General features: G+C 38.9%; 4 protein-coding genes across 13 annotated transcripts; 1 reads left to right on the top strand and 3 right to left on the bottom strand.

Moving 5' to 3' along the window:
• Positions 1-1,155: 1,155 nt before the first annotated feature.
• dnajc6 (DnaJ (Hsp40) homolog, subfamily C, member 6) lies at positions 1,156-53,414 on the bottom strand. 8 transcript variants are annotated; one of them, XM_056258823.1, is made up of 20 exons: positions 53,171-53,414; positions 43,815-43,953; positions 34,652-34,802; positions 28,519-28,568; positions 27,458-27,606; positions 18,177-18,299; positions 17,149-17,282; positions 16,712-16,906; positions 15,995-16,103; positions 13,723-13,802; positions 12,786-12,979; positions 11,527-11,553; positions 10,232-10,624; positions 9,170-9,244; positions 7,773-7,868; positions 6,286-6,426; positions 5,864-6,196; positions 4,943-5,091; positions 4,152-4,328; positions 1,156-3,420 (listed from the first exon to the last, which is right to left on the bottom strand). In XM_056258823.1, exons 1-20 carry the CDS (start codon positions 53,243-53,245, stop codon positions 3,319-3,321), a joined length of 2,892 nt encoding a protein of 963 aa, XP_056114798.1. In that variant the 5' UTR covers positions 53,246-53,414; the 3' UTR covers positions 1,156-3,318. The 8 variants fall into 8 exon arrangements, with proteins under 8 accessions (XP_056114798.1, XP_056114797.1, XP_056114800.1 ...); XM_056258822.1 differs by having other exon boundaries at positions 6,286-6,429; positions 53,171-53,413; XM_056258825.1 differs by having other exon boundaries at positions 6,286-6,429; positions 34,652-34,787; positions 53,171-53,413.
• A 1,824-nt stretch (positions 53,415-55,238) lies between these two features.
• On the bottom strand, positions 55,239-61,790 carry ak4 (adenylate kinase 4). 3 transcript variants are annotated; one of them, XM_056258832.1, is made up of 6 exons: positions 61,605-61,790; positions 61,206-61,359; positions 60,025-60,144; positions 58,428-58,600; positions 56,749-56,867; positions 55,239-56,603 (listed from the first exon to the last, which is right to left on the bottom strand). In XM_056258832.1, exons 2-6 carry the CDS (start codon positions 61,345-61,347, stop codon positions 56,477-56,479), a joined length of 681 nt encoding a protein of 226 aa, XP_056114807.1. In that variant the 5' UTR covers positions 61,348-61,359; positions 61,605-61,790; the 3' UTR covers positions 55,239-56,476. The 3 variants fall into 3 exon arrangements, with proteins under 3 accessions (XP_056114807.1, XP_056114808.1, XP_056114806.1); XM_056258833.1 differs by having other exon boundaries at positions 61,609-61,790; XM_056258831.1 differs by lacking the exon at positions 61,605-61,790 and adding an exon at positions 61,470-61,598 and having other exon boundaries at positions 61,206-61,364.
• A 6,238-nt stretch (positions 61,791-68,028) lies between these two features.
• jak1 (Janus kinase 1) lies at positions 68,029-108,900 on the top strand. Its single transcript, XM_056258821.1, has 24 exons — positions 68,029-68,252; positions 76,649-76,851; positions 81,322-81,445; positions 82,893-83,043; positions 83,381-83,544; positions 83,878-84,226; positions 84,385-84,561; positions 85,024-85,181; positions 86,842-86,956; positions 88,602-88,800; positions 95,806-95,915; positions 96,786-96,935; positions 97,201-97,288; positions 98,120-98,247; positions 98,613-98,748; positions 99,862-100,013; positions 100,116-100,266; positions 101,265-101,353; positions 101,548-101,740; positions 101,845-101,969; positions 104,608-104,780; positions 104,959-105,076; positions 107,020-107,130; positions 108,747-108,900. Exons 2-24 carry the CDS (start codon positions 76,656-76,658, stop codon positions 108,846-108,848), a joined length of 3,459 nt encoding a protein of 1,152 aa, XP_056114796.1. The 5' UTR covers positions 68,029-68,252; positions 76,649-76,655; the 3' UTR covers positions 108,849-108,900.
• A 4,091-nt stretch (positions 108,901-112,991) lies between these two features.
• Positions 112,992-202,344, bottom strand: raver2 (ribonucleoprotein, PTB-binding 2). Its single transcript, XM_056258830.1, has 15 exons — positions 202,009-202,344; positions 191,925-191,991; positions 164,436-164,908; positions 150,583-150,774; positions 134,865-134,985; positions 134,084-134,166; positions 132,923-133,021; positions 132,295-132,400; positions 131,577-131,890; positions 125,915-126,026; positions 125,501-125,649; positions 119,545-119,646; positions 118,875-118,997; positions 117,308-117,505; positions 112,992-113,386 (listed from the first exon to the last, which is right to left on the bottom strand). The coding sequence occupies exons 1-15, from the start codon at positions 202,258-202,260 to the stop codon at positions 113,255-113,257; spliced, it is 2,523 nt and encodes an 840-aa protein (XP_056114805.1). The 5' UTR covers positions 202,261-202,344; the 3' UTR covers positions 112,992-113,254.
• Between the last annotated feature and the right edge of the window lie 3,389 nt (positions 202,345-205,733).

The following is a 205,733-nucleotide window of genomic DNA, read 5'->3' as shown; positions in this document are numbered from 1 at the left end:
CTAAAATAAACTCACCATGTGCCATGTGACCGAACATGTGCTAATGTTTCCATCACTTCTTTTTTGTCCAAAAATGTGAGGCACAAGGAAAATGTAAGTTTTATTAGTGAAAGGGGATGTCATATCACATAACTAAATTACATTTTATTGGCTGAACATTATTTTATTTTTTTTAAGTGCATTTTATTTAGTTTAATTTATAAATGAAGATGTAGCATAGAGAGTTAAAGATTCTGGGAAATAGAAGATGATCATAGTTTTGCTGCCATCTTGTGGGCACTATATCTAATCAAAGCTGAGGGGATTCCCAGGGGTCAAAGGTCAGGCTGCCATGGGTTAATAGGGCACAGAGCAATCTGCATTAAATAACAAAGTCAATGGTGTCAAGCAAATATTACATCTTGACTCCCTTTCTTTGTAAAAGCCAGTGTATTTTGCTTTAGAGCAGATCCCTCAGCAATCTTTAGCATCAAACTTTATCCTTTTCCTTTTTTTGTTTCATTCTTACCTTCATCCCAACAAATTGTGGTAATTAAAAACCCTCACATGCCAAAGATGTGGGCGGGACAACCCGAATGAATCAGCCAAAGAAAGGGGATCTGATGACTCAGCAGGATTAGTCAGTCCTTTCATTACATTCTTTACTGCTAATGTTTTGCACTATAAACTTTTAACCGTTTTGTAATATGATTCATTCCTCACTGGTTTTTAAGAGTGATGACATACCACTTTTTATTTGTTCATGACTTTTGAAAGTTAGTCATTGTATTTGCATGAAAAGCATAAATTGAAGTTAAACTTTTTCCGGATCCCATTAGAATGATGATGCTTATGCAATCTTAAAGGTATAGTTCACCCAAAAATGAAAATTCTCACTCTCATGTTCTTCCAAACCTGTATGCATTTCTTTCTTCACAACACAAAAGAAGATATTTTGAAGCTTGGTAACCAAACAACATTGGAGCATATTGATTTTCATAGTAAAAAAACTCTTTTTTTGACAAACAGTTTTTGAGTGACTGTTTGGGTGAGTAAATGATGACAGAATTTTCATATTTGGATGAACTATCACTTTAATTCCCCTGTACTTTCAACAACAAGCTTTTACCTTTCAAATGTCACTTTAAAAAAAAAAGAAATCACTCTAACCTCATTTTGTTTCCCATTTATTTGTGCAATGCACATTATCATATGTACAGCTCCATATGGAGAAAATAAAAACAGAAAAAAAAGACAGAAACCAAATTCATGTCACAATAATACTGATACAGCAAACAAACACAGAGCTGTATCCAAACCATATCACTTCCTTACAGAGAAACAGCATTATTGAACACACCACACATTCACTATTGTATACAGAGGTTAGCTTCCGAACATTATATCCTAAGATTGAAGATAAACGGCTCAGTCCACAAGAGGGTGGTGGGAAAGTTCCATCTTAATTCAATTCCTGCTAATATGTTGTCTTTGTCCATTGTGTGCATTCAGGTCTTTAGTGCCAGATTGTGTCAAGAGGAAGGTAACTGATGGCAAAATGTAAGAGAAGACTGCTTCAAATAACAGGTAAAGCTTCAGTATATCACTGCATGATAGCGAAAAGAGGAAGGCAAAGCATGAACGAGATGTACAGCAAGTACTGCAAGTTACGTAAGTGTGTTCTGGATTTACCTAATGCCATTCAAGTGCAAATATACTGAGAAGAGAAAGGGCAGATTAGTGGCTGTACACTCTAGAAACTTCTTCTGGACCACTTGCCACTTACAGTCAAACATGCAGTACATTATGAGGATACCGAGATATGCTAAAAGAGCTGGATTTTAAAGATGTATCCACTTATGTTGCTTAATGGCATTTATGATTTCATATGTCAAAATATTAATGGTCCACATGATATGTTCAGTTGGTTTAAAAGACACCTATGGTAATAAAACAATGGGATTTGAACACTTTCCATCAATCACATTTCTCAGTCAAAAGGCTTTGTTTCATTATCAAGCATGAATCCATTAGAAACTTTAAGCGGATTTTAGTACATTTAGTACTAAGACAAAAAGTACTAAGTATGACTTGTTCTTTAGGGCACTATTAACCAGTTAAAGATATCAGGTTAACTTAAATTGTGTTAAAGACAACCTTAACGTTCAATGTACAGATATAGCTCGAAACAAGCCATGTACTTGGAGGTACTTGCAAAACGACTAGTTTATTTTTTCTATGGAATAACTACATGAATAAAGAGTTTCCTTGGACATATGTATGTTGTAAACAGTATGTTATTATAGTGCAACATATACAGACAGATCAATATTCAGTAGAAAACAACATAAGAATAAACTGCTAGTTAAATCTACTGCATTTCACAGATCAAGTTTGAGAAAACCTCCCATTTCCTGTAAAGTCTCTCATATTTATTGTGCTTTTGCCTCCCAGCACAGCGTCTCTTAGCTTCTGAAAGAAGTTACATGTTATACCACACAAGATCTTTCAATTTTTGCAGGTTTTTGTCTGAGTGTTCTTTCATTTGAGCATATCTTTCTAAACATCTAGCCCCTGACTGTCCGGGAAACCACTGAGTCTTAGCTCACTTTACCGAGACTTTTATTTATTTTCACACATTTCATAGTTGTCTTGCAAAGCCAATAAATAAATAAACACCCCTCGCACATATATGCAGTCGAGCGCAGGTGTGTACAGTAGGACACAGTCAATGCAATGGAAGAAATAGAAAAGGTCCTGCATGCTGCTGTAGCATGCAAAACTTTCCTAAATAACTCTCTATGAAGGATTTGGACCAAACTTTGTGTTGTTTAACAAAGTTTTGCAAGCCGAGACAGTGTGTGGCTTGTCTTGCAGAATTCTGACATATTTTTTTCATTTGATTCCTCAGCACTAAACCTCTTTAATAAATCATAAACTCACCCGAAGACTCCTGAATACATTTTACCCAACATTCTATGATGACCTGGTTGACTGATTATGTTCATATTTCACAGCTGTGTAATGACAAAGTCTGAACTTTGTTATGTAGGCAAGTCCAGGGTAAGACACACAAATAAGAGTTGTTGTTTTTTTTTAACAATGCTGAATGCTACTTTTTCCAACAGCAGTCTTCTCATACAGCAGTTATGTTGGCCTAGTGCATGAACGATAGAGAGATACACACAACTACATACTGTAGATAAGCTCTGACGTCTCTATGAAGCAGGGTCCTGGAGGTGGGAGAGATAACAAAGGAGACTTTCAAGGACTTTTGGGTTGCAGGGCGTCTAATCTGGGCAGGAACTGCTGACTGGTTTTGAACATATACAGTAAGTCTTAGTACAGTGCTTTCTGTCCTTGGCTGTCAAATTCTGACCAGGCATCATTTAGTTCCATAAAAATCATCTTGGCATATTGTTCGTAGGGTTGTCCAGTAGCCTGCAGATGGGAAGAGAGAGGAAACAGAGACATTTTGTCTTTAAAATGCCGTAACTAGATATTTTAAGGGGGTCATATCATACTTTTTTTCCCCCTGAGATCCACTTATTAATGTAATTTTACCCGTCAAAGCAGATTTTTCATGACCACCTTCTCTCTGACCTTGGTATTTAAATAGAAAGGTACACTACCATTTAAAAGTTTGGGGTCAGTAAGATTTGAAAAGAAATAAATACATTTATTAATTAAGAATGCATTAAATTGATCAACAGTGAAGTAAAGACATTTACAATGTTTAAAAAGATTTCTATTTCAAATAAATGCTGTTCTTTTGTAGTCAAAGATCAAGGTTTACATAAAAATATTAAGCAGCACAACTGTTTTCAACCTTGATAGCAATAAGAATTGTTTCTTGAGCACCAAATCAGCATATTAGAATGATTTCTGAAGGATCATGTGAAGACTGGAGTAATGACGCTGACAATTCAGCTTTGCATTTTTAAATATATTCAAATAGAAATCAGTTCTTTTAAATTGTATAATACTGAACAAATTGGACTGTTTTACTGCATTTTTGATCAAATAAGTGCATAGACTTTCTAAAAAATTTTTTTTAAAAACCTTATAGACCCCAAACTTTTGAATGCTACTGTATTTTGCAGCTGTGCTTTTAAGATTTCATACTTTCTTTTTAAGTGCTTTAACGTAAACTGAATAAATACGTCTCTTACCTTGTCAGGGTGTACTACCAGTACAGCTTTACGGTAGACCTTCTTCACCTGCTCTGGTGTGACAAGGTCAGCCATGCCTACAGGTTTCCAGCGGTTCTCTCCCTCCCAAAGCACCGTATGCATGGTGGACAGTAACGCTCTGATGTTCCTCTCCTTCCCCTCAATCCACTCCAGAATCTGACACAAATACACAGGTTTCCTGTTTGCAAACATTACAGGGTGTGTGCGCATACCAGAGGCAGAAAGCCAGACTGGTGAGCTGGTCCGCTACTGCAACAACTTTAAGTATTGAAGCTTTCCTTATTGTTTGTATTGTTTGTATATAACTGCTGACTCAATAAAACGTGATTTTAGTTGGATCTGTTTGTCTGTCTTTAATTTTGCAAGTGTTACTGTGATATATGTATGAATTATCATGTTAGGCTAGTAATGTAATAGCCGACGTTAGCAGTGCAGCATCTACTGGACAGCCCGAATTTGCTTTTATATCAGTTACGTTACGCTTGTTTACGTTACAGACACCACCACTATGCTACTAGCCTACTACACGAAACACGTCTTTTTTCTGCATCCCGGTTGCGTGCGCAAGCAGTGATGACGTTGCCGAGAAATCCACGTATAGCAACATTACATTACAAAATAATAATCTGATTCTGATTTGAAAGTCTTTAAAAATAGGAATATGTAAGGGACAATGTACAGTCAGCTGATCATTATCACAAACTAAACGGCAAACATATTTGACAATGACTGATGAATCACTGTGTGTGTGTGTGTGTTTTATTTTTTACCTTGAGTCTCTCTGGGTCCATTTCTTTTGCCATCTCCTCTTTTCTCATTTCTGCTATTGTTTTTGGCCCTTTCTTATCCTTTGAGCCAGCAAAGCCCTGGCCTGAGAGTAGGTCATCAAAGTTAGCAGCAGAAACCTTTGGTCTGGTTCCTGGAAGAAACAGGAAATAATTATTAAGGAAAGACTTGCCATTTATATTAGTCTTTGTTGTTGTGGTAAAGTAAATATTTAGAGATGCACAATATCTGTACCATATCGGTCATTCTGCAATATTAGAGATTTTTTAATTCATCTGTATCATTAGATATTTATTTGTACAAGCTTTTCCTCTATTTTTTATATTTAATTACCTTTGCCACCATCTAAAACTCACATAAAGTTTTTAATTTAGTAAAAAAAAAAATTCACTGTTAAATTAAACATTTAGCCAATCGCAAAAACTACAGATTTTTCATATTGTACATTATGTATGTATGTTGTGATGCCTAAGTTCATTTGTAGTATTTAAAACAACTGGTTGTAGTTTTTAGTGTTTTATTTGACCTTTTTCAAAATAGTACAGAACTTTAATATCAGCCATTAATCGGTTATTGGCTATAACATAAATCAAATTATTGGCTTATAATTGTCTCTTTGGCTGAATGTGGCGTATATGACGCGAAGACGAAGATAAAAGTGAACAGACTTTATTAACCAAAAGAAACCTACACCAAACTGAACATAAGCCTTAAAGAGAACCGACAAATGAGAACTAAACCACAGGCATATATATATACACTAAGTGAATAATCGTGACAATAATAATGATGCATGCTTAAAATATTTGAATGTTACAAGGAACACATCCGCATGAAGCACAACTACTTAAAACTGGACCAGATTCTATGACGAATCACAAGGCAGATTGTGTCCAGTTACTCACCCATGTTAGGCTGTGCTTTTGGTCCAGTGGCTCCTGGCGATGCTCCACCCATGCTGGAGAAGCTGACGTTGTAGTTGGGTCTGTTCTGTGGTGAAGTGTGGGGCATAGAGGGTCCTGGTGCTTTAGGTGGGGTCTGGTGTTGTGCACCCTGGGCCGGCGGCTGCCATTGAGCTCCACCTCCAGGCTGCCATGAGGGGAAGCCTGTGCTGGGATGCCAGCCTCCAGAGGCAGTGTGCTGAGGAGAGGGAGCAGGACGCTGAGGGGAGCCCATGGGCGGAAATGCTCCTCCTGTACCAGTAGGTGTGGTGGGTTTGCTGGAGAATCCCGAACCACCTTGGAATGAACACACAGATTTTGAAATTGAATCCATGATGAATTTATTAACATATAGGGTTCATTAAAAATAACTTTATTCCATTTACCTCCTCCCATACTGGCTCCTAGGTTACCTAGATCTGCAAAAGGGTCCAGAGTGTTGGGTTTGGCCTGGTGGGTGGGAGTACCATGAACTGAGCTGGTTGGACTAGTGCTGGCGGACTTACTTCCCATCCCAAAACCTTTACCTGATATAACAAATCAGAATTTATAATTTAGTGTTCTTCACTAAATAGGGATTATTTAAATGATCTGGTTTCCTGTAGCATTTAGTTGTACATTTTGCTTCTGTCAACATTTTAAACTAGTTTAAGCAAGGTAAGTAAACTGGCTAACATAAATTCGTTTTTTTTTTTGTCAAATTTGCAAGAATGATCTGCGATGATGTGTTGATAGCATCAGAAAAAAATTCTCTGTATTTATGGATGTCCTAAAGTTTCCTGTATAACTATTATTCTGTGTAATAATAATAATAACTGTATAATTTCCAATTTTTTATATATAAACAAAACGCAACATTTGATTTTAAATCAAATGTATTTGTGTGAGAAAAGTATAATAACAACTATTTTTTAGCCTGACTTCATCATACTCATATTCTCATACTCTGATACTGCTCCATAGGGCTTTGATTATGAGGCGTGTCTTAACCGAACCAGGAAAAAACAACAACTCTGCACTCAATTGGATAGACCTACAACCAATCAGAGCAACGCAGTAAGTGACTTATGTTGAGTGATGCATAGTTGTCAACAGAATTCAACTGCACGCACGCTGGAAGTAGTAAAATAATGAGTGTAAACGATTTTTGCCGGTGTTGTAAAAAGAATTTAAGGATTCGCGGAGTACTTGCAAACACGAAAAGCATTTTTGAGAGAAATAGAAAAGGTGAATGTATATACGAACAAGTTCTCCGTTTAGGATTAGATCTCGACAATAAAGCAAACAAATCTGCTCGCATTTGTCGGCCCTGTCTCAACTTTATAACACGGTTGCAGCGCGACTTGACTGATTTTAACAAATGGAGATCATCTGTCCATCATCGTATAAAGCCCGCCCTGGCAATTTGATTGGCCCGACGATTTCTGAACAGATCATAATTACTCCTCAATGGATCGAGTCCAGACCGAACTTCCCGACCAAAAAATGTTGTGAGCGGCGTTCGGGCTGGCATCCAGGCAAACTGTTTTTTGTAATATTTTGAAAAAGGGTTAGGGTGCATGTAAAATTACAGAAGGTCAGATGTGTACTTGCACCGTCACTATTTTCACTGGTCCAAACAAATTAATATACAGTATACTTACAAATCTGAACTACTGGCCAGATTGGGCAAGCTGCATCCAGCTCTATTGATTTAAAAAGGTCAGTCATATTATGTTTCACAAGAGATTAACATTTATGAGCTATATGAGCTCATCAAACCAGTCCAGATGGCAGGTCAGTCAGTAGTGAGTCATTTTGTTTTTTTAGGTGTAATTTCAGAGGAGGCCACCAGGTGTCCCTACCGCACATCTTGTGTTCTAACAAAACTTACCTTCAGGTGCTGGTTTGCTCCATTCCCATGCTCCCGTAGAGTTCGGCTGTTGGATGTTGACAGAGGGGGTAGCGGGTGGCACAGGTGAACTGCGACCTGTGAAGGGATCATATTTAACTTGATGGCTCTCCATGTATCACTTACATATGCATTTACAATACAAAATACTAAAAAGTCATACGGAAAATACAAATGTGAATGGCAACCTGCTATTTTTGACTAATTACAGGAAAATGAGTTAGATTAAAAAGTTACAACAAATCTTAAACAAAAATATGTTAAATAATTAAGGTTAAAGAATACATAATACAAAATAATACCATTCAAATGTTTGAGATTGATGTTTTTGAAAAATGTCTGACTGTAACGATATGAAATGCAGCAAAAACATGTCACTGTTAAAATGACTAATTTAATACAATAAAAAAGACATTTCAATAGCTAACATTTTTATGGGTACTCTATTTGGTTCCTGATTAGAAATGGCAGAAAATCTTTGGTTTCTTTATTCTAAATTATGAAAATATGTTAATTAATTATGCTACTGTAGCTAAAAATAGTAAAATTAAACGTTTCCCGTCCTATGTGTTTTCAAGCAACCTAATAGCTTAGCCTGCTAGCTTAGCATTAAATTAACTGATTAGATTAGTTAAAACAAGTTATGGGATGGGATTCTGGGATATGATCTTCCATGGATGCTTGATTAAATAAACATTTTCTAAATATTATAATGTACCACATTTCTCTCATTTTCAGTAAATGCAAGGCTCTGAGTAACAGAATGTAGCAATCAACAGTATTTGGCATCATACAGAGCTACTTTTTCCAGTTCTCTATCAGTCAGTCTCGTTTGACGTAACTTCAGGGAACGGGGGTTACATAAGTAACATAGATGTTACCACCCACCCCACACAGTTCCAAATAAATATCAGCTTTTTTATTTTGCGGTAATGCGGTTTTGATTGGAAACAGTGTTAAATTTTGTGGCTGTATTCCGTATTGGTGTAAATCTGCTTTGCATATTCCGATAAACATAATACAGGGTTTCAGTTGTCCTTCATAGAGCACATGCTGCTATCGACCACACACATTGTACTTAAAACAAATATTCAAGCTCAAGGGCCAATAATAATTCCACTCTCTCCAAAACATCAAACATCAGCACTTTAAATAAGACATTTACTAGCGAGTTGTTTTATAGAGATACATTTGCAAGGCTATTCTGCTGATCATATTTTGGAGGACTTAACACAAAAGAGCTTGGCTGGTTGTTATGGTGACGTTGCCCACACACTGGCAGTACTCAGAGGCAAAGGCGCATGCCTTACCCATGCTCTGCATTGTAGGAGACGGAGATCGTGCAGCATGCAGAAAGGGGTCTGGCTGCCCCATATTACCTGGACCCAGGAACGCCCCCATGAAGTCCTGCGGCTTAGAGGCGGGTGCGGGCCCAGACCCGAACGGGTCAAAAGCTGAAGAATTAAAGAAAGGATTCAGTATTTTTCGATGAAATGGACATTTATACAGACAGAGAGTTCTAACTCTCACATCTGATTGGATAAAACAAGTTCAAAGCTGTTTAAAAATAGGCAAAATATGCACACCTTACATCAGTAAAATGGTATATTATTGAAAGAAATGGTCATGTTGCTTTGTAACCATAAACAATGTTTAGTTAGGAAATTATTGCAAATTTTAATAAATAAATAAAAATAACATACACGCTACGCTACCATTAAAAATGTTTGGGGTCAGTAAGATGTTGATTTATTTGCTCAAAAAAATACAATAAAAACATTAATATTGTGAAACATTATTACAATTTAAAATAACTGTTTCTGTTTCAATATATTAGTTGTAATTAATACAGTATATACTAAATAATATATATTAATGTAACTTATTCCTGTGAAGGCAAAGCTGAATTTTTAGCAGCCATTACTCCAGCTCTCTTTTTGAACCATTATAAATGTCTTTCCTGACACTTTTGATCAATTTAATGCATCGTTCCTTAATAAAAAACATTAATTTATTTTTTCTTAAAAAAAAAAAACCTTACTGACCCCAAACTTTTGAACGGTAGTATAAATATATTTGATGGGAAAACTACTATTAATTTAATAATTCATTATTATTAGTAGTAGTAGAATTGTGTAATAATATGAATAAATAATAATATGAATAAAATAGCTTTTAATTGAATTTGGGTGTTTTTATTACATTGCTGCCATTTTATAAAAGCAATGTACCATGTTACAGCAATTTTAAATAAATTTATGTTCTCTTAGACACTGCGTCTTATTATATTGTTACTGAATGAATGCCATTCAAATGAATAATTCAGTCCTTCAAATTTCACACTATCAACCAAGATGCTGCGTCACTTCACTGACTCCTGACAAACATCTCAGCTAAATCAGTTCAACGGTCTTTTTTAAAAAGCCATAAAACATACTTACTGCCTCCAGATCGAGGTGATGGACAGGGTGAGGAGGAGGGTGCGGATCTCCGCGGGGTGGACTGAGCAGAAGTGGGGCCGCTGGCTGGCTGTGGTGCGGGCGGAGCTCCAAACAGGTCCCCCAGCAGGTCTGTGGTGGTGCTGGTGGTCGGAGGTTGTGGGGAGGATGGAGGAAGCTTAGCTGCGTCACCGTCCAGCCCCAGCAGATCTACTTCCTCAGCTGCTGGAGAAGGGGCCGCTGCTGGCTGGGGCTCCGGCTTCTTAAGCGCTTTTGATTTCTCATTGCTCGTGTTGCTCTGCTGGCTAGAAAGGGAGAGCATCTCATCATCTGAGGGTTCACTCTCCTCATTTGGACCCACTCTGCCTCCGCAACTCCCATGGCCCTGGGCAGGATCTAAGGGACAGACCGGAGAAATGGTTAGATGCAAAGAACAAAATCAAGTTTGCCCATATGATTTGTGTGTTAAGCCCAGGACACACCAAGCCGACGATCAGCCGTCGGGCAACGTCGGGCCGTTTTTGAGCGTCGGCCGACTTAGTTTTTTTGGTGTGTTCCGCACAGTTGGCTTTAGTTGGACTCCGTCAGGTTTTTCGGCGCTGATTCGGCATGTAGAATCAGCGACGGGCCGTCGGTGAGAGAGAGAACTCTGATTGGCCATTCAGCTTAGTGAATGAGTCAGTGCACGAGAATAACAGAAAAACAGCGAGCAAAGAAGTCAAAACGGTACAGATAGAAGGCTGTTCTAATTTTATGTCATTTTACCTAATTGTTCCTGGGCTAATATTTTAATATTAACATGAGCGGAGTAGAATAAAAAGTGATTAGCAGTATTGATATTCAAAACGGTAAGTACGCGCTGCTTTGTTTACAGTTTGTGTATCTGCAGCCTGCATCATCGGTTTCCCTTTTTGAATGATGAATATAGACAAAATATATCTGCAGAAATAGACAGTTGACTCATTTACACGCAGGTGCAGAACGCGCATAGCCTACTAGCTGACAGTCGGCTGTAGTTCTCTCGGTGTGTTCAAGTGCAGCTTTTTTGCCCCGGTGCGAGGCGACAACACAGTCGGCTTTCATCAGCACTAGTTCTTCTATGGCGTCGGTTTGGTGTGTCTCTGCCCTTTTTCTAAGTTTTATGTGAGAAGCATAACATTTCATTGTACCTCTCAAAGCCACTAAAATCACCTAGTTTTCAACTACCCATCAAATTGTCTAAATTCAATAGTCAACTACAAATCTATCAATTAACTATTTACTGTTGACTCCCACAAGCCTCCTACACTACATCTTACCTTCCAAGTCCAAGCCCTCCATTTCATCTTTTCAGCAGAAAATAAAGTACATTAAACAGATGGTGTTTAGTTTAATGGTGCAGAGACACTCACATAATGGCAGCGAGTGACTGATGAGTTGACTTGTTTAAAAGGCTCACTGAGGGACAAACTAATTAACTTTTAATGGTGATTAAACTCCACAGGGACACCGTGCCTCTCTCTATCATATGAGAAAGTAGTATCTTTACTTATGGGCTGTGCGATATAGCTAATAAAATAAGTAAATGCAAATGCTGAACAAAATGCTGTTCTTTCTATTCATGAAAGAATCCTGAAAAACATGTGGCAGTGTTTCCATAAAAGCAGCACAACTGTTTTCAACAGTTAATAATAAGAAATGTTTCTTGAGCACCAAATAAGATTATTAAAATGATCTCTGAAGGATCATGTGACATTGAAGACTAGAGTAATGGCTGCTGAAAATTCAACTTTGCCATCACAAGAAGATATATAATAAAACAGAAAACAGTTATTTTAAACTGTAACAATTTTTCACATTATTACTATTTTCACTGCATTTTTGATCAAATAAATGCAGCCTTAGAGAGCATAAGAAACTTCAGTCTATATATGATTTTCAAAATATATCTACATTTTTAAGAACTTTTTATGTAAAAGGGTGATCTTTTTCAATCATCAGACTCTACACTTTTTAACGTCATAATTTTGAGTCAGGTACAGCAAGGTACATGGCCAAATAAATGATGTTTTATTAACAAAGTTCGGGAGGAGCACGTTCAGTTAATTAACACGAGTGGAGTGAACTCAGCAATCAATGATAAGAGGTGTATATATAGATTCAACAATCTCACCTCACTCCATTGATAGTTTAGGAGCATCCCTCCACCGCCCCTTCTCCACACTTCCAGTCCTAAACACTTACATAGGGGGGAGTACTCTGGGTTCGGGCCAAACTCCGAGCTCGGAGCCCTCCCCCCGGACAGCACGCCAATACGCATTATTAAATCTTATCCACTCTAATTATATGTAAGTGTGAACTCGTGAATGGCCAGAGGAATTTCATTAAAACCATTATGATATTCACAATGGTGCTTTAAATTTATATCGTCAGCAAATTCATTATGAATTTATTGTGAATAAAATATCACCCAGACCTACTTTTAATGCACTCATTAAAAAAATAAGAACCATTTGTTTAGCTTTTTTGTGTTGTGTAGTATTATACATTCTAGTAATATATAGGATTTGTGTGTTACCTGCAACAGCAAGTGCATCCTGGTGTTCCTGATGACAGGAGAAAAGCACGTTGGGGCTCAGGTCTTTGGTGGGGAACTGCTCCCACGGTGGGGTGAGATCTTTCTGTTTCTCTGTGCTTTCAACCTCAATGTCTATCAGCACATGAAACAGCTGTGGGTATTTCTCTGGAGAATCACAAGCATCCAGCTCTGTCCTGGACAAACACACACAGATACTTCACTGCAGAGCTGCAAATAGTTAAACAGCATGTTCTGTATTTTTTTTTTTTTTTTTTTTGATTTTAGGGTTACATTTCTATGATGTATAAGGGAAAACATATTTGCTGGGGTGCTGTCACTGGTCACCCCATATATTTAAAGTTAGTTTACATTTAAAGAAGTGACAGATCTTTTCTTCCATATTGTGACGTACATCTGTAGGTGTAACGTATTATTGAAAAATAAAATAATTGAGGGCGAGGACAAGATTTTATGTATCGGTTGTTGATTGGATTTCATGATTTTAATCATTTTTAATCACATTTTAGCTTTTGTTCCCCAGTGTACTTAAATTGTCCTTCGGTGTGACAAATCAGTTTTTAAAAGCACAAATATGCCATGTAGTCTATAAATTAATAATGTCATAGAATTGTATGTATAATACTAAAAAGAATTTAAAGAATGCTAAATTAAGTACTTTTACACCCTAATCAAGTGTCCTAACCAGGTGCTACACGACAAAGCAAAAAGAAATCTCCTCCATGTAAATCAGAGTTTTTGTCTAAACATGCTGTAATCGTGACAGGCAAAGAGTTGCTGGTCATTTTATCAGTCATTATGTGGAGCAGGAATTTGAATCAATTTAAAATCTAGATTCTGCTTAAATCTAGATTAACTGCTTCCGATTTTCCAGCATTACAGTGTGATGCTTATGAAAGAAGAGTAAAGAAACACTTACTTCATAAACTTTAAGACTGTTGTGCCGGGGGCGATGAAACCAGTATGGAACTGAATCTGGAATATCTGGGTGTTTGTTACCTGCAGTGCAAACACCCCAAAATTTAAACACTGACAAATGCTTATGATGTTGCAACCTTTCAGTCACTGATAACTAGCAAGAACAGAAAGTTTACATCAGGGTTCCTACACATTTTCCATTTCAAAATTCCATACATTTCCAGACACAAATTTCCAAACCTCTCTGTAGAATTTTCAGACCACATTTAACATAAAAGGTTCATACATCAAATATTTTATCTTATTTCTTTTTATTTTTTTTTGTGATAACATGTGCTTACATGATCAGAAGTAACCTAAAACGCTTTATAACCTACACATATTCACCTCTGACAGATCAGTTTGATACTGTAAATGTGGTTTGATGTTGCACGATCACCAAGCAGCAAAGTGCAGTCTGATTTAGATTATTGTTTTCATCCTTTATATTTTGCTGGTTTGAGTGGCACGTGCACATTCGTTTATTTAAGTTCAAAAGAGATTTGCTTATGGCAAAGACAGTGAAAATGTGTAATGAAAATGTGCGCCTTGAATTCATTTAGTCGTGTTCAACAATCACTGAACATTCACTAAACCTTTGCCATGAAGACACTCTGCTTATATGATACATTTTTACAAATTCTTAATTTTATATTTTAGAAAACTGAATAGGGGAAGAGTATGGAAACACTATTATTTTTCCATACCCGGTTTCCTTTTTCCCCATACTTATTCAGACTAGGAAATAGTTCAAATCAAATTCCATACTTTTTCAAACTGCGTAGGAACCCTGTTACATGTAGGCCTATATATACTGTACTAGGGATGGGCGGTATGACCAAAATTCTGTTTCACGGTATGGCTAATTTTATTTCACGGTAACAATATATTTCACGATATAGTTATTTATACATGTAGTTATTCTCGAAAAATCGACAAAAAGGGCTTTGTATAATAAATACACCCAAATACTTTAGAAATGAAAAGTACTTCACCTTGTTTGATTTTTCTTTTTCTTTTATTTGGTCAATTATTTCTTTGGTAAACTATTTTGATAGCTAAATATAGTAAACAAAACACACTCATCAACTTTTAGATGAACTTCCCTCAACTGATTGATATTAAATACAACTCATAGGTGCAATTAAACTTTAAATAAAGTGTTGCTGAATAATTTTTCAATCTCATGTTATTGCTTTACTTCATCAATCAGTTTATAATATCTGAATATTTTATATTGAACTATTCTATTCATAATAAATGAGTTACTTCCTTTTAATTTTGTAGGATATTAGTAATACTAGTTATGTTTAATGTGTTCCCCGGTACATTTTTGCCATGTCTTTTTAAGGGGCTTGTTTAGCTTTTTGTGATATCTGGCAACCTGTCACCTGGAGCTTTGATCAAGAGAAGTTTAAGTCCTCGCAGCTATAAGGAGCAGTATGAACCGAACAGCAGCTACTGTTAGTGTTGACTAAATTATACACACCTTGTAACAGGGTCATTTTTTTTTACCATAGTTTACAGTGCGTGCACGCGTGCGTCTTTTGCATCAGTAAAATGCGATCGGTTAATTTGAGTGTCAAGTTGTAATCACGTATCGAATCAAAGGAAGATTTTATCAGCTAGTTCAGTAGCCAATTGTTTGGAGTTAAAAGAAATATATAACTCGCGCTGCATATTTAGTAATTTTGTCTCAGATACAGGATTATACATTCGCTTTAACAAGCAGGTTGTTCATTACCACGGCAACCGCTTGCTTGTCATGCTGAATGCGATTTTCGTGTTTAAAAAGTAACTATACATAAGAGACGGAAAGATGCGGATAACTATACATTATTTAAGGTTATTTCTATTCGTTACGATATTGATATGTTGTCAAGTAAGCTTCATGCTTTCCCCGTTGCGAACCTGCACTCCTCTAAACTGTAGCTGTACTGCTCTAGGTCACCTAGACTAGGTGACTGCAGCGCATTTCCCCCCGAAAATATCACGTTAACAACAACCCTTTAGAAAACGTAATTCGCACGCACGCTGCACGTGTGTTGTTAACCACGCCCACTTATTTACATGTCGCGGTATACACGGAATAAAAAAAATCTGTTACGGTTGACATTTTCTACCGCGGTAACGATATATACCGTCATACCGCCCAGCCCTAACATTCTGTAGTTTTTTTTCTCTGCTGCAGCTTTAGATTTAAAATGGGTAACAGTTAGTTATTGGTCTCATACCTTGGCCTGAAGTGCATGGGAACGCATGTGAAAAACTGAAATCACCACGTCTCCTTGGCCACTCACTCCCACAGGAAAGACCACTTTGCCCTCTTGAATCCTGTGTTCCCTGAGAGCAGCATACATGAAGCTATACTTCAGCATTACACAAACAATATCATTATTTTTTAAGTGCTACATAAATGCTCTCGTACGCAATTCAGAAATGCCCTTTAAAATAAAATAAATAAAATTCCATTTTAGAATTTGAGGTTGCAAACAGGATACAAAAATAGTAATTCAAAATAGATTTTCAGTAAGTACAATTAAAATTGGATTACATACATTCATCTAACTGTTGTTAGTGTATTTTTTAATAATACATTTTATTTTTCATAAACATTGTTCATCATACAAGCAACATATGGGCATTTCTTTAAATTTCAATTCAGTAAATTATTTTTCCTGTCATTCTAATTCAATCTCCAATTCAACTTCCTTTGGGGTGTTCAATTCCATTTAAATTCACACTCTTGAATTTGTGTTTTTGAATTCTAAAATTGTGGATTTTGATCAACCCTGTTCTCTTGACATATTGCATACCATATCTGAAACGACTTTGTGATAAGTGACAATAAGACTCAAATATTTGATAGGACAATATATTACTACTCATTACAAGTAATTTCAGCTATGTTCAATGAGCCATTAACAGAGAATCTGTATGAACATGCTTACCTCATTCTCTCATACTCCTGAGCTGTAGAAAAGATCTTGGTCTCACCAATAAGTACATCACAAAATGGCCGACAGCCACTGCGCTGTTTGTTGAAGCAAGGAACAGGACTCATTGTGACGGCTTTAATGACTAACGGTTTGGAGTGGGGTACGGTGGGCTTCTCTGAGACTAAACTGCATACATAACCTATGTACCTGAATAAATACACACATACACACATATAAGTCTGTCATACCTTGTTTAATCTAGGACTAATGTTTTGGTGAAACATTTCATTCTCTCTGTATACAACTAACATGCAGAAAAATTGACATTTCAAGACAAAGGTAATGTATGCCATAAATATTATTAGTTCATCATCTACTGTAAAATTATTGTTGAGTATTTATACTATTCAGTAGTTTCTATCAGAGAGCTGCAATCTGATTGGTCGTACCTCCTATGGGAGGGCCACAGGCCTGATCCAGGCCTCTTGGCGCTGAGAAGATGCATGGCTGGCACCGGGTTGGCAAAAAGGTGGCAGAAACAGAACATGGCACAGACCAGCACGCCCGAAGAAGCTCTGCCATCCTAAAAAGAGCAAACATGCATTAGGCCAGCCTTGGATAATACAGATGTTTCTTGTTAAGTTCCTCCTTTTCTATTATACTTATAGCCCAGTGTTTTAGTCTTCACTGTACGATTTTGTGTATGCAAAGCTGTTTTTTATGACCTGTCTTGGATTTTCTTTTGCGTGAATAAAGCTGGAATTAGATTCTTAACTCTTTCCCTGGTTGAATGTTACAATTACATTATATATTAAAGGTGCAGTAAGGGAAACACTGTTGAAAGTGGATCGGACTGAGCACCACAACAAACTTGTAGCCAATCAGCAGTGGGGGGGTTGGGTATACACTCATGATGGGGGAGGAAAGAGAGTGAGCAAGAGGGAGATTTGAAGAAAGACTGTAGAAAGAGAGATGGGTGAGAGCCATTACAAAAGAGAAAAGACTGAGGAATATAGCTGGAAAAAGAAGGGTTATGATCAGACAAGAGATTTAGGACCCGTGTTATCATTCCAAAAGCTTTCCAGTGCTGGAGAGACCTAAGTGGGAAGACCTGAAATCTGACACAGAGGTTGCGTTGTTTCTGCTCCATAAGTGAGTAACATTAGTTTTGAGTGTGTGTGCTGCTGCTTGTATATACTCTTGTGTACTGTATGTTCATTTTTTGTTCTTCCTTCTCGTTTGTTCATCATCTTCACTTTATTTTTCGCTTAACTTTATTTATTGATTTATCAATCAATCAATCTAACTGTGAATCTTTAAAATCTTTCAGGCTTTCTATTTGTGGCATAATTTTTTATTCAAATCATGCATATTTTGTACCATACAGTTCCATTAAAAAAGGCCAATTTCACATACTGTCCTACTTTTCATTAAAGATAGCTGATAATGATGAATGATGTTCAAAAGACCTCCTTACCGAACAGGTAATCACACACACATTCTTGGGGTTTTGCTTGAGCCAGTTGTACATATTCTTACAAACGGCAAATAAGTTGTGAAGACTAGGGGCCTGCCTGGAAGACCAATTGCATTCAGAAACCTACAGATAAAAGAGAAGAACAATTATGAGAGGAAGAAGTTAGAGAGAAGAAGATGAAAAAGAGAGTACAATATCCAAATGAATAAAGATTTGGATAATCATGGATAAAATAAAATAACATATTTTAAAAAAGACATACAAGAAAACAATTCTTACAACAACAAGGAATTTGAGTAAGAAGGAAACGTCAGAATCATCATATATCACATATATTATTTATATTTAAGCCAAACCTTCAATATAAATAATACATCAATGTTGCAGCACTTTTGTCATTTCGAACATTTTTTTATCAAAAGAATGTAACAAGTGATCCCAAAATGATATATATACACTCACCGGCCACTTTATTAGGTACACCTGTCCAACTGCTCGTTAACACTTAATTTCTAAGCAGCCAATCACATGGCGGCAACTCAGTGCATTTAGGCATGTAGACATGGTCAAGACAATCTCCTGCAGTTCAAACCGAGCATCAGTATGGGGAAGAAAGTTGATTTGAGTGACTTTGAACGTGGCATGATTGTTGGTGCCAGAAGGGCTGGTCTGAGTATTTCAGAAACTGCTAATCTACTGGGATTTTCACACACAACCATCTCTAGGGTTTACAGAGAATGGTCCGAAAAAGAAAAAACATCCAGTGAGCGGCAGTTCTGTGGGCGGAAATGCCTTGTTGATGCCAGAGGTCAGAGGAGAATGGCCAGACTGGTTCGAGCTGATAGAAGGGCAACAGTGACTGAAATAACCACTCGTTACAACCGAGGTATGCAGCAAAGCATTTGTGAAGCCACAACACGCACAACCTTGAGGCGGATGGGCTACAACAGCAGAAGACTCCACCGGGTACCACTCATCTCCACTACAAATAGGAAAAAGAGGCTACAATTTGCAAGAGCTCACCAAAATTGAACAGTTGAAGACTGGAAAAATGTTGCCTGGTCTGATGAGTCTCGATTTCTGTTGAGACATTCAGATGTTAGAGTCAGAATTTGGCGTAAACAGAATGAGAACATGGAACCATCATGCCTTGTTACCACTGTGCAGGCTGGTGGTGGTGGTGTAATGGTGTGGGGGATGTTTTCCTGGCCCACTTTAGGCCCCTTAGTGCCAATTGGGCATCGTTTAAATGCCACGGCCTACCTGAGCATTGTTTCTGACCATGTCCATCCCTTTATGGCCACCATGTACCCATCCTCTGATGGCTACTTCCACCATGTCACAAAGCTCTGATCATTTCAAATTGGTTTCTTGAACATGACAATGAGTTCACTGTACTAAAATGGCCTCCACAGTCACCAGATCTCAACCCAATAGAGCATCTTTGGGATGTGGTGGAACGGGAGATTCGCATCATGGATGTGCAGCCGACAAATCTGCGGCAACTGTGTGATGCCATCATGTCAATATGGACCAAACTCCCTGAGGAATGCTTCCAGCACCTTGTTGAATCTATGCCACGAAGAATTGAGGCAGTTCTGAAGGCAAAAGGGGGTCCAACCCGTTACTAGCATGGGGTACCTAATAAAGTGGCCGGTGAGTGTATAATTATAACTCTAACAGCAAATAAGTCATGAGCTAGAAATAGTTGAGTCATGCAGTTTATCTTAGGAGTTATTAAATTACATAGGAAAAGCACTGTTTAATATTTAATGAAAGAAGGCCATACGAGTCACTCCAGCCACTAGTATCATTTCTAGACAGAAATGAGTCTCATAGAATAAGTAACTCGCACTACACCAGTGTTTCCCAAATCTTTTATGTTCCCCAGAGCCCCATCAATAAAGCTCAAGCACCCCTTTATTGACACAAAACCGGAATTGCATTCCTTAACTCGTAGCATTATATTATTAAAGTGGCCATTATGATGATGATTTACTTTTAACAACAATCAGTGCTATGGGTGATAAACAGAATCATCATGTAGCTTCCTCTCTGTTTAATGAGACATTTGGGACTCTGTATAAACATTTTACATGACTGATTTAATAGGGATGTTCATATGTCCATTTTTGACATTTCCCAGGACATTTAACAGAGAGCATGCTTTTTAATGACAAAAAAAAAAAAAATTGTTGGCCCACTTCCCACTATTGAATTCTGCTTTAAATCATGTTCTGAGCTTTAATACAAATAAAATCAATCTGTGATGGAATGGGATAAAAACAGTAAAAACAGTATTTTTTACAGTAAAAACTTTATAATCTATCCAAAACTAATCAACGAAATCTTGTCTAAACATTCATATTTTGTCTGTAACATCGTTTTTATGATATATTAGCATATAAATGTTAATTTGCAGTTTAATATGTTGCTTATACGGCACAGATGCAAGATGTTCTGTAGTAAACAACAGCACGCATATGTGCAGTTCATTCATTCACACAAAGACACGTGATTCATATTTAAACAGTCTTTTTGCGGTTTACAGACACTATTGCATATCACGATTAGGACAAAGCACTTAAGAATAAAGAACTTACTATTCCACCTCAGCTGGATCTATTGCTCCTCGAAGTGAAACTAAACCGGCACATTATTATTCCTCACAGCGTTGTAAAGTACATGAGTCTGATTAAACTTGATGTGTTTTATCGAGTTGATGTGGGCGTTGACACGTTTGCATCTTGTCTCAGATTATTTGCATTTGAATAGCGCGCTCTCTCAGCCTAAGAAATATGTAAATATTTATTAACACCACATATTCCCACCATGAAGAAAACCATGTTGTGGTGGGTCCGCAACCAGGACAAATTTCCCAGTTTGTCCAAGCTTTGCAAAAGCTGCTTTGCTATTCCAGCTACAATTTTTTCACTGGCTTGGCTCGTCCCCTTTCAAGGGAACTCCTGGTGAGTCATAGTATTGACGCTTTGGGAAACCTCTGCGTGATTGCGTCCTAAGCATGTGTGTGGAATCAGTCCAATGGTGAAACGGAACGTCACGGGCTGGTGATGTCACGACCTAGAAGCAAGCTGGACGAGCATTTTCTGTCCCCAAAATCGTTACCTCTACCCAGGGGCCTTCCTTTCTTTCCCAACCTCTATAAAGAAGCTTTGAGGTTGTGGAATAAACTGTATTTGTCCCATCTCTTCAGCCCTCAGGTCCACATAAATTGAAAGAGTACGGGTATTGGGCGATGCCCAAGGTGGAACAGACGCTCATAAGATTTCTGTCCCCTATCATGGCATCATCCCTGAAGGACTTTGGTGGGTAAAGCGTATATGGCAGAAGGTCAGGCCGGTGCATATCTGCACACTATGTCAATGGTGGGCGGGAGCAGCCCCAACCGTCAAGCTCCTCAAACAGGGCGTAGCAGTAAGAGCCGAAGCCGAAGCCGCCTAAGCAGAAGACAGATCGAAGGACCGTCCTTCTTGCAAATAAGGTTTCGGTGAAGAGGAAGTCCTGACGGCAGTGTCAGATCAGACTTCTGAGGGCAGCCCGCTTGCATCCTCCGAAGAGGATATTAGAGCAGTCAGGTTGGTCGTTCCCTGCTGATTCGCTTCAGAGCACCAATGTGGCTACTCAAATCCCACCAGAGGCCAGTGGTAGTAGTAGACGATTTGGTAGCATGGAAGCTTTGGCCAAACATGTTTCATTGGGTCCTGCAGACTGTAGAAAGAGGCCACAGAATCCAGTTTGGGTCTCGACCGCCTCCATTTAACAGAGTTCTATTCACATTGGTAGACCCAGAGCAGGCTCTGGTAATGGAACAGGAAGTTAAAATTCAAATTCACAATTCAAAATGTTGACTTTGAGGCAGTCTAAAGGATGCATACTTCCACACAGGGCTTGACATTAACACCTGCCGACTCGCCAAATGCATTTGGATTTCAGCAGTAGGGGTGCGCCAAAATATCGATATGGCGATATCTCACGATATTTACTCCCGCGATCGATTCTCGATGCGCTCTTGCCAACTATCGATCTTAAAAGCCGTTATAAAACGCTCTATTCATTATCCGAGTTGACTGGATTTGACTACCTTTCATGAGGCACACACGCAAAGTCTCTCGCTCTCTCCCTCTCTGCCGTGCTGTGTATGTTATGCGCGCAGTAGGCGCACGTGCGCACTCTGATGTAAACAATCCCCACATGTATAAGCACTGTGTGCATGCGGCGGCAGTGCGCACTCTAGTCTAATGTAAACAATCCTCACATGGAGTAGAAGCATGGCGGAAGGAGGATCGCTGCCGACGATTTATCCCCCGCAGGGCTGCCAACTCTCACGCATTCAGCTTTCAGACAGGACACGGAATATGCGGGGGGACGTTTTGTTGCTGCGCCGACCAAAGCACGCCGGGGTCAAAGTTCAAAATAGTTAAACTTTTTATTTGCAAAATAGCAAATCGCGTTGTATCTGAAGGGCAACGTTGAACCCAGCGGCCAGCGCCGCGCATTCCGCGACCTGTCTGAAAGGCGCTTTACGCAATTGACACTTTTCACACGCTCTGACACAGAGAAAAATCGCGGAGCAAAGAGGACACTGACACCGACAGACTAGAAAGCGCAGGTTACTTTTGATATGAAAAAAATAAATAAAAATCAGCTCTTAGGTTCTGTCCATTGTGACAGATCGCTGCGCCTCAGTTCAAGTAAACCGATCATCTGTTACTTTTTATTTAAAGATACAGTACAACTTACCGAAATGTATGTGCCTCATACATAATATCGATCAATCAGTGTTTACCAAACACGGAAAGAGGTCAATAAAACTGCAGGAGAACAGTTATGTCACAGAACGTTACATTTACCTCAGGAAAGCCATTTAATGACCAGCACATTAGTTGACTAGAAAAAAATAGCGAGGAGTATTTTGCTAAATATGTGCACTATATTACATATTTATTATATGTTTACTTGTCATTACATAATTGTTATTATAATGAAAACCCCATTATATTTAATTTCTCTCTGTATGTTTACAGCATTATGTGAGATATTTTTTTTTCTTGAGACTGTAGCCTACCTAATATTTATCCAAATGAGTCAATATTGAATTAAGATTGAAATCAAATCCAAGAATTGAATTGAATAATACAAAACAGCCTACCAGTCATTGTAACATGTTGTCACTAAACTTAATAAAATTCTGTTATATGTTTTGAAAATCACAATTACACATTGTGATGCAAGTTGTTGTTTTTTTAGATACCCACAATCCATCTGTTTCTCTTGAGCAATTAAAATACCGTGATAATACCGTATACCGTGATAAAAGCTCAATCAATTAACCGCAGCATGAAAATTTGATACCGGCACATGCCTACGGGAAACACGACCACATGCACAGACACCTCACGCGGCATCACCCGGAGCTCTGTGAGAAAGCCGTGGTTGGTGCTGGCTCGAAGCCGACACACCCCGGCGTAAACATTTTTATTACTACTGATTTCAGCAATGTTACACTAAAATAGTGTCTGTGACTGTTTTGTTGCAACTGATAAGACACAAGTTGTTTTTGTTATTGTGTTTCATCCAAAAAAATAAATGGAGATTAATTTTCCTAATTAAATTTATTTATTTATTTCTTAAAACATGATATATTGTGAGTTATTACTGATAATATATAGATTATCGCAGTATCGCCATATCGTGATTTTATCGGTATCGTGAACAATGTATCGCATATTGTATCGTATCGTGAAGTAGCCAGCGATTCCCAGCCCTATTCAGCAGTGGTGTGTAACGCAGTCACTCATACTAGCCACTTTGGTGGGTTGAGTTTACATTTTTCAATAGTAGTCTTTTAAAAAGTAGTGTTGTCAAAAATATACGTTTTTAGATGCATATCGATACTGAAATATCTGAAACGCTTTCCAATACTAATTTTCCGCATAATAGATACACAATACCGGCTGCGCTTTATCGCTCTCTCATCTCTCCCACAGCGAGTTGACACAAACCTGCCTCCCCTCACTCACTCGTTTCATTTGCTCCGCATGAATATTGTTGGTGTTACAGAGCTTGAATTTCGACATGGGATTGAGCGTATTGCGCATTATTTTACTCTTTCTTTCTGAGTTCTGGAGAGAGTCCGCCAGGACGGGATGAGTCTACTACTAGTAGAGCCATTCTGGCCAACCTGAGAATTCCGGTCAGGAGGGACCTTTTGTAACAGGCAGGGGGCATAATCCTTCACCCCCGCCCCGAGTTATGGAAGCTGTGGGTTTGGCCTCTGAGGGGGCCCAACTCCTAGTCTCAGGTCTCCTCAGGTCCAGAGCTCCCACCACAAGGAAACTGTATGCATTGAAGTGGAGGGTTTTCACTTCATGGTGCGGAATTCGACAGTGAAACCCAGTTAACTGCCCAGTTGGTACAGAGCAGGAGTTCCTGCAGGATCGTCTTTCAGCAGGGTTATCCCCTTCCACACTAAAGGTGTACGTGGCAGCCATACCTGCCTACCATGTCCCTTTGGTTGGTGTATCCCTGGGGAGAAACCCATTGGTGACACGTTTCCTCCTTGCAAGCCACACTAGAGTACCATCCTGGGACCTGGCCATTGTACTAGAAGGTCTGTCCACAGCTCCCTTCGAGCTTATTGAGACTGTTCCGGAAAAGTTTCTGACTCTGAAAACAGTGTTCCTTCAAGGCATCATGTCTCTTAAAACAGTATGAGACCTACAGGCCCTTTGCCTTGAGTTTTCACCGGGGATGGTTAAGGCATTCTTATACCCTAGACCGGGCTATGTCCCTGAGGTGCCTACCAATGTGCCGCGGCCTATAATCTTATAAGCCTTTTGCTCTCCTCCTTTAAGAGATCAGGACTATGAGAAGCTGAACATTGTGTTCCCAGTGAGAGCACTGGATGCTTATGTCCACAGAGCTTCCCTATGGATGAAAACTAATCTGATGTTTGTTTGCTTTAGATCACCTAAGAAAGGACTTAAATGGATAGTCCAGGCTATCTCTCTTGCTTATGGGGTCTCAGGACATCCTTCACCTTTGGCTGTCAGAGTTCATTCAACCAGAAGTATGGCGGCCTCTAAGGCCTTATTGACGGGGGTGTCCCTGTAAGATGTATGTGATGCGGCAGGCTGGTCCTCTCCCCTCACATTCGTAAGGTTTTACGATTTGGACTTGGACTGTGGTTTGCAGGTGCTCCTGGCTTAGTTGTGGTTGCAGTTTTCACACAGACAGGCACTTGTAAGCATAGCGGTTTGGGTATTATTGTTCCCAAAGTGTCAATACTATGACGCAGTGCGAGTTCCCTCGAAAGGGAATGTCTCCGGTCACGAGCATAACCCTTGTTCTTTGAGAGAGGAACTAGATGCTGCGTCGCTCTGCCATACTTCCTGCATCCCTGTGATCGACTTGGTTCGGCTACTTTGAAGCTAACGTTGGCTATTCCGGATGTGCTTTTATGCTTCCTGGTCATGACATCAACCACCCGTGACGCTCCGTTTGGATTGACTTCACACACGTGCTTAGGGCTGGGCGATATGGAGCAAAAAATATATCTCGATATATTTAGCTATATCTCGATATACGATATATATCTCGATATCTTTACAGGAAAAATAACCCAACAAAAACTACTGCAAAAAACAAATATGCCAAATACCACAGTCTTTTTTTTATTGGAGTGCAAAGAGGTAGGCAGTCCATGTAGTCCAAAGTGCTTCTGCGACATTTAAAAAAAAAAAGTCCCTGTATACAAAAATAATAATTCAACGACGCCAATGGCCAGGGTTGCCACCTGTCCCGTTTGACCGGGATTGTCATTCTTTTTAATAACCTGTCCCGGGAAATTTATCCACTCTCCCGGGACACAGAATGTCCCGGTTTTCGAAAGGCTGTGTGAATGTTCAAACCGTGTAGCGTGCGCACGGCAGAGAGGGAGACAGCACCGTGTAGCGTGCGCACGGCAGAGAGGGACAGAGAGCGAGAGACCTTGTGTGTGTTTGCTAGTGTGCGTGTGTGCCTCAAGAAGTGCATGTAAGACAGCATTTAAGACGATTTTTTTAGACGAGTTCTGTAGCCTCCGGGCTAGTTGCAGGCGCCGCCATGTTGAATGAGACAACACGCGAGGGGAGGGGGAACAAAAGCAAGGATGCGGGGGCGAGCACAGCGCAGAGAAGGCAAAGTGGCAAAATCAGAATTAAATATAAACAATATATCGATATATACGATATGTCAAAATCCATATCGTGTTTAAAAAATATCTCGATATATTTTAAATATCGAGATATCGCCCACCCCTACACGTGCTTCAGACGCAATCATGCAGAGGCGTTCCCAAAGCGCCAATCCTATGACGCAGAATCTCGATCCCCTCTCAGGGACCAAGGGTTACAGTCTTAACCCGAGACGTTATACTGACATATGCATCAATCATTTTTGGAAGTTAGTATTATTGTTGCATTGTTACCTTCAAGTTGCAACATGTTATGAGCTGTCTGTCAGCATCTGTGTATTTTTATTTTACATATAAATTGCAAATTGTGGCATACTGCAAAGCATTCCCATCTCTTGTGTTTTTATTAATGACAATATCAGTGATTAGTCAACTTCGACTCGATTTTAATCACATAACTATCGACTTCAAAAAATCTCAGGTCGTTCAACAGCTACTAACATCTTATTTAATTTTGCCTATGTTTAATATATCTAGTTTTATGGATGTTTTAAATTTTTTAATGGACATAGGAAAATAATATTTTTTTCAGTGTTCTCTTTTATTGGCACAGACATTTGCATTGAACATATTTTCCTAGTTTCTTGTACTATTAAATGTGGTGCAGTATCACATATTTTGAAGGAAATATGCATGTTAAAAAATTTATATACTTTTAGGGTGAAAGCCCCAGATGTTGTTTGTGATCACATTTTGACAGTTCAGCGTGCAATGATAGAGAAACTTTCTCAGACCTAAAAGCAAATTTATTTCTAAATGAAATCCAGATGGAATGTTTAACAAAGGTAAAGTGATTTTCAGTCTTTGTATGTTGCAATTTAATTTTGTCTGAAATTTCCCTCATCAGCACATAATTTCGTACAAATTTTAATAAGAAGTTATGACTTCTTCTGCAACAAAGACAAGATTGAAATCTTTCCAAGTACTTACTACTTACTACTTAGCCCACAGGCACTTTAATTTGTAAAGTGATCTGGAATGTAAAATGAAAGTATGTAATTCAGGAAATGCAGCTGATTGCACTCACTCTGTTGGAAAACTTGGCCCCTCGGTAGTTCCTCTGTGACAGGTTGAAAACAGTGTAGTGGTCGGCATGCCGTGAGTCCAGAAAGGAACGGATATCCTCTGTGTGGTTCCTGTAGCCCATCTCCACCGTCTCAGCAGGATATGACATCACTGACAGAGTAAAAGGACAATTAGGAAAGGATTATAACACTTCTTTCCAGTAAGTTTAGTGTGGCCAATACAAACATTGCATTTAGTGCATATAGCTGAAACACAAACATGATAATATTAGCATCTGATATACAGTACTACACTTTTATATGCTTTTAAACCGGATATGCTTTTAAAACTCTCTTACAATAGTGGCCAAAAATGATGTCCAGCCTAGGAAATTGACATCTTCACCCGTTATTCAAATAATAATAAACATTTGTTAAAGATTTTTTAATAGCACATTTCATAGTTGAACTTGGAGTCAATTGTTTAATTTGTGATAATGTAATGAAACATTCCAAATTGTGTGGACAGAATTTTTGGCCAGGCTATCATAAAAAGAAATTAACACATGCAAAAACACGAGAGAACCAACGAAATATTAATAACTGATGATTATGTTGTATGATTTATGCTTTTTTTTTTTTCTGTGTGAGCTATTTGTTTTTCTATGCATTCTTTTGCATAGTAAAATAAAACCTGTAGCTGTATTTTGCATTTTTTCTGCCATTGTATCATTTAAATACCTTAACCTTGTTTAGCGTTTTGTTATTGTTTCATTCTTAAAATATAAAAAAATATATAAATTAATTTCTTTAAATTTTATGGTTTAATAATCCAAGTTTTATGGTCATTAAAAACAAATATCCCCTCCGGACATCCCTTCTGTCCATATGCCAAAGTCATGTGAGTGAGAAATAAGCAAATACATTAAACTGACTGACTGCTTATATAATAACAGTCAAAACCAAGGACACGTACTGTATGTCCACAGTTAAAAAAGGAACAAAAATACCTTGGAGTAAATGCAAACACCATGGTACACGAACATGGTCAACATTCACTATCACATAATTGTTCATTACTCACCTATAATACGTGTGGTGATGTAAGCAATGTCCAACTCTCCTTTTGTATATCTAAATTGTACACAAGAGCACATATAAACTCAATATCGACAACATAACATATATTCATACCAATTTTGACATTTCTTTTTTTTTTTTTTTTTCATTAAATTATTCTAATGTCCTTAATAAAAAATGTATCAATACAATATGGTAAAGTTATAACCCATTTTATTTAAGTCGTTCAATTAAAAAGTAGAATTGTGTTAATGATAAATGCATCAGTACTTACAGTATATACTAAAAATTCAGCTTTGCATCACAGGAATAAATTTAAAAATATATGCGACCCTGGACCACAAAACCAGTCACAAGGGTCAATTTCTTAAATTGAGATTTATACATCTGAAAGAAATAAGCTTTCCATTGATGTATGGTTTGTTAGGATTGGACAACATTTGGCCGAGATACAACTATTTTAAAATCTGGAATCTGAGGGGTGCAAAAAAATCGAAACATTGAGAAAATCACCTTTAAAGTTGACCATTTATGTTCGTGATTTTGCTGCATCCACGCACAAAAATATTTTATTTATATATTAACGGTAGGAAATTTACAAAGCTTTATTTAGCTTAAATAATCAGAATATTTCACACTGTGTCTGGCAAGACGAATGGGGAATACCTCAGCGTGACTTGTGTCTGAAAGCACGTGTCTAAACGCGACAATTGTATTGGCCGGCAACCACCTATGACGTCACTACTACCAGTGCGACCGTTGGTAAGGGATAAAAGGACACCTGAGGAAAACGTCATTCTCTTCTTAATCCTAAGGAGCCATTTGTTTTGAAACCATGTTGGTAAGTGTTTGCATCACTTTGGAAATTGGCAGTTGCAAAGCATTCAGGAAAAATGTTGATCTGCGTCCTTGTTATCTGACACCAGATGATACACAAGACCTTTGTGTTTGTTTTGGCTAGAGCACTCACGCTCAGTCCTTAAGGGGGCTGTATGCGTGCACTGCGAGCGTTTCCTATGAAAAAGCTCCACTTTCATTTGACCCTCCTTTCAAGGGAACCAAGACACACACCTGTACCCCATCTCAGGTGGAGCTTGCTGAGGAGTTTGAAAGGAGTATGGCCCTTTCACGCTCCTCTGTGGCTGACGAGAGTAATCTGCCGGAGAAGGATGTATAATCTCTTACATCCTCTGATCCAGTGGGCAGTGCTCTGCTAGCTTCAAGCCGGATGAGCAGGAAATGGCTAATGAAGGCGAAGAGGTAGAAATAACGGAGCCTTCTCAGCCTGCCTACCCCTTATATGAGGAGTTGTTGGAGGTTATGGAACGCGAGAAGGAGGGAGTTCCTCAAGGCAGATTAGACAGAGCGATTTCTATCTGGACATAATGAGCCATTTCAAGGACCATATGGAGATCAAGAGAGCATGGAAGAAGCCGTATTCAGCCCACATCCATTAATTTCATCCATTCTAACTATGCGAATGCCAAGGGGATGCGTGAGCGCGGATACATATAGATGCCTCCTATTGAAGAGATGCTCATGAGCTATCTCTCAAACGGGGAAACATCAACACTGAAGGGTCTGACCCTGCCATCTTAGAATGACATCTCACTTAAATGGCAGGGCATACACGGCAGCAGGTCAGGCTGTGCACACTATGGCGGTGCTGCAAGCGTACTAAGCCAATCAGCTGAGGGACCTAAACCAGTGTCGGGGTCTTTCCCCTGATGAGGTGGGTGAGCTGCCCCGCACCACAAATCTTGCTCTCCAGTCCACTAAACAGAGTGCTCCCGTGATAGGCAGATTGATGGCGGCAATGGTGGCCACAGAGATACATCTGTGGGTGAACCTGGCTAGCATTAGGGAGAAAGAGAAGGTCTTTCACCTTGATGCACCGGTTTTGCCTTCTGAACTATTCGGCACATCCATTGAGGAGGCGAAGGCGCGGACGGTAGCCTTTAAAACAGTCATACCGCCCCGGCTCGGGTCCGCTCCCAAAATGCCAGGGGGACCTGGCTCGTCTTGGGCTCATGACCAAAGACTGGGCCAGAGGGCTAGTGTCGCCCCTCGCACCCCTCCTCCAATGAGGAGCAGAGGAGGCGTGAGGTATGAAGAAGAAACACGATCTGAGGGAAGTGATTTAATCGAGTGATTTAATCGAGATGCTCACAGCGCTCTAGAGTTGATGAGGGTAAATAATTCCTACCCTCCTTTGAGGGGAATAACATCTGCCCTCATCCTTTCGGCTCTGTGTCAAGCTGTTGGCTTTATGAGTCTCTTTGACTAATTTGTTTTTATTTTATTAAACTAGTCGAGTTGTATGGCTCTCATCGAGCCTTCTTGACAAACCTATATTTTTATTGTTATGGACTGTTACCGTAAATGTCAGGTGGACTGGCTCTAAGTGAACCTCCTTGACAAAGAGTGTTGCTAGGTCTCCTCTCGTTTTGTTGAGAGCTTCCAGCTGAGACCTCTGCTCTCTAGTGCTCCGCATGATTAGGCACTGAAATTAACTAGTCCTCTTCTCATTTTAGAGAATTGTCTTGGTGAGGCCCCCGCTCATTAGAGATCCTTTTTATAAGCCTCCATGACTGTGGATCGACCCTGCTGAGGTTGTCTCCTCTGAGCCCTCCAGGTTAGCGGTTTAGAGTAGCAAGGCTTTCTGTGAGCCTCCTTGATAAAAGTGTTTTTAGGATATTGAGAGATTAGACCTCCTCTCACTCTGGAGAGTCATTCTATGAGTTTTTTTTTTTCACTTTTCAGCGCTACTGCTAGATCATGTTACAAGTGGAACGGCTTTTAGTAAGCCCCCTGATAGGACGTCAGGAGAATTATCCAGTTGAGGCCTCCACTATCTAGAGCTCTTTCTTAAACTAGCATTGGCTGCTTTTAGACAGAGTGTTGTTAGGCTTTCACTCGTCTATTGAGAGTCATTCGGTTGAAGCCTCCACTCCCTTGAGCTAACCACTGGGATAGTGAATTCAAATGGCCTGGCTGTCTTTGCTGAAGGCCTGTTCTCCTAATATTGGCGATATCGACTGACATGGCTCCCTGTGAGCCTCTTCCCTGTGAGCCCTGTGAGCCTGTAAGCAGCCTTAGTGTGAGTTAGTATTACCTCCTCTCATTTAGAGAGCCTTCCTGCAGAGGTTTGTAATCCCTGAGCTCCGCCTGGATAACAATGTCCAGTGGCATAATTCTCTAAGAGCCCCCTTGGTAAGGCTGTCCCTAGTATAGTACGAAGTTAGGCCTCCTTGTTCTAGAGAGTCATCCTGTTGATGTCTCCGCCCATCAGAGCCCTCTTTTTCCAGCTGACCTCTCTTAGGTTGAGCTTGGTTGTAAGGCAAGCCTCCTTGATAAGTCAAGTCTAATGTGTTAGCTAGTACTCCGCCCACTTAGAGGGTCATTATGCAGAGTTCTTTGTTCCCTAGGACTCAGTACAATCAGCAGTATCAAGTTGCTAGGCTCTCTGTGAGCCTCCTTGAGATAAATCTGTAGGCTAAGTTTGGTACTCCCCTCGTTTAGAGGGTCAGTATGCAGAGTGCCTTGCTTTCAGTGGGCCTCCTTGATAAGCATACAGTCAGTGAGCCGGTCAGTACTCCTCTAATTCTAGAGGGTCATCATGTAGAGTACTCTGCTCCCCCAAAGCTACTTTAGTGCTCTACAAGTCCTGAAGAACCCCTTTTCGGGCTGAGCAGAGTTACTCCCCTCGCTTGGAGGGTCGATATGCTGAGTCTCTGTTTTCTAGGACTTTCATCTCTGGAATCTGGTGTGAAGTGGTTACTGCCTGTTGCAATACCCTCTCATTGGAGGCCTTTGTGAAAGTGCTGAATCTAGAGATTCTGCGTAGGCCGACAGGTTGTAGGTTGACCAGGCTAGAATGGCAGGGGTCAGCCTCCCTGGTGATCCCTGGAGCCCTACCGCTTGGCCCTGTGAGGACTTTCCTAGAACAGGGTATGTAGTTTGGGCAGTGGCCGAAGGGAATAATGTTACTTGCTACGTTTACATGCAACCAAATAATCCATTAGTAATTGGATTACCCTCAAACAGCTTGATCGATTCGACTGAGCTCGATCTGAATGAAATTTGGATCGGCCTGAAAGGGGTGGTTTATTCCTTTTCTAATCCAATTGAGAGAACATGTAAAGAACATGTAAACACTTGATAGGATTGAAAACTGAAACTGGAAAGGACTGCGAGTGTGCATGCGCACATCAACCCAAACAATTTATTTAGCATTCATGTAAGCACTACATTCGGATTCATCAATCAGAATGAATTCACTCTGATTGACACAAAAGGTGTGCATGTAAACATAGGCACTGACAGCTTGCTGGTGCGTACCTTTGGGGAATCTGGTTCTGACACTAAGGTCAGGAGAATCAGCTTTTTTAGTGCTTAATCACCGCCAAAAGGGCATGGATTACCCTCAGCGTGGTGGAGTGGGTATTTGTTCCCCATAGCATCTTGCCAGACACAGTGCGAGTTATATTCGAAAGAAAATGTCTCAGGTTACAAATGAAACCTAATTTTCCTGAGAAGGGGAACGACACACTGTGTCTCATTGCCATGCTTTCGGGGTGCCTGCCACGTCTCTTTCAGACGAAGTATGATGTGTTCCTCAGACACCCTTTTATACTCACGGTCGCACTGGTAGTGGCGTCATAGGCTGTCGCCAGCCAATAAAATTGTCTTGTTTAGACACATGCTTCAGACACCAGTCATTCTGAGGCGTTTCCCATAGTGTCTTACCAGACACAGCATGTTGTTCCCCTTCTTAGGGAACCTAGGTTACATTTGTAACCCGTGCATCTTTTATCAAATAAATGCAGCCTTGTTGAGCATGAGCGACTTCTTTCAAAAACATTAAAAAAATCTTACTGACCCCAAACTTTTGAACAGAAGTGTATATTCATGTTTTTGAGTCATCTAACTGTATTTTAGACATAGAGGACCACATTACACAACACCCAAATCACCTGTGTAATCTGCTGAAGCGTGAAATCCTTCTAATGGGATCATATGTAAACAAACTACTATTCTAAGCCTCTGTGCAAGAGGTGAATGAAATACACTAGTAGTTTACAGTGTGTCTGTGTGTGAGTGTTTGTGCAGTGGTCTGTATGTGTGTGTGGGTGTTATTCACCCTTTGCACAGTGGTGGAAATAGCAGCTTGTTTAATTATTATCAATATAAGTGTGTGTGTAAGAGAAAAGCACACAGAGTTGGAGAGAGACTTGTTTTTCTTTCATTAATTTTTACTTAATGAAAGTAGGTCTTCATTAAGCTTATTACGCAGTACATTTTCATGTCCCAATCATGATTTAATATATTAGACTAAATATTAATAGCAATATTATTGGTTACCTACATTTAATTTTCACTGAGTTTAATAATGCTCTCTGACTTAAGAGCACCCTAAGTTGGATCTGATCTGCTTCTGGGTCAGTCAGGGGTAAAATGCTAGATTACATAAGAACTTCGTGCTATGTCTACCCATTAGTGTTGAATGCTTTCCTTTCAGCTGAGTGATAAACGCACATGAATAGTTCAGAAGTTCTGGAAGCTCAGCTATCCCATGCATCACCAGAGTATCCTCTGGATAACTGCACACCAGCTGGGTCACAAAACACACAACCATGACAAAGAGTAAACAGGGGTTTCCTGCTGAACAAGCAGGTTTCTGTCTCAGGTCTGTTATGCAGTTGATGATAGTGATGATGGTTATGAAGGTATATAAGGAAAAACACTTAAATACTTATGTCAATTCTCAGAGAGACCAGATGCCGTGTTGTAAAAAACCAACACCATCACTGTGTGAGTGCCCATTTCTATTCTTATGCCAATACAAACACACACATACCTAAACAGAGTCATTAGATTGAGAAATCTTGATCTATTAATAGTAACATTACACAAAAGTAGGTCACTCTATTGAAAGACCTTGGCTCTGTTTTCTTTGAAGTCTTACACATAAACATTGATAAAGTGCAAACATGCACAAAACTCAAATTTGTTTGGACTTTTATTGAGCAACACTATTTGGTATATTTAACAAGCTGTTTTCTGAGGACAATGCAGGTGATTCCTTGTGGGTACACAAAACTTCACCTACACACAAATTAACCATGAGGACTTACGTGGCCACCTGGTTCATAACCTTGGTAGAGGTGTCTTTGATGGTGTCTTTGAGGTTGTCCTTGATGTTGCTGAAGAACTTTCCAGCACCTCCTTTCACCATATCCAGAAGTCCCCCTCCATAATTTCCGTCCATATCTGGAGACGGAGGGCCTTCAAATGAGCAGAATTTCATATCTTACAACATACATCATGCAGACAGGACACCACAAACACGCATTTTACATTTCATGACTAGTGATAGACTGGTATATTGATAATACAGTATATACACTATTCAAAAGTTGCCATTTATTATTATCAATGTTGAAAACAGTTGTGCTGCTTAATATTTTTGTGGAAACTGTGATTTTTTTGTGGAAACATTTTTTTCAGGATCCTTTAATGAATACAGTTCAAAAGTTTTATGCGGTTTCATACAGTTTAAATGAAATAAAAAATAAAAATCTGTTGTAATAACATGAAAGTCTTAATTGTCGCTTTTAAATGATTTAATGCATCCTTGCTGAATAAAAATATTATTTTAAGAAAAAATCTTAATGACCCCAAACTTTTGAATGGTAGTGTATAAACTCGGCTAAACATTAGTCATGACAACACATTATACAGTACAGTGCATGTTTATACAATGACTACCATGCAGACTACCATGAAAACACTATTCTCTATCAAACATGCAGCATCAATTAGGCAGATGTCTAATGCTGCAGTGGCACTGATCACCAAGGAAACTCAACATCAAAGCATGTGCTGATCGTGTTTATCTGAAGGTTTAGTTTCCCTTGTAAATATAGTTACTGTACACTCAAAACCAAAGCCAGTCCACCACCTTCTCTTCTAAACTAGGTACTTTCACAAACCCATTATATGAAATATAGGAGTCATCATAAATAGGCTAATCTATAATAAATGCTACTGTATATTATGGACAGATCCCCTTTGAGCCAAATGTGCTTTAGATGATGATGGTATCATCATGATGGTATTTATAACGGAACTGAATCAACACTGAACTGACTATAGCTGAACAACAGCAGAAATGCATCATTCTCCTGTTGTCACTGTAAAGCTGCTTTGAAAAAATCTTTATTGTATAAAGAGCTATATAAATAAAGGTGACTTGACGGTATGAAGCTGTGTGCAAGTGAGCTACAGATTTCTACCTCCCACTCAGCTACAGATTTCACCTCCTCATACACACACACACACACACACACACACACACACACACACACACATGTCTGGCAATTCACATCAGTATGTAGACAGGCTACAATATTGGGTGGTCAAACGATGTCCTGCATCCGCATTCTAATACATACAGATCCTACCACTGTCAGTGAGAGTCACACAACCCACAGTCCCCCAGCTAGTCAGTTTACGTACTATGGAAGTTTGTCATACAATTGATGGACAAAAGTATGTGGTCCTCCCTTTGGTGCTATACGGCATCCTCTACGAACTTTCTACTATATGTTGGAAGGTCTGCTGGTTTTTGCTCCCATTTAGACATGAGGATGACTGAGGTCAAATGTTCACTGGGGTTCAGGGTTTTATGAAACAAACTATGGCCTACAAGTATAATATGTGTCTATTTTTAATTTGTCAATGAAGATAGTTCCAAATAATGTAGAATAAAACTTTGAATGATTTGTTTGAATTAATGAATGAATGACTCACTTGCTTGTTTTGTTACTGAATGAATCATTGTTTTTGAACTAATTGCTTGAGCGAATGATTCCATGACACACTCATAAAGTTTCTTGTCACTGCCTACTGGCGTAACGATAAAACCTGTTCGTACATAGTAGAGCTGCCAATGCCAAGTGTAATTCCTTAAAAGAAAGCAATCTTTATTTCAAATCACTATTAATTCTTTAATAATCCCATCTGTATCTAGTTGAGTTCTCTATGTATAAGAACTTCCAAATTTGTTCAATCCTCTGTCAGTTCTCGTTGTGATTTAGTGTGGTGAATGTGATTATTCTTTGTGTATTCTCCTGGGTAAACTCTCTGTGTTTATTAAAGTATCTTTCTTAAAAATTCTGTGTCATGTATCTCGTGTCTACACGTGACAGATACCATCACACTAATGTGCTTTCAAAATTAAAATCTTTGCGCTGCTGCTGTTTGGATCTAAACACTGATATCTACTGTAATGATAGAAAGGAAATAAATAGAAAAATATAGTCAATGAATCATTCATTCAACCGATTCGTACAAAAAATAATTTCTTTAAATTGTATATGTGACAGTCATCACATATTTTTTCTAAACATTTAAAAGGTACAATATGTACGATTTTTGGATTAAAATATCCAAAAACACTAGAACAATGTTATATATTTTGACTTCAGCTGAACAATTACACTGTTTTCTACAGCCGAAATTAACTCTGTTTGCATCATGAAGCCTGTTACCCTCTGTTTCTGGTTTTATTTCTGTAGACGACAAACTATTGGCAGGAAATAGTGCAACTGAGTCCAAACAGGGTGATATTGTGACATTACGCTCCCTGAAACAGAGGGCAGTCCAGGGAGATGCAGATGGTGGTGTGATCCAGCAGGGGATGGCCTTGAGCAGGAACAGCTGGATGGCACTCCAGGCCACAGCCAATGTTGCTGGAGGGAGGAGCCAAGGTGGTGAGGGTCTCCACACCAACCTGGGGACGAGTGAAGGTAACAGAGCTGATGGAGGTGGAGCCCTAGGCACAGACAGAGAGCCGAAGGAGCAGAGTGATGCTGATAGTCCCTGAGTCTGCAACAGAGCTGCATCGACGACCCCCGAGATGGAAACAGGGTACCGAAGGGCTGAGGTGGAGCTGGAGCAACTGAGGGCTGAGGCGTAGCTTGAGCGAAGGAGGAGCTAAATAGAGCCGTAGTGGTGGAGGGCCTGAGAGCAGCAAACGGCCCACAAGTCTGTAGTGAAATGATGGCGATATCTGAGCCAGGTGGAGGCTCCGATGGTCCGAAGGAGTCCAGTGGAACCGAAAGTTCGAAGGTTACTGTTGGATTCAAGGGAGGAAGGTGAAGGAGTCAGACCATCTCATCCAAAATAGAGTAGACAGGCTCGGGAGGGATTAAAGGGAGTAGGGGATCCTCCTCTCCAAAATCAAAATAATAGTTCATGGTGCATGCCTGTCTGCGGTGGGCTCATGCTGCCGTTCCTCACTGTCTGGAGGTTCCTGGCTGGGCACTGGATTGGGAGTGGGGCTGGTGAAATTCCGGGAATTTGGATTGATGTGCAAGGTCAAGGAATTCTGCCACATGTGCCTTGAAGGAGCGATTTCCCTGGTCAAGGCAGATTAACAGGAATGAGGGAGAGTCCATGGCGATGGGGAAAAAATAACTACAAAAAACACTAATACAAAACAAAACCGTAATCTATATCACTTTACTGGTCCGGTCTTCTGTCACGGTTATGCTGCACATGAAGGCACAAAGACGACGATGAAGAAGGTTCACATAGTATTTAATTGTATCCACAGGGTAAAGGCTTTGGGTACCCGGCTAACGATAAGCCTAGCTAACGTTACAGGGATATCCCACCATTTGGGGAATTAAGCTCATTTTCCACCTCCCCTCGAGTAAAACAATTGTTTTTTACCGTTTTGGAAACCATTCAGCCGATCTCCGGGTCTGGCGGTACCACTTTTAGCATAGCTTAACGTAATTTATTGGTATGACGACAATACTAGGGGTGGAACGGTACACAGAAGTCACGGTTCGGTTCATACCTTGGTTCAGACATCACGGTTCGGTACGATGGAGTGAAAAGCAAAACCAAAAAATAGAAGGCATTTTTATAATTGTCTTAAGCCTTGAATTTTTATTAACTAGTGCAAAATGCCCGTGCAAAATAATTTTTTTGTGTGTGTTTTTAGCAATTGTTGGTTTGGTGTGTTTGAGTGCTCATTGTTACAATTACACAGCAAAAGTCCAGTGACATTTTTATTTGTGCATGGTAGAAAGCATACTGATACTGACATAATGATGCATTGGAGGATATATTTAGAGTGGATACAGATACATGCCCGTGAAAGATAGCGATAATGTTAAGCATGACACAGTAATATATTTACATGGCCGTGAAAGATAGCGATAATGTTAAGCGCACCAGAATTAAATAATATATTAAGAAGTAAAAACAGCTACGCTGTTTACTTCTTAATATCTATAGATATTAAGAAGTAAACAGCGTAGCTTTAAATAAACATATTAAACTTTTACGCAGTTAATCTGTTTTGCAGTTCCTGCCTCTGTTGTTTTCGGTTGCAAATTGCTGTTCACAGGCTTGCAGTGCTTTTGGCCGCATTTGTGCGCAAAAACCGTGCCAAAAGTATAAGCGCGGAAAAATGAAAGTTTGAAGAATACAGATCCTATTTATTTTGCATTAGCATGAAGCTGCAGCTTCAAAATGCATGAATTACACTTACGAATAACAGTTAAATGCTGCAAATATTTTTTTCTTACACTTGAAGGGCGATTTACACCTTTACAAATCTTCTCTTGCACATGCAAATTTAATTTACGCTTGCAATCTTATGTACGCTTTCACAAATCTTACCCTGTGCATGCGATTCTTTATGTCATCATTTTACCTTCATATTACTATACTCGTTAAGCTCGTTAAAGCCTGCTATATACTGTTGAATAGGCAGGGCAACTATTTACCATAGCATATTAAACATCACATAGTTAACATAGCACATTAAACATCACATAGTTAACATATACATGCTAACTTCAGCGCGCATGACACATAACGTTAATAGCATTTACTACAAATGATGGCCGTGAAAGAGACTGCGAACGCATTAAATATAATATTAAGAAGTAAACAGCGTAGCTGACTTACAGATGAAGTTAACAAATGAATAAGCGCGACGATTCAGGGAGCAAATCTGCTTTCATCGTCCCTCTGTCTCTGGTCCTGCGCTGTGCTCACTCAGTGTGCAGTGGGAGAGGGGGAGTGGCCAGCGGCTAGAGCGGCAAAAACCAATGTGTGCTTCTTTTAGCGATATATTTAGCGATATCTTTTGCATTTCTAATCCAAACAACGTCAAACTCGGCACTGCACTTACTCGTGCCCGTAGCAAGACACCTGTCAAGTTTGAGATCCATCGGACTAACGGTTCGAGAGATATGCGATTAACAGACAGACACACACACAGACAGACAGACGTTCCTGTAATTTATAGATAGATAAAGGCTTAGAACCAGTTTATTTGTAGTGCACTGACAATAGTTTTATACAATTAGTTTATTAATTAAATTAATAAAAAGACAAAAAGACCTTGAGATATGTTTGGTAATTGTACCTGAATGAATTTAAAATTAATTTGCTATATTTCAGATCAATATATTTGTTTTCCTTAATTTTAATTAACCCTAACTTTATTCTCATCTGAATTATAAATAATTGATTTCCGTATAAAATAATACTACCATCAAAAACATCTTTTTTAATCAATGTAGAATGTGCAACTTAAAAATAAACAGATTAGAGCTCTGTTTGAGGACAAGAAATAAAAACCAATGCGATCTGATGAATGTCCAAAAAATGGAACCCACAGACAGTTTTGAAATGGGGTTGGATAAATATGTTTTGCTTTTAAAACTGTGTGTGTGTTTTTGGTTGGGTGACAGTTGTAGGTTACAGTTTGACAAGAGTTTATAGTTTGACAAAAGCACAATGTTGTATTTTAATGCGAGTGTACACAAATAAGTAAACCTTTGCAGTTTGAATGATGTCCTGTATTAACAAAGTTACGGAGTATGTTTTTATGTTTCCACTGTTCGATCGCGCCCGCGCCTCTCACACTCACTCTCACACTCACTCTCTCACACACACACACACACACACACACACTCCAGCGTTGCAATCTTGACATCGCATCCTGTTCATTATGCTGCGTTCACACCAAATGTGAATAGAGCGAAATTTATCACTATCTAGAGTTTTATTTATTTTTATACCGTGTATTCTCTGTGCAAATTCGTCCACCGAACCGTGACGGCCGTACCGTTTCGGTTCAATACGAATAACTTACATGTACCCTTGCACCCCTAGACAATACAATATTATTGTAAATTATATCACATAAAAAGCGGTAGCTAACGTCAATTGAATCAAGCAAATAAATAGCTTTTGTTTTTGCTCCAAAAAGCTTGATTTACCTCGAATTTCACAAAAGATTCCTACACGTTATGAGTTTCCATCAGACTCGCGTGGTGTCTCATCCAATGGCGAGCTCAGTAGACGCTGTGTGCTTCAAGATTCTGACACAAGTGCTAAGATTCCGATTGGCCAAGAGAAAAAGTGCTAAGATTCCGATTGGCCCAGAGAAATGTCAATTATAAGAATTATCCAATAATGTTTCTCAATTCTAGCCTGCATGGCATGCAGATGAAGGGCAGCCTCTTGGACTTTTAATTTGTATGTTTTGGCTTTCCTGTGTTTAATTGCATTCTCCTGCTACTAGTTTCTAGTTGTATTCTTTATTTTGTTAAATAAAAGTTAAAGCTGCAATCCCTTCTCTCCTTGCCATTTCCTGCCTTGACACTCAAACAGTAATTTACTGACATTTCTATGTTCATTTAAGATCACTTCCCTGCAGCCGAACACACATGCACTCAGAATAAATGTATTTCATTCTAAAGAGCTGCAGCAGTTGTAAGTGAGTTGTGTTCAGTGTGTTCAAATGTGCTGAGATGAAACATTCTGTGGGGGAAATAGTTCTCACAAGGATCAGAAACATGATTAGAATATACACGTCTTCTGTATGTGCCCCTGTTTTTTACATTTTGTCTCATGCTTAGATGTGAAATTATAGGTAGCAGACTAGGAAAAAAGGCCTCCAAAAAAAAGCAGGCACAGGTAAAAAATCTACAGAACAATAATACTATAATATCAAACACACATGTCATTTTGAATAACTGTCAATGGAAAAATATGCTTTAAGAAATAAAATTCAATATAATGTAAAATTATTTTTTTGACGAGTAAACAGCGAAAATTGTCAGCACTTTTCTGCCTCCAACTTCTTGTTGTAGCTAGAAAAGCAGGGTGGCCTGGCACTGTTTTAGTAGTGGGCCCGGCCAGAGAGTGGGCTTCCTGTCAGACTTGCCATTAAGGTACAGAGGAGCTCTATTCTGAGTGAGCAAATACGCAGGAGTGTAGTTGACTTCAAAGTCCAAGGCTGCCCTTCTCACAGAGTCTCTGAACTCCTACTAATGTTCCTTTTAATCGCACAAAGAGCCCAAGAGCGCTTGTATGTATGTGTCATGAGAGAGGGGGCCATCCTGACCACAAAGATCAGATCAGTGGATTTGTAATATAAAAGAATGGGTTTTCTAACACATTTGCTCTTTTATTCTCTATCCCTATCACAATCCTCCTTTCTTTTGCTCCTTTAATTCAGCAGAATTGAGTCACAGAGAGTGGCTCTGTGATGTACAGCCCCCTGTGTGTGTTTGTGTGTATAATTGTGTGCTTGTGTGTCTTGTTACAAGACCCGGCTGGCTTTTCAATTATAGATCACCTACAGGCTCATACAAAAGCTACTGTCTTTTCAAGCAGCAATTTAAAACATTCAAAATTCCCTCATAAAATTCAAAGTGAATAATTATGGAACTAACTAAATGAACAGAGGTTTGATCAAGGTCAGCATTTTCTCTAAAATTAGCTTATATTAGAATCTCACTCTAAATGCACTGTGAATAGGCTTCATGCTGAAAACATTGCCACTGCAATGAAGCAGCCACAGAATCAACAACCCAGCAATGCCCCACAACACTCCAACAACACTAAAGTAAGCTGGTCCTGCTTTATGATGAAAAACTATGCTGTTATAGTTCATTGTATGTGACCTGCCAGAACTGTCTTTTCAATAAAAACATAAGAAACAATTGGTAATTGGCAAATGGTTAGTCATGCCATATAAGAAAAGAAAGCATTGCATTTTAAAAAGAGGTTTTACTATAAAAAATAAATACATTAAAAAGCAATGTGCATACTTTTAAGACATGTTGAAATAGTCTTCATAAGGAAAACAAGTGTTGCCTTATAATCAGTTGCTTTCCTTCACAATCCATCACATTTGTTTAGATATTATTTACAAAGTTGTGTTTCTTCGGTTATGTTATCAGTTATATTGTGAGAGTAGATCTTTGATGTAAATTATAATCGTTTAATTGTTATCTGAATTGTTAATTTGGTGCAATTTCTATACTATACAGTATTTTGATTGGAAAGGCTGCTTTTGATTAACTTGTTTAAATCATAATGCAATGTGTTGTTATTTTACAGAAATTAACAGATTTTAACATTAACATTATGTAATTTTATGACATATAAAGTTATGTAGGAACTGTAAAATATGTAATGACCTAAAGTGCCATCATGTAATGCTTGTAGCATCTTCACTGTGTTTTTATTTATTTTTTAAGTTCTGGCAAGCACTGCTCGCTCTCGCTCTCGCTCTCTCTCTCTCTCTCTTTTTTTTTACTGTAAATTTAACAAAAACAATTTGAGCGTAGGCTAAATCATTTTGTTTTCTCTCACACACGTGCAAAAACACCAGACCGAAGCAGACACCAGCTGGGACTACAAGAACCTGACACTAGCTCTTCCTCATGTCTCAGTCTGGAAGGCCACCTTTCATCCCAGATCACTGCAGTAAAACAGGAGTAATCCCAGTATTATAATACAGACATCCAAACTCTGTTTTAGATATTACTATCCTATAATCCATATAAAACTGCATGCAATAAGCCCAACTACATGCACGTCCAAAGAAAATTGCATAACTGCATAGCACACCAATATATGAGGCAACAACAAACGTCATTTATGCACATATATCTAGTTCACAAACTCGAATTTCAATAGCTATCTGTCAACTAACAATCAAAGTAGTTTCAATGTAGCTTCCTATACGCCAGCTCTGTGGCTTTGATCAATTGTCATGACACAGCACACGAACAGACGACACGAAGCACATGCTTCCGGCGGATATCGACAACTAATATTTAATCTACCACCGAGGATTCTTACAGGAAATCAGCATGACTAAAAACAAAACACAAAACAGGTTGTTTGGTGTCTATCAAACGAAGGAGCGGCTGGCCTGCAAGCGCCATCCGGTAGACGCGGTTTTCTTACCTGAGCTGTCCATGGTGCTGTAGTCGTCCTGCCGCGCGGGGCCTGTCTTAACGTTGCCGAGGGTCACTGCCGTCAAACCGCTGCCACCGCCGCCGCCGCTTCGTCCCCCGGTGCACAAGTCTCCGCCGCTATCGACCAGCTGCAAAGATTCGTAGCCATCATAACTGCTCTTTTTCTTGTAGCCACCTAGCAGGCTCATGAGAACAATTGGGAATCACATAGACGTACGACAACGACGATTTCAAGAGACTAGGGGAATGCACATGTTCTGTATGGCAGCTCGGAGGGAGGGAATAATGTGCTTTCCAGCAGGCTGTCCCGCTACATACGGCCGCTAGCTGCAGGAGAGAAGAGGGCGGTGTGTCATCAAGCGCCGCATTTACTACGCTGCACACACACAGAGCCAGCAGCCAATCAATGCAGCCAGTTAGCAGCCCACTCTGCACCCTCAATCCACATCCAGTGCCTGCTTTATAACTCATTATGTCAATGAGATACATTTATAATAAATCTACCTATAACTTGATTGATAATATTTTCAAACATTACGATGGTCCCTGCATGCTCAACAGACCATAAGTTCATTGAAATAGTTCAAATGACATGGAAACAAAAATATATTATCTTGTGCATTTCTACATTTTCTTAACAATTAAGCATTTACATTTATGCTGATTTTAATTTGGAAAAAACATTATTATTACACTATAACATTATTATAAAATGTGTTAAATATTACTGTATTGAAATTGAGGACAAAAAAAATGCATACATACATACATTTAAAAACATACACTGAAATAAATAAATAGAGGGGCTCAAAAACACAAACACATCTACTCCATCTGCCTATCCAAGTGACTCCCCATACTGTAGTATTTCTAACCAGGCCCAGGTCACGTGGAATCTGAAAGTTAGGAATGTCAATAAATCCCACCTCGCTTGTTTGTTTATTAACTATTGTTAAAGGCACACTATGTAATTTTTCCCCACTAGAGGTTGTTTATTCAAAACAAAGGCGAAGCCTTGATTTTGGATAATCATGGGAGTTGTTGTCTTCGCCTCTACCGCCTGTGGGGAATACGACGGGACTCAGGGAGAAATCATATTCATGGAGGACCAGTAATGTATTAAAGGGCACCTTTTATCCAAAATTCACTTTTACATGGTTTGAACATAAATGTGTGTTGGCAGAGTGTGTACACAACCACCCTATAATGATGAAAATCTACCCAGTGGCAAAGTGATGTAGATTTGCACAGGCCCCTCCCACGACTGTTGACGGACACTGCAGTATTAGCATATACCCGCCCTGAGTGAGCTAAACACAGTCCGCCATTGTTTCGACGCCGGAGCAGCTGTAGACAAGAATATCTCCTAAGCGATTGAGGTGTTTTGTTATAAGATGTAAGAATGAGCATAGCAGTCTTCATTTACTCTCGTTGTTACTCGAGGATGGATCTGTACCAACTGTTCGTGATCCAGCTTATAGTCTCCGGAGCGATAGGCCTAACGTTACTGATCACAGGGAGAGCGCGCACTATTACAGTTCGTCTCGTTTTACGGATATAAAGTTTACCAGTTTATTAAGCTCCCCCTGAAAAAGTGTGTATATATTTGTTTACTGTAGTAACAAGTGTTTTGTGTAATTCGCTGTGTATGTTGATGATAATGAAAGGGAGAGAGAGTTTATGGATAAGACTTTAATGCACACTTCTTATACTGTGTTTATTCAGCTCTTACAGTGATTTAAAACTGACGCTTCAATATTTTGTGTGATGTACAATAAACTTCATTAAACTCATCAGTATATTTTTGGCCATCATTCGGACGGGGTCCGCTAAAGCAGGCTTGTATTAATAGTGGATACAAGCAAATTTAGTTTTAAAATTTAGTGGACAAATAAGTTACAACCGTAATTAAACTAAACTATACCTGTTCTATCTCCATACAGCATATTCTCTGGCTCGTATGTGGGCATTATTATCCGACTCCAGGTCAAAATGAACACCGCTACAGAGGGACTGTTTAGATATTATCATTCCGTGAGATGAGATTGTCCTGCCACTGAGTGCGAGCTAGTGAAGCTCCGCCCTCTGTGCCGGCAGCAGCAGGTCATTTGCATTTAAAGGGATACACTCTAAAACGGTGCGTTTTTCTCAGCCCCAAAAAGTGACAATATTCACGCACCAGTGGGGCTCGACAGCCTTAGTCAACGGGTTGGCGCGTATGGTTGGGTTGCGGAGAGATTGTGAGATTGTGGTTAGGTCTCAGCAGCAGGAGGGACGTAGAGGTCAGTAAGCTGGGCTGAGTTGAGTGGGGGACGGAGGGGGGTGATTTTGGGACGCAAGAGTCACTGTCTTCATGTTTTGTCATTTACGCCTGTGTTATGGAAATCATCATTATGAACAGCAGCTACGCTAATTATTTTCCCTTTGCTTTTCTGCTGTTATCTCGGGACGCGAGTCCCGAGAAAATGGCGTTCGTCAGCTCCAGTTTCAGACTGATCTCATGAAATGGCGTATGTATGACACGCCAATTCGTATTTCCATTTTTGGCGTGCTATCAACACGCATAATCGCTTTTCAGCGTGTTTATCAACGCCTTTGACTTAACGTTATATTACTGTATTATGTACATATAAATATATGACCTACCCCAACCCCGTCCCTAAACCTACCCGTCACTGGGGTTAATACCATTTATGAGTCTTCTCCTACCATCCTAGGAAAAGAAATATCGCTCCACAGATGTAGAATATAGATTTTGCTTCGTTTCGCTCGGACATTTAACGGCGTACACATACACGCGGAATCACTCGGACGTTTAATGGCGTAGACATACACGCAAAAGATTTCGGCGTGGACATACACGCGGATAGCTCAAAATGCGTATAGATAACACGCCACTTGAATTGAAAGTGGCGTGTATGTTTACGCAAAGTCATGATGTCATGTTGCCAGTTTGTATCCAGCCTCTCACGGAGACTTCAGATGCTCCAATCACAAAGCCTATGAAGTGACGACTCAACACGGGCGATATGGACTCTCTATGGACGGCACTGATCCTCAACAACTCGTCTTAAGACCGGCGTGCATACTTGGACTTCCAAAAAATACTCTAAATGTTCCGATCCAATCTGACTTGTAATGCTGCCCGAATCATGCACTGTTCCTTCGTTGGCCAGAGGAGAACTGGCCCCCCGACTGAGTCTGGTTTCTCCCAAGGTTTTTTTCTCCATTCTGTCACCTGATGGAGTTTTGGTTCCTTGCCACTGTTGCCTTGGCTTTTGGCTTGCTTAGTTGGGGACATTTAACATTTAATATTCAATAATATTATTGATCTGCCTTACTTAAGGTGGACGTTGACGCAATTTCTTTTAGAAACAAACTTTGTTATATTGTTTTCATGTTATCACTGTGAAGCGCTTTGATACAATCTGTATTGTAAAAAGCGCTATATAAATAAAGGTGACTTGACTTGACTTGACAATTTAAACACGCTGTAAAAAATTCTTTGTTGGGTATTTTGAGCTAAAACTTCACATACACACTATTTTACATCTTGTGAAAAGGGGCATAATAGGTGCCCTTTAAAGATTTATTAACGTTACGAAAGCCGTTGGAGCGGAAAGAGGCCGCTGGAGCGATTGCTAATGAAAGAAGTGCGACACACAGCTCTAGAGCAGTGGAGCTTTTATTATGCCGCAGACCACTTCCGCTTCTTCCGGTCATGCGTATGCGGGGTAACGCAGAGCTGTCTTGTCATATTAGATAAATTTGAGTGTGTGGAAAGTTGTTATAATGCTACTATGTGCGTTCGCTCGGCAGTGTCAGGGTTCTGTCACTTCTGTCTAGTTTATTTCTTGGTTTTGTGACAGAGCACTGACACCCTTGTTTTGTCTTGTCTTTGTCTGAGTTCCCGGCACTTCGGTCTAGTTTGGCTTCAGTTCTGTGTCGGGATTCGGACATTCATGCTCCGCGTGTTTTGTTGTGTGAGCGTGCGGTTTCGAGTTCGCTCGGGCCGTACGCTCTTCTTTCCGTGAGTATTGTTGTGTTCTGTGTAGCACGCAGTTCGTGTTTACAATCTTTAAAGCTTGTGTTTTACACTGGCTGTGTGCTTTCATGTTGTCATGTTCTGTGTGAGTTCTCATTAGCTGCGTGTTCATGTCTGCGTGTTTTTGTTTGTATTTTGTTTTATTTTATTATCATTAAAAAGCCTATCAACTCTGCACCTGAGTCCTCGCTTCATCCCTTACCCAGAACCCTGATAGAACGATCTGGCCAAAAGAGGACTCAGCAGATGGATCAACGCAGCCAACTCCTTTCTCTTCGATAAGGGGGAGCCTGCGTGAAGGAGCTTGTTCACCAGTTCGTGTTTGTAGCGGTGGGGCTCAACATCAGTGACACAGGACATTTTCAACAACAGCCTTAATGAGCCTGTCCGTGCCTGGGAGATGGGAATGCTGGGCATTCCGTCATTCTGGCAGTTTGTGGGGTATGTATAAAATCGTTGAGAAGAGGCTGGCCTTCCGCCTCTTGGCGCACCTCCCGTTCCCCTCACAAACTGCCAAATCCCCAGTCCTCCAATGACCCCTTCGGGAAGAGGGAGGAGGAAGAACAGGTCTGCCTCATCTCCCTCCTATCCAGAGGCGGCCGAAGAGGCCTCAGCTCCCCCAGAGGCGGTAAGCTCCTTTCCACAGCCTCGCCCTCGCAAGCAGAGGAAGAGGAAGTGGAGGAAGGCTTCCTCTGTTTCACCTGGTCCGGCGGTCCCAGAGCCCCCATGTCCTGTGGTCCCAGAGCTCCCAGGTCCGGTGGTCCCGAGGTGACAGAGCCGCACGCTCTCCCCGTCAGTACTGCCATGGCCAAGAGGGCTGTCTTCGCCTTCTAGGCATTGGCCGTCCTGCATGCCTGGAGGAAGCACATGGGTTCTACTGACCACGGACCAGTCTGTCATCCCAGAGCAGCCCGCTGAGGCCGTCCCAGAGCCACCCAAGTGTCTTGACCTGCCGGCTCCGTCCTTGCTGCCTGCATCGCCCTGGCCCTCAGCCAGGAATCCAAAACTGCCGGAACCCGCCTGGTCCATCCCTCCGGCTCTGGCCCGGTCCTCAGTCGGAACTCCAGACACGCCGGAGTCTCCCGGGTCTGTCCCTCTAGTTCCGCCCTGGCCTCCTGCCAGGAATCCAGACCAGCCTGAGCCTCCCTGGCTCAACCCTCCTGTCCCTGCCTGGTCACTTCTAGGTAGTGTCAGGGTTCTGTTACTTCTGTCTAGTTTATTTCTTGGTTTTGTGACAGAGCCCCGACACCCCTGTTTTGTCTTGTCTTTGTCTGGGCACGCAGTTTCGAGCAGTGCGCTCTCTTGTCTGTTTCATGTGCAGGGCGTGATGTTTGGATCCTGGCACTTCGGTCTAGTTTGGCTTCAGTTCTGTGTCGGGATTCGGACATTCATGCTCCGCGTGTTTTGAGTTTGAGATTGAGTTCACTCGGCCAGTACGCTCTTCTGTTCGTGACTATTGTTGTGTTCTGTGTAGCACGCGGGTCGTGTTTACATGCTTTCATGTCGTGTCTTGTGCTGTGTAGCACGCAGCTTGTGTTTTACACTGGCTGTGTGTTTTTATGTTCTCTTTAGGTGCGTGTTCATGTCTCATTTTTGTGAGCACATGGCTTGTGAATGCTTTTGTTTGTATTTTTTTTTTTTTTATTATCATTAAAAAGCCCATCAACTCTCCACCTGAGTCCTCGCTTCATCCCTTACCCACAATCCTGACAGGCGGCTACTATATGATAAACTTGTTGAACACTGCAGTGAGCTAGATCGATATTAGGCATGGCAAATAATGGTATTTGCAGTAAATCAAGAAAACGAGATTTAAACAAAAAGACTAACTGTGTTGAGCTGTATAACAATTTCTGTCGATGAATATACCCAAATAGTTGCTCACCTGTCTAATAAAACACATAATATATTAAAGCGTCTTTGGACTTTCCATTCCATGGTTTCTACAAAATAAAATTGGAAATCGAGGGTAACGCGGGAATGATGTCATTGATAGGCGACATCCGTGTCCTGGTTAAAACTGCTTAATTCTCTGGATTTAAACATTCTTAGAAACATTTGAGATAATGGAAGCACATAATTTAAGTACACAAATCAACAAAATTTATAACATTGTTCTAGTGGTTTTTGGATATTTTGTTTAAAAGATCTTATATAGTGTGCCTTTAACTATTGTATAAATTGTTATTATTAGTTTGTTAACTGATTTGATCATGCTTTCATACTTCCAATCCACAACAATCTGCTGAATTCCCCTCAAAATCAGCACAGACAATTTTTGGGGAAAAATATTTTCACAATTTACCTGAAAACCTTTAACACACACAAGCTTGTTCTTAAATTAGCTTGTTCTTGCTTTGCATGTACAAATACACATTTCAGAACAATTCATTTCTAAACATGGAAGGCTGTGAGATGTTCCATGCATAATTAGTCTGTTAAAGGTTAAATCACTATTTTCCAGTAAAGACCAACTGTACAGTTTGTATGGCTGTTTAACCTAAAAAAAATTCAGCTGTATGCAGTGCCAAATGTTGCTGTTTTTGAGTGGGCTTTGCGTTTATTTCTGTGCACAAAAATATAGTCTATGAGTAACCCTGATATAGCGTTGAGTGCTTTGCCAGTGGAAGTCAGGCAATCCACGACTTCCTCTCAAGAAGGATGATTTATGTTTAATTGAGCTACCGGTACTTGATGCTTCCCTTCATTCAGCCCCCTTGCTTGGCAGCCACTGGGGCTACATGCTTTCTCATAAGAGAGCTGGAGCCTGGGCAACCCTTTAAGAAGAGTGAGACTGAGAGCACAGCATGTAGGAAGTGTCACTGAGAGAAAGGCTCTAGTTGCTGTCTGCCATTAATTACCAATTTAACGCCAACTCCAATTCATTTGTTTACCTTTACCATTATAAAGTTAAACAATCAATAAAAGCAATCTTGGTTCAGCTGGAGGACATCATTGGACAGTTGAAATGCAAACTTTTATAAAGACAGAAATATATGATGGTACTGCTCGAATCCCATAGTACAATTTGAAGGGCAAGAGCATGTCAATATCATTATTTCATAAAATGAAAATCGGCAACTGAGAAAATGGTAAGCAAGCGCATGCACATACAATTTTCTGGAAGAAAACACCATCAACAACAGCAATCATTGTTGTAACTGGCGATTTAAATACACTAGTAAAAAAGTTATTTTGTTCAACTCAAAAGCTAAAGGGCTTGTCTAGGAGTTAATGTTACAACCACACAGGTTGTTTTTTAACAAATCTTGTGACCATTTTCAAGACCTGTAACTTGTAAATGTCTGATTATCAGTCATCAACAATGTCACAAGAGTCTTGATCAAAAAATATCACTCTACTATACTCTATAACCAGATCTAGTAGTTCAAAACTTCTATAAAAAGCAAGACTGGGCTGGAGGCAATAAACAAAAACACCCTTTTTAAATTCTTGTCTCTTTTTATTTTAATATGTTTTAGAGACAAGTCTTCATATTCAAAAAACTGCAATGAATATGATAAAACTATTAACAAAGCTAACTTGCCTCACATTCAGTAGAATGAAGTGGACTTGGATTCACGACTGGGACTGGATTAATTTTTAACATAATAAAAGCCTTAATTGTAGTGGCTTGCTTAAAATAAGTTACTTAGGTTACTTTAACCCTTTTAGACACCTTATAGAGTTAAACTGATAAGTTTTGCAGTTGTTAATATATAATAGGTAATATATAATATAATATCATCAGACACGAGAAACATTCTTATGTAAAGGTAAAACTGTGAGGTCAACATTGAGGACTGTGTGTGCAACATTGCTTCTATGGCAACAGGGAGCGCACCCTTCAGCAGCTCCTTGCATGATGATGCAAGGGATTTCCCTTAACCTTTTACACCATCATAAACTGACCTCGTGCTTATCATAGACGACACATGAAAAACAATAAAACTAAAGTACAGAACTTTTTCTTTGCCATTGATCAAATTGAGATTTCTGTGATATTTTTTTCCAATCAAACACATACAGCTCTAGAGAGAAAAATTTATCAGATGAGGACAAATGATTTTGTGCCATTTACTTCCATTTTCCAGAGTGAATGAAGAGGGAATTTAACCATTGCTTATCAGTGGACCAAACTAACAAAATATTGAAACGAAACATTTTAAAATTAAATAGGAAACAACAGGTAAATTATCAGACTATCTTTTTTCAATTGTCATTTCCCATTATATACTGTACAATATTGTATTATTATTTACACATCATAACTAGTGATAGACTGACTGGTATATATATATATATATATATATATATATATTATATGTAAGTGTGTGTGTGTGTATGTGTGTGTATATATATATATATATATATATATATATATATATATATATATATATATATACTGTTTACAAACAGACAGACATGCACACACACACACATATACACACATAATAAATAAAATGTAACAACTTATAACCTTTATGTTCGATATGATTAATTGCGATTAATCGATTTGACAGCACTAATATATATATATATATATATATATGTAAATGAATATATATATATATATATATATATATATATATATATTAGCTGGCCTTCTTATAAAAGCAAAATAAAACAAACAAACAAACAAACAAACCAAATAAATCATAATAGAAAAAGAAAAAAAAACATAAACGATCACAACAGGTCAAGCTGTGTTTTGGACCATAGCTGTTCAAACAGCTAAATGACTGGCTCACCTGCTAATATGACAATCTTAGACTAGCTAAAAACCATCTACCAGCTAACGTCTTAGATTGGATTTTTCAGGATGGTCGTCGAGCATCTTTTGTCGAAATCTCGGTTTATCAGAATAAATAATAGTAGTAAGCAGCAATAAGGAATACTAAACCATGACCACCTCCTGCATCAGTCTAGAAACGCATCCGATCAGCTGATCTGCATTGCTTGTCGTGACTCATGTAGCTTATTCTTTCTAAAAAACAGGCCTTTCAGCATATAAATGCCAAAACGCGATATTATGCTGCAAAGATGTTAACACGATGAAAAGCATATCAAAACAAAACACATATGGCACTATATATAACGTAATACTTATTTAGCAATGCAGATAAGGATAAAATCCAACCTCTCGGTGCATTATGACATCACGACAGCCACAACGGTTTATGCTATTAATTACATTTCATTCACTACGTAAATCGAAGTGTCTTATTCAATGCGGTATGACTACCGCTACTACTAATAATTAGGCTACATTCAGTTATCTAAACAGCATTTCTTCCTACCTTTCGATGCACTAGCTGTCTCTCATTCTCCGATGCCCCAGCTGCTTTCAGAAACGCTGACCTTTCATTTGTCATTCGCTAGCTGTCAAAGGTCAGATTGGCGCATGTCCCAGCGAATCCTGCTGCGTTTCGAATAAGCGCACGAACACTTGAAGCAACGACGAGCTACTTCAGCATCATCGAATCACAACAACAACCCACAAGGCAAATTCACAAGGACCGTCAATTTGATATAGATTAGGAAATAGAAACTGATATTGTTTTTATTTTTAAAATGTTCAATAACTGTACAAAATATGCACTGACCGTTAATATTTTAGGAAATCATGAAATGGATTTTTGAAATGGAGTCAAAATCTATCACTGATTTTTTTTTTTTGTTGTTGTATTTTGTGATAAGCCGTCTGACTCATATATTTTTTATGCTAGGTAAAATGATGATAATTTTAGGTATCAAACCGAGATTCCGTTCAGCAATGACACCTTTTTTTTGTACGTTTCGGGACTTCCGTGATGGCGAGTCCAAACTGTAGCCGCAGATGGTGTGTGCTAGTGCTACTATGGCTAAGGCTTAGATCGTGAATATTAATTAGATTATGGTGACGTTGCTCGATAAACTTCCTCGAAACGGCTCTGGGAGAGTCCTGTCATCTTATCTAATTAATATTCATAAGCCTTGCCTTCGCCGTAGTAGGATTCGAACATAAACGTCAACGCGCAGCCCCCTGAATGCACACTCCACCCCAGAGGACAACCCTGCCCTGACGTCGCTTTTACGTAAGAAGTAGTTATATGCAGAAGATAATAATAATAATAATAATAATGTAGGCTACAGGTTTATTTGGTGTCCAAAGTCATTATTTTATCTGCTTTTTTCAAATGGTAAGAATTTGTTACTCATTGTCATGGATCACAAAACGTTACAGGCCATAACAATATAATATTTTCTGTAAAAAGTGTCTTATATAGCTGAAAATCATGATTTCTTGTTGTCCGAATTCCTTCATATCATTGTGTAATCAAAATATTTTATTTTACTTTTGGCAATATATTATCTATTTTATTTATAAAAGTCCTAAATAGTAATTTTCCTAATTCTACAACATTCAATTGTTTAACAATAACTTTTATCTTATAAAAATAATCTTACAATTTTTGCGTCAATTCTGTTACCGTACCATACTTTGCTTTTATATTGGTGGAATTATCTCCCACAACTATGTAAGATACAGGAAATGATGTCACTTTCCCTCACTGATAAGATCTGAAGCACTGAAAGGTATGTGTGCTCTCCCTGAGAAAATATTTTAATCTAAAAAGTTCTTACACCCAGAGTTATTTTGTAAAACGTCAAAATTGTTACCACAATATCAAAAAGAAAACAGAATTTATCACTGATCACACAGTGGGTTGTTTAAAAGTCTTTTAATCATTATTTCATTAGTGCCATGTGCTCTTAGCATTTCTCCTAGCAGGTGGAGTTTTTGGCTAAAAAGTTTAAAATGGTCAATTCTGTTACCATCAAACTCTGTTACCAAGGAAGGGTAACAATGTTGACAGTGTGTAACAAAATGTACAGTTGACAAACAATACTGTAAAGAAATCTATAAAGATTTTTCTCGTTAAAAGTAAAAAAAAAAAAAAAGAGGAAGTAATGCGTTTGGCAAGCACTGAATTATTAATTTTATATGTATTCAATAAGATACTGGAAAGAATTTCTGTTAGTGAACGTTTTTTTTCGCCTTAACCTTTTGAAATGCAAAATGTATCTCCAATTATAGAATCAATCATATAGTAGCCTTTTTCACACACAAAAGTCCTTGTCAAAAAGAACAGTAGATGAAATAAATTAATGTTCATGATCTTTCACGCCCTCTTTAATGAATCTGAAAAATTGTCATCAGGAAGGCTTATAGGGCTCGTAGAACAAATAAAAACATTTTTAGGAGATCCTTTGTTTCTCTGTCAGTTTGTTTATTGAATATTATGTTTTGTGAACAAGTTTTATGTGTATTGTGGGTGGCCAATAACAGATTTCCATGAGAAAGATAAATGAATGCACTTCAAATTTCTGTGAAAATACATTTATTTTTTTGGGGGGGAAAAAGGAAAGCTCAAACATGTTAATTCTTGTAAATGGTATTGCACATCAAGATGGTGTGGAATTATTTTAAGTGTTTTCTCCAACCCTTATTGGCTGGTGTATAGGACTGAAACAAAAAAATGAAAGAGAGAGAATGGGAAGCAATTAAGAATAAAAGTAAACTGAAACGGAAACAAATAGTATCACAAGGTCATGTGTGCCTAACACTCTGAGATCCTTCAGCTTATCTTTTGTTTTGGGGACTAATTTGAAACTAATTGTATAATTGCATCTTTGGTTTCTGGTAAATCTGCGCTTTAATCACTTTCACTGTTGTAATGGCTGAACACAGTCACAGTTATTAATTTACAAATAGTTACAATATATATATAAAATCATAAAACATCACTAGATTCTTTCTTATCGAAAGTTCTCTCAGATATATGGGTCTTAAAAATGCAATGCCGAACAGTATTTATTTACCAAAAAGGAGGCAGTGTTTAATGAACATTTGAAATGAAATAGGATTATTTCATTACATTACTTATATACAGCCATTTGCTATAGTGTTACCAATACATTGGTTTGATTTTTAACAGTTAAACATTATATCACTGTTTTTCAAAGAATAAGGCCTGGTGTCCTCAATAGCAATTTCAGCAGATTAAGAAATTGTACTTTACCAAGGTATTTGTGCCATTTTTGGATTATAAAGCTTGTAAAACAAACATAATTAAAGCATTCTTTATGATGTATAGCATGACAACACTACAATGAAATATGTGAGAAAGCTAAACACCACAGACAGAGAGGATATAAAGTAAAGCCATCTCAGAAATAATTGAAACTGGTTAGAATCTCACAGAAATGCTTGAACAGTTCAGTCTCATCCAATCAGACAAAGTCACATGCGTCTACCCTTCACTTATTATTCATATGTGATTTAATCTCATCTATATGAAATCTGTGCACTCTGAATTGAAATATAGGAACCAATAACACTATAAAAGCAGACAGCAAGTTCTAGAAATGTAGGAAATCTTTTCAGCAAGTGAAATAATCAAAGATAGCACTATGAAGAATAATACTATACCACGAACGAACACGCTGCCATCATAAAAATGATTAGCATGGAATCTTTGGAAATCGACGTGGTCAATCAGAAATTCCTCTGAGATGAGGCCACGTTGTTCTCTTGGATATAAGATTATGAGAGGATTTCCTCAGGGAGTTGAAGCACACCGTGCATTTGATTGGATGGTGGGGATCCTTGTGCTGAGAAGTGTGCAGATATTCGGCCAGATATGATCAGTCTCTGTGTCTGAATATGTGTACAGGATGCCTTTAGCCCTTCAAAGAATTACAATTCTGTTAGTAAACAAGTCATTCGTTCATTTGACTCAGAGTCATAGAAGTACAGTCACAAGCACACTGGGTGTGTTTTGGATTGCATTCCAAATGTGAGGAAATTCCTATGAATGTTTTATGAGCGTACTTATAGAAATCGATGACAGGTTTGGCAACATCTTTGTAGTGTCTCAGTCTGGCCACCAGGGCTTCTGGTCTGTCATCTTCCTGTTGAATCAATGGCTCTCCTGTGATGTCATCTATCCCCTGTAAACACAACAGAAATTAGCAAGGCTTGTCCCTACCAATAGACTGTAAAAAACTTGTCCATACCCTTACTGGTATCCCAACTCAATAGCAGCAATAGTGTTTTGCAATACGACAAGAACACATTAAGTATATTGTACTTGTACCGAACTATATTTTTTTTATGCAAGTACATTAAAGATACCCTATATAAAATGTGACCAAAGATTGTGTAACCGCTAGAAAAATAAAAAATCTCTTTAAATGAAATTAATTTTATTTTACTTTTTTGTGTACTCAAAATAAAAGATCTTTTTTTGTTTGATTTATTTAAACATTTTAAAAACACAAAATCATTAAAAAAGAAAAATGGTTTAAGAGAGTCAAAGAAAAAAAAAAACCTTAACTAAATAAAACAAAATAATATAAATAATAATAGTAATAACAATAGTGAAACATAAAATATATACATGCATACCTATATATAGTCTAGGTCAAGCTGGAGAGTTTTAAAAAGTGCAAGAAAGGGCTGCCAAATTTTAATAAAATATTGTAGGCCTCTGAAAAGAATATCTAATTTTCTCTAATTTCATAAAATATTGGGTATCTTTTATCCAACGAGTGTGGTGGGTGAGGGCTTTTCCAGTTCCGTAAAATTAAGAAGATAGCAAGCAATCTTAGAAAAGCAACAACATTTGTAAAGTTAGTTACAAGGGGTGTACAAAGTCCTACTAGAGGGCCAGAGTTTAGATCCAACCCTGTTCCAAAACACCTGGTTGTAATTTCAAAGACCTTTATTAGCTGGTTCAGGGGTCTTTAATGCTGGAACTAAACTGCAAGAAGATGGGTGAGGTTTATAAGGGGTAGTGTCATTTAAAATGGAAAACTTTACTTTCTACTTCACAGAAGCATTTGGTGTTTTCCATTTGAAGAAAATGAGGTTTCAGCCTCAGTGTGAACACACTAACGAAAATCTTGAGAATATTGCGAAATCTTGTCTCAATGCACTCCCTAGTTCAGTAGTAAGTACACAGCCACACTTGTAACATCTAAATTAACTGGTTTTATTCAATTCAAAAATATTAATATCAGTTAATCAGCCTAAACACATTAATTCATACCAGTAAAACTATTTGTATGGGCCAAATCCGGTAGAAATAGCTCTTTAACATAACAACTGAAAGCTACTACTTTTTACGGAGCATTTCTGATGCTGACAAAATCATTCCAGTACACAAATGTTTGCTCCCTAGAAATTCCCAGAATGCACCTGTATCTGTTTTGCTTAAAAATGCAGCACATATTTCATGGCACAATACTATATTTACCCTATTTAACTGGAGGATAACGTGCTATACATTGATGTTGTTGCTCAACCTGCTTTTGGAGCCAAGGAGACTTACTACGAGTTTAAAAGTTTCAATGCAGAAACAATGATAAAGGGAAATGGAGATTTGCTTTCATTTTCATTATTCCTTCATAACCTACTAACTCTTATCTAATTTAATGTGGCTACATATACTGCACTGTGATATCCTATCTCAATCTGAAATAAAGGAGGACAAAGACTAGTATTTTCACCTGGACACGGGGAGGATTGAAGCACATATTGTACACTCTCCCACTGGCTGGATGTATCCAGCGATGTCGCAGCCTTTCCTTCAGTGTTTCCAGAGGGATGTTGAGGTTGATGGCTATATCCAGATCACATGCACTGTTTAGGGCTTCAGCCTGAGCAAGTGTTCGGGGGAAACCTGGAAGGTAAGTTCACAAAAATGAATTCTAACACTTAATACAGGCCAAAATGTTCATGCGCACACCTGATTTATTCACATATGAGTGATTGCATTTTCTTCATTTCATTATAAATTTGCATAATGCCATTTGAAGGTTATAAATAAATACTACTTTGAAATGTCACACTTTTGTTGCAATGTGTAGTTTTGTAACTATGCATAAATGTCAAGCGTTGCAATACAACATCCTTATTTGGTCCCTTGCTGGCAATGCTATAATGATAAAAAACACATAATACCCAACATATTGTGTATTTTTATTCATTATAGCATTCAGTAGCACCTCAATGCAGTACATGAGATCCACGGGGAGGAGTCAGATCAAGATCCAAGGGGTGGAGATGGGTAGGATTAGGGGTGGGTTTAGGGATTAGGGGTGGGTTTAGGGATCAGGGGGCGGAGATGGGTAGGTTTAGGTATATGTAAGGTGGGAGGAGTTGGATCTGGATCCGACTCCTCCCCGTGGATTTCATGTACTGCATTGAGAACCATCTCATAGCATTGCCAGTGGGGAAATCTACTTTCATTACTTGTGACTAAGTGTAGATACTTTTTTGCTAGTCTATATTAATTTGAACCTTTTGTTGGGATTAGTTTTTGCAGTTTGCGCTTTAATCTGTACAGTCCTGCAATAAAGGAACACTAGTTTTAATCCATGTAGCAAGAATGTTTGTAGGTCACACTGCACACCGTTTCAGTACATGTCTGATATCCTATCATCCAATATTAGGAGCTAGTGACTTTGACTTTCTAAGCTAGCAGCTGTTACATCTTGACTTTTGATATCAGTAATCAATTCATAAAATGAAAATAGGCAACATATTTCCAAGGCTCCTAGCTTACTTCCTAAAATTACTAACAATAGATTGCGTAGAGTTTCTGTTGAATGAAGAAATGAAAGTTTTGCTTCCTCTAAAAAGATTTAGCTTAGTCATAAATAAATAAATAATAATAATATAGCAAAAGTATTAAACATTAAAGTCACATGAAACGAAAGTGGCAAGTCTTTTCTTCCCTATTGTGAAATATCCAAGTGAAACGGCTTCTCAAACAAGAAAAAATGTAGGGTGGGACTTAATTTGGTCCATCAGGAATAGATTGGATGGTTGGATCATTATGGTTTGCGATTGCTGTGATCTCATGTGAGTGACAGGTTGTCCTGCCCTCGCGCCAGTAAACACATCATCAGAGAAGAGATGTCATTGCAAAAGGGAGGGGAAGTTATTTTATTATTAGTACCGGTAGTAGTATTACAAGGGCACATGGATTAAAAAAAATAATGATCTGCACGGGTAAATAATTTATAATTAACAGTGCAAAAAATAATAAGAATTGTCCATTTTAATTTTATGGTGACATTAAAATGAGATTCACCACCATACCATCCAACAACCAGCTGTATTTGGTCATCTCCACCAATCTAGGCAAAAGAAGACGTGTCATGACATGATCTGGCACCAGCAATCCTTTTTTTATATACGTCTTGGCTAGAACACCAGCTTCTGCAAAAAGAAAAAGATAGTGAACTGAACACATATCTTTCAAAACAATCATCAAACCTATATGGCTATATTTCTTTAATAAGCTGTCTTTCTATAATATTTCACCAAGAATGGAAGCAGCTTAGAATTTTAAAAGACATGCTTGCAACAATTCTGCTTACGTTCATACTTTAAGTGTACATATAACCTTTAACTGAGACAAATCAATTAATTATAGGATTTTAACCAGAAACTAGATTGTTAATCATATAATAGACTGAGCAGTCACATCATGAGAGTCTTGGGACATTAATGCCCAATGATTTCATATAGAAGTTATCTACGTTGTGGATACAACGAACAAAATATGAAATATTATAAAAATCTTAATGTCACATAACACAAATTTCAAACTATGCCACAGCTAAAAGTTATAGTGTATTTTTCGAGCAGCTAAATCAACTCTCAGCCTTCAAAGATTTCAAAGACTAATGCACAAATATATATTTAGTAAACATTTGAAGAAAAATAAAATCCATTAAAGCAAAAAGTTACTTGCATTATAATGACCTAAAAAAAGTTACATTATGTTTAACCTAAGCTTTATGTTAAAAATAGATCTACCACCCAGACAACTTAACTGAGCATGAGTAAGAAGTCCATTCAAGCTAATTTATAATGAGGAAACTGAATGTGTTTAATATACAATGTGTTGATTATTACTACTTGCATGAATGCCAGCTGAAGTCTTAAGGAGGTTTGCATGGCAACAGCAAAATAAATCAAATGTGGAGTGGCATCTTGCCAGCATGGCAACTTCTAGAAGCAAATAAGCTACCTCACATGAACTCTAACTTACCACATGTATTCCAAACTGGCAGGACCAAATGTTGAAGAATCAGTCATTTGAAACTCCATTAATTTTGTATAAACCGCAGAAGTTGCTTACGCCCCTGTATATGATCAAGGCATCCCTTCTGTTTCACAGTGCATCTAGCATTTGTTAGCATCGACAGGTTTTTAGAGATAAACAGCTTCAAAGAAAACAATCGAAGGTTTGTACTTTTTTGCAAATCACGCACCAGTTTTCGCAGAGATGTTTTCTCGAACAAAGTCTCCACTGGACAAATGTTTAAGGCCGAAACTGTGCGCGATCCTCTCCGAGATGGTCCCTTTCCCCGAGCCTGGGGGACCCATGATAACAGCCCGGAATAACTTGGACATATCCTCACAGAGCTGCCCTGTGTGCAATAAAAAAAAGAGTCCAGCATTACTACTGAAACCATGCAAATCATTATGCACTTATTCCACGTCGTTTGCAACGTAGTGCGCTTTGCATTAATTACAATTCAGAGATTACAGTTCTGTTAAAAATCTTCAGTGCAGAATGAGGGATTGGGATCTGTAACATCGAATAAAACCACAAAATCACACAACAAGGAGCGACTTAAAAAGTTATAGGTCAAAAACAACAAACAAACTTACCCACCCAGAGTACTGTGCTAAAAAACTGTTATTTGCACGGTGAAAACAGAGCCCGTTGTCACACTGTTCATTAAACTCGGGTAACGTTAGCCCTTGCTTCGCTGACGCACCGCCTACTGCTCTTTATGTAGACGCGAGCGTCTCCTCTCTGCAAATGAATGGAGGAGAAACATAAACGCCCTATTATAAAACGCCTCTGGAACGGCGTCGCACTGAAAAATATAACGTAGTCTACACAAGCTGCACCGCATAGGAGTCTGGTCGTTGGAGTATTCAGTTGCATAACAAAATCTCTTTAAAACAAAGTGCGAATCATACACAGGGAATTATACGCAAAACGTTTTTTGTGATATAGGATGTGCAAATCTACAAGTGATAATGAACGAACGACAGCTATACTGTTGCTATGGTTACCTCAAGGCAAACGCGATTTCTGTTTGCGAGCGTCTGTTTACTTGCCACTAGTTCGTTGAAAAATAATCCGACTTTAATATGGTTATTTGGAGAGATTGAAGTCCGAGGCGCACATGATTGTTAGGTTGAAAGAGGATCTTTACAGAAGAACACACTATTCTATGCCATTGTTTTAGTGTGATAAGTGTGTCCACAAAATTTCAAAATGCAAAACTGCATTTCAAATGCCGGATGATGCACTTATTTACCCGGAAAGACGAAGCGTGGAACATTCGGGAACATTGGACACTTTATGCACCCAACTGTGTAACAGTTTTACTTGAAGGGATAGTTTAACCCCAAATAAAATGGTTGTACTCACCCTCATGTTCCAAACCTGTAGGCGAATTTCTTTCTTCTGTCGAACACAAAAGAGATATTTTAAAGACTGTTGTTATCAAACAGTTGTCGGTCGCCATTGACTTCCATAGAATTTTTTCCTACTATGGAAGTCAAAAGTCAACTTGGTTACCAACATTCTTCAAAATATATTTTATGTTCAACAGAAGAACGAAACTCATAAAGGGTTGGAACAACTTGAGTAAATGATGACATAATTTTCATTTTTGGGTGAACTATTAGGCTACTTTAAGTAGGGGAGGGGCTATAAAAATGGGCTTATAAAATCCATACACTAGAATATCTGCATACAGTAAATGCATATTGTAGCCTACGTCATTTGGGACTCAACTTATGTTATTCTCTCCACATGCAACTAACTCAACATATGGGTATAACCTGGTATAACTGGTGTGATATTGCCCCCTGTCTGATTTAGGACAGGACACACTTGACTGCTATGTTGGTGCAAAACATTCCTCAGATGCCACTGCATTGTTTACGTTAAAGTTTTCACAAAAAGTGCCATTGACACAGTGTACACGTCTACCACATTGATTTCACAGAGCAGTGAGAACCAAGGGGTCAGCTAGGGCCCATGGGGCCTCGGCAAATTTCTAAATGGGGCTGCAAGATGAAGATCATAATTATTAAATACATTTTATTAAAATAATATTTTTTTCCTTAAAAATCCATTTAAAAAAACCCACAAGGCTTTATGTACAAATATGTAAACTGACATATTTCATATTTTAATTTCTTATCTTAGTCAATTTTAAACAATTGTTTTATTGAATAACATAGTTCTAACTCAATCATATAAAATTAGGTAATTAGGCCTACTTGTATCTTGACACTATATTTCTGTCAATAAAAAAAGTTTTAAAAAAACAACAAAAAAAACAAGCAGCTTCGTCAAAAATTCCACAGGAAATTTCTTACATGGGTGGACTTGGCGTCAAAAATATTGAAAACCACTGAAATAGAGTCTGCTATAAACGCATTGCCAAACATTTCCGAGGTGCCTTACGGTGGCGTCAGAACATAAGAGATATTAGTTCACTTCGGGTATGCAATAGGCTATGTCAAAATCAGTCGACTTTTCAAACCTTCTATATGGCTTGGCAACAGTCATCTGCACTAAAGAAAGTGGTGAACTTTGAGCGTCAGCACCCGGAAGCGTGTTATTTTATTGTCACATGGCTTGAAGATTTCAATAACAACAAAAAATGGCGACAATCACGTTGTTCGCTGTAAGGCGCTTGCTGCGTCATTAAAAATATTCACGTAAACACGGGAGTTCAGCGTTGAAAATGCAAGTAAGTACTTTTGCAGTCGGTAGAATAATACATCTGTCTAACTGTGGTGGTGATATTACATTAATGTTTTTTTTTTACCTTAGAAGTACGTGGTGTTTGTTTTTGCTATGAGAGGGGTGTGTGCGCGCGCTGTTGGGCGTTAGCGCGCATCAGTAACGTTACTCTACAATAAGACGACTCGCAAGATATAAGACTATAAAACGAATCGACATAGCAAGTAGAAGAGCTATTTACACGCAGACTATGGAAGATACTTGTTGTGATATTATGACACGATCATGTAATACCTTTTCGTGTAATAACTTATGTATAATTTATTGCAGACTATACTGACTTTATGACGTTCTAACGGGCTTTTTGCTCAAACACATCTTGTATTCATGTATAGTTTATAAATTATATGCCTCGGATAAATTACTTTTATTTAAAACTGTAGTTTCATAAAGCAAACATTTTCCCATGAGAAGTCGCAACACACTATAACAGCGAGAATATTCCCGTTTTAACCCATTGAAATGTTTTTCTTTCCTTTTTCACCAAACAGCCGCTATAGGAATGTTAGGCAGATGTTTTGTCATTATTTGGCAGGCGTTTCCACTGTCCTGAGATGGCAAACACGACGCGCTGATGGAGTTGTTTACAAGAAGAGATTCGCACGGAGGGCGGGGATGATGTGGGCGGAGTTTGTGGGAGGAGCCCCCAAATACGAGAGCAAAGCATAGAAGGTGGAGTCAGAGTTACCATAACAAGTCTGGCGTCACAGGGGCGCTGTGTGTGTATGAATAATTAAAGCTCAAAACGAAGGTATTTAATCTCTTGCTGTCAGATAGGGAGTTGTCATTTAATGCATTGTATCCAATGAAAATATGGCATGATATTATAATTTCTGCTAGCTACACATAATAAGTTATGTTTAAAAATAAATTGCTTCATCTAGCCTACTCATTTCTATAATATATACAGTTGGAAATTTCAGGTTTAATTAGCCTATATTATTTGTTATATTTTGAATACAGTGAAAATCTAAATATCAGAGATAAATTGTGAATTTCCAAAGTCAAATTTGTTATCCCTGAATGAACGTGGATGAGAAGATGCATGAAGCACTACTGCCCTGGATCTGCTTGATGTGACAGGCTGCCCTGGTTCAGTTATCACAGTGCTGATGCTGTCCGTCTTAAAGGTACAGTACTGTGATAACTGAAGGATGGCTGCCATCTTGACATCTAGCCTCATAAAAAGTTTTTTTTTTTTTTTACAGGTGAGTAAGAGGTAAATGACAAGAGAATGAACAAAACAATACAATCTAATAAAGAGAATTGCAATCCTGCATTCATTTAAAAAAATGTCAAACTGATTGCCTTCTAATTTTATATATTACATTCTGCACATATTATGGTAGCATATGTCATCAGTCTATTGTTAAATTATATCCTCCTGGGATCTAGTAAAACGTTTTGACATCCACTTTAATATTATAGATGCTTTGAGAAATAAGACAAAAATCTTTAAAATATTTTATTCACATTTCCTTGTATTTCCTGTAGACATCAGAAACCATAAAGTAAATGAAGCTTTTTGCAAAAACACTTTGCTTGTCTATGTTTGCATTTAAAATAAAAAAAAATTTCTAGAGTTTCTTTAATGCATCCTCTGTAATGTGATATAATGAAATGTTGAAAAAGTTAAGGATTTATATTTTTTATGCACACTAGTATACATATGAATTATTTAATAGCCATTTAATGTAAATGTACTCTTACAGTAAACACTTGCAAATCAAACGTTGCACATATACTTTAGTTGTATATTAAGATATTACAAAATGTATATACGTTACAAAATTAGTTAAGTAGATACTTCCTTATGTCTTTTGCAAATTATTGTCAGAAATGGGAATTCCAATCCTTAAAACAAATGTAAATATATGTAATGTATAATAAGGCAAACTGTATACTACAAAAAGAGATGTTTACTTGCATGAAATAGTTTGAAAATCAATCAAACAGAAGTAAAAAAAAAAAAAATGCTGCTTTTTCTCTTTTCATAAAATTGTTAGCTTTTGTAACCTTATAAATGTATTTACTTGATCAATTTACTGCATTCTTGCTGAACAAAATTATTAATTTCTTTCTAATAAAAAAAACTGTTCATCAAATAATCTTTTAAAAATGTACAAAACGTTTTTCAACATTGATAATCAGAAATGTTTCTTAAGCAGCAAATCAGCATATTAGAATAATTTCTTAAGGATCATACGACACTGAATACTGGAATGATGATGCTGAAAATTCAGCTTTTACCATCACATGAATAAAATACATTTTAAAATATATTAAATAGAAAACAGTTATTTTAAATTGTAATAATGTCACAATATTACATTTTTTTTCTGTATTTCGTATCAAATATATGCAGCCTTGTTGAGCATAAGAGATTTATTTTAAAACATTAAAAAATCTTACAGATACCAAACTTTTGAATGGTATAGTGTGTGTGTGTGTGTGTGTATATATATATATATATATACATTTATTTACATATAACATTTCTAAGAATTATTTACTGAAAACTGTATTATGTTCATAGCATTTGGATGCAAACCATAAAGTTTTAAAATATATAGTATGATTACAGTGTATTCTACCCTTTTAATATACAGAAATTTCAACATGTTGTTAGTAATTTAGCCCCATGCACTATTCTCTGACACTTGCCCTATGTTATACACCCCTCTTAACACTCTTCTTAACTGATTCATCTGCTCATTTTGTAATGATACAAAGGTTGATAAGGTTAGTAATCGGTTACTGTAATAATGTGATACATGAAAATGCAATGATACAACTAAGAAAAAAAGATAAGAATTTATTTTTCAATTCGATGCTTACATATCTGATGTTTACATATGATCTATTATCTAAATATTTGTTTGTTCTGATCCCATAAAGTTTTTCTTCAGATCTATGAAAAATGCAATGCATTGATTTTAGTTGAGTGCTTATGGCAGTATTGCACGTAGACTCATCGTCACCAATTATGGCGTATGAGTCATCCAACGAAAGAAGTTTCCAACTGGACCTTCACTCCCCCTCAGTGTTTAAGTTCTATCATTATCAACACATCTTAACACACATTATCATCTTACACATCATTATCAACACATCTTAACACACAGCACAAGATGATTGTCTTATAATTGTATTTTCTGTCAACATATTATATGTAAATGTTGATACTGTATATAGACAATTAAAATATAGGCTATCTAATAGTCACTTTACTTTTAAAACATTTCAAGACCAAATATACACAGTCTGATATTGTCTGCCCGAACCTCTGTCGAACTTATAGATCAGCCACATTCTCCCAGTGTGCTCAGCAGCCCACAGTTTCTGGCAACTCATCTGATGGTGAGGACGGGAAGTCCCTCCCTTCCATGGCAGGCTTAAACCTCTTGGTCTTAAAGACCTTCTGAAATATTAGTGTAATCAGAGAGGGCTTTGTGTGTTGCCGATCTCTATTTTAAAAACACAGACATTGTTTAATGCGGAAACAGTGGCACATGCTTGATGAAATATTAGGACTTAATGTACAAAAAAATAAGTACAAACAAATACATACAAGAAGTTGAAGATTGTTATACTGGTTACAAATTTAACATTTAATTAACATTAAATGTAATTATTTTTATAATAATAGCCCATTTGTATTGCTGCAGTCTTATGAATATATTTATTATTTATGAATCTGTGAAACAACTTTCAGTGTTGTGCAGTCAATATGTTATATAGCTAGATAAAATATATAACGACAGCAATGTCTAACCATTACATTTAATTTAGCCCATTTTGAATCAATTATGGCCTTTTAAATGGTCAAGTAACATCCGGTTCAATGGACATCATTAAATCAAAATATATTTTAATCGTAGGCTACTGCACTATTTAGCCTACCTAAAGTTTTATGAGTTTGTTTTTTTAACTAATAATTTTCAAAAACATTTGAATCAGTTGGTTAAAAATTATAGGCTACATTTGATGTTTTGTGGTAAGGTATGGTGTAAATTATTTTTACATCACCTCAATACACACAGGATTAACACTAACTGTGAGTTTAATCGCCGTATCATAGTAAATGGTCTTATCTATATACGGAGGCTTTAGGGCTGTAGCCATAACAAAAAATCCACCAGCTTAATCTCCGCCCAGGGATTAATGTCATTGGTCAGGTTTTGATTGACAGCAGTATGAGCCAATAGGCAACGTGTGACAGAGCTCGTCGTTACCCTATTTTCGGGAATGTGGTCGACGCTTGACAGGAAAGGTTAGTTGATCATGAAGACTTAACCACGGTTTGTTCCACTGTAAAGTGAAGTTTGTTTTGAAAATTAATCTCGCGGGATAAATCTTATATTATCGGAGAACATTTTGGAGTTAAATAACGTGTGCGTTACATCAACAAAATACCAAGAGGAAGTGTTCAAACGTCTGTAATGATCGAAATTAAACGGAAGTAGCTTTGCCTGACGAGGTAAGGACGAGGGCCGTAACTCTTCACATCCTGACTGATCTCTGGGGGTTGTTTATATGTGTATTTTCTATTCATGTGCGATGTTAGTAAGTTGTGAGACGTTCTTTTATTAGTTTGTGTATGGTTACTGGTAAATATGTCGATCATAGTGTTCAAGGAGTAACACGTTAACGTTAGGCATTTGAGTCTATAGAACATAATCTGCAATCATTGGACTTAAATTGTAGATAATAATGCTGTCAACTTCAAACTATGGATAATAATCTATGTGTGGCCGATAATGAATGTTTTTAGAAACTGCTTGACGGTGAACGGCTGCAAAATAGTTTATTTAATAATAATAAAAAAGCTTAGCCAGACCTGCGCGATATTGAAGTTGTAAAAAAGAACCTTAGTTTTTTGTTCTATTGTTGCTAACTTGTTAAGCATTGACATTATTGTTGATGTTTTTTTTCATGCTCTGACTGTACAGTAGTTAAATGGTTAAACTTGTTGCTCTTGTGACTGCAGTTTTGTCGATATAAATCTGAACACTTGTACACAGTTATCACAAACTGTATGTTTGCTGAACAAAAGTGCGTGGGGTTGAAGTAGGCTATATTTGATGTGCTTTGTAGAGATCGGCCGAGGCTGACTATTTTTATGTATAAATGTCCGAGAATTGAAATGCAAAAGATTGTCTTAAAAACAATAATAAATAAATAACCCATATCGTAGTAGGCTATTATGAACACATAAGGCACGTTAATAATATTTAATTAAAGTTGTTTTCATATTTGTTTTGGGGGTTGTCTTGGAAAACCATGATAACATTTAAAAATGGATGACTAATTACGCTTTAACGTGTGAATATTGGTTTAAAAATAGCTATCTCTTCATGTAACGTACTCTTATCAAGTCTGATTGGCCGTCAGCACCAGTTCGATCAGATCACATTCTTTTTAATTCATTTAAACGATCATGGAACTTAGCAATGGCTACTCTTAAAAATCTAATTTTCAGAGGAAATCCGTCAGTTAACGCAAAGCTGTTGAATTGTGGTTGTCTTGACATATTTGATGATTTCTAAGAGAAACTTAAAATTTCCCCTTGTCTCTAAAAAATACATCAACTGAATATTTCCAAGTAACAGAGGGACCACAACAATATGCTATTCTTCTGCTACAGTTTGATTATGTCATCCGGACCATTTCATGCTGGTAATCTGATGCAGTATGGACAAAAGTGACTCTGTGGAAGATATTCAGTTCATACTGAGGTGTTAGTGGGGAATCCCTTTTAAATAAAAGTAAACCCTTCTCTCTCACAAAGAAAAACGGTTACAGTATGTTTCTTTCTTGTTTTCTTTTTAAATTAGTCAATTTTTATAATTTGCTAAAAATTGTCAAAATTAAGACCTTTAATTCCCATAGAGCCTATATTGGTGAGGAACTCAGTATTAAATTGCAGTACTAGCCACTTACAAATATGTATTGCAGCTAGGGCTGTGTGATATGGACAGAAAATACTACCACGATTTTTTAATCAATATTGTGATTTTCGATTTTAATCATGATTTTGAAACAATATTTCCTTAACTTGTCTTGTAGTATTTTTCGTCGAGACACCGGCTTTGACAATATTTGCGGGGACCATATCTTTGCATAAATGATACGTGACGGCGCCGTTATTTCTTTATGCCCCTTTGAACCTTTTCGTATGTTTTGCAGTTCACAATTGCCTGTATTATTTTTGTTCACCTGGTTGGGAATGTGCCATTACCTTTCTATGTGAATATGCTAGATGGACGTCTTTAACCGTTTGCAGCATGTCGTGTGAATGACACGGCATTCTGCGATGCTCAAGGTAAAATAAGTTTCAAAAAACACATCTCTAGACCTGCGTCTCATGTTTTGTGTGAATGGCCCCATACTATGTTTTGCCGTAATGATGTTTGACAGGTCAAATTACCTGGCTCTGTGATGCATCATCGCTGCATAAGGAATCAAATACTTCCCTACTATATAATAGCGAAAAACAATACACCAAAAGAGTAGTAGCCTATGTCCTAATACATAGTAATAAAAAAACAGTAGGCGAAAAGTCCCCGGATGACCTACTAGGCCTAGGCCTACTTCCTCTGAGCTTCTGAAGTGCGCATTCGGTGGACACTTTACTATCCCATGAGGCCACAGGATTTATGAATGGCAGTGAAGCGGCACAACTGACACGGTTAGGTCACGTGACAGTATATGGTGATGTATTCCATCTGAATTTCATTCACAGTACTAATATTCGTACTATATGGGGTGCCCAATCCTGCTCCTGCCGATCGACTGTCCTGCACAGTTCATCTCCAACCCCAATCAAAACACTTTAATTTTCAAGTGATCCTGAAGACCTTAATTGGTTGCTTCAGGTGTGTTTGATTAGGGTTGGAGATGAACTGTGCAGGACAGTCGATCGGCAGGAGCAGGATTGGGCAACCCTTGATATAGAGTGTACCTTTTTAATAGTTGCGAAGTAAATTCAAATGTAGTACCTGCTCAGACATTGCGCGATTTCTGACGCAGCGCATCTCTCCTGAGTCCAAAATATTCCCAACCATGGATGTTGAATTATTATTATTTTTCTTTTGGTCATGGCCTTATCCTGCCCTGAATTCACCTTGCCTGTTTCTGTGCTTTCTTCCATTTGGTAACGGTAAACCTGCTCTGTTCTGTTCTCATGTTAGATTTAGGCCACTGCATTCAGATTGCACACTGAGGGGGCTGGCGGAAAAAAATCTTGCTTTCTGCAGTTTAGAAATCGTGTGCATGCACACATTGTGATTTTTATTATGATTTACATTAATCACATAGCCCTAATTACAGTTTCATACAAATAAATTGATAAAACATTGTCAAAGGTAAGATTCATTTTAAGTCGAGTATTGACCACTCTGGTCTATCTGAAGCTCTCATCCTGATGTTGGTTAAATAAATATAGTCTTGAGAAGAGCCTTTTAGGGTATAACTGGCCTCTATACAGAACTGCCAAAAGAAAAGAAAAAAAAAAACAGATAGTGAGGTGGGTTTAGTCATAATCTGAGGGCAATGAGAAATGGCGACATCTTTGTGTGGCCGTCACTGAACATTGCAAGTGGAGTTTCCCTTTAGAATAGAACATGTTGTTCTGCATAGTGTTCTGCCAGTTAATGTTAATGTGGATTAACGAGGCCTTCATGACAAGAACAACTCCTAAATTTTTTTAAATATGTCACACATGTATTTAGTTTGCCCAGAGGCAGTTACTTTTCGGTAAAGAAAAAGTTTTCAGTCCAGTCATATGCCTCCATACGTGTCAAAACATAACAAGAAGAGATATTGCATGCTAAAATGCTAAATGAGTTTTTATTTGACAATATAATAGGCTACTGTAAAATTGAAAAGTTTGTGTGAAGACAAATGCATATCAAGGAATATAGGTCTTGATGTATTATCATCATAAGTTAATGATCAAATAATGTTCTTTTTGTTAGGTAACAATTACTTTGTAAGAATGATATCAGAAATGTAATTGTATACAGTTTGGGAAATTGTATATGTTTTCTTTAATCTTAACAATTCATTGGATGACATATTTTACATATTCTAACTCTGTTGTAGAGGAATGCTCATGTTTCTGCTCAAAAGGTTAATTATAGAGAAAAATAGCCTTAAAACAGTGTACATTTGATTTCATAATTGGTAGAATATTACAGATTATTACAGGATCAGGTAGAATAACAAAATTAAATGTTAAAATATATTTAATCCATATGATATAGATACAATAACCTTTGTGTTTACATACTATTGATATAGAAGAATATCCATGACGAAGGAAGCTGTCCATGAAAACTAAACTTACCTCTATTTGAGGTTCATTTGAAAAAGGTTTTCACTGTGGTCTGCAAACAGGATAAAACAGTTACAGGAGGTTTCTGCACCTACATGCGTTTGACGTACTCGAGCGGTCTACCAGCTGAACAGTCGCAGGGTCTAAAGCGTGGAGGAACAGTGTTGAGTTTATCAGCGAGCAGCACGTCAACACCTCAGGAAGTGAAGCCGTGTCAAGTAAACAGAAGAATAGCATTGTGAATCATACCGAAGTAGATGGAGAATCATTTTAACAGCTTGTCAAACTTAAACTTTATCCCTTCTAAAAGTTCCCAAGATAACTTAGGAGGACTGTGTCTTCTTGGATATGAGAAAGTAAAAGGACATGATTCACAGGAATCTGAAAAGGAGAACTTCTCATAAAATGCAAGTTAAAACATTATAAAGAAAAGGAACTAAATGGAAAACTTGTCACTAAACATCTGAATTGATTGCAATGGTTGGCCATTTTACAGACTGGTTGGGGGTGTCCGTAATGGTTCTGTTATGTAAGTCGAGATATCAGCAGAAAAACAAGCTTCTGCATATAAGGACTTAACTGCAGAGACAAGAGCATCAATCACCGATACTGACTGATGGATGTTTATTGAACTGCAAAACCCTGGGAAACAGCCGTTGGAATATTTCTGACGAATCGGGTACAAATAAATGCCTGAAGGAGATGCTTGACCCTTATTAAAAAAAGTCAGGTCAAACGAAATATTATATAAGCTCATTTATTTCCTATTCATCTTCAATTTAAGTTTGCGATTTTTACAACCCTATTACCAAAATTTGGGATATATTGAAATAGTTTTAAACTCTTTTATGATAGGTTTTATGATAGTCTAATAAACATTAAATGAACACAATTAAATAGACGTTTTACACTCACTCAGTAGGGGTTTCCTGATTTGGGATCAAATTGTTGTTAAATCTATATTTTCCATATATATATATATATATATATATATATATATATATATATATATATATATATATATATATATATATAATGTATGTATAAGTATTGTTACTTGTTAGATTTAAAAAAAAAAACATTTGCACATCACTTTAACATATTAAGCCAATAGTATGACATGTTGAATGATTTTAATTATCACACACATGCGTATCTAAAAGCTCTAACAAAAAAGAAATATTTTATTTATGCCTATTCTTAAGTAATGGGACACAACAAATCGTACCCTATCATTCAAAAGTACCTTCTGCCCAAGCTGTGAGGGGATGAATGTGGAGTGGATTTGTGATCTCATTATACTAATATTTCATAAAGCCAAAAAGTAGTCTCAGTTTGTTCAGCTTCTTGAATTCACTAAAGCCACTTTAAAGACAAATGTGGTCATTAACTGGTTGCAATTAGATTTCTTCAGCACAGTTTGCTTTTGCATTCATTCATCTCAGGAAAGTCCTTTCACATGCCTGCAGGGATCTTGACATCTAAACACGTCTTGACCTGCAGGGTCTAAAGGGAGATCCACTGAGTCGAAACCATCTGATTCAGATGCGAGAAACGTTCATCTTACCCTCCCTCATGTTCGCCGTAGGATGAGTGGTTGAATTAAATTGCTTCATGTGAAGGCGCCTGTCGTGAGGAGGACATCAAGTATGTTGTACTTCTATATGGTTAAAGTAATAGTCTCCAGCTAGACTCAGGGTTTGGCTTTGTCATGGACAGTATATTCAAAGAATATTCAAAATTGTTATAATGGCACATTTTATATTATAATTTAGAAAATGCAAATTGCGACATTACCGTATAATAGACTTTTTTTTCTGCTGGGATCAGAAAAAATACTTACCTGTTGATATAGCCTACTGCTGCTGTTACTCCGTCGTCATCCATTGTTGTTGTTTGCTGCCATTATCTTCATCTGCTGTCAGCTGTTAATCCACTTCACTGCCTTTTCGTAAAGTCCCAGGATTTGGGTTCAACACCCTCCAGTCCAACTTCGTCCATTACAATATGCTGCCTTTCGAAAATATCAGAAAGGCAGCTGCTTTCAAATATTCACATGCATATTCCTGCTCATACGGGTCAAATGGGCATCTTGGCTAAAATGCTTGTCTTAGTGAGCTGTTAATGTGTAAACAGTCAAAGGTATTGTAGGTAGGAATCTTATAAAAAAAACTTTTTTCCAAATTTGTTTAAACTTTCTGTATATATCAATGCATAATTAAAATGTAAGTACTCTAAAAAAGAAAGTATAAAAATCGAGTGTCTGTAGACCTCTCACGACTGTTTTAAAGACAGCTCATTATTTCCATTCACTCTACCCCCTCCCTTCTGGGCTCCTTCCAAAGCCACGCCCCAAAAACCCATGAACGCGCGACTCCGACCGCTGAGCTGAAGACCCCAAGGGGGTAATCCATCGACCGGAAGTTGAAGCCGGCCGGGTGCCGCCATGTTGTAGCAGAACTTCACTTGCGTTAGCATTTCCATTGACTCCCATTCATTTTGGCGTCACTTTGACAGCGAATAACTTTACATCTGAGGCGTTTAAAGACTCCATTTGTCCATTATTTATTTCTAAAGAAACACGACAATGTATAAAAGGCTCCATTACCTTCTATGTTACATTATGGCCCCGTAGAAAGAGATTTTGTAAAATTAGGCTAATGATTGCGTTATAACCACTCGACTCTCTGTCGCGCTGTACAGAAATTACCGTACAGACAGGAGGAGAAGCTCGCAGGCAATCGGGGGGGACGTCCCGTCAAGGGAGAAGCCCATAGATAATGAGTCCATAAAAGCAACGGAATACTTACTCCTTGTCACTCACGCCAAAGGACTCTTTGCTCAAGTTCCCCGTCTCTGCAAGATTAACGTTGGCAATTTTCACGCACAGCTACTAGAAGATTAACGTCTGTCAGACAGGTTGCTCACGTCATCAAGCTTAGTTTGAGTCTGCGCGTCAGGAACGGAAGTGCTCAAAAATCGCTAAAAATGGGCTTCAACTGTCTCAACTGAGTTCCAATGAGATGGCTTTGTCCACTTCTTATACTGTCTATGCTGAAGACGCATTATTTACCTGAGACGAGTGGAGAGGAAGGAGCGCAGTGGATATAGTGACATCATGTCAGAATCACATGTAATAAAAAAATCTAACTTTATCATTATGAACTTGAAGATAAACAAATAAGATGTATTTTAGTACTCACTATAAAGCTAGCATATTGATATTGGTAAAGTTTAAAATATATATTTATTGATTCGCTAACGAGCTATTATCTATAAGGCAAAGCTAAAAACAGGTTGCATGATACACGTTTTTCCTTTGCCATCATTTACACTGTGATGAAGATGAATTTCGTGTAACATTCATAACATATATGGTGTTCTGCATGTAAGAGTTTCCATGATGAAAGCATTGTTGACTCTGATGAGGACTACACTCCAGAGACAAGTACCGCATCGTCAGCTCGAGGACAGATCCGGGGTCGAGGGCGAAGCAGAGGAGGTCGTCACAAGGCGTCACTTTTCAGCCCCTTGAGGTCTCAGTTCTCGCCATCGCTGGAAAGCCACGCCGATATTGACACGCGTTTTATTTCGTTGTTTATCCAAAGACTTTTTGTTCATTACCTTTTCTAGTAACGTTACTGTCTTCCTTTTTTGCCTGGTTTGCCTTCGCGAATTGCATATGTGAATTTTGATTGGTCTTTCTCTGCCATTGTTTTGCTATTCCTAGGTTCCGTGCCTCTTGAATTCCTCAAATCAAACGGGTACGCGCAAGTGGGCAGGTCCTGTGTGGCAAAAGGGTGGTTGCCATGGTTGCGAGAAAGTGACAGTCGCCTAAGCCAATCCTTTGTTTCGTCCCGGATGGAAATAATGAGCTGTGTTTAGTGCAGATTAAACGGTCTAGATTCACTCGATTTTTATACTTTTTTTTTTTTTATCAGAGTACTTACATTTTAATTATGCATTGATATATACAGAAAGTTTAAACAAATGTGGAAAAAAGTTTTTTATAAAATTCCTACCTACAATACCTTTAAGTAAAGGTGTACATAACATTGTATTTGTGTCAATTTCAAAACTGTGCATTTGTCCTTGCCATGTAAATGCAATCTAATAGACCCTAATAGAATTGAAAATAGAAGCAGTTTCAATTGCGCTAAGTGTAATAAGTATTTCTTAAGCACCAAATCAGCATTTTAGAATGATTTCTGAAGGATCATGTGGCAGTAACATTGTAATAATGGCTGCTGAATATTTAGCTTTGCCATCAGAAGAATACATTACATTTTAAAATAAATAAAAATAGAAAATAGTTATTTTAAATTGTAACTATATTTCATAATATACTGTTAAGTTTTTTTTTTTTTAATCAAATAAATGCTACCTTAGTGAGCATAAGATGCTTCTTTCAAAATCAGTCAAATCTATTTATTATGGTTAATTTAGGCATGACGGTGTTAAAATGTTATTGATTTCCATCATAGCAGGGGCCAACAGTTCATCAATAAATCTGTCTGTTACCTCCTTTTATCTTGCAGTGTCTGGATGCTTAAACCAACAGTCATGGAGCTGGGCAAGCTATGTGGGAAGATGAAAAAACAGAGGAAGGCAGAGATGACCGTTCCGACTGTCAGGAAAGGACTTGAGATTTACTTCTACCTGCCTGAAACACACCAGCTCGAGTACTTCAAAGACTGCCACACTGCGGAGGACCTGTGCGTGGAGGCTGCCAAGAAATGCCGTAAGTGTTTGGACGGCCGCCTATTTAGAGCACCCTCTAATGCATCTCTCAGGACATAGAGTGTGCTCATGATGGACTGGTCTGTTTTCTTAGCAGTGATGTATCATTTCTAGTGGTGCACGATATATCGGCCGCCGATATGGTCAATTTTTTACACATCGGTATCATTCCGATGTCAACATAGGTCCGATGTGAACAGGCCAATAATCATTCCTGTGTATTTGACGTGTGTGTAGATGTGAGTGTGGGGGCGGGAATGTTTGTTTTTGCACGAGCGCATGTATGAGCGCAAGTCCTGTAAGTTCAAACATCAAGCGCAAGAAGACTGGAACTTGCGCGCTGTTTTCTGTCATAGCCCCGTTCACACCACCAGCGATTTTGTCGCTACATGTCGCTAGTCTCTGTACTGTGAAGTCGCTTGTGGGCGTTCGTAGTGCTGTCGCTCTAATGTTATTAGTAGACTGCACGTCTAGCCATATATCTATACAAAATACCATCAGAATTGACATATACAACTATATCATTTTAATTTGACTAGGAATTAGGCTCAAAAGAAACCGTATGCTGTTGGGAGAGTGTTTTTATATTACCACAGCAGTGTTCAGTGGATTAAATAATTTACTAGATTAACGATCGACCAATCAACAAATTAAACTCACTCATTCTGTCATAAATTACTAAAACGTCATTCGAATTTGACAAATAATCAATTTTCTTGTCCCTAATAGTCAACATAATGCAGGGAAACTGTAAAATGATCTGCAGCAGTGCTAAACTTGCATCATAAAATTACAACACTCGAACTATAAATGTATATGAATTAAACTCACTGAGACTGTCGACAGTTTATTTTCCATTCGTCATTTTATTATATCCATGTATGTGGTTACAGTCAAATCATATAAAACAGTGAAATCTCCCACAAACTCTTCTGTCTTGCCTGCACTCCACGTGAGCTCCACTGAAAGTCTTTCCTATTGGTTGTCGCTCGCGAAAATCGCTTCTCATTTGCATAAAGTTGAAATTTCTCAACTTTTGTCGCTTGTCTCTTGTCGCTTGACACGCCCACATTCTGTCGCCAACGGTCACTGTCGCTCGTGTCGCTGGATGTCGCCAGCACTCCATTGAAATGAATGGGATCATGTCGCTTTGTCGCTGCGTGTCGCAGGCGGTGTGAACGGGAAATAAAGGCGTATTTTTATCCCGCCAATTTGACCGGTGAGTGATGTAGATGAGTGATGTAGATGACTGACTGCTGCGCTTGTTTAACTGAGAGAACGAGCAGAGAGAGTGAAAGCCCCGGTCGCGCGCGCGCGCACTCACCGTCTTCAGCCCCGTTCACACTACAAGCGACTTTGTCGCTGCATGTCGCCAGTGGCTGGCGATAAGGTCGCTAGTGGGAGTTCCCACTACTGGTTGCCTTTATGAATGACATCCAATGATGTGGAGAAGGATCATATGCGCTCCGCTCCTATTGGTTGTCGCTCCCGAAAGTCGCTCCTCATTTGCATAAAGTTAAACAGATCTCAACTTTGTCGCGTCGCCAGACACGCCCCATCCGGTCGCCAACGGTCGCTGTCGCGCGTGTCGCCGGAAATCACCAGCTCAAAGTGTCTTGCTCTCTCTCCCTCCCATATTAATGAATTGAGTTGACTGAATATCTTTGAGAATACACGATGGTAAAAGGTCGGAAGACCGAAGTTTTTTTTTTTTTTTTTTAACTACCACTGGTTGTGAATTGTGCTAAAATAACGTTGCCTTATCTTCTCTGAAAAGCTTTCCACACATTCAGATGACATAAACCACACTTTCAATAAACAAAAAAAAATCTATCTAGTGATGAAATCTTGTGCGATGTCCTAAACTGCCTGGATAATCACACAACGTGTGCCGTGGTTCGTTAATGACACTTCCGATTCACGAACTAATGACTCCTTTGAACCGATTCACTTTAATGAATGGTTAAAACAACTGATCTGTCCACCACTGAACTCAAGAGACATAAATCGGAAAACACTTTACAATAAGGTTCCATTTATTAAAGTCTAGTTAACTACATAAGTTAACATTCTATTAATATTAGTTTCTATGCGGATTTACTCCATGACAAAACCACCCCAGTCATTCTATGAATGATTCATTGATTCATTCTTTCCAAATAGAGCTATTCAAGTCATCTGGTGAAATTGTTTTTTATATCGCAATATATATCGCAGAAAAATAAAATATCGCAATGTAATTTTTTACCAATATCGTGCAGCCCTAATCCTCGCTTTGTTTTCTATACAGAGATATCGACATCGGTAAATATCGGTATCGGCCATAACAGCAATATTAATATCGGTTATCGTATCGACCACAATTTTCACATCGGTGCATCACTAATCGTTTCATCATAACTTTTCGGACGGGAATAGTTTTCAAAGCAAAGTTACAATTATTAACACAGAGAAACAACGGACACCATGGTAAATATGCAATACTAACATGAATTGTAAATTAAACGAATGGAAACTGCTCCTGATGAATAGAATGAACATCATGCACAGTACCTGCATGCGAATCCTTCCTGGGCCGGCTAACACACAAAGTACAAGTTATGTAGTTTATTGGTACTTTTTGGTAATTTCATGACTAATTGACAGACTAACTATGATGTTGCATGCTCGTTGTTTCTTTTGCGCTTTGTTTATAATGAAGTGATACTGTACAGCACGCTCTGCCGCATTTGCATGTGCAATTGAACAGCATGCGCTACAAGCAAAGTATAATGGCTAAAAGGACAGCAAAGTTGGCTTTTTTTGTGGTGAAAGACTTTTTATTTCGTAACAAGTTACGAAAATAACGTTAGAATAAAGACACTGGCATATAGCCTAACACCATCTCATCTGACTGGAGACACTGAAACAGAAGGACAGAATCAGGACATCGTGTTTCTCTCTGGCACGGTGTCTAATAATTTCACGCACGTCTTTCAAAATAAAAGTCTCGCATCAGAAAAAGACAATTACGCTTGTTGTTGTTTCTTTGACTGCACACTCCGTGACCCACTCAAAACAGTCTTGCGACCCACCAGTTGAGAAACATTGCGCTATAGAAAGGGAAATGGATTACTGAAACACAGGTTTTTACAGATCAAAGTCAACAGGCGTATAAAAAGGGGCATTCTTCATGCATTCGGTTTCATGTTTTGATTGTGCGATTGAGGAATGGGGTTTTTGTACCATCAGCATTTCACAGAATACAAAAGAGGAACTTAAAGGGTTTTTACTGTTGGTATCATCATGTGACATGGGTGATGAGAAGCACTGCGACTGACTATCCCTGTCCATCCCTTTCCATCTCCTAATAGAACAGCATATCTCTCTATTTGGCTCTTGATCAGTATTAAGCCACACAATGGCTGCTGGGTTTAAACGTCACGTCCAGAATTTCCTCAAAGTTGCGGCCAAAGACAGAAGCTGGCTTGGACAGTGAGATAGGAAAGGGAAGTTTTTATTAGACAAGAAGGCAGCTGCTGGAGAGAAACTACGATGGTGTTTGTTTCATTTTATTTTCACACCCAGTAGTTAGCCACTGGTTTTACTTCAAAGGTTAGGAATTCTGTCCAACCCCCCTTTTTTTTTAAATAAAATTTTTACTAGTTCAGCTGATAGAGCATCGCACTAGCAATGCCAAGGTTGTGGGTTTGTCTCCCAAGGAATAAATGTATACGTTGAATTAACTAAGTCGCTTTGGATAAAAGTGTCTGCCAAATTAATAAATGTAAATGACAATGTAAAAATAAAAAAATAAATAAAAAGTTAAGGAACCTATTTCAAAGCAAAATTAGAGTAATAATTTTCTTGTTCGACTTAAACTTATTTTATTTTAGCTTGTTGTCAAGGCAACATTTCTCATTTTCATTTAGTTTAACTTGATGTACTAATTAACTAAAACTGAAATAATATTGAAATGAAGAAAAAAAAAAAAAACTGTAGACATAAGTGACCAAACACAACAAAATATGAAATTTTGAAATAAGAGACAAAATATTTCACTTTAATGAAAATGAATATATATATATATATATATTACACACACACATTAATTAAAACAAATTATATTAAAATTTGTTTTTTAAAATTCCTCAAACTTTGCGATCTGACTCTTGTTTTCGTCAGGTTTAAAACTAATATCAAATTTGTCTTTTTCCTTTTTTACAGGAGATGTTCAACCTTTGACACTTTCGTGTTATGTTCCAGTAATAGCTTGTTATATACCTTTTAAGACTTTTCTCATAATCATTTAGCTACCATTTCCTTTTATGTATTATATCCGTTTGTTAGATGTCACCAGCGAATAACCACCTGTGTATTTAGTTTTCTTTTTTTTTTTTCAGCCTCTTAACTGTGCTGATGCATTGTGCTATCTAGTGAGAAAAGGGAACCATTTGAATCAGGCTCTAATTTTGAAAATGTTTTCCCCCAGACATCTCACCTTTGTGCCACAACCTGTTTGCACTGTATGAAGAGAGCCAGGATCTCTGGTATGCTCCCAATCATGTGTTCAAGATCACAGAGGAGACCAGCATCAAACTCCACTACCGTATGAGGTGAGAGACCACAAATGAATGCTTTACACAAAAATTGAGGACTGCTGTTCAAAAACCCCATTAGAAATTCCAGAGAGAACCCATGGCTCAAATTCGAGTTTAAGGACTACAGACTGGACCGCTATTACATTTATATTGTAGGTTCAATAATAAGATAGTTTCTTTTTTATTGTGATTTTGAAGAGGGAAAAAATTCTGGACATGTTATTGGTTTGGTGAAATGTATCATTTGATGAGTTTTTATTTTATTTTTAATATGAGCTTTTATTTTCATTCAAATGCTAGAAATGCATATGGTCTCTTTACAGAGCCCTGTGGAACACCTGTGTCACATCTGTTACAATCCCTATTTAGGACAAAAGAAAAACTTGGTTTTCCAAGCTTGGGTTTCCACTTGAAAAAAATAAACAAAGTAACAAATCGTCTGACAGTGAAAGACATTTTTTTGTTCAATAAAATGTGAATCTTTGCAAAGCAGAACATAGGATCCCCTGAACTTCCCCTTTTCACCAGTGAAACTAAGATAAGAGCCAATTATTGTATTCAAAGCGAGCAGTGGGTACAGAATTGCTGTCTCCCTGTGTGAAGCTTACCTGTTGTGCGCACAAACAGGTTATGGTCAACCTTTGCGCACCCTCTCTTCCTCTGTGGCATAGAGCACTTTTTTCTCACTCATGCTGTTTCCTGTTTACAATGAGCTCTCGCTCGCGTGGCAATGGGGTCGTGTAGTTTTTCTTTTTTCTGTTGATTGTTGACACATGATTTGGTATTGCGTGTAGCATATGTTAGTATATTTACACAATGTAAGCCTTTGTCACAATGTTTGTTTGGCATGTTTTTATATGTTATCAGCTCCTGTCATCATGATTTTATAACTGCATTCATAATCACACGCACACACTTGAACATATTTGTATACTTTTTTACTTAATTTCTCTTTTGAAAAATATACAAGGGTTTTTCTTAAACTACTATATACTATATTGCCCAATAATACAAAATATATTTTAACTTTTTTTTGGCGTAAGTTGACAGAATTATTCAGTTCACTAATATTTACCTAAATTTGTCATTGTTTTATTTATGTAACGCATCTCATATTTAATTTTGCATATTGCATGATCTTCCCTGCTGCTGTTGCCTCCTTGGTAAACAAGTGCACTAATTTTACAAAAATACAACCAACATTTTAACAAAAGTTAAAGTATTTTCACACAATATATATTACAATGATTAATGTAAAATGTTATCATGAAAGGCATTTGAACAACAGCAATAAGTAAATGAATACATATTGAAAATGTTCCAATGTGACCTTCATATAACAGGAAGAAAAAGTTTAAATGCGTTTGTTAGTGTTAATACAAATCAACCCTTTGGACAGGAAAGTACCCTTAGTTCAAGAAACACTTGTCAATTCTTTGACAACTCATACTTGTTTACACAGGTTTTATTTCACAAACTGGCATGGCACCAATGAGACGGAGTCTCCTGTTTGGAGACACTCACTGAGTAAGAAAGGTGTTTTGAACTCTCAGAAGGGGCCTGAGGGGACACCTCTACTGGATGCTGCATCTCTTGACTACCTATTTGCACAGGTGAGTTCAGGAACCACCTGAGATATCATTTGCATGGTTGTCCATGTCACAATGTGAACTTTGAGGTAAACATAATACATATTGCCCGTTTTGTGCTACAGGGGCATTGTGGCTTGATGACTATTTAAATACTCTCTCATGTGGTATCGTTTGTTATCATTTTGGTCGTTATCTTTGAATTTTATATATATTTAAATGTCTTTTTTTGGAGCACTGCTACTTATTCAAATATCTCTGGGGCAATGTGAACACTAGTTTCTATTAGCTTGCGTTTGTGATCATATAAACATTTTGTGCTTGGCATACACTGTGTTCTTACTGTTTTGGTGTGTTTTAGGGCCAGTATGACTTCCTGAGGGGACTGGCTCCTGTGCGCTCTCCCCAGAGCGAGACGGAGCTTCATGAGATAGAGAACGAGTGTTTGGGAATGGCAGTTTTGGCTATTACCCATCATGCCAAGGGCAATGACCTGCCCTTATCAGGAGCTGGAGCTGAGACCAGGTGACCCACACAATCTATCTGCTTTATGTATCACATCTGCAAAATGATCTACAGCTATAATATAAGAATAGCACTCCCAAATATTAGTCTTTTATTACACAGCTCTCTGGAATACTTGATTCTGATTGGTCATACTTGATGTGCGGTCACATTAGAGAAATTTTGCGAATAAATTGCATGCAAAAACAGGTCCATTGTCAATAGCATAGCATGTATGAAGCCTATTGGAATGACTGGATTTTGTTAACAAAATTTCATTGAGCAATGATAAATGTGACCACATCTTTCAAGTAAGTGGTTTTATTCAGGTTTTATCCTTCTCTCTATCTGTAGCTACAAGCGCTTCATTCCGGACAGTCTTAACCGCACCATTAAGCAGCGGAACTTTCTCACACGCATACGCATCAACAATGTCTTCAAGAATTTTCTCAATGAGTTCAATAGCAAGACCATCCAGGACAGCAACATTACCCTCTATGACCTGAAGGTCAAGTATCTTTCCACTTTGGAAACGCTGACCCAGGGCTTGGGTCAAGAGACTGTTGAGCCCAAAAGCCTGAAGGTATCAGGCGAGAGTGAGGGCTCTCCGGCCCACACACTTCCCTTAGGGGATGACGGACGGGGCTATGAGGTGCAAGTATCCGGGACCACTGGGATCTCCTGGAGGAGAAAGTTTGTACCGGTGAGTTTATGGCTTCTGATTATGTGAGTTTACAGATTTGTAATAGCTTACAAGTTAATCAGCAATCTAGATACACTTGGAATTGGATTTTATTTTGTTTCAAGTGTTGTTACCAATGTATTTTTTTTTTTTTTTCCGTCTTGATTCCTTTTTAATAGAATCTTCTGATAGTGAAAGACAAACCCAAGTCTAAAAAGAACAAGGCTGACAACAAGCAGAAGACTGAAAAAAAGAAAGAAACCGGATGGACAATTTTCTCAGACTTTTATGAAATCACCCACATTGTCATTAAGGAGTCGTGTGTAACCATTTACAGACAAGACAATAAAACCATGGTAATTTTGTAATTTCAATGAGATTTTAATGAGACCAACATCTGCATCACTATGTCCTAACCAGGTGCAATTCAATTCCAGCACAAGCAGTTAATATATTCATGTTGAATATTATACTGTCAAAGCCAATCAGAACATATTTGATATAATGTAATTTTATGTGGATTCTGATTTTGGACCAGTTAGATTTAACAATGCGCAGTGCTTCCCAGCATTGCAATGTTTAGTAGAATTTTATCATCAAAATATCTTGTCACTTGTTGTGGTTGTGACAAGTTAGGACAAGAACTCTGCACCTGATTAGGAAATGGTAATACTTCCATACATCTCTTGAAAAGCTGATGATTCATACTCGTATGATTGATAAATCAACAGGATTGACTTCAGAATTCATGTGAAGAAAAGTAACGGATACATTATAGCTCTTATCCTAAAAATGTATTCCTCTTCTTTCCTCTGCAGGAGTTGGATCTGTTTTTTCGTGATGCAGCCCTGTCCTTTGCTGCAATGGTGGACGGTTACTTCAGATTGACTGTAGATGCCCATCATTACCTGTGCACTGAAGTCGCACCCTCATCAGTTGTCCAGAATTTAGAAAATGGCTGTCATGGGCCTATCTGGTATGTAAAAGACAAGTAAAAGCGTGCTAAAATAAGATCAAAGAAAAGATTACAAACATAGGAAAACAAACTACAATAGAACAAAGACACAAATAAAATAGACCTACCAGCACATGAAATACTACATAAATTGTATAAAGTAATCAAATGTGTTAATAAACACTGCATAGTCTTCACTGTGTAAATTATACATACATTTATTCTTATTAAAGTTACAAAAGTGATTCAGTCAATATCAGTGAGATTTTTCAGTTTTTTTGTTTGATTAATGACACAGACGACAGCAGGTATATTAGGCTACTGTCACTTTAAGAACGAATGCACTGTTCCAATATACTGATTCACATGCGTTTTCTTTCTCAACTGTTTACATTCAATCAAGACTTTAATGACTGTTTATGACAATACTTGCAAAGACAGGCATTTTGACATGTAAATATGTGTGTTTAACCATGCAAGCCCTAATTAGGCGGCAAAAAGAACTTGTGCGCTCTATGCGCTTCTATTAATTGAAGAATCCTGGAATAAAGTATTATGGTTTCCATAAAAAATTTTAAAGGAGAACTCCGGTCAATTTTAACATTGAGCTCATTTTTTTGTACATTTGGAGTCCTGTCAGTACAGACAAAAATCGGTGTTGCCTACACCGTGTTATCCTCTTTTTAAAATTCGCACCCTGTTGACTTCAATGGGGCAAGTTCTAAACCTGCTTTTAGCCTCTTAACAACCTTAATGTGTCATTACAAGTGCACAGCCATGTGAGTGGTGTTATTAAGAGTGACCACGGTCAATCTGACTGCAGTAGATGTGCAAGATATTAATAAAAATGATGTTAATTAAGCCAGCTCACATACCTGTATTTACTTCCTGTTTACGTTCGAAGTCCACAGTAGTCGATTGTCGAGTTCGCGCGCGCGATCATTGGTAACTAATATAACTAATGATCGCGCGCGCGAACTAGACAATCGACTACTGTGGACTTCGAACGTAAACAGGAAGTAAATACAGGTATGTGAGCTGGCTAAATTAACATCATTTTTATTAATATCTTGCACATCTACTGCAGTCAGATTGACCGTGGTCACTCTTAATAACACCACTCACATGGCTGTGCACTTGCAATGTCACATTAAGGTTGTTAAGAGGCTAAAAGCAGGTTTAGAACTTGCCCCATTGAAGTCAACAGGGTGCGAATTTTAAAAAGAGGATAACACGGTGTAGGCAACACTGATTTTTGTCGTTTTTGTCTGTACTGACAGCACTCCAAATGTACAAAAAAATGAGCTCAATGTTAAAATTGACCGGAGTTCTCCTTTAAGCATCGCAACTGTTTGTAACAACATTGATAATGATAAGAAAAGTTTCTTGAGCACCTTCTCAGCATATTAGAATGACTTCTGAAGGATCAAGTGACACTGTAAACAAGAGTAGTGGCTGCTGAAAATTCAGCTTCAAATAAATAAAATCAAATAAATTGCATTAAAAATAAATAACTGTTTATATATATATGTTGAGCATAAAAGACTTCTTTGAAAAACATTAAAATACCCGAACTTTTGAACTTTGTGATAAATGCTACTTTAATTAGTATTAGTTTGTATTACAGCTGTCTTCAAAGGAGACATTTTAAGACTTAGTTATGTCTGTTTTCTTTGTACAGCACAGAGTATGCAATTCATAAACTCCGTCAGGAGGGAAATGAAGAAGGAACCTACATCCTGCGCTGGAGCTGCACAGATTATAACTACATCATCATGACTGTTGTCTGCATTGAGGTACAAACACATGCATGCACACACCAAACACAAAAGTCTAGTTTGATTTGCACAGCTGATAACCATTTTGGTAAGCTAGGAACTTAAAACCTTTGTCCTGTCCGTTTAGCCTGTACAGGACAAGTCTAGAATTGGCCAGATTCTCTTTTGGTATTCTCTGCAGGGAATTAAGAAGATCTGGTTCTTGTTGTACACTTTCCCAGACCATGACAAATAGTTTGTGTTCATATGATTGATATATATTGCATTGATTCTCTCAAGTATTGCAGCACCCAGTTTTAGCAGAAAGTCAGTGTGAAAATGCTTTTATAAAGTTTGGCATCTTGCAGCTTTATTGTTTGTATCTTTGAGTAAAAAATTTGGACCAGATTAGACCAGGATAATGCATGCATTTTCAGATCATTTTCTTTGGCAGTTATTTTTCAATAAGAGAGAGAGCTGTATTACACTGTATAAGCAGCTGGAGTAGAACCCCAAACCACGTTGGGGCTGTTACTGTTACACATACTGGATCAGAGACTGATGCACTTGCATTGCTTTTCTGTGATGACTCCCTTGTTCAGCATGCTATACAAATAGAATTGATTTGAATGTACCTGAATTGATCAACAGAAGGTGTGTGAGCTTTTTAAATAAGGCTGAATGTCTTAACAAATAATTGAAGTGCACACATGGTGTCATGCTAGGTTTCCTGTAAATTTTAAAGTCCCCCTGTAGTCAATAATTTTATCCCTTAAATCTCATCTTTAATCAACAAAATTACATATTACTTCATGCCTTAAAATAGCTTAAATGTATGTGTAAATGTCAACATGTAAATTAGCCTCGCCTCCACTTAATAGCAAGGTCAGAATACCTGATCCACTTGCTCAACTTTTCTGTAGTAAACGCTGCACAATGGCAAGTGGAAATACCGGTTTAATTCAGCCTTATATGTTTGAACCAGAAACAAATTCAGAAGAAGTAGAAGAGGGAATTATACAGGGTCGTCTACAAGTCGACGTATCAGAATAGTTGTGCGTTTTATGTATTGCTCTTTACAATGTCGGGCACATAATGGTAATTAATAAATTTAGCCTTTTGCTTGACTACGTTATCAAATAGCTAATAATGTGTTGGTAATGTTACATAAACCATGTTCCCATCCGCCATCTCAGTCTGCCTTCTAAAAATCAATATCCTTAGAAACGGTTGTAACTAACGTCAGTGGAGAAATGCATGGTTGGTGATTGATTGGTTGGTTACAAGGCAGTTTGTGACGTCAGAAACATCATTTCAAATGTCTTTTTTTCACTGCAGTTTTAAGGAGAAAATTCTCAGCAATGGTGTTGACATGAATATGCACATGATTTGTCTTGAAGCATGTTAAAACACCACATAGACATATAAACAACAATAAAACCTTCAAATGTTATCAGCATTATGTACTATATAGCTAGTCACATTTAGAAACCCAACACCTCCCCACCAACCAAGAAAAAAATTTATCTTATCTTACAGGGGATCAGTTTATGGCCACCTAACATTTGTTTAACAAATCCTGTTCCCTTCACCATTCTTCTCATGTAGGATTTCTCTTGTCTTTATTTCCTTTGTGCTTAATCATGTTTCTGTCTGTCATGTATTTCTCCTCTCGCTCTTTTAGATGGACCTGTGTGAGTCCAGGCCGATTCCCCAGTATAAGAACTTCCAAATTGAAACAAGCCCTCAGGGCTACAGACTGTTTGGGACCGAGACGTTCCGGCCCGCTCTAAAGGAGCTTCTGGAGCACTTGCAGGGCCAAAACCTGCGCACAGAGAACCTGCGCTTCCAGCTGCGCCGCTGCTGCCCACCACAACCCAGAGGTACCAACACTCGCTCGGCTCAATCAGTCACATGATAGAAGACCTTCTATGCATTATCATTGAGCGACACCGCTAATCCATCCGTATATTCCTGTATCCTAATCATCCATCCATCCATGAATTCATCCATCCATTCTAATCAAACATTCAAATATATCTATCCCAATTAAACACTTTTCAAGCATTGATTTGACTGTCCGTCCATCCATCCATCCATCAATCCAGATTAAAGACTTCGTCCGTCCGTCCGTCCATACATCAGTCTGTCCATTTTATGTTTTTAGAGGCAAAATTATGTAAAGACTCCTAATTTCATATTTTCTGTTGCCATATGTTCTGTAGGTTAAGCTAAACTGGAAATGTGTCCTGTTTTACTTTGATTTAAAGGACATTTAATACACAGCCTATTTGGATAGGATGGTGTTTTCCTGTAGAAACCCCTGAAAATTTCTCTGTGAATGGTCCTGTCTTAAACGGAAACTGAAATCAGAACTCGTTGCTTTGTCCAGTTTACTGAAAGCTTCTAGCTGAATTGTCAGGATTTTCCAGTGTTCAATGTGCACTGCTGAATGCATGCAATGCAATTATTTATTGAATCCTAGAGTAGTTATTAGGATGCGAAAATTTGGGTTTGGAGTGTGAAGTACGCTGTTGACATGTTTACTAGCCTTTTTTTGTCACCCATAATTGTTACCTGTAGCATCTGTTGAAATACCAATAAAACCCACCAACCTCAATTTTGTATTAACATGTTAATTTTCAGGATGACTAATCTGACTAGTTTTCAATAAATATACAAGTGAAAATTTAGACAAATAAAATGTAAAGCTTAAGAGTATATAAGTGCTAATAATGTAAATGGACTAGAAAGAATGTAAAATCACATAAAATCAGTTGTATCACTGCTCTGATTCAGTCTTTAAAGCTTATAATCATCTAGTTGACTTAGTTTGAGCCTAGAACAGGAAATGACATGCCACAATGAAGAAATTGATTTGGCATTATTTTGATTTAACTGGTAATTCAAATTTTAAATTTAAATTTGTGCAAATACAAAAATTATTAAACTTAAAATGTAATCTGTTCTTCATACAAATCGCATGTATGGCTTCAGAAGATTAAATGTAGTGTGTCAGTATGATATACAAATCTATGGTCTAGATATAGTTAGAACATTCTTCAGAATATTTCTTTTGGTGTTTCACATACTCATGTTGTTTCAAAACATTCTTCATTCGGAGTAATGAGAGAAAGTACTATATCTTTAATTATAGAACCATCTCTTATTGTATCTGCTTTCATTATTATACTTGCTGTTTGCTAGAATGGTACATTATATAATAGGAAATAAATTAATGAAATTTTTTAGGTAGCGAGTAATGATGTGCTAACTTAGCATATACGATGTAGGGGTAAGTAAACACAAGTAAACGAATAAGTGGTGTTAATTTTCATAACATGAGTACATGATTATTTATGACTCTTCAGTTTCTATGAATTTAGACCTAAGTGAGAGATATTGAGATTTTCTAAGTTCACAGAACAAATGAACATTCCTGTGAGTTGATGTGCAACATTGTGACGGGGAGGGTTTTATACATGTCTGCTCAAGCGCAATAAAACTTCACTATTTGGAATGCATTTTCAGTTGCATTGCATTGCTGAAAATTCCATATGCGACACTTTCCAAACTCCATACTTCATGAAATGACTTTCTCGTCTTTTTTTTTTTTTTATCTTCTTATCGTCTAAATCTTATAAGCATGTACATCTGTACAAGAATCTTCAAGTGTTTTTGACTGGTTTTGGCTGAAAGAGGAATTGTTTTTTCTAGTGCTTTGTAAGTGTCACAATACTCTTTAGAGAAGTCAAAAATCAGAATGCGCAAACAAGCAGTCATATCTTTGCATGACCTCTGGTAACTGTGCAACTGGCAGCTAATAGTTGTGCAGTCTCGTATATTAAGCAACTCATCCAGGATCAAGGGCTGTGTTCACAAAACATTTTATCTTGCAACTAATAGTTCTCCTAAATAACAGTAAAAGTTATTAGATAAGAGTTTCCTCTTAAAACCTATTCACAAAGCTGCTGAGACCAACTTTTACTAAGGAATAAAGAGAAGTCTTAAACAAAAAGTGAGGTTGACATCCTTGCTATGGATGATGTCAACATGCTTAACTATGCACACAGTGATTGGCTGATGGGTAGGAGTCTCTGTCAATGATTTAATCATAGAAATATTGCAGAACGAGGTATCATGTTGCCTTTTTTAAAATGGAGGTGTCTAAGTCTAATCTAAGTGTCACTAAGTAATGTTCAGGGCCCGTATTCATAAAGAATCTTAATGCAAAGAGTAGCTCCTAGTGACGAAAATTCTTAGAAATGTGGGCGTTAACTCTTAATATTAAATAAAAAATCCTAGTTAAGAAAAAAGTAATTCAGAAAGCATATTAAAGGACAAGTTCGGTATTTTACACTTAAAGCCCTGTTTTAAGATCGTTTCTGATGAAATAGAATGGTTAAGATTAAAATTTGGACACATGCTGCTGGCCCAAGAATTTACGGTTTCTGTGGTTGCAAACAAAAATCGCTGCAAAAGATGCTTTCCAACAGGTTTTATCGTAGTTTTTGTCCAACTCCATTGACTTGACTTGGACAAAAACTACGATAAAACCTGTTGGAAAGCATCTTTTGCAGCGATTTTTGTGTGAGCAGATCAGTGAACACCCCTGACCACTGTGAGTTTCACGTCTTTGTAGACTAAAGTTTAATGCGTTTTAGGAAGGATTGTTCCTGTGCACCTATGCAACCATTGTAGAGGTGGGGGGGTGCAACCACAGAAACCGAACATTCTCGGGACAGCAGCATGTGTCCAAATTTGAATCTTAACCGTTCTATTTCATCAAAAACGATCTTAAAACAGGGCTTTAAGTGTAAAATACCGAACTTGTCCATTAACATTTAAAAGAGGTCTTAAGGTCAAAATTGTTAGGAGTATGGACGAGGACTTTTAAGAGGCTTAAGAGTTTCTTTAGCAGAGGAGAAAATGGCAGAAAGACAAAGAGGGAGAAGAAATGTTTTGCAGACAATGGATTACAGTGAGTTAATAAGATGCTATAGATTAGATCGTACAGGGATCATGTTTGTGACAGATCTTATTAGAGACACGCTAACATCTCAGACACAACGCAGAAAAGGCCATAGCGCCAGAAATTAATCACTACATTAAGATATTTGGCAACTGGGAAAATGCAACAATGCAGCAGTGATGATTTGGTTGTCAAAACCTTCTGTAAGCACTGCAGAGTTATCACACAAACATTACAGCACTTTCAGAACCTCTTACTGTGTCGCAGTTCATTTCGTTTCGACTGGACATTCCCACCTTGCAGGCTCAAAAAGCTGCATTTATGAATATAGCAGGCTTCCCTGGTGCGCACAAGCAGGGGGAATTATCCGTTAATATTGTGCGTTATAAGCTCCCACATCGGCTTCTTGCCCCGTGCTGTGACACCCTGCCCGAATTTTCCTTTAAGGATGGCCTTGTTTTCATCCACTAACTGGGCTAACAGTAACCACAGTTCCTCTGTCTAGTTGGGCATTCTCGTCCTTCTTGTTTTTGATTCCATGTTTGCTAAATTAAAACCAACATTAAAACCACCACTTAAATAGACAGCAATCAGTGTAATTGGAAAGAGTGGAACAATTTTTATCATTCTAAGCCAATCAAATACCTTATAGGAAATTAACAGCATGGTAAAAAAGAAAAAAGTATTCATATACATAAATATACATATATATACACTCACCGGCCACTTTATTAGGTACCCCATGCTAGTAACGGGTTGGACCCCCTTTTGCCTTCAGAACTGCCTCAATTCTTCGTGGCATAGATTCAACAAGGTGCTGGAAGCATTCCTCAGGGAGTTTGGTCCATATTGACATGATGGCATCACACAGTTGCCGCAGATTTGTCGGCTGCACATCCATGATGCGAATCTCCCGTTCCACCACATCCCAAAGATGCTCTATTGGGTTGAGATCTGGTGACTGTGGAGGCCATTTTAGTACAGTGAACTCATTGTCATGTTCAAGAAACCAATTTGAAATGATTAGAGCTTTGTGACATGGTGGAAGTAGCCATCAGAGGATGGGTACATGGTGGCCATAAAGGGATGGACATGGTCAGAAACAATGCTCAGGTAGGCCGTGGCATTTAAACGATGCCCAATTGGCACTAAGGGGCCTAAAGTGTGCCAGGAAAACATCCCCCACACCATTACACCACCACCACCAGCCTGCACAGTGGTAACAAGGCATGATGGTTCCATGTTCTCATTCTGTTTACGCCAAATTCTGACTCTAACATCTGAATGTCTCAACAGAAATCGAGACTCATCAGACCAGGCAACATTTTTCCAGTCTTCAACTGTTCAATTTTGGTGAGCTCTTGCAAATTGTAGCCTCTTTTTCCTATTTGTAGTGGAGATGAGTGGTACCCGGTGGAGTCTTCTGCTGTTGTAGCCCATCCGCCTCAAGGTTGTGCGTGTTGTGGCTTCACAAATGCTTTGCTGCATACCTCGGTTGTAACGAGTGGTTATTTCAGTCACTGTTGCCCTTCTATCAGCTCGAACCAGTCTGGCCATTCTCCTCTGACCTCTGGCATCAACAAGGCATTTCCGCCCACAGAACTGCCGCTCACTGGATGTTTTTTTCTTTTTCGGACCATTCTCTGTAAACCCTAGAGATGGTTGTGCGTGAAAATCCCAGTAGATTAGCAGTTTCTGAAATACTCAGACCAGCCCTTCTGGCACCAACAATCATGCCACGTTCAAAGTCACTCAAATCACCTTTCTTCCCCATACTGATGCTCGGTTTGAACTGCAGGAGATTGTCTTGACCATGTCTACATGCCTAAATGCACTGAGTTGCCACCATGTGATTGGCTGCTTAGAAATTAGTGTTAACGAGCAGTTGGACAGGTGTACCTAATAAAGTGGCCGGTGAGTGTATATATATATATATATATATATATATATATATATATATATATATATATAATGTGTGTGTGAGTAGACCATATACTTAAGATTGCTCTTTTTTTTTTTCCTTCTTGGACAACCAACCAATCACAATCTTCAAAAGATTGTGTCATACGTAGCAACGGGGTCAGCCCCGCCTCCTCACTATGATGAAGGTTTTTGTCTTTTCCTTGCTCAGAGTTGCTCTCAGATCGGTCCAGAATCGCTCTTAAGCTAAGACTCCTACGTAAAAGGTTTTAAGCTAAATTAAGAGTTTTCTGAGAGGATTTTAGAATCTTTATGAATACGGGCCTATTGTCAGCCTCTTACATGTCTGCATCTTGATAGATTGCAGAATTCAAATGACAAATTATGTTTTGTAAACAAAGTTCGGGAGAAGTATGTTCAAATTATCTATCCAATCAGCTTGAGGCATATATACTATATACACATCCGACTCACTCACCAAGTTACCTCGACAGTTTTCTGTATCCATCCACCACCCGGATCCTCACTTTGGGATGGTTCCTATTCTAATACTAATTTTATTTATTTAATTTTGCCGTTTTTGCCTTTTTATTGTGATAGGACAGTGAGTAGACAGGAAGTAAAGTGGGGGACGGGATCGAGAAAGGTCGACAAGCTGGAACTCAAACTCAGCCAACAAGGCTATCAACCAGACGACGGGTTTTATCCCATTGGTTTATCAACCAATGCAATGCAGGTGGCCTGTACACAAATTAACCTTTGCTTTGTCATCGCAGATAAAAATCTCCTATTGCTTCAATACAGTGTACAGTGACTTTGGGCGGATTGCCAGCAACAGACATTTTAGGATTGTTTGTGATTTGGTCTAAGTGACTTAAGAGTCCTCTTGACTACCCCTAACTTTTCACAGATTTAAGAGCTGGTTTTAATGCTAAAATGCTTTGTGAAATACTCTTAGAGCAAAAATTGAGACACGGCCATTATTTTTAAGACTTTCTCCTAAATCAGCAAGTTAGGTGCTTCTTTTAGCCTTAATATGTTTTGTGAATACAGCCCCTGATCCTTTATCCAGCTAACCATTTCTAACCTGACCGAGTTAAATGTTCCTGAGAGAGATTTACAGATATCTGCATACCGCAGAGAAACCAGGGTCCAAAATGTACTTTTCGCCACAACTGGCAATTGCAGATGAATTCATACATATTAGTGTTTTAATTGATTCAGTGAATTGTATCAGTGAATTTGTGTGCATCATTATGCAAAAATGTTTACAGAAAAATGTCATGTATTTAAAAAAAAAAAAGTTTATTAAGATTTATTATATTGGTGCATATAAATCCTGATGTACTTAATATCCTTCTTCCTTTAGTGCTCCATCAGTATTAGCAGTAATACAACAGCTCTATACTAATGCAAAACCAAATATTAGGAATGTTTTGGTTCGTAAAAAACGCCTAGTTATCGCACATTAGACAGTGTCAGGACTTGTTTACATCTGCTCCTCTAAGAGTACATGCTGAGGCATCAGTGACAGGCAGGAAATGTAGTAAATGTGGGTTTCCGTTGTTCACATCTCTTGATGTCTTTACCCTATTTGCACTCATAAAAACAGAGCTGTGTAGGTCTGTATCCAGATTATGTCAGTGAGTAGACAAAAGACCTGCTGATGCTGCAGAATGAACATCACAGCACACACACACACACACACACACTTACATAAATGTTATACCTGCACTTGGACCCACACATGCTCATTGTTTTCGTGTAGCAAGGGGTATTTTTTTTTTGTTGAACGGTGCACAATGTCACTGCACAACTTCCTCTTCCCTACTCTGTTTAGGTGAAGTCTGCACACCAACTCATACTGTATGTTTAGATATAATCTAAATAAACATCCTTGGACAATCAAACCAGTTGATATTTAGTGTTTAAAGCTGCGATCTCAACTATTTATATGTTGGTCACCAATCACAAATGATGCTCTTCTGTCCTTCAGAAATTTCCAACCTATTAGTGATGACCACAAACCGAGAGCCCGCTCCGCAGAGACAAAATCAAGTCAGCCAGCTGAGTTTCCACCGCATCCTTAAGGAAGAGATTGTACAGGTGAATTTATTATTATTTATTTTTTTCATGGATTTTGAACCAATGTCGACTCTTCTTTGGCATGGCGAGCATTTAAGAAATACAATGAAATACAAATATTGTCAAAAATCTACCATATACATTCATAAATGGGCGCTCCACAGTGAGTAAAAATGCTCTGTCCGTAAAAATTCCTTACTGACCATAAAACTATTTATATTTTTATGATACTTTTATTGAAGTATATATACTTATGAAACATAAATTATTATACAGTATAGTTAAAAAAAAAATTGGTGTGAGTAAGTTTTTTTTTTAGGAAAGAGTTAATACTTGATCAAAAACAGTAAAAACATTTAGAATGTTTCAAATGATTTTTGAAATTTCTATTCATCAAAGAATCCAGAAAAATATCACAGTTTCTGTAAAATATTAAGCAGCACAACAGTGATAATAATAAAAAATATTTCTTACGACCAAATCGGCATATTATTAGTTATATCTGGAAAATCATGTGACACTGAAGACTGGAGTAATGGATGCTTAAAATTCAGCTTTACCATCACAGGAAATAAATACCATTTTAAAATGTATTCAAATACAAATTTAAAATTATTTTAAAATGTAATATCACTGCAGCCTTGGTGAGCATAACAACTAAAAACATTTAAAAAAATCGTACCTACCCCAAACTTTATGACAATATTGTGTGACGGATGTTCTCTTTATAGTAGCCAGTTTGTTTACTATGTAAACTATAAGCAAGACATTCATTATAGCTTGCTATAGTGGGTCTGTCCCTGAAATTGGAAAAAAAAAAGGGATGCTTTGAATAAAAGTTTGTTAATTGACTACCTACTTACTGATATGTGACAATGTGGTTTCATTCAGGGGGAGCATTTGGGTCGGGGCACAAGGACAAACATCTATGCTGGTGTTCTGAAGCTGAAGAGTGAGGATGATGATGACATGGGAGGATACTCACAGGAGGTGAAAGTGGTGTTGAAAGTGCTGGGCTCAGGACACAGAGATATCTCTCTGGTAAGACACACATGGCCTACTCATGTCTAAATGAAGTTTAGCAAACAAGATTATTGGTTTTAGATGGTATAATGTTACCGTCTCCTCATTTGTAAGTTGCTTTGTATAAAAACACGTCTACTGAATAACTGTAAACTAATTGTGGTCATTTTCAACTGTAATGAACCATGAAGGGTTTTGAATAGAATTTTCTCCGTTAGTATTCTGCCATCAGTGTGGTTACTATTTGAATGTTCAAAGTATGTCTTTTTCTGTCTCTTCTCAGGCTTTCTTTGAGACAGCTAGCATGATGCGTCAGATCTCTCATAAACACATCGCACTGCTCTACGGAGTGTGTGTTCGCCACCAGGAGAGTAAGTACCCTACTTTCACTTGTCTCTAATGTGTAGCTAACTTGGTATTGATCCTGCCAAATTATTCTGGTTGTATCTGATGATTGCTTTGTATAGTGATATTCATAACAAATGGATGTTTTTTGATAAGCAATCCATTTCCAGACAGAAAATTTCCAGCACATCTATTAAAGACTTCTCCAAATGTTCAAGTTCTCTTATTTTGTGGTCTTTTATTCTGTTTTGGTGTAGTTTTACATGGCAAGTATGAGAAATATGTGGTGTTTCTCTTCTTCCACCTGTTGAGTTGGAACCAGCGAGTCACCATATTTACTGGTGCAAAAGTAATTTATTTATTTACTAAGCGAACATAGAGACATTGTCTTTCTCCGACTGAGCGTTTAGATCTGACACACTGGCAGTGTTCTATTTCTAAGAAATCACCGAGAAATCAAACAATGAATCATTGCTTGAGTAATAATGTAGTTTTAGTAGTAAGTTAAACTAGTCTAAGAGGAGAAAAGTTTTGCTTTATGATTCCATGGCATGTAAATGTTTCATAAATGCTTTTTGTGAGAAAGCTGATATCAGAGCGACATTCGATTGTTCAACAAAGCCTACTGGTTAGGTATCAGGTTATCTATTTAATTGCAAACTATACTTCCTGCTCCACTGAACAATAACCTTAATACTCTGAGGATCACCAGCCATGTGCACGCAATGGGTGTGTCTGTGTGTTTTCTTAGAAGATTTTGCATATTTGAGCTGGAACCGTGTTTGTGTGTCAGAGGAAGAGAGTTTGATAACGGTGTTCTTTTGCATAAAATACCCCCTCTCTCTCTCTCTATGTAGATATCATGGTCGAGGAGTTTGTTCAATATGGTCCTCTGGATCTGTTCATGCGCAGACAGACCACGACTCTCAGCACCGCATGGAAGTTCCAGGTTGCCAAACAGTTGGCTAGCTCCCTCAGCTATCTGGTAAAGAAACAAACTCAAAAAACAAATGATCAAAACCTTGACTTACCGGTCTTGAAATAAAGTCAATATTTAGGCATGTTTGTATTGAAATCCTGGTATATACCAATATGCTGATAAATATGTTTTTGTTTTGACTGATAACCAATAAATGGTTGATATTATAAATCTGTAGTGCTAATTGGTTTTGATAATCTACCTAAAAACTAAATTAAATTGGTTTCACACGGTACAAGTGAACTTGCATAACATGACATACACTTCTATTAAAAGGTTTGGTGTTAAGCAACATAACATATCAGTGAAAATTATTATGAAGTGTTGTCAGTGAATAATGTTACTGTTTGACTTCCGTGTGTATCCTGTAGGAGGATAAGAAGCTGGTTCATGGATATGTGTGCAGTAAGAACATTCTGGTAGCTCGAGATGGTCTGGATGGAGAGGGAGGACCCTTCATTAAACTGAGTGACCCCGGCATACCCATTACTGTCCTTAGCAGAGAAGGTGAGAGATTCATTATGACCACCTCATTAACACACTTTAAACATTCATACAGGCATTATGACCACTTTAACAGCATGTTAAAGTCAGCACTTAACGGAAGTTGCTGAGTCAAACCGGTTCTCAAACAAAAAAACTAAATGTATAGGTAGGGACTTGATTTTGTTCATCGGAAATTGATTGGATGGTTGTGGTTTGCTATTGCTGTGATCTCATGTGAGTGACAGGTTGTCCCGTCCTCACACTGAAAAACACATCACCAGAGATGTGATGTCGCTGCAAGAGCGAGGGGAGGTTATTTCGACTTAAATTAAAAATAAATAATGATTTGCCTATTTGGATTTCATAGCGACTTTAAGCGGAATACCATACGGAAAGATTTTTCTATAGTTGTTGTAATGTTTTAAAAAGTTTAATTGTATGTTGTAATATTTTATATTACAGTTATGATAGTATTTGATGAAATGAATAGATAATAATAAATATTATTATAATTAAAACATTACTTTTTTTTATAGAATTTTATGATAAAGAAATTTGAATAAATACATTTAAAATAAAATAAATATGAATACATATTAATTGAAATTTCTATCACTGCTCACACTAGGGTCAGAGATTTGAGCTGATGTATATGCATTATAATAACCTTGTAAATAGAAAGAGTCAAATGGGTAAAGTGTTATTGAGTGTGCATCCAGGGTAAATTGCTCTATTGCACTGTGAAAATGGACTGCTCGGAAAAGATGACTGACAGGAATTTTGTTGGCCGAGATCCAGCTCAGCTCCCTGAAGCACTTCAGAGACCAGAAAAACTCTTTTTGCTGTGTGCCAGGGACAGTTACAGGAAAGACTGGTTCTGTGTTTTTTTGGGGGTGGTGGTGTGTGCGCACAGGGGAATGAAAGGGGCACAGAGAGGGAGCATACAAGAAAGTGTTGCCAAGGGATCATGTGTTAGATGAAATGACCTTTGATGTTTGAATGAGGAAATGGTGGTGGAAACCCCCTAAAATGAGGATTATTCAACCAGTACAACCCAGCTTGGGTGTTTGAGTGTTAATTTGAAGCTACTTGATAATGCCATTGAATGACAACGTGCTTTGTGTTTGTCTACAGAGTGTGTGGACAGGATTCCTTGGATTGCTCCCGAGTGTGTACAGGACACGGCTAATCTGAGCGTAGCAGCGGATAAGTGGGGCTTTGGGACAACTCTGTGGGAGATCTGTTACAACGGAGAGATACCTCTCAAAGACAAGAAGCTCACGGAGGTAACAGCGTACACATACGCTGAGGCATGCAAATGACATAGCACTTTCCTTTCTGATAATGTGCTGATAAATGTGTATTTTTGCTGTCATCTCTCTGAGCAGAAGGAAAGGTTTTACGCAGCACAGTGTCAGTTGGCAACCCCTGACTGCGAGGAGCTGGCCAAACTCATGACCCACTGTATGACCTACGACCCTCACCAGAGACCGTTCTTCAGGGCCATTGTCAGGGACATTGTCACGGTGGAGGAACAGAGTAAGGAGTCAAGATATACAGATGACAAACCATACATTTAGTTATTGAACATATTTTGAAATTTAAGCCTAATAATTTCTCCTGTAGTGTTCTCAATACTGACCTCTTGTGGCTAGTACAAAGATCTACATTCATCTTTGCTTAAAGTACTAAGCACATGTGAATGTTTGCCAAGGTTTCTTTCACCTACACTATCATTCAAAAGACTGGGGTGAGAAATATTTTAAGAGATTAATACTTTTATTCAGCAAGGACACATTAAATGAACAGTAAAGGCATTTATATTGTTACTAAAGATTTCTATTTTAAATAAATGCTGTTCTTTTGAACTTCCTATTCATCAAAGAATCCTCAAATATATCACGGTTTCCACAAAAATATTAAGCAGAACAACTGTTTTCAACATTGATAATAATAAAAAATGTTTCCTGACCAATTCATCATATTAGAATGATTTCTGAAGGATTATGCGACTCTGAAGACTGTAATGAGTAATGATGCTGAAAATCCAGCTTTACCGTCATAGGAATAAAGGAAACTGTAAAATATATTAAAATAGAAAACAGTTATTTAAAATTTTTATTTTTCAAAAAGTATTACTGTTTTTTTTTTTTTTTTTTTTTTTTTTTTTTTGTGAGCAAAGAGAAAAAACTAAAAATCTTTAGATATAGTTTAGTCTTATATGACTGTTTAATTCTAAGAGAGTGGAAATAGGCTGTTTTTTCTACTATGCTTTTAAGATATCTATTAATAAGCTCTGCTAGGATTGGCTAGTCTCCATAGACTAGTAGTCCTCACTGTTTTCATTTAGGATAGGATAAGTCGCTGCGCTTAATAAGCGTTGAATTGTAAACATGGTTAGTCATATTTTAATGTGAAGGACAACTTACTTTTTTGTGGTGGGTTTGAGAGAAAACATTGCATTGTAAACGTTTGCGTATGTTTGAAAAAAAAAAAAAACAGGTTTCCATTTTTCCTCTTTATTTTTTTCTCTCTAGACCCATCCATTCAGCCTGTTCCCATGCTAGAGGTGGACCCCACAGTGTTTGAGAAGAGGTTCCTCAAGAAGATCCGAGACCTTGGAGAGGTATTTACTCTCTCTCTGTGTGTGTGTGTGTGTGTGTGTGTGTGTGTGTGTGTGTGTGTGTGTGTGTGTGTGTGTGTGTGTGTGTGTGTGTGTGTGTGTGTGTGTGTGTGTGTTCTGTCTTTAAACTCATAAACAAACTGCTTATTTAACTGACCATCTTCTGGTTAGACTGAAGTACATTGGTGTGCTTTCAGGGTCATTTTGGAAAGGTGGAGTTGTGCAGATATGACCCGCGGGGAGATCGGACCGGAGAGCTGGTGGCCGTGAAGTCTCTAAAGCCAGAGAACCGAGAAGAGCAGAGCAGTAACCTGTGGTGTGAGATTCACATCCTGAGAGAACTTTACCACGAGAACATTGTCAAATATAAGGGCATTTGCAATGAAGAGGGTAAACCACAATTCTGAACATCATAAATAATATAATGCTGTAATGGCTTTTGGTGCCAAATGCATGAGTTGCTTGAGCGAATCTTTCCACGTTTTTGTTTCTAGGTGGGAGATCCATTAAGCTCATAATGGAGTTTTTACCGGCAGGCAGTCTGAAGGAATACCTCCCCAGAAACAAAGCTCACATAGACCTTAAAACCCTTCTCAACTATTCTGTACAGATCTGCCAGGTAACACCGAATGTGAATGGATTACAATGTTTACTAATTGTCCTTGACTATTTATGGCAACTTTCCAACCTGAAAAAAACACCAGCACAATGAAACAAAAATCAAATAAAAATTTACTAATAAAAATGTATTTGAAGGAATCACAACCAAAGGGTTTATTCACATAAGAGCAAAATGAAAACGTGTTCTATTAATTCATGTACTTTAAAATAAGTGCAGTTTTTCATTAATCATTTCTTGTGTTAAAGCTGCTGTCCGTAGCTTTTTTTGGGTTAAAAATTATCCAAAATACATATTTGATAAAATACATAACCAGCCAGTGTTCAAAACTATCTGCTTGCCTTAGCTCGATGCAAAACGGTAAGCTTGTAATAATGTTTTTAATTCCAGTGGTACTGGTGGATTTCCGCGGGAGATTCGAGCATGTCTTTGCGTCATTACGTCACATCTGTACACATAAAGAAGGAGTCTCGGCTAGTATAAGCTATATTGCGTGTGAGGATGTTGGAGGTAGAGATTTATAGCCTTTTCTCACAGCACTTGATATAATTAAACTTATCAATTTGATGGCGGATCCAGAAAGGTTCAAACGACGATCATCATCAGTGACAACTAGAGACTCACCCGCTGTAACATGCAAAAGACTTCGTTCGGACTTCGGAGTGGCTACAGAAAAAAAGAGACTGCAACCGGACCCATGCGAAAACAAGGATAATATCGGAAGGACATTACATGATGTAGTCACGCAATGCTTGCTGACGTTGTTAACATTAACAATTAGAGAACATAGTATAGCTACTTTGCACGGTTTTGTGTGAAATGATAACTTATAAGCAATTGTTAGATTTAATCAGCGCGATTTACTGCAATGTCAGAACCAGAACAAAAGTGAATGTTTCTTACTAGTTCAGATGACATTTCCCGGTGAAAATTCTTATGTTGGTCATACTTCCAAAAAGAATAATCTGCATGTGATTCTGAATGACAATATCCACATCGGCGCGGTGACTGACAGCTGCACACTCTCCTCAAACACTGTGTTCATCCGCGCTGTGCCGTGTCGAGGGTGTTGAACTACAACTCACGTAAAGTTGATAATTCCGCGAATGACTGCAATTGCAGATTTCGAACAGAGATGGCGACAAAGAGGAAAAATGCCGGACTGCAGCTTTAAAGTAAAACAGCCTTGACCTCAGTAGACCGTAAAGCATTCACTTACTTTTATTTTAGCAGATTGCATGTATTTTGCATAAATTTCATTTGCATTAAAGGGATACTCCACTTTTTTTGGAAATAGGCTCATTTTACAACTCCCCCAGAGTTAAACTGTTGAGTTTTACCATTTTTGAATCCATTCAGCCGATCTCCGGTTCTGGCGGTACCACTTTTAGCATAGCTTAGCATACATCATTGAAGTGGACAAGACCATTAGCATTTCTCAAAAAAAAAATGACAAAAGAGTTTCGATATTTTTCCTATTTAAAACTTGACTCTTCTGTAGTTACATCGTGCACTAAGGCACGCAAAGTTGCGATTTTCTAGGGTGATATGGCAAGGAACTATACTCTCATTCCTGCGTAATAATCAAGAAACTTTACTGCCGTACCATGAGTGCAGCAGGCGTAATGATATGACGCACCGCCTGAAAATAGTCCCCAGCTCGGTAACTTTCAACGTGACCTATTTTCAGGCGCTGCGTCATATCATTACGCCTGCTGCACTCATGGTACGGCAGTAAAGTTTCTTGATTATTACGCAAGAAAATCGCAACTTTACATTTTCAGTCGGTCTTAGTGCACGATGTAACTACAGAAGAGTCAAGTTTTAAATAGGAAAAATATCTAAACTCTTTGGTCATTTTTTTTTGAGAAATGCTAATGGTCTTGTCCACTTCAATGATGTATGCTAAGCTATGCTAAAAGTGGTCCCGGCAGAACCGGAGATCGGCTGAATGGATTCAAAAACGGTAAAACTCAACAGTTTAACTCTGGGGGAGTTGTAAAATGAGCCTATTTCCAAAAAAAGTGGAGTATCCCTTTAATGCAGCGATATAGTGTGATATGGAAATGCATTGCAGTATAACAAAAGATTAGGGTTGTTTTTGAATATCTCTTATGCTCACCAATGTTGCATTTATTTAATCAAAAATGAGTAAAAACAAAGTATTGTAAATAATTATTATCATTATTATTATTTCAGCAGCCATTACTCCAGTCGTCAGTGTCACATGATCCTTCAAAAATCATTCTATTGTGATTTGGTGCTGACCAATAGAAAGTCTAAAAGAACAGCATTTATTTGAAATTGTCTTTACTGTCACTTTTGATCAATTTATGTGTCCTTACTGAATAAAATACATATAACATATTTTCTCATAATGCATATGGTGATACCCAGACTATATGTAGGTACCAGCAATATATTCATAAATATGTTATATATCCATTTGCTTTCCACACAACTTATTTTTGCTCTGGTTGTTTGTTGTCCTTGAGGCCTTGTACTCTAGACCAATAATAAAAACAACAGCTGCTTCCAGTGATCCTTTGTGTTCTCATGCTCTGGGTTTCTGTTAGTAATACAGATCTGCAGTGTAACATTATGCTCAACCCTGCTGTTTTCTGACCTCTATCCCCAGGGCATGGACTACCTGGGCTCTCGCAACTACATCCACAGAGACCTGGCAGCCCGGAATGTTCTGGTGGAGAATGAAAGCACGGTAAAGATCGGAGACTTCGGCCTGACCAAAAGCATTAAGGATAATGAGGGTTACTACACGGTGAAAGACGATCTGGACAGTCCAGTGTTCTGGTAAGCCTCACTCATAAGGGTGCTGTTATACAGCAATGACCAAGTATATTAAGCCTAAAATGAACCATGTGCATTGGTAATGATGGAATTATATGCAATTTCATTATGGAATTGTGTATAATTATGAAATGCCCCTGGACAATCCACTTTGTAATGATTCTTTCCCTCCTTTTCCCAGGTATGCTCCAGAGTGCCTGATCCACTGCAAGTTCTACAGGGCGTCTGACGTCTGGTCTTTTGGAGTGACCATGTATGAGCTCCTCACGTACTGTGATACCTCGTGCAGCCCTATGTCGGTGAGTGGCCAGTCGTCATTTTGGTCCCATTACAAAAACCCTAAGCCAGTGTTTCTCAACTGGTGAGTCGCAAGAACGTTTTGAGTGGGTCGTGGAGTGTGCAGTCAAAGAAACAACAACAACAACAACAACAAATGTAATTCTATGTTTTTCTGATGCAAGACTTTTATTTTGAAAGATGTGCGTGGGAGCTGTTGACTCTTCTGTCAGACGCAGTCGAAGTAAAGAGGGCCTGAGAAAAACGTGTTTCGATTCAGTATTTGCAGTCAGATGAGATGTTGTCAGGCTAAATGTCAGTCAATATTCTAACGTTATTTTCGTAACTTGTTACGTAACAAGTCACTCACCTCAGAAAAGCGATCTTTCCTGTCCTGTCGGCCGTTGTCCTGTGCTCGTAGCTCACGCTCTTTAAATGCAAATGCGGGCAGTGGGTGCTGTATATTACTTAATTATAAATAAAGAACAAAAGAAATGATGAGCATGCAACGTCGTAGTTATGTTGTCAATTAGGCTACGTTCACACTGCAGGCTGAAACGACCCAATTTCGAATTTTTTTTTGCCCCTATGCGACCTGCATCTGATCTTTTCATGACAGTCTGAACGACACAGATCCGATCTTTTCAAATGCGACCCAGGCCACTTGGGTATGTGGTCCAAATCCGATATGTATCCGATCTTTTGAAATGCGACTTCAATCTGAACGGCCAGGTCACATGTATCCGACCCGCACGTCATTGATATGCGACAAACGTCATAATTCTGCGTTTAAGTAGGCGGGAATTGACCGTTGAGTATTCTTCTGCGCAATGCGGGTCACTTCTGGGTCATTTCACATTCACACAGGAGATCACAAAAGGTCGCATTTAATTGGAAATGTGAACGACCTTGCAAAAAAATCAAATTTAAAAAACAAATTCGGAATTGAGCATTAAGCCCCTGCAGTGTGAACGCAGCCTTGGTAAGTCATGCAATTACCAAAAGGTACCAATAAATTATGTAACTTGTACTTCGTGTTAGCTGGGAAGGATTGGCACGCAGGCACGATGTTCATTCTATTCATCAGGAGTCGTTTCCAGATGTTTCATTAACAGTTCATGTTAGTATTGTGTATTTATCATGGTAACTGTTGTTTCCATAATCCCAAAATGCCACTGTTATTTTGTATATTTTTCATTGGTGGCTCATACCAACTCAGACCATATTTTTTTAAAGCACTTTGAGTAGTCAAAGAAATTAAAAAATAAATACAATATTTTTTATTGTAGAACAATAACACAAATAAAAAGGAAAATAAAGGAATATGAGAGAGACACAAAGGCACAAGAGGATTAAAATAATACCATAAATATCAGTAATATCATAGCTGCAGTTCCACACATTGGATAGACTTATGCAGCTATATTTATGCAAATGTATTATGTAAATATATCCCTATGTAAGTGTTTTACTTTTGATTGCATTTCTAATTCAGTGTTTGATTATACACAGCAGGAGGGTAACACAGATTTGTTGCGAAGCAGAACCGAGTACTTCTAGCACACTTAGAAAGCCCATGTTCATTTCTGTAGGCTGAAAGAAGCTCTTGTTTAGGAGGTGCTGGTGAGTCTGGTCGTTCTCTCTCTGTCTCTGAGAACATGGCAGATGGTGCCAGTCTGTGCCCACAGTGGCAGATGTCTTACCCAAAGGCTGCAGTAGACGTCTGCACACCAATCCTCACTTTTTCTTTTTTCTTGTGCCTCTTTTGGAGGAAATGTCTGTACTGAGGGATTTGTCTGATTTTCACATTGTACACAATGCAGACGCACAATGTATTGGTTCTTCACACACTGGACTCATTAAAGGGTTAAAGGTAGTTTGCTAGAGGAGAAGTGGATGAATGTTTAATACCTCAGAGCTTAATTGTAAATCAGGCCACTGACCCGACTTTGCTCCACCCCCACAGGTGTTCCTAAAGATGATTGGTCCAACACAGGGCCAGATGACTGTTACCCGATTGGTCAAAGTCCTGGAGGAGGGGAAGAGACTTCCAAAACCAGACGGCTGCTCAGAGAGGGTAATATACAGCATTTTGTTTTAGTAAAGCTATATATTTACACTATTATTCAAAAAGGGGCAGTAAGATGTATATGTATTTTGTGTAATTATTCCTTTATTGTCACTTTTGAGCAATTTAATGCATCCTTGCTGAATTAAAGGCATTTATATTGTTACCAAAGAATTCTATTGTAAATAAATGCTGCTCTTTGCACTTTCTATTCATCAAAAAATCCTGAAGGAATGTATCACTGTTTCCACAAAACTATTGAGCAGAACAACTGTTTTCAAAATGTATTATAATAAGAAATGTTTCTTGAGCAGCAAATCATCATATTACAGTCTTCAGTGTGACATGATCCTTCTGAAATCATTATAATGAGTAATGATGCTAAAAATTCAGCTTTACCATCACATGAATAAATTACCATTTAAAATATATTTAAAAAGAAAAGTTCAGTTAAATTGAAATAATATTTCACAATAATACGGTTTGCCTTGGAGACTTCTCTCAACAAAAAAAAAACAAAAAAAAAAACAAAAAAAAAATATTACCGATCCCAAACCTTTGAACGGTAGTGAATGTTACAGGTCATATTAGTATGTAATTTGATGTAACCTCTCAGATTTTAAGTAATGATACAGAATTCCATGGAAGTCAGTAACTGACAGTATGCCATAGGTGGGAATAAGCCTTCAGTCTTTGAGCAAATATAATGAACATCACCTTGCAAATTCAGCAAATAATTTAAACAACAATATAATATATATTATGATTTCAATTTCAGTTATGTTTTGATTGTTTGCATTTTTACATTTTATTAGTTTACCTTATGTTGAGGTGTTATTTACAAAAACAAGTATTCTATTTTATTTAAAACATTTATTTTAATATTTATAATTGTATTTATTTATGTATACATTAAGTATGCTTTTTTAATTTAACTAAATTTGTTATTGTTTACTAAAATATTTTATATTAAGGGGCTGTTGAAAAAATTCTATGGTGTGCAATTATTTTCAGGGAAACGCACAGCTAAAGTATTCTAGGCAGGTCTTGACCGCATTACAGTTCCATATCACACATCAACTAATTTCAGTTATTTCAGACTACAAAAGAACAGCAAAAGAACCAAAACCCACGACACTGACCAAGCAAATAAATATAGTAAACATTAGGACAAAAAATGACAAAATTTATTTCATGTTTTTTTGGCCACACAATGATGTTTAGGAAAGCACATACTCTTTGTCCCGCTCTCTCTCCCACTCAAAGGCGCACACATAGGCTACAGTACGGACATACACTCACACACAAATCTGTTGTCAGCGCTTGTCAAGGCCGCATTACCACCTCGGGTGCGAATTATTTTTCTAATAATTCAACAGCCCGTCGTCAATTATTCCTTACTTATTTGTTTTTACAGTTAAAGTTTATATTTATTTCACACTATTTGTTAGAACCATTTCCATTTAGAACATAAGCAATCCCCTTGCAGGCATCCTTTTGTTCTTGCTTTATGCCTTACAGAATCATGTTTCTTTCATGATGGTGAAGGTTAGATGATTTAACGGGCAGGTATGAGCTGCACTCCAGGCCGTGCGTCTCTGATTGTGATCTTTGTGTTTTGACAGTTGTACAATCTGATGAGGAAATGCTGGGAGGCGACACCTGAAAAAAGGATCGACTTCAAAAGCCTGATTGCCAACTTTCAGCAGATGCTTGACAATCAGTAACGGTGGAAATAAGATGGGATACAGACTCCACCTCTTATGCAAGAGACAAAATTCCCAGAAAAAAAAAAAAAAAGTATAACTGCAGTGTAGCACTCTTTCAAAAAATATACTCTCCTTCTTACTGTATCCCTCACATTACGAGCTCATAGATAAAACTGCAGGCCATTCAAAATAGCCACAAAGAAACTGCTAGAACCACCGAAGTGGGCAGACGAGCACTGCCCGGCCTCTCTTTGAATATGCAAACGTGTGACTGCCAGTTCGAATTGCTCATTTTTCTCTTCAAGTTCAAATGCAGACCTGATTCGAGTGCACCAGACGTGCACAAAAATGAGGCGAATCAGGAATCTGACACACCCAGCTCCTCTGCTTCATATTGTGCCTCAGTGTCACATCAGCCACCATGATGCATGTATGAAAAACCCATTATTTCCAAAGGTGCAGTACAGCATGTGCTGTATGGAATCTGCCCGTTGTGAGGCATACGCATTGACAGAGACTGACCCTTGTTGCGATAAGAGGACTGTTGTTCTTTGGAAGACTAGGAACGTGTCAGAATGTAGATTTACATGTGTGGTCCACGGTTTGGAGCTTTGATGAGTGAATGCCGAGTGGATTCATTGTGCCCGTTCTCGTGAGACGATTGACGTGCAAAGTATGTTAAGCGCTCAAAGACTGCTGGTTTGTCTGATTTGGAGCGGACAGCTGTCCTCTTAGAAAATTCCAAACGAACGTGCAGGATTCCCGGAGAACTCTGAAACAGCATGCGCCGGTCAAGATGCACACATTCTAAGGACTGTACTTCCACCCTGAGCTTCACATTTGCCACGGAAAAACTGAAGAGGATGATTCTGAGAACAGCACGTGGAAGGGTATTCGTCATGGGTTTAATGAAATCCCCGAAATAGGCACTAGGGGACAGTAGAGTTTATGAAATAACTCAAGAAAAATTCACATTTTGTTGTGCAAATTATATTCTGGGCTCAGCTAACTTTCAGAAACTGATTTAACTAAAAAAAAAACTAAAAAAAAACTATAGTATTTTATCTGTTGTTTTTTATTAAAATGGAATTAAAAAGTGATTAACAAAACCCCAACATGTTTCTACAGGGGATATTTTGTTTTTCTAAAGATGGATGCTGACTTGAATGAGGAGGATCAAGATGTGAAAAGTGAAATTAGTTTTTCGTCTTAAAACGCTTAAATGCCTTAGTCGTTATTCATATAGCTAAAGGAAGGCTAAATATTCAAAGACACACTAATTCCCATCTGATTATCAGATTATGGTTAATCCTCACACATGGTTCCTGAAAAGGGAAAATGATTCATCTCCCTGGTGGAAGTGTCACATGGTTTTGCACTGAAGGAATTGTGAAACGTACGTCGTTGCGTTCGTATCTATGCCTCCACAACGGTCAAAATGGTCAAAGAAGAAAAATGATGAAACAATAACAGACATTTTTCTGCCCTTTAATGTGGATTGCAAAACAATTCCATCTGCTCAAAATTAAACCCAAACCTATTTTCCTCAAAAAGAATGACAACAAAATAGTTTCGAACAGGGTACATAAATACACATAAATAAATACATTTTTTTTTTGTTGTAGTTAAATACTCAAAAGTATTGAGCTCTGAAACATCTACTGGAAAAAAGAGAAAAGTTTTTTCTTGTATTGCAGGAGTATACGCATGCTTCAATTCCACGGTTTCTAAAAATAGCTTATTCACAGTAAAGCAATATCAATAGAGTTTGGATTATAAAATATTGCAAAATCTCAATTCAAGGTGAAAAAAAAAAAAAAACTACAACCTTGTAAACTAAAAACAGGCTGCAATATGAGTACAAAGCACAATAGTGTTGATAACCCTGCATGTTTGAACAGGCGACTGTACCTTCTACATCATTAAGAGACACTTCAGTATTGCAAAGCTTTGAGATACAAGTGCACACATACATGTTCATAACATTCAAGGGGGTAAAAGTGACCTCGCAACGAGTGGACAGATGTGCGGAATCGGAAAAGTACGTTACAGCCTTGACTTGAAATACAAGGGGAACATCAATATGACCATCAGCAAAAATGGTAAGAAATACCAGGTTCGTAAATGCAAATAGGCACAATTTTCCATCTTCCAGCTTTCAATAGGAACACTTGAAAGATTCTTTAATTTCATTGTGTACGGTAGTTTTATATGAAAAGAACAGGAATAATCAGTCAAACCTCTCTTTCCTCGATTTGGAGCAGTGTTATGGCTGAAGAACAGGAGAGTGAAGACACATGGGAAGGTGACCAGAAACACACGTGCTTTATAATCCCTGTAGCGTGTCATTCGCAACAAATCTTATTTCTGATTATCTAGAAACAGTCAAACTGAACTTGAGCACAGAACAAGAGACATGTAAACTAAAAAAAAACGTATTCTTAACCATTTCTAGTATTCCCTCGGAAAAAAAACAAAGGCCTCTGTGATTATAAATGGTGGGTTTGTGCTGAAAGTGGGACGCAGAGCCTCAGGTACAGATGTAAATTTGGGATTGTCTTTATACTTGTCATAACACAGTAAAGCAACATAAATAGGACGCAATAACAGAAGCTCCTCCTCAGATGTATTTTCAGTCTGTTGTGGAGGGGAGAGAATGGCTTTCAGCGAGAGAACAACCAAGTGACAATCACTTCAAAAGAGTAGGAAAAAAGAAGGCACGCAGCCTTAATCACAAACGGATGAACACGCCAGGCAAACATCAGTACGACCAGTGATCAACATGGTATGCTGCAAAAAATCCAGTTCTTAATGGGTTTCTGTCATGTTTACCACTAATAATATCTAAACAAACTCAGTTCAAAGTAAACGGGATTGTTCAAAATTCTCACTATTCACCACCAGCCTCATGTCCTGATTCTGTATTTATGAAGAATGTTTCAACTGTTTTTGTCTATACAATGAAACTCAATGGGGTCCAAAACAAAATCCGACCTCACTTCCATTGTATGGATCAGTGTTTTTATCGTTAACTAAAACTATTAAACAATGTTTTTTAATTGAAATCTTAAACTTGAAGTACTAAAGTTGCAATAAAAAAACATGACAGGCACTAAAATGGAAAATATAAAAACAAATAAAAAATATGAATAAATACTATGATGGTATATAAATGATACTAAAATAACAAATAAAAAAACTTTCCACAGAATAAAGAAAGTCATCTATGTTTTGAACAACATGAGGATGGAATAGCAGTTTTGTTTGGTTTTGTGAACTATTCCTTATAGATTTCATTTGTTCCATTGGGAGACTTCTAAATTTAGACAATAAAAGTACCACGCAACATGATAAAATACACCTCTTCAATATGCATTATCTTAATATCTCACTTAATTTGCCTCATCTTTTTAAAACATATTTTAACTTAAAGACTGATACGGATTAAAAACAGGATTTTCGCAGCATGAAATCACCAGAATAATACAACAGATGACTAATATCCATATAAAGGCATTATGCTAGATTATTACCATGTGGGTGTTTGCATCAGGACGTTTTGCCAGGCGTCTACCCTATACGTAGCATCCTTCCGACACATTATTACTACTACTATCGTGATATATTATTGAAAACAAAGCACTGGCAGCATTGTAGCTGAAGGTTGTGGGAAGGTCACCTTAAAGCATGGTAGTAGTTTGTCCAGAGAAGGTAGAGGTTATTGCCTTAGCCATGTCTTCTCTGAGCGCCGTGTTTTAAGGCTCCTGCAGCGTTCAGTTCATGGCTGATCATTCCTACAGATACAGCAGTATGTACAAAGACACGTTAAAGATTAACTGTCAAAGATATGAACGTGCGATGTGCAGTTCCTTTACGCTTAGGAAAGCGGATTGATAGTCAAGATAAACAATGATAAACACATTAAGCGAGACGTTATATTACTAATATTTTCAATGTCTGTACACGCTGTAAAAAATACACTAATTTTGCAGAATATACAATGTACATTGGCCAAGCCCTACCCTGTCAGGAAAAAAAAAAAATCGTTGAAAATTGTTATTCTCTGAGTGTAGCTCTATCTTTATCAGCCCTTAACCGGTAGTACAGTAAAACACGGGACACGATAGCCCCCCCCCCCCCCCCCCCCCTGAAGTGGAATGGTACGCCCCACCTGCGAGAGAGGTAAAAAGGCAGAACAGAAAATTAACCAATTAACTAAACACAATCTTGAGAGGTCCGTCCTGCCTAGTGTCGGACAGAAATAAGAACAGTACCCAGATACACAGAAGGTTCAAGAAGGGGAATAAACCTCCTTCTGCACAATAAAATGTACAATCTTTTCATAAATATCAGTTATGGACTAAAAGTTAAGGCCTGGACATGACAGTGACAACATAACAGCTAGGTGTGAGAGCGAGTGCGAGTTAGATCCTCTTCTTCTTGAAGTAGTCTGCGTAATGGCCTCCAAGACCCTGTGAGTGTTGGCCTACATACTCTGATGTCACTTCCTGTGTAGGCAGTGTCGGGTATTCGCGCTTTTGCCCTCTAGCCTGACTCTAGGAGAGAAAGAAAGAGAGGTTCATTATAACAGAAGGAATTATAGTGATTAGGATGATTTCACCTGTTGATGATGTACGTGACTCACTATTCACTGCATGTTTGAGTTTGAGTGACATACAGTAAATGACTGATGGGTTTTTTGTGTTCCATACAGTAAACGAGTGACGGCGTCTCCCTCAGCCCACACACGCGTCTGAGGAATTTTCTCTGACTCTCGCACTACGATAAAGAGCCTATTGTTGAATCAGTGAAGTTAGAGGTGTTTATCTCTCGATGTGTCAGTCTTTTACTTCCAACTGAAGAATAACTGACGTTACTGCCAGACTCCTACTGGTTTTCATCTTCACCAACACGCAGAGCCACACACACACACACACCATATGTTCAGTTGACTGAGCTATCTATCGTTTTATTTATCAATTGTTCAATTGTATCAATTGAAAAACGTAAAATATCACATTTGTACCAATTATGACTGTAATGATGCTTGATATTTCGTTATGCGTATACTTCTATTGGCCTCGTGAAACACCTAAAAACCTGTTGGTGCACAACATAGCAAACTAAATAATGTGATGTTGCAATGGTTTGGAAGATGAATTCATGATGTACTCACTCATGTGAATTATATATATATATATATATATATATATATATATATATATATATAAAGTACATGATTGAATACATCATGTATATCTAATATATATATATATATATATATATGCATATGCATATGCACAGTCATGGTTTTACCTACCGGGACATAATAAAAATGATCTGGTTGTTTGTTTGTCACACATGGCTTTTCCATTTTGGCTTTATGTTTGTTAAACAAAGTACACCCTACGATTCAGTTGCTTGTAGAGCCACTTTTAGCTAGCCTGGGAAAACCCAGACAACTTCCGGCAAATTTAGATTTGCTCTGAAAGTTAGTCTGGCAAAGAGCTCATTCAAACCCATTTCCAATCCGCCGAAATCGAGGCACCAATCAGAAACGTTGGGGCGGGCTTTACACGATGACGACAGCGCTGGGATTTTGAAGCAGATTTTGTAGCCTACATCACAAAGATGGATGCCGCCGTCGAACATCACTCGTTCGAATCAGCTATCGCGTCTGTTTTAAACGATTTGAACGTTTCCTTTTTGTTAAAAACCGAGCAAAGAACAACACTCGGAGATGTTTATCCACCGCTCCTCTGCATACGTCATCTCCTTCATCGCTCTGATTGGTTTTAGGTCTATCCGCGACGTCCGTTGGTGACGCCCCTCTGGAAATGATTTGTCTATGACGCTTTGCCAGACCATAACTCAGTTACAACTGAGAATGGTCTGGTTTTAACCAGGCTAACTTTTAGCAGCAATAAGTTGAAGAAATCATTTTCTGTATGACTTTATCAGTCTCTCGCATCGTTGTGGAGGAATTTTGGCCCGCTCTTCTTTACAACGTTGCTTCAGTTCATTGAGGTTTGCGGGCAACGGGCAGCCTGATGTTTATGTCCCACCACAGAATTTCAATCTGGTTGTGGTCTGGACTTTAACTGGGCCAGTGCAAAGACCTTGACTCTTTTCTTTTTCATCCATTCTGTTGTAGATTTACTGATGTTCTTGGGATCATTGTCTTGTTGCATGACCCAGTTTCGGCCAAGCTTTAGCTGTTGGACAGATGGCCTCACATTTGACAGAAAACTTTGGTATACAGAGGAGTTCATGGTTGACCCAATGACTGTAATGTGCTCTGGTCCTGTCGCTGCAAAACAAGCCAAAAATCTTCACCCCTCCATCAGCGTGATGGACAGTTGATACAAGGTGTTTGTGCTGATATGCTGTGTTTAGTTCGCCTAACTTGGCACTGTGCATTATGTCTAAACATCTACACTTTGGTTTCATCTGTCAAAAGGACATTAACTACGTTTACATGCAGCCAATTTTCGGGTTATGGTCGGGTTAAGGTCACTATTCGGGTTTCTGAAACATTAGGGATAACCCGTTTACATGCGTGAGCAGAGAGAGTTTCTCCTGTATACATGGAATTGCAATATCCCGATGTAAACGGCGACGCACGGTTAGCGTCAAGACGTACGGAGAACCTTAAGACGCAATATGCGTCATTTCCGATTCTTCTTCCTGTATCCAAAGACAACAACAACAGCAGCACGCGGATAATGAATAGTTCGGGGCAGATAGCGATCGCCTTTGTTTGCGCTTTGGTGCTGGTACTGACCTCGCTCCAAAAGTATGCTGTGCTGCGTCTCGCCATGTTTCCTTCCGGTATACTGCACGCAGGTTTTTGTATGCGCTGAGAAGTTCCTCTACTCAAAAGACCAAGATTCCTTGCGAATAGAACATGCGCAGAACACAAATCACTATGGGGATATGCCGATGCGCGTTTACATGACCAAAAATTCGGGTTAGAAAATGGGTACCCCAGGTATCATATCCCGGTTTTTAAAATCAGGGAAATGAGCATATTCGGGTTTTTGCCGGTGTTTACGTGGCCGGCGTGCGCGACCCGGTTATTGTTAATATCCCGGTTTTGAACGGGTTATTGGCTGCATGTAAACGTAGTCATTGTTCCAGAAGTCTTGAGGTTTGTTCAGATGCAACTTTACAAATAAGCCGTGCTGCCATGTTCTTTTTAGAGAGATGGAGCTTTCCTCCTGGCAACCGTTCCAAACATGCCATACTTGTCTAATTGTACTGCCATGAACTTTAACATTTAACATGCTAACTGAGGCCTGTAGAGTCTGAGGTGCAGTTCTTGGGTGTTTTGCGATTTCTTCCTTGGGGTGAATTTGCTGGGTCGTTCACTGGGAAGATTGGCAACTGTCTTGAATGTTTTTCACTTGTGAATAATCTTCTGTAGAATGATGGACTTCAAATTGTTTCAATGGCTGCACATATTGTCTGAAAATGGCCCTTCCCAGATTAATGGGAGCAACAATTGCTTCTCTAAGATCATTGCTGATGTCTTCCCTCCTTGGCATTGTGTTAACACACACCAGAATGCTCCAGACCAGCAAACTGACAAAACTTCTGCTTTTATAGAGTTGGTCATGTTTGCTGATGATAAACTAATCAAAGGAATCTGGTTAGTAGCGCCTGACTGCTACTTACCCGCTTATTTCCTGTGAAAGCAGTAAGGGTGTACTTAGTTTGCCACACATGGCTTCTCCATTTTGGCCTAGTTTTGTTAAATAAATAATGACACGGTGTAATATGCCATGTGTTGTTGTTCATGTGAAGTTGTATTTACTTTAATTTTTAAGACCTAACAAGGACCAGATGTTTTTTTTTTTTATTGTCCTGATGCGTAAAACCATAGAATTAAATACGGTGTCCTTTCTTTTTCTTTTTCACATGATATACAGTATATATACAGTATATATATATATATATACACACACACACAAACACACACACACACACACATATATGGTTCTTGTGAAAGTAATGAAGTCAAACTAACCCATAAAGTCACAATTATGAGAAACAATTGTAATGGTGAAATTTAAAGTCTCACTATGAGATATAAATCACAATTACAAGAAACAGACACAATTGTGTGATTCAAAGTCAATTGGGAAATGTAAAGTCATAATTAACTTTTTAGTTTTTCTTGTTCTACTATGGAAACCTAGTTTGGAAGTGACCTCAGATGAGCAAGTTATGGGTCATGCATCGCTACACTATTGATAATGGACAACTGACCTTCTTTGCCCTCCAAAATTTCACTAATGTGACAGCTCCTTAACCTTTTCATATAAAATTATATTTTGTCCTGGAATCTAAACATATGCAATCTTTCAGGTGTCTGTTTTAGTCCTAACGTGTATTTCAGACAGGTCTCATGCTATGTGGTTTGTCTAAGTTCTCTTTACCTCACACACACTTTATGAAGACAGACACACACTCACATAATAGTAGTTGTTCCAGTCGTTGGCTGTGGGTACAGCGGGTGTGTGTGTGGCAGGGTTGGCCGCGTGCGTGTGTGTCGGTGTGATGAAGCCTGGCATGATGGGAAGGGCACTGTAGGTGGGCAGCAGGGTCTGAGCACTGCCATTCAGAGAGGTGTGCAGAGGTGCACTCAAGGGGGTCTTCACCACCTCCACCTCCTATTGAGAGACATCATCAAACATTTATACACTTAATACTGTATCTATCCAAATGCAACACACACTATTCAAATTACAGGTCTCTCTCTCACACACACACACACATCGACCCAGCTGCTGTGCTGAGGAGTGATTGAGTGTTTTCAGCAGGATCTCATGTCCTAAGAGTGTCATGAGACTAAGTGAGGAATGTGTGTCTGACCTGTAACACCACCTGCCACCACATTTACATAAGCTCATACACCCAACACAAATACCACCAACACACAGACATTAAGATAAACTACTACCACACCAAAACATGTATATACAGTATATTGTGGATTTTTTTTAAGACTCAATCAATTTCTAGGCCATCAATCAAAAAAATTATTTGTGACTGTAGAACAATAAAATGCATGCAGCTCAAGTGCTGCTGCCATTAAAGCAAAGGTATTCTGAAATGTTTCAGTTTACTGTAAATGAGAATTCAATGTGAAAAAGGTATTCAATTAGAATTATGACCACAGACTGCAGCGATTGACAAATCATAATAATGTCTATAGACTTACATACACTACCCCCATTCAAAAGGTTGAGGTATGATTTTTAAGTAATTAATACTTTTATTACTATATTTATACTTTTGTTCAGCATGTATGCATCACATTTTCCCACAAAAATACTAAGCAGCACAACTGTATTAATAAGAAATCTTTCTCGAGCACCAAATCGGCATATTAGAATGATTTCTGAAGGATCATGTGACACTGAAGACTGAATTAATGTCTGCTGAAAATGTTGCTTTTCCATCACAGAAATGAATTATATTACTACAATAGAATATTAAAATAGAAAACAGTTATTTTAAGCTTAATAATATTATATAAATTGTATAATAACAGTTCTTTGTTTTTATTTTTGGTTTCATATGCATGCTATTATGGTAGGAAAAACAATCCGTACAGATTTTTAGTGTTGCTGAATGCATACAGTTTATATACTGTATATGCCCACCGAGAAATGAAAGTCTAATTTCTGATCTATTTTGGTCTGTGACAGCATGAACGATCTGCAGTAAGTCAAAGAGTGATCCGTCATAAAGAGAGGCCATGTCAGCCACGAAACACTTAAGACGCAGTGGAAGTCCAGGCTTTTGACTTTCCTGAAATCTGTCAGAAGAACTACGGCTGGAGTAATTCTTCCACCAGAGAGTGTGATGTTTGGGCAGCATGTTAACTGTTTAGCATTACTGCTGCAGTGTATGTGTATTGCTGCACAGTCTAATCCCCTTTCAGTCTGTAGTTTTTGAGATGGACAGAGATGTACACTGTTAAGTGAGCATGATTAAGCATGATGTGTTTCAGTGCGTCTGTGTAGTGTACAGTACCTTGCTGACATCTCGGTGCTGGTAGACTTGAGCAGCTGACTGGCTCATCTGCGTCTGAGAATAGTACTGACTGACAGCATGCATGTAGGAACTGTAGTCACCATACGAGGAGGTGACCACCACCTGTGACACAAACAAACACACATTTGTTATCATGGTGGGGACTTTCCATTGACTTCTATTGTTTTCCTCCTGAGTTCATGATATTTTCTATCCCTAACTCAAACTTTTTTTGTTAGTAGAACCCCTTTGACCTAAAAAGTTAGCTTGAAGTACCACATGAGATGTTAATACTTCAATAATATACACCATGGCTTTTTGATGTCGGTTAATGGTCACATGACATGCAGGTAATCAAATCAAATATATAATATTTTTTAAGTAAATGTTTTAATTTTAAAATTATTTATATTTTATGATTTAATTCATTATTAGTTTCTCATCAACTCACAAACAGTTCCCTCACGAACCCCACTTGCGAACCCAAGTTTAGGAAATCCTGCTTTAACCTTTTTTACATTCTCATAAAGACATTATTTAGTATGTTTATTATGCCGGTTTCCTCAACGAGACAATGTAGATCATTTCAGGGTTGGGTTTTTTTGTGGAAAAATACAATGTAAAATGGGCACTTTACTATAGTATTGTCCCTTGGTATGCGTGTGTTTACCTGAGGTTGCTCTTTTGCGCATTCAGTTACTGCAGCCGTCTCTTGGCTTGTGTTTCCGTAGGTCTGTGCTTGGTAGTGTTGGTACCACTGCTGCATGGCCTCCTGTCACACAGAGACACAGATCAGAACCAACAGAACAGAATAAAATACAGTCAGACAGCTATAACAGCGATCTATATAGGAATCAAACACGTCTTGACTGTCTTAAGGCCCTTTCGCCCTGACATACTGTAAGGGAAATGGAAGAACAAACTGGTGTGATGTAATTTCCAACAAAATCAGGCCAAAACAAAGTTCATTTCAGGAGTTCGAAACCTTCCGGAGAAGAGAGTTATTGCAACTTTTTGGCCCTGACGCAGATGTCGAGAAGCGACACCACAGTCGGCTTTTGTTGCCGCTAGTTCTTTGATGTTGGTTTGGTGTGTCTGAGCCTTTACTGACTTTTCTCACTGACTTTAGTCGCAGCCTCAGATGACATATCCAGTCTATTCAGTGACTATTCAACAAAATGGCAATAGTTTTCTGACTTTATAGGTTTTTTCATGAGTCCATCAGGCATAAAATGTGTGCTTAAAAGGTACAGGGTGGCTCCAGTGATCAGTGTCCAGGGAATTGGGCCGCGGGTAAAATAAAATTCTGCAGGTTGATTTCCACCCTCTTAAGTAAGATTTCGACGCTCCAACACTCCCAAAACACCCCCGAGACATACAAATTCAGTTGAGAATTACACCGTCCGATGGTGAAAAGCACATTGGGCTATTTTTGGGCTGGAAATCTGGAACCATTCTGCACATTTCCACCACTGAAAAGACAGTTCCATTATTTCCATTCTAAAGCAATGCTGGTCTCGAACCAGGAACCACTAACGTCAGAGTGTTTCTGGGTAAGAAGATTTTGGGAATTCATGGTTCATGGTAGCCTGGATGCCAGCCCGAACCCCGCCCACAACATTTTTTGGTCGGGAAGTTCGGTCTGGACTCGCTCCATTGAGGAGTAATTATGATCAGTCAAAAAATGTTCGGGCCAATCAAATTGCCAGGGCGGGCTTTATACAATGATGGACAGATGATCTACAGGGACGTAATCATCACGTTATCAAAGAGCGCAACTGGTTTCCCTCAAGAGATGACTGCAGCTGGAGAACTGAGATAGATTCCGCTATCGTGTCTGTTGTAAAAGAAATCGATAGCGCATTCATTTTAATAGACGAACAGAAAACTGCAATATAGGCATTTGTTGATCGGAAGGTTATTTTGCCGTCCTTCCTACGGAATTCGCCAAACGTTTAATTTATCAGCTGGCTCCGATGGACGCTAAGAAGATGGGACGCAATGAAAACCCTGTGGTTGTTGTGGTTTCTCCTTTGGTCGCACTCATAGAGGACCAAGTAAAAGAAGCAACACTCGTTATTTTACTTCTTCCAGCGTGCGTGCATTTGAGTTCTGTAGTTGACAACTGTGCTATGCAAAGTAGTTGACTTACTGGGTTGCTCTCATTGGTTGTAGGTCTATCCAATTGAGTGCAGAGTTTTTTTTTCTTCCTGGTTCGGTTAAGACACGCCTCATAATCAAAGCCCTATGGAGCAGTATCAGACTCACATTCTGACTAGAATATGAGTATGACGAAGTCAGGCTAGGTTCATGGCATTGCATCTTTCAAAAACATTGAGTTATGTAGGAGAAACTAGAAACTAAACTAGATATCCTTGAGCACCAATGACAGGGGTAGACAGCCTTGCTCCTGGAGGGCTACTATCCTGCAGAGTTTAGCTCCAACTCCAATTAAACACACCTAAAACAGCTAATCAAGGTGTTCAGGATTAATTGAAAATAACAGGAAGGTGTGTCGGAGCAGGGTTGGAACTGAAGTCTGCAGGAACGTAGCCCTCCAGGAGCAGGGTTGGCTTCCCCAGCTTTCCATGTAGATCAGACAACTTATTCTGTCCAAGCTCCATCCCCTTAGAGAGGAATAAGCATCAAAGTGGACTGAATAATACACTGCAGATAGTTAAAAGTCTGGCTACATGACTCTATATGACACTGACTACATTTTATCTCTTTGCGTTGCATTGTATCTCCTGAGCTGCTTCCTCTTTTCGTCTTCATCTCATCTCTCAATCTGTCTAACCTTGTGGCCTAATCCTTTTCGCTAGCTTTCTCTTCTACCATTCCCTTAATGTATATTTTCCTTCTCATCTCATTCCCATCACTCCTTTCACCATTCCCTGCTCTCTTTCTCTCTGGACACCTACAGCGTGAAGCTCACTGTCTCATTTCACCAAAGCTGGTGGAGTGTGTGGGAGTGTGCGACCAGATGGGACAGACAACTCACAGCCAATCTTCCTCTTCCCTCTTGTCTTCCCCCTCTGCATCTCTCACTCCCCCTTCTCTCCCTCCAACTCTCACCCACTCCTTCTCGTATTGTCATAGGAACGCCGGCAGTAATGAGAGGGAGACCCACATTTAAGCCATTTAATCCCACTAAAATTTCTTCCCCTCCAAACTCTCCGCCAGAGAATGAGTAGGGATCACCCTAAAGACACTGGAATGAATCTGAGAGACTGTGGGAGGAACTGCAACTCTTTCTCCTTCCCTCTCATCCTCTCCTGGAGCACATTTTCCTCTCCTCAGTGTCTGCTGAAATCTTTACATTCTGATTTGTAATTCATTTCACAACTTTTTGACAGAATAGTGCATAGTGGCAGGATATTATTGGGGAGAAAGAAGGGCAATGGGAATCAGAACATGTCACAGGGTGGATTCGAACCTGCATCTCTGGGAAAGCACTGTGTCCTAACCAGGGGTTTGGGTTTGGCTGGTTAGCTTGGGCCAGTTAGCCCATAGATGCCATTAACTACACCATAAGTGTTATTATTGTTAACAAAAACTTAAACTATTAACTAAAACTTTCAAAAATTAATTGAAATAAAGCTGAAATATAAATATTAGAAATGGTAATTTCACATAATTCAAGGGGTTCTTGGTGAGCAGAGCCAGTTGCTGACAGTTAGCTTATAACAGACCTCCTTGGTCCAAACTAGGTATGATCTGACAAGTTTCGAGTGAGTAGCAATTTGTCAGTGCAGTAACAGATATCAGAAGATATTTGATGTTTAATGTGAAACGGGACTTAGGGCCAATGAGATTTTACTGTGAGGGGTTACAGTGCGCAACGAAGCAGAAATAGAAACCAAGCGATAAACAAAAAGCTCAGTTGGGACAAACAAAAAATCTGATTTAAATGGAAGTAATCATTTGCCTAGGACACGGTGGTGCACCACAGCTCCATTCTGATGGAACTCTTTTTGTTCTGTTTTGAACATTTTTCTTTATTCCGTATAGACCCATCTATCTCTATTGTACAGCTGAGCATATGGCAGAATTGTTTCCTTTCTCATTCCTCTCGCTCTCTCTGGCTTTCCCTTTCAAATCTGGGGCTCAGTGGAAACCTGTGTTAGAGAGAGGAGTTGTGGGGGATATAATGGGGGAGAAAAGACTTGAGAGAGTGGGCTAAGATCGAGACAGAACAGATTGATGGTTGCACTGAACACTGGGATTTCTTCTTTTCTCTGACTGTCAATGTCTGTATTCCACAATTGTCAAATACTTTGATCTGATACACAAGATCACAATCCTAACACCATCAAAAAAAAAGAGAGAAAAAAAAGAAAAGAAAAAAGAAACAGACCAGTGACTGCAATGTGCCAGTGATGTTGCTGTTTGTATGTAACTGTTATCTAGCTAACAAAAGTATATTCTAAGAACGTTCTGCTAATGGGTCAATGACATGATCAATGCATATTTTTGTCCAATTGCATTATTTCCTTTTAAAATAGTTTGATAAATTCATGACATATATCACTTTATTCTATAAAAATGTAATTTTCAGTACATTCAAATAATAAATATTATTTTATGTTTTGGTATTTTAAACCCCTAAAATGTTAGGTGGAGCAACGGTCCGCACAAATGAACAGACTAAGAAAACTATTACATTTTTTTTTTTATGTTTTAGTAATAAGAAATTCAAAATAAAATACTATGGCATAATTTTATGCTTAAAAACTTTCATTTAAACACATTTTATAAATATCAGTAGTTTTAAAGCTTTTGAGATAATTTGAAAAACATTTGTTCTGCAATTAATGCCAGGTGCAAACATGGCTCTTTTATTATGAATTGACAAGGTAATAACAGTAAGAATGATAATACATCACCCAGAGAACCCTAATTGATCCTTTGCTACTTTCAAATATGGGTGGGTTGGTACATTTTACATGTCAGTGGCACAGCCAATGTAAAACTAGGAAAATGCTATTTTATCATAACCTTATTTATTGTATTAAAAAAATTATATGTATGAAATTACAATTTAGCTAGCACAGGCAAAAGCTAATACAGGCATCCAAGTAGAAGCTTGTTCAATGTAAAATGATATGCAAAAGTCAGGTGGCGCAACCAGGAAGTCAGGTGTATTTAACTTACTATGTACTCGCATCAAAATAATTGTTAGGTATGATGTACTTGTTCATGTTGTTTTACAAAACACTTGTGCTGCTATTGAGGTGGGATACCAGTAAGGTTAGGGACACGTTTGGTGGTATGGTTAGGTTTAAGGGTGGGTTAAGGGGTAGGGGTAGGGCCAACAGTGTAATTATAGATGTCTTTACAGAAATTATTACAGATATAATATGCAGGCATTTTTTAAATATAAGTAGAATGTACTCAATAAGTCCATTGTATCAAATTATTTATTTCAACGTTAGTACATGCTAGTTAAAGACATTTAATATAAAGTGGGACTGAGAACTCAGCATGACACAGGGAGCGCATTTAAAAATTACCCGACTGTAAGAGAAGCATATCTAGCAAAAAGAAAAGAGAGGTGAGGAATCTTGTTTAGTAGTTTTTATATAGTTTAAATTTAGATTAATGCATTTTTGATACTTTAATTAAAAATTTTCAACTGACTTAAGCTGATGATTTTTGTTGTACCAATATAAAAACTGACTTTGTTGTTATTTAATCACAATCGATTACAGTGTATCTAACCAATCCACTGTAGCCTATTCCAGTGTGTTCCGAATGTGATGTCAGGAGATTTAATTCTGTTATTGATCAATTTACCACTTTTACTTCAACAGAGACTGCTGACTGAAACACTTGTATTTGCATTTTATTTTTTATATATAATTGAAATTATAAAAACCAGTATTCAGCAAATTCCCTGTCATTATTAAAGGGATACAATTCTGTCATTATTTACTCACCCTCAAGTTGTTCCAAACATGTGTGAATTTCTTTCTTCTGCTGAACACAAAATATATTTGGAAGAATGTTGGTAAGCAAACAGTTGATGTACCCCATTGACTTACATAGTATGGACATTTTTTACAATGGAAGTCAATGGCTACCATCAACTGTCGTGGTTACCAACATTCTTCAAAATATCTTCTTTTGTGTTCCAAGAACGAATTACAAATAACGTTTTTGTGCTAACATTTTGAGAACATTATTAATGACCAAAAAACTTTGAATGAACATTAATGTTACTGGAAGAACGTGTGCTCATAATTTTGAGAGAACCTTGCCAGAAGGTTAGCTAAAGTTCTGAGAATGTTCCCTGGGTGTGTATTGTATACTACTAAATGTTATTAGTATATTACTCCAGTCTTCAGTGTCACATGATCCTTCAGAAATCATTTTAATATGCTGATTTCTTGCTCAATAAATTTTTTTTGTTATTATCAATGTTGAAAACATTGAGTTGTGCTGCTAAAACTATCCAGGGTTCAACAAAAATATTTGTCAAGATTCTTTAATGAACAAAAAGTAAAAAAAAAGAGAAAAACAACAACATTTATTTGAAATAGAAATCTTCTGTGTAAATGTCTTTGCTGTCACTTTTGATCAATCTGTGTGCATTTTCACATGTGTATTGCAGGTGTTGTAGTTACCTGTGTGTATTGCTGAGTGTATTGTTGGGTGTATTCTGCAGGAGTGGTCTCTGTGCTGTATTGACTGGCTGGGTGGGTGTTAGGCGGCAGGACTGCGCTGTATGTCCCAGTGTGCGCCTGCACAGTCTGAGGTTTACTGTTGCAGGGTGCTAAAGGAGACACAAAAATACTGATGTAAATCATGGCCTGTTCAGGGACACCTATTTAGAACATCTCTCATACAGACAGTCTTTATCTTCTCTGCTGGAGTGGGCTGCAGCCCATCTGGCTGTGGCCTTGAGCAGGGAGAGACAAGACAGCCGTACACTGTAAATATTATAGTTGAAAATAGAGAGCTGACAGAGAAGAGATACATTCCAAGGTCTGGCAGAAGTGAGTCATCTTCAGTGTGTGCAGTTCTGATCGTGCACGTACCTTGTAGTACCACTCCAGGAAGCACACTAGCCAGGTTTAGATACGGGTTGGATGGCAACTTCACTTCTTTAGGAGGGTCTCCCAACAGAGATGTCTGACAACTAGACTGACTCTACAGAAAGAGATAAAAAAAGCGAGAGAGACACGTTGAGAAGAGCAGCAAAACAATATGCTACAGTTTTTTAGATGCTAATCTGGTACATCACAGAGTTGCTCACATATAGACCACACAGTGAGACTGAAATGTCCACTACTTCTCCAAACTTCTTAAAACATACAACTATAAAGATATCATGAAACATCTTTTGCAATATATTCGCTAGATGTAAGTGAAACTGACTATTCAGAAAGAAATCATGTAAAGTGGGCTATTATTGGTTATCAATTATAACATTGTGTAAGCAATAAGGTACAAGAGGCTGTGACTATATTCACAAATACAACACAGTGTCTCTTGCAGAGAGACTCCGTCCACACACTCTTCTGATTGGGAGTGATTTTTGATCGATTTTGACGCGTCTCGTAGTCGTGTCGCGTCTGGTGTGGACAGACAAATTTCTTGTTGCTGGAGTCTCATTCCATTGCATTTGGTTAGGGCACGGTGTTATAGTAATTAAACATGGCTAACGACCATTTCACATTTGTATTATCATTTTTTTTTTTATCTGCGTCCATTGCAAATCGTGTCGTTTTTACTTCCTTTCAGCCTAAGCTTTTCATGGACGCTAAGTTTTCACATTTACATTTCACATTTATTCATTTAGCTGACGCTTTTATCCAAAGCGACTTACAATTGCTTTATATGTCAGAGGTCACACGCCTCTGGAGCAACTAGGGGTTAAGTGTCTTGCTCAGGGACACATTGGTGTCTCACAGTGGATTCGAACCCGGGTCTCTCACACCAAAGGCATGTGTCTTACCCACTGCGCCATCACCACCCCGCCATCACCACGACCAATCAGCACCAAGGACCAGAACTATCTGTTTTATAATGTATTATCTATTACTGTACAGTGTATTACTATATAATATTATATATGTTATTGGTAAATAGATATATACAATAGGGATGTCACGTGAGGAAGATTTCACACCAGTATTACTGATAACAGCAGGGGTTGTAGGGGGGGTTGGGGGATTGCCTTTGACTTTCTCGCGATCACGCACCAAATCCTCTGTCATGCTACTTTCGCTTTTAAATTCACAATCACGAGTACTCTGTGTAAATAGGCCAATAATTAGCAGGGTATTGCTGTATGGGCCTATAATTTGCGGGGTATTGCGGTCAAAATCGCTTTTGAACCTGTGCTTGCTTTTTATTTTAGCTTATGAATTTGCGATCATGCACCAAGTCCTCTGCCATCGTCTTGTCAGTCATTTCTCCTTGCTCTCTTCACGTGATAAGTGAAATCTGACTACTGCTGTGACTCTGCAGCTCGTGCAGAGCAGAACCGTCCGTTGTCCAACTGAACTAAATGGTTTTTATTTCTATAAAAAAGCAAAACAAGGTGAGAGATCCGAGGCAGATCCAAGGGGAGATCCGAGGTGGACAAGTAATGTAATAAGTGTACAAGCCGAACACCGTGTAACAACAATTATGGCAGCAAGCCTAATACATATATATATATATATATATATATATATATATATATATATATATATACACTCACCGGCCACTTTATTAGGTACCCCATGCTAGTAACGGGTTGGACCCCCTTTTGCCTTCAGAACTGCCTCAATTCTTCGTGGCATAGATTCAACAAGGTGCTGGAAGCATTCCTCAGGGAGTTTCGTCCATATTGACATGATGGCATCACACAGTTGCCGCAGATTTGTCGGCTGCACATCCATGATGCGAATCTCCCGTTCCACCACATCCCAAAGATGCTCTATTGGGTTGAGATCTGGTGACTGTGGAGGCCATTTTAGTACAGTGAACTCATTGTCATGTTCAAGAAACCAATTTGAAATGATTAGAGCTTTGTGACATGGTGGAAGTAGCCATCAGAGGATGGGTACATGGTGGCCATAAAGGGATGGACATGGTCAGAAACAATGCTCAGGTAGGCCGTGGCATTTAAACGATGCCCAATTGGCACTAAGGGGCCTAAAGTGTGCCAGGAAAACATCCCCCACACCATTACACCACCACCACCAGCCTGCACAGTGGTAACAAGGCATGATGGTTCCATGTTCTCATTCTGTTTACGCCAAATTCTGACTCTAACATCTGAATGTCTCAACAGAAATCGAGACTCATCAGACCAGGCAACATTTTTCCAGTCTTCAACTGTTCAATTTTGGTGAGCTCTTGCAAATTGTAGCCTCTTTTTCCTATTTGTAGTGGAGATGAGTGGTACCCGGTGGAGTCTTCTGCTGTTGTAGCCCATCCGCCTCAAGGTTGTGCGTGTTGTGGCTTCACAAATGCTTTGCTGCATACCTCGGTTGTAACGAGTGGTTATTTCAGTCACTGTTGCCCTTCTATCAGCTCGAACCAGTCTGGCCATTCTCCTCTGACCTCTGGCATCAACAAGGCATTTCCGCCCACAGAACTGCCGCTCACTGGATGTTTTTTCTTTTTCGGACCATTCTCTGTAAACCCTAGAGATGGTTGTGCGTGAAAATCTCAGTAGATTAGCAGTTTCTGAAATACTCAGACCAGCCCTTCTGGCACCAACAATCATGCCACGTTCAAAGTCACTCAAATCAACTTTCTTCCCCATACTGATGCTCGGTTTGAACTGCAGGAGATTGTCTTGACCATGTCTACATGCCTAAATGCACTGAGTTGCCGCCATGTGATTGGCTGCTTAGAAATTAAGTGTTAACGAGCAGTTGGACAGGTGTACCTAATAAAGTGGCCGGTGAGTGTATATATATATATATATACACTACCGTTCAAAAGTTTGGGGTCAGTGAGAATTTTATTTTTATTTTTTGTAGGAAAGAAATCAATACTTTTATTTATCAAGGAATAATTAATTTGATCGAAAGTGACAGTAAAGACATTTATAATGTTACAAAAGTCTTTTGAACTTCCTATTCATCAAAGAATCCTAAAAAAAAAAAAAAAAAATTTACAACTGACAGACCTACAACTTTTTCAACATTGATAATAATAATAAATGTTTCTTGAGCATCAAATCCTCATATTATACTGATTTGTGAAGGATCATTTGACACTGAAGACACTGACACTGGTGATGCTGAAAATTCAGCTTTGATCACAGGAATAAATGACACTTTACTATATATTCACACAGAAAACAGCTGATTTACACTGGAATAATATTTAATACTATAACTGATTTTTGTTGTATTTTTAATCAAAAAAGCGCAGCCATGGTTAGCAGAAGAGAATTCTTTTAAAAGTATTTAAAATCGTTCCGACCCCAAACTTTTGAACGGTAGTGTATATATATATTGTTTTCCCCAACTAAATAATTGGTTGGAAGTTGTTTCACATTGTCAAGCTCCAAAAAGAAAAAAGCATTATAAAAGTAGTCCATACAACTCATTGCCTACATTCCAAGTCTTTATAATCCATTCGGTACCTTTGTCACTACCCACTTTTTATGGTACGGAAAAGAGCAGCTCAGATATTCTTCTAAACATCTCCCTTTTTTTCTCCACAGAAGAAAGACATGCCTTTAGAACACAGATTTCACAAATAAACAGCAATCCAAGAGAAGGAATGAAATGGAAAAGTACTGGCACAGAGTCTGGTATTCATCTCTAATCCAGTCACATAGAAGACAGAGCTCTCCATTAGCCTGTGTAGAGTAATGCACGAGTAATCAGAGCCTGCAGCACTAGTGGTCTGTCATTAGGGCTCAGAACTCTGTCAGAGTCTGTTCTGAGCTCTACTAGGTGGCTGAGTGCTTGCGTCTGAATAAAGACACCTCCAGACAGAACAATGGAAATGGAGTTCTAGGAGGTCGAAGCACTTCAGACAGATTCACAAGTACTGTATAAGCGAGTGTGTGCGTGTTTGTATTGAGTGTTCAAAGTGTAAAAGTGTACCCCCTTAGATGTTGTATATATATATTGCTCACCAAGGCTGCATTTAAAACAAACTGTAAAAACATTAATACTGTAAAATACATAGAATAATTATAAATATAGAATCTTTTCTAACAAATGCAGCCGTCTTTAGTTTCGATCAATTTCATGTATCCTTTTTGAATAAAATTATGAATTTCTTAAACATATTAATTTTGTATATAATTAACTATAAATTAAATGTAAATTATAAATATTTCGCCACTGTTAGGCGGAAACCTCGTATCTCCATATTATCTCCATATCTCCATATTATTGATCACTCTGGGTTTTGTAAGTATTTAACTGATGAAAAGTATTAAAAAGAGCATGTGACTAAACCTTGTATCTCCACTGGATATGGTTTTTGAACGACACAAAAACGTGAGTAAATTATGACAAAATTCCTCTAAGGTTCTAAGGTCTAAGGGCCAGATGTACGTACATTTGCGAACGCAGCGATAACAGCGCCATGGCCAAGACGCAGAAAGCGCTTGATGTGAAACCGCAGTGTGCGTGTTATGTACCAAACCTGCAGTTCATCAGGTAATCAGCACCTGTCCCCACCCACTACACCGTAAATTGCGCATGTCAAGTACTTGTACTATGATACGGCAGAGTGCAGACTGCGATATTCCCACTGCTGATGCTATGACTGTTTGAAATGATCCTGATGCCAATAGTTGTAATGTAGCGAGGAGTTTAACAACTGCTGGAATAGAATGTGAACGCTGAGTCGGAGATTCGATGTCATCTTTGATTTCTTCCAGTAACTGTAATATTGCGTAGCTACTAAATCTGTAACGCTTAATGATTTCGTTTTCACTCAACTGAAAAAGTGTGATTCTCGTGGCAAAAATCTTTTCAGCTCGTCTCCTTAGCCTATGTCTTCGTCTTGCTCGAATTACTGCTGCCATTTCACCAGGAGGCATATGCCAGGAAACCCGCTTCCTAAATTACACCTGCTTTTAAAGGTGGGGTATGTGATTTTCTTTTTTGACCATTTTTTCAAAATCACTTGAAATCCTATTCCTAACCCACTTACAGCCACTGAGTTAGAAGCACTGAAATGAAAATTAAGCAATTTAATCATCTGTGGAACGGGCAGGACTCGAAAAACTCCAGCCAATCATTTCCAAGACCACCAAGAATCATTGGACTGTAAGTGCGTCAATCAAACGGTCGTACCATACCCCCCCTCCCCCATCCCCCTCGTGCGCATACTCAAAGCTCGTGACCCAGTCACAGTAAGTGCAAGTCGCCCCGGTACACATACGCGGAATACATAATTAGGCGCAGTTTACGCTTCCCCTCCCATCTCTTTATGTGACACTCCCACTTTCCCCTTGACCATCCCATTTATGCATATGCATGACACGAAAAGCGCATTTTGCCATTTTCAGTTCCCGCGACAGGCAGTCTACGCTTTCATCTCGGTGCGTCCCGTTCGTACATACCTCGCCATGGTTTTATGCGCACTTTGCGAAACAAATACGCCTAAAGTGGGCGCAAAAGCGTTAGTACATCTGGCCCTGAGTGAATTATTCTCATTAAGTCTCAGATTTTGTCATTTTTTGTCTTGAGGTGAGAAATTGGAGAAGCAGAAAGCAACCAGGCTTACCGTGACGGCAGTACTAGTCTGCACACTTGAACTGTGGTGGTTGGCTGGAGCTTTGTGTGTTGTGCTCCCCAGCAAAGATCCCAGACTTGGTGTGTTAATCCCAGAGAGGAAGTTGTGGAGTTGTGTTTGGGAGCTTAAAGATCCCCCTGCGGTTCCTGGTGGTGCGGGCTGTTTCTCCGGAGCCAGGCATGTCGCAGTGACTCCGTTCTGTTCAGAGACGGAACTCGCATGTGAACGCCCAGGTATATGTGACACCATTCCAGCCCCAGAGTTTCCACCCTGGGATGTGACTGGAGAGGAGTCTTGGCCCAACTCTAAAAACCAGAGAACTTTGTTAAACTTTTGTAGTAAAAAAAAAAGATTTAGCACCCAATGTATATTATTCATACTCTAGAAAACCTTCATAGTTTAGCATTTCAATTTCTCCCTCACTGTAACACCTGCATGGCACTGATATTCAAATAGAAATGACCCTGCACAAAGACATACTCTTCAAAGGTGTTTAAAGCTTTGATGAATGCCTTTGCACACACAAACAGACACACGTCTGTATAAAAGCACAAAGAAAGAACTACTAATTGAAGTGGCTGCCTCGCACTGCTTATAATGGGGCTTTCAAACAGTTTGAGGATTTGCAATGCAAATGTCTTTCCCTGCAGTAGCGAATGAGACCTCTGGACCAGGCTTGAGGTCTGCAAGGTTGACCAGAAGCTCTCACCTGTGGGAGAATCTCCCAGCAACCCCTTCCCCAGAGGAACCTGTGTTCGAAGACCCAGAACTTTCTGCAGGAGCAGCCGGGATGGGTCACCTAAAAGACCTTGGACCTGGTAGGAAATGAGAGAGCGATGAAGGAGAAAAAAAAAGCAGTCAGGCCATTATAGGGTCATGTGACAAGCAAGTGAAAGATGAAGTACACACAAATGAGATTATTATGGCTACAAAAATGCACATTCCAAGACAAAACACACATGCATTAAAGGAGATTTATGCCAGCGTTATTATTGCATGTATTATTGTTCTATTTTTTTAAGTACATTTTCCAGCACAGACGGCATTATTATTCTTTTACCAGAACCTCAAATTTGCATTAAAAATGCCAGCTGGATGTATGGTTCTAATACTTCTCTATATAAATAAATATAAATAATGCCTTTCTGAACAAAAACTGCAGTTTTCTCATTATTTACAAAAGGATTTAATGCAGACCAATAATATCCTTGCAAAAAACACAATTTAGACGGTTGTTGTATAACATGCATTATTTTGCTGGTAAGTGTACTGTGGTGATATATTTCTTTTGTTATGGGTATGTTGAAACACGTGAACACACACACACAGACACTCACATTAGTGATTTGCTTGTCTTTGATCTGTAAAAGCTGTTGTTGGGCCATCTGCATGTGAAGAAGATTCTGCAGAACAAGACCGTTTCCAAGAATGGCAGACTGCATGAGAGAAAGAGAGAAAGATAGATTGCTATACATACTTTTCTATTTATCTGTGAAGTAGCTGCCTATTTATCATAACATATTTCCCTCTAAGGTGTTCTTCTTTGCTGTACTATAACCTTTTTATCCATGATCGGCAACTTTATTTCTTTAGGGTGTTTCTTTAACTATAAGCACCTTTGCTTTGTGGACTTTTCAAATAAACCTTTCAAACTCGCACTAGTTTAGACCATCTACTTACAATGTCCAACAGTAGATATGCATGCATCACAGCAGAATTCTGTCATTTTGACATTTTCCTCCCTCCCTCCCTGAACCGTCATGAACTAATGTCATTTCAGCCACACTACTATTCATTTGGTGGTGGAAATAATGGAAATGACATCTGAAATATTTTTGAAATAAAATGGTAAACTCCATTGTGTTGCTAAAAGTAATTTCATTGGTAGCATTTTTTTGTATTCTATATAAACACATTTTTAAATATTCTGTTCAGAAGTGACATTTACCATTTACCTCATTTCAAGCATGAACTATGGGTATGGGTAGTTTACCCATACTGTTGGTAAACTAATAGATTAACTTTTCAAAACAACTTTGACAACAACCACAATAAACAAAATAGTTCATTGTGGTGGAAATGATGCCCCAACTCAAGGACAGTCATATTAAAAAAACAATATATATATATATATATATATATATATTAATAATAATACATTTTCAAAAAATAAATACTGAAATAATTTATTTTTGTTACATTCTTTGTTTAGGTTATTATAGACCTAAAAAAGTAATAATTATTTTTTTTTATTATGGATTTTTACAGTTTAAGATTTCAAGTCTGGGTCATTGGTAAAACAACCAAATCTATATATAAAAGGCATTTGAAAAGTAGCACAAGTAAATGATGAATGCATCATAAAAGTTTCCAAAAAGAAAGAAGTTAAAATATTTAATAATCAAACCCTTAAATATACAATATAAGAGCCTAAAGTTAAAGAAACACCCATCAGCATTAAGTCAGTGTTGCGGGTGATTCAAAGAGAAAGCATGTACCTGCTGTGCTTTTCCTAACTGTAGCAACGCTGCAGTCAGCGGTGGACGCAGGAAGGGAAGATTGTGTGGTCGCCCAAACTTTCCTGGTGGGAAACCATTAGATAAACCAAATGAGTGGGACAAATAAGAGAGGAAATCATGTGAAAAGAGCTTGTAAGCTCTCAAAATAAGAGAGATGGACAGCAGAAAGTATGTGGCCTATACTGGCAGCCCATGATTTCGTCATTCCAAAATTCCAGCTTCAGAACTAATGGCAAGTTGCTCCGGAATAGGTAGAGAAGTTTAACATTTAATCATGTGCTATATTTAGTGTTGTAATTGTGTGTTCTCTTTAAGCTCCGGCCTCCACTTCTTCCTCAGCTCATTTATTCTCCCACCCAATGAAAAGTTCATTTTAATATATGATTAGGCTTTCATCAAGGGGAAAAATCTGCTCAGAATCTACAGCACTGTTACAGGGATCACTGTTACACACACACACACACATATGCAGAGACATGAGAGATATTTCATCTCAAAAACTACAATCCTCACAGGAAACATTTTTGGCTCTGTCTGAAAAAGTACTTAAGCGTATTACTCATGAATATTCAATAAATTATTTGGCTAATAATAAGTAAAGAGACACTTAAGAGAGGCACAGAGAGAGAGAGAGAGAGAGAGAGAGAGAGAGAGAGAGAGAGAGAGAGAGAGAGAGAGAGAGAGAGAGAGAGAGAGAGAGAGAGAGAGAGAGAGAGAGAGAGAGAGAGAGAGAGAGAGAGAGAGAGAGAGAGAGTGTTACCTCCTCGTTTGGCGTTGGGGTAGGGTCTCATAAGGATCTGGAGAGCAGCAGGATTGGTCATACTGTTGAGGAACTGGGCCAGATTGGGTTCAGGCAGTAAACCTTTCTTATTGCTCAACATCTACAGAAGCACACACATATGACAAAGATAAAACAACAATTCATTATTTTATTATAAATAAAAAAAGCATATCCAAGCACTTATTATTGTTAACAGATTTTCTCCAATTTTTTGTCAGTTTAAACATCCTTAAAGCTGCTGTCCGTAGCTTTTTTTGGGTTAAAAATTATCCAAAATACATATTTGATAAAATACATAACCAGCCAGTGTTCAAAACTATCTGCTTGCCTTAGCTCGATGCAAAACGGTAAGCTTGTAATAATGTTTTTAATTCCAGTGGTACTGGTGGATTTCCGCGGGAGATTCGAGCATGTCTTTGCGTCATTACGTCACATCTGTACACATAAAGAAGGAGTCTCGGCTAGTATAAGCTATATTGCGTGTGAGGATGTTGGAGGTAGAGATTTATAGCCTTTTCTCACAGCACTTGATATAATTAAACTTATCAATTTGATGGCGGATCCAGAAAGGTTCAAACGACGATCATCATCAGTGACAACTAGAGACTCACCCGCTGTAACATGCAAAAGACTTCGTTCGGACTTCGGAGTGGCTACAGAAAAAAAGAGACTGCAACCGGACCCATGCGAAAACAAGGATAATATCGGAAGGACATTACATGATGTAGTCACGCAATGCTTGCTGACGTTGTTAACATTAACAATTTGAGAACATAGTATAGCTACTTTGCACGGTTTTGCGTGAAATGATAACTTATAAGCAATTGTTAGATTTAATCAGCGCGATTTACTGCAATGTCAGAACCAGAACAAAAGTGAATGTTTCTTACTAGTTCAGATGACATTTCCCGGTGAAAATTCTTATGTTGGTCATACTTCCAAAAAAGAATAATCTGTGATTCTGAATGACAATATCCACATCGGCGCGGTGACTGACAGCTGCACACTCTCCTCAAACACTGTGTTCATCCGCGCTGTGCCGTGTCGAGGGTGTTGAACTACAACTCACTTAAAGTTGATAATTCCGCGAATGACTGCAATTGCAGATTTCGAACAGAGATGGCGACAAAGAGGAAAAATGCCGGACTGCAGCTTTAAATAAGAATAATTTACTGGGAATCAAAATTGTGTCAAATAATTTTAAGTAAGAAATGTATCTTCAGTTAAAGGGATATATTTTCTTCTGTGGGAAACAAAGGTGATTTTTTTTAAAAAAATATGCAGGCCAATTTTTTTACATAAAAAAGTGGACGCTCCAAAAACAAAACAAAAACAAATTAAATAAACACCTGCACCATAAAAAGTTATATACAACTTCTGTATTATATCTTCAGGATGTTTAGAATAGACAAAACTGAATAACCGTGTAAAGCCTGACATAAAAAAAATAGTCAAACAAATATATATGTTTTTAAATGGAACAGTTTTTTGAACCTTTAGACAAAATATTTTAAATGAAAAAGGAAGAAATAAATGCATACAGTATGTGTTTTGTTGAGTATCATATCTGACACATCAGGCTCTTATGACCCATGAACAGTAGTATGATATAGAATATGGAGCTAAAAAAACACCTGTTTTATTCAGAGGCTTAATTTGAGCAAAGATAGGCAATTTGGTGCAGTTGCTCATATTTATATGGCCAAAAAGTAAGATTAAATTCTGATAGATTGTAATGTAAATCAGTGAGATCTTCATAAGAGTATAGAAACTTCACATAAAATGCATTTAAATATCAGTTGTCACTATATATTCCCCAAAAATCTTAGTAAGATGATATTTAAATGCTTACTTTATGTCAAAGCTCTCTAGTATCAAAGCTTATATCAAAGCTCTCTAGTTTTTATTTTGGGGGGCAAAACATACAGTATAGTGCAATACAATGATGAACGGGGAGATAAACAATAAACGCTCATCAGAGGCCTCACATTTTAAAATGATTTTTTTCTAAGTTGCTTCAGTTGAGTAAGTGTTCATTTTGAAATATTACTGACAATATAAGTTATTTTTATACTTACTTTAGAAAAATCAGTACAGTTTTCACAGCAAAAAGATACATGTAGCATGACCTGAAGAACATTTAAGAATTACAGTATACTAAAAGGCCCTTTACTTGGTAAAAAAGTAGTAAAACTATCAATCAGACGGCAAAAGGCATGTAGCAGATTGTGTAAAACAGATTTTTCTGATCATCTCTATAATTTAGAGGCTTTAGAAATGTATCAAATAATATGCTTATCAAATATGGTTCAGTAGGCTTTATAGGGTTAAGATGTTTTTTTCTTTTTTTTCTTTTTTTTTTTTTCTTTTCCTTTTCATATTTGATGTCTTGTCAAATGTTTATCCGGAATGTTTATATCCCAGCGGTGAGTGAGCATGTGTGACCACGAGTATTTGTTGGCATGGGGGAGACGCTTGCAGACATGCGGAACCCCTGATTAGATCTCTGATGTCTGCTAGAGGTGTGGATCCATCCCAACACACTCCAACTCCATCTGCTGACTACTACTCCCCCACCCACACAAACTTGTGCACACACACACACACATTGTGGTGCTTTCATACAGGAATGCGTGAAGCCAAGGATGTAACAACATATACAAGTATGGGAGGACATCTAGGTAATAATTTAAGAATCAGGGGAACATGGTGGTGGTGGTAGTGGCCTTGGGAGAAGCAGCAGATGGGTGGAGTATTTGGGAAGAGGGAGTGAAGAGACAGTTGGCCTATCTCTTTATAAGGATGACAAAAGCAGGGCCATGTCCCATCATGCCCCCTGCCTAGAGCTTCAGAGATGGATTAGCAGAACGCTCTGCTTCCAAAGAGCCATAAATTACAGCTCAAATGCTCTATTTACCACACCATTAGAAAATGAATTGAATCCATAAACACTGAAACAAAAACGTACTCGGGTACTAACGTAACTTCGGTTCTCTCTAGAAGAGGGAACGAGTACTGCATAAAATCTTACGCTAGGGGAAAACCTCTTTTCCACAAGATATTGAAGCCAAAAATTATCCTTAATTTTGAATTAATGTAAAACGCGTTGCGGTAGCATGCAGACATAGGCAAGGCAGCTCGCGTGCCTATTGGCTGTCCTGCGGCAACTGCAGCAGCCTATCGAGAGAGGCCCTTGGTGACGTCAGATCCAATGGGGGCGCTTCGCGCCCACTACGTCACCTCCCGCCAAAGCGGGCGTGGCCTGGGCCTTTAAATATAGCTCGATGGGCTGATATAATCTGTTTTTCATCGTCGAAGCGAACCAGAGCGTATTGCAGGCACGGCAATGATACTCGTTCCCTCTTCTAGAGAGAACCGAGGTTACGTTAGTAACCGAGTATGTTCTCTTACGAGAGGTTCTCTCGTACTGCTTAATATCTTACACTAGGGGAACACAGTGTAAAACGGCGTGCGTGCTGGGATCCAACCCCAAAGTCCCAAGGGCAGGTGCCCGGGGCTCATATAGTGCATAATCACCAGGGACTCACAAAGAGTCTGAGAAGAGAGGCTAGAAGCGTCATTCCCAATAAGTTAGAGTCCTAAGGGAGCTAATCACATCAACAGTGTTCCACAGAGTCAGGGTGAAATTGTTCGGCCTGAACTGTGTAACGGTATGGGTCTTACTCTTGCCCATGGAGTAATCTTATCGATCAGCGAGCGGTTGTAGTATTCTGAGCCGAAGCAACGGGGCAGACAATACTGATTTTAGACCAAAAGTAGTTTAGCCTGTAAGGCGGGAACCTCTAGGTTATAAAACCATATAAATGTAGACGGGGAGGCCCAGCCTGCCGCCATACAGATATCCTGCAAGGTAATCCCGCTAGACCAAGCCCACGATGAGGCCATGCCTCTTGTGGAGTGCGCTATAACACCTAAAGGACACTTCAAGCCTTTAAACGTGTATGCCAGCGCTATGGCATCAACTATCCATCTGAATAGGCTCTGTTTCGAAGCGGCTAGTCCCTTAGCACGTCCGCTGAACGAAACGAAGAGCTGCTCCGTCTGTCTAAAAACAGACGAGCGAGACACATAAGCTCTTAATGCCCTGACTGGGCAAAGGAAGCTCGCGTCCTTTTCCTCGTTGTAAACCGGCAGGGCACACAGGAAAATAACCTGAGCCCTGAACGGTGTGTTGAGGGATTTAGGCACGTATCTGTGTCTTGGTTTGAGTATGACTTTCGAGTCATTTGGCCCAAATTCCATACATGTCGCGCTTACTGAGAGCGCTTGTAAATCCCCTATGCGCTTTACTGAAGCAAGAGCCATAAGAAACACTGTCTTGAATGTCAGATGTTTCATGTCCGACAAATGGATTGGCTCGAACGGGGCACCTTTCATGGCTTCCCAAACCGTGGAAAGGTCCCACATGGGGACAGAGGGGGGTCTGGGAGGATTCAGCCTCTTAGCTCCTTTGAGGAAGCGGATGACCAGATCGTTCTTCCCCAGTGGCTGGCCAGTCACGGGTTTTGTAAACGCTGCTATGGCCGCCACATAAACTTTGAGCATGGATGGGGTTCTGCCCTTATGCAGTAGCTCTTGAAGGAAGGAGAGAACTTCCGTAACCCCACAGTCTAGGGGTGAAAAGCCTTGGGCTTTGCACCAGCCAGAAAACACAGACCATTTTGGGGAATAGAGTCGTCTAGTAGACGGCGCTCTAGCCTGCGTGATTGTGTTTAACACTCCCTCCGGCAGGTTTGCGGGTACCCTTTGATGGCCCATGCGTGCAGGGACCACAGCTCCGGGCGAGGATGCCAAATCGAGCCCTTGGCCTGAGAGAGGAGGTCTTTCCTCGTCGGTATTGGCCATGGGGCAGTGCTTGTCAGCTGCATCAGAACTGGGAACCAAGCCTGGTTTTTCCAGAGCGGAGCCACAAGTAGCACTGAGCATCCGTTTTCCCTGATTCGTTCCAATACCTGAGGCAGGAGCGAGACGGGGGGAAAGGAATAGAGTGGGCAGCGGGGCCAGCGCATCCCTGCTCTTGGAGAAAAACTTCGGACAGTGAGTGTTTTCTTGGGACGCAAACAGGTCTACCTGCGCTCTGGCGAATGTCTCCCACAGCAGTAGGACCATCTGCGGGTGCAGAGACCATTCTCCTGCTGGAACATTGTTTCTGGACAGTCTGTCTGGCCCCAGGTGACCAGGCACATGTGCTGCTCTCAATGAGCGCAGATTGTGCTGAGCCCAGACCAGGAGGCGTTCCGTCAGCCTGTAAAGGTTTCGGGACCTGACGCCACCCTGACGATTTATGTAGGCCACCACTGACATGGACACCACTTGTCCGAGCGGACCAAGACGCGGTGACCTTTTATTCGGGGACAAAAGCGCCTCAGCGCGTTGTCGACTGCCATCATTTCTAGACAGTTTATGTGTAGGAGTTTCTCCCGTTCTGACCACTGGCCAAAGAACGGTCTGCCCTCGAGCAGCGCTCCCCATCCCGAGGTGGAGGCGTCCGTGGACACCACCTTCACACTCGAGGAAGTCCCCAGGTTTACACCTGACTGGTACCAGTCGATTGCTCTCCAAGGTTTCAGAGCTGTGACGCATTTCTGATCGACCTTGAGGCGAAACAGACTGGAGGCCCATGCCCGAGGTGGTACTCGCGCTTTTAGCCATAACTGCAGCGGGCGCATGCGAAGCAGACCCAACTGGAGTATTGATGATGCCCAGCATGAGGCCCAGCATTTTCTGAAACCTTTTGAGTGGGACTATAGTGCCGCAGCGGAAGGATTTCGTGATGCGCTGAATGTTCAGTCTGCGCTTTGTGACAGTCGCGCTGTCATAGACAGCGAGTCCAGTTCTGTGCCCAGAAAAGATATTCTCTGACTGGGAGACAGCGAACTTTTCGCCCAATTGACTTTGAGACCTAGATTCTCGAGATGTTCGAGTACTATGGTCCTGTGTTCTATGAGCTCTGAGTGTGATCGAGCTAGAATCAGCCAATCGTCCAAGTAGTTCAAAACTCGCATGCCCCGAAGTTTCAGGGGTGCGAGAGCCGCGTCCATGCACATTGTAAATGTACGGGGTGCTAGGGACAGGCTGAACGGTAGGACTGTGTATTGATATCCCGGGCCCTCGAAGGCGAATCTCAAGAATCGCCTGTGACGTGACGCTATTTGTATTTGGAAATTCTGAACTGGTGTTTCACAAGCACTTTGTTCAGCTGTCTTAGACAGTCTTTTTTCGGTACCATAAAATATCTGCTGTATAAGCCCCCTTCGCTCTGAGCTTGAGATAAAGGCTCTATTGCCCCTTTGCTCAATTGTTTTGCTATTTCGGCTCGAAGCAATGAAAACTTTTACTGCACTGAAAACACCGTCGGCCTGAGGTGACTGTATGTGTGTTGGTTTTGTTTTCACAGAAACCGGGGGACATGCAGTGTGTAGTGTTTGTGGGCACTGTGTTGTGGGCACATTCACTACATTTAATGCACAATCGACATGAGTCGATTTTATTTGTGTGAGCCCTGTACTGTGGGCGGGCTGTGTTTGTGTGTAGAAATGAACACTGGGCTGTGGGCATTTTTATTACACTCATAACAGCATCGGTCGTGGCCGGAACACCAGAAATTACACTCTTCATGTGATTCATCTGGGTCGCCGTAAAAACGGCGTTTGTGTGCAGGCAAGCGGGCCGTGGTACCGGCTTATTTACAGCAGAATACACTGGAACAGTCGCATTTTCTGGAACTGAACGAGCGAAAAGTTTTGGTGGAAGTCTGGCCGGGGTGAGACTTGAACACAGTCATTTCCTAGGAGGGCTAGGAAGACTTTGAGGCCTCAGGCTTTATCTCAATCTTCGCACTCTGCGAAGGAGGAGCGCACTCGGGGGACAGCGGCTGGCAGAGCGAGAGCATGGTCTCTGGTCACGGGCCTGGCGGCGCTGTGAAGCGGCGGCGGGCAGAGGCTGTGGCTGGGTGCTTCGAGCAGACGACTGTTTTGGGTGACCTGCTGCGGAGCTAGAGCGCTTCGGAAGGAAGTGCTTCATAGCCTGTGACGTCTTCTGAACCTCGGCGAATCTATCCGCGAAATCCTTGACGGATGATCCAAAGAGGCCAGCTGGGGAGATGGGCGCGTCGAGGAACACAGAGCGCTCCGAGTCCGGCATCTCCGATAGCGTCAGCCAAAGGTGTCTCTCAGCAACGGTGAGAGAAGCCATGGTCCACCCAATGGCCTGTGCAGCGGATTTCGTGGCGCGAAGAGCCAGGTCTGTAGAGCCGCTCCTTAAATCCGGCACGCTGATAGCTTCCGGTCCTTCCTCATCCATTTTTCGGTCGGCCTGGAGTATCTGCAATATGGCCATAGAGTGCAATGCCGACACAGCCTGCCCAGCGGCGGAATAAGCGCGGGTGTGCATGGCGGAAGTAGTGCGGCAAGCTTTGCCAGCAGAGGGCAGGCAAAGATGGGCCACTACAGCTTCTTCCACGGGAGGAAGAGAGTGGTATCCTCTGTCTTTCGCACCGTCCACCACGGAGAATGCTGCTGAGACAGAGGAGCGCACTCTGGCTGAGAAGGGGGCGTTCCAGGACTTCGCGACTTCTTCATGGAGCTCAGGAAGAAAAAGGCGTGGGCTTAGAAGGCGGTGGGGCGCGGTCCCTTTGCAGGAAACATCCATCCAGCCGGTTGCACGCAGGCTGCGCGGGCGCCTCCCACTCAAGGCCGAGGCTCGCCACGGCCTGTAAGAGCAGACGCATCAGTTCCGACTCGATGCTGGCCCGCTTCCCTGACAATTCTCGGGCAGAGGGGGGGGGGGAGGTCCACGGAGTTCGCCCAATCCTCACTGTCCGACGCCAGTATAGAGCAGCTGGCCTCCTCCACAGATACAGCTGCCTCGTCGTCATCAATGGCGGAAGGGGCGGCCGTTGTCCGTCGGTGAGTGACCCGAGTGAAGCTGGCGGGCGAACCGGCGAGCTGTCGCAGGCTAGAGAAGGCTTGGGGACCCGCTGAGTACGGCGCTTTTTACGGCGCGGCACTGTAGCGGGTGGAAATGCCAGGCGAGTCCTCAGAGTCGCCATGGGTAATAGCACGCATTGAGGGCAGCCACCGTCAGCGAGCGCGAGAGCTACATGATCCTCTCCCAGGCAGAAAACGCAAATCACATGGCGGTCCCCGTCGCTGAGTGGGGCTCGGCACGAGCCGCAGGAGAAAGGCATCTTTAAAAAGACGCTTGCTCTTTTAGAGAGGATAGAGAGAGAGTGTGAGTCGCGGCGGCGAACACACTATGCAGAGTAAAAGGATATAACGCCGGAAAGCATAGCATGTACGGCGACTGAAGGCGGCGAGATGAAGGCCAGCGGCTTCAGATGCAGAGGCTCGTCCCGCAGAAGGCTTTTCTCAGACGGCGCGGCTTCTTCACTCCGGATCCAGCAATGAGTGAGCTTCGCTGAAGAGATGAAAAATCAGATTATATCAGCCCATCGAGCTATATTTTTAGGCCCAGGCCACGCACGCTTTGGCAGATGGTGACGTAGTGGGCGCAAAGCACCCCCATTGGTTCTGACGTCACCAAGGGCCTCTCTCGATAGGCTGCTGCAGTTGCCGCAGGACAGCCAATAGACACGCGAGCCGCCTTGCCTATGTCTGCATGCTGCCACAACACGTTTTACATTAATTCAAAATTAAGGATCATTTTTGGCTTCAATCTCTTGTGGAAAAGAGGTTTTCCCCTAGCGTAAGATATTACGCCGTACGAGAGAACCTCTCGTAAGAGAACATCAGGTGGTTTATACTAATCTAAATTTTCTCAAATTTGAGTTCTTAAATAACTGACAGTACAGATATAAAAATGAAGCAAATATTATTAAATAAGAGATCAGATTGTGTATGAACTATGAAGCACTGATTCTTCACCAATTCAGCGCATTTTAGAGGTATAATACAAAGTAATATAAAAGAATTAGGGATGGATGTTTCGATACCAAAACTGGCATCACACATTTAGATTAAAACTAAATCGTGCACGTAAGCAGTTCCCTACATCATTACAGGAAAATAAGTGATAACTGTACCGCTGCACTGGAAAAGCTCTACATGTGCATTCTGCCATCAAATGAAAGATAAAATTGGACAGAATGATAATAATAACTAATATGGAAAATCACATTTTAACAATACATTTTAACAGACATAATTATGCATGAAAATGACTATGATGCCAAGTAATATATACAGTGGGGGAAATAATTATTTGATCCCCTGCTGATTTTGTAAGTTCGCCCACTTACAAAGAAATGAAGGGTCTATAATGTTTATGGTAGGTTTATTTTAACAGATAGAGACAGAATATCAACCAAAAAACAGAAAAACACATTATATAAAGGTTGTAAATTGATTAGCATTTGATCGAGTGAGTATTTTGATCCCCAACCAACCAGCAAGAATTCTGCCTCCCACAGATTGGTAATGTGCCTATGTGGAACACAGACTAGTCTTGTCACTTTAAGAAAGTACTCCTAATGTCAGCTTGTAATGTGTATAAAAGAAACCTGTCCACAGAATCTGTATTTTCCATTCCATCCTCTCCACCACCATGGGCAAGACCAAAGAGCTGTCAAAGGACATCAGGGACAAGATTGGAGACCTGCACAAGCCTGGAATGGGCTACAAGAAAATATGGCTATGGGCTACGGAAATGGAAGATCTTTCCCGGTCTGTAGCTCCACGCAAGATCTCGCCTCATGAGGTAAGGATGATCATGAGAAAGGTGAGGGATCAGCCCAGACTGGGACCACAGTCACCAAGCAAACAATTGGTAACACATTACATAGCAATAGATTGAAATCCTGCAGCGCCCGCAAGGTCCCCCTGCTCAAGAAGGCACATGTTCAAGCCCTGAAGTTTGCCAATGAACATCTAATGATTCAGAAAAGGCTTGGGAGGAAGTGCTGTAGTCAGATGAGACCAAAATTGAGCTCTTTGGTATCAACTCAACTCGCCGTGTTTGGAGGAAGAGAAATGCTGACTATGACCCAAAGAACACAATCCCTGCGGTCAAGCACGGAGGTGGAAACATTATGCTTTTGTGCTGTTTCTCTGGTAAGGGTACAGGACGACTTCACCGTATTGAAGGGCTGATGGACGGGGCCATGTACCATAAAATCTTGGACGAGAACCTCCTTCCCTCAGCCAGAACACTGAAGATGGGTCGTGGATGGGACTTCCAGCATGACAATGACCCAAAACATACCGCCCAGGCAACCTCGAGACCTTAATCCTATAGAAAATCTGTGGAGGGAGCCGAAACGTTGAATTGCAAAGCGACAGCCAAGAAACCTTAAGGATTTAGAGAGGATCTGGAAAGAGGAATGGACCAAAATCCCTCCTGAGTTGTGTGCAAACCTGGTGACCAACTACAAGAAAAGTCTTACTTCTGTGCTTGCCAACAAGGGTTTCTCCACCAAGTACTAAATTATGTTTTGCTAAGGGATCAAATACTTATTTCACTCGCTGAAATGCAAATCCATTTATAACCTATATATAATGTGCTTTTGGTTGATATTCTGTCTCTATCTGTTAAAATAAACCTACCATAAAAATTATAGACCCTTCATTTCTTTGTAAGTGGGCGAACTTACAAAATCAGCAGGGGATCAAATAATTATTTCCCCTACTATATATATATATATATATATATTAGGGCTGTCAAATGATTAATCACGATTAATCACATCCAAAATAAAAGTTTTTTTTACATAATATATTTGGGTGCACTGTGTATAATTATTTTGTATATATATATATATATACACTCACCTAAAGGATTATTAGGAACACCTGTTCAATTTCTCATTAATGCAATTATATAATCAACCAATCACATGGCAGTTGCTTCAATGCATTTAGGGGTGTGGTCCTAGTCAAGACAATCTCCTGAACTCCAAACTGAATGTCAGAATGGGAAAGAAAGGTGATTTAAGCAATTTTGAGCGTGGCATGGTTGTTGGTGCCAGACGGGCCGGTCTGAGTATTTCACAATCTGCTCAGTTACTGGGATTTTCACGCACAACCATAGGGTTTACAAAGAATGGTGTGAAAAGGGAAAAACATCCAGTATGCGGCAGTCCTGTAGGCGAAAATGCCTTGTTGATGCTAGAGGTCAGAGGAGAATGGGCAGACTGATTCAAGCTGATAGAAGATCAACTTTGACTAAAATAACCACTCGTTACAACCGAGGTATGCAGCAAAGCATTTGTGAAACCACAACACGCACAACCTTGAGGCGGATGGGCTACAACAGCAGAAGACCCCACCGGGTACCACTCATCTCCACTACAAATAGGAAAAAGAGGCTACAATTTGCAAGAGCTCACCAAAATTGGACAGTTGAAGACTGGAAAAATGTTGCCTGGTCTGATGAGTCTCGATTTCTGTTGAGACATTCAGATGGTACAGTAAGAATTTGGCGTAAACAGAATGAGAACATGGATCCATCATGCCTTGTTACCACTGTGCAGGCTGCTGGTGGTGGTGTAATGGTGTGGGGAATGTTTTCTTGGCACACTTTAGGCCCCCTAGTGCCAATTGGGCATCGTTTAAATGCCACGGCCTACCTGAGCATTGTTTCTGACCATGTCCATCCCTTTATGGCCACCATGTACCCATCCTCTGATGGCTACTTCCAGCAGGATAATGCACCAGGTCACAAAGCTCGAATCATTTCAAATTGGTTTCTTGAACATGACAATGAGTTCACTGTACTAAAATGGCCTCCACAGTCACCAGATCTTAACCCTATAGAGCATCTTTGGGATGTGGTGGAACGGGAGCTTCGTGCCCTGGATGTGCATCCCACAAATCTCCATCAACTGCAAGATGCTATCCTATCAATATGGGCCAAAATTTCTAAAGAATGCTTTCAGCACCTTGTTGAATCAATGCCACGTAGAATTAAGGCAGTTGTGAAGGCAAAAGGGGGTCAAACACAGTATTAGTATGGTGTTCCTAATAATCATTTAGGTGAGTGTAAATACACACACATGCATGTATATTTAAGAAAAAAATATTATTTATATATAAAATATTATATAAATCTATATACAGTATATACATGAAAATATTTCTTAAATATATACAAGCATGTGTGTGTATTTATATTAGGGCTGTCAAATGATTAATCGCGATTAATCACATCCAAAATAAAAGTTTGTGTTTACATAATATATGTGGGTGCACTGTGTTTAATTATTTTGTATATATATAAATACACACACATGCATGTATATTTAAGAAAAAAATATTATTTATATATAAAATATTTGTATTTATATATAATCAAAATTATATATAAATCTATATACAGTATATACATGAAAATATTTCTTAAATATATACAAGCATGTGTGTGTATTTATATTTATAAAATATTTATACACAGTGCACCCACATATATTATGTAAATACAAACTTTTATTTTGGATGCGATTAATCGCGATTAATCATTTGACAGCCCTAATTTATATATATAAAATAATTATACACAGTGCACCCACATATATTATGTAAAAAAAACTTTTATTTTGGATGTGATTAATCACGATTAATCATTTGACAGCCCTAATATATATATATATATATATATATATATATATATATATATATATATATATATATATATAAAATACTGGTATCAATATCAGCAAGTTCCAAAAATGAAAGTATCATACTTTTTCTGGAAAAAAGTGGGACATCCCTAAAATTGCATAATATAAAGTAATATAAAAGTATCGGTGATATAAAATGTACAAATGTAAAAAAAATAATTATATTTTATAAATTAATCATTAGAATTTATAATTGTATAAAATAATTAGAATTTTAAATTACAATGTAAAAATGTTTAAAAATGCATAAATCGGACTTTGATGCAACTTGTATTAAACAATACGTTAAAAAAGCAACAAACAAGAACATAGACTGCATATATTGAAAAAACAACATCTGCTAGATTTTCAACACTGTAAAATGTGTTTTCACCATTAATCACTTATATTAGTTTTTTTTAGTTTTTTATTTCAACTCACCAGCCCCCCCATTTCATTTCAAGTTTCCACTTGATTTTGTTTATTAAATAAATTCCAAGTGTTCAGTCACTAGCCTTGGAACCACTTTGATTTTACTAACACATTAGAAGGTGGCAATTAGAAGTTTCCAATTGAGGTTAAAATTTTTATTTTACATAAAGTTCTGTAACTATGATAAGCACCCTAACAAACTCTATTTCAATTCACGCTCAAATGACAATAACTGAGGCACGGAGTCATTGAACATGACTGATATATAACCAGTAGGCATGTATCTTTCGACGGTTTTGCGTATGAGCTCCCGGAGCACTAACCAGTCAGGAAGACAAGTGCAGACACCTGCTAGTCCCCAAGCAAGTGCTAAAATTATATGACTGCACTCACACACAAAAGCAATGGCCCGTCAGACTGAAGGGAAAGCTTGTGCCCTCACAGTCTGTGTATGAGTGGGTAGGCGGGTCTCAGAGACAGACAGAGTACAGAGATGCCTGTGGCTCGGATGGGTGGACTTCTTGAGAAATGTCAGCTTGCATTTGCTCTATTTGGCTTGATATTTTTCAGAGGAAAAAGGAGAAGTAAGGGAGAGAGAAAGAGTGGAGGAGAAAGAGAAAGGAGGGAGGAGGAGACAAAAAGCATTGCATTAAAGACCCCATGAAATCAAAATAGCAGTTTGTGGCTTTCGGTTCATATGTGTTAGCTTTGAAGTCATCTATATGCTTTTATGCTCCTGAAAGTTGATAAAATTGCCAAAAAATATGAATTCGTATATATTTAAATTCTTCACTGGAAAAATAGACCAAAAATATTGATGACTTGCACACAGGAGCGTATATAAAATGTTGTACAATAAAATTGTCTAGAATGAAAATGTCCCCTGTCATAATACCACTTGCCTATTGGCTCAAAAGGCTATTAACTATTTTTCAAAAAGGAAGGATAAGATCTTTGATATGTCCTACTACATTTTCCTGTTTCATTAGGACATTTCCAACATAATAACGTGGATACACAAATTGCTTTCATAAAATAATTTCAATGGGTCTTTAAACATATTCCATCATTAAAAAATAACCAAAAATCCTCTTCTTTCTCTTCTCTGCATTTCTCCTCTGCTCTTGCTTGTTTCCTAATCTAGCTTTCTAATATATGTGGCATTGTATACGGAGAATCTGTGACAAATTGCTTATGCTCCTCTACTGAAAGTCACTTTGGATAAAAGCTCCTGTATAATGTAAAACGTAAAAAGATAACAGTAGTCAGATATATTATTGTCCACTAGAAGCGAAAAGCTGAACAATGAAATCAATCAATGTTCGGATGTAGCAAACTGCTCTGCCAACAATATACTGAATTCTGCAGAATTAAGTCCCACATTCAAAATGAAATGTTACATTTGAAATGCCAGACAAAAAAATCTACGTTCTAACAAAACATCAATGAGAACCACTATCTGAGACATGAAGGAACATGACAGAGTGATTTTGTGTGTGTAGGCTTGGCTGGTTTCAGTTGTGCTAAAAGACAGTCAAATGTGGTCTGTGAATAAGCTTGTCACATAGACAGCAGAAAAAAAGATGCTAAATACAAATAATAAAATGCAACCAACCATAACATATATATATATATATATATATATTGCAAATTTATCTTGTGTTGCATATAAAGTTTAAGGTTTTTTAAAGAAATTAATAGTATTATTCAGCAGACACATTAGTGCCAGCAAAGACTTTTACATTATTACAAAAAAACATTTTTTTTAAATAAATGCTGTTGTTTTGAACTTTTTATTCATCAAGAATCCTGAAAAAAATCGAATCAAACACAAACTTTTGAATAGACTTCCCTGTATATATATTAAATGTTTTTTTTTTTTTTATCAAATACTGTATAACACATGATTATATATATATATATATATATATATATATATATATATATATATATATATATATATATAAAATAATAATCTTTTTAAGACTTTATTAAGAACAAGGGGGTAATTTAGAGCTCAAGTTGAATCTCTGTATCATGAACAGAAAGCTAAATACTGTATGCTTACTTTTATACTTGCTTTACTTTTATCTTACTCGAGGATTATACGAAAATGTGAACCAGACTGCATTAAATACATATTCACCAGCAGCAAAAAAATAAACATGGTTTGTGTCTACCACAATGTGTATTATGTAGTGAATTATTGGGTGCTGAGAGCAAGAAATCAACAAAATTAAAGAAATGTTTAGAAACCAAACACTCAAACTATAATCTGAGTCCCGAAGCAAAACCATTGTGTTGAAGAACATCAGTTAACGCTCAACACCACTGACAGTATCTTCAGGACAGTGTTGTTTTAGACAGACTGCCGGTTTATGTGGATCTGTCCAGCGTGATGAAAATAGCCCAGTGGTTTATTTCAGGCCTCGGAAATGCAGCGGAGGTCTGGAGATGTCTGAAACAGCAGGGTTTGTATGAATACTGTAATTAAACTGTCACCACTGCTGTTTCACACATGCATGTGTGTGCGTTAATGCTTCTGCATGAATGTGTGGGAAACGCTCTCGTCGCTTGCTGTGGCGGTAAAGACAATGGCACTTGTCCCCTGTGATTGTGCGCGTCACTCACCACACCCTGAGCAGCGATGAGGGCGGCGAGAGTGCTGCGTCCAGAGGTTCCAGGAGGACAGAGAGACAGGCGTATCTCCTGACCCTGGATCAGCTGTCTGTCCATCTCCAGCAGCATGGCTTCAGCCTGCTCCGCCGTCTCATACTCCACAACAGCGAAACCCCGCACTGGACTTCCCTCATCCTGAGCCAGCTACAACACACAAACACACACACACACACACACACTGTGTTTAGATATCAACAAATCTTGCCAAAGGCATGTGATTTTGGTACATCATTACAATCCAATTTTATAATCATCTCTCAGTTCTTGCGATGCATGATTATTTTATGAAACCATAAAATTAACAATTTCATTCATTTTCATTATAATTCTCAACTGGAAGCGAAATGTATCTGCAGACATGAGATCTCAGCTCTGCTGGGTTGTGCAGAGCCTTAAGGAACCCACTGATTTGTGACTTCTGGAGTTGATTTGTGAGCTGCCTGCAGCTAAAAGATGTGGTTAATGATTGTGACATCTGACATGAGAAATAAACCCCCACTGCATACTAAGCACTACTTTGATATTAGAATGGAAATTGCGTTTTAATTATTGAGTATTTTTCCTTGTGGCAAACATGAACTTGTCTGTTTATTGATACTGCGGGGTCCAAATATCTGGGATCACAAATTATATATATATATATAATTATATTATTAGCATGTTATTATTATAGTATTATCTGTACAAAGGATTTCAAATTTGCTTATTTGATTAGTGACCTAGAAATGCAGCAGAATATCTCATTCATTTTTTTTATTTAACTATAATTTAACTATAATTACTATCCTAAAACCACTGTAAAAAGTGTGTAAATCAAGCAGCATATCACTGGATGTTGTGACGTCTTAGCTGAGTCAGTGAGAAAAGTTGCATTGCAAGGTTAATCAAAAACAGAGATGACAACATTTCATACTTTCAATAATACAGCCGTGTCCAGATCTGAAACTAGACTCTGTCTGTGAGAGAACGTGCTGTGTTCAAGCAGGCAAGTCAACTCCTTGTTTATAGTTTTTTTTTCATGACACTGGATGGGGTGAAAATAAGTCTGGCGTTGGTCATATTTGCTGCTGCCTTTAAAAAAAATACTATGAATGATATGTTAAATATAAATAGAATAACCTTTATCACTTACAACATCTCTAACATGCAATGCCTCCAAAAAGTACATGGTCACTTCAGCCATGCTTTAAGATGCATGATTTCCGTCGCATTAGATAACAAAATATTTGGGACCACTGTACCCAGCAAGCAATTTTGCAACTAAAAGACGTCTAATAGCGGTCCAAACTGAAGTCTATGCTAAAACAAGGCAAAATTTGGGCAGTCAGTGACAATTTAATAGACGTCTAACTCTAAACCATAGCCCAAGAATAGACTACTCATTAATTAGATAACATGTCAAAGAAATGAAACCAAACATCTTGTAATCACTGTTGACTTTGCTTAAATGATGGAATATCATACGTCTCGCAAGTTGGCAAAAACGACATGTAACCAAATTCAAGGTTATTTTGGCTAGAAGTGGGTTACTCATAGCCGGACTATACGGGGTCTATAGTTAACCTAGACGGTGAAATGAAGGCTATTGCTTGCTGACGCACATTAAATCAAATTGCAAGCAAGAGTATTTAAAGATAAAGTGATTCACCATAAAAACTTGCACATGCACATAAGCTTACTTGCAAACATGCTAAAGACTCTAATTCCCAGCACAATTACCAGGCAGTGTTTTTGAATCTCAAAATCCTTATGAGGAACTGCACAGGGAATCAAGAACATTCACAAGGTGAGCTTGAGTAAACACACAAACACACACTCTCCAGATGTGTCGTGAGGTGTTGCCTTTCATCTATGTGCGTCATTTCGTCGAATTGGCCTCAAGGGAATACAGCGACACCTCATCAAAACATCTCCACCAACTGCCAAGGACTGATCAGTGGAATGAACAGCCTCCTCTACCTCTCCTTCATCACATTCAGCTTAAAGCTAAGTGGATACCATGGCTTATAAATACTCCAGATCATGTTCATGATATTATATATTTTGTGCCGATCAGTCTCTTTCTCAGTCAATTCGGTTCATTATTCAGAACAATGACTCCTGTTCTTTATTCTGATTCCTCAACTTTGACTGATTCATTACAAAGAATCTCACTAGTCAAGTGATTTGTTCACGTTTTACGTGGTTAATTTCTTTTATCTGTGCAGTTAGCGAGGACAAATCAATAAAACATTGTGTTAACTAGTTTAATACCAATATTTTATATATTTTGTGCCGCCAAGTCTCTTTCTCATCACAAGCAATTCACAAGTTCACCACTCCTGAATAGCTGTGCAGTAAACGCTGATTTACAATCTTCCTACAGAACAGAGATGGAGGGATGAGGAAAAAAAGGATGAAGGTTGAATCGAGGGGGGTGGAAGAAACTGATCAGCTATTGGCAGTTACTGGGATGGAAATGAGACCCCTGAGGGAACATAGATGGAGGAAATAGAGAATGAGAGAGAGAGAGAGAGAAGAAAGGGAGCTCTGGAGGGTGAGTGAATGAATGAACGGATAATGTGAGAGTGACAGAAGAGGAGGGAAAATATAGAGAAGAGGAGGGAAAATATAGAGCGCAGGAGAAAAGAACAGGATGTTGAGAGAACGTGAGATGAAGATGGGCTGATTAAAGGACAGACAGAAAAGAGTGGCATAAAGGATGATAGAAGCAAAAATGAAACACAGTCAGATTCAATGTGGGATCTTATACATGTACATGTGCACAGACACACACACACACACACACATACATAGTACATGGTGGTGAGAGGAAACCATGAATCTGTAATGCGTACTAGTGTGGCCTGGATATTTCTTTCACAGTGTCACACACACAGACACACACACACGGCATACGTCCTTGGCAGTAATAATAAGTGGTGCGGTATGTCTCGGAGGAACCCGGGCTTATCTGTGCCAGTTATAATGCAGTCAGGACAGTGTATGTAAAAGCCTAAATATAGAGAAGGAAAAGCATTCGTCATTTGGAAGAGTGTCAAACATTTGTGTGTGTGTCCGTTTGAACACTTTGGTGAATGCACACCATTCCCAGAATCTCTTCCCAGAGGAACATTTTACTGCTCTTCTATAGTTCAGCAGTTTTCTTGGCAGCAGTTACGTTTCATTTGAATATCAATAGATATTTTATCTCTAAAATTTCTTTAAAATAATATAGCCGAGAGCAGAAAACATTAAGGTTGAAGCTCGTGTGTGGACATAATCCAAATAGTCAAAAGAATAAATCCTGTGTTTGTTTTTGGGAACAAACTTCTAGAGTTTGTGTAAATGTAAATTAACTTACATTAAAGTGGCACCTAGAGTTGAAGGGGTGTGTAATTGCCTGAGTAGTGGGTGGCTCCATCCCACCAAATTCAGTATCTCTGTTATATGGTTTTTAATAGCCAAATAAATTTAGAAGAATACAATAAAGGAAGAAAATGACAATTGTTGCCATTCAGTAAGAACAGAGCTTTAAAATGAATGCGCACCGATGCAGATAAATTGTTCTTGGAAAAATTTGATGAGAAACCGATAAGTTAACAAAATATAATTATTTTCTTGTTATAGCTGATTTCCTCTATTATAAGAAAGCACTCTTTACAATATGCTTCAATAAATAGTACTATAAAGAGTCACATTTTTCCGTATTAAGCTCATGAAAAGGTATATATTATTGACCAATGCGATACATTAAAAAAAATCCCTTATATTGACCAATAACTGACTAATGACTAATAATATAATTTAATAATAATAAATGACTAATAAAATAATTGCAATAAAGCTGCTGAGATGCACACATATTGAACTGCTCTCTCTCTCTTGGCCCAAACTGATTCTGTCACAAGTCTGTATCCTGGAGGGCACTTGACACAAATCTAATACAATAATGATCCATGAATTTCCTCTGTTCGGCCTTGTATCTACAAACACATTCCTAGACAGGAAGGAGAGAGTGGTGAGGCTATCTGTATGTATGGGAGTAGTCACACCCACTGAGACGTTCAACCCACAGCCATTACTGACCTCAGGCCAGAGAAATCAATACAGCAACCACCTCCATTTAAACACATACAAACAATATACCCTAAAACCATAAAACACTCCATCAAAAGCAAATATTGTGCCTGAACGCCTACATGGCGTGTTCCCTCTGGCTCGGACATGGTCTATTTCCTGTTATAAATGGTTGACCTTTGAGAGCGATACAGATACCCCAGTGGGATTCGGGGAAAGAGGGAGCACTGGGTAGTATGAATGAAAGAATAATGTCAAGGCACCAGTAAAGTACAAAAAAAATCAGCCTTATGCAACATGACATAAGATCTTTTTGCAAAAATACCAAGAGGTTTTTTTTTTAAGAAGAAGAAGAAGAAGAAAATTGGAATGTCACTTGCCCATACAAAACTTGTGGTCTAGAAAGATAATGTCTAAATAATCTATGGGGCCCCCAGTGACCTCCCTAAACCGCCCAAAGTCACAAGAGTCCACCTCAATAACAACAGTGATACTAGGCCTGTTCGCGAATGTTGGGCTGTGTTATTTTAGAATCATAGAGGCACTATTATAGTTTTTATTCATATTTTGAATAAATTAAAATTTTCCATTTTCATTTGAATTTTAGTTAAAGATTTAGTTGTGTGTACATTTTGTTGTGTGTACATAACGTTACACTAAATGAAAATGTATGTCTCGTCAACTCACTCAATTAAAATACGTTATTTTATTATCACTCCCGTAAATTACTGAACTGTGTGTGTACAGAACAGGATTAAGCACTAAGGTGAATTGACAACCAAATTTAGCTGCAGTGTGTACGTGGCCATAGATAAATAAGTTGAAGTTGACATACTAAAATTACTACAACAATAACTGATATAAAAATAAATGAAAGCAGAAATATTTAAAATAACAAACAAATAAAACAAAAACTAGTGCTGTCAAAACGATTCAAATTTGTTTATATAATATGGGTGTATATATATTATTATATTTATATAAGTATATTATACTGTTTTGTGTGTGTGTTAGATGCAATTAATCGATTGCAAGAATAAAAAAAATGCAATTAATCGACAGCAAGAATAAAAAAAACTAAATTGAAAATGAAAACGGAAAATATCAAATAAAAGCTAATTCAACATATTGCTAAATATTATAATACTATAAATAATACTAAATAGGGCTGTAGCGATACACTAATCTCACGATACGATACGATACACGATATTCGGCTGACGATACGATATATATCACGATATTCAGCCAACGATACGATTCGATATAATTCGATACACTTACATCATTTTCTGAAAGATTTAAAGGGGACAGAGTGATTTTGGTGACATCTTGTGAGTCTTCCATTTACTTGGATTGAATTAATTGAACTGAAAACTGAAAACATCATTTACACAATATATGTCTCTGACTGGGCAGAGAGTACAGCTTGCAAATGCTGGACAAAATGAATCAAATATGTGTAGAGAAAATTAGTTCTATTTATTGAAAGACAACAGTGCAAACTGTAGCTTATAAGCCTTTGTTAATTGCAATACTGCACTTTATTTACTTTTCAATGGAGAGTTAAAAGGTGCAGCAAGTGGCCTGTTGTGAACAGTTTCTTTGCACTGCCTTTTCTTTGACAGCTTTTTTAGCTTGACACTGAACATGTGACGTGCTTCAGTTGTGCGCGAGGTCAAGCCGTCGCACGTCAGGGAAACTCTCTCCGCGCTGGCCAGGGAGGCTTTGACGTGTGCTCTTGCCTGAGTGTACAGCCTGGGAATGCAAACCTTGATGAGGTGTTCGCGGGTTGGAATAGGATAGCGGGGCTCCATCGCGTTCACCATGCGCCTAAAGCCGGCGTTTTCCACCACCGAATACGATTTTTTTTACATTTTTTTTTTTTTTACTAAGCCTATTTAAAATCGTATTTGATTGCAGAGCGCCGCAGCGCATTCACGCAGCACTACCTCGCTCTCGCTCTCTCTCTCTCTCTCTCTCTCTCTCTCTCTCTCTCTCTCTCACACACACACACACACTCATCCGTACCTCGCGCACTTTCTCACTCACGGAACACCGCTGCACAAATCTGTCCAACACAGCGCTGTCAATTTCGGAGACCCAGCTTTAAAAAAAGCTACTAGCCAGCATGCAAGGAGCCTAGCCAACAAGGAGAGCTAAGTTGTTGTTTGAATACAGCTGGATTTTCGTCAATATCGATGCACGCGCGCAGCTGGCCACTAGCGGCTGGCTGACCAAATCACTCTTCATGCAACGCGAACGGGTTTAACACGGGGGATTTGAATGGGACTTATGTATCGATACTCGCGGCCTAAAAATCGATACTTTCTTGGGAGAAAAAATATCGATTTATATCGCAGAATCGATAAAATCGCTCAGCCCTAATACTAAAATAACATTGGTCTAAACAGAAAAAATTATATTTTGAAATCGGACCATGTTTTCTGGTGCTGAACTGAACATTCATGCTGAATACTTCACCTTTTAAATACATAAGAGGAATATCATCACAACCTGGAAAGTACATTAACTTAGAAACTGGCACATACACTCATGCAAACTCTAATACATAGTGATAAAATGGAAAAATAAAAGCAGTGAAAAAATTCATGGACAGTGTAAGACTGAAAAAACTGGAAGAGAGGGCAACTCTCTGAGAAACCAAAAGAAATTAACATTTGAACTCTCTCTTGTGAAGTTAGCATCACCATTTGAGACGTAAGTCTCACCTCAGAATACATCTCTTTCCCTCTTCCCCTACTCCATTCTCTCTCATACTGAGATCACCATATTCACCCAAAAATCTATATAGCTTAATGTGAATTTTTTTAATAAAGTTAAGTATATGTAGCAGCGGCAGTAAATATAATTTGACTACGCCACCCCGAGGTCTAACCCGGGGAACTGTAAGTAACCACCAAGACTTCTATAGAATTAGGCAATCAGGTTCGCGCACTGAACAAACAGAGAAATGGTTCGTACAAAGGAATACAATTTTATTAATCAAATTCACAGCAAAAATAGTAAACACTCTGAAAAGCTGACGTCAGCGTATTCTTAAAACACTACACACTGGGTAAGAATCAATACCACATCACAGCACTCCAATGGGGATCAAATAATTAATCATCAATAAAACACAATAATAAATAACACACAAGGATGTGTGAATCAGTGTCCGGACATAGAGTATATTTCACACACGCACACTCACAATACCGGGCTTGAGGCTTACTGGTGGGCGTCCAGCGACTCGGGCATGAGTATCCAAATAATCCACCCCAAACGCACGTGCACAGCCACACAACCAGCACAGCAACGGTCACACTGTGAAGGGAACCACACTACACACTAAAGAGGGCCCACCACCTCGAGCACGCCGTCCCCACCGCCAGCTCTCAGCGCCGCCACATATAACAAAGACAGAATAAACAAAATTAACGATAAGTCATAATTTCACACCATAAATCAAACTAACAATGATGACAAAGACAAAAAAAAAAACAAGAACTTTTCCAGAACGGCAACAAAGAAAATGAGATAGAGGAAAAAAACAACAGTAATACTTTTAAGTCAAATAAACAAACAAAAACATGGAATAACCATGCACACCAACAACAATGCAGATAAATGAAATACACAAAAAGGCAAATTAAATGACTTTACCAAACAACTATAATACTGGCAAATGAAATAACCAAAGAAACTAATGAAATTACTTTACCAAAACGACTATAGTGCTGGTAAAGGAAATAAACAAAGAAGCAAAATGAAAGTACTTTACAAAACGATTATAATGATGGTAAATGAAATAAACAAAAAGGCAAATTAAATGACTTTACCAAACAACTATAATACTGGCAAATGAAATAACCAAAGAAACAAATGCAATTACTTTACAAAACGATCATAATGCGGGTAAATGAAATAAACAAAAAGGCAAATTAAATGACTTTACCAAACAACTATAATACTGGCAAATGAAATAACCAAAGAAACAAATGAAATCGCTTTTAGAAAATAAGAACGCACAACCCACTCAAATGATCACATAACAAACACACTCATCCGTTGATACACACATCTGAGGGCAGATACTCAGTCGGCCACACAAGTGGCCTACGATGCAGTTTCCTTGAGCAAAAATGAACTCAGTCCATTAACTTGGACTCGCCGTAAACAAGTTCGACACGTAGGGGGACGTGCAGTAACAGTATTTAAGCAAAGCAGCAGTTGCCCCAAGGCAGGCCGCAAACGCTTCCTTGCTATAGTAGCTATCCCTAAAACACACAATAATGGTTTTATTAAGCTACCGCCCAAATAAGGCAAATACATTACCCAAATGGGGAAAACTTACCTGAGCCACAGCGCGCGACACACACATCTCGCAGGCGAGTCAACAAACAGGCGAGTAACACGTTATTCCGTTCAACTCAATGGAAAATGGGTTAGCCGCAACACAAGGAATTCTATGAAAAATCGGAATCCCACATAAACCACAAGCAAACTAACACAGTACAACATTTGCAATAGACCTCTACATACCTGCAACACCACCAGGAACTGGGTGAACCCAAACAACACAAGCCTACAACGTCACGCACTGCCCTAGAGGGTACGTTTCAAGCTTTAACCTCCTCCTCCTAACATGATTGGCCACCACGGACTCACCACAAGCCAATCACGAACCGGATAGGAAGGACAACAGCCAATGTAACCAAATGGGGAGGAGGGACTGGATTCAACCACAGTCCATCCTGCCACATATACATAAAGTATTACATGTTTGGTATCATTTGAAATGTCTCAGTGCGACTGGTACAAATGTCTCATCACCAAAGAAGTCAACCAAAATGTAATAAAGTTAGTAAGAGTTTAGAGATTACTTGCACACAGGAGGAGGGTGTGTCTTCCAGGCAAATGGCATTCTGCTCCTAAAAGGTGTAAACTCTGAATGCAAATTCCCATTGTTAGCACATGTTTCCATGTGAAAGAAGTTTCTGTCTATATAAAGAAATGCAACAAGAGGATCAGGGCGATTCTGTAACTCAGATCAGCCCATAATGTTGAAGGATCTCAAAGACTTCAGCATTATGTATGTTTCAAAATGTTGGGTTTAACCTACTTCTTTTACTCTTTATCTCTGAGCATTTGATGTTATTGTATTTATTATCTTTGAACTGATTATGAAATTGGCATGATACATTTACCTGACATAATAAATTGTTACATTTGATTGACTCTGAAATTGTTTTCCCAAGTAGATTAAACGGATTCGTATGTTACCGCAAGTTTTGCGTCAGATTAGTGACGACTAATATTTGGCACTAATTCAAGTGTACGTGTTTTGCAAAGACAAGAAGTGAATTTCAGTTTAGGGCAGAAAAAGTGCTGCTTGACCGACCTAAATCTGGGTGTGTCTTACTTCTGTTTTAATTTAATGTTAATTTAGATAAGTGCATGTGGGAAACCACGGCACGGCCAATCCAAAGCTATTATAAGACAAGTAAAGTTGGTTGACTTATATCTGTAGTAGTGGCCATACCTCTACTGAAGTAAACGTTACATTAAATTCAAGTGTATGCAATTCCATGGGGGCTATACCAACGTATCTTTGATTGTGTAAGCGTGAATGTGACCGATCTCAGGTATATAGCAATTACCTCTGTTTAGTGACCGAAGCTGGCAAGATTGTGATCGTGAGACCCACGTAAAACAAGGCGTGAAGACCTCTGAGCGGCATAGCTTCCTAATATGAACGGGTAAAATATAAGTAAAGAGTTAAATAAAACAATCAAATGTATTGCTAAACTATAATTGGCAATCAATAACCAATAGGCAATCTAACCTAAATTCGAGGTCGTGATAAAATGGAGTCAGATATAAAATGGAGTCAGATAAAAGCTTAAATAGAATTAAATTACTTTGCAACGCGGAAAGACAGTAACACGCAGAGACCTTCACCCGTTCTATCGGATGACGCCTTTGGACCGATCTAGACGGGCTTACAAAGCAAAACAATAAGGGGTGCATTTAAAAGCATTCAAACACCCAAACGGATGTATACATTTTTCAAATGACCTACATGTGGTCATTAATAATGCAGTAGCATTAAAAAACAGATCACTTAATCTGTATGGGATCAATATGAATATTTTTAAACATAAAACATTCATGGTTACTTATTTTAAAAGCACATTACTCTATGTGTTTTCGTTTACCATCTTCAAGGAGGTTGTCTTAAAAAGTGACGCGCGTGTGTGTGTGTGTGTGTGTGTGTGTGTTATGACAGCCTTCAGGGTGTCAGGTCAGCAGATGAGTTGACCTTTAAACCATTCCAAAGGAAAACACGGAGATAAACAAACAGAGAACATACAAAGAGAGAGTGACGAATAGATGAGGAAAAACAGAAAAAAGCAATAGCAAATATGCTCTCGATATGCGAGTTAATCACGTCCACCTAAATATATCTGGATGCACTGTGTGTGTGTGTGTGTGTGTGTGTGTGTGTGTCCAGCTGTCAGTATGTGTCCCTCATTTGTGCCAGGGTCAGAATATGCCCATCATGAACGCGCTGAGTCATCTAATAACATAACTGCCTTCAAAAAGAAAGGCAAAAGGGAAAGAGTTGACAGAAGGGAGGGGGGCTGCAAGATGAATGAGAGACAAAGTGGGAGGTGAGATGCCAGAGAGAAAAAAAGATGCATTTTCAAACACATAATGGAGCTGACATTTCCTGCCAACTAAACTCAAGAGTGTTGTCATTTCATATCACATGAAAATGGTTTTGAGAAATAAACTTCTGCAGCATCTGTGGAGAGTCAAACATTACCTGGTCATCACTTCAAATAAGCCAGTAAAAGTCATCATTTACTCAACCTCATGTCAGCAGTATGCAGTATGACTTTCCTTCCTTCGTGCACAGTGTACATTAATAAAATTTGAGTACTTAAATTTCCCATGAAGTCAATTAGATTATTGTTTTTTTTTATAGAATATTGCAGTATTCATTATAAATTATTCATCTGTGCACATCATTGTTTTTTTAATCCACATTCCCTCATAATCTTTAATCAAAATGACATCCCCTCCCTCTTCCATCTCTTCTCGTCTCCGATTACATAATAGTAATACTAAATATATATATAAAATGCACAAGTCGTACTTTTATAATACTTCAAGCATAAAAACTTGTATTCTTAAATGCCAATAAGCACTATTACCGAGTAATTTGAATAATGACTTATTAATAAACTAACAATTCATTTGCGATTGTTTGCTGTTGTCTCACTTCAGTAAAGTAACTGAAAACTATACGTTAATGGATGCAAATTAAACTTCATGTTGATTAAACTTCATAACAGTGGCCAGCTGGCTCATTTAGCTTTATCTGGTTAATAAGCTATTTTATTTAAATGAAACTAGCCAAAAAGCAGTCTAGAAAATTAAATAAAAAATTGAAGTGATCCACCACCTGAAAAAGGTTTGATAACCACTGCGCTATTACACCAGAATAAACCCTGAAATAACTCTATTTTATATTTATATTGAAACAGCTGTGTTGAAGAACCTCAATTAGGAGAACATTACTAGAGTCACTCTTTCCAATCACCGTGCAGTTTTGAAAGAAGCTTTTAGATCATTAAAACCTCTTAAATATTGATGAGACATTTTCTGTTGACATAAGGCACGTTTTGCATCTTGTTTTCCGGCATCTCCTGCACACAGATGAGCTGAATCACTTGCGCAGTTCATTGAGTTATCTCATTTCTGTACAGTAGTGGGGGGGTGGCAATATTCAGAGAGCTCCATTATTGATTCTTGAAGCAAAGCTTGAGTATTAAAGAGGCCTGAGAGCACTGTGATGCAATTTGAGGTCAAAGTCCTGAAAGCTTGATGCATCTCCAACGCTCCAGCAGATGGTATGGGTTTAATGCTGCTGCAAAGCTTTATGGGATTGAGAGGGTGTAGCGTATTGATTTCTGTGTTGGCTGGTGTTCACCCTAACTGCAGATCTAAAGTCAGTGTTGCCCTTTAGCTTTAATGGTTTTGATTAGGATGGAGCTTGAGGAAACCGTATCCTGCATCAGCACTTAAAGGCAGTTTTCCTGGGAGATATTGATTTCTGGAGAAGGTTTGCATGGCGAAAAGCTCTCTCTTATTAACACACTGGCGAGAGAAAGCGAAGCAGGGTTTCCACATAAGTCCGCGTCACCAAACCTGGCAACAGAACTCAACCTATAAAGCCAGATCATTAGTACTTCTATAATGACTAGATCGGGAACAGAAAACTGGTTTGTATTAAGAACAGGGTCCATTTAAAAAAACAAAAAAAAAAACAGTACCAATAGATGGTAATGAAGAATGGTTCTCGAACGTTTATTCTCAACAGAATGAAAATAGTGTGGCCAGTGTAGTCTGATTTATGAAAAAATTAATCATAGGAGCCTTTTTTGGTGAATTATTATGAGTTGGTTCTTTTTAGTGTATAAAAACAAAGAGCAATCAGTTTAGTCTGATTACCAAGCAAACGACTCTTATGAGCCATTTCATAAGAGTCGTAAGTGTCTGGGTTTTTCAAGTGAATCAGAAAAACCCAGCACAGTGTAGTTGGATTCCCAAATGAATGACTCTTATCTGGTGGTTGGTTCCTTTAAGCAAATCAAAAGCATACAGCACAATCAGGGTGGTGTCATAATTCTGAATGAATTGCTCTTATGCGCCAGTTCTCAAAAACATGCAGTGCAAACAGTTCAGTCTAATTACCAAACAAATGACTCTTATGAGCCATTTCTTTAAGTAAATAAGAAAAACCTAGCGCAATCAGTGTAGCTGGACTCCCAAACAAATGACTCTTATGAGCCACGGTTTGGTTACACTTTATTTTGATGGTCCCCTTTAGACATTATGTTGACTACAAGTAACATTGCACCTACATGTCAACAAAGTCTCATTAGAGTATTAGTACACTGGTAGGGTTAGGGGTAGGGTTAGTAGAATAAGTAGAATGTATTATTATTATTATTATAAGTTACTTGCAAAGTTACTTATAGTCATTAGAATCTCTAAAGGGGACTATCAATATAAAGTGTTAGTCTCCATAAATCTCCTATGAGGCGTGTTTTAGTCAATCAAAAACATACAACACATTCAGTGTTATCTGATTACCAAACAAATGATTCTTATGGTTCTTTTTAATCAAAATGTTACAGCGCAATCAGTGTAGTCTCATCCTCAAACAAATTAACATTATAAACCAATTATTTTAAGTGAATCAAAAAACTACAGCACGATCAATGTAGTCAGATTCTCTCACTAATAACATGTATGAGCTGGTGCTTTTCAATTAATCAAAATCACTGAAAAGCTGATATTTTAATTCTATTCTGACAAACTTTTATGGGTGTTTTTATGTCATTTTCTGGAGACTGACAGTTTGCATCCTCCTCAATGTTGATTGTATTGAACATCAGAGACAATACCAACCTTCTCCTTTTGTGTTTAGCAGAAGAAAGAAAGTCCTAGATGTAAATTAAATGCTAAATTTTTGGGGTGAACTATCCCTTTAAAAGACTGCAAATGGCAACAACTTAATTTCTCTGTTTGATTAAAAAAAATAACCATCTCCCTTGCTTCTTCAAAGCCAAAATTATTTGTTTTATAAACTAATTATTTTCCAGTCATGTCGGTGGAAGTGAAATGCCTGAATAAAATCGCCCACTGCTACTTTTCCCACATCTCACCTGGCAGAAGACGGGTTTGTAGCTCTCTGAAAAAATGTGAGCCAGCTCCTCCGAGTCTTCAAAGTCTAGCGGAAGGCGATCCACGCATAGGCACTTGGAGTGGAGGTGTTCAGCAGAGGTCAGCTGGTTGACGTCAGCCCATTGCACCATGAGTGCGCGGTCACCCAGCGGTTTGCCCAAGAGTTCTGACCGTGCCCTGGAGGCCGAGTCCTTCTTCATGTACTCCACAAAGCCGTAGCCTTTGGAGTGGCCCGTAAGGTCACTGTACACCAGGAAACAGCGCTCGATGTTGCCATAGGAACGCACCAGCTCCTGAAACTGGCCGGCAGTGACTGTGTAGGGCAGGTTGGTGACGCACAGGAGGGAGTCCGTGGGCTGAAGCTGGACGGTGATGTCACGGCCTCGGATTGATGTCTGGTGCAGAGTTCGGATGGCATCCTGTGCCTGGTCACCATTTAGAAGAGTTACGAAGGCTAGTGAGACACACACACACACACACACATACACACACAGACACAAAAAACATTAATGAAACACTCAAAGGGCAATCAAATGGACATTGAGTGTAAAAAACAACAAGAGTACAAGAGTATTATGACCTATGTGTGACACTAGAAAAAATATAAAATTGTGGATCATGCTGAGTCTAACAAACACAAACGGAAAAACTCATCAAACTTAAAAATTAACATACACAGGCCAGAGAAAAACAGCATTATATAACATCAAACATAAAATAAAATTGCAGCTTTATGTTAGTAGATGCATTTAATTTTTTTTGTCACAGAGCAGACTGTGAACGAGGGCGCCGCGCGCACACACAGCAGAACCTAAAAAAAAGTCCAATTCTAGTCCAGACGTCATCACATTTATTATATCACATTTTTTTTATGGTAATACATGTAATTCACAATGCATGTTTATAGACCATGTTCCTTCTATACATGACACTTTAAGTCGGCATGAAATGAAAATTCACCTTATGCATTTTCTAAATGCATGTTATTGGTCTTATTGTGGATGATTCATCCGTGCATGTTTCATTTATTTATTCTCGTAATTTGAATGACGTATGCAGGACTTAAACCCCGTCCCTGCAAGCTCGAGTTCATCTGCCTCCATTTTTGAGTGCCACACCCACATCTCAAAATCCAATCAACCACTGACAGATAGAACCAAGTCCCCATCCTACATTTTTTTATTTTTCGATAATCCGTTACACTCGGGCTTGTCAAAATCTGGAAGAAAAGATCTGCTGCTACTTCCGTCTCATCCGGACTTGATATGAATAAAGCCTCTTATTCCAATAAAAAAAACATATAAAAACTAGTAAAAACAATTTTACAGATTTTTTGTTGGGTTGGCTCTTGGCAGACGCCTCTCAGTTTATTAACCTGATTAATTCCTGAAAACGTGACAGTACGGTGAGCCTGTCATAAAATAATTCTTTAATTACCATTAAATTCAATTAAATCATGTAATTAACTTTGCAAGAAGTCTGTCCATTTAATTATCAAAGATAAAATTATCTTACATTATTTTTAATAACAGGACAAATTGTTAAAAACTGTTTATCACTCTTGCACAGGAATTTAATATGTTGTTCCACATAAAATCTAGTTCTGAACATGCTATGCACATTACATGCAATTATACATGTGAGTCCTGAATTTGAGCACAAAATCCAGTTCATGACATTTACAGTATGCTGTTTATAAATGAGAACACTGCCATGATTTTCCAGTAAATTGTTTAGCAAGAACTAATTGGATGCTTTCCAGGAATTAAGCCTCAGAAATTAATCATCCCTTTAACTGCTGCTGAACTTGTAGTGCCATTTATAATCTACAGTGACAATCCTTTAAAACTACAGTAATCTTTTATTATAAATAGTAAATAACTACTGTAAATAGTGGCACACAAGCCCTTGATCCATTGAAGTTAATCTCATTTATACTTAATTTTTTATCCTTCTCCACCCCCTTATTCCTCCCTTCCTTTTAACTAGAGTAAATGAAGCATACATTAGCATTTTCTTATCCGACAAAGAAAAAATACAACGTGAACAAAGAACAGCAAACACAATAATCTTAGAAATCACAGCCACTTTACTGGTGACAGCGCTAAGCAACCATTTTTTAAAACACAGGAGGAACCTGATTATAGCCTTCGTCTCAATCGGTGACAGTTATTAGTTTCTTTTTTCTTGGCTAAGTCGAGTTAGGGGGTTTGTGTGATGGGGGGCTTTATTGTAGCAGCATAAAGCCTATAATTCTACTGCCATGAGACATCTAAAATTACTCATTAATGTACAGTGCAGTCATTAGTAAGCGCTACATAGGGACTGACATGAAAATGACTAGCATGACGTGTCAATAGAAGATGACATTACTGTCTATTGCAGATCTTTTGTGGCTTCTTTAGGTCTGTTGTGGTCAGTATGAGTCCAGATCGAAGAGTTTATCATTGGCTTCTGGAAACATCACGAAGGCACAACAATTACAGCAATTATAAAGTTAAAATCACAGCATTGAGCCGCCTCATCCCATGAGCATTGTCTGTGCTCCGTTTCCCCGTTCTTATTACACTCATTAGGCTTTTCGTTAGCTCTGAGATGATAATATGCTGGGGAGGAGTAACACTCACTCAGTTAGTGTAGTGTATGACATGAGCTCTACTCACACCGTGAGAGCTCATTGAGATTCATTAACTAAGCCAGGGTGTGAAAGATCACAGCATTTAAAACAAGCATGGGCTTGTATCTGTTAGCACACGGGTTTAGATGATTGATGCAGTAGCTTCTGTCCAGGCTAATGACCATCATAAAAAATCATTCCAACTAAATAGCTAAATCTCAATTTGCAGATTTTTGCTACTTTGGCGATGTGAAAGTAGACCTACTGTCATAAAATTACATATTAATTTCATACCACACAGACTGCTTTACTGCAATCATGTACATCATACATTTTAGCATCTAGCTAACACAAATCAGGGGTCTAAACCTTAGGCATGTGTGCCACTTTTGGCAGGCGGAAGAGTAAACATAGGCACACAATGGAGAGGGTGGTATTCTACATGATTATTATTTTGACTACATAAAACATGGTTATTTAGTTGATTTTTGAAAATTATGAAATCAGGGTCCACTGTAAAAGATTGGGTTTAGTGCAAATATTTTTTTTAAAGTCCCCCTGTGGTGAAAATCAAGCTTTTAATGTTATGTCTATGTAGTGTTTTTTTTTTTTTTTTGCCGGAATATTAAGTTTTGTGCATACACAAACACAAGACAAACAACCACAATGCCTATCAGAAAGCCATCCCTGTACAATGCAACAACCTACAGATATTCACCACTTTTCTTTAAAATAAAAGATATAAAATAAAATAAATGAGTTGTACAAATCAAGTGATACAAATTATTGTCCAGAAGTGAACTGCAGTGTCCACACATCTCAGTCATTGTCATCTGTTAAATCCAAATCTTTGGCATATTCAATAAAAGTATTCCAGATATTCTCAAATAGTTCTTGTTTGCCTTTTAGCACATATGTAATCCTCTCTAGTGGCAGAGCAGACAGCATCTGCCGTAACCAGAAAGTGCCTCTTGGTCTACATTTTTTTTTCCAAAATAAAGCTATACATCTTTTGGCATTAAGCAGACTAAGGTCTATAAATGTACGTTCATTTTTAGTATAGTTATGCTTCTCTGGATATAAGCCCAAAAGAAACAATTTTGGTTCTAATATTATTTGTTTGGAAATAATATTTTGAATAATGTCTCTTATTTCTTCCCAAAAGAGTGTAATTTTTGTACAATGCCTATGTAGTGTTTTTAATGTGATTTAAGACAAACCCTGTACAAATTCATCAGTCAACACCATTACTAAGTATTTTCTCCTTAAAACTGCAGTGAAACAAAGACAGGCTGTGTCCGAAATCACGCCCTATACCCTTAAATAGGGCACTATTTGAGGGGACAGTACGGTGTAAATTTTAGGACATCCTCAGACATATGAAAACAAGGCATCATGCCTCAGACTAAAAGGCTTCAGTCATTGGACAAAACGGCATCGCACCTCAGACTGAAAAGCTTCAGGTCTCAGGAAAAACAATGTCAGGTGTCAGGTCTCGTACAATTAGGTATCAGACGAAACAGCCTCAGACAAAAAGGCATCAGACTTAAAGGCATCGGACGAAACGGCATCAGACAAAACAGCCTCAGACAAAAAGGCATCGGACGAAACGGCCTCAGACAAAGAGGCATCAGACTAAAAGGCATCAGACAAAGAGGCATCAGACTAAAAGGCATCGGGCAAAACGGACTCAGGTGGAGTTTAGAGGTTCGCATTGCCCCGCCCCATGTGACGTCACGTCGTTATTTTTCGACATAATATCTGTTCTTTCGATATAATATCTCGTTATTTCGACATAATAACTTGCTATTTATAATGGTTTTCTATGGGAGGAAAATGCTAAACGTTTAATTAAATGCATTGGGTTCATATTCTGGGCTCATCTGATTTTTTTGTAGTATAGGCCTAGCCTTTATTATGATTTTAGTATCATAATGATTAATACATGCACGCACAATTATCTGTGAACTTGATAAATGTTGCAGATATGTTTTACTATGTACAAACAAATGCCCTTAAACTTATGTGTGCAAAATTCAGAATTAAATGAATGTGCATCAATAGAGAGTCTGTAGGTCTATAGCAATTATAGAAAAGTAATAGACCATTCAGTAATAGTTAAAGTTAAAATAGTTCAGTAATTCAGTAAAACTAATAGTTCTCTTACGAGAGTATCTCTCGTACTGCGTAATATCTTACGCTATGGGGAAAACCTCTTTTCCACGAGATATTGAAGCCAAAAATTATCCTTAATTTTGAATTAATGTAAAACGCTGTGCAGCAGCATGCAGACATAGGCAGGACGGCTCGCGCGCCCATTGGCTGCCCTGCTGCAACAGCAGCAGCCTATCGAGAGAGGCGCTGCGTGATACCATATCCAATGGGGGCATTTCGCGCCCATTTCGTCACGTCCCGCCAGAAAGGGCGTGGTCTCGCCCTATAAATATAGCTCGATAAGGCTGGTACACTGATTTTCATCTCTTCAGCGAAGCCTCTCGCATCGCTGGATCCGGAGTGAGAAGCCGCGCCGTCGACGCAAGCTTTCAGCGGGACGAGCTTCTGGAGTCGCTGGCCTCGCCGCCTTCAACTGCCGTACCTGCTGCGCTTTCCGGCGCACTATATATCCTTTACTCTGCTCTGTGTGTATGTGTGTGTGTGTGTGCTCGCCCCGCGACTCACACTTCTATCATCTAAAAGAGCCGCGTCTTTGTAAAGACGCCATCCTCCTGTGGCTCGTGCCGATCCACATTCAGCGACGGGGACCGCCATGTGATGTGTTTCCTGCCTGTGAGAGGATCATGCAGCTCTCGCGCTCGCCGACGGCGGCTGCCCTTACTGCGAGCGATTGCCTACGGTGACTCTGAGGACTCGCCTGGCATCCTTCAGCGAGACTGCACTTCCACCCGCTGCAGTGCCGCCGTACTCAGCGGGTCCCCGAGCCTTCTCCAGCGCGTGAAAGCTCGCCGGTTCGCCTGCCAGCTTCACCCGAGTCGCTCACTGACGGATAACGGCCGCCGCGCGCCGCCGCTTCCGCCATTAATGACGACGAGACAGCTGCATCTGTAGAGGAGACCTGCTGCTCTATCCTGGCGTCGGACAGTGAGGACTGGGCAAGCTCTGTGGACCTCCCCCTTCTGTCCGCGAGTCATCAGGGAAACGGGCCAGCATCAAGACCGCTAAAACCGCGGCTAGCTTTCTTTACGTTATAAGAAATCTACCCCGCCCCCCATGGGCGTGCGTCACCGGCAAATGAGAAAAGAGTGTGTTTTAGTCCCCGCCGAGGCCGGACTAATCTCCATTTCTCAAACATTTCTCAGCTCCTAGTTTGAGCGGCTGAAAATGTCATTATTGCAGCAATGAGCCTGTTGTATAACACGCACACCTGCATACAAACGCCGACACACACAAAACTGTGATGACGCTCTCTTATCTGCTAGTGCTAATGTAGTCCTCCCTGTGGCTCAGGGGCGGAACCCGAAGCCTTCGCGCGAGAGACCCGTGTTCGATCCCGGCTCTCGCAGCAGATAAAAAAATTTAGTCTCGCCGCAGCCAGACTTCCACCGAAACTTTTCGCTCGTTCAGTTCCAGAAAATGCGACTGTTCCAGTGTATTTTGCAGTAAACAAGCTGGTACCACGGCCCGCTTGCCCGCACATAAAGGCCGTTTCCACGGCGACCCAGGAAAATCATGTAATCATTGTATTTTCTGGTTTCTGTAAAGCGAAACCAACACAAGTCTTCCTAGCCTCCTAGGAAAATGCCGGTGTTTCAGTCTCGCCGCGGCCAGACTTCCACCGAAACTTTTCGCTCGTTCAGTTCCAGAAAATGCGACTGTTCCAGTGTATTTTGCAGTAAACAAGCTGGTACCACGGCCCGCTTGCCTGCACATAAAGGCCGTTTCTACGGCGACCCAGACAAATAATGTAATCATTGTATTTCTGGTTTTCCGGCCACAGCCGATGGTGTTATAAGTGTAATAAAATGCTCACAGCCCAGTGTTCATTTCTACACACAAACACAGCCCGCCACGGTACAGGGCTCGCACAAATGAAATCGACGCATGTCAATTGTGCATTAAATGTAGTAAATGTGCCCACAACCCAGTGCCCACAAACACTACCACGGTTTCTGTAAAACGAAACCAACACAAGTCTTCCTAGCCTCCTAGAAAATCGACGGTGTTTCAGTCTCGCTGCGGCCAGACTTCCACTGAAATTTTCGCTCGTTCAGTTCCAGAAAATGTGACTGTTCCAGTGTATTTTGCAGTAAGCAAGCCAGTACCATGCCCGCTTGCCTGCACACAAATGCTGTTCCCACGGCGACCCAGATAAATCACATAAACGGTGTATTTTCTGGTATTCCGGCCACAGCCGATGGTGTTATGAGTGTATTAAAAATGCCCACAACCCAGGGCTCATTTCTACACACAAACACAGCCCGCAAAAATGCAGGGCTCGCATACGCATTCAGTCAGCTCAGGCCGACGGTGTTTTTCAGTGCAGTAAATGTGCCCGCTGTCCTGCGCCCACATTCACTCACAGACATGTTAAGCCCCACGGAGCTCGCCCCGCTCTCTCTCCCTCAGCAAACTGCTATAAGGGTTTTGAGCGCGGCCAGGCTGCCCGCCGCGATCGGCGCGCCCCCCGCCTCACACACCGTAAACACAGTGTCTGCGTTACAGCACGCCTGAGCTCCCTTGCCGTCACTATGTCACGGCCAGAGCCCAGATCTCATTCTACCCCTAGCTATTCACGCGAAAGTGTGGGCACAGCTTCCTGGGGTATCAGAATGGGTGCTGAACACTATAAAAAAGAGGCTATTCGCTACAGCTCGCTCGACGTCCCCGCCGTTATACGGCGCGCGTCGAGACGACGGTGAAAAACGAAGTATCTCATCTACTTCGAGCCGAGATAGCGAAACTACTGAGCAAAGGTGCTATAGAACCTTTATCTCAAGCTCAGAGCAAAGGGGGCCTACACAGCAGATATTTTCTGGTACCGAAAAAAGATGGAGGTCTCAGACCCATTTTAGATCTGCGACAGCTGAACAGAGCGCTTGTGAAGCACCAGTTCAGAATGCTTACAACCAGGAAAATCCTCGCGCAAGTTTGCCAAGAGGACTGGTTTATGTCAATAGATCTGAAAGACGCCTATTTCCAGATACAAATAGCGTCCCATCACAGGTGATTCTTGAGATTCGCCTTTGAGGGCCAGGCATATCAATACACAGTCCTGCCGTTCGGCCTGTCCCTAGCACCCCGTACATTCACAAAGTGCATGGACGCGGTTCTCGCACCCCTGAGACTCCGGGGCATACGAGTTTTGAACTACTTGGACGATTGGCTGATTCTAGCTCGATCTCACTCAGAGCTCATAGAACACAGGGCCACATTACTCGAGCACCTCGAGAATCTGGGCCTCACAGTCAATCGGGCGAAGAGCTCACTGTCCCCCAGTCAGAAAATTTCTTTCTGGGTACAGTGCTGGACTCGCGATCCATGACAGCACGCCTGTCATCGGAGCGCGGACTAGACATTCAGCGCGTCGCGAAATCCTTCCGCCACGGCTCTATAGTCCCGCTCAAAAGTTTTCAGAAAATGCTGGGCCTGATGGCCTTAGCAGCCTCTGTGCTCCAGCTGGGCCTGCTTCACATGCGCCCACTGCAGATGTGGCTGAAAGCGCGAGTTCTGCCCTGGGCACGGACCGCTGGTCTGTTTCGCCTCAGGGTCGATCTAAAGTGCGTTTTCAGCTCTGAAACCTTGGAAAGTAACCGACTGGTGTCAGTCAGGTGTGAGTCTGGGGACCGCCTCGAGTGTGCAGGTGGTGTCTACGGACGCCTCCACCTCGGGATGGGGAGCGCTGCTCAAGGGCAGACCGTTCGCTGGCCTGTGGTCAGAACGGGAAAGGCTCCTTCACATAAACTGCTTGGAAATGATAGCAGTCAACAAAGCGCTACGGTGCTTCTGTCCCCAGATAAAAGGCCACCACGTCCTGGTCCGGTCGGACAACATGTCAGTGGTGGCACACATAAATCGCCAGGGCGGCGTCAGGTCCCGAAACCTTTACAGGTTGACGGAACGCCTTCTGGTCTGGGCTCAGCACAACCTGCTCTCGCTGAGAGCAGCGCATGTGCCTGTTCACCTGAATGTGGGACCAGACAGGCTGTCCAGAAACAATGTCCCAGCAGGGGAATGGTCGCTGCACCCGCAAGACGATCCAACTGCTGTGGAAAACGTTCGGCAGAGCGCAGGTGGACCTGTTCGCGTCCCACGAAAACGCTCACTGTCCGAAATATTTCTCAGAGAGCAAGGACGCGCTGGCCCACGTCTGGCCTCGCTGTCCCCTCTATGCTTTTCCCCCCCGTCTCGCTCCTGCCTCAAGTGCTGGAACGAATCAGGGAAAACGGATGCCCAGTGCTGCTTGTGGCTCCGCTCTGGACAAACCAGACTTGGTTCCCAGTCCTGATGCGGCTGACCAGCACTGCCCTGTGGTCAATACCGTTGAGGAAAGACCTCCTCTCTCAGGCCAAGGGCTCGATTTGGCATCCTCGCCCGCAACTATGTTCCCTACATGCATGGGCCATCAACGGGTACCCGCTAACCTCCTGGAAGGAGTGTTAAACAAGATCACGCAGGCGAGAGCCCCGTCTACTAGACGGCTCTACTCCTCGAAGTGGTCTGTGTTCTCTGCCTGGTGTCAAGCTCAGGGCTTTTCACCCGTAGACTGTGGGGTCACGGAAGTACTCTCCTTCCCTCAAGAGCTGCTGGATAAGGGCAGGACCCCATCCACGCTCAAAGTGTACGTGGCGGCCATAGCAACGTTTACAAAACCTGTGTCTGGCCAGTCACTGGGGAAAAACGACCTAGTCGTGCAATTCCTTAAGGGACCTCGGAGGCTGAACCCTCCCAGACCTCCTTCAGTCCCGGTGTGGGACCTTTCTACGGTTTTGGAAGCCATGAAAGGTGCCCCGTTCGAGCCAATCCATTTGTCAGACATGAAGCATCTGTCTTTCAAAACGGTGTTTCTTTTGGCTCTCGCTTCAGTGAAGCGCATAGGGGACTTACAATCGCTTTCAGTAAGCGCGTCATGTATGGAGTTTGGGCCTAATGACTCAAAAGTCATACTCAAACCAAGGCACGGGTACGTGCCCAAATCCCTCAACACACCGTTCAGGGCCCAGGTTATTTCCCTGTGCGCTCTCTCGGTTCATGATGAGGAGGAGGATGCGAGTCTCCTTTGCCCTGTCAGGGCACTGAGAGCTTATGTGTCCCGCTCGTCTGTCTTCAGACAGACCGAGCAGTTCTTCGTTTTGTTTGGCGGACGCTCCAAGGGACTGGCCGCATCAAAACAGAGCCTATCCAGATGGATAGTCGACGCCATAGCACTGGCTTACACTTCTAAGGGCCTGCAGTGTCCTTTGGGTGTCAGAGCGCACTCCACGAGAGGCGTGGCCTCGTCGTGGGCGTGGTATAGTGGGGTTACCTTGCAAGATATCTGTACGGCCGCGGGCTGGGCCTCGCCGTCTACATTTATAAGGTTTTATAACCTAGAGGTTCCCGCCTTACAAGCCAAGCTTCTGTCGGTATAGAATTCAGTGCTGTCTGCCCCGCTGTACCGGCCCAGATGCTGAGTTTTGCTTGTGCATCGCTCACTTGCTTGAACACGTTCACCCTGTCTTTGTGAAACACTGTTAACATAACTAGCTCCTGTAGGATGCTATTTCATGGGGAATGATGCTTGCAGCCTCTCTTCCCCGACTCTCTGTGAGTCTATGGTGATTATGCACTACATGAGACCTGGGCTACTGCCCTTGGGACTTTGGTGTCGGATCCCAGTACGCACGGCGTCTTGCATTGTGTTCCCCATAGCGTAAGATATTACGCAGTACGAGAGATACTCTCGTAAGAGAACGTACTCGGTTACTAACGTAACCTCGGTTCTCTCTAGAGAGGGAACGAGTACTGCGTATCTTGCCGTGCATACACAGCTCTGGTTCGCTTCGGCGATGAAAACCAGTGTACCAGCCTTATCGAGCTATATTTATAGGGCGAGACCACGCCCTTTCTGGCGGGACGTGACGAAATGGGCGCGAAATGCCCCCATTGGATATGGTGTCACGCAGCGCCTCTCTCGATAGGCTGCTGCTGTTGCAGCAGGGCAGCCAATGGGCGCGCGAGCCGTCCTGCCTATGTCTGCATGCTGCTGCACAGCGTTTTACATTAATTCAAAATTAAGGATATTTTTTGGCTTCAATATCTCGTGGAAAAGAGGTTTTCCCCATAGTTTAAGATATTACGCAGTACTCGTTCCCTCTCTAGAGAGAACCGAGGTTACGTTAGTAACAGAGTACGTTTTCACGATCATGAAGTTAAAGCGTTCTTTCGAGCTATTAGACTGCTTGATTAAAACTGCTTGATTTAACATTTCTGTAAACATTTTTCATTTGTATTGGGATATTGTATATTTAACATCAGAATTATCAAAGCAGTACTGGGCACTGCAGTACGATTACAAGCATAAAAATTACCTGATTTTGTATCCAGAATCACCAAGAAAAGAGCACATTTCTCTTCTTTGAAGCCACTGTCAAAAAGCAACTTTATAATTTCATCTACAAATAAGTTAAGGCACATTACTTACTTTTTTTCATTCTGAAGTGAGTTTCAACATTCCTTCAGTAGTTAAGGAAACAGAACATGATAGAAGCCTATACCATTTAGCAATTAAAGCATAATATATTTAGATAGACACACAAGCCAAGTTAAATGCAGGATACTTAGGCCTTTCTCTGTATCCATTCTTGATTGACTGAAACACACGAATATAGTTTAAGACAGAACCAGGCAAAATCATTTATTTTAACAACGATTAGTAATACAGTTAGATTAAAAATTAGAATGAGATTTCAGTCAAATAGCTCGAAAGAACGCTTTAACTTCACGATCGTGAAAACTATCGATAGTTTGCCAACATACAAGCTATAGCTAGTTATGCATAATATAGTATGCATAGTAAAACATATCTGCAACATTTATCAAGTTCACAGATAATTGTGCGTGCATGTATTAATCATTATGATACTAAAATCATAATAAAGGCTAGGCCTATACTACAAAAAAATCAGATGAGCCCAGAATATGAATGTAATGCATTTAATTAAACGTTTATCATTTTCCTCCCATAGAAAACCATTATAAATGGCAAGTTATTATGTCGAAATAACGAGATATTATATCGAAATAACAGATATTATGTTGAAAAATAACGACGTGACGTCACATGGGGCGGGGCAATGCGAACCTCTAAACTCCACCTGAGTCCGTTTCGCCCGATGCCTCTTTGTCTGAGGCCGTTTCGTCCGATGCCTTTTTGTCTGAGGCTGTTTTGTCTGATGCCGTTTCGTCCGATGCCTTTAAGTCTGATGCCTTTTTGTCTGAGGCTGTTTCGTCTGATACCTAATTGTACGAGACCTGACACCTGACATTGTTTTTCCTGAGACCTGAAGCTTTTCAGTCTGAGGCGCGATGCCGTTTTGTCCAATGACTGAAGCCTTTTAGTCTGAGGCATGATGCCTTGTTTTCATGTCTGATGTCTGAGGATGTCCTAAAATGTACACCGTAGGACAGCCATTTGTAGTGGTGTCCGAAACCATAGTGGATGTTATCGAGTGCACTTGTTCAATCCCACAATGCACCGCAATAACGAGTGTACAACTGATGTACGCTCAACGGCTAGAGAATACCCATAATACACTGTGAGAGTCGCGTGCTGAATGAATTCCAGCGTTTCACGAGGAGATGGTGCCGCAGCTGAATCAATCATCCATCCATTTTCCGCTGGTCCAGCGTAATATCATACAGGTATACATTCCTTTTTAATTGATTATTAAATTGTTTAATTACGGTTTAAACATGCTAGTTTCCATGGCAGAATTCAGGATAAATCTTTTCATTACTACTGGAGCTGCTAGTTTGCTACGTTTCAATTAATTATTAAACAACAGGCATAAACTATGCAAAAGCGGCAGCCCTCCGCGTACTCAGAGTCCGAATTCACTCACTCCTTCAAGTGGACTATATATTAGTGGAGTAATGTAGGGAATAGTGAATGAGGGTAAAGGGGCGATTTCGAACCCCTCAAAAATCTCTGAGCTGGTGTGAGTGAGTGGAGCTGGAGCTAATTTGCATATTCATAGACCCTTGTATACTAAATGACGCAAGGGTGTAGAGTTACATTCAAGTTATTTTAAGGCATGAAGAAATTTATTTTCAAGAAAAAGATGAGTTTTAAGAGATAAAATCCTTGACTACAGGGGGACTTTAAAAAATCTTATTTACTCCAAATGTTTGAACGGTATTGTGGAATATTCTTTACATTTAAGCCACCAAAGTTAAAGGAACAAATCTTGATGTTTAAGACCAAAAAGAAGTTTGGTGCATTTCTCATCCAAAAATGCTGTAGATTCAAATCTTTAGTCTGTCACAAAATAAAGTGCAACCAAATATTGTCCATTGAGTAAGCCGAACTCCCTTTGAGTGAAATCCCAGAAACGCCTTTGACGGGCATCTTCACTAATCTAGCTACTAAACACTGTAGCAACGTGAATGATGATTCAGCCACTGTGACACAGACACATGCAATCACTGTGGTTCTCGACAACTAGGTCTGTGGCAAAGAGCAGGCGACGCAGCTCAGCCCTGGTACTGTGCTCGTTATGGCTAGTTAGGATTTGTTCAGACTGGGTGTCATAACCAGATGGCTGCAATATCTTAGCAGACCAAGGCCATCAGCGCCAGGCCAAGTTTGGGTCCTTCAGGCTGTGCATTGACAGAGTGTCCTCCCCCCACTAGCTGCCTTCAGCGGCAGAGTGCAAACAAGCCTACCCCTGCTGCTTTACAGCATGTCAATTATCAAGCAGTCAGGCAGACGCACACTATCACAAACACGCAGACATGCTCTGTGATCCAACTACTGCTTTATGGCATGACAGCTGGCAGGTCAGAGCTACACAAACACATGTGCATACCTGTAGTTCCCAAATGCAACTATATTAATTCTAAGGTCACATGACATAATGTTAAATTTAACAGTACAACACACACACATTTTGGCGTCCACCCGCTATATCTCAGCATGTCAATTACCACTGAAAACACCCAACAAAGCTGACAGCTGCCATACTGTAGTTCTGAAGTATGTATTCTGATGAACATGCAAAAGAACAAACAGACACACACATCTTTTATCTATTGTGTAAAAACAGGCTTTGGAAATGTATTTTTAAAACAATCTGATGATGCCAGCATAACGTGATAATGTATGGAATAGACACTAGGGCTGTGCGATTAATTGATTTTCGATTTCGGCGTCCAACGATTATGAAAACAAGATAATCGAGGTAAAGAAATGATTGTGCTGCTGACGCATTCCTTCCAGCGCACATTCCTTTCCTTTACAGCGGTAAACTTAACATCCAAATCAGCCAAATAAGGGAGTATTGTAAAATGCAGTCTACTGTTACTAAACTGTGGGACATGTTTGGTATTAAACAGTGTTATTAAAAGCTCATTAAGCCGTAAAAGAGACACTGTTCCCCAGGCAGCTTTCTGTGAGCGCGCTCCGAGTCGAAGTCGAACGCGGATAAACAAATGGGCTTCGGATACGCGACTAAATGGGTACACACATAAATATGAAAATGCCATTTTGGAGAGTATTCACATAAACACAGTGGGTTATGTCTTAAGTAAACGTACACAGTTGAGAAAGAAAGCGCGTTTGTAACAGTATATTGGAACCGTGAATTAGCTATTAAAGTGAGAGCGGCCTAATAAACCTGCTGTAGTCTGTCAATAATGATAATCAAACAACAAATGACAAAGTAAAACCATTCGCTGGTCTTGACTGAATAACTTAACCTAGTAGCTTTAATAAGGATTCATCTATATCTAATGTGTACAGTAAGACTGCAGTGTTATTTTACATTTGTTTATTCAATTGTTTGTTTAGGCTATTACTTACCTGAGTAACACGTTAAGTACATCTTCCTGAAAAATGTAAAATAATTATTTTAATTTGTAATGAAAACAAATCAAGTGCTACGATAAAAGACTTTTGAGGTCAAAACAGTATTGGGCAAGGAACCACATGAAAATAAGTCAATCTAATTAACCAACCTAATCTCCCCCATAATTTAGGAATCTAAGGAATACAAATTGTTGGTGTTTAACTGCATCTGGTGTTCATTTTAGCTGGAAACTGCAGTGAATTGTATATATAGGTCTGTTTTTGGAGTTTTGCAAGAATGTAGGTACTAGAGGCACATAGTTTCCAATGAGCCTTCGTTGAAGGATCCGCCATCATTATCATGGAGTGTCCTTAAATAAAATCTCCTCACACATGCAATACAACAGACCCAAAACAGATCTGAAAAAACCCTTGCATACAAGTCAAAACACAGAAGCATAAAGTAAATGACAGAGCTATTTTCATTTCCAACCACGCAGCAAAGATCCCAGATAATGGAGCGGTTAAAAGCTAGCATTATCCAGCCTCAATATTCAAATGGGTTCTGCTCTTCAGCAGCCACGACTTTGGCCTTTGTCCTCCTGTATGTTCATGTTTTAGTGTGAGAATGTGTGTGCTCCTTCTCCAAAGCCGCCTACATTTGCCACTGCATCAATTAATGATGATCTCCTTCTGCTTTCCCAGCATCAGTCATCTGGCTGAAGTGGTTGTCGGGCTGAGCAGTAACTCCCACACACTCCTGTAAAAAGCCCCTCTAAAGCTTCAAGTGGACAACGAGACCCCCACGCCACCATTGGATCCATTTGCGGCCCCCTCTCTCGATCTTCATCATCTGTGAGATTGAGATGCATGCTGGGTGATTGTTCTGATGGAGTGCTCATGCTGTCTGAATCACTTACATCTGTCACCTAAATACATGCATCATCTAAATAAATGGGTATAAATCTTATGAAACTTGTGAAGCTCAATTCATATTTCACCTCAAAAATACCACTAAGGAAAACAGAAATCATTTTAGCTTAAATACAAAAACAAAAACAATTCCTTCTCAACACTAATGTAAAAAAAATACATATTTTAAATTGTGAAGTATTTATTTGTCACAGTATTATTTGTCATACTGCCTTTATACTGACTTAAAAATAAATAATAATAATAATACAAATCATGACACCGCAAGTTTTTTCTGTAATAAAAGTTAAGAATAATCTTTGAGAATAATGTGCTTTAATTGCCATGAAAATAATGGCAAAATAGACCTAAAACATAAATAGTTGTTAAAAGGTTTCTTCTTTTTTTTTTTAAGCATTCTTTAAAATGTTTTCATGAGATTCACCCAAATTCTTAACCACGATTATATATTCCAGTTTCAGCAGGACAAAAAACAATGCTCATCTCCCAAAACTACATGACATGAGCCAAGAGAGTGGGCAGCCGTTTCCGGTGTGTTTCCCTCATAGATCACGCGTGTCAGATAGCAGCAGTTTTTAACGCCTATGATTTGTCACTGTACATGCTGATGAACTGTCCGTTGGGAGTGAATGCAAACGCTCACACGGCAATTAATTTCAGGGCTGTAAATCAGTCATTTAGAAATTGGGCACAGCAAACAACAGCGAACATAACAAGAATTGAGGCGTGAAATGACAGTATGTGGGCTTCTAATGGTGTACTTTGCCTCCCTTTGGGACTTGAATTCAGCTGTTATCTGCGCTGTCTCTCTTTGTGATAAGCCACTGTTGAGAGAGATCAGTGAAGTGCTGTCACAGGCATGAGAAGAATCCTGAGATTCTGAACTGATGGCTGAGCGGTTTTATGCTATTGTCTGCATAAACGTCCATATTTTAAGGATCTGTGTATGGTGGGAGACATTGTATTCTAAATATCTTACTACATCCAGGACTGACAAAATAAAAAAATATCATCTGAAGTGAAGAACAACTGTTCAAAGGAGTATAAAATTGTAGTCACCCATTGTGTCTTGTAAGAAGCTTCCAGGGTGAGCATTTGGCTTGCTTCAAACTGGCAGAAAGCTTGATAAAGGATCAAGCGGTTGTATAATATAATAATATAATATAATACTCTGTGCTTCACCGCTATTGTCTGAGCAGCTTGCCGTTAAAAAGAACATCTATAAACCATCTCTTTCTATGACCTCATATGACCAGCTTGTCTTCACATTGTAAACAAACACAAAGGCAATGTTAAAACAAAAATCAAAAGGGTCTAATCACTTAATTAGACACCTTGACATATCCATCCCTAATTGCTACTTTTAAAAATGTGCAAGGACACACACACACACAAAGCTTCACAAAAGGGCCTATATGAGCCCCTCTCGATCACACCGAGTGAAGTAGGCCATGAAAGGCCAGAACATTGATGGCCTATCAAAAATAATTGGGCAAAATCAGCAGGGCTGTATGTGAGCCCTCATATATTATGAGGCTGAATGAGGATAAAAATGTACGCAGACAGAGAGAGACTTTTATCAAAGAAGACGCCCAACATCGTGGTCATTAAGGCAGCTTGAAGCACTCTACAGACATATTAACTGCATTAGTCCGAAAGAAAAGTGTCAACTGACAGTTAATAGGTGAGATCTGAGGACCACAGATAGGACTGCAACTGAACTATTGATGCTTTAAATAAATGATTAAAAAAACAGCTTATAACAAACACTTTCTTCAGATCACATCAAGCCACCTCTTGTTATGCAAAGTGTTCTGGAAAAAAGCCTGACAGTACACATAAATATCTCTGAAATCTAAAGTAATGATGTATTAGATTAAAATATACAAAAGTAGATTACTGATTTATCCAATTAAATTATGCTGCCCTTTTTAAAAATCAAGATGATTTCTTTAATGACTACACTACATCATATCAAAGGTCCTGAGAGAGAAAAGCCAGTTTTGTGCTTGATTACCAGTACGCATTTTAAATTCTCAGTTCTCCAAAATGCATTTAATGCAAATGACTGATGTCAAAGGAAATGTGTGTAATTTTTTAGATGTTTTTCCTATCCATGCTTAACTCGCAGAGACAACTATAAGTAAGCCTATCTTAGGATAATTCCCTGAAAAATATAAACACTGTGGCTCTTTGGCCCTATCAAAACATTGCTATGCGTTTTGTTTTTTGTTTTCTTCAGAGAAGGTCAAATTATTCAAATGGTACGTTACTTGCAAATTCCAAAATATAGCAATTATTTATATAGTTTTGCATCAATGTTAACTAGGCCTATTGAGCCGGTGTGGTTCGAGCCGAATCAGCGTAAGCTCTTTTGATCCGTATGTGTCTTCATTATAGGACAGTGCAGTTTAAACAAAAATCCCATTGTTTAACTTTTCCCCTACCCACCGCATCCCATTGTCATTCTGCTGCCTGTCCGGGACACCACACATTCCTTCAGAATTCCATCACGTAATGGATGCCCCTATTGAAACAAGTGAGCTTTTTTACTTCTACTGTATAACTATAGAGGATGGGAAAATCCAGTGCGGCTGACGGTGGGTTCTAAGTGTTAAATTAACAGGCTTTGTTTCGTAATGCGCAGCCATTAACAACTGCTTTCAAACCGCGGAGACAATTTGTTGAGCTCGGTGATGCAGATCTTGAATAAACTTTGCATAGGAGATGGAAGATAAATATTCCTCATTACCTAAAGAGATGAAGCAACAGCCCGGAGCAAATCCCTCTACGAGGGGTCTGTTGTTTTGTAATTACAGGGAAAAACAGCTTTACAAGGCACTCTTACCACCTCTATTAGAAGCAAAAAATAAGAACACAAAGTAGAATTAACAAGCGTTATTTTACTAGAAAAGATATGCAGTCATATAAACGGGAGGGAGAGAGAGAGACAGAGGAATCCCTAATGGTCTTCCCAGACACTGACAATTCAATTAAATGCACTAGTATGTAGGTTTTCTTGTATTACTTTTTTCTCTGCACTTTTCTCTAACTGCTGTAAGTCTATTCTTCCACATCACTCCTGAGTGCAATAAAGACAGCAGCTCTCAGTGCAGAAATACAAAAACTAAAACAATAAACCTATGCAGGATTATTACTGATAAAAACGATCATGAATCATGCATTTCCTTTGAAAACTTGATTTGAGCTTGATTAGAACTTTATACTAAATAGCTTTATACTAGAGCTTGTGACTAAACATACTAATTCCAGTGGATCCTCAAACTGTTGGCAAAACCTCATACAGTAGCTCCACCCGCATAAATCGTGAACGAAGTGCTGCACATATTTTGAAGACCGTCTCTGCTTGTTTGCAGTGCAAGGGTAAAAGAACTGGTTTTGCACAGACGTTGTGCAAAGTCAGGGAGGATGAAGAACCGGTCCTGTTGGTGTTTTGGCACCTGGTACAATCTGGCACCTGGGCCTAGACCTCTGGAACCTCCACATCTGGCCCCTGGACGGGACGCGGAAGACTTGAGTGAGCTATCACCAGCAGTGATAGATACTGCTTTCAATTGGAGTCTGTTCGCTAACTGGTGTGCTTCCCGAAAGGAAGACGCACAGATATGTGCAGTCGGGTCAGTGCTTTCCTTCCTGCAGGACAGGTTGGAGGGTCGACTTTCCCCTTCCACCCTGAAAATGTATGTGGCCTCCAGAGTTTCACTTCACAATGCAGTGGATGATAAGTCTTCAGGGAAGCAGGACCTGACCATGAGGATGAATCCTCTAATGCCACGCTTTATTCCCTCATGGGATCTCTCACATTGATGTCGTTACCTCGACAAAATGATCTTGTGGCCACAACAGCACTTTCCCACAAGTTAATATGTCATGGTCACAACAAAACTAAGAGAACAGAACATGTTCCCTCTACTGTAAGTGAAATTTTGTGAATGTTTTATTGCATTTTCTTCTGGATAACAAAAGGCTGATTTGATAGGAAGATGGAGCTGATGTAGGCAGTAGTTCTAAGTACTGCAAGTATCCTGTGCAAATAGTGCGGACTATGTGCCAATATGTAGTTCATGCAGTGATATTTATATTTTATATAACAGACCGTAGGTTCGGATGTTTTGTTAATGACATTTATTCCTGCGAAATAAAAGGCTGATAACTTGCGCTTTCTGATTAAGAAGATTGAGTGAATGTAGGTAATAGTTCTGGTTCATGAAGGGCCCATCAAAAGGGTAAAGCCCAGGGGCCTCTGATAGTCTTAATGCAGCCCTGTCTAGTATATACATTCTAGTTTATCGCGCTTTCTAAATCATATTCCTTTCTCCCGGGTGTCTGTTAGATTACAGCACTGGAGTAGAGAGCGCTATGAATTGTTCTTCATGCGCACTGTAACTGAAATTTAAAACTGAGAAAAGGCTCAATAAGCTGTTGCATAGATAGAATACACTAAGCATAGATAGATATAATCTCTTCGCTTTGTGCTTAGAAATTTTCAATTTGAAGCGCTGCACGCTGTGATTTCGCGTTGCTTCAAGTACATCATTCATCGCTTTGCCGCTCTTATTGGAGCCTTTCATATTATAATACTTAGGGGAGGTTTAAACACCTGGGGCAAGGGGGCGGGCATGGCCAATGGAAATATCACTCATGGGCCACGCCCCCTCCCCCTGGGGAAATGGGCCTGCCACCATAGTTGGAAAAAATCCTAGAGGAAACACTGCTATAATTTAAAAACTTGAGTGATTCGTATGTTGACTTAATCAAAGAGTGTAAACACGCTGGCTCTGTGACGCTATCAAAACATTGCTCTGTATGTTTGAGCCACCCAAAGATGTCTAATATACCCGGAGATAGCTCTCAGTGATCATCCATTCTCCTGCATGGCAGTTACTCGGCTGACGTATGCAACTCTTGAACTACGCAACCTGTTGTCATCTTTGCTTCATGCTACTTACAGCCCTTGAAAAAGCCCTTGAACACAACACACCTGCAGATCTTTATAAGATGTGTATCATCATCTATATCAAGGGGAAAAAGTTACTAATTTATATCATCAGCATTCCACAGACTGAAAAATACCACTCTGAAGAAGAGCTGCTTCCCTTTCCAGAGAATCCAAACATTTATAAAGCTGGAGGGCTTGCAGCTGCTAAAGGAGAAAGCTGTCCACCAGCCTTGTTTGGCATTTAAAGGCATGAGTGGTTTTTAACCTCCCTAAAGAGGCTTCAGGAATAAAAGTACAGAGTGTGGAAGCAAATCTGAGCTGATTTTATTCAACTGAGCTTGTCATGGTGATGTTATATAACTTTTTGTTTTTGGTAGGTTAATAACATGAGTCTGAGCATAGAGGACCTCCATATAAGGGGTTATTATAGTTAACTAAAACAAAACCATAAAAAGATTTTTGAAATAGAATAAACATGAAATAAAATATTAAAAAAATGTTTGAACTTTTACGATCTCTTTATGAACTTTTAGAGGCGACAAAATGGTAGTTGCGTGGACTGTCAATGGAGGGACAGAAAGCTCTTGGATTTCATTCAAATATCTTCAAAGATGAATGAAAGTCTTACGGGTTTGGATTGGAACGACATGAGGGTAAGTAAATGATAACAGAATTTTAATTTTGGGGTAAACTAACCCTTTAATGATACTAAAATAACGCTGCTCCAATATTCTTCCCAAGACACACTTTAAAGTTACTTCACTTCATACTCATTGACGGTAGATTGAAAAGACCTTACAAAGATTTAGCCATGTCGGACGTGACATCTCTGACATCAGTAACAAAGCAGACTTGTGCATCTAAGAACGGGTTGTTTGAAATGAGAGCTTCCCACTATTGTCACTATTTTTTGTTTTGAAAGGCTGCTCTTCCCTGGCAGGCCTTAAAAGCATATGTGGAGATCATTTAGCCTAGGAACATTCATAATGCAGTACGATGCAACTATAACATGAGCAAGAAGGGGGAGGTGTGTAATTCCCTTACTGTAAGCCTCCAGCATTGGGAATATCAGAGCATATTTCAATTCCGGGCTGTACGCCAGATGAGACAAAAAATTATTTTCTGTAGGATTTCTTTTTTTCCCTCATCTTCCACATCATACAAGCTGTCATTCGTTCTCACATCTCTGATTACTTTCGCTCCTCGCAGTCTTTATCAATATTTCCTCATTTCTTTTTTACTCTCCACTTCTCCTCTTCAACATAAACTCAACTCAAATCGAAAGAGCAGGTCACATGTGAATCAGTCATTTTTAAATTGTTCAACTAGTTTCAGGCAAGTATTTAAGTGCAAAAGTAGCGTTCCAGCTCCTGCAGGCACGCTGGACTCTGATCCTTGACATCAGAGCCTCTGCTGGGGTGCTGGCAGGAGGTGACAAGCCCCGAGCGGCTGGAAGATGAGATCATCATGGTGTTTCACCTTTATCCCTAGATACTGCTAATTAGAGCATGTGGGAATGTTTGCCATGCTGCCAGGGGTTTTAGGCACTGACGACATTTAGCAGGCCAGAATCCCGGTATTACATGAAGGTACAGGTTGATAATCAGCCTTAGGTTTAGTACTGGACTGTGCAAAATACCCGTGTGTGAAATATGCAGCTGTCATCACAGTAATCGTGCAGCTGAGGTTCATTCCGAAAGTGGGCACACGTGGATTGGCTACGGCTGAGAGATATGTTGATATATATATAGCTGATATACATATATATACTGTATATATATATTTTTTTTGGTCCCACTTTATATTAAGTGGCCTAAACTACTATGTACTTACATCAAAAAATAAGTACAATGTACTTATTGTGTTCATGTTGTATTGTAAAACACTTTTGATGCTATTGAGGTGGGATACGGGTATGGTTAGTTAGGGACAGATGTGGTGGTATGGGTAGGTTTAAGGGTGGGTTAAAGGAGAACTCCGGTCAATTTTAACATTGAGCTCATTTTTTTGTACATTTGGAGTGCTGTCAGTACAGACAAAAACGACAAAAATCAGTGTTGCCTACACCGTGTTATCCTCTTTTTAAAATTCGCACCCTGTTGACTTCAATGGGGCAAGTTCTAAACCTGCTTTTAGCCTCTTAACAACCTTAATGTGTCATTACAAGTGCACAGCCATGTGAGTGGTGTTATTAAGAGTGACCACGGTCAATCTGACTGCAGTAGATGTGCAAGATATTAATAAAAATGATGTTAATTCAGCCAGCTCACATACCTGTATTTACTTCCTGTTTTCGTTCGAAGTCCACAGTAGTCGATTGTCGAGTTCGCGCGCACGATCATTAGTTATATTAGTTACCAATGATCGCGCGCGCGAACTCGACAATCGACTACTGTGGACTTCGAACGAAAACAGGAAGTAAATACAGGTATGTGAGCTGGCTGAATTAACATCATTTTTATTAATATCTTGCACATCTACTGCAGTCAGATTGACCGTGGTCACTCTTAATAACACCACTCACATGGCTGTGCACTTGTAATGACACATTAAGGTTGTTAAGAGGCTAAAAGCAGGTTTAGAACTTGCCCCATTGAAGTCAACAGGGTGCGAATTTTAAAAAGAGGATAACACGGTGTAGGCAACACCGATTTTTGTCGTTTTTGTCTGTACTGACAGCACTCCAAATGTACAAAAAAATGAGCTCAATGTTAAAATTGACCGGAGTTCTCCTTTAAGGTGTAAGGGAAGGGTCAACAGCTGTAATTACACGCAGGTATTTTTAAAATATAAATTCAATGTAAAAACATGCATGTACACAATAAATCCATTGTATCAAATTATTAATTTCAATGTTAGTACATACTAGTTAAATCCACTTAATATAAAGTGGGACCTTTTTTATTTTATTTATTATTTTTTTCTAATTCCCAATAGGTTTTTCTGATAAGTGTTGGAAATGGACTTTTATATCGATAGTGCTGGGACCAGGGTTGCTGCACACTTTTTAAATTCAAATTTAAGGCTTTTTAAGACCTTTTAAAGACCTAAATAAATCAAAATTAATACCGTACATTAGGGTGTGCAAAATTGACAAAAATATACCTCGATATTTTCAAAGTTTTGTTGATTGAATCATTAAATTGATTAGTTCAAAACGCGGATTTCAGTCAAAAAATTTAATTCAAATGATTTTATCCATATTGATTCATTGGTAACACTTTACAACTAGTTAACTACATTAGTTAACATGAACTAACAATTTAAAATTCTTCTAAATCATTTATTAATCTTAGTTAAATGTTAATTTCAACATACTAATACATTATTAAAATCAAAAGTTGTATCTGTTAATATTACTTAATGGACCTGAGCTAACAGGAACTAGGCAATAGTTTTATTTTTATTAACCAACATTAACGAATGATAATAAATACTGTAACAAATGTATTGCTCGTTTTTAGTTAATGTTAGTAAATGCATTAAAAAATTAAATAATGGGACCTTATTTTAAAGTGTTATTTACTTCTATTTTAGTAAATATTATATGAAATAAAACATTTAATTGCAGCATGTGTTGCTTACTATATTTAAATTAACATATATATTGTTCATGAAAATTAAAAAATTAAAACTAGTAAAAAAGTTCCTATTGACTAATCAGATTGTAGTGTTAGGGACTTGAACAATGTCAACCAAAAATGTATCTCGAATTTCAAAGGAAGGGATGACCAATCACAGAAATACTTTTCCTGGACCAACAAAGAATGTTGATCCAGGAACACATCTTTCTTGGCTACATCCCTTTGTGCAACTCAGAATAGATTTCACCTCTTATGAACCCCATTACACTGAAACATTTGAGCTTTGATCATTCATGGTTTTTCATACTGACATGAAGATAAGCCAAATGATGCTAGAAATTTTTAATTCTTACTTCCACATTTAATAAATAAATAAGACATGAGAGCTGATTTTTCAACAACATTTCAAAGCAAGTTGCTTGTAGCACTCTGCAAGATGCTGTTAGCTCTACAAATATCATAGCAGGTCTAAATGTGAGAATGTTGAAAATTTGCCCAGGTTTGCGTCTACAATCCTGCACTGAATTTTGATAAAAGGTTTATTGTTCCCATCACAACAACATTCAGAAAGAATTGTTGCATTTAGAGGAGCAATTTTCATAATTGCAGTAATTGAAAGATTTAAAAACGATTTTACATGTGTTATTTGACTTGCTTTTCGATTCAATCTATGCCCAAAGTAAAGGTACATTGTTCGCACCCCATGAACAGGACTAAACATATACTACACCCTGTTTCCTGAACTGACACGGTAAAGGTTGTGCCCAATTTAGGCAGTAAAAGGTATGCGCACGTGCCGTTTGCTTACATTTTCAAGGTCTAGAGGAGTGTGAATGTTGTCGCATTTTGGTTCTGTCCTGACTCCTGTTTACCAATATCCTGTCAGTTGACCATGATGGTAGTTGAACAAATTCAGGGTTACAGGATTAGTTTCAAGTTAACAAAACCGAACCAATTCAATCAGGCTTTGTACCATTATGCTGTAGATGCTATACCATGAGTTGAAATAGCAAAAGAAACTGGGTGAGTGACTTTATTGCATCAGACACGTGTCACTTTACTCACAGCTGATTGGTTCAATTTCGGTTAGAAATCTCTTAGTCGGAACATAACCTGCCCCGGAGAAGGTTAGCCGTGGAGTATAAATTACTACGGCGATGAACACCGCTAAAAGCCGAGCCACTTTCATGGTGCCTAAAACCCAGGGTTGGCTTAAAGAGGTCATATGATGCGATTTCTTTTTTTCCTTTTTCTTTAGTGTGTTATGTAGCTGTTTGTGCATGTATAAGATCTACAGAGTTACAAAGCTCAAAGTGTCGAACCTAAAGAGATATTCTTTATAAATGTTAAGGCTAAGCCACACCTTCCTAAAATGCTTCATTCAAACACGCCCCCACAAATCTGCGTCACTGTGTGGAGGCAGAGTTTCATAACACCGCCCAAATGTATACGCAAAGAAAGAAGGCATAACTTTTATTTTCGCTGTATTATTGAAGCCGCCGGCGCCGCCACGTCGTGGAGACGCTGTGTTTTTCCTTGCGAAAGCCAAACTACTTTGTTTGGCCTTCCAAAAAAGAACACAATTAGAAAACAGTGCTTAAGCTTTATTTAGAAAACAGTGCTTAAGCTTTATTTACAACACTGTTCCAGAACAGTACAACTAAAAGTTTCGACTGTGTGCTACACATTTTTCGGAGAACTGTTTCCAGAACCTGCAAGAGTACAAGGCTGGTGTTGTGCACAAAGGCTGATTCTTGCAGGTACATTCTGGCGCTTCTGACTCAAAGACACAGCCTGTAAGTATGTTTTCATATTTTAAGAATTTGCTACTGACTACTATTCAAACGCGAGTTTTGAGCAGTATAGAGTAGCGCTTGCTTGTCGTTTCTATGATCACAAATGCAGACATAGTTTTATGTTTACATAGTGTTCTCACACTCGTAGCGCGACGCACAAAAAGACAGTAAGTCATTATAATCAGTAATTATGCTACGTTCTGCTCCAGTCGCGCTGGCAAAGTTGATCGATCACCTTGGCCATCTGCATGTTCCGGTTCAGATTCGGACTCGAATTGATAAGGTAGTACCGACGTTATCGCTTTGGGAGCTGATGTTCCAAATATGGTAAGGGGCGTGACATTTCCGTCACACGCTTAAGGTTTTTGGGCCAATCACAATGCACTGGATCGCTAGCCAATCAGAGCACACCGCGCTTTTCAGAACAATCTTTAAAAATCGGGAATAGAGGAGTATGTAAAATAGAGGAGTGTGTAAAATAATGACTTTTTTAACCTAAAACCACGTAAACACATTGCATTAAACCAAATATACAAAATAATGTTCTTTTTAGAACCATCATATGACCCCTTTAAACTAAACTGAAACATACCCAGCTATCCACTTAAACCGGCTTCACGGTATAGGCCCCTAGTCTGTGTCTGTTTGATTCATTACGCCTGTCATCCAATTAATTCGCTTATAAGTTCCCTCATTTGTTCTAGTATTTATACTCCCTGTGTTCTTGCAGTCCTTGTCCTGTCTCGTCAATGTTGAGGTGTTGTGAATCAGTTTCCCTGAGTTTTCCTGAGTATATTTGAATTAAAGACTGTTTCCTGGATTATTCCTGTCGTGCGCTTTGTTCAGACTATCCGTGACACTTCAAACCTATGAACTATCAGTACCAGTTCCAAGTGAACAAGCCTTTCCTCTTTTTAAGCTGTTTCCTCTAATTACTTTAACTGAAACAATGAAATACAGGTTATGCTTGACTTCAAAAGATTTTTGTTTATCATCCTTTATTTATCTTTTTACCATATGTTAGGCATAAAATGATTTTTCTGCATGGTTGAAAATGACAAGCTTGGTTTGTTTTGGAAGTAAACCTGAGCTTTCCAATTGTCTGAAACGCAGTTGAAATAGCAGCTCTTTGTGATGTATTAGATCATCATTGTAAGTGATGGACTGAAGTTAAAATATTACATTTGATTCATTTATATTATTATGAAGTTAAAATTATATGTGAAATCTAAAATGCACCTGCTCATTTGATTCAATATTTAATATGGTACAGAAATAGAAATGGACAAATCAGTACTGTGACAGAATGTACAAACTCAAATAACCTCAAAGCTTCACTTTACTTCAAAGGAACAGGCAACATTTCTGCAGTTAGAGAGCTGAGACTCTCCATCAAGACGATTCTCTGTAAGTGCTCATTCACCACCACAGGAAATTAACATCTCAGGTGCGCTAAGTAGGCAAATGTGTGGTGGGGTTGTTTTTTGTTTTTTTTGAGAGGTCTGGATTCTGATGGCTGAGATGGAAAAGAACCATTAGAAACATGAGAGCAGAAGGATGACTGAAGGAGGCCAATTACCTGTTCCTTTGTTCCGGTCCACAAAACAGTATTTGAGTTCGTACTCTCTCAGAATTTCATGGACCTCCTGGGGGGAATGAAAAAGAGAGAAAATTAATTCTACACTGTATGTAGATTATGTATAAATAAAGAGTGAGAGAATAAAACTGTGTTTGTTTTTCGCTATACAAATTAAATTATATTATAAAACAGTTTAATTACTTGCACATTTAATTGGCTGAGCGTTGTTCCTTTTTCATTTACTGGTGAGTAAATGGAAAACCCGGAGTGGAGCAAGAGCTCAAGTTGTGAATAAGCTATATACTAAAATAATAGCATAAAATAAAATACATTGTGGCAGGGATAGACCGTTATTACACTCTATATTTATACACTATACAATGCACATTTTAAAAAACACTATTACGTCACCAAAACACACTACATAGTACACTGATCCACTACAATAATGCACTATAGTCTGTCTGTAGTGAGGAATCAGTCTAAAAAGTTGGAACACTATTGCAGTCGAAATTTAAACAAAATATGCCTAAATAATATATAACCTCATACTAGGGATTTGAAAAGATGCATAACTGGTTTAACAAGGTGTTAACTTTATAGGGCAATAATTTATCTTGCATGCATATATATCGTATAGGGCTGATGATTTCATTTGTGTGAGGATTCAAGAGGAAATAATGTTGGCACATTGTGCGAGTAATGTCGCATTTGGCCTCCAGCCATCATTTAAAGAGAGTCTGAGACATAAAATATCTCTTTCAGAAGGGTTTCTTCATTTTCTAAAATCAAATAAAGGGCATAAACGTTTTTTTTTTTCTGGTGAAACGCATTTAAAAATATCATCAGAGAAATATCATTAAAAACTCAAGAGATTCCGTAATAATAAATCCAGTGAGTGATCATCCGGATATATAGGGCACCATACAAACAAATGTTCATTTATCATTATGAAAATCGATACAATTAAGGTGTGGCCATGAAAATAGGGTTCCCAACTGCAGCCACACAAAGAAACAAGTGTCCACTGTTATCCATCAGATAAACACACACAAACGCTGTCTCATAAATCTCTTCCTCTTCCCTTTTATGCACACAGCAGGCCCTGCTGTCACATCTCGAACATGTGTAAAGAGAGATAAACCAGAGGTGCCCACACTGGCTATGTGTTTTCTCTAGCAGGTCAAAGGAACATACAGAAGGACACACTTGAATTATGACAAAGGGACTTCTAGAATTCGGCAGGGGACACGCCATACAGAAACAGTGTGGGGCTGTTAATGTGTGCTACGCTGAGTTACTGTTCACTGCGACGTGTACTTTCATGTAAAGCTGGCGGTCTATCGGACTTTCACAATGATTTTACTGAGGAGCTAAAATTGTGAATTTCATGTTGATCATAAGTTAAGTGATCTTAGCCGTTAAGATTCCTAAAAAGTGTGTCATTAGACCAGTTTCATGATTCTGTCTAGCAACTTGTGAATATAATAGTTCAAGTGTTAGTTCAGCCAAAAAATGAAAATTCTGTCATTGATTACACACCCTCATGTCGTTCCAAACCCGCAAGACCTTCGTTCATCTTTGGAACACAAATGAATGAAACGATATCTTTACTACCTTTACTGCCTTGAGAGTGGTAATAACGTTGCAATCTATAGGGGGGTCAGAAAGTCCAAAAATATCTTAATTTGTGTTCCGAAGATGAACGAAGGTCTAACGGATTTGGAACGACATGAAAGCAAGTAATTAATGACAGAAATTTCATTTTTGGGTGAACTATCCCTTTAAGAAAGAACTGTTCATCTCCATGATGGATCAATTCAAAACTCTGATCAGTGATTGATAATCTCCTTTTTAGGGGTCGGCCGATTATCAGCGCCGATATTAAGCATTTTTATGGTTATCGGTATCGGCCATTTTCAAAACCGATTTGCCCATAAAATAAAAATAAAAAATGTAAATGCGCTATATTTGGCTCTGACGCAGCCACCTCTGTCGGAACTCACCACTCTGTAGACTAGACCAATGTCCCCGCCCATCTGATTTGTTGGGAGTCACGAGTCCGGCCAATCAACGCGGAAAGCTGAAGGCAATGAAGGTTTTGCACTCTCACACCGAAAGCACTTGCTGACTGGAGCTGCTTCACTGATCACGCATCAGTTGTCTCTCAAAGGGCAGCAGCAGACTTTGCTGAAGTAGCAATAAATAACTACACTGAAGTTGCAAAACACCTTAATATAATAGGGCCCTGTGATTTCCGCGATGCAGAAAACACGGACGGAATCGCAGAATCGCTCGTTTTGAGGAGAATTGGGTTGCAGCTCGTTGTCTAGGTTACTGTGATTGTAAATAGGTGTCGTTTGTGTTCTTCTTAGCTCAAGAATATTGATCCCGGAAGTTCAAATAGCTTATGTGAATATATTGCCAACTTCACTGAACATCTTGAGTTAAGCACTGACCGCATTTCTTTATATTTGAGTCCAAGTTCAAACACTATGAAACGCTCCATTAACGTACGGAGCTCTGAAACACTGCCAGCGGGACATTAAACAGGAAGTGTCTGTCCGAGCTCCCAACAGGCTTTGCGTGGGAACGCAAATATCTTTGCCAGGGAACACAAAAGTTTTGGGAACGCAAATATCTTTGCGAGGGAACGCAGAAGATTTGGAAAAAAAAATTCTCCCATCCTAAAAAATTTTCCAACACCAAATCCCTTTAAGCCTAGTTCACACTACATGATTTTAAGCCCGATTTGCAAATCGTTGAGCTCGCCAACAGGTCAGGGTGTTATCGCGTGCAAATCGCGGGAGATTAGCGGGCGATGAACGCTCGCCAATCTGTTAGTATGAAAGAGCCAACAACGCATCAAAGACGCTCGCAGACGCGTCGCCGAGTCCAGAAAAATATCTAGCATGCTAGATATCCAGAGCTGTCGCACGACTCAAGCTCACGTGATGTCATGAGCTACAGCCAATCAGAGCAAGGCACGTTTGCGTGTTGTGTTCTTCTTCGTCTTCTTCGCTGGGTATTGGCGCGCGTGCTGTTTCGCGTCATTTCCGGTTCGTTTTATCGCGTGATTTTTTGTGACAAAACGTGGTTTGTCAAAACTTGGCCAATATTAAACAAGGATTTGATCTGCAGTAAAGTGTAACAACAACAGGATGCCCTCTGCAGGCATTTGCTATCATGCATAATGTACATTAGATGATGGTTTATTTATTGTATTTTAACAGCTTTGTTCTATAAAACCATTTGTTTAGGCCTACTTCTTGTTAATACTTTATTTGAACCAAATATTATTGCCTCGTTGTTATTTATGTATTTGAAGACGAGAGCGGTCTTTTCTTTGATATTTTTTGTGGTAGTAAAAATAGACCTGAGTACTCGATTAATCGTCAAAATAATCGACTGACTACTCGATTATCTAAATAATCGTTAGTGACAGCTCTACAATCGTGTCTCTTCAGAAGACTAGGTTAAACCGCTTGAATCCTATATTAAGCTACATTTACAAAGTTTTTGACCTTTTTGAATCCTCAAAGTTTGGTTTACATGACAGAACTCTCAGGTTTCATTAAAAAATATATGTCATTTGAAGATGAATAAATGTTCTATGGGTTTGGAAAGACATGAGAGTGAGTAAATGATGACAGAATGTTCATTTTGGGGTGAACTAACCCTTTAATTATACTTTTATGGTTTTGTTTATTTTTTGATCGTTCAGGAGGTTGACAGGCCCAGCCCCAGATTCCTACATTTCACTTTAGAGACAATAACAGCTTGGATATTCTTCAAAACTTCTCTTTTTGTGTTCCACAGAAGAAAGTAAGTAACATGATTGTGATTAAATGAGAAGAGAAATACCAATATGAGTAGTAATATGAGTATTTGAATTTACTTGAATACTACTCATATCTGTTCATATATTCATCGCCTTCGATATGTCTGAAAACCAATTGAAATTGAGTAGACAGCACAGACATACATCTAATCTTCTATACAGTACGTATAAACTACTTTTTTTTTCAGCTTCAAATTCTGTAAAGTACTACTTTGGTAAATGGAAGAACATTTAGCCTAATTCACTTTCTTTGCCAAAGAGCAAGGCATTCCCTCCCCCTCCCTCTAAACAGAGTCAACAAGACACTTTCCACACAATGAAGTCTGCCTCAGTTATGGCTTTCTCTTAACACATGCATTGTAATGGCCCATAAATGGCCAGAAAGCCTGAGTAAGCATCCGGATACCATTAGATATGGATCACAATGTCAGGACCAGCATCGGCCCGCTATGATTCAACTAAACATCTGGGACAGTTGAAAGCTAACAGAACGAATGGAGGTTACTGCCCTTGATTAATGTCCCTGCGCAAATTCACCAATGAAGCACAGTTCATGCTGAAAGATGGTCTGCATTAACAAGAGGATTTAAAACTAAAAGAGGGAAGTTAAAACTAAAAGAGAGAGGAATTTATCAGTGAGAGTTTAAATATGCTCACTTCTGTATAATTTTTGTACTGAACGAGAAGACATGGCCACGATAAGATGGGTAAATTTTTTTCTGAATGTGTTGTAGGTCTGTGACATTGATCAAAGCTTTAAAATATGCTAGTTTTTCATTTTCAATCTGCAATGTGCAGAACAAATTTGTTATTGTCCCTAAATGAGATAATCTTTCACTAAACTCCACCTCCTTGGTTACTGGTGCTAGGTAGGACGAGCTTTTATATTAGCCCGGTTCCTGGCAATGTCAAACATGGATGGAAAACTAACAGGATTGTGTGCAATACCTCAGGAATTAATTATGAAAAACATCTAGTTTCCATGTAGATTTATTCTGACTCCTAGTAATTATGTTTAGTCATAAATTTCATGGAGCATTTAACATTTCTACAACATACTTACTCATTATGGTACTGTAAATTTCTTAGTTGTTTTATCTACTATGTCTATGACCTTAATTAATATATTTTACTTAATTTAATGTTTTTCAATAAACTTTTCATAATGGACAGCAGAACAACTGTCAAACTGGATTTAATTGTCTGAGATTTTCATTGTTTCACTTTCATTGCATTTTAGATGAGTTTAACAACTTTCACTGTATTTTAGTCTGAGTTTGGTCAGGCTGCGGTCTCCTACTAAACATACATGATGAAATTTAATGGGGGTTTTTTGCACACAGGAAAGCCAGATAGTGGGGTGAGACATGAAATCTCTTATCAGATGCAGAGGTTGCTTTGTCTTATGGTGACCCGATTCAACAGCCAAGGTGATGAGAGGTCAGGACAGAACAGAGAGAAATTGAAACCAGTCAAAAACAAATCTTCCAGGGGAAGGGGAAAGGAAACAATTTATTCTAGCGAGCAACACTAGGTAAACAGTAGGAATGCTTCGATCAGGATTTGTGCAGCCGATACCAAATACCGATTTTTGTCATCACAATCGGCCAATACCGATCATTCAAGCTTTAAATAAGTGATATGTAAGCTCTCTGTTGACTGTCACTGTTAACCACCTACATACTGAAGACATTTTTAATCATTTCACGTGATTTCAAGTGGCATACTTGGCTTATAACTCTACAAAAAACAGGTATCATCAAGTACATGTCTTTTCCATGTTTTGAGGTTCTTATGTTACAACCCTATTGAATCTGATCCCTTAGCAATTCTAAACATATAAGACTACATATTTCCTAAATTTTTGGCAGATTTGAAATCTATTTTTATTTAGGGGTAGGTGATAAAGGCCTACTGGTTTCAAGGATTAGCCTACGTTAAAAAACTGACAGAAGACAGCTTGGGGAGAGTAGGCTAAATTATTATTTAAATTAGGGTATTATTAATTTGTTTCACATATAGGCTAATATAGGCTTATAGTTAGTTAAACCATTAAAAAAACATTTGAATTACTTAAAATAAATGTTAACTGAAAAAAGGCAACATTTCTCATTTTCATTTAGTTTAACTTGATGCACTAAATTGATTAAAACTGAAAAAATGAATAAAAATATAGACCTAATCTTTTTAAAAACTAAAAAAAAGACAAAAAAACTAAAAAAAAGGAAAATAAAAAAAACTAACTCACAATATTAATAAATGGTCTCTTGATATAAAATACCACTGTAATAAATAAATAAATAATGTAATAGTTTAATACCATATTTGTGATTCAAAAGGTGACTCAAAAACTTTTGCATATTGTATACATATATATCATTTTAATGTTTTCAATTTATTTTTATTTGTTTTTTTGTTAAAGGTGCAGTGTGTAGATTTTAGCGGCATCTAGCAATTCGGTTGCACTAATGGCTCAGCCCACTGCTCACCCCTTCCTTTTGAAGAAGCTACGGTTGCTAACACGGGACAGACATTTCGTCGTCTGAGACAGCAGAGAATAGCTAGAGTAAGCCAAGTACCACAGTCCATTATAAATCACATCATGGACAAAGTTTACAAAGCCATAGTCAGGTGAGGATCAAGGGTCTTAATTAGGGCTGGGCGATAAAACGATAACGATAGTTATCGCGATATAATTTTTCTCGATAAAACGATATCAAGACTTCGATAAATGTTCGATAATGAATTGTACAACATATTGAATTGTATTATATTATTAATGTAGACAATGTAAGGACTAATCGAATATAATAACATTATTTAATAATGTATTTAGGCTCCAGTTTTTCATACAAATACCTTAGAAACCATAAAGTAACATTTTGCCATGATGGTGAGGTGCTATAGGCTATGCCCGGTTTTATCTGTGGTTATCATGATCTAAATGCATGATGCTGGATGACCAATGGTTAATTTTAATAAAACTCAAACAGTCTATAACAGAATATTACATTTTACAATATTACATAACAGAAACATACAATACTCAAACAGAATATTACATTTTACCAAATAAAAATTAGCACATGCAGAAACTAAGAAATATTTTTTTACTATCAAGATATTTATTTTGTTAAGGAAAAATGACACGTTTGAATGATCCAACTCAGATTTTGCAAATGTTCTTGTGTTTGGCAAGTGTTTGTCATGATATGTTCTGACAATAAAGAGTAGTTTAAAACCACAATTAACGCTCTGGTTTCTACAACTTTCACTTAGGAGCAAAAATCTGCCTTTAAACTTGAAAGAAATAATGATTTGACATTTATCGTGATAATTATCGATATCGACTGATATAAAAAAAATATATCGTGATAATTTTTTTGGGCCATATCGCCCAGCCCTAGTCTTAATATATAATATAATAATAGTAATCAGCTGGTTGTCTCACGAATGTAACCAGCACATTCTCCCCACATAGCAAACCCATAATACAGCGAGGGAGAAGAACCACATGAAACTATCCAACTACATATTTTTTCTAACAGGGTAGTAAAAGTTTAGCTGGCTAATATGAGCTGTGAGCTATGATGCTGTAGGGCTGTGGCTGAGCTGGTTAAAGCGTAAAGCATTGTTTATACTCGACGCGTCCGCATCGGTCCGCATGAGCGCAAAGGTGCGCGCGGCAAAAATGACGTGATTGTAACAGCGCGCGCGCCTCCGCATCCCCTAGACACCATTTACTGCACACAAATTAATAAATAATAATGAATAAAAATATTGTTTTTTTTTCTCTGGTTTTGAAAACTCTTCACGATCGACTTAAAATGCTTCCAAGATCGACTTGTCGACCGCGATTGACGGGTTGGTGACTCCTAAACGTTACCGTTTTACGGTCAATAGTACTAATCAGCTGATTGTCAAAGCCATAACACAGCGAGGGAGAAGAACTAAGTTACATGAAACAATCCAACTAGCCTACATATTTTACACCACTGACAAGGGAAAAGTCACTACTCACTGTGTCTATGGCTAGCTTCTAGCTTTCTGCGGCTTCTCTCTCAAGGTAGTGACGAAACGCGCTCTGTAGCGCTGTTTGTTCGCTGTCGGCTACGGTAGAAACATGACATCACAATATGTCAACCTTCATAGAAGGGGGTGCCCGCGGTTATGTAGATATAAATGTCTCATTCTAAGGTAATAAAAACATAACGGTTCATTGAGTAGTTATGGATCTTATATTACATTTCTGTCAATAGATCCTCAGAAATATTACACATTGCACCTTTAATTGTTGTGTGAACATGCACGTTAATTGTGTGAACATGCACCTCCATTCTCCAGTGCTAAACATCTGCCACTGACACCCACTTAAAAACCAACAACAAACCTGTGGAAGAGTGGACAGAGCTCATCTGTGGGGAGGGGTGAGATCACCCAAAATATGAAGCACATCAGATGTCACCTGACAAAGAGCCAATCAACATGATTTCTGACATTTATCTGGCCCCAACCTGTGACCGACCAGCTCCTAAATTATTCAGTATAAGGAGCGGAGTGATTGTGTATGTATGAATGAGGGACACAGAAAGAGAGAGAGAGCTGCTTTGCCTGACATGTGTTCTTAGTGATAAGCTGCTACTCTGTGACCCGATCACAGCGGTGGTGTGCACCTGACACTCTTCTCCAAACTGTTACTCACTGTCGTGCTGTCTCAAGTTATAGGTGCTTGTAATACACCATGCACTATGTGAAATTACATACAATACAATATCAAAACAATTACCGGTAATCATAGGGTGAATTCAGGATGATTGGGACACTTTTTGCCATTGAGATGACTTGGAAAAAGTGTCCCAATCAACCTGAATTCACCTATAAAAAAACCCAGCTTTTTGCATGAGATATTCATGACAACCTGAACTGTATGAAAGTGCATGTTTTGACCACTGTTGAAGAGCAGACGTACAGTGCGACGCCATCTGTTCAGGAGATACTAACAATTGGATATTAACTGCATTCATCTCCTCCTGAAGCTGGGGAAATATTACACCTCCCTCAAGGAGCCAGGTATCCGGCATCGGCATGTTTACTGACATTAATAATGTGGGGAAAACTCTGTAGGAAATGCCATCAGCAGCATCTACCTCAGCTCGTTGAATATGAAAATCTCCCACTCAGAGTTCAGCTCACCGCTGTGCTGTTCTCCCTGCCTGAACGCCCTCAGCCGGATCTCAGTCAGTCTGTCTGTCTCCATGAGCAAACAAGCCTCAAGACAACGTCTAACCACAACCAGGCAAATTAATAAAAGCTGCTGCATGCTTCCTTCATTAATAAGTAAACACGTCATTTTAAATATCATAACCGTTTTAAAAGGAACGACATCAGTATATCAGCAAATCATTAGCAATAATTTGACAAAACAAAAGAAAACAAACCATTATGGCTCATTAAAATGAAACTCCTTACTGTAGTGAGTGTTAACATTGAAATTATTTCGAAAGAAATTCAGTAGCAGGCAGTATTAACAGTTACACGGAATTAGTTAAATGTTAATGTTAATGGGTGTTTTAGTCGTATTAGGTTTATGTTGTAGGGGTATAAGACAAAAAGATTGATTTAAAACTGAACCAGATAGAGACGGTGTGCAGCTCGTTTTCAGCGGAACTCGGCGGCTATACAGACGGAGCGCGCGGCGCGTTCATCAAAAGGTGCCGTCGGGCTGTTATTTTACTGCATATTTTACGCTTTTGTGTTTTCGTTTCACTTCAGTGGTGATTCACAATATACATTTTGTTATTTTAAGGCAAATAACGTTTTGGGTTGCGCGCACAGTTATACTAACGTTACAGCTTTTCCGATGATAACGTAAAAGTTTTAGCACTTTTCTATTCATTCATCTTTCAAGGTCACTTTTAAACGGAATTTTGCGTTTACTCAGCCGTTACTTTGATGCCAAATATCCATGTTTCAAACTAACAATTGTTTTAATTTAACTTTCTAGGAACTTATTTGTGTTTGCCATTTTATTTATTTGGGCTGAAAAATATACACTACATATACTGTGCTAAACTGTCCGTTTACGTTAGATGTAAGTTAACGTATAAGAAATAAGCTGTTACATGTATCTTGACAAACATACTTCATGCTAAGAGCCCTTGGAAATGTTTCTTTTTCTCATGAACTAGTGAGCAGTGAAACTTTCACCTGTCAGGCTGATGTAGCCTAGGTAAATCTCTCTACCTGGTTAGTTGTATCCTGTGGCAGGTTCTTAATAAGGATCTTCCTCCTGTTGCTCAGCTCTCTGCGAGTTTTCTCCAGCCGTTTCTCGATCTCCTCGGGATCAAGTTCCGGTAGATCTCTAAGGATGGTGATCCCCTCGGATGCTGCGTCCTCTTCCTGTCGGCTCGCGGGGCTGTCGGACTCCGGGTGAGGTGAGTTTTCCCGCTGTATCCCGTGCACGCTCGGCGGCTGGATGGATGAAGCTGCCGCCATTTTGAAGCGCTCGGTGGAAAGTGAGTCGGAGAGAGCGGATAGGTGGGCGTCTGTGCTTTGAGTCAAACCACTCTAGATAGAAAGTAAGTGAGGATGAGCCCCGACACAGTACAGCTGGCGACCTCCACCGATGAAAAACTAAACACATTCTGAGTGACTGTCAGTCTCCTTTTTTATCTTATTACCAGGACCGTATTTAATTTTTTTTTTTTAAAGATTATTCTGAAAAGAGCAATATGTCATACGACAGCAAGTAAAACATTAAAAAAAAATAGTAACACATAACAGTCTATGATAATAACGATGTAATAAAATAATATAGGCTAGTTCTAGTGTGCAGATATACCTAGGTTATTAACAAATATTAAAAACATTATCAATATTTAAATAAACCTATTTATTTATTTATTTATGCAAATCATTTTTAAAGCACATGCAGTTAAAGTCACTATGAAATCAAAATTGACAACTCTTTTTTATGGAATGCAATATTTATTATAAATTATTTATCCGTGTAAATCATTATTTAAAAAATGTATGTGCCCCCTTCCCCTCCTACTTGCAAGGACATCCCTTCTCTTCTCTGATGAGGTGTTTTTCGTCGTGAGGGCGGGACAACCTGTCAATCATATGAGATCACATTAGAAAATGACAATGATTAAGGATCCAATCAGTTCCCTGTGGACAAAATCAACTCCTCCCCTGCATTTTTTTTTTCTTGTTAGAGAAGCTGCTTCATTTGGATAGGCTATACATCACAATACGGAAAAGCCTATCGCAACTTCTGTTTCATTCCAACTTTAAAGGTAGGAGATTTTTTTTTTACTGGTTTAAACTCTCTTCACATCCTGATAGCATCAATAGTAGAAGTGGTCTAAATATAAAAAAAAAATTATATATATTTCTGTGGAAGTCTCAGGAACCAAAAATGTTCGTCCAATCATTGCATTCTGTCCGAACGCAATGATACGATGTCCTACCTGCCTTTCAGCACACCCGCTTGTGCAGACATTACACATCATTGGAGCGTTCCGTAAGGCTATGAGGTCCGATTAATCTGCACCGATAAAATTCATACCGATAGTTTTTCCAGGTTGCGTCAGTTGCTGGAGCGGCTGAGAAGGGTCCGCTATCATTAATACGAGAGCGGTCAGAGGCGAAATAAAAACTATCACTGACGCCTCGTGGAGTTTGTTTTGACACGCGAGGCAGCGCGAACACTTCAGAAACGGATTTAAAACATAGACAACAAAATAGTATACAGTACACTACTTTATAATGATATGAAACATGTACTATAATTAATTTGTTGACTAGATGCTGCGTTAGTAGAGAAAGAACAGCAGTAGGCTATGTTTTCCGCCGAGGCTGAGAGAATGCTAACATTAGTAGGCCTACCTCAAACGGTTAAAACAATGTGACAAAAAAGTTTCTGGCCCAAATGTTTAATGTCACAATTGTTACAATCTATTTACATTAGTTTAATGTCTATTTGTTCGCTTTTTGCTGCATATTTAAAGCTAGTGACATGAGAAAGCAAACTGTATCATCATGCAGTCAGAAACATAACATATCAGAAACGCATTTGATTTGAGTTATTTTTTCATCGTGTAATACATATTTTGATTAGATAGAATTATCAAGTGCTCTAAAATAGAATCAAATAAAGTGTGAGTATACATTACATACAATATACATTATCTAATACCAGTGATATGGCCTTTGTGTAGATATTTATAAATGGCCATCTTTAAGCATTAGGCTACTGTTTGAATTTATATGAAATGGTAACACTTTAAAATAAGAGCCCATTTGTAACTAAGGTTAATAAAAGTATGAGCTTATGCTGCGTTCACGGCATGTTGTAACCGTAATTACGAGATGGCAACCCGTAACGTTCTGCCCTGAGCCGTGTATGTCTTCAGACTCGGATTTTTGGATTTCTCTGTCGAAATATTGCTAGCCTTTCCGAAATTGCCTACCCTTTAGGTGTAGTCACAGTGAAATTTTAGAAAAATTTGTCCATTGTCTGTAGTCTGTATAAAAGTACAATTACATTTACTGTTGTTCTGTAAATTTTTGTAGGGGAAATCGAGTTATTTCAATTGGAATTCATGCGATTGACATTTTCGTGTAAGTGCTAAGGATTTCCCCACACAGATCTCAACGGGTTCAAGTCACAAAAATGTGTTGCATTGACCAACAGAAAGCTGTTTGGTTTGACAATTACTTTTGTGTGAGCTGTGCTTCATACATCGACACACAATTGAAAATAGACAATTGACTTGTCTAAAAAAATAATGTGACTATACCTTCCCAGCAAGCAATTTTGCGTTTAAAAGACGTCTAATAGCCATCCAAACACAGCCCTGACGACTAAACAAGACAAAATTTGGGCTGTCAGTGAAAAGTTAATAGACAACTAACTATAGCCCAAGAATAGACGCACGGGCTACGCATAAACATAAGAAATGGAACTGCCTTTGTTTGCTTACATGATGGAGTATTATACATCTCGCAAATTATTGTGGTAAAAAAAAAAAAACATCACCAAATTCAAGGTTATTTTGGCTAGAAGTGGGTTACTCATAGCCAGACTATATCGGGTCTATTGTTAACCTAGTCTTAGACGATGAAATGGCTATTGTTTGCTGGATTAAAGCTCAGCTCACACTAAGTCACTCAAATCAAGAAGCTTTCTGTCGGCCATGTGAAAAACTTGAACATGAATAATATCTGCATGGGGAACTTTTTTGCCCGCACGCAAGACTCCTGATTGTGTGGGTTCATATTGAAACAACTGGATTTCGCCAAACAATGTGTGATCACACTTTTATTGATATTCAGTATAACAGTAGGCTAGCTTATTTTGGCAGAAAATTTCATTGGCGTTTCTAGAGTGCCATTCAACTTTTCACTTGTGTTTGTATCACTTCGTGTTTTCATGTTTCCAAAATTCTGTCCAAAAGTGGCATCATCATCAACAATCATTCACTCAACCAATTTTGTTAAAAAATACAGAATAACTCAGGAATGAAACACCACTGCTGTGTTTCTCAGAGATGCATTTTCATTTGGAACTATTTTTCACTGATGGAACAAAAAATTGTAACTGCCAATAATATTTCTAAAAATGTAAGATTCATTATTAACTTGTTTATTGAACTGTTGCATGAAAGAATAAATAAACTGGACAAGATGACATTTATAGCTCAAAAATCATTTAGTCTGTATGCGTGGAGAGCTTATGTATGGCAAAAACATCTGAAGCCATGCCTGCAGAAAATCATGCATGCCTGACAGATCTTTTGACTCGTTATACACTGGGTCTGGTGTGGAATGAATGACTTGTGCCATCTCTAGTGGGTGTGCTAAATGCCATCTCCTGGCAGACTCCATCACAGGATTCCTTATAATGTCCCTGAATGAACGCTTTCAGTTTCAGCAGCTACACATCCCACATCAACAATATT

Source organism: Rhinichthys klamathensis, unplaced genomic scaffold, assembly GCF_029890125.1.
Source record: "Rhinichthys klamathensis goyatoka isolate OS25496 unplaced genomic scaffold, OSU_Roscu_1.1 h1tg000160l_1, whole genome shotgun sequence".
NCBI lineage: Eukaryota > Metazoa > Chordata > Actinopteri > Cypriniformes > Leuciscidae > Rhinichthys > Rhinichthys klamathensis.
Note: the sequence above shows the minus strand (reverse complement) of the source record. Positions and strands in the feature narration are given on the sequence as shown.

Excerpts from the sequence above, each read along its gene's own strand:
- dnajc6 (XM_056258829.1), bottom strand. The coding sequence starts at position 44,013 with ATGAGCCTGCTAGGTGGCTACAAGAAAAAGAGCAGTTATGATGGCTAC. Across the intron at positions 6,197-6,285 it reads AGGAGCCAGTATGGGAGGAG|GTGGTTCGGGATTCTCCAGC; the intron begins GTAAATGGAATA and ends GTTCATTCCAAG. Across the intron at positions 4,329-4,942 it reads TGGACCCAGAGAGACTCAAG|ATTCTGGAGTGGATTGAGGG; the intron begins GTAAAAAATAAA and ends TATTTGTGTCAG.
- ak4 (XM_056258832.1), bottom strand. The coding sequence starts at position 61,347 with ATGTCCAAGTTATTCCGGGCTGTTATCATGGGTCCCCCAGGCTCGGGG. Across the intron at positions 60,145-61,205 it reads AAACATCTCTGCGAAAACTG|AAGCTGGTGTTCTAGCCAAG; the intron begins GTGCGTGATTTG and ends TTCTTTTTGCAG. Across the intron at positions 56,604-56,748 it reads CCTGTCATCGATTTCTATAA|GGCTAAAGGCATCCTGTACA; the intron begins GTACGCTCATAA and ends AATTCTTTGAAG.
- jak1 (XM_056258821.1), top strand. The coding sequence starts at position 76,656 with ATGCTTAAACCAACAGTCATGGAGCTGGGCAAGCTATGTGGGAAGATG. Across the intron at positions 76,852-81,321 it reads GGAGGCTGCCAAGAAATGCC|ACATCTCACCTTTGTGCCAC; the intron begins GTAAGTGTTTGG and ends GTTTTCCCCCAG. Across the intron at positions 98,248-98,612 it reads CTAGCTCCCTCAGCTATCTG|GAGGATAAGAAGCTGGTTCA; the intron begins GTAAAGAAACAA and ends TGTATCCTGTAG.
- raver2 (XM_056258830.1), bottom strand. The coding sequence starts at position 202,260 with ATGGCGGCAGCTTCATCCATCCAGCCGCCGAGCGTGCACGGGATACAG. Across the intron at positions 126,027-131,576 it reads AGACTAGTACTGCCGTCACG|AGTCAGTCTAGTTGTCAGAC; the intron begins GTAAGCCTGGTT and ends CTCTTTCTGTAG. Across the intron at positions 113,387-117,307 it reads ACTGGAACAACTACTATTAT|AGTCAGGCTAGAGGGCAAAA; the intron begins GTGAGTGTGTGT and ends TTTCTCTCCTAG.